Source organism: Labrus bergylta, chromosome 8 (genome assembly GCF_963930695.1).
Source record: "Labrus bergylta chromosome 8, fLabBer1.1, whole genome shotgun sequence".
Lineage (NCBI taxonomy): Eukaryota > Metazoa > Chordata > Actinopteri > Labriformes > Labridae > Labrus > Labrus bergylta.
The window spans coordinates 8,034,247-8,294,962 of NC_089202.1; the positions used below are offsets into that span (position 1 = coordinate 8,034,247).

Sequence of the window (260,716 nt, forward strand, 5' to 3'; positions counted from 1 at the left end):
ACAAATTGTTTCCATATTTTCACAATAGTGGCATTGCTTGTGTCTGTCTGCCTCCTTAGCTGATAAGTCTCAACAACTCAAACAGTATTGGTGCTCATAGAATTATTACAATTAAAATGACAGACAGTTTTACTATGGTGAGCTGATGATAATGTCCAATGTGAGCTTTTCACAGAGATTTCTGTATCATGGTGAGAGTCACACACAGTAGATTATTATTGGACTGACTGACTTTAAGACTGGCCACCTTGCTGTTGTTTAAGAATGTTTTTTTAGACCATGTCTTCTTTGACACCTACCTCTACAACATATTATGGGATGCTGCAGATGAGATGATACTATGCAGTCTCAAAATCTTTTTATAACTTCAATAATTATTAAAGAACAGTAAAGTCTAGTCTGTAGGTGTGATACGCTGTGACAGCCGATGTGTTTAAATGTTTGTAAATGTGACAAGTGAAGAACCCTGTACAACTTGATAGTTGTGGAAGCATTGTGACCTTGAGATGGATTGTTACATATTATCAAATTATCATTATATTTTATTTGGATGAGCAATATTTTATTTCTCTGAGTATGCCATGCAAACTTCAATTTCTTTTAGCATCTTCACAGGCTGAACGACGTCTTCTAGTCATGATTTAGTGCTGCAACTAATGTATGGTTGTTGAAATGAGAAACTGACTAACTAACTGTGTTTGGCTTTTCTTTTTTTAAAACTGTTTTTAAGATGTCTGTCTCTCTAACAGTCTCTTTTTTATATTAAATAGTTTTTGAATCTCATTCAGATTCATTCGTTTCATGTAAAAAGGTGTTCTTTTGCTACAATGCGATTTGATGTCCCATTTGCTCCCATTATGAACCATTATATTATGGAGCTTCCATGGAGAGTGGGTTTTTTTTGGCGCAGGAGTTTATGTTCACTTTGAGCTTATAGAATTGTGTCCTTTGGCGAAAAAGTAAATATTACATCAACAGCCACACACACACACACACACACACACACACACACACACATCTGTTGCCATATTCATAAAAGCATAAATGGTACACCTGCTTTACTCTGCTTCCACTCTTAAGTTTACTCTCATGAACCACCCAGAGTTGTTTTGCCCTATTCTGCCCTCAGCTGGTGGAGGTCTGAAATTACATTAGAGTGCTCAATCCTCATTTTAATATTCTCCTCTCCTCTCCTCTCTTAACTCCTCAATCCAAAGCTACAATGAAACACAAAGAGGATAACATTTTAAAACATCTGAAACTAGCTTACAGTAATAGACATACATCAAATTCAAGACTTTGATATAAATGACTTTATTCAAACTTTGCTATACAGAGATCTGTGGGGATTTGAAGAAACTCTCCATCCTCTGTTACTGTCTCTGCCAAAACTAGTTTGTGCTTATAGATATGTGCAATCAGATCACCAAGCTCAGAAGGCTGATAATTAGTGAAACTGCTCAACTGGTTTCTGTTAGACAGTTCAGACTTGACTAACATGCTTCCTGTGGATGTGTGTTTGTGGGTGTGTGTGTGGGTGTGTGTATTTTAGTATTTACTGTCTTAATGCTGGGCTTAGGGAACCTCGTTATTTCAGCATCAGGTTTGGCATCAGGATATATATTTTGATTCACAGAAAAGAAAAGTGTGTTTGTCAGTGTGAGCTTGGTGTGTACTAATTGAGTGGGTTGTGTGTGTGTTATCTGGGTGTGTGTTATCTGGGTGTGTGCTACAAATCTCAAGCTGACGTTTGCTTTCAATCATTCTGGGAATGTAAAAAAAAAACTTTCACGGCCACATAGGGATGCAGTTGTCGTGAAAGAAAACACGCAGTATCACAGTAGATTGTTATTTTGGTTTGAAGAGTCAATAAAAATAAATATATGACCAGAATAATTTTATTGATTTTAATGCATTTCCACTTGGGTTGCAGTGTTTTAAGGAAAAAACAAAAAATGGTCATCACTTACGTGATGTGGCATTTATAGACATCCAATGTAATCACACCTGTCTGACAGACACATTTTAACCTCAGCTTTTGAATTTTGTCTTTTTGGTCAACAGGTGGCCCGATGATTTGAGTAAATTATTTAACCTGTGTTACATTTTGTTTCATACGGAGCCCCTGAAGTCCAAAAACAACAACATTGCACGCACATTATGATATCTTGTGAGCACATCATGATATCACAAGCACAAGATTTTTTTTAATTACTTTTTGGGACTTCAGGGGCTCCGGACCTTCAAACCTAAAATAGCTGACTTTTTTTGTCCACTTGAGGGTGGAAAAATGTAGTTCCGAGAACAACATTGAAATACTGAACTTGTTAGATCTTATAGTTGCTGCACACTTAGCAGCGTTTGCTTTTTTTCGGAGTCTGATGTTTTTCCTTAATCCTTTTCCTCTTATTTCTGTTATGGTCTCGGCCACGTCCTGAGGTATAGATCTGGCTTTTTATCAGCTAACTGCTCTGCTATGTTAACCAATTATACAGAATTGGTGTCTGGTAACAAACCTAATATCATTGCTTAACTTCAGATCAAATAAGCAAAGCTGAAATAAAATGTATAGAAAAGACTTTTAGAGGAGACTGAGAGTTTTATGGATCAGTGCAGCAGTACTTTTTGATGGAGCTGTAGTTTTTCTATGCAGACAAAGTGAGATATATAGCACAAGAAATGTCTGCGAAGCTCTCTCCAAACAGTAAAAATGTTGGTTACATTATAGTTCAAAAGAAACCGACATGTTTGCTGTAGCAATACTGTACAACACGTGATAATGCCTGCAGCAAGAAAATCCTGCAGCACAGGTTGAGCTGAACATACATTGATGTTCATTAGTTTGTAGGTTGATGACATTAAAGGTGTTCCCCTTAGACTGCACAGACACACACTGTGTTTGGGTTTACTTGTCTGCCTGGCTGTGGGTGATTGACAGAAGATAAATATAGAGCAAGTATCTGTGAAACCAAAGGAATGTCCTGCACACACAAAGGAGACGACATTTATGAGATGCTTTCTGTGCCGTGCAGTGATGACAGGAGATGATGTGGGCCGGACCAATCTGATCAAATGCTTCTTAAAAAACAAACAATAGAAACCACTGACACATGTAAACACACAGAGCAGACTACCTTGTTTGACAGCAGACAGTTCAGGCCCAGCTGTTGAACGCATAATGACGCCTGTTACAAAGATGCTGCTCAGCCTCGCTCTCCTTTCTCTACTCATCTCACCAGGTAAGAAAACATTCACATAGTGTGGGGCTAAGGGGAAAAGGGACAGGGGACTCTTTTTCATTGTGGAAACACTTCTACAGTTTTTAAAGGAGAACAGACATCAAGGCTTTAGTTTGGAAGCAGTGACATAATGTGCCAGAAGGGGATTTAGTTTCAGGGTTTAAAAAAAACAATACAAAGAAATTAAAATCCCTGCTCCTTTCCTGAGAAAGTCCAATGCAATATGCTTAAAAAGAAAAGTACAATTCTACTCTTCACAGTGAAATTTTAAATATCAGATTTTTCTGGAAAATACATTTCAAACTTTAAGCAAGCAACTGCATTTGATTGTACCTAGAAGTAAATAAGGGATTTTTTTTTTCAACATAAGGCTAAACTTTGTGATGGAGTACTTGTCTTTGTTAATGACCAATTATTCAATTTAGGCACCTTTCTATTTGAACACTTAGTAGTTGTGGTGAAGGTGTTACCAACATTAAAGTTTAATTATAGTCTAAAACAACCAGGAACTGCAGTAAAAAAAGTAGAGACTTTTAAAAAATTAATTTTTATTAATTGATTTTTATTTTGTTCTCCTTAGATTTTTTTTGTTAAGACTGTGATTTCAATCACAACACCCGTGCACCTTAAATGTGTGTGTCTTCACTGAGATGCTGATTAATAGCAGAGCAGAACAATAAACTCTGAATGGGAGGAACAGTATGCAGCCTCTTTTTTAATACTCACCAGTCTTTATAATTAAAGAAACAAGCCCGGCGAGTTTAGACACGCCATCTATGGGAGTAGCTGTCTTTCTATTCAAGAGGATTTCTTATGTGGCTTTATAATGTCTCAATAAATGTTTCTGTAGTTCTATAATTTTCTTTCGCTATTACAGCAAGGATATCATATAAATCTCAGGCTGCTTGGATTTAAACATACACTAACAACTTGTTTTCTGGCATTGTTGATTCTAATAAAGGGGAAGATACTATGGATTACTCGAATCCCAAATTCTTCCTTTAAAAAAAAGAAGTAAATAACTCTCAACAAGGACAACTTCTAACTCATTGTCTCTTCATTAAGTATCTTAGAATGTAAAAGCACCACAAAACATGATGACCTGACATGAGGTGGTGAATACAAAGTGAATGGGGAGATATGCACCCCACCATTAACTATATATAGAAATCATAAATATCCATATGTCAATTTTGGGTCTTGTATCTTTCAAAAAAATGTGTATGATTCTAAAAGTTCTGTTTTCTCTTCTGCTGCAGTGCTGTCACTTGATTGCTATGTGTGCTCTTCTGCTGTCACTAATGAAGAATGCAACACGAACAATGAGGAGTGTCAGGAGCCGCAGGACACCTGTATGACTGTTGTGGACATTTTAGGTAACGTTGAAAGTATTACATGTAGGATGTTACAAAACTGCACATTTTCAGGCTTCTGATTGTAAATGCTGTCAGTCTGGCTGGAGTAAGCAGTACTCCAAAAATGTGAATGCAACTTCAATCAAAACTCACTCCAACGTCCTGTTTGTGTGTGTCGGCCAGGTTCTGCCAAAGTCATCTCGAAGCAGTGTGCGAGCCAGGCCACATGCAATGGAGCAGCTGCCTCCGCCTCTGTGGACTCGAGCGGGAACGGGAACACTGTCGACTGCTGCAACAGTTTTAACTTGTGTAACTTCAGCGGAGCCGAGTCTGTTCACATCCACACAGCAGTGCTGCTTCTTACTGCAGGTATGCTATTCCTGCTGTCATGCTGATGTCAGAGGGGTCGCAGTCTGAGAAGTGTAGGGATAAATGTATCTAATAGGTTTTGATTGTGTAATATAATGTAATATAACTATCATGTAAAGACTAAAGTTTAAAGTTTAATCCTGTTAGTATTTTGGCAACACATAGAGCTTGTTAATATTATTTTTTACATGGTTGTAAATTATTGACAGAAACCTGACGTTCTTTATGTTGCTGTATGGAAATTCTTTTAGTGTTTTGTTAAAAAAAAATTAAAAAAAGACAATGGATGGGGTGCCGGTAACCTAGTGGTTAGTTTGTTACCACTCTCTCTCTCCACAGTGCTGTCTTTAAAGTAAAGGCATAAAAAATCCCACAAATAAATGTTTTCGATGTACTATGAGATATTTCTGAATGTTTCAAAACTGTCTAAAATGACTTAAAAGGGTTTAAATGAATTTCCATACAGTATTTACAGTGGTTAGACTTATAAGAAAGGTCATTAAGTGTCCGTGCTACATTCAATTAATTCCAAACAGGCTGTCTCAATGAAGGGACAAAATCTTTAGAGTCAACTTTTCTGTTTTAAGACTTCAAATGATGAAAATTAAGACTTAAAAAACAAAGAAAAAGAGGAACATTCTAAGACATAAAAGGGGAGAGAAAAAAAAAAACATGTTTTTGTTTCTTTGTCAAGTCTTGATCAGTTTGAAGAAAATAGTGATGTTCTGTAGCTCACAGATAAAACCAGAAGTATCCTGTCTAACCTTTCATTTTGTCTTGCTGTTTAAAAAACAAACTCTAACATGAAGAGCATGGACCAAAGCAATGAGCCTACCTCCCCACATCTCTGTCAATATATACTATATATGTAAATAAAACAACCTCTCATTCTCCAAACATCAGACACAAAACAGAAAATTAAGTACTTACAAATAAATACTTATCATGAATAAGAATGTGGTCAGGCTGATTTCCATTTCGTCATTATTTTTATTGTTGTTTTTTTTTCATCTATTTGACAAGATGGCTGATTTCGCCCAGAAGACAAAATAAAAACCAGTGTTTACTAGTACGAGTTCTGTACAATTCACCAGTGATACACACCAGTATAGCTTACAATATACCAACATGAGCAGATTTACACAACAACAAGGAGATAAAATAGATTTTTTTTGTTTTGTAAGCAGTTTGTATCCCTGTACCACCCAGGTTATTGATGATGTCATCACTGGCTGAACATGAAAATCCAATCTGGGTTGAATAAGGTTCAAAAGTGTTTTTATTCTTTATTTTGGTGCTGTGCAAATATGCTCTCTCCATACCAGTATACCATGCTATACCAGTGCAGACACCAGTATATTTGATATAGGAGTAGGTCAAACTCCATGTGGGGTCAGTATTAACAAAGACACACGTGATCTGCTGTATTTTCTGTTGTTTTTCCCAGTCTCAGGCTCCACATTTCATGTGTGTTTGTTTCCCTGTTGTTAGAGGGGGAAATATCTAAAGAGTTACACAACTGGGAAACTGGGATTCAAAGCACAAAGGTTCCAGTTCTGAGGTTTGATTGTGTTCCCGGGTGTTTGAGAGTTCAAGGTGTTACATCAGTCCTATTTGAGGAGAAACTGACCGATATGGGACTGTAGGTGAAGAGTAAGGAAGAGGAAACACTCAACTTACAGAAAGAAATGGTAGATCAGTTTGAGGCAACGACGTCCTCCTCTTGCCTCATTGATGAACAGGAAGTATCAAGTCTTTCAGACTTCAAAATCCTTAAATCCACCTACTATTTCTTTTTTCTTTTCTTTTTTTTGCTCATCAGAGTCAATGCTGGGATTGATTATCAGTACAGAGGAAGAAGAATGTGACTGAAGTAAACGACATAAAAAAAACAAGGAGCCAGCCGCCATAAAGAGTTGACTAAAATGAGTGCTTGTAGGGAGTTTCCTGTCTGTTGTGATTACCCAGACACAGTTGGATTCTTCACATTAGGAGTCTTAAAAACCTGCTCAGAGAAGAGCTGAGGAAGACTTAAGGAAGGAGGAAAGGATGGAAACAAACAGAAGAAAAAGTAAGATGACAATAGAGAGAAAAAGAGAGGAAAGAGGCGCATAGTGTTTTCTTTCTCAGGCAGCAGTTTTTTTCTTACCGTCTGTTCCTCCGTCTCCTCCTCTGAAATTTCTGATAAATAAAACTTGGTGAGACAGAAGGAAGACGGGAATGGGTGGAAGAGAGAAACAGGAGGAGCAATGAAGGGCGGAGGCTGCTTCTCCAAACGTAACCGTGAATTGTCTTTACTTGGTTAAACAGTCCAAACAAAGCAGCGCTTGGCCTACTCATTCGAAATAATCCATGGCAATGCAGAGGTATTTCAACTGAGGAGGAGATTCACATCCAGGGGGTCAAAACACACTACACCCACAAAATGTACTGACATGGCTGCTGGCTGACTTCTGAGTCTATTCTCACAGGGAAGTTTCATGCAGATATGTTGCAGATCAAACACAGTCTGATCAGTTTCTGTTGACTTCGCTTGAGATCCACCCGATGTAAACAACACATCATCCACTCGCTCCAATGATAGGGTTACTGTCAGAGGGTTTTTAAACCTTTTAAACTTGGGACCCCAGGAATCAGGCTCATCTTGGGTCCATCTTTATATTCCAGTTCAAAAAGAGTGAAGCTGCCGAGTCCCTGATTCAGGAAGTTTTGTTGCTCTGTTCTTGTATTAAGCGAGTCACAGTGGTGGAGAGTTTGACACAGGATTCAACATCTCAGGATTTGTCACGGATTGCTGTAAAAATGCCAGAGCCACTGCTTCCTCCTTTGATATAAATCAGTCAGCTCCAACAAGTCTCAAATATCATGATTGGCGTCACTCATCCAGGAGTCTTTATTAATTTTCCTCCACTGCTGACAAGAACCACAAATGAAGCTTCAGAGCAGACCGCCTCCTGTTGGTCAGCCCAGCTCTCGTGGGGCTAGTGTGGGCGGGACTGAGCCATCATCTTTAGTCGTGATTGGTCGATGACATCCAGCAGGTTCTTTGCATCCACTGCAAGTGCGTGAGCCGCTGTCAACATCTGCTTTTTATAGTCCTGCTGGAGGCTAGGACAGAGCAAAGACATTCACAAAATGACACGGCCTGTTACAAATGAGATGAGCAGTTACATTTAAAGAACAACTATTAGGACTACATTGTCATTCTAACTTTGGCGCCCCCCTGTGGTTGCTTGATTCAGCCACAGTTGCACACACATGATCTCTTTCCGTCTGTCTCTATGAGTTCTTGCAATATTTTAAAGATTTTGATTAAATATGATTAATAATTCATTTCATAAATGCTGTGGCCTTAAATCGACTAACAACGTGCCCTGTGATCGACATCATACACTTTCCTTTACACAACAATAACAAACTAAATGTAACATTTCTTTTTAATATCTGAACCTACCTGGTCATCACATACTGCTGGGCTAACTTCATCTTCCCAATTAGCTCTGCCAAGTCAGAGTTCAGAAGTTTCTGCGCCATCTCTATCTGTGAATGAAAAGTATGTGTGTATAAAATCAATCAACAACAGTCAAAAAAAGATATGTTATATTCTTTAAAAACACTAAACTAAGTGTGTGAGTGAAAGCACATTAGTTAGTGAGAATGTGTTTCTTTACCTCTCTGTGTGTACTGGCTGGAAGTTGTGGTAAGGTCTCATCCACTGTGGCCAATAACGTCCTCAAGGCAAGACCGACATCCTGAAACACAACAAACAGAGCAAATGCTGAAGAAAAGAAAAGGTTCAATTCAAACAGAACAGTAACAAAGTGAATTAAGGAGACATTTCTAAATACTGTAAGTTAAATACACATGAACATTTATTAAAACACAAAATGTGATTAAGTATTTCTCACTCAGGACTGGATAACCAGTGTGGATATAATAATGTCATTTAAGAGAGTGTAAGACAAAGAAGCTCACAAGAAGACATCAAATATTTAATCTCCTCTATTAAAGGAAACAGCTATTGAGGGCACAAGGTCGTATCTGTAGTGTAACAGATGATTAAAATTAATTATGTGGAAGTAGCAGTATCATAATCCAGCCCCCTGTGGAGCTGTTCAGTGCCATTTAAACTAAAACAAGGCTTCACAGTGCTGGAGGAGAGAGAACACTCGATTGTATTGGCAGGAGAATGTAAATATTTTCAGTGCTTTCAAGCTATAAGGTCGAAGTTTGCAGCTCAAGAGAGAAACATTGACCGTGTAACAGATAAGTAACAATGTCTCCGTTACCTTGACCATGGGAACATATTCCTCTGGAGGAGCAGGCTGAATCTTGCTCGACATCTCAATCACAGCCTTGACCAATCCCGTCACGTTCTCGTATACTTTGTCATTGGAGCGGTCCAGATTGGCCGTGGGGGGTGGGCTTATCTCTTGTGGCTGCAGCTGAACCAGGGGAGACAGAAATCATTGAGTAAAAGGTTGACTGAGTGAACACAGAGCCACAAGTGTGTGTGTGGAGACTGAGCCGTGAAAATGAAACAAAAAAAGGGTGGTATGATGCTTATGAAAAATACGAGTTTATATGATGTCTACATTGATGTAACGGTAAGTTCATTCATTTTGAAGGGTTTTATTCTAGCAAGTTTTTAATCATTTTTAACAATGAATTATTTAGCGTTTCATGCACGTTCAATGCATTAAATTCAAAAGCCAATAAGATTTAAGTCAACATTAAGATTATGGCACTTATAACACAAGGCTCTCCCCGGGCACAGGGCCCATATCAGTCATCAATCTCCGCTCAGAGTGAGTAATCAGGACGCCCACACATGTCATCTATACTTCAAATATTAAAGTTTTAGTTTATATGAGAGATCGTTTAGTTGAAGCACCAGATACATAGAAAATCAAGCCTTTTCTTAACCTTTACATCTGTAAGATCAAAAAGCATTTTCCAAAATTAAACTCTGCATGTACCCTGAAGTAGTTGACTGTAAAAGCTTTGATTATAGAAACAGACATGAATCAGGTCTTTGATTAAATCAAGAGGTGTGACCCTCAGCTGCACATCTGGGGGTCAGTATTGGAAAATTATGCTTCTTAAATAGGAAAGGTCACACCTGCGGGGAGTCTTACAAAGAACACACTGTGTTAGACAGATGGAGAACTACATTATTGAGTGAGTGAGTGGATGAGTAAGTATATGACAGAATAGGTTATTTGTTTATTTAGATCAATTAAATATTTTAAATAGAAATGGAAAAAATGTCATCTTTCAACTTGTGCCACTAGATGGCAGTAATGCACTTGTAAAAGAAGGCTTCTTAATATCTAAAGATCTATAGACTACACAGCCTGATCCTAAAAAAACATGTATTTTGAATGTATCTTTTTTTTTAATCCAAGAGTGCTTTTCAAATGACTCTCTCTCACTTCCACATGTTCCTTGTCATCTCTTTGTGTCTCCTCTGCTCTGCATCTAGGTAGCTGACCTCACCTAACCCATCCCCCTCCACAGCTCTGAACCTGGTTCAGTTTATTGCTTGCCCCAACATCATCCAAATACAAAAGTAGCTGATTATTCTACGAGCTTAATGTGTCTCACATGAGCAAACCTTGGAATCTCTCTTAAAAAACACTTTTATACGGAGAAAAGAAACATCTTCACCCTGGCAATATAAAGACACACATGATGACCAGTGTATGATTAGTTTAGAATGTTTTCTGGTGTGACTAGTATAAAAGAGTTGAAGAATTTTAAGTGTGTTAGTAAAGTAAACACAACTATTTAGTTTGAGAATAGAATAGAATAGAAAGTCTTTATTGTCATTAAACAATTACACAACTTAGATCTTGAATCTTGAATTGGAAAAAGAAAGAAAGATATTACTAACCAGTAGATGTGTTATTCATATGTGCTTTTTAATAATGCCGCAGAGTTTGATTGGTTGGACAGAAAATTAAAAAAAAACATGAACGAAGGACCAAATGAATGAAGGTATGTTCCACTAGCAGACATGACGCACAGTAAACACACAAACGGTGTGCTGCTTACCCGCCAGGGCTGGGGGTCAACAGAGAGGCACAGTGCAGAGGGGGGGAGGAGGAGGAGGGAGAGGGAGCAGCCAAAGAAGAAGAAAATAAAAGTAAAAAGTTATCGCTTAAAGCAATACCAAACATGCAACCTACATAAAATGATTCCTGCTATTGTTAGAGGTTCATTCGGTGTATTCTTCAGTGTTATTTGTCTCTTAACATGTTTGTTTGCCGGTATTTCTGCTAAAGGTTAACATGTGATTGTGTGTGTGTGTGTACCTTGACTCCATCATTGTAACTATCTCCAGTATTCAAACAGGCCAGGCTGCCCACTTGGCTCTGAGCTCCTGGTCGAGGGGGTTTCTTTGGGGGAGCTGCATGATCTGCAACACACAACAGACACAAGTGAAAATGATTTCTCCTCTGCTATTTTAAAATATCTTATAATTAGTTTCATACATTTAACTTTGGACTCTCTGCCTCCTTCAGTTATGACAGTAAAAACAAATGGCAATTTCATGTTTAAAGACCAACAGACGACAACCCTTCATGTATCAGTACAAGTGGGGAAAAAAAGTCAAAGCTTACGAGGGTAAAAAATATAGATGTAAAAATGTTAATCATTGCTTAAAAAAATTGTCCATGTTACAGTTAAAGCTTGCTGCTTGTCTTATTTTTTGTGTTTGAGCTTCTTGTAAGGCGGGTACATCCAAGCTGCTCGCACACGGCATATTGAGCTTCACATGGTGTCTGAGTCAATGTGAACACAGGTTGGTTTGCTAGCTCACCGGCTAAAAGGCTGCAGAGTTCAAAATCAAATTTGACATATGGTAAATGTTTAAACTCTATAAACTAAGAGGACACACACACAGTGACACTGTTACTTCTTGTATACAGAGACTGTGTAATAGCTAACAAGAGCTTTGTAATGTTAGACAAATGAACATTATACTTTGATAGAAACAGAAAGAGAAGAGAGAATAAAAGAATAGCACTTTAGAACCATAATTACAGACCATTACAGGCCCATCTATTACCTGCTTTGCCAACGGGTTGGTATATGTGCTGGTTTCCTGTCTGCACAAACAAACAAACAACAAGAAAACATTTGGTTAGAAAGTGCTCAGTCAGGAAATTAGAACTTTACTGGCACAAAACCACTAGCTGCTTCTGAAACATTTACGGAATCCAATTGAATTTTCTTGTTGCACGACACTACGTCCCATTTTTGTTGTTGTAAAAAGCAGCAGGTTCTCAAATCTCTGTTTTCTGTGGTGTGTGGTCTATGGCTGCGTTACTTATGTTAACAAAATATTCTGTCTGTGACCTTCTTTTGTTACTGCTATGCAGGAAAAAAATTATGCTACAACACTCTCTCTCAATCTCTTTTTAAATCCATTTTGTTGTATTATTGTTCAATCTTTGTTGTTTTTCTCTGTGTGAGAAAACTGCTCAGCGTGCTTCCAAAAAAGCCTCTGTGCCATAAGAGTGTTGTGTTCTGACAACCACTGACACCCGAAAATACTCCACTACAGCATTTTACATACAAATACATACTCGAGCGAGGGAGATTTTCCCACCACAAACCACAGACATTCAAATTGGAGAAGGAGGAGGACAAGCAGAGAGATGAATTACAGAGACAGAAATATCTGGCCCGCGGCAACTTCTCACTGCTACGACTACTTACTTCTGCTGGCATCAAGAACACAACTACAAACAGAGCTCGATCAGTGTGTGGGGCTACAGCGAGTCTGACTGGGATGAAGTTACAAAAAATGATAGTGGACATCACGTCGTTAAAGGAGAGAAAAGAGATTCACAAAAAGGAAAAAAAAAACTGAACATGTTAATTAGAGGAGGTAAAAAGTGATGATGTTTCCTTTAAGTGTGATCTGTGTCAAACACTGATGGAGGCTTATCAGCACAAAAAAAGTAACAACAACCTCTTAACACTGATACTGCAACTGTCTGCCAACAGTTCAAAACCCATCGAGGAGCAGAGGATATAGATATTTAGTTTACATTGACCACAAGCTACTTCTGAAATTTCAGAAATGTAAACTAACTTATCATACTTCGAATAACTATGTCCCCTAAGTAACATATCGCTTAACTATTGTTTCACCAATTATTAAAGCTCTATATGTATACAATGTATGTTATTCAGTTCTTGAAAGCAAAAAAAGCTGACAAGGCAGGAAAATATCTTGAAAACAAAATCCTGTCAAAGTTTGCAAGACCAATGACTTTCTGACAAAACCTTTTTTTTTCTATTGGTGGTTTTAAAGCACTAAACGTTGTCTTCTTAAACTAGAGTACACCTCAGTAAACAAAAGACCCCCGGCATGCAGGCTGGGAAACACTGGGACTGAAATGTAATAAATGATGGCTTCTTGTTTTTGTTTTTTTTATGTAACAGCCTTCTATTAATAACTAGTGATGTTATGGGAATCCATTGACCCCTCATTTTTCTGCCCCCCACCCCCAACGGGTCACTTCCTGTCCCCTGATCAATCCCCTCAGGTCCAATCAAAACAAACACACAACTGCGGCCAATGGCAGCAAATCCAGCTCAGCGTATGTTAGAAGACATACTCCTCTCTTAAAACACAAACAATTCAGAATAATAACTTCCCCTTTTTGACGAGGCGGCCATGACATAACATCGGCATTTTTAACAGTGACATAAGGAAGGCTTAGTAAAAGTGTGTATGATCGTTATTATCCTGCAGCTGTGTGTACAGACAGTTAGACTAACAGAGAAAGAAAGTTACTTACTGGTGGTTGGAGTCCACCGTCGTCTCTGTCCAGACTGCCTCTAGAACTTCTAGAGTCTGGTTTCTAAGAACACAAACACAAAAATAAATAAAAAAACAACTCTGTACCTGAACATACATCAGCTCTGTATACTACTGTTAGACTGGTGCACATTATGCTGCAAACTTAGGCACATACAGCAAAAGATTTGACTGATTAGCTTAAGAGGTTAACATCTTTTACCATCAAAGAGCTGCCAGTCAGAGGATTTACAAGGATTTACCATTAGTACATACATGCCAGTTTATTCTTTAATCTAACCATTGGGAAAATTAATCGACTTCAACTTCCAAATGTTGAATTCAAGTCATTCATGTCGATGTCTGAGTGAGAAAAATGAATGACTGAGTCCCAGCAGGAGAGCTCACACACTCACGCAGAGCCTCCCAGCAGGAAACTTCAAATAAAAACAAGAACACACCAAACGAAGCTGCAGGATGCAGAAGCTCAAGACCTGTCCTCCAACATACACACTCTTCCAACTTAAGGACAACTTTTCAGACTGAAATTTTAACCCCAAAATGGAGAAAAAGTCCAGGATAAAACCACATAAAAGCACCTGCACCCATACAAACACATCTATCATCCCTGCAGCTATTCTCTTTCTCTCTCACACACACACACACACACACGCGCCTACCAGTTTCCCAAACCAGGACTTGAAGACCAGCATTGCCATTGAGTTCATCAAAGTTATCTGAGTGTATCTTATTGTGTCCAAGTTGTTTCCAGTGTTGTGTCTGTTTTTATCTCCCTTTCCAGATGTGTTGTCTTCTTGCGTTTTCCTGTCTAACAGCCTGTATTTCTGTCTGTGCCAACACTTTCATCAAGACAAGAATTCATATTCAGCTCCAGCTTCCTGCCTCCAGCTCATTTATATCTGCCTCTGACGTACAGAGTGAGGACTGAGAAGGAGGAGTAGGAGGAGGAGGAATAGAGCACGCTGCCAAGGAGCCTTCAGTGTACGAGCATGTCTGCCGTTATTTCCCAAACCATTATTCCTTTCCCTTCCCTTTTCCACCCCCTTCCAAAAAGTGACAGTTCTCAGAAAAAAAAAAACAGCAATTCTACAACACACATATCTTCTCACACACATTTTTGCCTCCCCAGCTTTACAGTAATCTTGTGTGTTGTCAGTTAGTGGTTGTGGGTCAAAGACAGACTGTTGACTGGGCTGTCAGAGTCTCTAAGCCTATCATTAGCCTGGAATTCACACAGGCCACACCTGCCTACAAACTCTCTCTCTCTCTCTCTCACACACACACACACACACACACTCATATTTAGTATGAATAGTATATAAGTATATCTTTCTCTACTGCTGTACTTGAGAGAGCAGTAAGAAGAAATAACAATGTGTTAACATAAAGTATGTGAAACAGTGTCTGTCACCATATCATCTAGAGTTAAAGTTAGTTACATCCCTTTTAAATATTTTTTCTTCTTTGTAAAAGTAAAAAGGACAATGACAAATATCCAGATATAACCACAGAAACATGTGGTTGACCTCACTTCCTATTTTCAATCTCTGCGCACAAGACTGGGACACTGCACTATTACTGTACTGAGATCAAATGTAATTAATACATAAATGAAACACAAACATAGAAAAGTTATGAATCCAAAAAAAACGAAATCACATTCTTCATCAATGTATTTCTTCAGAATATTTTGGTTCCTAAATCATTTCAGAGAAACCTTCTTTCGATTACAGTCATCGCTTAATATCAGAGCAGGGTAACAACGAGAGTCGCTTTGTAAACTTTGTTTGTGTTTGAGGGGGATGTGATGATTTCACAAATGTAGAAAAACACAAAATGCATAAAGGGAGTTTACAAAAAAAGTGCAATAGCAAAACTGAAAAGTCAAACATGGCAACTAAGCGGGAAATTTTAGCACAACAAACGACAACAACACTCTCTTCCATCTGTACCATGAATTACGACATTAAACAAGAAAGGGAGTCCTAAGTCTTGTGTGCTAAATGCACACACACACACACACACACAAGTTGTTTAATAGGTATTATGTATTTTTAAGCTGTGAGTGATTTTCCAACATGTGTGCGCTGAGTGTGTTACCAGCAGCCTTTCCTCCTGCTCCAGCCACCTCTGGTCCTCCTCCATCTGCTGTTGTTGTATCATCAGCTGTTCCTCCATTAACAGGCACTGCGGGCCTACACACTGCTGCATGTCTACTGCCCTGTCCTACACACACACACACACACACACAAACACAAATACAGGCATGCAACAAAAGACAAGCATAGCAACGGATGCATAACACAGAACAACAAAGTGACACAAGAAGAAGGGAACCATGCACACACACAGACACACACAAACACCACAGATGGACACATACACCAGACTGATGAGAAGCTGAACTGAGAGAATGGACACACATACTATAAATCAAATGCTGTAAAAGGGCTGTTGATTTGGGTAATTTATATATTTGAATATTTTTGTTGATTTGTGGACCGGGTTCGCTCCAAATACTTCACAAAGTCATTATTCTCTTAAAACTTTCAGGCAACAATGCAACTATAGAAGTATTTTACTCTCAAGAAAACAAAGAAAAACAGATTTATTTACAGAAAAATAAAAAAATATCAGTAATATTTACCCACTATGAGATGGACTTGTACATTCAAGATGTTACCACTCTAAATTGTGAGAATTTGACAAAGCAGCAGTGACTGAATGTGATTCAACAATTGTTATATGTAAATAGAAACTCTGACTGCAACATCTTGACAGCATCTATCTGTCATGACTAACCCTAGTGTGTGTATGTGTGTGTTTAAGAGTGAATATTCTGTCACTTACCTCCATGGCGGAGCCCCACAGTGCCATGTCGTGTCCATGTGGCTGGGGTAGGTGCTGTGCATGTGAGTGTGTGTGGACATGGTGGCGGGGGTGTGTGTGTGCGTGGTGTGTTTCCAGCATCGTAGCCTGTGGGGGGTACAGGGCACTGGGCACTGAGGGGAGCGTGTGAGGGCCGGGGTACCCTGCCATCTGAAAGCAGAGATGGAGGGCAGAGACAGTAAATTGGTGTTTTCAAGTTTTACAACTTACAGTACTGTTCAATGATTTAATACTTAAAGTTTGAATGCAAGTCAAACCCTTTAAAATGTGCTTTATAAATACGGCTGTCTTGCTTTACAGGAGACTAAATTGCTGCCTTATCAGGGTTATAAAACAAGCACAGCGGCAGCACAAGAGGATTTAGCATGTTGACTCTGCCTACCTGGTAGTGTCCAGGATGTTGGGAACCAGGATAAAAACCTTCACTTGAGCGAGGACTGGGATAACCTGGTCTGCTGGGCTACAGAGAGAAATAAAAGAGAGAAAAGAGAGAGATGAAGAGAAGTTCAATGATAGAGTTACAGGGAGGGAAAATAGAAAACACAGTTACAATGCTTGCTAATAATGTTTTCCCTAAACAGAACATTAGAAGACAGGACACCAAGTCATTCAGACAATCAACACACAAACTCCCAGGAGCTGTTTGTGTGGCAAGGTTAGCTTTCAATCAAAACAGGGGGCACCCCACTGGGCGGCAAGTCCAGCAAGCTGTTAGTTTGAACTGTAATACAAACACAGACATCCATTGGTTAACGCTATGAAATCAGTTATAGTCAGGGGCTTTTAGAATCTCTGGTTAGATGTAATGCAGGCGTGTAAACAAAGTGTTGTGGCTGCATGTTCACGTAACACCTCTCTTTGAAGCATGCCCTTTTTTTCTGGTTTCAAATAGGGACAAGCGGCAGCTGGAAGACTTCTGTCTAACATTTAATGTTAAAACTGTATTACACAGAGAGTTTTCCTGAGAAATAAGACTTGTTAATCCAACCTTTCTGAAGGATCATCATTTATCCTTTTCTATTCATGGCTCCAGGAGCCAAAAAGAGAAGTGCTTAGTAAACCCACAGCCTTGTTTCCTTTCTTGCTTTTTAGGATCTTTGTTGTGATGAAGCTGTTGAAAGTTGATGAACAGTTTCCCCTCTCGGAATAAAAAAGGGAACCGTTTTTTCTAAATGGATTTAACCTCTCCGACATAGAGCTAATGTCTTGCATGATGTTTTTGTAACCACTACCTTCCACAGTCTTTCATAGTAGCTTTCTCTGGACCACACCTCCGACAGCAAAACAGATGCAGAGACACACAGGGAGGGAAAGAGACAGCAAAGACAGGAAAGAAAAACGAAAGTAGGAAGGAGGAAAGAGAAGCAGACAAGACACAGAAACTGAGGACGAGACAAACAGCTTGAAAACTCAGACAGGGAAACATACAGCATGGTGTGAACATGCTGGCACAGAAAAATAACAAATCTGAAGTTTAAAATCTGCCCCAAACAGATTCTCAGCGCTGCCATAGTCAATCTATGTCGCAGGAGGTTTCCTGGGAATACCCAGTGTGAAAATAGCAAGATAAACACAGGGGAGACAGACAGACAGACTGCAGGGTGAGGTTCATGAAGTGAAATAGGAAAAGAAAAGGCTCATTACTATGTGGAGCATTTTCTTATGAAAATCTGAATTGACAATACAAATCCAGGCCCAGCCTTTCTCATTCAAAAGGGGAGCTATGCAAGATTCTTAGTCCTCACTCACCTCTTGAAGGTAAAACAAGTAAAAGTAGCAGTTTATATCTGCCGGTATGCTGATGTGTGCCATCTACTGGCAATGAAAATAGAAAACAATTATGACACGAGTGCCATCTGCATGCCACAAGCCCTATGGCTGATCTGCTGTATTAAATCTCCCTCCGTGGAAAAATCGCAAAACTGTTCATTCAACCTTCGTTAATGAGGTGTTTTGCATCTGATTATAAAGTAGTCCAAGATTTCACAAAATTTCCTCAAGCCAAAAGTGTGTAGGAAGAGGAGGCTACTTTGGTAACGACCAGTGATGTAATGGTGGCTGAAGAAGTGGGTATACTCTTAATTTTATCCCCAAAGGTTTTTTTTAGGTGACCCGTCCAGCAGAGGATAAACAGCCTCTGCTATAAACAGTGACATGTGAGACTACTCATGCACATTGACTTAGTATACTGGTCAATAAGAGACAGAGTAGGAAGGTCATCCCTTCACCATCAGGGAAAAAAAATGCTGCAAACTACTAAATATTATCAATCAATCAATGGTGTGAATCAAAAGAGATTTAGAAGTGGGAATACTCTATGGAGACTCAAAAACAAGTGGGTATACTCTGTATACATGTGTCTACCCTGTACTACACCACTGGTAACGAATCTAGGCGAAACTATTAACGACTCAGATAACGACTCTCATGTGAGTAATCGATATATACGATCCACAGAGGCTTACATTTCTAGCTCCGTCCACCACATAGTTTAGAACTTAAGAAGCCTCTCGGAGGAGAGGTGAAACGTCTTCAAGACCTTCAACCGGTCCAATTGCCTTTGGATCAAGCTTCAAATTTACCATGACCCGGATGAGTGAGAACCTACACAGACATTTTAAGATACCGTATTGAACTTTTATTTTTGTCTTGATTTGGTAGCTCCTTGGCAAAGCAGTACAAATTGTGGCTTTGCTGACCTTTTCCTTAACATACTGTATGTACTCATACTTTGTTAGGTTTGCTTTTGCCAACATATAAATGCATCAGCGTTCATTTTAATCTATTTCTTTAACAGCTAAGAACCACTTACAGAATATATATGAAGCAATGCAACGCTAACTATGCAAACGAAACAACTTCAGGGACGCACATTTTGTACACAATGAAATCAGAATTCTCATTAGTGAACCTGCTGTTGTGAGGCACACGTACCCGTTATTAGCTTGTATAGAAAAAGCTTGAAGCCATGAGGAATTTTGGGAATGTTATCCAGCACAGTGTTAAGATTTCCTTTCTAATGTACTGTAACACTGGGGGGCACAAATCATACACTCCCACACAAACATGTCTAGCATAGCTCTGCATCAGGAATGTCTCTCTAATACTTATAACAGGACGGAATTCTCTCTTCTGCAGAGTTTTTAAACTCAAGTCTGAAAAGAAGGCTGACTGAGGGTAGACAGTATTTCTGTCATGTTCATCACTCATTTCTAAATGGTGCCAAACGCAGCTCTGACTGTTACAGTATATTCTAATTGAAGAGTAAAGTTAGCTATTTTAGCATATTTTAATATTGAATGATTCAGGGAGGGTAGGGGGTAAATATGAGTCAAGAGAAGGGCTAAACATTCTTTGGAAAAGCAGGGTCACCTACCAAAACAGGCTCATGAGTTGTAGTATTGACAGCTTGGTCAAGGTGAGCGAGCCACCTCTGTATGTAAACAGGCTTATGTAGAGAAAGACTTTTCAGCTAGCTCTTTAATCATCACAACTATCCTAATCCTGGGCTTCACACTTTCCTACAAGCTCCAGTAGTATAAGTTCTGAACTTTTGGTTCCATTCAGTGTAAAAAAAGACGTTTTTAATACCCAACTTAATTTTGTTTCACATTTAAAACATGAATATCAGATTTTTGTGTTGTCAATTATCCTTGAATACATTTTCTGGCTTATCCATGAATCATTGTAAAGCATCAAGTGTGTTGGACGGGTTAAACTGTAAGCCCGTGGGTTAAGGATTTATGACAGGCATCCAGAACAGGCTGGAAATAGGGTGCAATAAGCCAGGTCACATCAACACAATGCCTGAAGTAAACACAAACCTCTGTAAATACATTCAATCCCGACACAGGACATTCAACAGCATGTTCGACATTCAATTAAGATAACACACACCAGCAGGTGAAGCAGAAACATGCCACTTTACAGTCACCGGAGCGAGCAAACACTGCACTCACAAATGCTTAATGTTTGTTGGAGGAAAAAAGTGTTAGTGCAGTTTAACAGAACAGCACCTGCCTTTAAGGGTCTTTGAGAGCAAGGGGCGGGAAGAGGTGGATGAGGGTTGGTGGAGGAAAGAGAACAGGCAGAGGGTTCGGAGAGGACATGTTTTGTGGGTGAAAGCGGGGTAGGAGAGACCAGTGACTGCTTCCCACATGTCTGCACAGCAAGACGCCAGTGCTGCAGGTCAGAGTCAGGTTGAAGGAGGGTACTAGGATCAGTTTGGCAGCCAGGATAAAAGCTGGGTGACAGCAGGGTTTTAGGGTTGGAATTTGACTTTGGCTGAAGGTTTTGGAGGGTGTGGGGACAGACATTCGACATGTTGCTAGGGAGAGAGCTATGGTTAGGACTAGAGTGGGAGAGGAGTGGGGACAAGTTCCAGGGATTTGAGTTTAAGTTGTAGGACGTTGGACTTGTCTGGTGAGGGCAGCTGCCATTGGATAGGCTGTCTGAACTGGTTTGAGGTGGAGAATAGAAGCTGTGAAGCAATGATCTGTGATGAGGTGTTGATTCAGGATTTAACTTGGTGTTGTGCTGAGATAAAGAGTAACTGTAGTTAGCGCTGTTTTGAGAAGGAAGTGGATGAGGACGGGGAATAGAGTAAAAGTGATGGGGAAACTGCAGCGAGGATGAGTAGGGTGAATAAGTAGGGAGATGAGAGGAGGTGCAGGGAGAAGGAGGATGAGGGTTTCCAAGGCAGAGGGAAAGCTGGGAGGCAAAGCGCTGGTTTGGATGGCAGTGATGGAGAGGAGAAGGAGCAGACAGACAATCCAGACTGATGGTAGGCTGCAGGGAGGGACGACGGCTGGGCTGCAAACAGAGAAACAAAGGTAGAGGAGGGACATATGGGGGAGAAAAGATAGCACAGAAGACAGAGACGTGTAGTAGAGAGGTGAGAGAGACAGGGATGAGCTGGAGCACTGATAAGCAATACTGTAACCAAAGCCATACAGTGACCGTGCCTCTGAAGCACGAACATAACAAGACGTTTAATTCATTTCTCTTGTCAACAAATGAAAACAACTGCAATATTCAATAATTCATACAACCACATTTTATATAGCTTTTTTAATGTGGGAAAGATAACAGAAAGATTTAAGGCTTAAGAAGAATCTCTTGTCTCTCAAATACTACACTGTTCAAAACATATGGCTTTAGTTGTAACCAAAAAACGCAGTTAAAAGATGCTAACAGCAGGGGCACGGGGGGCAGTGAGTGAGGGTGAGGCAGCCAGCAGCTGGGGCAACAAACTGTGAGGTGGAAAAGAACAAGAGGAGGCAGGAGTGGGGGATGGTTTAATGGAGTGGCAAAGGCGAGAAATCAAGTATTTTAAACTTATTTTAAATGAATAAATGTGTTCACATAATAAAATAGTCTCCTTCGCTCAAATCTATTCTTCTATATAATCATCCCTTAATTGCCACCAGGAGGTGATTATTATAATGACATATTACACGAAAAAAGCCCACAGACTTAAAAAATTAAATTGCATTTCGGATGGCCAGAAGGATCATTTTATTACTCATACAAAAGCTTATTCTGTAATCTTTCACTTCTGAAGATTATTTTCTTGTGTGTCAAATGAAAATGTCCTGAGCTACATCTAATAACTTAAACCCTTCACATTTGTCATTCTTAACCTTGAATTTCCAGTCAAAAACAGCACACAGACAATGAGCATGAAGGGATCTTGTGTGTTTAAAAAGCCAAGCTTGTACAAATGGAGAAAACATCATATTAACTGATATACAAGTTATTACATTTTAATGCCTCATAATGAGACTAAAATGTCATTAACTCCACATTAGGGCAAAACAGAGAGACATTAATCCTTTACTAAAGGGACCATGGGACATGCAATCATCAGTGTGTCTCTCTGCAAACAGCACAAGCACGACAGATTATCACAACACCTGCTGAACTCATACAAGCAGACACAGACAGACAGACAGACAGACAGACAGACAGAACAGACAGACAGACCAGACAAAACACGAGTTACTGTATTTGAGGTCCTTACTTTGGGCGGTGCTTCCTCAGAACCTCCAGAGTCCCAGGAAACAGTGACCTGTCTCCTCATCTCCATCCTGTTCCTCTCCTTCTGCTGGAGTTTCTCCTCCTCTAAAATAGTGCTGCAAATAAGGAAGAAAACAACACAACATAACACAAACAGTATGCTGCTATTTCTATATGCTTCTATCGAACTGTCAACTCACTCTCAAAGACGCTTTCTAATAATTCTATTTTGCACCAATCCATGCTCTTTCCTTCTATTGCTATTGTGTCTATGAGTGGTGACCATTCATATTTAAATAGATGCAAATATATGATGGTGCAACATTTCTGGCTACACTGTTTGGCCAAGTATAATCATGACTGAAATGAAACCATAGCAGGAAATCATGTCTACTCATAAGTTATGAACACGGTACACTACAGGGTTTCCCTCAATAGACTTTTATTTTTAATAAGAAACTGTCAGCTTAAGTGGTTTTCCCCCTTTTGCTGGACTTATTAAATAACTCACTGATAACTCCACACACAAACAAACAAACAAACAAACACACACTTATCATTGTGTATATCAAGAGCTTCATTACTGTGTGCTAAACAACCAAACACTCTCATGCATACAAAGCATTCCTCACAGTGTGTGTACAGAGCACCAGAGCACAAACTAAAGTCATTAGAAAAACAGATTCCATTCTGTTAGGAAATGACTTCTCGCTCAGTCTTTCCCTCAAGTTGTGGTTCATCCCAGGATGCTCGAGGAACTCCCAATAATACTCCATAAATAATAAGATAAAAACAGTTACGCTAAGTAACAATATCAATAAAGCTTGTTAAACCTGTAAACCTGTACGCTTTTCTTGTATATTGACACAATTCTTTGAGGTTAATGTTGCTTGAGAACAAATTCAATCACTTGAAGGCCAAAGAGCGTCACCCGCCCACCCAATATTGTTCCTGTGTGATGCAGCCAAAGATACAACACTGAATTTAACCGTACTGACCTGCTTCCTGGGAAAACCGCAGCTAAACTGAACCCAGAATCCCCAAGAGGAAGACAATGCTGCTGAGGAGAGGACAGCTCCACTAATGATCAATCCAACACACACAAACACTGGACACACTCTGAACCCAGTCACACACTCTTTCTGTCTCCTTTGCTAAACAAGGGTAAGAGCTATTTCTGGTAACATGATAACCCCCCATCCCACCCACCCACCCACCCACATGTTCTGTTGTCTCCTGCTGTGTTTGCGTACGTACGTGTGTGTGTGTGTGTGTGTGTGTGTGTGTGTGTGTGTTTATGTTTGTGTGTGAGAAGGATTGTGTCCTTGCAGCTGTCAAAGTCAGTCTCATGTCAGGTCTTGTCTTTCTTTTGCATCACAACACAATCAAACACATATATACAATCATACTGAAATCAACATAATCAAGAATGTATAATCACTTCTGAATATTGTTTAAAATATATTGTTATAATATATATATTTAATATTATGTATACATTTATATTATTTTCAATAAATAATATTTATTCAGCTTTATTAATAAAATATATGAAAATGAACTTAAATTGTGTATGCTATTTTACACTATTATTCTACATGTTAAAGTCTTTTCCTTCTGTGTTTGTATTTTCATGTATTTTCACAATTTATTTGATTTACTTTTCAAGTCAAATATTGGCACGTATAAGTTGTGTTATTGTTGGATGAGCCCTGTTCGATAATATTTAATCTAATCTATACATTTTGAAATTACATTCATAGATATCATTTTGAAATCTCCGTCCTTTCCCAGTTTTTTTCACTTCACTTTTATTTTGGCTTACTTTGTTTTTTCTGTCTCCATCAGCCCTGTGAGACAAATATTTTAAATGTGTTTCTCATTTCTGACACAAGTTTCTGACTGCAGGAGAGGTTTTAGTTTTTGTGCTGGACTTTATTAATCCCACGAGTTAAACAAACAAATACAGACGACACTAAATCATATAATGGTATGTGCGAAAATAACCCGAGCGTCTCAAGCTGCTTGTAAATGCTGTTTCCCTGTGTTTAACAGCATCAAGGTATTGTAACATAGTCCCTTTTTTATTCACTGTCCACATGAGCACAGTTATTAGACATCAACTCTGATTGTAACCAGTCATGAATAAATCGTCAAAGCTCGCCTTACAGTAAATTACATCATGTTTGAATACGTGTGATGACGATAACATCAGCAGCAACTAGCAGCATCTACACTGACTCGCTGTCTCCGCCCCCACCTCGACCACCAGAACACCACCTGGAATAACACAGCCTGGTATGTTTATTTACTCAGGCTGAGGCTGACTGCTCAATCTCAAGACTTTTCAGCAACACCCCTTGGTACTCTCGTGTTTGTCTCACCTGAATGCTGTCGGATACAACTGTTACTGATGAGCAGTAGGATGAGAGAACCAGTGTTCAAGTGCACTGAGAAAAGGACCGGACAAGCAAAGGAAACATGTTTCTATACGTCCACGCTAATGTACGGCTGACGTAAATGTGTAAACATGTCTTCAGAAGAGAAATCGGTTTAACAAAATCCAATCAAAATACAGAATTTACGTTGTTATGCTCAACCACCACCGTAGGAAAACGACTTGTAATTTGGGAGATCAAACTCAAGCCTGATTGTAGCTTTAGTTTTACTTTTGAAATGTGTTTTGCAGGAAAATTAAGGCTGTGGATTTCGTGCTTCATCTGTTGCACGGAAATTAATTCATAAGGCATCTCTTTGTAGCTAGCCTGAACTTGGAAAACAACTACAAAGGGGCCAAAGCTCTTTAATGCGTATGACTGTGAGTATTAATTTGGATGGATTACGATTAAAGATAAGATAAGATAAGAAGAACGTGGAAAAAAAAGTTCTCCCAGTGGAGCACACCCTTTAAATACAAAATAGCCGCTCCAGACATCCTTCATTTGAGCACTGGTATGGTAGCGTGCACTGAACATTGCATACTGTTACACATAAACAAAGGTAAAGTAAACTAATCAATCTATCATTTGGTAGAACTGTAAAATGAGATCGCCTGAGAAGACAATACTTTACCTTAGTAACAGGCCACTGGAAAAGCAACAGAGCACATATCAAATCCAGCTCTTCTAGAAAAAGACATGGCCTCTAAAAGATGACAGACGGCTGGTACCCAGCATTGATACACAACTGAAGGTCAATGTGAGTAGCTCCAAAAAACAACAGCAATGCCTTAAACGATAAAACTGACTCCTGCTGGCAGGGTGACTAAAACCTGCTCTGCTGCTGAACAAAAAATCCCCACGATGCTACAGGCTAAAGTCCTTCACATCACATAGACCTCACTATCAGGATAACACGATCTGAGGAGCAGGAGCATCCCAAGCTTAAACCAGGAGTGTAAGGAGCTGCAAGAGTTCTACAAGCATTTTTCATTTCTTCCATTCTCTCTCTCTCTCTCTACTTTCTCTCTCTCTCTCTGTTCTATGGAAATCTGGAGCTCCTGGCAGCTGCCCACTGTGTAAACACACACATGCACACATCCATACACACACACTCATGTTGGTCCACCATCTAGAAAAACTGTTGTAGAAGCTGAGAGCTGCATATTTGGCAGGAGAGACCTATAATTGATATTATGATATAAAAGCCAGCCAGAACGAATGTAAACCAAACTGTATGACCTTATATGGCATAACTTTCCTCTATTAATAGCCAGGGACCACAGTTAACATGGTCAATATTGACTTGGTTTCCAAGGCACTGGCTGAGGTTTTTCTTTTTTTCCAACGACAACCCATAACAGCCAATTAAAAATATATGTTCTTAATTCTGTCAGATTAGCGCTCAACGCAGGTCACATGCTTTTTTTCCACCCTGGCTTTGCAGCCCATAAAAGCATAAAACCACATACACACTAAACATGTGTCAAAGTGATGAGTAGAGCTGCAGGATGCAGAGGCCAGTGCATGTTGGAGCCAAAGTAGGAAAAGTGAAATCAGGACACAATATGGAGGTGAGAGAGGTCAGGAGGAGAAGATTAATACATAAAAAAAGAGAGCAGTTTGAGAAGAGAAAATAGGAGTAGAATCAGGAGTAGAGAGAGGTAAGCTGACCAGAGGAAAGTTGGAAGAGAAATGGTGGTGGAATTTAAGGTGTGAGTCATGCTGGTTTTGAGAAAACCTATAAAACCACAGGAGTTCATTACATGCTCTTATTTTCCTGTTTCTGTGTGTGAGAGGGAGAAGGACAACGGGAGAATGTGCATGTTGAGGGAAACAATGATGGCATCTCCCTGTGCTGCTGAAACCTGGTGTCTTTACATGTGTGCAGAAATGTATGTTGAAGAAACATAAACGCTACACACGATTGTTTTCTTCAGATTAATTAAACTCACTGTCATGCAGTTATCTGTATTTTTTTTTAAATAATTGGCTAAATGAGCTGGTTAACATAGATTCAAACTTTTAAAATGTATAAGATATGTTGTTATTGATAATATCAAAATGTGAAATATCTTGTTTTGTATTAGCCCGCAGTTCATCTGTAGAATGGGATGTCACTAGTTATGAACGTGTTCCATTTCAAACAGCAAAACTGCTTTATTTGTTAGAAATGGACACGCACACATTTCAAATCAAGCTGATCCAGAAATAAAAGATGATGAAACCGGAGCACCATTATAACTGATTACAGTGGTGTACTGGTGTCTCATCCGCTTTCGACTCTGTTGTGTCTTCAATAGTTGTGAAATTGGGTGTGATTTTTTTTGTCAATGGAAATATCCACCGCAGTTTTGCTGTGCTTTCACAGTAATCTTAAACTCACACTAGCAGCATCACTTCTGTTTATTTATCTTATCATCAGAGGTGATGCTGAAAGATCACTTCCAGAAAAGTTCAGGTCTGATCATGCCTGTATGATTTTGCATGAGTCATGGTGGCTGGGGAAAGCTTGTTTCCTACTTGACATCTACTTTACCCTTAAAAACAAAGTGTGATTATACTCATTCAGTCCCACAATCTTCTTCATATTTCTGATAGCTACTTCAGTTCTTTTGGGAGTTTGAAGGAGGCTCTTAGATTGAAGCTATCTCAGACCTAACAGAGCAGGATAAAAGGTCTTCAAATCATTACTGTGCATGAACATGTAATCTAGTTTAATTGATCCAGTTTGTGTCAAAGCGTGTTCAATGAAAATGATTATCTCTGTGTTCTTGTCATATTATTATGCCTGTTAGGATCCTTATAATCACACAGTGTAATCCTACAATTTCTCACATAAATCACAAAACCTGTCAGGTTTCATAAGTTGAACTCTTTCTGTGTTTTCTTAGGGAAATTACATTTTTCCCTCCCTATTTGGATTTTAATAATATACGACACTGTACTCTCAGATTCTCAGGATTTAATTCAAAAGGTGTGTTTTTGTCACGTAACTACAGAGTGAATATCTCAGTACATTTGATTAAAACTTCCCACAAACACTGAATTGTCTCGCCCAGCTAATAATTCAACATTGTATGACTCACAATTATGCTGGACCCCTTGTGCTTGAAGGGGAATATCATGACGTTGATATACTCTGGGCTTACTCAGACAGTTTTGAAATAGTGTACAGTGTCGTCTAGCTCTGCTTTATCTGATCACAACATGCCCGGGTTATTTTCTCTGTCTCCAGGCAAGACAGTGATGTATCATTTAATACAGAAGCAAGGCGTGACGGAGATAACTCATTTAATCTATCTCAGTCATCTTCGCCTCGTGGTTGCCATGCCAACCATAATGTCAGCAGCCTAAACAGGATGAATATGTGGTGTCTGAAAGGCTTTTGGACCGTTTTGTTTTGGCTCAGTACTCCTGAATGACGACTTTCAGGTCAAATCTGAAGGTGTTGAACCCTTTTGAAACTCTCTTGTAATACTTTCTATACAACTGGAAAATGTGGGAAATAATTCTATACACGCCCAATAGAGATGTGTACAATGCAGAAGACCTTTAAAGGTAAAAATGACCACGTTCCAGAGCACTCTGGAATTAAAGCCAAAAACTCTGCCATGTTCAAATACCAAAAGGCTGAACTTTATACCACACTGCTGTAGAGAAAACATGTGCAAATTGTAATAGTTTTGATATACTATCTGCTGTCATAGTCAAACATCCACTGCATGTTTGGGATGTTACATTTGCAAAGTGAAATAAACACTGTTATCTGTAGAATTGATTTTGGAGTGACACCAATACATTGTTTATGGCAGCTATCGTCTCAACACACAGGAAATGATTTCTTCACTGTCTCCTTGAAAAAGTCTTCCTGACAAGACACTAAAATCCATACTGCCATCCATAAAAAATCCATAATGCCATCTTAATAACAGTTAATGTCACTTCATCTGTGTTACATTACTGTCTCTGTGCTTATCTGCCTGTATTTGATCATCTACAGATGTTTCTTCTGCTAGTCCATCATTCTCTTAAAGCTTTCATTCTGATCTGACGTACAGCCATCAGCCAAAGAGAAAGGGGAGATTTTGACACTTGAGTGTTTAGGATTTGTTCAAGGTCTTTGTCTATCTTAATCAATCATGGTAATCCAACAAAATAAATGAAGCAGACCAACAGTGACACCTGCTGTTAGGACGGGACGGTGCAGAGAACACTAAAAAAATATTGAAGGTGGCACATTCCTATCACCAAACCTATACAGGAAGAAAAAAATGTAAATGAAGATGGATCTACATTAAAGTGATCAAATGTCAGAAGAATATCATTTTTAGAAAACAGGTAGACGGAAGGGAACGTAATAAAAAACTGTCCAGAATAACAGACAAAACCAAAAGGTCTTAGCTTTAATTCTTGAAACACACGAGTTAAACGTTTGACCCTGAAATAAAACAGATAGAATGACAATTTAACATTCTTAACATCTCAATGGTAGAGCATTGCAAGACTGATCACTGTTTCTCTTGTCCACTTGATAAAGGTATAATATACTACATTTTAAACATTAATGAAGCATATATCAAATACATCCTAACTAAATATTTTGTTGAGTTAGGACTTCCTCAAAAGAGGAGTAAAGCCAAACTCCCCCTGGGTTTGTTGTTCGCATCTCTGTTTTTCAAGCTGACAGGATAACGCTTCCTTCAGCTTGTTAACATGTCACTCAGAGGCTTAAAGAGGGGAGTATCGTCACATGAGTACAACTGCAGGATAACCAACTTTCCAAACCAAAGAAAATGCTTTCATTGGTCAAAAATACTTAAAAGAAATGAGAACTCAATCAACTTTGGGCTGAATATCAGGACAGAGATATGTCCTTCAAACATCTGCACTTGGTTGAAACACTAAAGGAGGGGATGGGGGAGAAGGGGAGCGATGCACTGAGGGAGTTTGTATTGGTATGAGAGACTGGTGCTGATGTGTGACATCTACCAGATCAAAAATCACATATTACACCTTTAAAATCTCCTCATGACACTGAGCCCCAAATGGCTCACACCTACAGAGAAACACAAAGACACACACATGCACGCAGGCACGCACGCACGCACGCACGCACGCACGCACGCACGCACGCACGCACGCACACACACAGATGCTTTCAGACCACACTCCATTAAGTACCTTAGCTGTGTTTTGAGTTCGGTGAAGCGTGGCCTCTTGCTGGGGTCATACGACCAACACTTTGTCATCAAGCTGTAGAGAGTAGGAGGGCACTGAGGGGGCATGGCCAGTCGCTCGCCGTTTTCTATCCTGCCGATGACATCGTTGTTCTTCACACCCTGGAAAGGCTTGACTCCAAACATTAAGATCTCCCACATACAGACGCCTTTGAAAAGACAGAAAGACATAAACACTCAATCACGATGCCACAGCCACCTACTGGCTCTTAAACACTGCAGAGGAAAAGTCAAGGCTTAACCAGAAGCAGACTTAAAACGGAATCCAGTTCTACAGCACAAAACATCAGAACAAGAGTGATACAGAATGAAAGTCAGGCAAAAGACGGTTTCAATGTTAACTTACCAAACATCCAGACGTCACTGGCTGTGGTGAAACGCCTGAAGTTTATGGACTCAGGAGCCATCCATTTAATAGGAAGTTTACCCTTAGATGCTGAAAAACAGGAATAAAGTCCAATGTCAGTCCAATAATTAATAATAGTACTTTCCACGTTGTGACGAACAGAAGGGAGTAATCAGGAGATGGTGAAGTTTGCATTTATGGGAACACCTTGCAGATAGAGGTACTTTATTACCTTTGTAATAAGAACTGTCTTCCATGTAGCGTGACAACCCAAAGTCCCCGAGCTTCACACAGTCCGCTGTCGACACCAACACGTTCCTCGCTGCGATGTCCCTGAAGAAGACAAAACACTAAAATGACTACTGACTGAATGACTATAAATGAATAAATTGACTCGACACACTTCAAAAGATTAATAAATTGGCAGCTCTTATGTATTCTATTATCATGTTCAAATTCTCGCATATCGGTATCTGTTTATTTTTAGTGACATTATATTGCATACCTGTGTACAAAGCGCTTGCTCTCCAGATATGCAAGAGCTGTGCTGAGCTGATATGAGTACAAGATGAGAGAGGCCAAGTCCAGACTGTACTTCCTCACCTGGAGAAATGACCGTAACTGTGGGGAAGAAAAAAATCACAGACAAAGGAATGTGAGAGAGTGACAATATCGACCGTGAAAAAAAGATGATAAATGCCAAGTGTCCATGCTGATTTTTACATGCTAACAACATCAAGGTTAACGTACTGTTTATTTTAAGCATTATACAAAACCTCATTAGAGTCCTACCTCTCCAAGTGTGCAGAGCTCCATGATGATCCAGACCGGGTTCTCAGTGATGACTCCCATCAGCTTCACAATGTGAGGGTGGTCAAACTGGCGCATGGTTACTATGGAGAAAACAAGAAGGTCAGCAAAAAATGAACGTCTTGAAAAGGTGCAGGTCACATCTGAGACACACACATCAGGAACTTACAAGCTTCTTGGAGAAACTTTTCCCTGACGCTGTCTGACGTGGAGTTCTTACAGGTCTTCACTGCCACAGACAGTGCCGGGTTCTCCTGCATGAAACACATCCAAAAAAGTAAGACGCAGTACAACAGAAGCATCCACAGAGAACATATTCACTGTCTGAAGGACTTCTATGCTTCTGATATTACGATGCAAGTTCTTTTGTTTAGTGTAGCTTTAAAATGATTTTGCAACAAGCGCTTGAGAAAGGGCAAAGAGAAAATTGCAGATTGCCTGCATTGATTACATGCACATGTACATTCATAGATTTAAACAACTAACAAATCAAATCTTTAAAAGTAAAAGGATGGTTCTACAAAATGTCCTTGTTTGAATAAAATGGTTAAAAGCATCACATTTCAGCCATCTATGAACCCCTTAAAGGAAGAGGATAACGTAAAGTAGAATACATTTTTCACATTCAGATTCAGAGGTAAAACTTGTCACATCTTAACATGTTTCAAAAGCTCAGTGAGAAAAAGACCACGAACCGGACTGATGTAGACTCCTTGATGGACGTCTCCAAACTGACCCTCGCCTATGCAGCGTCCCAACTCAATACAGTCTCGCTGAATCTCATAGTCCCGCGCTATACACACAATACACATAGACATGAACACACACATAATTGGACACACAGAGGAAAGAAAAATAGACTTTGAGGCATTACGATCATACACAAACACTTCCTTTAACATGCCTTGAATTAAACAAACTTGTCAGAGTGCTTTTAGGTTTAATTATCTCAGCAAATGTATTCAAATGTGTCAAAGTTTCTATTTTAAGGAGCTCTGGAAACATTTCAAAGCCAACCAAAGGGCGTAGAGCGAGCTCATTAACTTCACGACTAAAACATTTTTTTGCAGGGAGTAACTTGAAACTGGACAAAGCATTCAGATTAAATTATCCTGAGAGTTAATGCAACCTCAGACTCTGACAAGAAGCTTTATGGCAATCAGCATAGCTCAATGTCAACAGCATGCAGCAACAGCATCAGCAAACCACAGCTAGACATGCCATGTGACACGCACACATAACAGCCATGACAGTGTATATCTATGATCATGAATTACAACACTGAATCAAATGTTATATGGATAAAGTCAGGTAGATTTTACAGTGAGATATAATCATCAATCCATTCATTTAATGCATTTGTGAAGTAGCCTTGAGTGATGTACAAATGCACATTTGTGTTCAGTTAAATGTTCAGAAAACAGGAATTCAAAAGCTCTTTGAATTCTTGGCTGTTGAGAAGCTGATGGTTTGCTTTGTCTGACAGGCATGAAACTGTTGACCTGACTTTGTCCATGTAATCAGCATGTGACTATAGCAAACATGGCACTATAGGATAGCAGAAAACTGCAGCTCTCCAACTTGGCGAAATGTCCTTCACACATGTTTAGAACACATATACTAACTTTAGAGACAACTATACTGGGCAGGCCATAATTATTGCCTTCATGCTGTGCCTTTAAATGCTGTCTATGTAATCTGAAGTCAATCATTATGGTTAAACAATAGAGAAGGACTGCCCTGTTTGTTGATGGTTTGGGTTTAAAATAAGACAGTATATACATGTCCTGCATGTGTATCAATTTAAACCCCTTCAGTATTGCTGTGCTTCTTTCCGCAGGACAAAGTTGTAAACAGGAGCATGATGGTTAAACAGTAGAAAAAAAAGTGATTCAGCTGTTGCCCTCAGCAGTTAATGGGTTTCAACAGTTTCCATTATACTGCAGGTCTCATTGTTTATATCACTACAAAAACCGTTTCCTACCTGTAACATTCAAAAACACACACAAATATCTTAATCTAATTTATGGGCCTCATTTTTGAAACTACCATCAATTCAGCCCAAACGTGGCAGCACATCAAACATCAACAGGAGGTAGGGATCAAATCACCAGGGTACAGAAACAGAAATGAACTCAGAATTTAGTTTTAAGTTGCAGGCAAACATAAAATAAGGGTCAAGACAACCAAATCATAGTGCCATCACAATACAACCAGTCTCATGGTACGTTCCAATCATTACCTTGATCTAGTCCATAGTATTCTAGGAAAACAGGTTAGTGATAGGAGACAGAAATAACTAGCTGTAAGTACAGAGATCAACTTTTGCTGCAGTCTTTTTATTTTATTTTCCTACAATAGACTGGACACTGATGCGGGTAGGTTGAGAGTACTGTCTGAAGAAAGTTAGTTTTTGTTGAATACGAGCTAAACAAGATTTCCAAAAATGATGCAATCGAAACGGCAAATAAATCTTTGTTTATGCTTTGACATCAGAACAGGACTACAAACGTTGAAGCTGCTCAGTCCAGACGTCAAATCTTAACAGACCTTGGCCAGCAGAACAACATACATGCATTCTTAGATTACATAAATAGGTAAAGGCTTTAAAATCTGTAATTACCATGTTACGCAACATGACTAGTGAACGGCACAGATAGAGTAATGGTTTCTCTTTCTGGAGATCTACTGTATGGTGGATGTTGTCCTATCCCTGTAACAGTTTAGCATACTTGCTCTCACTGTGTGTGTGTGTGTGTGTGTGTGTGTGTGTGTGTGTGTGTGTGTGTGTGTGTGTGTGTGTGTGTGTGTGTGTGTGTGTGTTCACACCTTCAAGCTTTGCTGTACTATTCATGAATGTTAAGAAAGCAAAGCCGTGTTGAAATTTTTTTGCATGAAACAACATTTGCTTACCATAGCTAGGCAACATTTTGAGGTGATTTAAATGGGTCATTATGTCAGTTAAACTGTCTTTAACTTAGTGTCCATGCTCCAGTCCTATCATATAGTATGCTAAGGTACCCATCTTAACTGCCTTTAAATGCTGCCTGTATAGCATCACAACTTTTGTTATGAAGATGAATACTTGTACTTTTAATAACGATTAGCAATACATAAAGTTAATGTAATGAAAACATTGGGGCTAAATGATATATCAAAGCAACCTGAGGAAGCTTCAATTCCTATTCAATCTCGTGAGAACTGAAACAAACATAGATCGCAGGTCTATATATAAACAGACAGCATGATGTGGTTTAAACAGTTTCCCCTTCGAATAAGACTTGTGTGTGTAACCCTGGAAACAAAGGTCATTCAGGGGACAAAAAAACCTTCATGATTATTAGTAATCATTATTTTGTATTGCCAGCCATTTTTTTAACAATCAATCCAGGAGGAGATTGTTGTTATCTGAACAGATTTGTAATCAGGCCTGGAATATCATAAGAACCTCTGTTGTACAGTGATAACTGTTAAGTAATAATTAACACTGTTGTGATTAGAGTTTACATTTTCAAACTCAACACTGCATGCTATGTCTGACATTGTTGAAAAGTTCTGGTGTTAACCTTTACATTGGTGAATTGAGTGAAAAATTATTTTTTTTCTTACGACAATTTTTAATTATCTGATTTGGGGACTGCTCACAGAGACATATTCTTGAAATAGGACAACAACAAATGAAAACTCTGATATATTTCTTATAATAACATAAAAGTTGAAAATTATAATAATACCATGAAACAGAAGAGAAGTCTTCTTGTCTGAACCTAGCTCAACTCCAGTCACACAAATAAAGACACACACACACACACACACACACACACACACACACACACACACACACACACACACACACACACACACACACACACACACACACACACACACACACACACACACACACACACACACACACACACACACACACACACACACACACACACACACACACACACACACACACACACACACACACACACACACACACACACACACACACACACACACACACACACACACACACACACACACACACACACACACACACACACACACTAAAAATCTTTCATCCTCATCACCTTACTAAACCTTGTCTGAGCCCACATGATCAAGCGATCACACAATGTGCTATACAAGACTTTGTGTCAAGTCAGCTGCCTGTCATGTATAAGCACCTGTGTGTGTCTACTTACTTGATGGCATGGTATAGGTGTCCTCCTCATCTATGATCTCTGCGTAGTCGTCTGTTTCTTCAGAGAAAAGCAAAGAGGGGAGGGAAAAAGAACATTCAGTCTCAGTCAGGCTGGTAACAAAAGAAGAAACAGAAGTGTTGACAACACTCTCACTTCTTAAAACTTTTATAAAACCACCTGAGCTTTTAGGGAAACATTCAGTTTACGAAAAGGAAAGCTTTGAGACAACATTCACCGAAAGCCCAGACATTAAAAACACCCTGTGAATACTTAGATCCCCCACTAACAATATGACAACCAAACTTTTAAAATCAGAGTATGCTACTTTAAAATATTTCAGAACACACCTTTACACACAATAAAAATAAATAAACAACAAAAACATCGTAAAATAGAAGTACCTTTCCAAAAGCCCGTCACCATACCCAATTCCAAACACATGCTTACCAATTTAAAAGTTCATGTACAATAAAACAGCTTCACATAAGGAATGAAGGGCAGAAGAGTACAACAGAGAGAGAAATGGGGAAGAGGAAGGGGAGGGATGGAAAAGGTTTTGTTCTTTCCACAAAAAAAGTTGAAGAAAAACAGATTGAGTCATGGATCAGGCTGGAGAGGAAACAGGCTCATAAGAAGAGAGATAGTTCACACGCGTACAGTATCACTAAATGTAGAAACCCAGAGCAGGAATACCACTGAGTTACTAATTTAGGACGGTTAACAGAAAAAATGTTGTTTACCATCGCCACTAGTGTGACCTGCAGGAGCCACATGCAGCATGAACACACACACACACACACACACACACACACACACACACACACACACACACACACACACACAGAGAAGGAGAATATAGAGTTAGTATTACTGTAAAAACAAATGAGGTCACAGATATTTTTTAATGGTCGCTTCATTTGGTGTCCTTTTAATTTAATTCTACATGAGTTAGTCAGAGGTCAGTAGACAGTCAGGGCAGAGTGACTAAAGCTCTCCATGGGGACATCTGGCGAGACAAGGACTCTTCACTGCACACACAGATGAGGCTTTATAGGGGAAACAGGGTGTACACACACACACACACACACACACACACACACACACACACACACAAACACACACACATCTTTACACCCTTTATCTAACTGGTAGCGGTCACAGTCATTCATGACATTTAGAGCAGCAGACTGAGAGGAAGATTAAAAGAGGGGAAGCAGAGAAACAGGCAAGAGAAAGAGAGGCAGAGATTTATACCCGAGACACAGACAGCTCTGGTTCGTACTCCATCCATTCGTTTTTCCATCCGCCTCTCATGATTTGAAACTCTGGACAGGAGAAGAGAAATTCTTACTTACATACTTGGTTCACAATAAGATTAAGTAAAGATAGTAGTGCAACTAGAGGTATTGTGCCTAGAGGTATTGTGCCACCAACAGTAAAATATAAAAGCACAAATGAAAGTCTTCACGTAGAACAGAATGATGTGAAAAATATGGGCACATCCAGGACATTCAACTTTTATCATCAAGACCCAGATTAAAGCTTGGTTACTAAAATTAAAACTATTTCTGTCTGCAAAAATTCACATTTCAATTCAAAAAAATCAAAGCATCACCACAAAGTCGACTACAACTGAATTCTCTCACAGTAAAGTAACAGCTTTAATTGTTCTCGCTCACTTAAGAAGTGAAACAAAAAGAAAGTCTGTTGACTTACTTGGGGATGGAAGGCAGAGCTCTGTCACCCTCTGCACAGACAAAATGAACACATGAATCAGACACCCACTGGCGCCACATCACTGTAAAACATTTCTTTGCAGCCATTGTTATTTTTAGAAAAGACTAGCTTAACACTGACAGGCTGGTTATTCAAAGTGACAGGCTTAAAGCTTCAACAGCCACAATCAGACTTGACTTCTGTGTGAAGGATGGCTGACAGTAATTTCAACTCAGTCCACTATTTATAGTTTTCTTCTCTGCATCGTGTAACTGTTGCAACCTAAACAACACATCAAAGATTTGAAGATACACAACCACACCATAATAATGCTGTGAATAAGTCCAAACATTTGGAGACTTAATGGAATATTAATGCACATGAAAAAAAACATGTGGCTTACCTTTGTGGACTCTGACAATGAAGGAGTGAGTAGCTGAGGAGACGAGCCGACAGTAACCGTCAATCAAGTCAGCCATGTTTTCTGCAGTTGTCAGCAATGCCGTGGTGACTGTGAGGGGCTAGACACACAGAAACATGCATACACGCACACACACACACACACACACACACACACACACGCACACACACGCACACACATACACACAAGGATGACTGTAAGAGTAGGACAGAGAGTTGCTTCACAGTGACACAATGACAGCTTTATTAGGGATACCATCTTCTACCAGAGCACATACAGACACACACACACAGACAGATACTCCAGCACACATGCGTTTCCACTAGTAAGGCCTGCTGTGAACATACACACTCACTCTCGACAGACACACTCACGCTGACACTCGTGCAGATGGCTACACCCGCCTTCACCCTTCAGTGTTGCCTCCCTCTTTCCTAATATCACTTCCTGTTTTTCCTACATGTACAATTTGAAATGCCTGATATATTTAAAAGGTGACAAAAAAATCAAGTAAACATCTGGTTTTGGCTTACAAATACGATTGCTTTAATATGGGAGAAATATAGTGATGGACCCTGCCTCTTTAAATACATTAACTTCATGTCAATCAGTGGTTTACATTAAAACAATACAGTTGGAATATACCAAAAGTGAAAACCAAACAATAGGCTATATAAAATGACTCAACATATAGCCCTTCAAAAGAAAAGGAAAACGTAACAGTTTGTGTGTGTGTGTGTGTGTGTGTGTGTGTGTGTGTGTGTGTGTGTGTGTGTGTGTGTGTGTGTGTGTGTGTGGTCACCTCTGGAGCTCCTGCTACGTTGAGCTGCAGCATGCCTTTCCTGTCTTTCTCCTCCAGTGCAGAGTATTGAATGGACTGAACCTGGTTAAAGTTAGCTAAGTGTGTAGGCTGCAGAGACAGACACAGAGAGAAATTCAAATTCACATGTAATTTCATGCACCATGCCGGTGCCTTTATTTATTATTGTCTTTTTAAAGAACCATTAACCATTGAAGCAAGGACTTGTCTATTTATGTTTCTATTTTTTATAGAAAACAAAAACAACAACAGTAGCCACACTTTGTAAACACTGAGCATAAAATAACTAGTTTTTGAAGGCCAAACAGGACGAGGTCTGATTCATTTATATTCAAAGATCAACCTCTTGAACTAATTATTGAAACTTTGAGAGGCAGCCTGTCTCATTAAGTTGAAATTTAATTACTCAATTTTAAGCACAGCAGCTGTTTTTATTCCCTAATCAAATCAGCTGGCACATATGGCTTTGTCAAGAAGATGCTTTATAACAAAGACTACATGTCAACAGGTATTCGTGCACTCATTTCACCTTAGGCAACTAAGGAGTCAAGAGAAAAATCAGTCTAGGTGCAAACCAGTAGATGGCGGTAGAGTGAGTTGACGTTATGGCCTTCAAAATAAAAGCCTACAGTTTTCAATAAATCATTCTTATGAATATAATCAGAGAGTCATACGATAAGTGAAAGTAAGAGAAATTTGAAAGGGCTACGCTTTGCCTGATATCAAAATTCAACCTTGTGTCTGAGTGGTCAGTGTGCATACTCACCGTTGAGCCCTTATCTGTGAGGTAGCTGATTCCTTCCTCTGGTCCGATAGCTAACTCTACTGATATTACCCAACTACACTGAAGGGAGAAAGGAAGAGAAGGCAGGAAATAAGATGTCACATTTCATTACATCGTCTGCTTAATTAACCAAATATTATTAACTATATCTGTCATAAAACTATTTTCATCCGTTTTCACTTCTTGACATTCACATCCCTCTGGGACAGATGGTGTTCTGCATACTTTAGTTGACAGACAATATAATACAAATACAGATGATAACAAGCTATAGGCAGTGAAACATGCTAAGTAGCCTCAACCTCACAATCCCGGATTTTGTATGTTCTAACATGGAAAATGTCTGATTAGACTTCACCAGAGATCATTACATGCAACATATTTTCTCCTCATTAACCTACCCCCAAAGCACATTTGAAGCACTCTTTGTCAAAGCGGTAGATGGGAGAGAGTATCTCAAAGAACTTGTGGATGCTCTGCTCATCGTTGAGGTTAGCGAACGGCTTGAAGGTCTGCTGGATCTGCTTACGGAGAGTCTTCGCCTTAGAAAAAAACATTAACAACTCTGGTTGGTTCAGGGCCAGTAACCCATGAAGACAACTGATAATGCACGCTGTGAGTGACAACAGGGGGTTTCATTTAAGACCAGACAATGAGATTAGAAGAATTTCAGCCAGAAATCTTTTCTGTCATCAATTTGTCTGCCTGCCAGTCAGCTGGACACTCAGTCAAATGGCCATCCAGCTGTCTAGCTGGCACAGCAGGACAAAGATTCCCAAAAACAAGGATGCCCCACTTCTGTGATATATAGAAGGCAATTAAATGGAAGGCCCTAATAGTTAGTCAGGTAGATAAAAGTTGAAGTTCCTGCCTTGCCAGTGTTTTTGTCTCACCTTCAGGGAGTCCAGCAGGCTTTTAGGGAAGAACCTCCTCAGACCAACATCTTTCCTATAATATCAAGAACATAGTCATTCATTTTTCTATAACCAAAAAAATAAACTATTTGGTTAAAAAAAAAAAAGTTGAAGGTAAATGAAAGGCAGAATAATTTGGACACATAAAACCACTCTTACTCTAGTAGTTCATAATTAGATTTCTTGTCAAGAGCGTTTCCTGGCATCTCCCTGAAAAACCTCCTGTATTATTCAGAGGAGAGAAGAAACAGTCAAGAACCAGTTTGAACAAACCAAACAGTTTGGTCCATTCTAGTCATGGATGTGGAATAAGAATAATCTGTCGTGTGTGTGTGTGTGTGTGTGTGTGTGTGTATGTGTGTGTGTGTGTGTGTGTGTGTGTGTGTCTTACTCACCTGATTTCCAAACAGCCCAGTTTCAAAGCGACTTCTTGATCCACCTGATCAGCTATATGGTGCATGTAGTCACTTTTTACCTGGAGAAACACAGAGGAACAACATTTTTTTTTTGATTCCAACACTGCATTACAGTAGCTTAACCTTAAAGCGTGTTATATATGTATTTTATTATGTAATCCGATGAAGAACCACTGTATGTGAGTATGAGTCAGTTTTTAGAGTTAAGTGACAGAATGGAGGTACCAAAGCTTATAATGCACTTCAGAACAAGTTCCAGAAAAGATGAGATATAATGTGACACAAATAAAACACTTTTATTCAGCATTATCTCACTATTAGGTAAAAGTTATACCTGCTCTTTTTATGTGGCCATTTTGAGTTTCTCACCTGGTGATAGAGGTAGTTGAGAGAGGGTTTGTCTTCAGAGAAATGGCTGAGATAACCTTTAGGAAGGTACCGCATCCGCAACTCATACCTGAGAACGACATCATACAGTTTGGTATGAATAACAGCACAGTCTGCACCCCACACCCACACAGAGAATTCCATACCTCTACTGTAGCATGTCTGTCTGATGCATAGAGCGTGAAAGAGCATGCTAACTCAGACACACAGCTCACAAATAATCAGAGCTCAATATATTGTAAAGCCACACATTTGTTCCAGTTTGAGGTATTTTGAAGAGTTGGAGAAGAACTGCATTACTTTTCAGAAATAGAAAAAACATTGAGCTGCATTTATTATGTTACCACTTTTGACTTTCACTTAACAACATTGTTTCAAAAGGCTGAAAAATGTACAGTTCAACAATTTGATAGAACATTCACGGCATGATAATGAGTGAATAGAAGTGAGAAAACTCTCTTAGCGTTTATCTTTGCATTATTTTCTTAATTTCTCCTGTTTTAGAGGAGGGATTAACAGCATGTTGGCTTCATAATAGCACTTATGCAGCGGTAGACATTATGTCTTGCTCAAAGTCACCTCAGCAGGGTGGCTGTTTGCCAACACCCCGAGTGGAAACCAAGTCTTGAGGCTGAAAGATGCCCTTTTCCTCCTCATTATATGACTGGCTGGCGGCACAGTCAGACCAGCTTTTGTATTTTGCTGACAGTTAACTTACTGAAAGTGATAACCTTGTGATACCATAAAGCATTATGAGATTCCTGCTGTTAGAAAATTCCAGTTAACTGTTCCACAGCAGTACCCAGTCGGGCCATCATTGTTTATAGTGACATATTACTTTATGACTGACATATTGCGGTGACTGTAGTTGAGAGAAATGGGTCAGCAGAGCAGTGAGCTCTGCACTGCTGTGATGCTACAGGCATGTAGTTAGGCAACAGAGGAAACTCAAAAGACAATGAATAAAACATCCTCGTTTTATAATGAATGATGCAAAGAGAGAGAGTGTGAGAAGAGAGAAAAGGATGCGTGTTTGAGAGAAAAGAGAGAGCTGGGCCACAAAGAATACACAGATGTCAGAGATGAAGAGAAGGGAGGATGGAGAGAAAGATCAAAGTGAAAAAGAAATTGAAAGCGCACGAGACAGAGTGAGAGAAAACACGCAAGGGAGCGTGAGAGAGGAGTGAGATAGTCAGTCCATCCCCTGGGCTGCTTCTGCCATTCTAACAATAGCTTGGCAGAAGCAGAAGCTCCTGTGGGCTTGCAGCTCTGCCGCCCTGCGAGGCAGAGCGGCAACAACTGGCGGAGCTGCTCGGCTGCATGTTAGCGGTGTGAACAACTGGTTCACTTTGAATTCATTTCAATTTTAATGACTTTGGGTGTAACACATCAACAGCAGGACAGTGGGCTGAATTGTAAGAAGAGCTGTTAACAATATGGACTGCAGATGGCTTAGAGCCAGCCCAGTTTAAAATGATGGTGAACATGGACAAAGCTTCTTTCATATATGACGGATACATGAGATAAATGTTTTCATCAGACAGCGCTGTTCATCCCTCATAGCAGAGTGGGAAACTGGATCAGATAATCTGGAAGAATTAGGCTCTATGAGTTATAGTGTAATAATAGCAGTAAATAATGTTAGCAAGAACATGCAAGTTGTCTACTCGTGTGATGAAGTCACCTTGGCCAGTGCAAATCAAATTAACGCCAAACTGTCAACCTTTTATTTATTAGGGCTATAAACTCCTCTGTATTTACAACTGGGAGACATGGATGAATGAGGAAAAAGATTAAATGAGGACCGTTAAATCTCAAGAAAAGAGAGCAACTCCATAATTCATACTTGGTGGTAAAATGTTCTACTCCTCGAATGCAGTAGTTACCATAACTGTGTTTCAGGTCAGTGGTTTAACAACAGCATAACACTGTTTCATTGGGACCATATGTTACAAACTCTACAAGTTGTAGCTTATAAAGTTAGCTCAATAAAAAAGCTCTATGTTGTCAGGTTTGCAGCTTTAGTAAGTGTAGCTTATTTACACTTGAATACGACTTTCATGAAGGTTAAATATTTGTTGTAAAATATCAGCTTCTTGTCTTCCTCTGAGGAGAATAAAGTGATTTAATGTACCGTAATTGACCTGCTGCTTGATATGAGCTCAATATTAAGAGAGAAGGCGTCATCCAGCATCTACCTTAAGACAGAGGTGTCATCAAAAACAAGTCCCTCGTGCCCCATTATCCCAAATGGTTAAAAAAAATGTAAGACATGTGCTTAATGAGTCAGAGTCAAAACATTGAATAGTGTGGTAACTCTACCTCCACTCCTCCTGGGGGTGCTGTTTCTCATATTTCTCCCTGATGTGACAAACGCCCAAATCAGGGTGTAACCAATGAAGTGCATCAGAGTGCAGGTGGGTCAGCCGGAGGCCCAGAGAGGACACACAGCGCAATTTGTGGATCTCTGCTATCTTCTGGATAACACCCTATAGATCCAACAAGGGAAAACAGTAAGGATCAGAGAAATTGGGGCATGAAAGGCCAGAAGTTGAGAAACGCTTGTGTGTCTTACCCTGACATCTGTAGCATCTCCGTGCCTGATATTACTAGCCCAGGTGCATGGTTCGCTGTTTGTCTCAAAATAATGGAAGATCTTCAGGACCCTGTCCATGGAGCCTGGTGGCCGCTCGAGACCTCCTGCAGAGCCGCTGGTACCAACACCAGTACCACCAGGCATCCCAGACCGGGATTTCACCCCACAACCACCCGTTGCCGAGTGATTGTGGTTCGGCTCCAAGTAGGAAGACGACGCCATGCCTGACTCGGAAGCTGCGGCTGGGGCTAACTTGCTGTCATATTCTGAAAAGAGAAAGCGGAAAAAGGCGAGAACAGATGTGAAAATGTGGATTTACTGTTGATATCAGCTGGACGTTTGATAAGACTTTGTGAAAGAGGCATTACACAGTGCATGGGAATGAAAATCATGTAGTTTAATACAGTCGATAAGGGTGTGTAGAATTACAAAAATGTATCCATCAATTGATGATTCTTGTAACGGATGTACTTATTCGCCTGTAACATTAGCCATTACTCTCTGCCATTGTCCAAAGCTCTCAGGTTAGTGGTCCTCCATTTAATTGCAGTTTCTTGAATACTGAAGAGACCAATTGCTCTAAATCCTCTAACAGCCGTTGTTGGTATTAAACCTGAGAAAAATACAATTCTTTGGGCTCAATCTGATTGCATTGCTAATGTCACTCTTTTAACCTAAGGATGCATCCTGCCCCAACCCCGTCCTTTAAACACTGGGTCAGAGATACACTACAAAATGTGAAACTAGAAAAGGTTCTTCTCTACCCTTTCCCCGTTCATCGACGACAACGTACCAGCTCCACTAGCGGCTCTACCACCTCTTTAGGACCTGCTCTGTTTCACACTGTTTTACTTAGAGCTAAGCCCCAATGATCAAAGTTCCTGGCTGGTCTGATGGTCTCTAAATTGTCTTCAAAAGCACAAACAGATAGTTTCTGTTAAGGGAAGCTCAATACATAAATAAATATCTATAAATACAAACCAATAATAATCCATCCAGATCATCAAAGGGGATTTTTTTTCTTAAACAGAACCACAGTGTTGTAAAAACGATGTATTGGTCAATAACATCCATAGTATTCTTGCACAATAAGAGAAGTGTGCTTTACATATATGTCTATAGAAATATGGATTAATATTCAGCAGGTAAACAAAAGCGGTCTCTGTACCATAAAATGTTTCAGATAAATATCTTTAAAAGTCAATAGAATATTGTATGAGAAAAGAAAACTGTTGTATCATCTTCATGTAGTGAGCTCAGCCAAATTCATCTCCTGGTGCTGCATCAGAGATGCACCATAAAGAATGTCCTTCCAAAACATGGCCGACATTGATTCCAAGGTCTGCTGCAGGCACATCAGTAAAATGGACATACTCATGTTAAATGAGTTGCTGTAGTTGAAATGTAGCCTACGTAACAAATACATTCTTACTGATAAACTCTCAAAGAAGAGCTCTCAGATAATCCTTTAAAGAATTACTAGATGTGCATTTAGAAAAAGATTTAAAGAAGAACCCACAGTTACATTACAACTTTAAAAAGGCAGAACTTGCTTCACATACTCAGTTTTACAGTATTGGGCTACAGTAGGAATAGTTCCACTAAACTGCTTCACAGAGAACTCTTCTGAAACCTGCCAGAGCATAGCACAAACAAGCACAAACCATGCTGTTCCACACATCTTTGACTTAAACTACCTCAACAGTTTACTGACTTTCATGTTGTTTCTCTACCCCACATTCCTGCTCATCTTCACACATCTCATCCCTGTGCTAGACACACACTCTGCTGCTTCCTGTGTCCCCCTGTCACTTCCTGGCTGACCCTGCAGTCTTTGTTGAGTCATCATCATCGCTGCAGTGAGTTGTTTCAGCTGACTGTGAATTCTGGCCGTGACAATAAGGATGCAAGTTAAATGATTCACTGAATAATTTCATGGCTCATTTCCAGAATTAGCGTTCTGATGTGCAACTAAATACTTGTGTGAACTTGAAGTGTCAAACACTGTGATCTGCTCCATCATCTCACAGATTGTTCAGCGTTCAATGATCTCATTATTCCTATTGAATGACTTGTTTAATCCACTTAATATGGAGATAATGAATCCAACTAATAAGCCAAGCCTTTTTAGGCACTGCAACTGTCAATTCTTCATAGACTATTACAAGCAAAAAATAAAATACTGTTCATATCCCAACTCTACATTGAACCTTTTCTTGTGTTGTGTTAAGGTCTTAGTCAGATAACGTCATACTGATGAAGAAGAGAGGAAGAGTCAGAGAGAGACAGAAATATGCCAACTGATGCAGGACAAGTTGGCCCAGCCTTTTATGCTTTACACATAGTTAACTCATCAATGACAGTGAGAAAAAGACATGCCCATGTATGTGTGTGTGTGTGTGTATGTGTGTATTGCACTATGAATGCAGCAGAAGTGTAAGGAACAACATGATGTATCTGAAAGCTTGACTCAACACTCTCCCTCAAGAAATTGCTGCATCAAAATTGTGTGTATGTGTGAGAGTGTGTGTTTGTAAAATGGAGTGAGAGTGTGCACACACACGCCTCTACACATTATTACGTACCGGTCATTGGTCATGAAACGACATTGCACTATAGATTTCCCTCCAGCAAGTATTGTAGATGATGTTATGACATAAAAGCTTCCCATGCCTCCTTCTCTTCATATTATCACACTTTTGTTGGTTTCATTAAACTTTTCACCTTTTTCTTAAACGTCTGATATTCAATCGTCTGTACAGTCATTCTCTTCAATCTCCAAAAGAGATACATGCTCTGTAGATACTTAAACTGTTAGGTGTTTGGTAAATCAGACCTGAGGTATGGTTGGGATTAAAGACTTCAGTAGAACCACTGGATAAGTTTGCTTTATCATGAAGAGCCTCAAAAGATCTTTAACTTATCTTTAAGCGCTAGACAGAAATATGTACCTCCCTAAACAAAACATTTAATGGTACAAGTATCTATCTTCATTAAATACACAAATGTTTAACACCACATCTTATACCCCAATTTTAGTTTGCCAGTGCAATATGATTCACTAATAGAGGGTATTTGTTGCTTCAGCATTTCTATTAAAAAATAATTAAATTGAATGAGATGACACTTATCTCAGTCTGAAGCCAACAAACAGGTTTTATTACATCTAAAAAAGAATACTAGTTTAGGGCATCTCTACAGCCCAACTCACTCCTCCACTACAACACTGTATTGTCTCGTACTTCAGCTTTTTCACAAATCTGCAGCTTCGGACAGTGTGCAGTATTATCGGGATTATTGTGATTTCTGTGTATAAAAAGTGTGCACGCACAATAGGTGTGATGGAACAGAGCTCAGTGTGTACAATTCCTCAAGGCTTTACAACAGATTAGTGAAGATCAGATTATAATTGTCCCTCTTATGGTATTACAATCATCATCCAATTAAAATGATAAAACTCTTTGATACTACTCAGATGGCTTGTTTCAATGCCTAAAGAGTGTACTACTGCTAAACGTCCATTAGTAATCACACTATATCATTTCATTACAGAAATATGACCTGAGCTGTAAGTGGAAACTCCTCCACCTCTTTCATTGGTAAAACTTTTGATAGAAATTATGTTTTTTTTAATTATCTGAATTAGGCCTACTTACAGCCTTCAAGTTTTCTGAACCGGCAGCAAATACATGACTCTATTGCTGCTGGACAACATCTTACATCTACACAAGGCATTTGGTTTTGAACAATTTATTTGAAGGCTAGCAGTACATATAAATAGGAACCCTTTTATTATGTCATTTTTTTCTCTCGTACTAATAATTAACGTGGAAAAACATGACCTCCATTTCTGTGGAATACCATCCATCAAGGAGGCCCCTTTGAAGCGAAACACAAATGTTTGTGGTTGATGCATTGTGACCTTAACCTGAGACAGTTTGCCTACATTGGAGCATGAATTAGATGTTACCAACAGGTCTAGATAATGTTCACATATGCAATTCATACAGAACATAATGTATTAGCCTTACAGTTCCAACATGAAAAAATATTTACAAGCCTATGACAGTGAAAGTTAAGCAGTTCTTACATTTTTCTCACATCCATAAAACAATTTGTTAAATAATTAACAAAGAGTTAATACCAACCCCGCCATACAGTTTGCCATCAGTATGTAGTTGTTTGAGTCGTTAATGATAGCCAACATCTTGCACAACCGCATTTTGTGTCCTTGCATTAGATAGGCAGAATGTCTGGTAAATGTAGGTATTCAATGTCTAGAACATGACCACAAATTAAAAACTGTTTGCATCAACAGACTTGTAAGCCTTGAGTTCTTCTTTAGTATAAATGCAGGGAAACCTCACACAATTGCTAATGGTTAGCTTGTCACTGTAAGACAACTTGTCTTCCCCTGCCAAATAATTAAAATAATTGGAGAGGGTGTCCAGATGGTCCATGGTTTTCAAATGTGAATCGACCACAAGCTACCCCTTGCTAACTTTCTGCCACCAGTTGGGCTCTGCCCAGAAAATATATCATCAACGTGTACAAACCCCAAAATCAAACCATGAACACATGTTGTGATACAATGGCACAGCAGCTACTTTCCCTTGTTATACCAGTGTCTCTCTTTAGTTCACATCCAGCCTCCGTGCCTCGTCTCAGAGGGGCACACTAAAAAATGTATTGGGGGCATTATTTTGACTGCAGCTTGTTTTTTTAAAATAGAAGCAGTTGCACCAGAGGAGCCAGAGAGTCACAGTCAGCCATCTGCTGCTGCTTTCTCCCTCAGTTAATAATCAGATTTCATATTGATAAGCACTGAAATGTTGGAACCCACCACTGCAAACACTGACACAAAACATAGTAATGACACAAAATCACACGCATGTAACCTTAACCAACATATCTACAGCTTCAATAATCCTATTAAATACACTGTGTGGAGGCAGCTTTATGCTGAAAATGCAGTTATATCATACACAGAAATGCAGAGTGAGTACCGGTGTTTCAGTAGCAAATAAGCAAAAGAAATGACATCTTACATAGCACCCAAATACTGAATTTACCAGCGTAAGTAAGAGTGTAGTAAGATAGTACAGGTGGATAAAATGATTTTCTTTAAAGCTTGTGAAGGACTAGTCAGTTGTTTTGAAAAAGTGCAGCAAAAAAAATAGTTTTGTTTGTTGTTTTTTTGGTTCATCAGGAAAATCTTATATACTTGAATATATATTAAAAAAAACATGACCTAAATATATACCTGTAATTGTATATGTTTGCTGATAAACAGCACATAAAGCATTATATTAAATAATGCTATCCTTGAGTTGTCAGTCTTCATAACTTGCAAAATCTGAATTTGTGCAACACAGATATAGAATCCTGTAGCATAAATTTCTGTTTAAAACTCAGCTCAACAGCACAAGAAAAATGGCACCATTTTTCACTGCACCAGTTTCTCTCAGCAGCATATCTGCACTAAATCTCCACATGATGCATGTCTTCACACACTTGAATAGAGTAAAGTAGAGGAATCAAATCAACTAGGCCATGCAGGCAGCCAGGAGGGGAGCATGCGCCTACCAGCACACCAGCCCCTCTCTCAGTGGGGGTCCAGTGAATGACACTCAGCCTGTGAAACCACAGTGGGCATGAGGGGAGCTCTGGCCCGTCGCACCAGCAGAGGGATGGTTCATCTGCTCGTCTCACTTGTATCTGGGTTACTGGGGTTAGAAAAATCCTTGGGGAACCTCTACCTCTATGCCTTTTTCTTTTACCATCATTTTCTCTTTTTTTCAGTTCAGTCTGCAAATGCATCCATCTTAATGCCATTTTCCCCCCAAGCCTTTATCTATTCCTTCCACTTTCACTCCTCACATGCCAAATCTCCTGTTATTTTCCTTCTTCCATAATTTCTCTCCCTTCATCTGGAACTCTTTTCTTCTCTTCTTCTCTCCTCTTAATCTCCTCCCGCCACTCAGCTAACATGTGCACAGGCCTTTTAGTTCCTGCCTTCACATCTCCATTTGATCCCCTCGTCCTACTGAACCATCTCCCTTCCTTCCTCCTTCTCATTTTTCTCTCGTCCTCAAACAATTTCCTCTGCCCCCCTTCCCCCAACTACTACTAAACTCTCTCTTCCTTCTTGCCAATGATGCACATTATCTGTACCAGGGGAGAGCAGAAAAGCTACAAGTCTGAATATTTGTTTGGTACACAATGCATACAGTATATATACAAACAAAGTGTCACTTCCCTAGCACTGTTTTTTGCATACTAAATAAATTGATGAAATGGCCAGCACTATGTTTGTGTACACGTGTGTGTGTGTGTGTGTGTGTGTGTGTGTGTGTGTGTGTGTGTGTGTGTGTGTGTGTGTGTGTGTGTGTGATTGTTTAAGCTCTTCCAGTGACATCAGAGTAACCTACTACCACCATTCTCCCACATCATTTTATACACATAACTAATTACAGCTCAGTGCAACAATAAGGCTGGTAAACAGACTGAATTCATTCCTGTTGTCTTTTCAAACAAAGCCTAAATCAAACTTTTGCACTGGCCTGTTCAATAATACAAAATCATATTTAACTTTATGGACCGGCAGAAAAGAAAATAACTTAGGTGATAGTGCTTCAATCCCGACTTCTCCCGGAGCCCAGTGTGTTGAATTAAATAATACAGTTTAACACTGTCATGCAGAGGATAAAGCTATAGAAAAGAAAACCAAATAATGTTAAACATCTGCATCAGCATGAAAAGTACTTACCACAATAAAATGCTTTACAGCAAGTACAGAAATGGTAAAAAAGCATGAGAACCAATAAGGATGAAGGTCATCGGAGGCACAATATTTGGGTCTAATCTCAATCAGTTATGATTATCAGTATTGAGTTAGATTCAGTGTTGACATCAGATACCAAATACTCAGCTGTACGATGTATTTCTTGGTAAGCTAGGCTCCATTCTTTTTGTGTGTTGTGTTTCTACAGACATACTGCTTATTACATACTTGGTAGGGGATGCTGTGCGTAGATGCAGGCCCCTTTGCTCCAGCAGAGAGGGATGCAGCCGCTGCTCTCCATGTTTTTTGTAGACGGAGCTGTACAAGGTCTGGCCACCGGGCACAGACTAAACTGCAGGGCCACCAAAACAGCATCTAAAACTAGCACTGGAATACCTTGGCTCTCCTTACAAACTAGGAAAATTCCAGGTATATGAATCCAATTAGCCAAAGAAAAAGAAAATTATTGGATCAAAAGTTTTCCGAATTTTTTTTTGAAATTATGCCTTGCTGTAATTGGTTCAAGCAGTGAGAATATCCATTTAGCCAATGTTACCCTCCTCATAAGACGCACACAGGAAACATAATGAGAGAAAAATCAATCCAGGCCAGAGTCCCAGGGATGTAAGTAACTCTGATAAAGGAAAGAACCCAAAAGGAAGCAAAAGGGGAATGTCAAATATCCTTTGTTCTGTAAAATCTGATGACACAGCAAGTGTCCCAACAGGAGGTAGAAAATATACCACGCTGTTACTTTATCCTCGAGCAGCCACTGAGCTCATCTATCATCAGGGTCCAAGTCCAGCTCACAGAGATGCTCTGAAAGATTTCACCTTTAAATAACAGAGATAAAAGGTCTGACTCAGCTTCTCAAATCCACAGTGGGAAGTTAATATGGAAGTCAATCCTTCTTCAGCAACAAAATTAAAAAAAAACGACATAAAAATTGAAGTACAGTAGTCGGTAACGTTTTCCAAGCTACTGATCACAAGACTGCATCACATTACTTCAGCACTGGCTGAAGGTCCAAGTCTTAGAAATCAATCCGTTAAGTACATGACATGACCTTTAGCCCAGAAATACTTATACTTAGGTGCAATGTGATATGGAACGTAATGATCCTCGTCAGGAAGCTCATTCTTGACTTTTTGCTCCAGGGAGATGGAGCCTGTTATGAGCAAAGGCGAATCAGAAAGATGCTCTGCAGACCCGTGGCTTCTCCAAAAAGACATTCAAGTCCAGCTTCTGCATTTGGTCGATGATATCTCTATGCATTAGGCCATCCTACAGTCCAATAGATGCCCACAAAATATTGAATTTCGGTCTTTAATGCCGAGCAGCCAATCCATGATGTGAAATTCAAAGCAGGCAGCTTCCCTGCAGCCATCAATCTTAAGGCTGTCAAACATCCAGGTTACGAAATAACTCTGACATCCCTTCCTGGCAAAGTAAGACTCCAAATAATTACATCAAAGCCCCGTTTTCCAAGAAAGGTAGTAGTTTTGTTCTGTACATCCACTATGTTGTCCAAATGAGATGGCAAAGTGGATCAAAGGAAGAACAAAAGGAGATCTCGCATCAGTGACGAAAATGTAGGGCAAAGAGAGACGTCGAGAAATGGAGCATAGTTAGGGAGAGGTAGATCAAAGTGACCGAAGTAGGAGGGGGAAAAAGGACAGGAGGATAGAGATAAAACAAGAAACATGAGGGAAGATGAGATGAATTAAAAAAAGGAATGATTCAAATAAAAAAAAATGAATGAAAAAGAGTAGAAGGAAGAAGAACAGCAGGAAAAAGAGAAAGCCCAAAGAGCAGCTGAGCCACACATCCTCCAAATGTTTCCCACACTGCTCTGAGCCCACAACAGACCAGGTCAAGGCAGGTGTCTGTTGACAGAGAGCGAGATAAAGAGACAGAGCCCTGGAATTAAAGGTGAAGCGCAAAAAAGACCAAAAAAAAAAGAAGAAGCCAGGAACAAGAAAAGGCTGTGATGCAAAAACAGATTAAGTTAATCTGTTTTAAAGTTATCCAGCTGTGTATCGTTCAGTCTGCTTTTCTTCTAGAGCGGCAGAAAACGCAGCTAGATCACAACATCTTTCTCACAGTCTCTGCCGCAGTCAAACACACACACACACACACACACACACACACACTGTACATCCAGTAGCGCAGTCCTTCAGTTGAATGAGGGCACTCTTTGTAGAGAGAGCATGTGTGGAAGCCAGGGAGATGCTGTTTACGTACACAGTGCGTGTGCATGTGGCTAAGCAGGTGGGAAACTAAATGCACGTGAGTTTGTGTGTGGGAAAGTGTGTGGGTGTTAATAACACAGAGAGAGTGAGTGGGTATGTAGAAAACTCTTAAAGTGAGTTTGTTAATGTATTAACCAAGTGTTTCATCTATTTATTTCTTTTTTGCTCTATCTTTGACAAAGCTTTGAAAAAAAAAAGCTTCAGCACTGACTCGAACCAGGAGAGGTGGGAGGGAATGAATGTTTACATGTATGTGTGTGTGTGGGGGGGGGGGGGGGATTTGTGTGTTTTGTAAATACAACTATTCTACATCTTGTTTTCATCCTGCTGTCCTTGTCAGACTTGATGCAGTGCAAATAAGGCGAGCTGATTGGACCGTACTTGTAAATATGCTAATAGGAATTCACTCTCATCAGAGCACAGACTTTCATAAACAAGGACTTTCATAACAAGCAAACCCTGCACAACCACAGAGCACACACAGACATAAAGTAATACCAGGATTAGAGTTTAGCCCCTGAAAACATACATTCCACTCTTTGACCCCTTTCAACACTGCTTTTATTTCTTTTCACTATCCGCCCCCTCTGTCTGTCTGTGTGTACTGCCCTCAGCAGGTCTCTGCTGCCCTCTGTCCTCACTGTGCTGTCTACCTCTCTTCCTCTCCAAACATATTTTATCTGCTCCTACAGCATGCCAGCTTCTCACTGGCAATAAAGCACTCTGACATTCAATCTGTTCAGTGAGCTAAAGGACAGCATGATCTTGAGAACTTTCTAAACAAGCTTCTAGCATCCAGAACACATCATCAACAATCATATTGTGATTATTTGTTGACACACACTATGCCTGTAGGTATGTATTCAATTTTAAACAAAAACATAGCAAAGAATCTGCCAAACTGAAGACAGCATGTGTTGTATGCAACTGCCCTTTGAAACAACAAACATTTATTGCATACCCTCAAACAGAAAGACATTTACTTCCGAATCTGAACAGTTTCATATCATGGACGTACACTAGTATGTGCACCATGCTGCTGATTCCATCATAGTTAGAAATCATCATCTCGTTTTATTATCAGCTTCAGCAACATGTCTTTCACTGCAGACATGTTCTTTACCACAAATATAAAACCCACTCCTGAAAAAACATAGGATCAACAGTTACCCTGAAAAAACATAGGATCAACAGTTACCTAGCAACATCCATGGTGAGAAACTGGAGCCAAGGGCTATAAAAAAAGGTCTTATCTATACCCACGAAATTATTCAGCTCTACCTCCATCTATCCTATAAAGCAGCAACACAAGCTGTCTTCAAGTCTGACTAAGACCAAAGAACAGCATGTCTTGTGAAAAATTAAATAGAAGAGTGAATCTCTTTATTATCACGAGAAGTACAACTGAAAGTGATTAACCTTTTTATTTTGTAGATTAAATTATTTATATCTTAAAATAAAAAAAAGAAATCATACCAGGAAACAGATTCAAAGAATAAAAACACATCTGTATTCAATAATGGTGTGCTGGAAACATTAACATTACAAGTTTTAAAACAATAACACCTAATACAGCAGCTCACCATCTCAAAGAATAAAATGTGCACTAGTTGTTATTTTGAGGTGGATTTCAAAACATTTCTAGAGGTTTCTATAACAGCATTAAAGTTTGATTAATTGACAGAAATGTACTCACCAGTGTAGTATGATATCCTAGAAATATCTGCGAGAGAGAAAAAAAGAGATTTTACTCAAATTTGTTGAAACAGAACAATATGACAGTCATTATTGCAGTGTTATGCTAATAATCAAGCGGGTAGGGACCCAAAAGTGGGTCAAGGAGATGTTTTCAGTTGGTTGTGAACGTGTGCTGTTAGGTGTTGTTATGTGGCTGGAAAAAAGCACTTCATGAACAGGTTTGTTTGTTTGTTTCTTCTTAGTCCTGCCATGTTTTGAACCGTCCGAGGTCCAAACTGCACAATTAAATGAATAAATCTGATTGGTTGAAAAATGTGATATTTCATGGAAGAATTGGTGGTGGGTCCTGAGGCTAGACCAGTTGAGAACCATTGCACTTAATGATGTCATCAGTGAGAGGCACTCTACTGAGGGATGCCTGGAAGGGACACTTTAGCAGCTGTTATCTTCTCTGTGGTGACTACTGCAAGAATGTAGATTTTCTTCCTGACCCAGGCTAACCCCAACAAATTAAGCTCAGTTTTGCACGTCACTTTTCCATGCAACAGTTCCACTCATTTTAAGCATCAAACACTTGATTAGACACAGATTTTTCTTGCATGCATGCACAGATAAGGAGAGCTGAACTACTGCTTTAAATATTTACTGTTCTCTACTTCAAGCGTAACTCATCGCTCATCGCTCCAGAACATGGGAGAGATAGTTGAAGGAAAAAAAAGTAAGGACAGGAATAAATTAAGAGGCACTTAGGCAGAGGTAGAAAAGAAGACAGGTTGAGTATAATAAGAAGCTAGCTGAACCTAACGAAAAGGGAAATCAAATCATCGGATCTTTGAGAAATGCAACCATTGCCAGATACAGCTCATAATTAACCAAACATAAAATATTATCCTCAATCCATTTTCTGCTCAAAGAATTACAAATCATTTTGGCTCTGCAACTAACAAACATATCAAACAGTCTACCCAATTGACAACAGCGCTTCGTTTATATGACAGACAGGAGTCGATTTCTAATCACACTAAGCACATCCACTGGTTCACATGACGGCACTGACAGTTCACCGACTGTGCAGCAGCTCCAATGAATCAGGAGGATTTACTTTGAGCTACATACCAGACAGCCAGAGTGAGGCGACAATCATGACTCGGCAGGATAATGGATCTGCTGTGTCATGCTTTAATAACATCACCCACTGGCCTTATTCAACCCTAAATCACAGCAACTCCCAAATCCCATCTAAACTCACTCTTTACTTAAAAAGACAAAAATGAAGCTACTGTTACAACAGTTACCAAGTGCTAATGAGGAAACCAACGTATTTAAGATTAAAGCCGGGACCCAATTCAAAACAACCTTGCAATATACAGTATGCTGTATATGAAATATTACATGTTACATGTTACAGGTAGTTTGCAAGAAATGCATTTTGTTTCATTTTGTACAGGTACAAATATTATGGTGACACATGGGACAAGACCTGGAACAAAATTATTTTTATTCATAATCTGCTTTGTTCTGGATTCCTACAGTGTGCATTCATTTTACATATAAATAAATAAATGCAGTATGTAGGTTGTTGTTGTTTTTGGTAACTGCAGAGAGAAAATAGAGGAGATACTCACAGCATGCAGTAAAAAAAAAAAAAAAAATCAATCAAACTTTGGTTTGTGTTGAGCCACCTTTTTGAACATGAACCCTAGCTAAAGTATTAAATGGTGGTGATATTCCAAAGTAGCAGTTTGGTGAGTGTACAATGAATTGACAGGTATTGCATGATTTTCTGTTATAGCAAAACAGTTTAGTATTTTTTATGTGTAGTACAACCTGGACATTCAGTAGACTTTAGTGATACAAACACTATGATGTTGAATATATTTTGCATCTTGGATATGATAAATGTGTAGTGTAAAATCGGGACAGTTATTAAGTTTCCACTTTCCTTTAATGCATTCAGGCTTAATGTTGTCCATTATTTGCATATTCTGAAATCAAGTAAATTCAGTAGGATATTGATAGAGCTCTGGACTGGGCAATACAACCGGTCTCACAATATGAATTCTATATATTGTGATATTGTATTAAAGGCCATAGATCACATTTCTGTTGTACATCTGGACAGACCAATTTAAACTCAACTCTCATATAGACACACAGTAGATAATATCCGTTTCTGCTCCTTTAAGTCAGAAATCCTATACAAATGTTGATGTTAAAAAAACATTCACAGTTTGGTTTACATTCAATATAGAGTTTTTGTTTCTGTCGGGAATTTAATGTCAGTCGTCTGGGCAAAGATCCTGTCTTATTTGACTCTTTCATCAGCCCCTGAGCAACACAGCTGGCAGGTTGTTGTGTAGTATAACTACTGCACATCAACATGAATATGTTTTTTTAAGAGAGCAGTACGTCAAATAAACCTCCAGGCAGAGTATTTCCTCCATGCCTCCAGGACTGACCTAGCTTTAAAGCCAACTTTAATCTTTCACATCCACAAAGAACGATCCAAAACTACAAGCCGTTATTAAAACAGTGCTGAAACATCTGTCTCTGAACTGCTTATACCATTTTTCACTCATAAACGGTCCTCTGAGCTTCTCCCTCCTACTCGATCACATTTCCCTCCCTCGCGCTCACAGCCTCTTTCTTTCTCTCTCCCACTCAGAGTAGAAAACGACTGCCTCTGGCTGCAAAGCACAAAGGCTACGCTACAGTTGACACCACACCACGCTTAGGGCATTGCGCAACTCTATTCTCATCAAGAAAACAACAACAACCTTTCGCAGCTCATCTGCACTGGTCTGCATGTCAGAAGAGAACAACAAAGTAGAGCGTCACTGCACAGAGAACTACCTGAAGTCTAAAGACTTAAGTCACCACAGTGGCACTAGCAGCTTTTAAAGAGGTGGCTGTTATTGTAAGTAGGTGCTACAAAAACATGACTGTTGTACTGGGAAAACTGCAGAGATAGTTAAAGTAATAAAAGCCAGGGAATGGTTTGCAGTAGCTCTCTTTTGCACATTTTACCTCATTAGGCCAGTCACAGAGCAGAGGCCGCCCTGCAGGGTCACTCGCTTGTGTACACACACTTAATTAAAGTTACACGCTCAATTTGCTGAGCAGAGTAACAATTATGTTTTAACATAGTACACTGTAATCCTTCTTGTTCTATAAATTCAGTAAGTAATATAGCAATATTTACATTTTCAATTTCATATTTTTTGTGTAAATTAGACACACTTGCCATATTGTCCTCGTTGTAAACAATAAAAAAGAAAGTCAAGATTGCAACAGAGAGCTGAGCCAAGCAAAACGTACAAAGAAATGTGATAATTCATGAACTTCAAAGCAGCTATCAGATCTTAACCCTGTTCTTTTGTTTGACAATGCTCAAGATGAGGAATACTTGTTTACGCAGGGGGAACAAATCAATAATGTGACATAATGACACAGAGATTCACCTGTGAGTGGCATTACATGGATAATCAATGTACAGGATAGGACAACCGCAAGCACTCTCAAATCTCCCTTTATGACCTTCTATTCTCTCTTCTCTCTGATGGTTTCACATATGTAGAGTCTCACTTCTTAAATTTATAATATCTTTACACAAACAAGCTTTTTTTGCAAGCCGTTTTTAACAGCTTTATGTCTGTGAGCGCCTAAGTTGGCGCTCGGACTTACAAGTTCATTGATCCATACCACAGCATCTGAGATGTCAAACAGAAGCTCCCGATCACTCTCAGGAACAACGAATAACACATTTTGTTACAGCACCCACTGCCTTTTGGCATTCTGCAGTAAATGTTTGTATCTAATGATGTCATGTACGTTCCTTAAGAGACAGATATTATCTTGTCAGATACTGATCTGTCGTATGGAGAGGAACAAAATTCAGAAAACTAAATTAAAATTGTACAGCCAGAGCAGCCCAGAGATGGATTAATGTTCCTTCTTTTACATGTATTGTACTGATATTGATGAATTAATTATGTTCTTCCTGGATTTATCCATACTGTAGAGATACATTTGAACGCTATTACTCCTCCAGCTGCAGTACAGATGTATTTACAACATGAAGAAGTACATGAAGAAGAAGTTAAACAAAGTGTTAAAACAGACAACCTTGATATTCATTACTTTCGGCCTATATTGAAAAGAGTAAAGCTGGATTCTGTTAGTTTTGGAATGGTCCAATGTGACCTCCCATTACCATGCTCCAGCTATACAACAATTTTAAATATAGATTTTAGAAGAAAGTGTTTCTAATAAGTCCGGTATGTTTTTTTTTGTTTTATTCAAAAGACTTAGGAAAAGGGTGAGGCTTCAAATATCTCACACAATGTATGTCATCTATACCTTTCTAATCTATAGAGCAACCTTACGAGGAAACTTTGTACCGAGATGTAAGCTACGACACAGTGACAGCATCTATCTGAGAGTGCTGACCACATGATGCAAGTTAAACAAAACAGCGAGCAGGGGATGCAAATGGGGGAAGACTGTTGATGACACAAAAAGAGCATGTGTTTCCAGTCCTACTTTCACAGAGAACCTGCTACTGCACTGCCCCGTACAAGTGACAACTAGTCAGTCAAACTCTCTTTTCCTATAATTTATAATGTGATATGTAACTGTTTCAGGAAACTCGTGAGGCATCAGCTAAATTTGCAAAATTGAAACAATCATCAACAACAACATCATTTATCATTTGGGTATGACCTGAACAACAATGCATACTATTTCTATCCTCTAGGTTTCTTAGATTAAGCTATTGATAGTAGAAAACATGGCCTGAGGCACAGGATGGGTGTTGGAATTCAATACAGCACTACAAAGTAACCACAAGACAACACAACTTCACTAACACCGTAAGACTTTCACACCTTTATAGATAGGCACGTTTGCTTTATATGCTACTGTAGACACACAGCAGCACTTAAAAAGGTATGTTAACAAGTACAAGGTTTCATAAAATTCTTCTTAGGTGTTAGTTGCAATCATTTCATGTTTGTTTTTCAACGTGCTCACTATCACCTACGTTTAGCCCTGCACACAACAAACGGGACATTTGATAGCTGTGATTGACTTGTGGCTGTTTAGCTGAAATCTGATTTGTAACCCTTTGTAGGACAGCTCTGACCGGACAACGCTGTCTTCAAAGAGATCAGGAGTTTAGATTCTTGCTTGCATGGATTTTCTCTGTCTGTCTGATGAACAATAAAAAAATCTGATGCCACAGTAAAAATACAAAACATAGAGTCTTTTTAGTTGTGGGAAGGCACTTTTAGACACAGGATTGCTTTAAAAAATAACTGGTCATCATTGCAGAAAACCATAACAGAAGGCTTTAGGGCTGATTATTTCAAAGGTACTCTTCCCTAAACTCATCTGATACCTATAAACAAGGCGTTTAATAAATAAGAAATGTCGATCTTTCGTCCTTTAGAACCTTCGCTCATTAGGTATGATAGCCCCATGTGGGAACTGTAGCGGTGGTTTCAGAATCAGAACATGTTAGCAGTAGCAGAGGTTGTGAAATTCCCACTTTAGGTTTGTAGGAATTTAAAACTGTACACCATTCATACACAAAAACACACCACGGCAGTTAACAAGTCAAAAAAGAGAGCACTCCATATGGACAGGACAGCACATCTCTACTGTGTTTATTTAAGGCAACCGGTGTGAGCTAAATCCAATAACATTCAGGGCAAAGGATACAATCAATCACTGCATATGTGCCACGTCGGTCTTTAGACAAATCAGTTGTGAACAGAGGCCAACCAGGTTTATCAAAGACATACAACTCAGGCTGACACTGTATCAGAGCCTTCAGCTTCTTTGTTTGTGCTCCACACTCTACCTGTCTGTGAGGTTTTCACATGCAACTGCTTGTACAGCGGCAAGCAGCGCAAATTCCTTTCCAGCTCTCAGCCTGCCAGACCCTCTCTACCTGCCTACCAGAGCAGAGCAAACACACACCGGTCCAATCACAGCCGAGCCCAACACTCTCCACGAGCCATCAGTATGAATGCACACATTGATCATACCTCCATTGGTGCACCCCAGGATATCCCAGAACTGCATGTTGGCAGTCGGCTCACAGAGGACTGAACCTCTGCTAAATCACATACGCCTGTATGCGTTCCTGTTCTGTCTCTCCACTTCCTTGTTGTACTGTATGCTGTCACTTATAGGAGGAGAAACACCCGCCCACTGATTGTATCAGACTGACACACCTGAGGGCTGAGTTTCATTTCCAAAACCCTCCCTCCTTCTCCTCAGCTCTCATTCCTTATTGTCTCCCTTCGCTTCCCATCTTATCTCCTCACTCTGTCTCTCTTCTTTATCTTTTTTACGACTGAAAACAGACAGGTGTAAAGATCGATCCAACATGGTCAATGTTGCTTTCCCCGTCCCTGCCTCTTCAGATTATTGTAGAAGAAACGGGAGAGGAGGCAAGAAGAACTGACAGGCTGAGGAGAAACAAAGCCACTAAAGAGTGTAAGCTTTCCTAATGATCTCTTATATGATTAAGAACATAGAAAAATCAGATTAGGGATATTTCTTCATCTACAGACAATCGGCATGTTATTTAAATTACAGCTGTTGGAACATGTGCACGTGTCAGGATATATTGCAGATCATTTGTACCAAATCTGAAAAAAGCCATAAATCACAGCACTGAGTGGACACACAATCTGGCAAAGATTAACCAGACATTTAACAGTATATCTACACTGAAAGGTTTCAGGTTGTGGTCATTCATTAGAAGGGAACTGGCATACAAGAAGTGAAATCAGAAAATACTGTGTATCCCTTTCCCAGGATCAACTTGCACATGCTCAACCAAAAAAAAAAAATCAGTGTGTGGTTTTTTGCTTGAAAATGAGCTGATTCTAACCCGTCATGATTTTATTTAAAAGCTCTAGTGAGGAACTTTTGGGTTGTGTCCATTTCGGCGCCCCCTGGGGACAACGCAGTACCTTTTTTTTATCTCTTTGCCCTGTATATGTCTTTGATGCATCTTTAAACAAAAACACTCATTCTGCTTTGTTTTAAAATATGTGAAAAATGTCCCAGAAAATGTCTATTTCTGCAGCATGGCGTTAGTCACTTTGTCTGGCACGTACTCGGCAGCAGCAGTTTCAGGCATTCATTATAACAATCTAGGTTATAACTCAATCTTTATCTAAATGTTGTTTCGTTTTGTAGATCATAAAGAGGTTTCATTATCAATTTCAGTCTGTTTTATAACTGCCTTAAAACTCCAAACATGAACTTTACGTATAAAAAAATACAATTATGTACTAAGCCGTCGTTCCATTTAATGACAATGTTTTTTATCGTGAAAAATGGTGTAAACATATGTGACAGGATTTGGGGTCCTGATCCCTCAGTTTGGCTTCAGGGGGGGCATGTGTATGGGGATGTAATAAGGGGTGACAGTCATATAAAGGCAGGAAACTAGATGGGAAGAAGGCAGGAAGGCTGAGATCTGTGTGAGGCATGACAGGGCAGCTTTGACTCCCAAAGCCCACAAGGAAAACTGTCAAATCACATCCACAGGGCTGCTGCTCACCAGGCTGCACAATACAGCTAAATCAGCTCTGTAAATTTAAAATATAAATCTAATATCACCATGCAGACTTAAGGAATGATCTGTAGTCCTAAATGCAGGTTTGGTTTAAATATTAATACATTTGTCTCGGCCTAGCACAGCAATATGTGTTCACTATTGTGGTTGACAACCCAAAAACACTTAAGATGCACAGGTTAAGAAAGAGCTGCCCTCCTTTTGTCTAAAACCGGCTGCTTGCAACAATAAGCCTCAGTCAAAGCAACTCATTAATCATGAAAACACGTGTGTTTTATGTGATACTGTCCTGTATGACAGAAATCCTTCTTGATCTCGGACCTTTGCACCTATAAGCAGAGAAAACACAGAGGGGTGGTTTCGGCCACTGCACCACTATCTGTCTGTGAGGAATACAAATGACTTAACAGAGTGAAAATGAGCAGTGTTTCTTAACATTCACTAAATGGTGTTTCACATTTAATCCCAATAGAAGCTCCTGAAACAACAAAAACGCGTAATGCCTTAGCGTTAACCCCATTGTCTGTTTGTGTTACCCCCTTTAATGCTAAGCTAACTCGGCTAACGGTGGGCTATTCCCATTTAATCCGCCCACCGGAGGGGATCAATACTCACCCGCTTTTCACCTCCGGAGCCCGACCGCAGATACTCTCCGTGACCAGCCGTCTTTTCTCCACCCCGTAAATATGAATTTATATACACAACCGCTGGGGAAACAGCAACCGGCTTGAGGGGGCTTTCTGTCTCCGTTATGAGCCCTCTCCCGGTCTGTTTTTGTCCACAACAGCGCCGTGCCCGGTAGTCGGTGTCCACTGACGCTAGCTGCTAGCACAACCGCTGCCTGAGCGTTTCCAACATGGCTGCAGCTGGCTCACTGACAGGAGGAGAGAGAGAGAGGGGGGTCCTACGTGTCCGATGCTTCACCAATGGTCCCCTTCATGGTCCTTATGTAATAATACTTCTTCAGAATTTATGAGGTGTGGATTTATATGGAGGTTCAAGCTTGCCAATATCAGTGTCACTACATTTAACATCTTGCACTGAAACAGTATTGATCTTTTTTTTGTTGTTGTTTTTTTGTGAGGGGGGGAGGCTCCTTTATAATAATATTTTCTGCAGATATTGGGCTGTGAATGCCTCATGCTTAAGCTTATGCTCTATTGCCAATGAGGCATCAGAAAAAGTTTAATACTTTAAGTTTAGCCTAAAGAATGGAAGAGGCTATGTTGAAAATATTGAAGAGAAGCTGGACCTTTACTGAATGCTTCATCTTTAAAAGACAAAAAGTAGGTCTAATATATGAGTGATGTTTAACTTACTGACATTTTGTTGCAAATGCTGCATCGGAAAAGTACAATACGCAATATATGAGAGATGTTGAACTGATGTTCCTTGTGTGTACACTATTGACTGTTGTATTTTAAAGAATGGAGTTTCTGTGTGAATGAATGCTGTGAATTCTGCAATTATTGCATTATTTTGCAGCGTACTTGGCCCAAGTTGTTAAGTCTTAACTGTGTTAAATCTGTGTCTAAACACCTGCTAATCAAACATTCAATAGATGAAGTTTAAACAGAGGTGTAGGTTGGGGAGGGATGGTAAAGAAGTGTTGCTGCACACTACTTATTATAACAATGTTTTAAAATTGTGCCTCACTTCTAGTAAATTGAATGAAATTGTGACATCTACTTGCTGCAGGAGAAAAAACTAGTAGATATGGATTAACATCGATAAATTAAATCAATTCATAACTGTGCAATAAAGTTTTTAAAAATGAATTTAAGTAGTTCATTCTGTCAGCCCTGCTTCATTTTGTCAGCCCTGCTTCATTCTGTCAGCCCTGCTTCACTTTGTCAGCCCTGCTTCATTCTGTCAGCCCTGCTTCATTCTGTCAGCCCTGCTTCATTATGTCAGCCCTGCTTCATTCTGTCAGCCCTGCTTCATTATGTCAGCCCTGCTTCATTCTGTCAGCCCTGCTTCATTCTGTCAGCCCTGCTTCATTCTGTCAGCCCTGCTTCATTATGTCAGCCCTGCTTCATTCTGTCAGCCCTGCTTCATTATGTCAGCCCTGCTTCATTCTGTCAGCCCTGCTTCATTATGTCAGCCCTGCTTCATTCTGTCAGCCCTGCTTCATTCTGTCAGCCCTGCTTCATTATGTCAGCCCTGCTTCATTCTGTCAGCCCTGCTTCATTATGTCAGCCCTGCTTCATTTTGTCAGCCCTGCTTCATTCTGTCAGCCCTGCTTCATTTTGTCAGCCCTGCTTCATTCTGTCAGCCCTGCTTCATTTTGTCAGCCCTGCTTCATTTTGTCAGCCCTGCTTCATTCTGTCAGCCCTGCTTCATTTTGTCAGCCCTGCTTCATTCTGTCAGCCCTGCTTCATTTTGTCAGCCCTGCTTTGCTCTCGTCATTGCTGCACTGGCAGGGCTGTCATCATAACCACCTTATAGGACAAACAACTATGTCTACCAAAGTGGATGTAAGTGTGCCAGATTCATTGTTTGAATGCTGCAGTGGAATGCACTAAAGCGCAGTGAGATAACAGAAAACAGCACATGTATTAACCCACAGTCGTGCTATGAACTGATGTCTCCTGTTCCAATGAAATCTTCAGAGATTTCTGATATACATTATTCATAATAGCATTGCAATGTAAGCCAAACAAAAGAAGCTTTGAAAAAATGCATTTTGCGCACACACACACACAAATACACCACAACACACACACACACACACACACACACACACACACATGCACAAACAAAATTGTTATGACTTTGATGCTGACTGCCATTATGCTGATTTGTGTCTCAAAAGTCTTGCTGTGGCATCTCAAAACAATCCATCTACTGACACGCCTGCACACACAGCCCCACCTACACATTTACAGCACATTCATTTTTGCAGCTGATATGCATGCACACACAAATGCACACACCACAACACAATTCAAATGTATTTTTATCCACACAGAACAATGATGCACATTGTCACTCTTGAGTGGGTGACACTTGGATGGATTAAAAGCCATGACATCATAGACATATTGTTTTAAGATGGTCCAATAGTACACCCTCCATTGACACATTTGGCAGTCACACAACATGGCAGGAAAAAACATTACATTAGTTGTTTAAAAATAATCTGCCAAAATGAATCAGCCTTATGAAATTACCACAACTATGAAGAAAGTAAAAGGTAAATCATCCTTGAGCCAGAATCAAATGATGGACCACCTTGTGTTCTATCCTGTGTGCAGTAACACTTCGCTGCATAGAGACATTATATTATTTTGCAGGGAGAAATAAGAATTCAAATATCTCAACATGTTACACTTACTTTGGAAAGGTCTTTAAGCAAATTGATAAATTAGTTTTCCAATTTCAAGGTTTTAAAATTTCCTGAAGCTACGTATTTACCAAAGACATACATTTTCTTATTTCATTCTTCCTTTACGTTATTCTGACATTTGTATCAAATAATTAGAAACGTTTAACAGTTAGAAAAAGGTTGAATAAATTAAACAAGCTAAAAAAAATGGAAGGAATCTCTAGTGTATGAGTGTGCAGGTCAGGAACAATGTGCAGGGACGGGAAAATCTGGGATTAAAAGCAAACTATTATACAGTGCACTTTAATCCAGCTGTCTGGGGGGAGGCCAAGGGTAAATATGAACCATAAGATATATTAAAAAGCTCCATAATGCTGTGCGAGATGATTGGTTTTTCTTTATTTTTTTGAGTGATTGTGTCCATGTGATTTGAATTTAGTGTTCAAAACAATCTGTAGTGTTTTGAATATGGGATTTAAATGTTCCTAAACCACATAGCCTGACTCATTGGTGGTCGAGCGCGCCAAGAGAAACCAGAGGATGTTATAGAGCTCCATCTAGTGAACAGATTTGAGAAGTACACAATGACAGATGGAACGCAATTGTTAAGAAAGTTTGTACAAGGCTGTTATTGATACAGTTTATTCATAGAAATGACAATATCTATGAATATTGACTGAACACATATTTAAGACCAATAACAATGTTGCTGAAAACAAAACCATATCTAATGTGAAAAGTTCCTACATTCACTTATGTTAGGTTTTCTGCTGGTGTTTTTCACATCAAATTCTCAAATGAAAAAATGAACAGTGATCACAAATATTATCAATATTTCCCCCACAGATGAATAAAACCTTCTTTATCTGGTTCAAAATGTACATTTACATTTCATTTGAAGTTATGGCTATTCAGTCACAGACTCAGATATTTTTAGAGTGAATTTGATAATTTTATTGTCAACACATACTATTAGTAAATTACAGTTTAGCAATATGGGAAACTACCTCCTATTTAGAATACCAAAAAAAACAATTTGTTTTATAATATTTTGTCTTTTCTCAAGTACTCCTCTAATGTCACTGATTATTTGATGCTTTACACTGTTGAATCTGTATACTGTTCTTTTGTCACTAAAAAAGCCTAAAGTTGTCATCTTAAAGCTGAGAGAACTACAAGAGGTCTGCTAAGCTCACTTTCTTACTCACAGAATTGGAGCTGCAAAATGCATTATGCAAGATATGTTTAGATATGTTTCCAAATGACCAAAGCCTGACAGATTTTGATGTGTGTAGAATCGGTGCACTGTCCTTCAATGTATAATCTTTATCATGATAGAGTTGAAGGCCGTCTGTCTCTTACAGGAATCTATCATACCCAGATAACCAAGCAGAATAAGGTTCTTTGTTGGTAATTCTGGTTTTGTTTTTAACTCGAGCAGTAATGAATGTCAAGGAGCTCAATTATTCTGTTTATCTGTAGTCAGAAAATAACAAACGAGATGGATAATTATTTTTATTCAAGTGTTTATTCACTGAAAGCACAAAGACACTTACATAAAGTTATCTGTTTTACTGATTGAACTTAATGTAACAATAAAAGTAACATTGCACAGTACATTTAAAAAGAGTCTAAAATATATATGTCAAACACATTCCTGCTGTTTATTATCACACAGCCATCATAGTTACATATTATAAATTGTACACATTTTTTAAGTAATGAACATCCAGTTTTTACACTATGGGAGATATACTCATGATACATTAATTCACATGTGGAAGCTTAAGGACTTGATTTTCAACGTCTGAAGCCTGCAGCAGAACCTCTGGTACAGGGATCAGAGTTAGAGGGCAGAAATGGAAAATAAAAGACAAGAAAAAGACAAAGACATGAACAGGGAAAAAAAGGAGACATACGTAGAAAAGAAGAAACAGAGGTAGAGACATACAGCAACAGTTCAAGGTAGAATAAAGAGCAGATCGATAGAAAGGAAGAGACACAGGATTGTTAAACTGATGAAGGGAAATACATAATTTAAAAGGGTAAAAAAAAAAAAATGGCTACCTGGCTTCTCAACTAGTGATAGTGCATCTGAAAGGGCCCGACAGACATAAGAAGGATGTCAATATGATGGTAGTTAAGGTATGAGCGGAGCTATATGGGTGGAGCTAATGAGGTATGATTGGGTTTAAGTGCATGGGATTTAGGAGCACAGAGTTATCTCTAACATGCCAGCTCTGTGGACTTTGAGTTCATGTGGTCCATATTATTGTTGGAAATGTTATCCATAGAGGCATCAGTTTGTGAGCGCCCGCGCTTCTCTTCAGTGCCATGTGAGTGGGTTCTGCCACGCAGCTCATTGGTGTGTGCGCGGCTACGAGAGCCATCGAAGGACGAGATGCTGGAGCTGGAGGTCGTTCGTGACCGAAGTCTGGTCATGCTGGCACTGGACACTAGAGAGAGGAGAGAGAGAGAGATTTGCTTGACTTTCTTTTACATTTTGCAAGTGAGAAATCAACTTCTGCACTGAATGCCCATCCGAAATCTAAGGCAAATACTTCCACTAGTCATATGTGAGATGCGACAATATTAAGGGCTAATGTATAACTGTGACTTACAATATCCCATGCCTTGGATGAAATATTTGAAGGCTTCAATCACTTTTGCTGGCTGTGAGAGAGACATGACAATACATTAATATATTTTATCAACCAATCAGGAAAGCAGATTCTGCATATGATAGCCAGTGGAGTGGCCAACAAAAAATGTCCTAGCCTACCTGAACCACCTGAGGAAGTCCTCCACAGTCTGACATCTACAAGAAAAAAGTGCAAATGTCAGATAATGTCTGCAGTTTGAGGGTAAAACGTTTGATTTTCAGATGAATTTATAGCAAGGAAAAGTTATTTTTCCCCCTGTAAGATGCTGTCATACATTCTAAGATTACTTTGCATCACATGAAGAGAACTATATGGAACTGTTTTTTATTATTATTTGATTGTTACCTTGAGCAGTGTGGTCTTGGTGGGGTTAAGTTTGGAGTTGCAGTCGACCACGGCCTCCACAGCTGGAGAATCATCGCCTACAACCAGCAGAGTGGAGCACCTGTAGATCAACATACAAGAAGGTGAAAGAGTTAGGAGTTTACAGAGCCTGCTGCAAAGAACCAATCAAGCTTAACAGATACAATCTTCCTGAGCACCGTAGATTCAGCTCAACTGGGCCATTACTGACCACGATGGATAAACTTTCTTTTATTCAAAAAGGGGTTATTCTATTATCTATTCCCTGTTAAAAGATCAATAGTTGTACTAACTTGAGGGTCCTGACGTTGATGTTTCCTCCAGGAACAGGCCTCTCCACATCCAAAGCGCTGCGACTGTTGTAGGAGCGGTAGAACTGGCTCACATTGTACTGATTCATGGTTGTTGTGATGTTGTGGCGGTATGTAGCTATGAGGTCATGGTTGGTCTGGATCTCCTCCTGAAAGTAAGAAAGAGATATTTTTAGTTTAAGATGTATATTTCTTCTGATGTTTTGATTGTCGCTGAAGCTTAATCATTAATTACTTACTTTTCCAAACAAATGTGCGATGACTTGGTCCTGGAGAGTATGGGTCCATTCAGTGATCTTTAACACAAAATAAAAAAAACATACACTCAGTTACAGTCAGCTTCTAACCTAAATATATTCAACTTATATTCAATTAACAAGGCATATAGAAGCAAAGGAAGTATCAGAATAAACCAAATGTAAATTTAAATCTGTAATTGAAAAGTATTTGAAACAGATGTTGATCCAGGCCACAGGCTGGGTAATCAACAAACACACATAACACACAATGCTCACCCTGTATGCAACACTGTCCATTAGTCCTTCAGCACTGGGGTTGATGTTGATCAAAACCAATCCGTCCACCAGCTCAGGATGATTCAACTACACACAACCACAAACAGAGATACAAGAGCCGTTAGCGATAACTTCAACAACCTCCTTTATTAACATGTTTTTCTGCAGTTCTCTTATTTATTGTGGGAACTAACAGGTCACATACCTGACTTTTACAGCTATAGATACTGATCAGTTTCAATCTTAGATTCTATATTTCTATTCCCTATTTAGTGTTTTTCAAAGATAACATGACTGCTAGAAAATGTAAAACTTTGTAGATTTGCATAGAAAAAGTCATCTTAATAACTTTGCCTGAAATCTGATTAACCTACGCATTTAAATAGTAATAAACTGAAGATCTGTGCTGGGGTTCAGAAAACTTACAGCGAATTTCGCCAGGATGTAGGCTCCTGCTCCGACTCCCAGTCCAACCACAGTGCGCAGCCTGCAAAGCAGTCAACAGGTCAAAACTGAGACAAACCCCTGCACACTGTGTGAATAAAACATCCTCACATTTAATGAAAGGGCAGCTGAAAAGTATTTGTTCAGGTCTGTCTCACCCAAAATGTTTGAGGACAGCGGGCAGAGCCTCAGACAGCTGGTCCATGGTTGGATAGATGTACCTGAGGGGTCAACATGAACTATTAGCTGGTTTGTTACAAATATGGATTATTGAATGATGGTAAATGATGATAGAGAGAGAATAACTGAGAATACTAAAGACGTGCACTTACGTAGGTGGCAGAGTCTTTGCTGTCTCGTGCTGTCCAGGTGCTTCGACGTGACAAACAGGGAAATGCCTCGTGATTTCAAACATGTCCTCGTGGCTGAACAGCTTCTCAAAACAGGACTTGTCTAAAAGAAAAACAGAAAAAATGTATGTCAGTCCTGCTGAAGTGTAGTATTACATTTATTATTAGAGGAATATGAAACATTATACAGAATAGCAACTGAAAGAAACAAAAAGCTAATTGGATGTGGATCAGGCAGATTATGATTTTTGTCACACAGAAGTTTAACACAATTTAAGTGTACAAGAAAAAAAGAAAAATGTTTCCTCTTACTTTGATACTAATATATAATATCTATGTGCAGGATAACAACATTACAAATGTGTTGCAAAGAGTTGATACTTACGGTTCAGTCCAACATCATGAAAGGTCAGGATGACGGGGCGGTTTGCCCTTGGAGTCCCCGTCATGATGCAGTGCACGTTCCCATACAGAGTCTCCACATGCTCCTCCTGAAAAAAACAAAACACAAATTCAGTCACTGATTTGGAATAACGCGAGCTTGTGTGTGTTTGGCTTAAAATATAAATTTATATATTTTTTAATTTTTTTAAATCAAAACATTAAATGCAGATGTATTTTTCTAATGTAAACTGAAACGAAATACTCTGAATGTTCACTCATTTAAACCCAATTGTCTATATGTGCAGTTTTGCAGACTTCAAAAGTCGTTGAACTATGCAGAAGGATTACACCTGTGAACAGTGAATCTATTTTTAAGATTAGCATAAACTCTGTGTGACTGTATACTCACAGTGATTGTGGGCTCAAAGACTGAGTCCTCGTCCTCCAGAACCATGGCGGCTGATGCAGATAAGACCACGACAGAAAAGTTGGGCAGAAGAATCAGGGAGAGATTTCCCGTCTGTTGTGTAGATCCTCAATTGTTAACTTCCACAGATCGATGAATTTCCTCTCCGTTTGGGCTGTAAGAACCGACCCAAGAGCAGCAGTGCTTAATGTGTGTGACGGTCTATTTGTTTGAGCTGATTTATATATCCTCCAGCGTTGATCTCTTCCTAAGCCTTAACTCCAACCTGGCTCACACGTGGCCAACTGGCCCCTTCCTGTTTTAATCTGACCTCAGGCTGCTGCATTCCAAAAGAGACAGACCTTGATTTCCACAGGGAATTAAGCAGTGCATCTAGACCACATAAGCACAACTTCTCTGTAAAGTTTTCATACTTCTTAAGATACTTTGAGCAAAAATTTCAGTTGTTATAGAACAAGATTCTATCATTTCATTGAGCAGTACTTGAGACATGATTCTGAATTTGAACTATGACTTTTAATACGCTTCAAAATTGTTCTGAAATCAAGCCTTGAAGTATGTATGCAGTACAACTTGAATGAATTTAACCCAAGATCAACGATTGCCATGTTACAAGCGATATTAGAGGGAACTGAATGTAAAATCACAGATAAAGCTTGTTATTTTCTGCTGTGAGGCGTCAGGGGAATCTCAGCACCTTCAGCCAAGTCCTGAGCAGGTCACCTGTCTAATCCCAACAGGCCATCTGTTTCTTACAGCAAAACATTCAGCCACCTCACAGTTTACTAATCTTGACCCGTCTGCTGACTTAATATGTCAACTAAGTTACCATACCTACCCTGAACTCGCTGTTTGATGTCAGACATTTCAAAGGTGCAGCTTTTATTCCACTTAAGGCAAGGCAAATTTATTTCTATTTCACAGTTCAGCAACAAGGCAATTCAAAGGGCTTCACACGAGCTACAGTAACTATAGTCTATAGTATTGCCCAGTTGAATAGATTCTGTTGAACAATCTGGAACGTCTTCTCAAGTATTTAGGCTCACAGTTTGTTCTGTCTGTGTCGGGGACAGCCCTAAGGTGGCCTGGGAACCCCAGCCAGCAGTGCTCTGCCCACAGTCGTTACAAGTTAACACTATGCCAATTTGTTTTATCAAGAATTATGTTCTGTCTGTCAATAACAGTGAATGATTTACTTCACGTAGTAACTTAAGCTTGAAAAAAACCTTGATCATCTCCTCCTTTAATGGGCATATTATTAAATATTATTAATTAATTAATTACCAGAAAATACGTATGCATGATAATGGGGGGGGGGGGGGTAATGGGAGACAGCAAGAGACAAACAAATGAAGGAGAAAGGAAGTGGGTGATCAGCTGGGGGGAGTGTTAGATGAGGCTGAATGCTTTGGTGAACATCACTCTTGAGTCTCAAAATGAACTTTTTTTTTTTTTCCATTACAAAGATTTCATGCATCACATTGGACCAAAATGTTGTATGATCAAATAAATATGTCAGCATAAAGCGAGGCAGAGTGCAGGAGCCTTTCTCAGTCTTTAAACTTTACCCTCCTCCGACGCACCTTTTACACATTCAGGTGTGCAGGGATTTCTTTCAACTGTATATTTCTAAAAGATCGTACCGAAAGAAAAAACGACACGTTGACTTTAAGTCAGTTTGATAATTTTCTCATCAAACTTTAAGAAACTGATTTGATCAAATCAGTGTGGGATAATTCTTCCAAAGTCACACAATAAAGAATAACTGAGTACATTGTCTGATTCAAGCAGTTGACTGAGGCAATAGACTGGATGCAGTAGAGTTGTGGAATCGGAATTCAGATACTCTTAATAACATATTGTGAAAGTACTTCACTTCAAAGTCCTGCAATGAAACCTTACTTACTGTAAGTAAAAGTGTATGTTATTATGAACTTTCTCTTTTATCAGGCTGCCATAATAAGTCTCTAAAGACTCTTCAGCTGGTCCCCAATGCTGTAGCTCGTGTACTGACTAGATTTAGGAAAATAGATCCCATTACTCCTGTACTGGCTTCTCTGCACTGGCTTCCTATGAAATCCTTCTTCTTACTAACAACTTATCTCTTAATGGCCGGGTATACCATCTTATCTAAAAGAGCTAATAGTGCCGTATTACTCCTCTGCTTGCCTGCATTCTGGGAGCCATATATCTTCTTGGACGCTCCTGGGCTCCCTTGTCTCTTACGGTTCTTCTGGATCATTGGGGGTACAGCCTGCTGCTATGGTGCCCCCCCCCCCCTTTTTACAGCCTTACATCTTTCAATAATAATATTAAAGTGAATCTTAGAGCTGCTTGACTTCAGCCTCTATAATTGACATAATCAGTCCTTCCCATTTCATCATCATTACAGTTGCTAATATTCGTATTAGTCTATTATCATACTTATCTGTTACTGTTAATTTAATACTACACATACGTTTACCAATATTACTGACATTGTAGCTATAAATCCATCTTATTCATTTTTGCTGTTGTTGCTCTGTTTGTCTCCATCCTGCTCCTTTTCCCTGCATCTACCTCTCCCTTTCCTGGCCCAACATAATTTCAGCAGACGGGTGTTCATCATGAGTCTGGTTCTGTTAAAGGTTTCTGCCTCTTAAAAGGAAGTTTAATCCTTGCTACTGTAACTTTTCTAAATGTTGCTTATTGCTCATGATGGGCTAATGTTGTGTCTATGTAAATAATAAAAAAAACAATGAGTAAGGTATTTGACCTGCTCTTATATAGTGAGATAACATTGGTTATGAATTGGGCGCGATCCAAATAAAGATTGTAGATTGATAATTTAGTGTTAGTAGGCTATCAGAAGTACCTATTGTCCAATAAAATGGTTCCTGTCAATGTTATACAATTATGTATAATGATTTTAGAAGTATTATTCTGCATTATTTGTAAGTTGTACTTTACTGTCACAATTGTTTAAGCTAATCTACAGTAGAAAGACAGCTCGGTTTATTTTGATAGTTTTCTAACTTTTAAGCTAATGTAGAGTAAAAACTTGTTTAGCTATGTGGTCCTTCAGTTTATCAGAAACTATAAACTCAAAATCAACAAATTCGAAAAAAAATACATTTGTGTACAAAAAAAGACTAAATTTAAATCTGAAAAGTAAGTAAAGCTGTCATACAAGTGTTAACAGAAACACTGAGAGTAAAATAAAGGTGCCTCAAATTGTATATGGTCACATAAGATACATTCATCCTTTAAAGGGGGTTTACAAATGTATGCTAAAGTGAGCAGACAGATGTACATACTACATTGAATGGGTCATATAATCCTACTTGAATGAAATAGGGTTTCCTTCCTGAATGCTGGAGGTCAAAGCTTTATGGATTAGTCACAGAAAGTCATGCTGGGGAAACTAATGACTGCTTTACTCTCAGTTATACAGCAATACACAGCCTCCTCAACATCAGAGATGTCTGCTACACTTAACATCCAGCAGAGTACAATTTAATCGACAACAGTTATTTTCACAGCTGCACAGGTCATTCCCACAGACTGACTGATTAAAACACACAACAAGGTTACACGGCAGCAGGTAAACTACATTTTTACACTGTAACACCTGGTGGACCGGAAACTCAGGAGACTTCCCCGTGAGCATCTTTTTTAAGACATAATGCCACCTCTTCTTCACACACACACACACACACACACACTCACATGACGAGTGTTTGCAACAGGTTTAATCCAGTTAGTGCTGGCTGAAGAGCAGAGAGCAGCAGATGGGTCTTACTCAGCCCACGTCAGTGTGAAGCCATTTGAACATCAAGCTAACCCTGACTAAGCTTTGCCCTGCTAGCCTATTTTCTCCATTCAACTCTGACCCTAATTTTTTTGAAACATCTGACATGTGACTGATAGGTCGTACATTGCAGATATTATTGAAATTCCCCGATACAAAAGGCAATTATTTCTCTTTTTCTCGCATGTATATTGTTCTACAGTGTGTTTACACTTCAGTGATAAGTTGCCAAGTCATTTAAGATTGCACCTGCTGTGTTACCTGAAAACACCGAGCCAGTTGATCGTACAGATAAATGAGGTCATGAAACAGATGAAGCTATACGACATCCCAAGTAATAATGTCTTTACCCATTTGGAACAGAAAAAAGTGTGAATAAAAAGTTTTCTTCTTCAAGAATCTTGGGCAACTAGATCTTGGGCTAGATGACCATTTGATACAAATAAATTCTAAACAAACACCAACATTGGACTACGTGACTCTGTTCCAATATGTTAGTAAGTTATGACTCTTTAAAGGTGAGTTAGCAGTATGAAAGAAGAATGAAGAGGCTAAAGGAAATTCAGACATCATTATTTTCATTACATGTATAAATGTTTTCCTAAATGTCAAAATGTCTTAAACAAATCTAATTTCTCAGCTGAATGTACAAGTTTTCCAGTCTTTAATTATTGTGAGTCTGCAGTTTATATAGACGATAAGTTCAAGAATACATTTCTGTTTTATAAAATATAAAAAGTATATTTTTGAATTTGCATTGGGAACGATAGTCAGATAGTCAACCAATCGTGTGACAGCGCATTCTTCAACTTTGTGTCATTTCCTCCTAAAGTCCACTAGAGGGCGATTGCTGTCTACTTTCTGGAGGCAGGGTGTCAACTGGCTTGAATGAAGAAGGTAAGCTGCGCAGCTCTTTTTGTTCCACTTGCACTGACTCAGGTTATAGGGCCCAGGCAACTCAACTGATATATCAGATCCTTTTTTAAAAATCCTTTTTCCAATAACAAATAAGCATCACTTGTGTTTTACTGTAAACAGTGTTTTAATGCAAATCATTGTAAATCATCATCATCAAATCAAATTCATTAAATGAATCGCCAATCTTTTTGAAGAAAAATAGAACACCTTGATGTCATGGAGTATGTTTTGCCTGAATTTCAAAATTGGTTCCCAAGAAGCTTTGTTTGACAGAATGTCGAATCCCTCTTCATGTTTATTCAGTACACAGATAAAGGGCATCTTTGAATATAAGAGTGTCGCTTATGGTGCTGTCCATCTTTGTAAGAATAAATATGTTTAGATATGTTGAGTGTTTTAATTGCTAGAGGTTTCTGATTGTTTTAATGACATGTGTGTGACTCTTGTTGGAAATCTGAAGATCCAGTTGATTCAAAATGGACGTCTTATAAATATTGCCAGAGTGTAGAACTGAGAAAAATGACTTTAAAGTCTTTTTGTTGTCCAGCCAAATGAGTTGCAGGCAGAATATTGGAAATGAGGCAATTCTTTGTCTTTTTAATCAGGTTATTAATGTACATAAAAATCTTGAGCTTAAACATGACCTTTGACCCTTTTTTGGAAGTTAAGGTACTCTGCCGTTGCATTGCCTGTACAATAATAAGGGGTCATGCCAAGGCAAAGGGCAGTAACTTCCATTTGTTAGCTCCCTTGGTTGCTGATCACTATAATAAATCAGTATATGGTAATAATGATAACATATACATGAAATCTAGTGATCATGGCACAATTAAGTGCTTGATGACAGATATTAAAGCATAACACCTTAACTCCACTGCAGTGAAACAGTAACTTCACTTTGATCCGCAGCAAAACAAAGGCAGAATACCTTAACTCAGTTTGAGTATTCCTGAATGCTGCAGTACAAAGGCAAAGACCCTGATGAGTGAAGTTACTGAACTCTGCCTTGGTTTCTTGAGGGCTTTTGGAAGTTAAGGCAAATACAACCTACTATTTTCTCAAAAGAACACCACAGTTGACTCAAGATATTTGTCCACATGATAAAGCACATCTGTAATGTTCCAAAAATGACAAAAACTAATTTTTGAAAAAATTGAAGTTACTGCCTTTTGCCTTTGTAGGGCAGAATAGTTAGGCATCTTTGTTGCACACATCAGAATCATATGACTTAAAGGCTCAATGATGAATTTGGTTTGGACAGATTGGATCCGATTTCTCTGTTCTGCCCCAACAAGATGTTTTAAATTTGCGGTTGCTATTTTATTTCTGCCAAGTGCAAAAATATACAAACTATGTCTGTAAATCTGGACAATGAGCATAGCTTATGTTTACATATACCTCTAGGTTTAATATACGCAATGAGATAAACCGAGGAGTTCATTTGGAGCTTTTATTTGTCTTGAAGTCCTGTGGGTGTGTTTTTTTCCAAAGCAGAAGGGGTAGACATTAAGATGGAAAGGGAGTTTTTTAAAGCCAGAAATCTCAGCAAATGGTGAAGTGATTATTTAGTTACAAGTATTGATATGTAACCTCAAATATAACCTGCTGAACATGTGTTAATGGACATTCTGATTAAGAAACAATCTTATATTGCTTTTGTTCCAGCGATTTGCATGAGGACATGAATCGCACACTGTCTTACTTTTTCTACTCTTTATTCTCTACTTTCTTCACTTCAGAACTTATGCTTGTACAATGTAACTAACATAGTAAAGTTGTATTGTCATGCTGACAGCTAGTTGTCATGGAAACTCTTAAGTCTGTAGCTGAAAGTCCTGCCGTTCAACTCTCAGCTTTCAAAACAATCTAATTATACACACAGCAGCTGCTGCTGCCTGCCACATGCTCTGCGGTGTGTGTCTGTATGAGTGTGTTTGTTGTTATTTGTACCTGTGTGTGCGTGTGTGTGTGTGTGTGTGTGTGTATGTGTGTATGTGTGTTTTGTGTACGTACGTGCAGGATTTTCCTACAAATGTTTTGTGCATGTAGTTTGTGCATGTGAGTGAGTTCTGCTGTAAAGGTTTTTGAAGGTGCTTACGTGCAAAAACACACTCAGGGCTTTTCCATCATTTCTTGTATAGTATGTAAAGCTTTAAAGGTTAAAGGTCATCTACAGAATCAATTAACATCACTTCAAATTGAGAATTTGTCTCACTTTCTTTCTGTAGAATTTAGACTAAAAGTAGAGTAAATTAATACCTTTTTCGACTATAGGTATGAAACCACTTTGCAACAATTGAATACCTCTTCCTCAACACTTGTTCTGCTTTTGAACAAAGTGACACGTTTCCTCTGGTACTCTTGCTGAACTTCTAAATATTAGCATGGCTTAAAGGAGGAAGCCTCTAAAATATTATCTGATCCGACACAGAGCATACTGCGACTTCTCCACCATGCACTCCTGACCAAATGAGCGGCTCGGTTTCCCCTGCGAAGTGATGCACCTGCTGCTCCATAAAGTTCTCTAATACTAGATATATAACTGAAATCTGACATTGTGTGAGATGTCATTTAACTGTGTGTGAAACAGGACGTGGCAGTTCAGTTTAAGAGAAAGGACTGTTCGGAGAAACTGAGCTTCCTTTTTCATATCCAGTTTCCTGTTATTGCTTTGGGAATTACATAGCATTTCACACTAGTGAATGACGAGTGTGAGTAGTGGGGCAGAATTACAAACAAGTCCAGGGGAACAGACACACTTTGTAATTTTATATATCAACATTGTGAATCGGTGTAAATGTTAAGCTTGCCTTTCATCAGCATTGAGGAAATGACTATGCAGACATGTTGAAAAAGCATCAGTTTTATTTACCTGTTATATGGATAATGCTGCTGGCTGACAAACTGGTGAGTTATACATTCTGCTTATAGGTTATACTGTAGGTTAGATAATTTTCTTCTTACTGGATCCTATGTTTGTATTCATCTGAGACAAATACAGCAGACTGAGGCAGATTAGGGCAACTCTATAAAGACTTTAGGTGTTGTAAATAGCATTAATCATTGCGTAAGGCTGTGAAAAGCTTAATCTAGTTAAATAACATGTTAATGGACCTTTACTCACACTTGTAACATCTCTTCAGCAGCAGTCTCCTTTTGATTTGTGTTATGACATCAGTGAAGTTAATTGCAGTGCGATCATTTTAACGGGATATGATGCTCAATTTAAATTCACAATCTTCGCAATGGAACAGCTACATTTTCTATTTTTACTCAATTCAAATTCAAATAATTAGCGTTTTAGCATTCTACATTTTATTGACAGCTTCAAACACAACACGTAGTCACTGAAATAAAAGAGACGCACATTCAGAAACACGTACGTTAGCAAAACTTTGATAATTGCGCCATTTTTACTTGATTAAAAAACAAAGACTTGAACACCTTCTTGACATTTCCTTGTGTACCTGTTGTTTAAGTCTCTGCAGGTCAGCCAGCTTCTCTCATCAGGCCTTAACCGGTCTCAAAACTAAGTGTCCTTTAGGCTCCTCAAAAATCACGGGACTGCCAGCTGAGGGCTGACCTACAAGATGTCAGCTCACATTTCCAGAAACCATTGCATCAACCATGTTTAGGCCAGTGCTGTTTGAAGCTTCAAAACAGATGGTCAGGCAGAAGCAGACAGTTCCTCAAGACGTTCAGACTGAGGAGGCCTTTGAGAGTCGGAGTGTGAGCGTTTTGGAAGCAGTTATAACAAGTAAGTATAGATTATAATGTTCAAGATGTAAGCTGCTATTTAACTTAAAGCGTTGATAAACATTATAGTAAAGGCCAAATCACTTTTTTCTTCAATTCTGTTGCAACACATACCTTGCTGCACAAAAACATACATTTCGATTTCACATCCTCTCATAAGGAAGTACTGTTTGAAATTTTCAACTCAAATTTGGAGTTATATTGATGCAGCTTGTTCTACATAACATATCAAAATCCATTTCCCCCCCCTCAAGAAAGATCTTCTTCCTTTGTAGTCCGTTATTATATTCAGTAAGCCATAGTAGAAAGGACTTTGATCAATATATTTAATTGACATGAATTGGTACTTTTCTAGTTATTTTTTGTAAATGTTCTTGTGGATGTGCTCTGTATTTGTAAATGTACTTTTCGATACTACAGTATGTGGATGATAGGAATTATGTCATGTTGTTTTGATGCACACTGTAGTCCTCGTTTGAGGCTACGACCCAGAATAACTCTATTGTGATGATTGGCCATGTGACCATATGTATTTAACACACCTGTGTATGCACATGTGATTAAGCTGGGAGAACCTGAGGATCTACAGGTGAAAGGCGTTGTTCACTCACAACAAAATGACAGTAAAGTCATTTTCAGTGTGTCACGGATCCTTTTGGGTACGTTCAAACGCTGCTTGCATAATGCACCCAGGTTGTTTACACTTCTTGCATAAAATCTCATAATAACATTTGAATTATTTGGAGAAATATTTAGAATTTGAATTAAGAAACAGAAGTAAAATAGAAGAATAAACAGAATTAAATAGATTTTAGTGTAAAAAATTAAGTACAATTTTCCCTCTTAAGTGAACAGACTTCATGGAATTATTTGACATATTTCTGTGTCATATTGTCCATAAAAAGGATTTTTGTGAGTATTCTACCTTTTCTTTCTTCATAGCATTCATTTTTAAAGACTTAACATGCAATGTTTCAAATAAACGAAAACAAAAAAACACAAAAATTATTGTATACAAAAATGGAACAGACGTCAATCGTGTAATGATTGGAAACCCAGTCAACTCCCGTAAAACATGAACATCAGTTTGATAGTAACTATTTATTTTAGAGTCGTTTAATAAAGCACATAGTCAGTAAGCTTCAGTAACCCTGTGTCTATAACACTGGTCATGTTTATAGTCTAAACTGTAGAGGCAGATGATAAACTGAGACTAGAAAAATGTCTTTGCGGTCTCACTCACAGATCACAACTTCCCTCTGAACCTTTTCTTACATGCCGTGTCCTTACCTCACTCCCATGTTCCCATTTCTTTCTATCTGCTGTGATCACACATGAGCTGTAAAACAAGTACTGTACAGTATGTGCACAAGCCACATTTACTTCTGTTCTATGTTTAGATATTGTTGAGTCAAAATCTTTTGAAAAAAAAAGACTAATCCTTGTCTAGTTTCATCTTCTTCTTCCTCTTTCAAAGGTCTTTGCTGTCACTTTGTGTTCTGATCTCACTGACCAACACTTACAGTATGGCAAGTCAGTGATTACTGTTAGAACAAACTAAAATGAGATTGCACTGAGCCCTGATATAGTATATAAATATTCTAACACTCAGTCACATTAGACACAATACATTGACTGGAGCTTTAAGCAGGAGGCAAGAGTACAAACAGTCAAATCCTAATGTGACAAACTGGAAAGCGTTCAAGTTGTGCTTTGGCTAATTTTAGCTGGTAGGACGTGTTTTCTTTCTCTTTCAAAGCTCTCTGCGTGGGTGAACAGTCATGTTAACCTTCACTCAGAGTGATTGATAGTGAGGTGAGACCTCGGCTTGTTCCACTTTTTAAAAAAAGTCTGTGTCTACAGCATGACTACCTTGTGACTCTGTGGACTCACATATCTTTACCATAACTTCGTAAACAAATTGGATAGAACAGTTACTTAAAATGAAATGTGGAAGAAAAATACCCCAATTATCTAAATCTGTGTGGATGTTCTGGATTTAATAGATCAATGGATGTGTGTTAAGTAGCGTGCCCATCAACTTTCACCGTCTTAGTTAGATTTTTTTGGGGGGAAAAACACATCGACTGGTGCACTGTAGCAACATTGAAGCAGCTTCACAAGTTAGTTTGGCTGCAGGAAAACCACCACCACAACAACAATATCATTGCTTCTTTTCTCACTAAGAATAGAGTTAATTCCATGAACAAGACCAAGAAGGTTTGACTTGTCCAATCTGTCTGTTGGCTAAAAGGAGCGTCTATTTTTAGATGGTTCAGGGAGGGAAAAGGGGGCAGAGACGAAGGAAAGGAAAACAAGAGGAGATCCAGACAGAAGTGTCAGAGCAAAAAAAAAAAAAGAAAAAGCTTATTAGACCTTCAATCTAACATGTTCTCTTATTAGATTGAGGAGAAACATGAACGGGAAACACAGACTTCGATTTATTTTGTAATAGCTCTGTTTACTTTTTTGTGTATGTGTGTGCTGAAGGACTTCCTGGACTGAACCATTGAAGAAGGAAGAGTAAAAAGAGAGTAGAGGAAAACATGAGGGGGGGCACCTCTTCCATGCCCTGCAAGAGGGGAGTGAAAAAGGAATCAAGTGGATAAAGAGGAGGAAGAAGAAAAGGACGAGGAGGAGGGAGTGAGGCTCTTCTCCTCTCTCTCTCTCTCTCTAAGAGCATTAACTGTAGAGTGTTCTGCTGGTGACAGGGCTGTCAGGGTCAGATGGCTGCTCAGCCTGATTAGACCAGCTCCCAGCAGATCCTCAGCGCGGCACACTGCACCGCCACAGCCAGGCAGAGACACAATCTGGCACTCGCAGCATACCGGAGGAGGGACAGGTGGAGGTGCATAGTTCAGTGTAGCAGTGGGGCAGAGCTACATGTTGCTGCAGGGAGACTTTTTTTCTGTGTGTCATTATGAGGAAATATAGATTCTAGTGGCAGAAAAAAAGAGTGAATGCAGGTGGACTCTGCTGATATTTAGTTTGTGGTTGGAGTTGACACTTAAAAGCAGGTAAGATTTGCTTGATTGTTGTTATGACCAAATAAAAAAGGTGTCACACTTTAACTTTATGTAATAAGTTTTGCAATTTTTCACACTTGTTGACAGCAACAAACGTATGTCATGTTCCTGTAAAATGATAATCGGGCTGGTCGACCCTCATCTGAAGCTCAAGCTGAGAATGTTAAGAGACACATTAGACTAGCATGGATACACAAAATTGTGAAGTTTCATACAATCAGCTGTAGTACAGCTATAAATACAGCTGCAGGGAGGTCAGGGGTTTACTAACAGTCAGCTGGTAGTAAGTCAGCACTCACACGGTTGCTCGGCTGCTGCTGCTGCTGCTGGTTCTGCAGGACTTTGGTGTTACTACCGGTCAGGGGCTTGGAGATTGCCTTGTTGGGCAGCCAAGCTGTCAACGGCGGTAAAAGAGGGAAGGCTGAGTATTAGTGCAGGCTTTCAGTCTAGATTTAGGCATTTAACGCTTTACCTTATTCAGAGTAGGGGCTGCTGCGGTAAAAGTCCTCTCTGGTTGTAAACTAGACGGCAGAAGAGGTGGATGTGATTTAACAGGATTTAAAAACTAATACTAACCTGCCTCGTTGTTGTCTTTACTACTAACCCACAGGCTTACCGTGTCTCACTCAGCCTCACGTTGCAGGTTCTGTAGAAAGGTTTTGGCAGCCTAACACGCCTCTAAAATAATACTGAGATCCATTTTTAACTTCTTTGGGTCTTGACCCAGCTTGTGACAGGGAAACAGCCAGGCAGCCTGAAGACCAACTGGGAGACGCACCTGTTTTTACAAACCAAACTGCACTCTAAGGTAACAGGGAAGATTGGCTTTACAGTTTCAATTTGGAATTACTGTTGCTGTCTAGTCCCTTCCCTCATGGTCCTTTATGTTTCTTAGGTTGTTTCACTTCCCTGTAGATGTTAGCTGAAGGCCTAAAGTGACAACAGTACTTGTGAAGAGTTAGTATTTAAATGTGTTTTGTGTTTAGAAGTTTCGTTTTTACACCTAATCTGTGTTTTAGTGCCAGTGATGTGAGTTTCGTCTTCTGTGACATCCTGTTTCTTTTTTTGTGAAACAATTTATACTTGTTCTTTTAGTTTTTATTTAGTTGTGCTTGTGTTAAATGAGGATGTAAGCAGATAAATGGAACTCATGTTCAACTTACTAAAGGAAAGATAAATGTTCCTTTCACTTTCTGTATTGACTGGACGGGAAATGATTGACCTTTAGCCTGATTAGCGGTAACACGGGATCAATTCCCAATTATAGTCAACTACCTGGAATAGACTACACTCTTCTGGAAGAGTTAGTAAGTCGGCATGTGATTATGAAGAGTGTGTGTGTGTGTGGTTGTGTGTGTGTGTGTGTGTGTGTGTGAGGCGTGTTTGGTCAGAGCTGAGGTGAAGAGGTGACAACGGATTAGAGTACCTCAGGACATTCTCTGGTTGTTTGTCTGAGTGTTTGGACATGTGAGTGAGAGGACCCCCACCCATCTGTACAGAAAACATAGATCTGAGTTATTTTCCAAACAAGCTGAAAACAGAATCTTATCACTAATTTCCCTTTTATCTATAAAATAGCAAATAAAGTTGGATTTGGGCCCACTTTAGTTAAGAATAAGGCAAGGAAACTGAGCTGTAAACAAACACATTTTTAAACCTTAACTTGTGCTAAGTATGCCTTGTTTTTTATTTTACTGTACCTCTGTTAATTTAAATGTGATTCAAATATCTATAAGACATGTACTGCAGTATCTGATTTAAAACATCTTTGTGGAAAATATGGCCAAGTCAACAGCTTATACGTTTAAGTTGAAGACAAATGGCTTCATAAAGGACCTTTAAAACAATGTCAGTCCTTCTCAATAAAGCTGGAGGTCCCAAGAAGACATGTTATACCTGAACCTGCCATTTATGTTGTTTTGTTTTTATTCTCCAGATTGAGATCATTTGTCCTAAATCATTAGGAGCTAACTTCAAATTCATTGCTCCTATACACTTACAGTTATCCTGGCGTTCATTTAATAGACTTCCAGTTTACAGACTCTGTCTAAGTTTATCTTCAGACATTATATATTCTGGTTGATATTGTGCAGGCTGATCTAATATATTTTCCATTTTTCGCAAAAAAACATCTATTAGATTTTCTATCTAATGATGCATTTGTCATATGTTTACCAGCGTTCATGTTCAATCAGTGCAAGCAGGAACACTCAGTACATTGTTCAGTTGAGTAAGGTGATACACATATGTACGTACATATGTGTATGCACACAACTGACTTCTTTGTCAGGGCTAACTTACATACTGTATATCAAAGGTCTTGAATATTTGCATTAGCTGGTGGTCTCTGTATTTTACAGAATTTAGCTTGTTGGTTTAATGTATAATTTTAAAGTTCTTACAAGGACCAAAAATCAAGATAAAAAATCCACAAATCCCTCTAAAACCAAATACACATGATGATGTTTGTGTTTCTATGGATATCAGTCATCCAACCATCTGTCTTCCTGTTGGTTGTATTTTGCTAGGGAGCATTTTTGCCCTTCTTCTCAGCTGTTTTTTAAGCAAATTTCTCATTTTATTTTTTTATGTTTTTTACTTTAGAATCGCTGGTTGATGGAGTTTGTGCGGCGGAGTGGTGACTACTGCCACGCCCAACACATTTAGACCCTCCGTGGGATGAGGCTGCACCATGAAGACCTGCAGCCCTGAGACCTGAAGGAGCGTTGGCCTTTGCCCTCTGAACAAGCCAGCTCATGGGGTAACAAGTGGAGCCTTAACACTGAAAGCTTACTGGAGCGAGAAAGAGAGAGAGAGAGAGAGAGAGAGAGAGAGAGCCTTTGAGAGACAAAGAGGGAAAAGAACTGGACAATCAGAGGAACAGAAACAAGGAGACGAACAGAGAAAAAGCTGACACTTTAAAGCCATCTGGACTAAAGGACACAGACACCTGATGGGATAAGACTCAAGACTAAAGGAATTGGGAAAATACCTTAAACTGTTTTAATCAGCCTCCAAATAAGTCGCTCCACAAGAGACAAACAGTCCCCAGTCACTGAGAGACCTGGTTTAAGTCAAAGACACAACAGCTACAGCTGGAAATAAAGGTAAATATAGTGATGCACCAACACTTTTTAACTCCAGCAGTCCACATGCAGCTGGTTCGATTATCTTATTGAGCTTGTATTAATTCTGTCAATATAAGCTGGAATCCTTTTGTGGCTTTCCTTTCCAGCCTTAGATGTATTTACAAGAATACTTTCATTTACCAGCCATGTGCATAAATACACTACCTTCCTCATTTTCAGTGCTTCTTTATTCTAAATGAAGTTGATGCGACATTAACAATATAGGGGAATTTCCTTATGTGACATAGGAAACTGATATAGAAATTAAACACAGCACCCTGCTCAAAGTATTTGTAATATAGTCTAACTTTTACACTTATGTGTTATGAATGTGCAGTATTGACTTTGACGAGATCCTTCAGTGAGACAGTTATAACGCTCAAAGTCATCACTTGCCAACCTGTTGGCTCAGACTCACATGTTGCTATCCTTATCAGAAGAAGACTCGGATGGCACCAAACTGTTCTTATCAGTGCTCCAGCTAAAGTCTGTGCATGGCCAGGGGAATGTGAGGCATCCCTGAATTAAGATAATTGAAATTAAAATTCCATCCTAAAATATGCTCCTGACCGTGTTATCTCGGATGAGATGTGAGCAGGAGAATTCCAGTCAACATGAGACACAAAATAATTGCCCTATTTGTAGTCAAAACAAAGTTTTTTAAGTTTGGTTTTCAGTCAAGTTCAGTATACAAACATGTGATAGAAATTTGGATAGAAATTGCAGAAAAACCCTGCAGTTAATTTCATTAGAGTCCAAGTGACTGCTATAACACCAGATTTATTTTCTTTCAAACCCACACAGGTGTTTTCTGTTATTCTGGGTTGTGAGAATATAAATTTGAATTAAGAAAATACAAAATTCAATGCACCAATAGATAGGGGTATGAGTTGTCCCCCAATAACAGGTGAACGATATGTCAGTTGAAGAAACCCATCTTCAGACCCTGACCTCCATATTGCAAACTTTCTCTTCACCACAGTACTAACTGCAGCATGTTCACTGCATGCAGAATGCATACAAACTTAACAATAACATTGCACCATTACCTTTGGTTCTCACAATCTGTAGAGCATCTGTCTATGCTCTCTCTGAAGCTCACTTGTTGTACATTTTTTGGAATATACAACCTTGCAAACTCGCATACTATACAGTATGAAAATATGGATATAAGAATACCCCCAGAGTTTTGAGATGAGATGGAGTTAAGGAAATTAATACACCTACGGTCATGTATTGTTTTTCATGAAGTATCACACATCTCTCAGGACACTGTCATTTCATCTCTCTTTTACATTTCTGTAGAAATTTGACCTCATGATTCATTTTGAGAAGTTATAACAGGTCTGGTTACACTTTAAAAAAAAAAAAAAGGAACCAGAGGGGAGTAAAGCTTGTGGTGTGAGCTTCCTTCAGAGCAGACATAACATGTCAGACTAGGAGAGGCACAGGTGTTACCAATAACACTAACGAGGGCTCTTTTCCATTCATGGACACCCTGGAAGGCCACGAGGTTGAGCCGGGACCTTGAAACGAAAGCAGCTAAATGGTATTGAGCCATCATTTATTACACCTGTGCTTTTTCTACCGTTGCCATGGTGATAAAAGTGAGAATATATCAGCAATAGGTGAGACAATATCTGCAGAATGGACTTTTGTTCATGAGAAAAAGGTAGCATGAAATGTGGTTAAAATCTGACATGCACTGTTGTTGTTTTTGTGTTTGTTATATTGGCTACATGTTTTAAATGATGTTGTGCTTTGACTGACATGTCATTTGTTGCACTTGAATCCAAAGGTCATCCTGGGCTTTCAAACCGTCACAGTGGCCACCATGAATCGTCCAGCTCCAGTGGAACTGTGCCACAAGAACATGAGATTCCTGATCACACACAACCCCACAGACAGCACGCTCAGTTCCTTCCTAGAGGTAAGACATTTATGTGTTGACAGATGCACATACATGTACGTTATGTACTAACATTATGTATCCATTCCTCTGCTGATGGCATGTAGGCTGAAACTACTGGTAGACATTTGCCTTAACTAATAAAAATATTTGTGGGTTGGCTTCAGTGTTAAAATCTTCATTTATTATTGTTCACTTTCAGGACCTGAAGCATTACGGTGCCACCACAGTAGTTCGAGTCTGTGACATCACCTATGATAAAACGCCGCTGGAGAAGGATGGCATTACCGTGGTGGTGAGCACACAAACTAAATAAAAGTAAACACACCCGTGCATAAGATTAACATTCAATTGCAAAGTGCCAGAAGAAACTGAACATTTCCTGCTTTCCTATTAGGATTGGCCATTTGATGATGGGGCCCCGCCCCCCAGTAAGCTGGTGGATGATTGGTTGGGTCTGCTGAAGAAGAAGTTTCAGGAGGATCCAGGGAGCTGCGTTGCTGTTCACTGTGTGGCTGGACTGGGGAGGTGAGAGACGCCTACAAAACACTTGTAGAGATGCATGGAAGACACCTGAAAACTCAAAATGAAATGATTTAAATGATTTTTTTATAGTATAAATCTAGGTTAAACTTGTTGAGTTACAATCACATCATAGGTTTAGTGTGATATGACTGTACAGTATCAATATTCTCAGTCTATAGATACCGTACTTGACAATATAATAGTTTGATACGAGCAGATGCTTTTTGGTCTATTTCTGGTGGTATTAACATTCATCATGAGACAAAAACGTGACATCCTACTGCATGTTATTAAAAGATGCCAGTGAAGTGTTGTAGTTGTTTAGAGAAGTGACTCTGTGTATGTGTTTGTGTGTTTATGTATGCTTTCAGGGCTCCTGTGTTAGTTGCTCTGGCTCTGATAGAAAGTGGGATGAAGTATGAAGATGCTATTCAACTCATCAGACAGTAAGTGTCATCATAATGAGGAAATAACATATGGTGTACAACAACGGGCATTGTGATCGACTTAAGTGTTGTCATTATACAAAACTATTATGTTTATACAAATTAAAGGCATCACTAACCGTAGCAAACAGTGCACCAACGAGCAATGTGTTAATATGCTAAGTCCTTTATATGGTTTGTATCACAAACATAATTCATGTACATGCACTTGTATTTAATGGAGAGAAATTATGTATTTCTTGGTTTTCTGTTCTCTTTGGTGCCATCAAGTGGTCATATCAGAGAATGACATTGGCAGTTGGTCTAACATTGATACATTGCTGTGACATTTGTTGAGGCCATTGAAAAGCACATGCAGGGTGATAAAAGAATAAAATGTTTGATATGAGCTATTCAAAAATAAATTATGGATAACCTAATGTACAATAATACAATTTATCCTGCCGCTGAATTTAAATTAAGGGAAAACCAGATGATGTGTTTCTTCAGGATTTGTGAAAGTGTATTAATGTGGTCTTTCCCTGTACACTATTTGTGTTTTTCAGGAAGCGTCGGGGAGCCATCAACAGTAAACAACTCACGTACCTGGAGAAGTATCGATCAAAGCAGAGGCTCCGCTTCAAAGACTCTAACACACACAAGAACAAATGTTGCACCATGTGAACACACACAGAATCCTGTACCCCTCAGCAAATTCTCTCAGGAATCCAACCACAATAGCCTTCTTTCAGAGTTAAAATATCTTGGCTTCCTTAGCCAAAGTATACCCTGGGAAGCTTTGAATATCTTTCTGGCAATCTCAGTCGGACTCATCTTTGTTCCCCTATTAGAAAAAAAACTCTTGTCCTTTAAGGCTCAATTTATTGTGTTTGCTTGATAATATTGTTAACTACGAAGACAGATGGTAAGAGAGAAAATCACATAAAGGATATGTTAGTTTTTGAGTTATATCTGCTTTATCTTGTCAAAATCTTCAAAAACATCCAAAATGTGCATTTTGGAAAATGCTAGACAGCTCTGGCATTCAACTGATTTATTATGATACCTCATATACATTTGGCTTTAAATATAAATTATTGATTTTTTCTTTTTATCAGTAAGAGCTGATTTTCAACATGTTAAAACTTCCTGATACACAAAAGCATGAAGTCTGATGTCCATACACCAGGTTATCTCTCACTTTTAACACTATTCCTGTTGATTTTCAGTGAACAGGAGGAATAAGGGCTCATTCTTTTCACAGCCATTTATGCCATCCATCTTTAATTAGTGTAAAAAGCAACTGCTAAAATGATTCATCTTTCATAAACATGAAGCCTTCATTAGGTTATGTAACGGTCACTGTTTTAATATTGTGCTGAAATTATGTGTTTACATATCAGTGTGTGCATTATATCATTGCCCTGTTTACTGACACCCAGTGAAGGAAGATGCAGCTGATTTTAAGCCATGTTTAAAATGCATATATGTATGATATAAAAATGTAATGTTAATATTGAGTGACAGAGAAATGTAATTAGTTGTAAATATTAATGAATGAATATCTCTATCATTTTCCCTTTTGTGTGGATTAACAACTCCAAGACAGACTGAAAAAAAAAGAGTTTCTGTCAGGAAGGAGTTTTCATATTTATCAGCACGATGCGACGGAGTCTCTAAATTTTAGTGCAAAGAAGATAGAGGTTGGTCGTATTTTTTGCACAAATGCTGCTGTGCAGAATTGTGCACATCTTTTAGCCATGTTAGTAGCCAATGTATATTCTTAGTGGTTTGGAGTTTACTTTCTCATTGTGTTGGTTCCTGGATGAAGCATGTCACCAAATGCTTTTAAAACCTTTCTCTTTTCTTCTGATGATAGAGCATGCACTTTCAAATGTTGCTTATATCATTCTTCTTGTCATGTATGTCAAAAAACACATCTTCCACCTGAACTAAGGTCTTCAAAAACAATCAATGAAAATGAGAGCTGAGGGTGTAAAGCTAAAGTAAAGAAGCAGAAGCAATCTAGAAGAAAATGATGATCTGTCCCTCATTGAAAATGTGACTTCTTTTTAACACATTGGCTATGAGCGATAACCAATTTACTTGCAGTATGTGTTAATTTGAACGTGTGTATTTTTAGCTACTGTTAATCACTGGGACTGGCCTGAGCTGACACTTTTTAATGAAAAAGCACACATTGTAAATGTCTATGTCTGTAAATTCTTGCATTGTTTAATTAAAGGTTTTGTCATTGTCCCTTTTATTTTAATGGATATTCATTGATTCATCTGTCAGTTTAAAGGTGTCTTAATGGATCTCTGATCAAGTTCTTTTCACCTGGAAATCATAAAATATATCACAATTTAATGCTACATACATACCAGGCCTCAACAATAAAAAAATACTTTATAGTCTACCACCAATAACCTAAACAGTTTTGTTCCTTGCAGCTAGTGGCAGAAACATCATTCATGTGGAGTTAGCATTACACAATTAAAAAAAGCATAAATGAACAAATATCCTTTTCAATGCATTTTAGTTTTCTTGCCTTCAACATAAGTCTTTAACCAGTCATAAACACAGTTTGTTGTTTTAGACTAAAACATACTGTAGTCGGCTAAAACAATACTAGAGATGGCTTTCGAAACAATAGACAGTGAATACACATTTTAAGAAAGATATCCATGAGCAGAATCTGTTGCTTTTAGGAAAATAATGTCAATGCTTCAGCTATCTTGACAGCCGCGGTGCAGTCCTCCTACCACAGGGGGCGCTGCCCTGTCGGCTTCAGTTTTACTGAGTCCTGTTCTCTTCCGCTAGCTGAAAGGACTTTTGAGGCAGATTCGACATAAATTTATATTTTCGTTAAGATAAATATGTTTCTAAATCCAAATTTAGAGTTTCATTTCATTTGTCAGTTGCGCCAAATACACGTATAGATTACTGTCGTTTTGTTGTATTGACGCTGCAGCGATGGACGGACAGAAAGCAGGTGAGTTAGCTTCAACTCGAATATGTTTGTGAGGTCTTCATGTTAATTTGAGCCGAAACAAAATAAACATGGGTGTTACTAACTTCACGCATGCATGCTGTGTAATGAGTGCATTATTGTTCAACTGAGTACATTTCATAACGAAAAGAAAAGCAGAAAAAGGAACAAACTCAGGAAAAATGGATGAACATTTCTGAAGAAGACTTTTTGAGGGCTTATTTTACACCTTTTCCGTTAGCCCGTAATATTTCTGCGTCACCTAATATTTATATATATAAGTATAAGTATAGGTATATATGTTTACCTCTCAGTGTGTTTCGCATTCCCTCACATTGTTAGTATTTCTATCTTTATGTTTGCTCGATGTCTGCTTGATTCTGAACAAGTTGGATTTCAAAAGCTATTTATTGTGACGTCATTGTTATTTTATTAAAAATGAACATAATAAAAACATGTTTCACCTGTGAAATGCTTGTTTTTATATTAACCTTTACAGTTCACATTTAACTGAACTGATAAGTCTATAAAGAAGACAGATACCATTTAAGTTAAGAGAAAGACACAATGACTGTTATGAATAAAGTAAATCAATGCTGCTGCATGATCACAGCAAACATTTAAAAATATGATGTTATATTATTATAATATTATGTTTTAATTTGAGGTTCGTTGTGAAGAAAAATAAATGGTTACTTAAACTTATTGTTACTATATATATATATATATATATATATATATATATCAGTCGATTGTTTCGACACACCTGATTGTGTTCTTATCCTAAAAACATTTTGATCTGAAAGGTTTTTGCTTAAACGTTTGACGTGTTTCTTATAGAAATAGTGAAGTTGAAGCCTGTATGTATGCATTTCTTTCAAAAACTAAACTAAAATGAAATGAAATGTTTATTTTTTATTTTTTTAATATCTACTATTATTCTAAAATGTGGAAAATTGTAGAAATAAAGAAAAACCCTTCGACTAGTTGGTGTGTCCTACATACAGCTTACAGCAGCCGTATTATAGGAATATATAGTATACTGAATTACTGATAATACTGTTACTGTTGTGTGTCAGAACTTTTGACTGGTAGTGTGTATTTTTTTGTTGACAAAAGACGCTTATTTACAATGTACAGTGACGTTTCCCAGTTTGTATTAATACTAGAACTATTGTCTCTTCTTTATTTAATAGTTACGATTACATTGATCATTCTCTGACTGTAGACGCAAATATCATGTTCTTAGTTCAGTAGTACCTACTTTATTGCTTTCTGGATTTTTAATACATCCATCTATATCACTGCAATTGTAATACTGCTTTCTTCTGGAGACTCTTCTGAGTCTTAGAACCATTTAAGTTTACATTTACTAAAGCGCTCTGCTCGAGGCAGCTGGGCACAAATAAAAAGCTCAGATTAAAAAAAATATTCTGAGGGAATGAAAATTATTTGGAATTAATACATATTTATTGTGAGAGAATCCAAAACTCATGGTCCTGTATCATTCAAATGCAGATTAACTTTTTTTCTGAACATTTTCGACAGTTTGATTTAGATTGAACTATAGTGAAACTAGTTTAAGTAGTCCACACATGCAGTTGTCTTTGTGGCACTTTAGATTTAAGCTTCCCTGACATTTTATAGATGTGTGGACTGGAGGGTGGAGTCTGGAATACATAGTATAGTTATCAATAACAACTTAATGACCGCTTCAATTCAAAGCAGAAGATTATGTTAATCACTAAATGAAACTAAATGACATTTCTCTTTTTTCTTTACCCCTCTGGCCCCTTACCCCCTCTCTCTGCCTCTCCAGCTGGTTCTGTGTTTATGTGTCAGCTGTGCAACATCTTCTCCCCTTGTCGCTCTCAGCTGCTGGCCCATTGCTCTCTCCTGCATCCTCAGCAGGAGCCTCCTGATGACATCATCATTGCATTGCAACCCCTTGTAGGAGAGCCTGCAGAGACACATACAGGTCAGACAAGGGCGTCCTTGCTAGAATTACAATCACAGAATCCTGTTGGGGAAAAAACGATAATAAAAACAGAATATATATGAATTATTTTTATTACATATTTTCTCTGTTCTTCTCTTTCGGCCCACAGATAGTCCTGTGAAACGAAAACGAGGACGACCCAAAGGCTCTAAGAATGTTCGCTCAGTTTCAAAAGAGGACAAGGCAGACTCTCATTCTTCAAAGAAGAATGTTCAGAGAGAAGAAGAGGAAACAAAGAAGGAGGGAGACGGAGAACGTAGCCCAAAAGAAGGTAGTTCTGTTTCTCTGTTTTTTATGTGTATCTTATTATTCTTCATTTTTCACAGAGAGGACCCGATTAGTTCTCTCTGCATGAGAAAAGGTAACTTGGAGTTTAATAACAATAAAAATACAGCCTTTCTGATTGAGTGACAGTCGGCACAAAGTCCAAACACACACGAGATATCAACGACAGTTAAATATACTATATTAGACAAGGGACAAAATATGGATACAGCAATATATCGTCTTCCTGACACGTGTGATTCAATTATCACCCTGCTGGTGCCTAATAATGATTTTATAATTGAAAAACACAGTGCTCTGAACAGATTTCCCTGGTATTTTGCTCAACATGTCACCACTTCACAACTACTCACAGTGGTGCGTATGATATGAATAAGAGAAATGTGTCAGGTGTTAATTGGCCATGGAAAGAAGGTGAAACTGACACCTAACTCCAGTGAATCAATACATTCATCCTGCTCGTCCTTATATCAAGGTGGTTCATTTTTGTGATTGTCCTGCAATATATCAAGTATTGCAGAATCTCTGTATTGTAATATTATCATTACCATGGGCCATGTGTGTAGATCGTATCATGAGTTTCTCTGTCATTTCCACACCTGTTGTTCAGAGTACTGCAGACATACGGTGCTGTTAGCTTTTAACAGTCAATGATTTTTTACATCATCTGCACCCTGCAGTCCGACACTTTTTTTTTAATGTTCTGTTAGGTGAAAGCCATGATGGGATATTGGGTCTGAAATGTGGAAACTGTCATCGCTCGTTCAGCAACAGACGGCAGATCCTCAAGCACATCTGCCTGAGAGAGGAGGAAGAGGAGGAGGACCGAGCGGACAATGGTGAGGGGCTGAAGAAAAGCAGGAAATATGAACTTTAAAATGATCCTAAACATAATTGTAGTGTGTTTATTCTTGAAAGCCTCTTTTTTTAGGTACTCATGTTGAGAATGTATGGAATAACAAATCTATAATCACTACTCTTGGCAATCAAGGTGCTTCTCTTAAAAAGATACTTTCATTTTCAGGGAGCCATGGTGGTCAAGCAAGTGTGGAGGGTTCACAGAGTTTGGATACAGGGGGAGAAAATCCAAACAAGAAGCAACAAAACTTATTAAGACCAGGCACCAAGAGAAAAAGGGGTAAGTGTAAGATCACATTTCATTTTACGAAGAGAGCGAACCTTATTGCATCTTTACTAAATACAGCGACTCATTCTTTGATTGCAGACACGCAAAACTCTCGACCGCCGGGAGCCAGCCAGAGTCGAAATTCCAAAGAGGGAGGCCCAGCAAAAGGAATGAAGAAGTCAGTCATCAGTGTTGTTCTGACAGAAGATGACACACTTCCAGGTTAGCGCTGTATTATTTATTTCTCACTCGTTCTCCCTTAAAACAACAGTACATTGACCTTTTGTAAAGAATAGATTTACTAATAAAGCGTGTTTCTTTTGATTTGTTAGGTGTTACTAAAATGGTTCCAGTAGAGGAAAGCTCAGCAGGAACAGAGTCTGCAGCCAACCAAGCTCGTCCTGAGGTCAGCAAGGTAGTACAGAGAAATAAAACAACGACATTTCTTCACTCCTCTCATGAAAACAAGCTTTGTCCGCTGTTGAGATTTGGTTTGAAAAGCTTTTTAAAGATCTACGAGATTTATGTCTCTGCCCCAACATAGTAATGTAATATTATATTATAATAATGTAGAATTAAATTTGTTATGCTGCTCACAGCTGTGACAAGAATATTTTTAATTTTTTTAACACCCAGTGTTGGAGTTCATCAGGATACTACACAAACCTTTAAGCGAGCAGTACATAGAGACTCTCTTTTAAAACTACATTCACAGGGATGCTGCTTTACTGCTAATCAAAACATTTACATTAAAAGTAAATCATTTAAACAAACTGTAATTGTTATGTATTATTATGCCATATTTTGTGAATGTATTTTTGAATTTTAAAGGGGTTCATTTAATGGTCTTTTTTTTCCCGCTCTGTCAGACGTCTGCATTTTTCCAGATTCATTCTAAAGACGTGACACATGAAGCTGCTGGCTGCGAAGGCAACCCGAAAACTGATCAGGACGCCAGGTAGGAGAAAAAGCCCACCTCCGTTTAATTATTTGAAATGATCACACAAAGGAATGTTATAAATAAAAGTTCATTGTCAACAAGTCTACACTTCTACTTATATTCAATGAGCGCTGTCTTATCTATGTACATTTATGATGTTCATGTTCTGCTGCTGGTAGTCTAATCCCTTTGTTCTCTTTCCCAGTTCTAACACAAACCCTACTACAACAACAACATCAACAACAACAACAACAACAACAACATCAACATCAACAACACGCAGATGCTTCCAAGAATATTCTATAAAGCAAAATGCTCCCAAGTACTGTAGGAGTTTTTTATATTGAATGTTTCATCATAATGTTATTTATAGAAGCTGTCGCTCCAATCCAATTCTGTAATTCAAAAATAATCTCATCGTAAAATCTGACAGAAAAGATGTGTTTTATTTGTTTTGTACTGCTTTGTGACTTTTTGAAAAGTAATTCATTTTTTTTTCTTATTGGAAATTCTGTTATGAGTGCAGCCTGCAGGAGTCAGAGCAGATCGTCTTTATTATTTGCTCGACAAGCAACGACACAGAATCAACTGGTCCACTGGTGTATGAAATGGTTTCTTTCTCTGTCTCCCAGTTTACACCAGAGCAAGCTGAAGATCTACTCATGTGAGTTCTGTAATAAGATCTTCAAATTCAGACACACACTGATTTCCCACCTCAGGACGCATACCCAGGAGAAACCGTTTCAGTGTCCACACTGTGACTACGCATCAGCCATCAAAGGTCGGTCCAGACTCGGGGATCTGTTGTCTAAACTGCTTTTTGTGAACTTTCAATAATACCTACAAATGCTAAATATAATAATGTACTGATTATAACAAACATCAGGCTTGAACAGTGTCCAGAAGGAAATTTGGAGATATCAAGCAAGCATTATTGAAGTAGTGGAAGTTAATGGCAAAAGTAACTTCTACTTATCTAATGCATAGATAAAAACCTATGTCATATTTGTTTTTTAGCTGCTTACCTTCCTACCATTTTTTTGTCATTTTGCCTTATTGGCAGGACAGCTGAGGGGTGGGGGGTAGATATGGATTAAGTGGTCGTGGCTGAGAGTCGATTAGTCGAGGACTACAGCCTGTATATGGGCCTCCTGCTCCACCGACTGAGCTAGCACCCTTACTTTCAATGTTTTTTTCCCTTCAGGCAACCTGAACGTTCACCTGAGGAAGCACACAGGAGAGAAGTTCAGCTGCCCACACTGTCCGTTTACCTGCCTCAGCCAGGGACACCTTAAGGTGTTGTTATTCATTCATTGTGTTGTTCAGAGCAAAGTGTACTGAAATGACAGTCTGTCAATATATTTTTATGTTTCGTTTGTAGCTGTGTTTTTGTTTGTTTGTACTCATCAAATAAAAATAAGAAGCAGTTTCTGTGTTATAGTTATAGTTTTCTTCCAGATATAGAGGATCAGATTATGCATTCTTTTAGTTGTTGCAACATGAGTTCTGTATTTCTGAAATCCCAGGTCCACGTAGAGCGAGTCCATCTGAAGGTGAAGCAGCACTGCAGCTTCTGTCAGAGTAAATACTCCGATGTGAAGAACCTGCTGAAGCACATGGAGGAACGACACAACCTGAAAGACCCTGCTGTCCAAAAGAGCTACCAGACGTTCAGGTTTGATCTCCATGTGTACATCTTTTTATCTGATCAATCCTAACAACCTCCTAAAACAAGTGCCCTGCTAATCTTCCCCAGATTAAAGACTCGTCAGGTCCTCAGGCAGCTCCTCTACTACTGTCCCACATGTAACCGTCGCTTTAAGAACAAGCTCGAGCAGGAACGCCACCTGTTGGTTCACGGACCTCTGCGGCCTTTCGCCTGCCTACTCTGTGACCACGCTGCAACCAAAATGTCCGCCCTCGCTGCTCATGTCAGGAAGCACCTCTTCCTGTATGTCTGCTGTGTGTGTGACAGGACGTTTGTGAGCTCTTTGACACTGAAGAGTCACCTGGCAGAGACGCACCCTGAGCTGGACCAGGAGGCGACCTTCGGCGACTGCATCAACAACAGCTACTGTCTGACGCAGCCTGGAGGAGACATGTGGGGGAATGAGGAGAGGGAGGATACAGAGGACGGGAAGGAGAACAAACGCAGGACAGAGCACGATGGAGAAGAAAGAGGGGCGAGAGAGGAGGGTAGAGGACAAGGTGTAGGAGAGGAGGTGTGGAAAGCAGAGGAAGGGGAGAGGTTGGGTGTAGCGGCGGGTGAAAATAAGGAACAGAAGGAGGAGGAAGAACAAGCTAAACCTCAGGATCAAAGTGTGGAAGAAGAGAAGGTGATAGAGGAGACGAAAGGGAGAAGCGGCGGATTAGAAAACGAAAGTGCACAACAAGAACTGCAAGTTGTTTCTATGGAAACCAGAACATCCACAGAGGGACGGGATGAAGCAACAGGGAGGGGGGAGTCACGGGACGACATGGTGGACTCACACACTCCTGCAGCTGAACACAACGCGCATTCGGTCTTACCAGCAGAGAGCACCCAGAAGCCTCTCTTAGAGGGCAGGACTCATGAAAACACACGCAGCGCTGAGGAGATCACAAACACTTCTTCTTCAGCAGGAAATACATTCTTGTGTGATTTGAGGGGAGAAGCACAAACATCAAATTCAGAAAGGGTAAATTGAAGACATCAACACACAGGAGAAAGACAACAGTCTCAGCTTAGAGTGCAAGTGAACTGTCGTTATAAGCAACCATACGTTCTTTAATGGAAGCCATAACATTATTGCATGTTACTCCTGACTTTTTATATTAAGGGTGCTGTACAATGTTTTGTGTGTCTGAACACGTAACTCTTTCTACTTTTAATCCTCATTTCATCTCCTCTTGAGATCAGATTTTGGACTCCTCCCTTCTGCTCATTGTGGTTCTGACTTCTTCTATGGTTCCTGTGTGTAGGTGTCTGAAGCTCCCCATGAGAGCGCGTTCCAGCAGGTGCTGTCGTCCATCCAGAAGACTCGGCTTAACATCCAGTCTTTCCAACGTCTCAGGAAGATTTACGGAGAACTAGAATGTCAATACTGCGGTGAGATCACGCCACGTCCTTCAGAAAATGCTGTCGTTTTGTCCTTTTTATTTTATTTACTCCTCTTTTTTAATTACTTAATAATTATCCCCTGTCTTGATTGAGCACATCTACAAGTTCTAATTCAACTTTTACGTCTGCCTCATAGGTAAACTGTTCATGTACAACGTCCACCATAACGTTCATATACGCACACACACCAAGGAGCACTTGCATTACTGTTCAAAGTGCAGCTATTCCACCATCACCAAAAGCGCTTTGATGCGGCACCAGATCCAGAAGCACAGCGGCATGCAGCTGGCTTGTTCCAGTCCAGACTGCACGTACACCACACCTGACAAATACAAACTACAGGCCCATGTGAAGACGCACAAAGGAAAGGTAACAAACCACATGGAAAGTTTTATGCCTTTTATTAGAGAGGACAGTGGAAAGATGAGAGAGAGAGAGAGAGAGAGAGAGAGAGAGAGAGAGAGAGAAGCCACAGGTTGGAATTAAACCTGCTATGCCCCCTCGGAGGACTACAGCCTCCATGCATGGGGCGCAACCTTACTGCTAGACCACTGCTGCCCCAGAGGTGGCCTTAAAAGTTCATACACGTATCTGACCTTCAGTCCAGCACTTCTACAGAAGATAGAGTGATTAATCCACTAGATCACCTCTGAGGACTAATAATCCTTTCGCTGTGACCTGAGAGGGGGCTTTAGATAAAATGTTTTATCCAGTGTGCCTCTGTCACTTTACGTGTGTCTGTTGAACATTTTAACCCTATAAAAGAAAGCTATACAGTATTCAGGGTCGCTTTAATCTGTTGAAGCATTGACACTTGACTTCCCTTGGTGACGTTTGTCAAACATCTTCATGTCTGTTTCTTGTGGGGTTTTTTTCCACAGAAGAAGAGTGTCAGTTGTCCTGTCTGTCAGCAGAGCTATCCAGAGCACAGACTCAAACACCACATCAAAACATCCCACCCTGGTAAGGAACACACTAATATTTTTACAGTGTCCCATATTCAGTTTATTTATTATTTTTTTTTTTTTAAGATTTCCAAATTGGATTTCACGTGTCTGAATGAGTGTGTTTGTGTTGGACAGACTCACTACCTGCACAGGGTATAGGCCTGATGGTGCAACGAGCAGAGAAGTGTCCTTACTGTGACTCCTACTTTGTAAAGAACAGCAGTGACTTTCAGCGGCACATCTGGGAACATCAAGGTGTGTTCTTCCTTTAATACAGACAAACACACACACACACACACACACACACACACACACACACACACACACACACACACACACACACACACACACACACACACACACACATACACACACAGCTCAAGTTTGGAAAGCCCACACACAATGTTTCACTGCCTGATTAATGTGCAATATGAGCTTCCATCTGTCCCTCTTTCTGGTTGCCCTCCAGAAGGACGGACTAGACAGAAAACACTGCAGATGTTGTTGAAGGAAATCGGCCCCATTGTCAAGTTTCTAGTAAAATGATGAGAGTGATGCTAATGGATTTCTCAAAGTTGAGAAAATATAAAATGTTGTGACAAAGATTGGTAGAAGTAATATACAATTAGAACATGTACTGTTTCTTTTACATTTTATTTTGAAGGACTTTTGTCTTTCAATGTTTTTGTTCCATGCAAAATGTGTGACTTTTGTTATTTGCTTCTGTAGCACTCCAATCAATGCTGTTCTTAAAAGACATCATGGTTCAGCTGATAATATTTGATACAGAAAATAAATCTTTAATAGTTGTAATGTTCATGGTTTCGCCCTGAAAGATGAAATATGTCCTCACTCTCCTCTTCCCCTCTGTCCTTGTCTGAAGGTCTCTGTGAAACAGCGTTTACCAAAAGAAACCCTGAAATGAACATGCTCTTTGTGTTCACAGCTTTGTTTTCTTGCTTTACTTTTAAAACCGTCGTTGTCCCTTTGAATTTTCAATACTGTTCGCTGCTGGCTGCTCACATACAGCTGAAGGCCAGTGTAAGCGCCTTAACACAATGAAGTGAGGTTGTCACTCAAATGTGATATTTTTGCACATGTTAACACTCTCTTTAATCATTGTGAGTATGCTTCTGCTCTTTTCCCTGTCTTTATTCGCCTGTGTCCTTCTGTACAGGTGTGAAGCCCTACCTTTGCTCTATGTGTGACTATGCGAGCCGCAGCAGCAGTAACTTGAGGGCTCACATGAACCGGCACAACACTGACAGAAGTCACCTGTGTGATCTGTGTGGCAAAAAGTTCAAATCTAAACTCACCCTGAGGAGCCACAGGCTGAGCCACAATGATGAAGGTTTGTACACGCTAGTCTGTCGTTGATGATGTCACTGATTAAGTTCTGGCTATTTACTCGTTTCTATGGTTTCACTGATATTAGGTTTTGTGTCACAGAAGAGCTGCCAGACTATCACATGTCTGATGAAATTAAAAGGGATTATAAATAAAATCGACTCTGCTGTGTGTTTTCAGGCAAACAGTTTCAATGTTCCCAGTGCGACCACACCTCGGCCTCAAAACGTTACCTGCTCAGACACATGGAGCAACACGCCGAGTATAAGGTCAGAATACACACACACACACACACACACACACACACACACACACACACACACACACACACACACACACCTTACACCCACTTTATGTAGAAATACCCTTAAACTATACTTCTGTTTGAATGTTAAAATACTAGTAGGAATACATTGTATTACAGCCTTTTTCATTTTCTTTGTTTAGAGATTTTAATCTGGAATGATTTTAAACTATCTTTCTTAATTTCATTTTTCCACTGTTGGGCTCAAAATGTGATTTTTTCAGTTAATCATGCATAATTTATCTGACATATCGTGGACATTATTCAGGACAACTAAACTCCTGTTTGCTTAAGTACAGCACTTTTACAACCTGCATTCATGTGTTTAATTAAATTAAATGAATCCATCCAGTAACAAACTTCACATTCAAAGAACTAATTTAGTACTTCAAATTAAATATTGACTCACAGTAATTTTTATTTGTGTTGATTTCATGTTATGTTGTATACATGAATGCAGCCATTTCGCTGTGCCCACTGCCACTACTCCTGTAACATCGCTCGTCCTCTGAAGCGACACTACAAGCTGAAACACCCGGACCAGAAATATGAAAATGCTGGACCTGGACTGCTGGACTCTGACACTTTGAAACAGCAAGGTCTGATCTCTGCTCTCTTTCTGCCAAGTTCTTGTTTCTTAGAAGAACTGTAGCAGGATAGCGAAGGCGGTAGTAGGAGTTAATGATTTACTGTGTGTATTAATAAATGCATGTTTACCTATCTAAGTGTAACAACTCTAACTATTCTGTTTCTTTCATGCAAAATCAGACTTATACAGATCATGAAGTGTGGTCAGAATAACCTCACAAAGCTTTTATGTGTGTGTCTGTGTTTAGGTGGAATGAAGTGTCCTGAGTGTGAATACGTTTATGGCACAAAGTGGGAGCTGAACCGCCACATGAGGAGCAAACACAGTCTGAAAGTGGTGGAAGGCACCTGGGAGGTAAACAGTAGAAACATATACAGAGAAAAAAGAGGGGGGGAAATGGCTTTGTTGTTTTTTTTTCAAACACTGACATGGCTGTAGGTCAGAAATACCTCAACCAACAATTATTGACTGGATTTCTGTAAAACATTTGTACAGACATTTATGATAGTGATGATACCTTAAAAGACTTTCACTCAGGACAACAAATGGATAAAAGTCTTCAATTAATACATCAAATATTTCAACATCAAGTCAATTGAGTGGCAACAAATTTTGTGGAGAGATTCATGATCGCCAGATGATTTTAATCCCTTTTGTGACACCATGTCTCACCATGAGCACCATTATTATTACGTGAAGAATGTTTTTTTAGTACTTCAGCTAATAACTATCTATCTGGACAACTAGAAATACTTCATAAATCATTAGCATGATTACAGTCACATAAAGTACTTCTAAGAATGTTCACAATTTCTCTGAACAATTAGAGTAGAGTATTCAAATGAATTGCAGTTCAATCCTTTTTTAAATTTAGAAATATTAATATTGCTCTTAAATGAATCAAAGAAAAAAATCTGCTAGCTCAACTGTGTAAGGATACTGTACAAGTTCTAATTATTATATTTGTCATGGCCAATATTTTCAAAATCATAAACCATATGAATGAATATCCAGTGAAAAAAATAAGCTTGATGTGTTTATCACTTAAATTAAAAAAATCCTCTTGAGTCTGGAGAGTAAAGTAGGCGAAAAAACAAAAAGATATCCAAGGCACTCTTATCCGTTACAAAAGTTAATTAATTCATGGCTACAGGTAAAGTTAAAAATGTGAGGCAGACTGAAGCGTTGCACTTCATCAGAGCTTTCATCAGGGTTCACAGTTCATGGAAGTACATCATTATATAGCGACATACATCCGACCAAAGAAATGTTTTAAACGGTAGTGTACTACAAAAAATATAGAACATGTGCAATTAACTCCTGTAAATGAGAAGAAAGAGGAGAAAACATGCTTTATGTATAGGTATGTATGAAACCAAAATGTAAAAAATAAGAACCCAATGAAAGAAAGGAGAAGATACAAAAAAGGGAAGAAACATGTATTTTCTTTCTTCTTTTTTAAAATATCTATCAGGTTGGAGAGGCAGTAGAGGCTCAGTATGTGACTGTGGAGAATGAAGACCAGCTGACAGAAATACCTGTAGACGCCCTGCAGGAAAACGGTAACAAAACCAGTTATTAACATACAGTGAACACCAGACTCATTCAAACCAACAGACATGTGTTTTTCTTTTTGTGTTTTTCTTTTAGAAATTGAACTGCTGCTCGTCACTTTTTTTTAATTGTGTTTTCTGTGTTTAGTCGATATCCAGCATATCACTGAGTTCAGTTCAGAGACTCACGACGCCGTCACCTCCATGGTTGCCATGGCTCCTGGCACTGTTACGGTGGTACAACAGGTAACAACTTCAAACCACTTCCCCGTAAAGTCTACAGTGATTGAACCAATGTAGTGATGTTGAGTTGTGGCTGTAGTTGCAGGTGGCTGATGAGCAGGAAGTTGGCGACTGCAGCAACCAGCTGATGGTGGTGAACGCAGATGAGGGTTTAACTGGTGACCAGGTGATGGTGGTGAACACAGACGGGGGTCTGACTGGTGACCAGGTGATGGTGGTGAACACAGACGGGGGTCTGACTGGTGACCAGGTGATGGTGGTGAACACAGACGGGGGTCTGACTGGTGACCAGGTGATGGTGGTGAACACAGACGGGGGTCTGACTGGTGACCAGGTGATGGTGGTGAACACAGACGGGGGTCTGACTGGTGACCAGGTGATGGTGGTGAATGCTGATGGGGATGTAACTGGCGACCAGGTGATGGTGGTGGAGGATGCACATGGCCTTGAGGCTCTGACAGTCCTAACTCAGGGAGAAAACACCCACCACTATATCGTCTACGTCCAGGAGCACACTGTGGAAATCAACTAATAATGCTACCATGAGAATATAAGACAGCTGAGCTTTGGGTATCAGTAAACAAGTTTACAAAAAGAAAGCAAAATAAATATAATGGTGTGATGATAAAATCAGGATTTTTTGAAAATGAATTGATCATTATTAAAAATGAACTCAGATTTTTGTCAGCTACTCTGTAATTATGAATCGCTATAAGGGCAACATTTCATTGTGTGATTATGTAAATAATTTTGTTCTTACAAAGTGTATTTAAATAAATTCCTGTCCTGCTTCAGTGGCTTCATTTTTTTTTAATTAAATTATTTCAGAGGGGACATTTTTATAAGTTAGGTACAAATAATAACAACATTTTAAAGTGTGTCAGGACAAACACAAGGTAAAGTGTTAAGTGTACTTTCAAAGTGTTTTCTCTTTGTTTTTAGCTGGGAAGTAAAATCACATAACTTTGTACCACAAAAGAAGATGACATAAGACTAAACACAGCAATTTGTGGATGTTTGCATCACCATTCACTCAGAGGCAAACTGGTTTTTGCATAGACCATAAGCATACACCAGAGCCTTATAATATGGAATCTTTTTAGAGCACACTGGGTAGCTCACACAGACTGTACGGTGGGTAAACTGGTTATCATCAATCATCCTGTAAGTCCAGTACTTCATTTTCTATCCACTAGGGGGCGGTGGAGTCTGTTGTCAACCCCAAATGTGTGTTACAAATAGCAGAGGAAGAAGAGTGGTGGGAAATTTGACAGTGCGCGAAACATTGTTGTGCTCGACTGAAGGAGAATTCATCGAAAGAGTCAATAAATGGAAATATACTAGTGTTTACACGACATGGACCGGTACGTGTTGGTTATATCATTCTGCCAAACGGATGAAGACCTTGCAGAAGACTTTAAATGTAAGTATTAGTTCCAACTCACTCTGCTAACTTACACAATGCTAAGACAAGTTTTTATAAGACAGGGTGTAAGTGTCCCTGTTGAGACATTATACCTGTGTTACTATGTTAAAATGACTTCTGTCTAGTTTGTTTCCTGATATGAATAAGTCTCACGCATTGCAGCTCATATTGTCCGTGCAAATGATTGTTGTACCTTTTTATTGGGAATAAAATAAAGTGTTAGCCTGATCACCATGAAGCCTGACAGCTCAGTTATTCACAGGTCTGCAGCCAGTGAGACACATTTATGACAGAGTTCTGGACATCTCATGTCAGGGATCAAAGAGAGGGACCTCTGTGTTTCCAGGTACAGTAACTTTGAAACTATCTCCATACTTATCTGATTTTCATGTTTCATTATTTATTTCTCTGCCTAACTCTTCTCCCTCTCTGCATGTTTTACCAGCTTGTTCTCTCAGTGGCAGCCCTTCAACTCAGAGGTGGCACTTTGCTGTTCAGGCTATCCAAGAAGTAACACAGGTGAGATGTTTGAAACATGTAGGAAAGTTTTGCTTTCGATAAAGGTACTGAACAAAGAGCTAGAGGAACTAGGAAACTTGCACTATAAATGGCTACATTCCCAATTTCTGATGAAGTGAGAGTCGCTGACCAAACTTTACAAAATAGATGACAAAAATCTGTATTCCTCCAATCTGTGTTTTTAATCCCAGCTAGGTGTACACTTTCTCAATAACATATTTAAGTTAATTAAATGATGACCAGCAGTATTTATGTTCAAGAAGTTGTATTGTTGTTGGGTTTTTTGATGATGTCGTTTAAGGAGAAAATACATACAGACTTGAATTCATGAATATTGAAGAAGGAGATTTCTATCACCTGTTTTGTAGTTTTGCAGCTCAGACTGGGAGGAGCTGAGGACAGGCCATCACAAAACGGACAGCGAGGAGGAGACGCCCTCTGCTATAGAGTCATGTCTCAGTTTTCTCAGTAATCAGGATTCGCAGGAGCAGCCCATACTGACAGAGTGAGCAACAGATGATGTTTTCTGTTCTTTTTATGAGCAGCATGATCTCTTTTCTGTTCACTGTTGCAGTTAGTAAGAAGTTGATATGAAATGTTAAAGTGTCATTAGTGATGGTACTGAGTGAAGTGAATGAAGGTAACACAAGATTATAAAGGATCATCTCACTTTTGATCAACTGGAAAACAGTTACATCAGTAATAAGATTTCAAGACAGATTGGTAATGTTTAGGTTAAAAGACATGGGTATCAAGAGACAATAATAAGTGTAGAACATTATATGTCTCTAAGAATCAAAGTGTTGCATTTCATCCAGTAGACCTTTGAGTCTCGTCTGTTCTGATCGTTTTCTCTTCTCTGAACAGGCTGTTAGACGAGGCTGCAGATGGACTGCATCTCCTGACAGACAAGCTGCCGCCTCCAGGTACTGTTGACCATCTCTTTCTTTACATACAAATGGACATCATCTTATCATTTTAAAGCTGCCATAATGAAGCTGCGAACTCTATGCTCACTGAGACTGTCAATGTTTTGAAAAGAAATGTAGGAACAATTTAAAACAGGAAATGAATTAAAGGCACATTTATTCCATCTTTGGTTGTTTTATCCAAAATCCTTCGATGCAGTTCCTCTCAGGTGATTGTGGGTGTTTAGAAAGTCACTTCAGGAAAGCTCAAGCTCAGCAGTTTCTGTTTTTTTTTTTTGCTTTAATGAGGAAAATAACAAGGTAATAGTTGACTGAATGACTGAATTGGTGAGGCAGCGTAGTAAGTACGTTTACTGCATGAAACAGTGTCTCAAGTCAGATTTTTGTCTTTGCCCAAAAGCTTCCAGTAATGAGGTATTAAAATCTGTTTGCATAAGCCAAACTCCTCAGCTGTGTGACAAAGAGCCGTTCCAAATTCAAGCAATTACAGTCTGAAAACCTGCCTGCTGCTGCAGTCTTTCAGAAAAAGGTGGCCGAGTGTACTTCAAACATGTGCACTCACCACTGGGGAAGATGGGATACTTCTGCTCGGACCGCTTCTCAGAAAGCCTCCTGAGGCAATATTTCACTTAAAGAGCATTTCTTAGCTCACCACCTCCACAGGAGTTCAGGAACGGTCATCCTCCATCTGTAGCTGCCCTGAGGACCGAGAGTCAGTTCTGGATTCCTACTTCACTTGCAGAGATCTGGATATTTAGCACCGCACATGTATAAATCTTACTCCTTATTAAAAAAAAAAGACGGCATCAGTGAGGCTACCAGCTTAGTGTATTGACCCGCACATGAGGAGGAGGGACATGCACTTCTAAGAAGAGGAAGAAAGAAACAGTTGAATGAATTCCTCTTTGATTTATCCCACTTTTTGTCCCCCTTCAGGTAAAGCCTTGCTGGATGTGTTGGTGCTGGGCTCTGCAGAGCAATCCCCGCCTATTAAAGACCTGCTGCCTCTGCTGGGAGCGCTCAAACACATGTCCTGCTGGCACGCTGCTAACATCACTGTGGTCACTGAGCACACCACTGGGTGAGGAGATGAATCAAACACATGCATTAAATTCTCATTAAGCAAATGATGAATACACTTTAAAAGCAATCTAGTATGATATCTACGATTTACTAATCTAACTTCATAATAATGCTTTCACCAAAGAACCTTCCTAAAAGAGATACAGACACAGGGTTGGAAGTTTATGTATGACAACATGCTGTGATAAGTTTAGCATTAACAACTGATGTGAACAATCAAAGGTTGCTCAAAATGCAGGGAATACAACAGTGTAGTGTAAATTAACATGCATTGTTGTTTGTTAAATGCTCCCAGCTCACCACTAGGGGGTCTTAGAAGAGTAAATATGAGCAGGTGGCGGCTATTAGTGATGTATCTCAATAGAAGCTCTCTTTTTAGTTAAGGTAAATATATCTGGATCAAATTCTAAGCTCTGAATTACTGCTGTTGTCTGTGTTGGTGATTTAATAAGAAGCAGGATTTTTATTCAGTATTATCAAGAGTGTGGAATAAAAATGAATCTTTATTAGTTAACTTAGTGATTTTTTTTCTTTCTTCTCCAGGTGGCAGAATACGGCGTCTTACCTAAGCGCTGGTCTGATGGCGCCCTCTGACCTGGACGTCTGTATAAGTCATCAAGAACTATGGAGAGGTAGCCTGGTTATCAGAGAGAAGAAGGTAATAGCCTCAGGAAAAAAGTGAAGCAAGAGTGCGGAAGAAACAATTCCAAGAACAGTACTTAGTGCATAATTTATTTCCCTTTTGTCTTCTGCAGTCTGTGTTGGAGAAAAAAATTAAATCACTTGAACTGGCACAATGCAGAGCAGGGTTAGTTTTTGTTGTTGTTGAGAACATGGTTCTAAACAGGAGAGAGAGAGAGTTGGTGATGAAGGACGCTGGGGGGACAAAGACACTAGCCTATTAATGAGTGGAAGAAAAAGCATTTAGGAGAAGGTTGGGGTCCTTTTTGTACAAAATGTATTTGTTTAGGGATGGCGGCTGTATTGCTTTCAGTGATTAATCTTTAAGTTTATTTTTTATATCTATGAATTCAAGTACACTTTTGAAGAGGAAGATCATCTGACAGCTGCAATGATGGAATGAGGTGTACTGTAAGTGAAGTCAAAGCTGAGGAGAAAATGTCTTTATGTTTCTGTTTGTGTGTTTGTACTGTAGAGTGCATGAGTAAAAGCTGCGTCCTTTTGAACTTGCCTGTGTGCTTGCCCAGAGCTTTTTATTATGAGCAGTGTAGGCTGAGGACACAGTTAGCCTGGCTCAGTAAAGGACAGCAGAGAAAACAGTGTTCCCTACACAACCTTCAGAACCGAGGCTAATCAGCTAACCATGGGTCGGGCTAATCTTTCCCATTTGTTCCACATACTATCTGAAACATAAGGCCATAGGGTAGTTTATACTTGGTCTGGATTAAGCAAAGGACAAATATTAGAGAGCGCCTCTGGGCAGTTTCTGTCTATATTAAAAGGACAGCTGATGTCACTGAGATGCAGACGTAAAGGCTGATCTGAACTCTTTTATGAATTTCAAGTGTACTGTCCACATAGTTTTTCTGCTTGTTTGGCCTGCTTTAAAGTAGATCCTTACTTACAATAAGTGACAAACGTCATGATCTCTGATCAATCATTTAAACCAAAGGGTGACCTAGCGTACTTTACTTTAAAAGATACTCATCTGCTTGTTGATGGCTCTTCCACGTTACTATACCTCGACTGTTCTTCCCTGAAAAGTCATTTTCTTGGGATGAGAAGTTTAATCTAACGTTCTAATGTTCTAGCCTTGCGTTTCACCTTATTTCTTGCTTTCCTGCAGCTTCACACACTGCCTCTTAGTATCATTGCAAATAGGCTGAGGTGAGCCGACAGCATTTTTAGTTGCCACTCTGGAGATTACTCCACACCCACTTGTACTTCTTCCTCATTAAGCAGGAACTCTGGCAGGAGCAGCAGTTTTCTGTCTCTGGACAGAATTGGCCAATTTTGTGCTATTCTTCTTCTTCGGCAATCTGTTTCGCTGCAGTTTCCCTTTTTGTCTCGCACTTTTGGGATTTTTAAATTGGCTGAGAGTTTCAGTTGCCTTCTACACGATGAGCTGCATCTAAAAATAAGTCACATCTTCACGATGAAAAGAATACCAGATTAAGATGTTTACACTGTCATAAATATCAACCTTTTTTAAGAGCACTTCTTTAAAAAAAAAAAAAAAAAAAAAAAAAAGCCTGAGAGATTAGTAGCATGTACTCCCTCTGTTGAAGTGAAAACCTTGAGACTCACAGAAACAGGAGAAAAGAAAGAGACGCCTTTTAGCATTGAAATGTTAAAGGAACATTCGCATCCAATCGATTATGTCTGGAAGGTTGTTTGAGGCACATCTCTTCCAAACGAGGTCATCGTTTCAGGGCTGAACATTTGTGATGTAAATGTAAGCACGAAAGTGATTTAAACTTACATTTGAGTGCAACCGTGTTATAAATTTACAATACATGAAACTTAATATAAGACACATTTTGAATCTTGGCACCTATTCAAACTAATTTAAGGGGTTTTATCCACATTTTCTAAAGTTCCTGTGTGGAATTTGCTTTGTGCCACATTTGGCGCCCCCTGCTGATAAATGTGTAACTCTTATCTCTTAGTTGATCTTGTCCTGTACATATATAGATGTTGTTGTCTGATGAAAAACTGTATCACTAACTTACTCACTCACGTATCTTTGCCGTGAAAAAATTGTAAACAAAGGCTATTTCTGCAGCATGATGAAATGCACTTCATCTCACGCCTACCTTGCGGCAGATAATAATAATAATATATGATCAGTATTGTTGCTGATGGTCTTGTTTGCTTTTGAAGGTCATACAGAAGTATCAGTATAAACTTCAGTCTGTTTCAAGACTAGTTAAAAACTCTTCACAGGTGCTTTAAAGATCGTTTACAATATTGTCCTCAGAAATCGATTATCAGTCACACTATTTTCTGAGCTGTTGGAGAATTATCACAGTCTGCTGGTGATCCATCCATGAGCTTGACTGAAGTTTTCTCTGCTCATCTCTCTCTGTCTGCTGAGCCGTGAGTCTGCTGCAGCATGTCTGCTTCTCCTTCAATAAATTGACCTTTTCTTAGTTGTTTCCTTCAGCGGTGAGCAGGCTGCAGCAGCCATTCAGTAAAAGCTTCACAGTCGGAGTGCGCTGGAAGAAGGAGAAGAAGGACTCCTAAAGGAATAAATGCCAGTCTGAGAACAACCAACATCTCTATACAACCATGCACTACAAAACATGTCAGTTTTATAACTTTATGTGCATGTGAACGTGCCTGTGCAGTCGGGAACCATTGACGATACAGCCATGTGACTGAAAATAAACACCTGGTTGATAATAATAGCACTTGAAGTCTGCATAATTCACTGTAACTGCAAAGTTGTGTGAGGCCTGTGCGGACCAGGGAGGGATTGTGTGTAATTTAATCAAAAGTGTATGCTCTTCTACTGTTTGTGACTTTTTTTCCCCCCTCTTTGTGTTTCTTGCATCAGTATGTGTCAGAGCTCCGTTTCGATGGTTTTTCTCTGCGCTCTCCAGTGAGTAAGATGTCCGACTGCAGTCTCTTAGAGTCTCTGTGCACCATGAAAGACCGCAAACTACATCCTGAGGTGGGTCCTGAGCTCTTCACAATGTCTTTAATTTACAACTCATCATTAAATTAAACTCAACTTATACTGTACTTTATGCATACACACACACACACACACACACACAGTTGATCCAAAGTGCTGACCAGCGCAGATATAAAATAAGAAAGTAAAAGACAAGAACGACAGCAATCAAAATAAAAGAACAGGTCACAATTATGTCCAGTGTAACACAAAACCTACAGAGCTATGGATCCCTGAGCTTGACGGGTTAATGAAAATTGAAGGCAATTGAGTAGAAATGTGTTTTAAGGCAAGCCTTAAAAAGACCACTAGTGGGTGAGAGATGGATGCTGGGAGGTAGAGAGTTCCACAATTTTGGTCCAGTAATAGAAAAGGCGTGATCCCTATAACACCTTGTCCTGGGTCTATGCAGGGACACAAGGTCAGATTACCTTAGATCTCTTACCAGCTGATACGGGGACATGAGTTCTTAAAGTTAATCAGGGGCGAGTCCATTTAACACCTCGAACACAGTCGACAGGATTTTAAAATCAATTCACAACTTGTCGGTTAGCCAGTGCAAGGAGGCAAGAATAGGAGTGACGTGATCTCTTCTTTTTGACCGTGTAAAAACTCTGGCTGCTGCGTTTATTACGAGCTGGAGGCGGGATAGACATGACTGACTGATACCAAAATAAAGTGAATTAAAGTAATCATTAAATGAAACTCAAACCTCAGCCTTACTTAGACAAATAGATGACGCTGAAATCCATCCCACCTTCATGATTTATAGTCCACATGGAGGGTGATTCTTGGAGAGTGAGAGATGGATAATACCATGTGGAAGGTTAATCCACTAGTAGCCTTTTGAGCAATGTTTGTTAAAGTGGCCCCTGATTAGTTTGTATTGTGCTTCCTGTCTTTGTTTCACTGTTTTTACACTGAGTATCAGCTGGTGGTGTATACAGGCAACATACGAGGGCAGAGAAGACCACTAACTGCTAGCAAGTAAACCCTGATTCAGATGAAACCTAATTTTACAGCATTTTAAATGTTTCACAATTATTTAATGGAAAAAATGCACGAGGTTTGTTTGATGACAAGGTTACACACAGTTCTGTGTTTCATTGGGATAATGTTGAACACATAAAAACAGCAAAACAATCATTTTATTTTCTTATGATCAAAGAAAAGATGTTGGTTTAAAATAGTTTGTGTTTTTAATTCAACTTACATCCATCCACAAAGTTAAATCCAATCTAGCAATTAATCACAGGAGAAGCTAAAGACTAAGCTAGCCCCCGTTATGAAAGAAGAAGTCCCACTATTAGTCCCTCCCACAAATCTCTTGATTGGTCGAATGTTTGTGGCGGCACGACAACAATCTTTTTTTTTCTGATCATAACTGAGGTGCAAGCAGGGATTCAGATGTCTGGAACCCGGCTAAGTCATGGCTGCATCTCCTCTAACTTTTCCTAACACCTCAGGCGGCTACATTTCTGGGTTTTTTTCTCAGACAATAGCGTTGTAGTCCAAGTCCAACTACTCCCTCATTAGTTCTTGATTCTTCCTCTCTGGCAAAGATTCGTTTTCAAACATGCCAGCAGTTTCTCCACAGTAGCAACTCTTACTGCTGCCAGAGCGCTGCAGGCCCTGCACCCGTTATTGAACATTATTGAAATGTTGTCAATAATGAAATCTTGTTTTTGAGAAATGCAATGTTTTTCAGATGGTTCTTACCTCCAGCTTTAAAGGTGACGCTGATGAAATTGTGTGTTTTTCCATGTTGTTAAACTCTAGTGAAGATCTTGATTGACAGGTTAATGATTCCATAATGACTACATTTTCAGTTCAGAGAGAACTGTTCCTTTTAACCCCAGTGCCTCCTTCATCTTGCCTCTAAGCTGTAAGAGTCGAATAAGCTGCACACGCTTCCATCTCCCAATTATTTCTGGTGGCTGGAAGGAGATGGAGCCATAAGGGTCACATCTACGTTATCTTTTTAATCACTTTGGAACCTCTGACAGAAGATCTATCAGTTGGATAAATCAAAGTTTTTATCTGCCAGATGACTGCACACTACTTGGACATTGATGACTTGTTCTAACAGAAAACCGTATTTAAATCGAGATGTATCATCTTATCATGAGAGACCAAAAGTTTGACTTAAGGAAATCTGTTGGCTGCAGTCGTGTGTTAACCTTATTTGGCATGTTTATTTTAATCTTTTCAATGTTTGGGTTCCCTCAGTTTTCAAAAAGAGTGACTTGATGTTAGAACACTGATGGCTGAAAATATGGACCACACTAAGGGCACAGTTGGTAGAGTCAGCTGTCTCTCAACTGGAAGGTTGTGGGTTTGTTCCCCAGCTCCCGCAGCAACATGTCTGATGTGTCCTTGGGCAAGACACTTAACCAAGAATTGCTCCCGCTGCTTCGTCTGTTGTGTGTGAATGGAATGAGTTACTTCTGATGGTTCCTTTACACAGCAGCCTGTGAATGTGTAGGTGTGACCTGCAGTGTAAAAGTGCTTTTAGTAGTCAGAAGACCAGAAGAGTGCTAAACAAGCTCATGTCCATTTACCATTTACAGTCGCACAAGGCAATCGGTACCATGCCCAAGCACGTTTGCACACCACAGTGATGCGTTTTTGGCTGACTCTTTGTTTTTGTGAATTGCTTTAAAAAGTCTCAACAAAGTTGTGGATTAAGTTTTTGTGACTAAACAATTACATAACTGAAAGTTTAAACTTTAAACGAATATTATAATGTCCAATTAGTTGTAAAATGCTGAAGTTGGTTTCCCTCCCTTATTAAAAAGCCATCTTCTAATATAAATCACATCTATAGAGATTCATACCCTGAGAGAATAAGTCATTAAACCCTCAGAAACGATGAAACTGTAACGTTAAAATATACATGATACAGCAGTAAGTAATAAGGCCGTGTTACTCTGTGTGAGATGTTCTCTTTTTTTTTAACAGTTCATGTCGTGTAGTTCTGTAATGAGCTTTCTCATGAAGATTAATATCAATAACAATAAAACCACACACACTCTAGAAGATACGGCTTGATGTGAGTCTGAAGTTCACATGCTGGCTTCATAAAGCATTAGAAGTATTAATATTAAAGACAATCTGTACAATGGATGTATTTGGAGGTATAAGAAAAACAAAAAAGAATGATACGCTCCTCAGGCTACAGCAGCGATAAGGAGTGACTTTGGTTTGATGATGTTTTAACTGTTTGTGTTTATTATTACCATTGTCTGCTTTGTGAGTTTGCATCTGGCAGCTGATGGTATGTGTTGTGTTGTTGTGTGTGCATATTATTCAGTCAGCACAGCAGAGCTGTATAGTAAAGCTGCATGTATGTGTGAATGTATGTGTGTTCGTGCATGCTTGTCCTTAAACGTCTTTGGACTCCGTGTGTGTATGTGTGTTAGTGTATTGTTTGTGTGGGTGTGTGATCTCATCACATCCCTGTACAGAGAAGCAGATGGCAGTGATTGTCTTGGCAAACAAACACACAAAAAACTCTGAGGACAACAAAACTAACACATCTCCACACTGCCAGGATAAGTGACTGGAGAATGACTTGCGCACACACACACACACACACACACACACACACACACACACACACACACACACACACACACACACACACACACACACACACACACACACACACACACACACACACACACACACACACACACACACACACACACACACACACACACACACACACACACAAACATCCACAATATAAACTTTGCACTGACAAAAACTCTCGGCCTCCTGATTCTCAAACGTAAATGTCATTAAAAAAAACACAAACACACGCTGCCTCACTGGGCAAGGGGCCCCGCTGCATGAGCATCAAACCTCATGCTTTGTACAGTATGATCCATATGCAATAAACTGCTCATAAGATAAAACCGTAGTACACGTTAATATCACATATTTTGTCATCTTTGTACATGTCATCTTTAGATATTAAGATTGTATACCAATAAAAATAAATATTATTTTTTTCAAACCTGATAAAGACACTTAAAATTAACAAAATAGAGAATTTTTCGTCTTTGGCTAACTAAAGACAACAAGTGTATTAAATTCCTGTCAAATAATTGTCCTTGATGGGGCGCTGTTGGCGCAGTGGTTAGTGTGCGCAACGTATGGAGGCTGTAGTCCTCCAAGTGGGCGGCCCAGGTTCGAATCCAGCCTGTGGCTCCTTTCCCGCATTTCATTCCCCACTCTCCCTCCCTGATTTCCAACTCTGTCCACTGTCCTATCTCTCCATTAAAAGCACAAAAAGCCCCAAAAATGAATCTGTAAAATCCTTAAAAATTGTCCTTGATGACCATCGTGTAAGTCCAGATTGCCTCAAACTTTCCTTTTCACTGATTTTTCAGGACAGTCCTACAATATTGTAATAGAACCAGAGATAATATTACTTTGTATTCTTTATTTAAAGTGAAGCTAAGAGGCTGTTTGTTTCACAGGATCAAGTGAGATATGGTTAAAATTGACGGCAAAGGAAAAGATGCTTGTATTTTAATTATAACAAGATATAACAACACTAAATAAGAATTAGCCTTGAAAAAAAAAAAAAAAATGTAATCATCACATTGAGTTTAATTCTCAAGAATAGTGTTAAACATTCTGAAAACAAATTATATTTTTAAGAAGCATGTATCTTTATTGCATCACACAGTTAAGGCCTGGTGTAGTGACTTGATTATGCAAATCAAAAAGCCTTTAATCCACTGAGGGGCTGATAGCCTACCATACATTTCTTAACTGACACGTTGTCTTCGGTGTGTCGTGGCAATGATTCAGTACACCAAATCCGTGCAATCATACTCAAACAGGTTTAATTTGACATTGTCCTCTGGTCATATACACTTATCTGACATACTTACTGTAAAAAAAAAAAAAAAAAACAGGCTAAATGTTCAGTCCCCGCTACACTCAACAATGGCAATCAAAAAACAGTGCTTCTCACAGTAGGCTGCTCACGTGCCATTGATCACACCTTCCTCTACTTGTACCTTCACAATACATCATAGTGAGTATTCCACCTACAACAGAGACCATGCGTTTATAGTCTCTTGGAGCATCTTTTTTTTTTTTTTTTTTAATTACCTCGATCCTGTTTGTCAACGGAGAAAAACGACCTCACACTGCACTTTCCCTTTGGGAATTTAAAATCCAAAACATGCATTCAAACATTTCCCCTTCTCCTTAGTCTCTAAACCTGCTGTGTAAAATCATTCATCAGCCTTTCACTGCTGGAGGTGTTCATTGTGTCTTGATTTTTTTTTTAAGTGAAATTGCTACAACTTCTGTACTTGTTGATGCCTAATCTCTTGAGGCTACACAAAACACACAAGAAAGCACAGAATGCTGCAGGGTGTAACAAAAACAAAACTGATGGAAAAAAGAGCTAGTGTTCTTCAGTACCTGCACAGCAGCTTTTTGTATGTGCATGATTCTTTCACAGTGTAGCATAGCAATAAAATGCTAATAAGCAGCACTTACTTCTGAATTGCAGAGCCATTCAGAGGGAGAGTACATAGGACAAAATAACAACTACCTACATACAATTCATGAATAAGGAATACGAGTAATGATGCCACTTCTAAAATGAGTATATCCTATATAAAAAAATAAAATAAAAAAAAGACCCATTTAACCAGAAGCTTTTGATATTTTAAACCATTATATTTGGTGCCAAGTAATGAGGACCTTTAAACATTGGAGGTCTTAATGATCTGTGTAAATCGTCTTCTCAGTCGACTGCATTAGTCTCTCTTTTGGACCGGAGGATAACTTCCCAAAGTTGTCTGCGAGACCGAAAAACATTCAACCCAAATCATTAAAATCTTCAATTACTCGTCATCTATAGGAGTCCATCAGAAGTAGGTCAGTCTTTGCTCCAGATCAATAAATGATGAGTTTGAGATTTCAGGAACTCCTTGGTATTCTTGTAATTTTCTGTAAATGCAAATGCCCCTTATTTTTACTGTGTGGTCAATGCTTTATATATTATTGAATCCTTCAAAACATAATGAGCTCATTAGGTAAGTAGAACAGCCTCAGACTATTGAGGGGTAGGCTTTTTTTTTTAAAGAGGTTAACCAACTGCAAGAAGCTGATGTGTTGCTGCTGAGATGGTGTGTGTTTAGGTGGTTGGTTTTGTGGTCTGCAATGCTGAAACCTTTTTTAGATTACTGATTAAGTCCTTTAGACTGTCAAAATGTTTCCGTTTGTACCTTCAAACGTGTGAGAATGTGCTGCTTTACTTCTTTTTTCTATGTGTAAGAAGATTCAAATTAGATTAGACGTTGGGATGTTTCTTTCTTTCTGGACTCTGTTTTGTTTGATAACTTTAATTTTCACCATCTTCTCTGTTACTTCACTTCCTTACTAAATTCCCTTATTGTCACTCATTCATTTTCCTCTGTGTGTGTCTTTTGCAGGTCTTCCATTACTACGCATCAGACTTCGAGTTGGTCCAGTTGGTCGACCTGTCAGACCTGCCAGCGTTTCTGATCTCCACTACTCAATTTGAACTGTATCTTCATTTCAGAAGCCTGACAAAGACATTAAGCAACACAACATACAATGCTTTTATTCTCAATTGTAGATTTATGAACCATATTTAAAAGGTTATAAAATACAGTTTGTATTGTTCTACTGCGCCCGTCAAAGGGCTCTCTGTCTCAAATGTTAGCTGGTTGCACCTTCTCCTCAACACTGTAGTTTTTCCTTCACAACCAACAAACAGGAGCCTGTCTGGAAAGTCAATGAAATCTAAACTTCTGTTAGAACAGCTGAGGTCGCTGCGTGGAAAGGTATTGACCCCTCATCTGTACTCTTACATATTCAAATATTTCAGAAAAAAATCTACCTTAAAACTATGTACATACATCAAATGTACCGTATGTCATCTTGGCTTTTTGCTTTAGAAGAAAATCTGTTAACTTAACTCTCCACAAAGGAAATACAAAATACATATCTATGTGACTCATGAGACTGCGGGTGTGTTTGTCTGTATCTGCTATGTTTGCATCTCCAGGTTGGAGCTTTGTTCAGCCTCTCTTGTATAATCACGCCAGTCGCCCAGCCTGCAGCCAGCCAGCTCAGCTCCCAGCGCTGGAGAGAGTCTATAGCCAGGAGACCAAAGTCCTTCCCCGGTAAGACTGATTTGTTTCTTTTCTTAAAGTCTTTTGAATTGCCTCGTTAATGGATGATGGTGCGGTATCAGCAGAGAGGAGCTACATCACCTTCTCTGCTCTGCTAACACGGAACATAAAGCCTCGTGTTGGGAAAGCAAACCTGCAAGTGTGAATGGTTGAAGTAATCGTAAACTGTGAGGTTATTTAAAGAGTTTCTCGTCCATTGTGCTTTAACTCTGAATGGCAAATCTTTTCTTGTGTCTGCAGTCCCTGATGTAGAGGTGAAAGGTGAGAGCGCTCACTACTTCCTGTTGGTCCAGGGCTCTGATGACATTGCGAGTGGAGCCTGCAGGGTCACCATGTTGCACTCAGACATCCACATCAATGGAGCGGCTGCCATGGCAACCGTCTCCGGGTTGCTGAGAGAGAAGTCATTGTCACCATCAGGTATATAATGTTCATATCGGAACAATGTGAGCATGTTTTTTCTGTCCGTGTGACACCACTGAGGGCTTCACTTTGACTATTTGCTTAAATCTTGAATCACAGAACATCAGAACTTTGAGTCAGTGAGAGAGAATGAGAAACAGAAAAACCTGAAAATAACTGGAGCACACAGTTTGTCTTGATGGTGTTCTGAAGGGTTTTTAATTATGAATCTGTTTAGTTCTTTTTAGTTTGGGGTTGTTTCTCTGTTTCTCTTATTCTGAGGGATTCATCAGGAAGAAATGTCTTCAACATTTGGTTTAAACTGTCAATTGCACCAAAAAGCTGATTAGATTGACCCCTTCTAAGTCCCACTGTGGTGAAACCTCATATTTGTTTATCTATTTATTTGTATCCACGGAGAGAACCAGACCTTCAGCAATCATTACTGGACATCACATGGGTTCTGGGGATATTGAAATACAGGAGAAACCCGGGGAAAATGGGAGTGTTGAAAGGTATGCACTGTATTTCCAAAACTTAGAAGCACAGTTCTCTGAATGTTTTGGGGGATGTAAAGAGGGGCTACAATTTTCATCCTTTGACGACGGTTAGCCATTAGCATCCTGTGTTTTCTATACATCTATGCACAGAAAGGAGCTATAAATAAGTGGATTATATTTCAAATTCTGATTTATAGCATGTCATTTCCCCACTGTTCACAAAAAGGTAGGGAGATTAATCACATAAATAAGGGATATTGATAACCTTACATACAGTGAATCTTAAGAGACGTGTAGCACATCTGCTGATTTAACTGAGTTGTGTCTCAAAATAGGAGCTCCAGGAATTTTTGATGCTAATTGTTTTGAAAAATACAAAAATTGTCTGGTGAGTTGTGTTAGCTGCTCCCTCGGCTCTTGTACTAATGCAAGCTACTCTAACACCAGCTGACATCTTACCTCTGACCCTTTCACCTCACACACCTCTCTGTCTTTTGCTCTGTACCCCGAAGCGTGTCATAGTCTGTGCTGTGATGAACAATAAATGAGTGCTCATTTAATCACTTTTTATTTTTAGGTTTGAGAACAAGTAGTTCCTCGGTTTGATTGAAGTAAAAGCCCCTCTAGCTTCACTCACACATGTTGAAGGCTTGTTATTTTTCATCAGATTCAGCTTATGCTACAGAAAGAAGGCTACGTTTCTTTGTTTTACCACGTCTTCAACACTTCTCCTGTTCCGTCTCCTCTCTCACAGCTCTAGAGAGTTCTGACTGTTCTGTTCAAGTTTCCCTTGTCTTTGTCACTAAAATAGGAAAATCAATGACAGAAGAAAAGAGACAGAGGGTATTGAAGGGCCAGACCTTCAGAGAGAGACTAAAGGAGGGAAACTGATGAGGAAGAAATGTCTTAATGTATCAGTTGTTGTGGGGTTACCTCTTAATGGTTGATAAGAAAAACAAACACATGTTGTGTTATTTGTTTACTAAAACATCCTTCCTGGCAAAAAGTCCTTCATTGTTCTTTGGCTTTATATGAAATTCCAGACATCGGCTGTGATGTTTCCTCCTGAGACTTCCTGCTCTTGTTAACATTTCATTCAACCTTCAGGAGACGGTTTTGAAACACCTTTAAATGCAAAGCGAGCGTCTGAAAGGAGCCCTAACAGCTGAAATGGCACAGTATGAGCACAGCCCGGTTTTCACAGCATGAACACAGCACAGCTTTCAATACAAATAAAAGTCTTAAAATGCTCGCCTGAGGGTTTCTCACACAAACGAGAGCATCAAATACTCAAAACACCTTAGTGTGCAGTGGCAGCATAAGGCCTCTGGGTGAGCTTCAAGTCTCTATTGCCAGCAGATGAGTAGTCAATTTGATTTGCCATGGATGTTTTTACTTCAAAGAGTGGGGCTTAAAGCAATCTTAAGTTTTATCTGTCTGTTATTGTTTATTCATTTCATTATTATGTTCTGCCCTATAGGTTGATTTTTTTTATATCTCTTTAGCTGTTTGCCTTGAAGGGGTAAAAGTATATTATTTTTTTAATGCTGCACTTTACAAATCTGACACATTAACAAATGTTGCAACCTCCGTTGAAAAAGAAGACGACTCTGGTAAAGGGAAAATCAAAGCCATGGATAGAATGGTTTTGGCACAGATTAAGAATAAGTCAGTATCGAGCAGCAGGGGCAGGGAAAACCAGAATATTAGTCACCATTATGGTTCAAGCTACACAAATACTGGATCCTTTGACCCTCATAATACAGAAAAGTAGTGTCTCTAATTAGATCCTCCCTCTCTGTTAGATCATCATGACCCCTCGTCTCTCGTTTTTTTAATTCGCTATTCTTCTCTCTTTGCCAAGGAGGTTCTCAAAGCAACGTCCTCTGCCCCCTGCCTTGTCTCCAAGGAGACAGCCTGCTGAAGAGAGAGAAGAAGGTGACCCAGGTCCAGGCACTCGTACTCAAAGAATATCTCAGTGAGTATTTCACCTTAAGATCTCCTGAAATAGAAAATGTCTCTCAAAAGATGTGTCATCTTCTTTGAACGAAAAGAAGATGACACCAGCAGAAGATAGTACACATTGTAAAACTGATGTTTTATTTTAGGGATCACCTTGTGCTTTTATAATATGCCTGTAACCTCGTGTATGAAAATAACCAAGACAGCCCTTAAATAAGTCAAAATGTGATGTCCCCTAGCAGGATGGGTGAGAGACCTCTACCAGAACATGCAAAGGAGATAATGCATAGCATACACATCTAAAATAACGTTTTTAAAACTTGTCCCATAACTGAACCGTCCTCTGACCATGAATTTTACGGCACATTTGAAAAATAAATCACTTTAGGTCAAATACATATGTGTGACCAAGATGTCATGTTACTGTAAATACACATTGAAAAAAACCCAGATGCAACTGCACACTGTAAAATAAATGTTCCAGTATCCTTCCATCCATTATCTATACTGCTTGTTGGGGACAGGAGTGGATCCCAGCTCTCATTGGGTGAGAGGAGGGCTACACTCTGGACTTGTGGCCAGGATTTCACAAGGCTAATTTTCCATATGATCGAGATTATTAGAAAATGTCACTTACACCTATCTTGATCCTGAAGACTGCTCCTGGCTCACATCCACTTTTAATTAGTTTTACCATCTCATCACCTTCATGCTACCCAGACTGAATCCGATCTCGTATGGATCTGAGTATTCATGGTTTGGCAGATAAAGAAAAAGTCAAATTTACATTACAATGAATAGAAGAAGTTATTATATCAAATGTTTTATAGCTCATCCCCCTTATGAATAGTTAAAAAAATAAAACTACAAGAGATCTCCATGTCTTTTGTAACAGTTATTTGGACTCAAAGGATTATTTGATTGTTGTTCAGTTAATCTACATAAACAGTGAAGGTTATTTTAATAATTATCTAGTTTTTATTTATTTATTACTCAAGCAAAATGCCATATAGTTTCTGGTTCATATTTAAAGATGAACTGCTTTCCTCTGTTTAGGTAATGACCACATTTTATAACGTTTGATTTAGTGCTGACTTAAAAAGCGTTTTACACTTCTTTCTCACAATTTAAGCCAGAACAATCCGGGATTTCACCAAAATAAAGGCTGTCCACGTCGTGTACCTGTGCTGGTGCATGAATTGTACTGTGCTGAAGCACACCTCTTCAAAGCGTGCCAGGGCCGAGAAAGTGTAGCGTGCTTGAGCACTGATCGGATCACTCGCACTCGGGGTGAAGCGTGCTTGGACATGTTACGGATTGCCTAGTGTGCGTGCGCCCTAAATGCGTAATTATACTTAAGAAAAGGCCAAATGGACTTAAGATGAACATTCCCTCTTAGGGGCCACTCAGAGCTTCCTGATTTGTCATTACCGTGAAAGCTCAGTTCTGTCCAGCCCTCAGCAAAAGACTGTTGAAATATCATTATTTCACAGACACACATAATGTCCCCTTGGCAAGCAGAAGTTGAAACTAGCCAGATTAAAGAGAGTGGAGTGAAACTCTTCCGACTAGAGGAAAAGCAATAAGGCTGACTTTGAACGGCGAGAGCTAAACAGGGCTTGTGGAAAACCACAGACCTCAAGAAATGAAATCAAAGCTTTTTCTGACTCTGCATTAAATTGGGAGAAGTAGAACTACTGTTGGAAGTTCTAAAAACAGTTAATCGGTGTGTAGTAGAAGTATGTAAGAAGTATATAACTTCTTCTTGTCTCAGTTTTAAGATCACTTTGAAATCTCGCTAATGGAGCTTGACACACTTATTGGATGCCTCTTCACGTCTGTCTCTATCTGCAGTTTAGGCTGCGAATGAAGAGCAGAATTGGACTTGGAGGGTCAATATGAAGCTAACACTTATGTCTGTACTTTTTTAAGTTTATTGCCACAGAGTTTTAAGTTCTACCTGTAAGAAGCTATTCATCTGTAATCACTGGAATTAAACATTTCCAGCTGGCAGCTCTAGTATTTAAATTCATGTTACCTTCATCTTTAAAAACTGAATCCAGGTAAATTATATAGTTAACCACCTATTGAGCTATGGTCAGCTGATGTTCGACTTGTAGCCTGAAAGTTGAAGACTGACAGAGACAGATTTTTAACGCGAGTGACTCTCTGACGCCACCTAACTCTCCAAATGAAACGTCCATTAATAAGAAAATAAAACAAACACACATTTCATCGATTAGGACAAGAATTTATATTTTTTGTTGCACTATGAAACAATTAATTGTCTTGTTTTCATTTCCAACAATGCTTCATGGCATCTCTTCAAATATTCTGTAGAGAGAAAATTGCTGTTTCACTAAAGCAGCGATGACCCTGATTAATATTTGAATGTAAAAATACAAATGCTCTTTTTCTATTTGAGTGAGCCCCCTGGGGGGAACTAAGTGTCCCTTACCTGGTGGAAGACAAAACTAAAACTAATCAAAGAATCACACTCCTGCTCAAGAGAAAATTTGACCACCAATCCCAATCATTAAAGTGTTGGAAGAGAACTTTAAAAACAGCGAATAGGCACCATTTTAGAAGTGTCCAACCCAAAATAGAAATTTATAACTTCTATCCCTCATCCAAATAAAAGTGCACTCCTTCTTTCAGTGTGCTGGACAGGTCCACGAAAATAGTTGGGGCAAGTAGTTTAGGGCATCATAGTTACAGCTTACAGTATCAAACTTCCTCTCTCTGCCAGCCTGTTCTCTGGCTTGATAGTTTATGGCATATACTGCTCATATGGAATAAATGTCACACAATACCAGAAGCTTAAACAGTTTCACCAAGTGCAGCGTGAAGTTAAAATGCTGCCACAGTTAAAAAAAAAAAAACATCCTTTGTTTGTTTGATTGTGTGCAGGACGGAAAGAAGAAGCATCAGCCTCAACCTTAATACCCGTCAACGACTTAAAAGTCATTCTGAGTTTGGCCAGAGAACAATACCTGAAGATGATCGATGCCAAGCTGCCTTCTGCTGCCACCTGTCTGACTGACAAGCAAGAGAGCACCCCGGACAAGAACTCAGGTATGAGCTAAGAAAGAGACGAGGAAAACTTTATTTTCACATTTCATTCAACGCTTGAGTTCATACATTACCGGTTGAGATTTGTCAATTAGGAATAGAAGTTTGATTTTTTTAGTCTGATTTCTTCACAGTTTAAGGATTTCTTAAATTGCCTTTCCTCGCTCACAAACTCTGATGTAACACCTGTTGTGTTCCTCCATCAGATGGGGAAACTTCTACTTCTTCTTCTTCATACTCTGTTGTATAGCTGTGCATTCTGCATACGGTTTATTATTTCAGTCTGCAGGAAGTCAGAGCTGACCAGCTACACTGTGTGTGTGTGTGTGTGTGTGTGTGTGTGTGTGTGTGTGTGTGTGTGTGTGTGTGTGTGTGTGTGTGTGTGTGTGTGTGTGTGTGTGTGTGTGTGTGTGTGTGTGTGTGTGTGTGTGTGTGTGTGTGTGTGTGTGTGTGTGTGTTTCTGCAACACTAAAAAGCAATGTGAAATCACAGACTGGGACACCAGTACTACACTGTCGCAGAATCAATATGAAAGTACAAAGGCGTAATGACAGCTGAGCTTCAGTGGTGCTGTTTGCACTCTGGACAAAGCTGTTGATTGAACTTTAAGAATCTCTCAAAACAATCATCATCAAGAAAGCGTATGAACCAAAATGCATGATCTTACCTGTGTACTAACAGTAGAGCATCAGTATGCTCACAAACACTCATAGGATGACATGTTTGGGGAAACAATCCCAAGCTAATAATATGTAAATATATTGAAAGCAGTAAAAGCAGTCATAGCCTGCAGCTATGGCTTATTGTGCTCAGTGAGAGTGCCATTTCTTTTTTTCTTATTGAATTTGTAAAGCTGATAGAGCTTCACATCAGGCAGTTTTCATGTCATTATGCTGTGACATTTTCTGCCTATTATTGTTTGCTGTTTTTGCACATCAGTGTATGATATAATATTTCTTTTGATATTGTATTAGAATAGATTGGTACGGACCAACAGCTGTATCACTAAAAGTACAAGTAGCTTAATCTCTGAAACAGCCTTCACTTTGTGTGTCTCCTCTTGATTTCATGTTCCGGATCATTTACGTACATTAAGCTCTGCAGGACCTCGCATAAAGGATGCACATGAATAATTTAAGAGCTGAGCGGGATGAGTGCAAATATGCAGAGACAAACAGTCTAAGGTGAAAATCACTTCTTTCTTTTTCATGGTCATTGCCCACCCTCTGCTCTGAAGATGTCATTTGACAGAAATTAACAGCATCTGCAATCCATTAGCAATGTCTTGTGAGTTTGTGTGTCTGCTCGGCCTAAAGGTGTGAATGACTTTGTGTGGGCTGATTCACTGTCTTTACGTAACACATTCATAACCTGAGGACATTTCTAAACATGACGCTCTCTCCTCACATCAGCAAATCTGTGTGATCACATTTCTGTTCTCATCTAAATGACATACAATCTTTCCCCTCAACACAAGAAAAGTGCAGAGTAAAGATATTTCAGAGTTTGAGGTTTCGTCTGTTCAGGTCTTTGTGTGCCAAGAAGGTCTGTGTGTTGACCTGGCTCTATGACCAATCCATCATACAGTGCAGAGTGCCACGCTGTCTACTGTATGCCTTTGTAATGGTTTCTTCTTTTTCTTATTGAATGCAAACTAGAGCTGCTATGATCATCTGCTCAATCCACTGTCCTCTACAATACAGTTTAGCCCCCCTAAAAGTCCCCAAAAAAGCAAATTTCTAAGCACTGCTTGCTGTAATGTGCATAGCTGCTCTATAGTGTGAAAATTGTGACTCCAGTTTAAGTGGAAATCACCTCAGAGTTTTGAAGAAGTACACACTTTTTCAACCACTGCTCTTGTCATATTTAAATAACTGTAAGTATGACTAAAAATGAGACCCATATTTAGAGATGCTGATGCTTGAATCAGTCGGAGCAATAATTCTGACCAGTCACTAAACCTTGTTTTGTCATTGAAGGATTGCAGAGCGTTTCCAACCTGCAGGCTGACTGGCCTGAGAGGAGCGTCCTCCACAACATAGAGAACCTGCAGAGGAGACGACAGAAGAGGAGGTAAAAAATGTTTTTTTAAAACCCTACAGTACGACAACTCTTTGATTCTAATCCAGTCTATTTGATCGACACATTGTGGTGTTTCTGTGCGTCTTAGATTGGGTCTGTTGGGTCCAGGCTCTAGCGACAGTCTGTTGGGCCCCAAAGACGGACAAAAGGTCTCCTCGACTTTACTGGACGCCAGAGAACTTCTGAAACACTTCACATGTGATGGTCTGCCCACTGGGGAGCTGCAACCTCTGGCCGTTAATAGAGGGTAGGTCACGTCATCTTCAACAGATAACAGAATCAGTGTCAGACACAAACACAGTTAAACAACACAAATGACTGAGATTTAAAAAACTGACACACACTGCACTGACAGTTAAAGATTATCTTTGTTGCTTTTGGATGTTTCTGAAGAATAAACCGAGAATAAGGACTTTAATTCAAATTTGATTATGATCATTATCCTGTGCTACAATTAGCTGACAGCCTTTCAAGAAAAATTACCGAGTTCATTTGAAAAAAATCATTCAGGGGCAGAGAAGTCCTTAATTAGTGCTATTAATTCTGTCAGGCCGGACTGTGAGTTGTTTTAATGAGTGTAATTTGGATTTGTGTTTTAATTAAGAGAGAGGTGCATTGATTTTCTTTGACTTGCTATTTATGTCTCCCCCTCCCTCTTTCTCTCTGTGTCCTCTACTGCTTCTCTGATTCTTCTCTTATCTGTTCAGGAATAACGTGTTCCAGTTGTCCCCAGACCTTTCTCCGGGACGAGTCAGCCAGATGCCCTTTAACACAGTCTCAGCCTCACATTACCACGGCATAGAGTAAGTTTGTATACACCAGACAGACACTATTCAGCAACAGCTACTGGAACTCTTCTGTGAAGGGAGATATGAAATGTATAACTACCATAACAAGATCAGACAACAACTGGCTTCATCAGTCAACATAAGGTCTTCATTTGTTATTATTACTGTTTCCAATTTCTTCATTTCTTGTCTAGATTCTGCCTTGACAACCAGCGGTCTTTGGACAGAGACCAGGCCTTTATGAAACTCCAGTCTCGTCTGATTCGGTACGAGACCCAAACCACCTGCTCCAAAGAGCCCTGTGCCCTCCCCTTTGCCCTCAGCCCCGCTCCCTCTCCTGCTGTGATGTCAGAACCAGGAAGCGTGCCTGACGGAGAGACTCTGCAGAATGCTGATGTCGCTCGACTGAAGCGCAGGTCGTGGGACACGGATGCTATCGGAGGTTATCCTCGTAAGAGGTAAGATAGTTGTTGTGTTGAGCTCCGGGTTAGCAATAAGAAGGTGTATTTATGGATGGAGACGTTGATGGATTGACGGTCCATGTTTGTGCCTATCTATGTTTGTCTGAATGATCTAGGCTGGTGAAGTCAGAGAGCAGCGACTCCCTCTGCTCTCAGAGCAGCGGCAGCAGCGGGACACACCCTGCTGTTAGGTCTCTACGGCAACAACCAAGCAGGTCCCAGTCCACCTCCTCAACCATGAGCCCCTCTTCTTCCTCAGCCACAAGACGGACACCCTCAGGTAAAACAAGAACCGTCGACCTAAGATGGAAATGATTTAGTGATTGTGGTTTGCATTAGGTACATCTTCAACACAATACTGATGAAATGATTATCTCAGAAAAGGAACTCTTGATCTGTTGCCTCTATGTGACTAGGTGTTAAAACTTAGAACCTGACAAATATGCACGAGAGCAAGGGTTTGCTTGTCCCCGTTGTCCTTGTCGTCAAATCTTTCTGCTTAAACATGATTTTGTGTATGTAGCTGGAGGAGCTAAGAACACAACTGATCTGAAAGATTTGCCCTAGATGTATCAATGAACTGGCCTCCAAACTTATTTATTTCATCATCTACATCATGTAATCATTTTTGGTTTATATAAGATGTTCAGAGACACATCAAGTTATCCAATCATGACCCACAAATCCTCTCATATTAGAGAGGACTCACAAATAAAGTATTTCAGTCTATACCGTTATAGAAATATAATTGTTTTTTTCTTTTAATGTATTTATTATCTATTTTTTTCAACTTCTAGACAACTGCTTAAATACTTCCAACTACCATCAAATGTATTCAGGCTGTCACGAGTCTTTACAGGAGAGATGTTTGATTATTGTTTTTCATTGGTTATGAGCTGATCCTTTTCCTCTTTTTTTTTTTACCCCATGAAAGTTTTCTTATAAAAAGAAAAAATGCTTCAGATTTGTTCTGCCATCACTGTAAAGCTTTATTCTACTTTTTACTGACATTGCTCTGCAGGTTTAGTGACTCTTTCTTCTGCTGACAAACCAAATGGTCAACAACAGAAGACACATCCTGGACAAACAGAGGACAAGATGTCCAAAGAGTCACGCTCCCAGAAACACAACAGGGTGAGTTTGTGTGTGAGTGTGTGAGTGTGTGAGTGTGTGAGTGTGTGAGTGTGTGAGTGTGTGAGTGTGTGAGTGTGTGAGTGTGTGAGTGTGTGAGTGTGTGAGTGTGAGTGTGAGTGTGAGTGTGAGTGTGAGTGTGCGTGTGCGTGTGCGTGTGCGTGTGCGTGTGCGTGTGCGTGTGTGTGTGTGTGTGACATTTAAAGAGAGTACTATTTATTTTTTTATCCCAAAATACAATTGTCTTTCTCTCTTTTTTTTTAACTGTCATGCATTAACACTTTTTATAAATAAAAATAAAACATATATAGAGGTAATAATATATTTATTTTATTTTATGTAAGAGGGTTTACATTTCAGTGGGTTTACTTGAGGCATAAAATTGAATTTTGTTCCACAAACAATTTGATGGCTGATTTTCAAATGTGTTTCCAAAAGGAACTAAAATAAAAAATAAAACATTATTATTAACACAATATTACCTGCACCTACTTTAAGAAGCCTAAGTCATAAATTTTTTTTAAAAATCATTAAAAGAACCTTCATGAAGCAGCAAGTTTCCACCCATACTCCCGTTTTTCCCGGGGGATTCCAAGGCGTTCCCAGGACAGATGGGATATAATATCTCTCCAGTGAGCTCTGGGTCTATCCCGGCGTCTCCTCCCAGATGGGTGTGCCCAGATAACCTCCAAAGGAGGCATCCTAATCAGATGCCCAAACCACCTCAACTGGCTAACTAAAAAAGGAGTGGCAGCTCTACTCCGAGCTCCCTCCTGATGTCTGAGCTCCTCAGCCTATCTCTAAGGCTGAGTCCAGAACTCCCCTGGGGGGGAACTCATATTGACTGCTTGTATCTTCGATTTAATTGTTTCAGTCACTCACCTAAGCTCGGGGCCATGGGTGAGGGTTGGAATGTAGATGGATTTACCAGCTCTTGCCTGTCCAACTTTGATCAAGTTTCAGCCATAGTGACACACTTTTTTGGAAATGTTTAATATCTTAAAGAAGGTGCAGTACGTCCCTGTTAGCAAAATATTTTAAGTTATAAAGATAGACTTTATGTCCCAAATGGGTTTTTTTATATTCACAGATTCAGATTAAGCCGGATTTTTTTTTTTCAAACCAACTAATTTCCCCACAGAGACAAAGTGGCAGACAGACGCGTATTAATCTATGGGTGACAGTTTAGCAGCTGCTCCAGCAAATGTAAAGGTTTCATATTCAGCGTTTGATATTCAGTGAATGTGTGGGCTGCCTTGTATTATTGTGGCAGAACCACTTACACAGCTATATAACCAGATCACCTGCTGGCTGCCTCCACAGGTACACGTACACACATTCTTATCTGTGACGTGTATGTAAAGATTTTTGTTAGAACATAAAAACACACGTGGACACACACGTGGATACACACACACACACTCCTACACACAGCTTCCTATGTTCCACATGCAGACGACATCCTGCATCCCGACCTTGACTTGTTCTGATTTGTCATTTCTATGCAAACAGGCTTATCGTCTCACTCAGCAGAGAACAGTTGGTCCTGTTTAGAAATAATGATAGCCGTTTATACAGGACAGAGATTAAACACTGCCTTTCTGCTTCTCATGAGAATGAATGGCATAGATGATTCCTCACAATAATGTATGATGTCCCCCCAGAACAGTCCCTGTGACAAGATTAAAGGCAGATCTGTTCATGTCGGCAACGGGTTTTCCCACTCAACGCATGCCGTGAAATATGTGTGTTGTGCAAGCTCACACTGTGAACATCACCCAAAGTCAAGACATTTCTACATCCCTTTGTTTTAAAAAAACGGAGCTGTGCTAAAATTAGTCTCTGTGAACCAAGTGTCAGGCGGTGTGGGAATAAACACAACTAGATTCCATGTTCTCCACATTTGTACTGCCATGATATTGTGTTTGTGTGTCTGTATTTGGTGTCCTCAGATGCTGCTGGAGGTTGTAGCTAAAACCCTCAAACACCACGGGATCACTGGCGAGCACAAGTGCTTTGAGGCCTGCAGCAAAAGACTGTTTGATATCTCCAAATTCTATCTCAAGGTGAGTTTTTTTTTTTTTTTTCACAGCCCACACACAGCGAGTGCTGTCCTCTCTTTGACAGCTTCTTCATTTGTGTTCTTCTTTGCATCCAGGACTCCTTCTTCTGCAATTCTGACCATATGCTGTGTGTAGTTTATAGATCCTGGAAACAAATTAGCATGATCACAGGAACAGTTTGAAGACATCATTTTTTATTTTTTGTTGTTTTTGGCAATGCAAGCGTCTTCGTCTGTTTGTGCCGTCTTGTAAATTGCGATCAGGTGTTTTGTCTGATTGGATATAAAGAATGAGGAAAACAGCCTCTCCTTGCCAGCAGCTAGGGAACACTAACTCCCAACATTCTTCAGGGAAAGTAGAAATACAACAAAAAGAACAGTTTCCTTTAAAGGAAGCAGAAGTACATGTCTGCACAATATAGTAGACGTTTCACAATCTGTTGTACTCAATATGCAGAATGGTTACTTATAAAGTGTTATTCTGCACAATTTGTTTAAATGACATCATTTATTTATATCTATCGAGCATTAGTACGTGTTTTTATGTTACAAGGTCAGAGATAAGCTTATTTTCTGAAAGAGAACTGGAGGAGCTTTGAGAAATTATTTTGAGTATTTGATTTAAATTATATATTGAATCAACCTACATATCAGATGTTCCCATCGTGGGGGTCGTGAGACAGCGAGAGGGGGGTTGCAAGATTCCTTGAAAAATTGCATATCTTATCCATTATTGTGAACACAAAAAAGTAGTTCAAGAGATTACTGATGCACTTCTTCTAGCGTTTCTTACAATACATTACTAAAATAATATTACGTGTTTGTGCTGTTCTAATGCTACAATTTGGATTGGCCTAGAAGCGTGCATTAAGGTTAATGTTTTAAACCACTTCCAGGGACAATGGAGGTCACCGGTTGCTAGCAGCGTTATTTTGGGGGTCGCAGGCTGAAGAGTTTGGGAACCCCTGCTACATATTTAATTGTCTTTTGCTTATTCTTTGATTGGGATATTTTGGAAGCTCTGCAGGCTCCTCAGGTGTATACAGGACCTTAATGCACCAAAAGCGAAACAGTTTTAAGTGACTTCATTAACCTGCATGTGTGTTTTTCCTGTGGCGCATAAATGGCCTGTTAATTTCAAGTGTTTTCTTTTGATTGTTGAAAAGTAGCCATACTGTTTGAAAAGTCAATCCACTTTTTTTTTGGAGGGGGGGTGCCGGTTTAGCCTTGTGGTTATCCAGGCGCCCAATGTGCAGAGGCTACAGTCCGACCCGTGACATTTTCTGCATGTCGTCCCCCTCTCTCTTCTTCCAACATTTCAAGCCTCTTTACCGTCTTTTCCGAAGAAAAGCAAACATGCCTCCATAAATATATTGTATTAGTAGCTTTAACAGAGAGCACAATGTCACACATTTCCCTCTACAGTGTTGTGGAGCAGAGGCATTTAATAACGGTTCACAGTTGTATCAAATGTAAGCTTTAGTAAAGCTGAGAAAATGAGCTGATACGTTTTGTTACTGTTTTTCTTGTCACCATTTATTTACTGACTGACTGCAGCATTATGGTCTGTACACTTCCTCTAACCAGTTTAAAATGTCTTCTGCTGTGATCTCAAAAAGTTCACTTGAATGTGTTTTTCTGTGTCTGTAAGAGTGATCCTCCTCATCCTCTACTTCTTGTTTCCAGGATTTAAAGACGTCTCGGGGTCTGAATGACGAGATGAAGAAGGCTGCCAGCATCAACGTTAAACAGGTAAACCCCTCCGAACACCAAAGTGTCTCCACTTGGTTTGAGTTCTTCTCGACCTGAACCCCTTCAAAGTGATTTTTCTGTTGTTGCAGGTCATCAACTGGGTGTTGGAGAAGAGCTCGAAGAAGTAGACACAGTTTTAGGAAAGGGTGGAACATTTGTATTTTTTAATGTCTTATTGGTTTGAGAAGGATCCACAAAATGATCATGTATGATATTTCTACACAATGTGCAGTCAATTTGTAACGCAAAGTCTATTTCAATGAACTTAATCTTTTAATTTATTTTATTGTTTCTTTTCTTAGGGCAGTTATATAGCAAGGAGTCATTTTCTTCTGACGTGTGTTCATTTTATCCGTTTGTTCTAATCTATTCTGATATTCTCCCGCTGCTCCAGAGCTGTGAAACAGAAAGTCAAAGTTGAAGCGTTAGCTGTCAGCTCCTACTGCAGCACGGAGAGGTTACAGTCGTCTTTTCTTTGTAGCTGTCTTTAAATATAATTTTAAACCCTTTCCCTTTTATTGGTTTTGTTTCTTAATACAGTATAATAATACTTTTAAGGCTCTATGGTTCAACATTTTTAAGTTCTTTGTTTCACATTTTATTTTTTGTAGCACAATAAAGTGTTTTTGAACCTCGTGTGTGTGTGTGTGTGTGTGTGTGTGTGTGTGTGTGTGTGTGTGTGTGTGTGTGTGTGTGTGTGTGTGTGTGTGTGTGTGTGTGTGTGTGTGTGTGTGTGTGTGTGTGTGTGTGTGTGTGTGTGTGTGTGTGTGTGTGTGTGTGTGTGTGTGTGTGTGTGTGTGTGTGTGTGTGTGTGTGACTCAATGTGAGCAGTGTGTATGCTCTGATAAATATATGTAAATTATCATATCAGAAAGCTACCAGCTCAGTCTGTTATTCAGACAGTGAAAACAAAGCTGTGAGCAGTGCAGCACATTATGCGATGTTGATTATCACTGACAGTCAGATTTGTTGTTTTTGTTGTTAGAACAAACTGATCAGGTGCTGATAAAATAAAACACAGAGTTGCCAAAATGTTACAATGAAATTGAAAGAATGCCTCTGGCTTGTGCCTAAAGCCAAAGATAATCACCGCAGTGCTGATATTACAACACCTCGACCTCAAGTGTGATATTACTTTTATACCATAGTTCAACACCAGCAAATAATTTAGATGAAAACAGTGAACATTATCCAACTGATTATAATTTTTGATCCATCAATTTAACTAGTTCCACATCTGGCAACCGACCTTTTGCCACGCAACCAAAAAATGTATCTAACATTTATCTACTTTTGTTTGTTTCCATTGTTACCACAGACCAGCTACTTAGTTTTATATGCATTTATCAGTACACTAAAAAAAGTTCCCAGGCTGCCTTAAAATTTTGAGTTAACTGAACTTAAAAAGATAAGTTGAGATACATTTGTGATTATTCCAAAGAAATACAATTTTCTAGTCAAATAAACTTGACATCAAATCAGTTGTACTGAAATCTGTAAGTTAACAACACTTTTGATCACAATTCAGTTCCTGTGAAATTATCTAGTTGAGGCAAAATGGTCTTTCAATTTCTTTTGACTTGAAATCAAAAGTTAAAAATACTTTATCAAAAGTTGAATCAACCTCAAATATTGAGTTAAATCAATTTATTAATTTAAATTGAATATATATATTTCTATTTTAGTAAACTTAAATCTGTTCAGTTTATACATTGTAAGTGATTCTCTTTGCTTTTGTGGAAACCTTTCAAATAACAATTAAAAAAAGGTATCATCTCTACAGGTTATTTGTTTTATTAGAGAAACCCACCAACTTAAGTTCTTCAACCTTTAATAGCAGATCAGATCAAATAGCATGCACATCTAAACATTTATAAATGTTTTTACCTAAAATACTGTGCTGGCTTTTTTTGGTAAAACCATTTCCACCCAAGAATGTGCAAAAAAAACAGTTGTCGTTCTTTTGCTGCATTTACCTCACAGCTTTACGAAGAATTAAAGTTTAAAAAAAAACTGAAAAAAAAATAATTTTAATTAAGAAAGTATACATTATTAAATGAAGTCTTTTTCTCAGTCCGTGGACTCTTGGGTCAGTGGTCACCACCGATATTCATTAGGTTCTTCTGTATGACTTTAAATGTGTACTGCACTTCCTTCTGGTAGTCAATGTTAATTGCATACAGCAGACCCATGAGCATAGCTGCATATGCAAATAGTCCTTCATGCCATGCTGAATGATCTGATCCTCCAGGACGACTTCATCTTCTATTACCAGGAGGATGCCGACGTTTGTATTCTTTGTTATGCCGTCCTCAGTGTCTGTAGGTTTACAAAAGACAGGAAAAATAGATATAGTTGTAAATTAAATGTAATACTCTGAGAAACAACATTTTTAGCCGGCAGAGCCAAGTTGAGTGATCATACAAGTGATGTATGATAATGATGAAACACTAGGGCACTCTAGAGGGTGTGCTGGGTCTGAAATTAATTATCAAAAAATAACAATATAAACATGATTGTGGTCAAAAGCAGTGCTAATTTAACCAGGAAGTATACATGGATTTATTATTCAGTGATGTTTTTAGAGTAGACCTACACATGTAAAAATACTGCAATGCCTAACTCAAGATTGTGTTTGATGTAGGTGCAAAACTTACATCACCATCTCTTCATGAAGAAGGTTGACTGAAGCACATCCCACTAATTAGACCTACAAAATAAATTCTCATGTCAGTATAATATCAATGGTCAAACAACAGCCCTACATTGTAGGGCTTACAATTCAGCACTACCTTTAACAACAGTTCATACTACCAGTTCTGCTCATTTGCATTCAGCAAAGACAAAGATTTATGTCGGAGTTCCACAAAAATTAGTTGACATTACAAAAGTGGAAAGTAAAATAAAACGATATAATTCAACAATGGAATATAGACAGACACTTTTTTTTAAGTGTTGTGGGGTTAAACCATAGACTGTAGCTCGTGACGAGCTTCTTCTACAGTATATCAAAGTAAAACAACACCACTGTCGGAACATAAACCCTTGTGCCTCCAATCTATTTATATTTTTTTCCGCTGTGAAGATAAACAACTTCCGACTTGCTGGAAACTACCAAACATTCAATTATTTTCAGGATTGTAACCCTTTAAATGCAAGGTTATTAGATTGCGATTAGAGTCTTGGATATGTCAAAGACTAGCAACAAAAATAACTTGATTGCATTAGTCTTTTTTATATACCCTCTGGACACCTTCGTGGCCAAAATGTACACACAAAATCATCAATATTTGCTTTTGTTTTCGGTTCTTTTTCTGCACTTTTTTCTGCTTTTGACGGTAGGTAAGAGAGTAAGAGAGTAATCCCCCGGTCTCAAGGAGCTCTATGAGAGAACGGGGGCTTCGGGTCTCGTGGAGTGATGCACATTGTAAAAAGTCCCAATGATGTTTTACTCTATATCAGCAATCATGGATTTCCTCTTGTCCAATCAGAATACTCGGTCAGAACTAAACGTTGTATAGCTTTGTTTTAAATACAGAGTTCCTGTTAAAATGTCGGTAAAAGTCTGTTTCCTTCTGATGAATCTCACAGTGCTGTGAAACCCAGTCTAGAAGTGTTGGTAGAGTCGGCATTCCCTAATTTAACTCAATATAAAAATGTAGACAAGTGACACTTTGTCACATATCTCAGTGTTTGTTTACATCGGTTTGAAGGAGCACCACTGAATGTCAAAGTTAGTGCAGATAAAAAGAGTTATTATCAGCATGTGCTGGTTGTATCACAGTGGTCTGACAGCACAGATAAAGCAGTTAACATTTTACATCACACATCCTAAGCTCACAAAATATCTTCGGAAAATGACCAGAAAAGGAAAACCCTCTGTGTCTGTACAGGAGAGAAGACGCCAAATGTAGTCACTATCACTCGTCCTTGAAAATGAGTGACTAGTCTACTTATAACTGTTGTTACCAACATTTTGTTACACAACTGGAGCTCAAGGATTTCTGCAGAACAACACATCCACAACCAAATATTACAGCATCAAAACCCTCATGTTGTTGAACACTTGATTTCTTGGTTCATATGCCAGGACCCAAAATAATTCACATACATGTTCTGTGGGTTCATTAAATGAACACAGCAAACGAGGAGATGAGTTGGCCATCTGTTGTTTCTGCTGCTGGTTGAAACCTGGTAAATAATTGTTAGTAATGGCCAGGGGAGGCTCTTGTTCCGGGCACTCAGGGTCTGTCTGTTAAACTGAAAGAAGGGATGAAAAATAGAATTGCAGAAGAAAAACGAGAAAATAGGCTTTGGCAGGAAAATACAGGATAGGGAGATAAAAAAAAAAGAGGGAATTAAAGGTCAGAGTGGAAAAAAAGGCTGTCTTCCATTTTCTCTCTAAACTTTTCATTAGACAAACTCAGGGTGTGAAGTATTTTCAGCCAAGTTATACCACTCTGATGCTTGTTTGCCAGAGAAGCAATTATGTCTGTGTGAGTGTGAGGAGAAAAACATCTGTCTTCATGACGACAGGTGTAAAAATATGTGTAATAAAATGACGGGGTGTAAGTGCACTGAAGTGCTACAGTAGAGCAGTTTCTTGTTAATGCAGTTCTTTTTGCATGCATCTTCTTAACCTTGAAATCATCAGGCAGCGCTTTACCTCCCCTTTCTTTTTCTTTTTCTTTTTTAATGTGTGGATTAATTTCTGAAAACCTAAATCATAAGCTTTACCACAGATCTGTATAACGGGTCCCAGGAAAGTGGAGCTAATCTCAGCTGACACTCGGTAAGAAGCAGAGCATGACCTGGACAAGTTGCAGTCAGTAACAGGGCCAAATAACAGCACATGATTTATGATCATAGCACAGACAATTCTACCTTTTAAAACAAGCATGAGCACAGTAAGGTCTGGATAGTTTTACAAATAACTTTTTATGACCTCAGTTGTATTTTTAATGTACTGATGGAGAAATGTTTGAATAAAATTAAAGTTATTTGACCAGAAAGATTTTATTTATCCAACAAAATTCACCTAATGCATATTCCCCCTTCAGTTGTAGCAGACTACACAAAAAGCTGACTTTGTGCAGTTGCAATGTTGTTTTGGGGATTTTTTTGCACAAAATAAAAAATTGCATCTAGGTACCTTTCAATAAGATTTATTTTTGGGCTTCATTTGAGCCTTTATTGTAGAATCAGGTTGGTGGACAGAGTTGGAAATCAGGGAGAGAGAATGACATGCGTGAAGGAAGCCACAGATTGAAACCCGGGCCGTCTGCTTAAAGACTACAGCCTCTGAAAAATTGGGCACACATACTAACTGTTAGCCTACCTGCACCCCTCGTCTGGGTATTTTTCTCTCAATATGCTGACAGTGAATGAACTGCACTTTTGCATCTATCTTAAATTCTGTTTAACAGTATTACAAACAAACAAATAACAAAGTATGACCCGCTGTTTAGAAGCGATTTCCACATTGTTAGTCAAGTAGTTCTTCGGGAGAAGAAAACATTTCATTAAAGGTGCACTATGTAGTTTTGGTAGAGAAATGTAAAAGTTGGAGAAGTGTACAGATTCTGTGGTGTGTTCATAACTCTACACACAAACTGTGCTCAGAGGAAAATTTGGTCCCTGTAACACTGTTTGAAGATAAAATGCTACGTGAGAAGTTATGGTGGGGGGTCCACAACAGTGAAACCGTAACTCTCCTGGTAGCTTTTTAGCTCCAAACAGAGTTCCAGGGACTTGTTGTTTCCTTTGAATAAAGTTTGTGTATTTAGTTCAGAAAATATAGAATAGAATTGTTTCACTTCTCCAACTTTAAAATTTCACCACCAAATCTACATAGTGCACCTTTAAATAACTTTAAGTTTTGTCTACGAGCAGTCCGATTTCAAATTATTTAGCCAGTACTTCTCAAATCTTTTAAACCCTTCAGCACACAGACTCCGTGTCCTCAATACTAGTTATTTCCGTGCAAATCATGATTTAGTTTTTAGAGTTGATAGAGTCAAATTTAAGAAGCATCAAGTGCAAATACATTCTGTAAAGTAATCTGTCTGAGTGTTGAAATCAGATGGACAGACACAGACAGTTCCTGCATCAGAGGGATTTGGTTCAGTGTTTATGTGTCTATGTTTGATTGCTGACCTCGCATATGAGAAACTCTTCTACAGTAGCAATGATTGATACTCTATACCTTCACTGGGATAGTAATGAGCTGGAAGCTCAAAGACTCCAATGTCCCTGGAGAAGCAGGCTGACACAGACTGCTGCATTTGTTCATTTTATAGAATGGTAATTAGTGCTGCACAGACTCAGACTATAGGAACCCGACAGCCACAGTGTGCGAGACTGTGTATTTGATTTTGAGTTTGTGTGCAAATAAGTGGTTCACTCAGTTTTTGGTGTATCAGTGTGTGACAGTGCTCATTTAGGTGACAAAAATGATAAAGCAAAAATACACATCAACAAACACTTTACAGAAGTTAATGAAAACAAGGAGCCATTAAGTTGGAAATGCAATCCTGATTGTCATCCAACTTTCACAGAGAGACACCATCTGTGCAAAATTTGACTTATCAGCGATGATCCTGGACGAGCCCGACTGTGACCAGACAACATGTCACCGCTGTCTGATGCACAGCTGAAAGATATTTCAACTTGTCTCTCTTTACTTTTTTTTTTATAAGCTTTTATTTATTAAAAAAAGATAGTTGGATATTATTTGATATGCAGCTATTTTTGTAACAAAACAGTTTCCCAGAAATAGATAAATAATGCCAACAAAGATCTATACACAAATCCACAAATGAGTACACAGATACACAAGTGCATACTGAAATGCATACTTATACAAATGCATACACAGATCTGCATTTACCTAAAGCAATTTGTTAATGAATGCATAATTATTATTGACTAAAAAGTCCTCCAAGAATCGCCACCTTAACGTGGTGGAGGAGTTTGCGTGTCCCGGTGAACCCGGGAGCTGTGTTGTCGGGGGCACTAGCCCCTGGTAGGGTCTCCCAAGGCAAAGTGGTCCCAGGTGTGGGGCCAGACAACAAATACCCCTATGAAGCAGCACACATTGGTGTAAATCAAGCTCATGCTTGTTTTAAATGGTAGAATTGTCTGTGCTATGATCATAAATCATGTGCTGTTATTTGGCCCTGTTACTGACTGCAACTTGTCCAGGTATATTTTACAATTTTTGTGTAAACTTAAAAAGTAACTCATCTTCATAACTCAACTAAATGCAGTTAAAATGTGCCTTTTTCACCCTTTTTGAATATAGTGTAGAAGTATACAGTATCATCAAGATAGACTAAACCCTTGACTGTTAAATACTCATTTAGGTTGCTCACAGTTCCTAGCAATATATGTCTCTCTACCATGAAACGATTGGAAGGCACCAAACAGCAGGTTTATCAATTTTTCTCTGACAACAGAAGCCTTTAATGAGCGACACTGATGAAAAGTTTCGAGGGACCAACACATCAAAGCTGTGAGCTGCAAAACCAAAACAAAGAGCTAAATAATATTCTCACTATCAGTGGGAAACTGAGGTCTGAAATAATTCTCAGGCCATTTGTCACTTCAAATATTTATATTTACACAGTCAATTGATCCATTGTATATGTAAAGACCTTTATTAATGCAGCTTTAATGTCATAATTTAAAGATCTTGTTGTACATAATAAACAAACTGCTTCAAACTGGGTCCACCAATTTACCCTTACCTCTTTTAAGTCCCCTATAGCTCCTTTGCAGCTTATTCCTGCAGTGGCTCCCCTCACTGTCACATGATTTGCTTTGTAATCTTGTCGTCTCATCTATGCTGCATGTCTACCTGTTCGCTCTCTCTGTTTGTGTCCCTCTGAGGTTTCATCAGAGGTTTCTTGTCTCTTGTGTTGTCTTCCACACTCCCACTTGTCTTTAGAATACAAATTTAACTATGATACAGAATATGAAAGAGCAGAATACATTTCCTCTAAGTCCTTCTTAGTGAGAATGGTCTGAATATGATATGAACCATCTGCAGGGGCCTCGTCCCTGCTAGTCAAAGGAATCTCTCCTCTTCTAGGAACACAGCTTTAGTTGAAATCCTTTTTTTTTTTCATTGAATAATATTTTATTGACATGTCATTCCTGCAGTGTTTAAACTAAACAGAAAGCCTCCGCTGCAAACTCCCATTGGTTCTATTTCCATGACAGCATGCATGCATTCATATGTGCACACGCGTATTTATTACACATTCATCATTCTTTGTGTTTCTGTACACAGGTTCACGGAACAAGAAACACAAAGAACCCTCTTTCAATATATGCCTATGTGTGTGAGAGAGACGGGGGTGCGTTCAGGGGTACTGTAGGGACTTGGCAGTGGCATCCTGCAGCATTCCTTTCTGTCTCTCACACACACCCCTTCCTCACCCCTCATCTCTTTTATCATCAGGTTCCCAGAGACTGCTACTTTGTTTTTCTGTGTTTGAGAGAAAAGAGAAGTAGAAAGAACAAGGGGGGGGGAGACACAGTGTCTCTCCAGTGACAGGGTAGGTTGTGTGCAGTCAGTGGGAGTACATAGTTTCATGATTTGAGGTTTCGCATGTGTGTAGGTTACTTGTGGGCGGTTGTTTTTGAGAGTATCAGGGCTTGAAGTACAGCCATTGTTAAGTGGGAGGGTCACTGACTGCAGCGACATCACCTTGCAAACATGCCAGGATCTATCCTCTAATGCTGTGTGATGTTATGTCCTCCTGTGTGTGTTTGTATATAGTTTGTGTATGTTGCTGAGAAGATTACTCATCCTCTTCTTGTTTTTTAAAACATATTAAAAGTGACAGAGTGAGGAGATGACCCACTTTCTTTCTCTTGGAGTATCAACATACTGTGCTCGTGTCCCACAGATTAATTGTAAGTACCTTATTTAAAACATTCAAGAGACAAATTGTGTTTGACTTCCCAGCTCAGATATAATTGGAAACACAATTAGCATAGTCTTTTTGGTTTATTTGCCATTTTAAAGACATTAAATGAAAATGTTCTTCATTTATTAAAGTTATTCATAGGCCTTTTTGCCTTTCATTAGATAGGACAACTGAGTAGAGACAGAAAATGTTGCCGCTGCAACGAGGACTATAGCCTTTGTACGTACTGCTAGGCTATCTGGCGCCCCAGATGTTCTTTATTTTTTAGATAGTGACCTAGATTTGTGTATTAGTCACTTCTTGGGCAATTGATCTGAAGAATACCAAGGACTAACACGTGTCATATACGGAAAAAGCAAAATGTTTCAAAGAACAATAATTTCCTTGTATATATAGTCTGAGTACGGTATACTGTATATGAGAGATGGTGATGGGTACTGTCAGTCAATTAGTGTGCACTCTCCGCTCGCTCTGCCCCTGCTGCTCCTGTTCAGTATGATGGACACACACTGGGCTGTCAAAGCACTCTTATTAAGTCCCTTCAGTAAATGCACTGACTGATACAGACACGTGTGTGTGGTAAGAGGAAAAAGACACAGCAGGACAGTTAGAGGATATACAGTCACATGTGTTCTGAATGACTGCTAGACCATTGAAGGTAACGAACTGCAAAATCATTTGTGCTGTCATTTTTATAAAATGAAAATGTTTGACTAAAATAAATATACAGTTGAAAAGGTGTGCGTATCGTGATTGAACAGCATTTATTTAATCAGGTTTTTACAATACAACAGTTTGAAACATTCATATTACTACCCTTTTTTTAAAGATATTTTTTAACATACCGTCAATTTAGAGTCAACCTAACATACGACTTTGGAAGAGAAAACCCACTCGAACATGCAGAGAACATGGAAACTCTTTAAAGATCAGTACAAATGCTTGAGCAGGAGAACACTAAAGAGCAAGTTTTATGATGTTTTTTTGCAAAAGCTTTGTGGATGTCTTCACTCCTTCACATCATTTATGTTGCAGCAGGAGCAAAGACTGCTCCAGGAGAATATGCAATTCTTCGTCTCACCAGTGTAGGTGGAAAGAAGGTCTGTGTTGTCTGGTTGGATCCTGGTGGTGTCCTGTTGAGTCCTTGTTGCGCCCAGCGCTGCTGCAGCAACTGCATTCAGGTCGATACTAAACAAACATTCAAAAATAGTTAGTTCATTAGTACTGCAATGTTAACACGTCCCAAAGAAATTGCTTTTTATCTTTGATCAGTTCCTCTGAATTGTTGGAGTGAAAATAGTCTTACCTTGTTTCATTGTCCTCTTCAGAGGACAGGCCCAATGTGTTCCTTGGGTTTGAAGGATGAACCATGATGACATTTGATGACAGAGTTTCACCTGAACTGTTGAATCAAGATGAGACATTAGTTGCACATAAAATTGTCAGCTGCATGCAGTCTTGTCAATTCTGTACTTAGAACAAAAAACCCTTAAAAATGAAGTTGTCTTTGGCTAAATTCAGCCAATAATAAGAGCAATAGAGAATAAGAGTTAACACAAACCTGTCATCACCCAGGGTTCTTTCTTTGGCCTGGCTGGTGTTTGGTTTAAATGTTGCAGAAAATGAAGGTTCATCACTGCCCAAAGAAAAACTCTGTTATATTACTGGCCAAAAAAAAAACCTGATTCCACAGTGTTTCAATAGCTGTTGATTCCCACATTGAAAAGTGGCATTACAAGGATTTTAAATTTCCCATTTATAGAATTACCAACACTCACCAGGATCTGAGGTGGGAGCTCCTGTCAAGGTAGCTCATGGTAATGAAAGGATGGTTTAGAATATCAGTGGGAATAATCCTCTCATTACTGTCCCACGTGATCATCGCCTTTAGCAGGTCAATGCACTCCCTCCTCTCGACGGTTTCTCTCTTTTTGCAGTTCTCCAGACATATCTAGTTAGGAAAACAGTCAGAAAACACAACAGTGTTTTTTCACTGAAATCAATATAGTCGTTTTTTAATGGCAGCTTGAACACCTACTTTTGTCATTTCATCCACAGAACGGAAGGTGTAGAATCTGTTGTCAGTGGAATAAACTGTTGGTCCCCAATACTCCTCGAGTGTCTGAAATTAAGTTGTAAATATTTCAGATACACATGGGCCTACATCTCAATATGCTTAAGTGTAATGTAGTAATGAATAAATATCTTAATTAGAGAAACAGCATTTGGAAAAGTCAAAGCTTATACCTTCAGTATCCACTGATCTGAATCTGTTCTTATGAAGTATACTCTGGATTTCCGCCCTGCATTGAGTAGATGGACAGGTGGTGGACCCAGTAGGTCTTTGATGAATCGCAGCTAGAGACAAAACCCATTATGAAATATATTTGTTAGAAATGCTGCCTGAGTGATTTTTTTTACGAGGCTCAGGGTCAGTCCTTCTGGGTATTTGAGAGGTCATGATCAGAAGTAACACAAATTCAACCAATCCCAGTGCAATCTGTGAAATCATTTGCAATATTTGGCCAGACACTCCAACTCTTCCAAAACTTTAAAAGTAAGACTTTGGTGTGATCTTCTCTCTTTCCGATGACTTCTAACCAAGCCTTGAACCACTGTTTTGTTTTAGACCGATCACTATTTGATCAGCTGCTCCCAATCAGTCGGATGAATTTCGGACATGTTTGATATTTTGGTAGTACAACTGCACACAATTGCACAGTTTGTGTTTATTGGTGATGCAGATGTGTGCTTGTGTACCGAGAGAGAGATATTTTTTTTTACCAGTGTGTACAACCCAGTTGAGACATGCATATGAGACAACTGAAATCAAGCTCTGTCTGCGGGAGTTTTCTATTGAATACAATGCTCCGTCACGATCTTATTCGTACGGTGTAAGCTCTCAGGTCAAAAACTGTATGGGGTCGTTCAGTGTGAGGACACAAGTCGTGAGCTCTGGCCTTGTGTCGTAAACAATTCTGTCGTTCTGTGTGAGCTGACATTTCACCACGACATTACAAGTGTACAGTGAACGCTGAGCTTTAGGTGATAACTAAAATTTAAAAATAAATTAAAGAATGTTCGTAAAATGATGAAATGTTTGTACAAGATGCTAAGATTATTTTATTACCTGTTCATTCTTAATAGAGTAAACTTACGTTGGACATTTAGGGAGAGTTTATAGATGTAACAGTATTAAAGAAAACAAGAATACAGTCCTGTTAAAACTACTTACAGTGTCATATTCAATTCTTCCAGGGAAGAGCATAAAGTCTAACATCATGACAGCCATTACACAGCCCAACGACCAGATGTCCATGGCCTCAGAATATGGGAGACCCAAAATAATTTCTGGAGCCCTAAAAAGCATTATAGAAATTAGAGACAGTGTCAAATCTTAATAATTTAAGTAATACTCAAAAAAAAAAATTACAAACTGTTTTCACAGTAGTATGAATTCAGGAGTTCTTATATTAAAAATGATCTGTTCTCTCACCTATAGCAGGGGACTTGATGAGCCCAGCCCAGCTTGGCTTGTGATTTAAAAATTGCCAAGCCAAAGTCTATGAGCTTCACCTTGAATGGTTGTGTCTCATGATCCACCATCATGATGTTGTCCAATTTCACATCAGTATGGATCACACCAATTTCCTTCAGACCACTGAGTGCTACGGCCATCTGCAAGAAATAATTAAGGTTTTTTTCCATGACATTAGTCTATAAAAAAAGATGTTGTTGTGTCGAGGTGTATTTTCTATGTAATGCCAAACCTGTGTGATGATGCTTCTGATGTCTTTCATAGTCATAGGGCCATCTATCTCCAGCAGGTAGTCCTGGAGGCTGATGTCCAAAACCTCAAACACAAGACTTCTCCTATATTTCTCGATGACCTCTCCGTAGAATTTGACAATGTTGAACTTGTCCATTTTTTTTCGCATGAGGAAACGCAGCATAGACGCCTGAGGAGGAGAAGAAGGAGTTCTTATGCAATTAAAAGCCCTTAACTAAAAAACTACAGCAATCATTATTAATGGTACAAGTAGATTAATCCCCAAAAAGGGATACTTTGCTCGGGTCCAGCTGCAAAGGGTGATGGGGTGTGTGCACAGTCTGCTCTGCCAACTTAGGTCCAGAAATTTTTACATGTAGTCCTGTCATTTTTATCATGGCAAACAAACCCAAACCCTAGTCGCTAATTTAAATAAAAAGACATGTGTTTCACTTATGAAATCACAATCAACAGCCTCATACCTCCTTGCTGGGATCATGGTGTTGTTGAATGATCTTGATAGCCACTGTCTGGTTCGTGTCAAGGTCCAAACATTTGACAACTTTTCCAAAGCCACCTTGACCCAGAATCTTCAGGACCTTGTACTTTTTGGGAATTGGTAGATTTGGTTCATGGCAGATCTCAGGAGAGGATGACGAAGATGAAATGTACATATCCATAGCCATATCCATGTATTTTCTCACAGACGTTTGTTTAAAGCTGAATAATACTGATTGATTTAAAGCTTGATTTTGACTGCTCAGACCTTTGTCCAGCACTTATCAGTCCTGTTGAACCAAGAATAATGACCAGAAATATCAGGCAAAACTCTCTGTGTGACTGCAGTTCTAGAACATCTGGTTGGTTCTGGAACGTCTAGACACTGTAATGGAGAATTCCATGGTTATGTTAAACACTGTGAAGTGACTGCAACATTATTTTATGATAAAAGCCATTATGTATAGCTTTTCATTTAACTTTTCACCAAAAAAATGGTTTGACAGATGTTGTGTGCTCTATACAGTACGTGCAACATACAGAAACAATTATATGGTGTTTGGAAACTAGCTAGATTTGGCTAAGATACGACTTTACATTTTTTTGTACATACTTAATTAATCCCTTAAGGACATCCTTAACCTCTCCAGCAACAAGACCAACTTCCATATTTTAGTCTGCACTAGGACTTGAACCAGCGACCCTCCAAGTCCCTACAGACTGAGCTACTGCATGCCAAAAACGATTCATCATGATTAAGAATTCATTATTAATTATTCATTATGTATTTATCTAACTTTACTATGCATCAATAATAAATTATGTATTCATACATTTTGTAAAGCATTTATTTTTTAATTATGTGTGAATACTTACATTCTAGCTAATATGTATATGCTAACATTGTCATCTGTGGCTAATCTGACATACCCACTGGTGTTTTAACCTCTAATATGGTCCAAACACCCTCCAGATTTGTACTATCCATTGTCTTCTTAGTTGGCAAAAAAGTGAAAGATTTGTCATATTCCCTACATTTATCAGATTTTCAGCTAGAACAAGGCATTTGGGCATGTTAAAGGCACCTGAGCTTCGAATGTATAGCTTGACATAAGAGGAACTGACCTCCTTCTACTTTCCCCTCACCCATTACCTTCAACATTATGAAAAGTACAGGCCACACACGTTTGCAACAACAAGCATACACAAAAACACATTTAATTGCAAAACAGAACCTGTGTGGAAGGCAGCGCCACAGCTGAGGAATGCAACAAAAGATTGAGCCAAGACAAAAGCTATTCATTCAGTCAGAGCCCCTTTGTGAACAAACACACAAACAAACAAAACACTTAGTGGAATGTGTTTGCATGTTAGTGAGACAAGTTTTCAATGTGTTCACATGAACACAGCTCTAAACACTTATGAGCACACACACAGTTTATGGTTAATTGCTAACCTATCTGGCTCTTGATCAGCCCCTAAAATGAAACGCTGACAGTTTGGTCTGTTTAACCCTCTATTTCTCTCTGGTTATTGCAGACTGTTACTTTGTAGTTGGTTGTGTGTGTATGTGTGTTCAAATCTTAAATCGAACAATGTTTGACTGTGTGTGTGTGTGTGTGTGTGTGTGTGTATACGTCTACATGTCTACAGAGCAACACAAGTGCAGCTACTCTGATAGTCTTAGAGGGAAAATTGACCTAGAAGGAGTCCTTTGTGTTTTTCTTTAACATGATGCAACAATTGCTACCTGCAGACGTGAAGTGTCCCAGTGAGAGTCTGACTTTATCCAATGACTTCCTGAACAGAAGGTACGCAGTCATAAACACAAAGAGGTGGGAAAATCTGTATGTAGACAATGTCAAGGAGTACAAAATGTCCACAATTATAAATTTGTCCAAACTCCTTAACATCAGTAACATGAATGTGTCCATCTATATGTTCGTGTGTGCATGCCAGCTCATTTATTCAGCAGCCAAGTAAACAATGTCAAAGAGTTACGATTGTGTTAAGCACTTCCTACAATGTCATTAATCTCAAGCTATTCAGAAAAAGACACATGAATCCTTTGTGCTGAGCTGGTCAGTAAAATCACACTGAATAAAGCTGAACTAATACACATAAATTAGTCCCTGAAATAAATTACAACCTGCAGGCAATGTGTACTCTTAGCATGGCTGAGTTCATTTCAGTTCTGTAGGCGGAAGAAGGTAGTCCAGTATCCTACGAATAAAGTCACATCAAAAAATGAATAGGAGCCAGCCTCATTAGCACACAACATGAAGAAGTAATTCACTTTTTAATTTGAATGAAGTGAAAATTAAACTCTCCCAAGGCTATTTTCCAAGCTGTCTCTGCTGATTTGCATTTTTCCCTGGATGAGAAATGAATAAATGACAATTGAACACAAAAACACCCGCATCACGTCACTTTTGTTAAATACATGATTTATGTGCACCGTTGCATTAAAAACTAAACTTTCTCATTCTGAGTGACAGTACAGTAGCTGCCAAAGGCATCAGAGTATTCTACATATCAAAGCAGCCTTTGCTCAAAGAGCATCTCTCTGATTGAGGTTATCATTAAGTGCTGGATTCTTGGCTGAACAAAAAGTGTTACATTACCTTCTATTACTTCTAGTATCAACGAAACCGGCGATAGTTCTTCTACAGTGTGTTAGAAATATAATGTGTAAATCATTCTTCACAGTGTGTGACTGCAGATGATGATTAGAAATGTGTCAATGTATCATTTAATGATGAGATGAATCACAAAATCACTGCTGGTGGAGTATTTCTGTGCTCAAAACCGAAAAGGATTACAGCCATCATAGAAAGCACATTGTTGGTCCACACTCCATCAGTCATCGCTGTGATTTGTTTATTTCAAAGTTCAAATGTTTTCTTCTAAGTCATCTGAAGGCACGAGGAATGGACCTGGCAGCCAGCCATGTCAGAGACGTCTCAGTACAACATAAAGTCCTGCTCTGGCTACGGCAGGTCTACAGAAACACTGAAGGCTCCTTTGATGGAAACTTCATGCTGATTAAAGATAAATAGTACATGGTGATTGTTTGATTTGAGTTTCATTTTACAAAATTAGAAAAAATTGAAAATTAGAAATACACATGGCAGTTGTTTGATTGTTGCGGTGACACATGACCAGGCAAACATGATCTTTTTAAAACAAAAAAGTGAAACAAATGGTTACAATAATGTTAAGTATCCTTGCAATCATTAATCATTCAAACTCTCACCCTGATTTAAATGAGGAATGAACATGGTAACGTCATCTTGTGACCCTTAGATGAGGGCAAAAGCAAACTGGGAAATGATGTGTATCCACTGTATTGCTAATTAGAGAAGCAGCCAAAAAAATGATACATACAAAGCTATAGCCAGTAGCTAGTAGGCATAATTACTGGGGAAAAGGAAACAGCTTATCAGGATCCAAAGGTCTCTAAATCCACCTGTTTGCACCATAAACACTCAGAGAATTAGCATGTGAAGTCTTATTTCATTATTCTGTGCAATAACCAAAGTGTAGAAATACCAAGTCAGTTGTATAGTGATCATGTGCAGATTAATTTGTTGTCAATACAAAATGAGTTAATTAGAAGGGCTTGTAAGTGGATTTCTTTATCATTGGAACAGGGCTAGCTGTATCCATTTTTTTTCCATTTGTCATTTAGCTAAGCCAACCAGCTCCTTGCTGCTGTTTTATATGTTCATTTGAATCTCTGCTAGAAATGTGAAAAGGTGTATTATCTTGAAGATCAGAGATCTTACTATTCCTTCAACTACACTAATCACTTTTATCCTTATCATAAACGTTTATACACATTAATTACTTGTAATATCTCTGTGGAAATTGTATCACACAAACCTGGATCCAAAGTGTTTTGCACAAAATAGATTAAGCAAGTTGTCATAGAAGTTTTTATCAGCCATTTTCTTTCTCTTCATTTTTGTAATTTTAAACCTTGTGTGCATTTTTATTCTTGTTAATTGAGTTCTATTTTTGGGCATTAACACTTAAGCTCAATGTCAAATCAGTCAAACACGGAAATAGTTTTACCACCAGAAGGTCACCATATGCGACCTGTTAATAGAATACTATGACATTATGAAATGTTTGTCACATTGTGGGAAACTCTCCAGGTGACTCTACCCTGACGTTTTGATGATAAACGCTGACACAGCAAACAAAAGATTTCAGGAGACGTTAACAAAGACAAACGCACAAAGTTTTTCCACAGTGTGTCAAATATTTGGTGAAGAAAAATGACTGAGTGAAATTCAGAGTGTCCTTTCAGAACTAATGGTGAATAAATTATTTAATTGGTAAATGGGAGGCAGATTGCCGTAACATTTTGATTGAATTAAAAGTGAATTCATCTCAACTGTGCTGCACAAGTCCAGTCCTTCCAATCCTGGACGTGACAGTAATGCCCAATCTGCTCCTTTCTGCCTGAATACATCAGTCTTCTTCTACTTCTGGTTCAGTCTATGTTTTCCTTCTGTGGTTCTCCAGTCAACACTTCAGTGTATTCAGCCCTAAAAGGGAGTTTATCCCGAAGAAATCTGCCCTTGTCATACCAAGCAAAACAAATCTTGATTGCTCTCTCCAGTGTTTCTTTAACTTGGAGTTGAAGACCCAAAAAAGGTCAATTTCCAGGTAGAGGCTACATTCACTCAGCTTGGGTCCCCAACTGGAGGAGTTTGATGAGGAGTACTGCATGCAGGCTGCAGAGAGGTGGCTAATCAAGGTTGATTTCTTATTTCAAAGGAGATGAAATGTCCCTTTTCAAAGTCAGGCCACCAGACCCAGACGAGAGATCTTAGCAGAGAGGAAAGAGTGGAGGATGAAGACGATCGGCTTCGGACATGAGTGGAGGTCCAGTTGCTGAAGGGGGAAGAAAGAAAACAACAACAGGATTATGAGTATTACAAGAACGTGGCAGAGAACAAAAACTGATTAAAGATGAAGAAAAGAAGATAGGAAAGCATTTTGCATGACAGAAAGATAAAAAAACTGTTTTTAAATCATAAAATACAATTCAGAACTAACAACACAGTCAACACAGTTCCCCATGAGGAATAAGGATTAGACACTGCTAGCTGGAGCCAAGTGCTGTGCAAACACAAACAGCAGATCCCTGTGAAGAAAGCTCTGTTCATAGTCTGTAACAACAGACGGCAATTTCACCAGTACTATGACGCATATCCTGTTCCTGAGGCCTTCTGGGAGATTTGACCTACAAATCCACACTTAAACTACTGTTTAGTGATTATATTTAACACAGAGGATGTTTTAAAGGCTACCTCATTTTCTGCAAACTGAGAGCAATGAAATATGAGTAGACCTGTGCTTCATTACGGGTTCAATGAAATCTTGTGTGTCCAAAATGTTTAGGAGTTGAGATAAATCAATCAAGTGAGTCTTTTAGCCCTGCTAGTGGTTCCCTTTAAGATTGCCATCTGACTGAATGGTTGGTCCTAATATTTGAAAGTTGTATCCTTGGTTAACAAATAACAAAACACAATAACTTTAGGGCTATCTTAACTTTTTATATTCAGTGTTACATTTAAATATCTATTTGTTGAATGTGCATCAAATGTTGTCCAGACTTTCATGACAGTCCTACTGAGTGCAGTGATCACAGAACTTTTCCTTCTAACTTATCCAGCAAGTTGAGAAATGTGTTTCAAGATGCTGTGTGAAATAAAACAACAAGGGGCGGAGTCTGACATCCCATTTCAATTTCAATTTGCCAGTGCCTACGTTTAGGACCACATTAATACAACAATAGGACATTCGTGTCAGTGTCGTGCAATTAGCAAATACTTGCATGCTAACATGCTAATATTTGATTGAAAAGCTTTACCACTGTGCAGGCTAAACACTAATATGTTAGCATTGTCAACATGATCATGTTAGCATGATGACTCACAGAGCACAAAGCACTTACATGGCTGTGTACAGCCTCAAAGTGCTGCTGGCATAAATGGACTCTTTGTCTTGTTTTTTTTCCCAATGTTGATCAACCAGAGAAGAAGTTTGTGTATTTCCCCCAGCTACAATCAATGGGTCGGTTCAGTCCGAGCTTTGTAATATAGTTACTCCACAGGGATGATAAAATGTCAATTATTTTGTCAAATAAGACAAAGACCTTTTCTGCCAACAAATAACAGTATAGTCAAAACTTTGTAAAAAAAAAAACATAAAAAAGCCCAGCTGATTCCACTTTCCAATTTTGAGCTAATGAACCAGCAGCCATATCTGCAAGTGCCTTGGGATTTTTATAAAGCCTCGACTAGTACTGAGCAGGGATTCAGAAAATGCACAAAATCTGTTCGGCTAACATAGCCAACAGAGGGTTTTGAATCACAGCTCCAAAGTCTTTGCTTATTTGCCTTCAATATAATCTGAGCATGCAGTCAAACATGAGGGTTTCTAACAGTCGTTATATAAAGAGCTGTATGAGGAGACATGATCTAGTTTGAAAACATCTCAATTTCCAATTTCTAAATCCCATAGGCCTAGTGTGTAAATATGTTAGTTTAGCCTCACAGTTTATGTTCAGTAAATCACAGTGCCATGTCTTTATGAAAGATGAAATATCAACAATAAAAGATGACTGCCTGTGATCCTGTTCTCCCTGTGTATTCCTGGTTCTCTTGTGTCTCCTCCCTCTTTGTCCATCTGTGTGTGTGTGTGTGTGTGTGTGTGTGTGTCTCTGGAGGGCGTGGCTTCTTCAGTCTATCGCCTGGTGGCATCACACACCTGCAAACCATCATCTCATCTGCCTCAGTTTAAAACCCTAGCATCAACTCTACTCACCTCTAGATTATTCAGTCTACTTTAGTGGTGGTTATGATATGCCGCTCTTAACGCTTGTTAGATTATATTCATAGTGTTTTTCAAGATTTTCTGTCCTTTTATCTCGATTTTTGCCAGTGTCATCTCATCAAGTCTGCTCCACCGACAAACTATTCAACTCATTCTCTGTCTGCCTTCGGAATCAGATGAGCACCAAAAGCCTCCTCCACTTTGCCTCTACCAGCCAGTCAGCCCTCCACCACCAATATCAAGCCTTGCAATAAAACCTCATTGACCTTTCAATTTTGCTGCCGTGTCTGCTTTTGGGTCTACATTATACAAACCTTAACACCAACATTAACATCCAAACAGATTTATCATATATGATCCTGGAGACTGCATATTCAATAAACAAATAAAGCAGATGAACGTATTGGGTTGTAAGAGTTGTAGAGACTGCTGAGGTTGGCCTCTGAAACATGAGCCATCTGGACATTCATAAAGTGAGTTGTGTAAAATGATGAAAACCTTTACAGAAAGTGACAGGTTTCTCTCTCTTTAAAAAAAAAGAAAAAACTCTCAATGCTACATAGTAAGACCGAAATATGTTTGTTGTTCACTGTGCTTTTAAGAGGTATTTTGTGATGGAGTGCTGTAATTTACTTTTGGCCATAGCACTTTCACTTTCTCTGTTTCCAATACTTGTACTATGATTTGTTTTTTGTTTCATTTCCCAGGGGGCTTCAGAAATCCCATTGGGAGTAGGGAATGAACTTGTTCAATTTACTGTGAGTAGAAAATGACCACAGCAAAGTATAAGCCTGATGCTGATATTGATTTCTCTCCAATGAAGATGACTTTCAAAGCAAAAAGTAAAAAGCACATTTAACATTTCTCTGAATATCTAAACTTGGCTTCATATGCAACTGCATATAATAGTAGGTTGACAGCAAATTATTTATTTATAAGAGCTGAAACTTCTGTTTATCTGAGGTTTGCATGTGGTAAAAAGAATATTTCAATAATATATGTCAGTTGTATATCTTGTTGTAGATTTAAAATTCAGTGCAAGTGGACATTCTCTTTTCTCTAGAGTTCAGTTTAGTCAGTCAGTAAATTGGAATGTATTGCTCTTCGCTAACACAAAATGGGATGAGTTAGTGTACCAGGTCAGATACTTATGACACCAACAAATCTAAGACTTCATGCAAGAAAGTATTTTGTTTTGAAAAAAAGCTGTTTGTATTAACGTAAGTGGAAAGTTAAACTGAATTTGAAGTGACGACGAGGGTTATCATGTATGGGTTGAGGTCAAATATTCAGAAAAATTATGTGCATGTTTACGATTTGTTAAACAATTTCCCCCCAAAACATTAACAGTCCACTGCAATAGTTCTACAAATATGGATTTCTTATGTCCCCTTGCTTAACACTGGTGAGACTACAGAGTAGATGTAGGAGTAAAGAATTCATCACGCACAGTTGTTTCTTTAAGTGAATTTTTCAATAGACACAGAGGACAATCAAGCTTATATCAGATTATAATTCCTTTCATTTTGTTCAACAAAAAAAAGCCCTTTTTAAAAAAAACACTTACAATCTCGCCCTCCTTCCCTCCAAAGTCGAGGAAGAGCATGCGTACTCCATCATCTGATGACATCTTCAGTTTTTCATAAGGGTATGAGAGGAGCACCCGGTGACTGTTAGGAGTGTGAGCGCCTCTCTCCTCCACGTTCTTCCCATCTCCCAGTGTGGGGTCAGCCTGTACAGAGAAGCCCTGCTCGTAGTGAATCACCAGCCGGCACTCCTGACCCTGGTATAAACAACCTGCAGGATAAATAGAATGTTTTAGTGTCACATTGTTAGATTAAAAAAATGACAATTAATGAGTCATCTTGTCTTAGTCTTTTTTTTGTGTTTAAAATGTGCGGATGAGAAAGTGCAAGGCTGGATTTGAATCATTGCCTTAAGTTATAGAGTAATCATGATGGGAGGAATGATAGAGTCAGTAGCTTTTTCCCCAACAATATAAAGTATTGCCGCTCAATCATAACTCATGGGGCCTTCATACATGTGTGCTGGTGACTGCGTCTGCAGAAACCCTGTCCTCTGCCTCGGTGTTGATCTTTTGTTTTGGTTGACATGGGATGTTTGTGGGCAAGCAGCTGTTGTGTTTCCCTGAGCCAATGACAGCACAAAAGTGAGTTGAGCAGAATTCAGCAATTGGATGTGATTCAAACTGGCAAAAATGACAGATGTGGATATAGCAGCAAAGAAGAGAAAATATACTAATAGTGTGGTGAAACGTCGAGGGATACAGCTCTTTCCAAAACGAGGGTGAACCTTGTTGGCTTTTATTCACGGGCGCGGAGTTGGCCTGCTTTCTGTTAGACAGGCAGGTGCCAAAAACCGGCGATTAGCTTTTGCTAGCTTGGGTAGCGTAGAGTGTAGGTACAAGCAGTAAATGTATACACTACGTCCTGCAGTGAGCGTGGGCTTCTGGGGGAGATGAGCCTAGGAGGAGGGGCCCAGTTTGATTGGTGTATTTTCAAGTTGCAAGAAACAATGCTACTGACTCTACTTTTAAAGTTACACAATCACAAATATGTATGTGAGTATGCTGTAACCTCAGGGGCCTAAAAATTAAGCCAATGCAGAGTTGCCAAAAATGCAGTTTCGTAAGCAAAGTGCTAACATGCCAAACTTAACAACATTATTAAAAATGATAATTTCAACTTTGTATGTCCCCAAAGGGTGATTGGTTTTACAGCAAGTACAGAAAAAGACAAAAGATTAAATACATGTAGAAAGCTAATGGGGTAAAAAAAAAGGTAAAATGGTAACAGGCACTGAATATAGCAGCCTTGGAGAATCAACAATAATCCTTGAATGATGCTCTTTCAAAATCTAAAATGATTACAACTGAACTAAAAAACGTTTTAAGTACTTGAACTAATTTCCACATTCATGAACAGTATACAGGGTTGATTCTTAATATAAATTACCCATTAAAATGGTGCTGTGTTATGTTAAAGTTATGCATAATTATAAGTGTGGCATAGCTGAGTGACAGATGGGTGCTGCTTGCTGCAAAAAATTGACATATGCTGCATGCTGTGCAGTTTATTGAACTATCAGACTGCTGCCTCTATTTAGTGAGTGGAAATGTATTAATATATTATTGATATGTTATTACTGATCTGCAGGTATCAGTGTCAGCACCCATAGTTTGTCCTAAATGGATTCATTTGTGGCGGCCTGCTCATGAGAGTATGTATTGTGTGATTTGACCCACAGAGAAGAGGTCAGGACGCAATGATGACTTTTTTAAGTTACTCGCATTTGAATTTAAACCAACACTAACTCCCCCAGAAGGGATATGTGTCATATGTACACTCTGCTCTGTGTATCAAACTGGTTATTTAGCAAGCTAATGATATAGCATTGAGCATAGACTGAACAGCTTGAAAAATTTGATAGCATAGAGTTTAGCTTCCTCTTATTCATATATGATCACAAAGGCTCCCAAAATACAAGACTGCCACTTCCATATTTCAAACTCAAGATACCAAACTAATGTTAACAAATCATTGAGTTGCAACAAGGTGGCTACGTCCACTTCTTGTGTCTATGGAAGCAGTAGACTTTGAAATGCATGTTGTGGAATTCAAAAATGTATTTTATTTCTGACTTTGAATAACTTTCTCTTGTCTTTACTTTTAGGGAGGATTTATAAATTCTATTGTGCAATAACTTAAGTGTATGCTTGTAGTGGCAGGGCCAGTCACTATGATTAATGGGTTATGCTGCAGGGTTGGATATTTGTACAAGATCTTTCATTTGCATTATTTCAGACAGAAAAAGATAAATTGCAATGAATGACATTCTCTCTTCTTAACATATTTAAGAGACAGGTAGTCATGAAAAGAATGTTAAAAATCACAAAACAGTCCACCTCAATTCTGTCCTCACTAACAGCAAGTTATTCACTTGTTTTAGTCATTTTTATTTACAATGTCATCACTTGCATTTATTTTGACAATCATGTAATATGAAACACATTCCATAAAGGTAATTAACATTTGGTTTATTAAAAAAACATTTCTCATTTAGCCACCAATATAATGAATATACTTTAATTTATTATTGTTTTTGTTTAATTCCATTTTATTATCATTTGATGAACAGATAATATTTATTTTTTTATGACTAACAAAAACTCATGCTCTCTAAGTGTTGTTTTTTTAAATGCAGGTTTTAATGTTTGGTTTTGTTTGACTGTTTTTATCGTTTTGAAGGGGATTTGTTCTGCTGTTAAATTTAATATGATTTTCTGAGAATCAGAGCATTTTTAAGTGAGGGTAGACTTAATGACAGCGACACGTCATATTAACTATGACAGGGTCAAGCTGATAATCCGTAGTATAAGTTGATGGTCTCCTGTTTAATACATATTGTACAGTTTGGTTGTGTTTTTCAATTTTGATGCAGGTTTCCTGTTAAAACATTTGTAATGGAGCCTGGCTGTGTCACCACAGTCCAGTGACATGCTTCTCTGCTCACGTGGAGACAAGCCCGCTGAAAGCTGAGAGTAATTTATCTGCTCTACACCATCTTCTCCTTCCTGCTCTCTCTCCGCTCTTCCTCTCAGCATGTGTTCTGGCTGAAAGCTGAGTGCACCGTCTTTATCTACTCTCCCGATTTGCGCATCACTTTCCTCTGCTTTAATGACAAACCTGCCTCGTTCCCACACAGTGTGAACTCGTTGTATTTAGCCCTATTTCTCAGTTTCTTGACAGCAGAGTTCCCTCACCCGCTCCCCTCTGCAGACATGAAGGATGTGTTTTGAAAACTTCATTTACAGCAGAAGCCCCTCTCTCTTGATGACAGTTGATCTGCAGATCGGCATGTTTGTGTGACACAATGAGTGAGAGGAGAGTTGTTCTCTTTCCATTGTTTGCCGACAGCCTTTGGGGGATGTTTGTGTCTGTGTGTAAGGATGTTCACAGAAGTGAGTGTGAGTTTATGTGTGTGTGTGTGTGTGTGTGTGTGTGTGTGTGTGTGTGTGTGTGTGTGCGTGTGCACTCACATGACAATGAGAGGGTGAGAAATTGTGTGTAAATGTGAAAGACATGGAGCTGCATATATGAATGTATGTCTTCTCATTCCTATGTTTGTGTGTTTGCATATATTTGTGTATGTTGCCGCTCCCTGAAGCATGATTCAAGCTCTTTGTCAGATTATTAACAGGCTGATTCTCAACCTGTTCAAGCATGTTTTATTCAAACAGCACTAATCATCTACACTCACCTTAATCCCTTCCTCATTCTGCTCTCTCGCATACACAAAGTAGACAACGGTTGAACAAAATCAAATAAATCTTGTGAGTACCATTTTCCCATCTCAGGATGGACTGCAATGTGCAACAATGAAAGAAAGCAAGTGCATGCAAATTGACCTGAGCAACTCAAATTTGTACAAATTCCAGTAAAACACTTGTGAACCTGAAACAACATCATTCAATATAAGAAACATTACATCAAAGGCTGATCATATTAAATTGACTACCATCATAGTGGCCAGCCCAACATGCAGATGTGCAGAAAAAATAAAACTGCAGATTAATTCATTGGTCAAGTTTTAAAAGGGGATGGATGGAGCACAGCTTTAGTTAAAGAAGAGCACCCCTTCACAAACAGCTGGAGTTTAGGGTGGAAGTGAGAGACTGTAGCCTTTTTCAGAATGCTTTTTCTACAAAAGTGCTGTAACTAAGCTTGGCCACCATCTCGTCTTATTGATTCCACGACGCCGTGATATTCCCAGTCTGTGAATTCACTTTGCGTTTTTGAGCATTGAGGAAGCACGGCACAGCGGGAGCTCCACATAAACACACAGTCAGACATGCACGCACACCACTGCACCAGCTCCTCCACTGGCTCCACTGAAACCACCTCGGCTCTGTAACACCTCTGTCACTACCACAACGAGGGTACATATACAGGTGGGATCACTTCACCCCTCAGCAGCATTCAGATGAAGGCAGAACGACACAGGGGCATAAATATGGCAGCTTGAAACAGCAGTCTGAATATGGCTAATGTCTGCAGCCAGACTGTAAACTTCACGTATATGCAGATGGTTGTTTTTAGAGGTTCAAAGAATGCTACATTGATATAAGTTGACAGGTGGGATTGGGGTTTCTTTGCTTTGGATATTTTCTGCTGTTTTTATCGCGACATGGACTTTTGTCTTGAATACAACCAAAGCAGCCGAAAGGCTAGCTAACAGTACTTGGACTACAAACACACACCAGATAACATCCAACAGTAAACATTGTGCTCCTCCACCAGATATTTTATAGTAGTCACAGAGTAACAGTTGTCTTGAAGGGCTGTGCTCAAAGTCAGAGACAAGCCCAGTTCAGAAAGTAACAGAAAGAGTTGTTACTACCACACAAGCTACAATCCAGTTGCTGCTTTGGTTTTCTGAGACCTCCCACAAACTGCAGAGCCATTTAAACCAAATCTCACGCTTTATCTGTTTCATAATAAAGGTCAATATCTTAAAGTGTCCCTGACTGATGTGTCTCTTTCAAATGCAGATAAATGGCTTTGACAGAAAGGTTAATCTCTCTCGAATTGAACTGTATTAAGAATTTTATGGATGGACAAATGTGTTTGCAATCCTTGTTTAGTATTCTTGAAGGTTGTGGCCATTTTTCTCTTCTTTTAAAATTGGTAACAATTTTTCCGTCAAACCCTTTATTCTGCATGAAAATGCTCCTTGACAGTGTTTCCTCAGCGGCAGGGTCTGCTTTAGATTACGGATGAAGTCCGGGGAATAGTCTGAGTTTTAGACTTGTTTTCATGACAGAAGCAGAGCAGTAGATAACAGTAATGTCTCCTCTCCGTATCTGCTGTGAAAACACAACAACAAGAGGTGATTTGATTCAAACTTCAGGGACCAACGTTGATAAGTTCCACACTGTGAATCAAGAAGAAAAAATGAAGCCCACACACTCAGTCTAATGTACGGTGTAATATATCAGGGACCCTAAAGACGTCCCTTTCATGATGAGGAATGAGTCTCATAAAGTTTAATATGTTTCTAATGATGTATAAACAATCAGACAGGACAAACGTCTCCCTAATAACAGCTGTGAATGGCGCAGAAAGTGGAGGGTCTTTGTTCTGACTGGGACTGAAAATTAGACCTGAAACTCTACTCTACTACCTGAGAGCCTTGATCTGCCAAGCAAGCAGGGTTCCCACCAGAACAAACACACATACACACACAGACACTCACAGGCAGACTGACACAGAGAAAGGGGCTTTTCAGGCTGAAACAAAAGCCCTTCTTTCCACCTGACGGTGAGTGGAAAAGACATGAGGAGGGGTGGAGAGTGATAACTGAATGAACGAGGGGATGGAGAAGGACTGTGAGAGAGGAGGGGCTGACTGACTGTTACCATCAGGTGGAGATGCTAAACGTTTATTTAATCAAAGAAACAATCAAGACATCTATTCTGTTTGTTTTATATTTACAATGACACAAACAGCAGAACAATATTACACATTTCAAAGCTGTATCCAACGCGATAAAGTAAAAATGTCACAGCAGGTTACTGGTTTCATTTTCCAAAGCCACAGGGGTACAGTTGTTGTTGTTTTTTACTTCAGTCATTAGGAGAGACCCAGTCGACCTCCAAGACAATTTAGCACAGTTTTAAAGCCATCACCTCTGAAGACTGAATTAACAGATGGCTGTGGGTGTGCACAATAAAGGAACTCGTGGGACTTACATAGATAAATCTGCAGCTGGTCATTAAATTCTGTTTTAAACTGCAGGTCAAAGTTTATCCTTGACATTTACTTCAGAAAATATGGAAAAAAAATTACAACACCAGGTTTATATAAAAGCTAGTTTGAACAGCTAGTCAACCAAAGTAGAAGGAAACTCTTGTGCTTCAGCCCTTCCACAGATGGAGGTCAGTGCTCTCAAAGAAGGACCTAAGATGTCAAAATAATTCAATGGACTCCTTCACACAGGAAGAATCCAAAGACAGTACTGGAGCACACGAATCACTGACAGAAAATGTTTTGAGGTGCAAATGACTAACCTTTTGATTCACTCAGTCAGAAAAGCTTGTTAACCTGTTAACAGTGTATCATCAGATCACAGTAAAAACAAGACTGATTTGAGGTTTTTACACCATCTTTTAGAAACGTTATAAAAGACACTTAAATTGTGACCTAGTGGAAGGCAGATTTTGTTCGCTTCCGGATTTTTTCACCCTGTTTTTAGTCTTTAAGTACCTTTTAGTAGGGTCACTTAAAGTAATAGATAGCAGGCCGTAGTGTCTAATGTACTGTGAGGGTTGTATCCATTGTCTCATTTGGCTCTCTGCAAGAAAAACAGTTAACTTGGGTCCAATAAATATCTATTGTTTTCCTTAAAATGCTCCAAATTTTTGAAAAAAGGAAAATCAGCTCTAAATCCACTCCAGAAAGAAGACTAAAGAGAGCTTGTGTGAAATTGTTTTAATCCACTAATTGTAAAATTTGAGATCTATTTATTATCAGAGACATGAGACTTGCTTATTAATAAAGTTATTTGGATGACAATTAAGAGAGACCAGCTAAAGAAGTCAGAGACAGCTGATATGTCAGTTTGAAAAACCTGACACTGTGACTATCCCAAACGGTGTAATATTCCACTAAGTGCTCAAAAAACAAGATAATCCTCAGACAAAAAGTTTAAGTCACCTTGGACATGATAATAACAAAAAATGACAGCAGGCCAAGTGCCTGTGAAATTTGATTTCAGAGCCCGTACAAATGACTCTCCCCTTTAAAATCCTTCGAAGAATGGCCTGCTGCCCAGAGAGTGATTGAGAGCTGCTCTCTCCTCACGATAATCTTTATCACGAGCCTTGACAGTGAATAAAACATCGCAATGATTTATCAGAATGCTTCACAGATGAAAAGCTGACAAGGTCACAGAGCGACTCCTCAAGTGGCGACTGCTGATAATTGTCTGAATGCACTTTGTATGCAGTATCACCCTCTTTCTCTGGGAAGTGTAAATTACTTTTCTATGTCCATAACAAAAACCTGAGGGCTTGGTGCTAACAGTCATCTGTTTGAAGAAAGTTATGTGATCCATCTTGGACAGGTATTCAGTGGTGAGTGATAAAAATTGAAAACCATTCTAAGTTGTTCTAATTGTTCTGCTTTATGTCACTGACCTGTATTCAAAATCAGTAGCCTATGAAAGTACAAACATGCAGCCATGTGGTATTGATCTATTGATGATGATGTCAGCTTATCCATCACTTTGGTCCAAACTGCAATATATTAACAACTATTGGATGGATTGTGAGGACATTTTTTTGTGCGTACATTCAGGGCTGAATGATTAATTGTTTTATTATGTGTGTGTGATGTGCAATAGTCAAATCCCGGGATGTGCGATGTCAGTGACTTGACATCATGCTGCCACTTTCATCTTGTTTGATGCAAACCAACGATGTCACTTTTTCCCCATGACTAATGTACAATAAAAGTCTCTGGTATCACCTGACCACTGTGCATGTCTGTGTGTCATTTGCATTTAGAAATCAACAGGCTACAGGGGACTCTGCAGCCGTTACAGACACACCGGCATGATGCTTAAGGCAGACACTAAATAACAGATTTGCAAAGATTTCCAAAAGTTTATTCAGCTATAAGCAGAACCTCATCCTAGTGCTCTTTAACGCTATGGCCATAAATATATATATAGGCATTTTACCGGTATTTGGTGCTATTTTGGTTATATTACGCAAAGGTTTAAATGTCTTATTTTGTGTAACCTCTGACCCTTGTTTTACAGTCAAATTACACTAAAATCAGGTCTAGATTCAGTTAGCCTCCGTCATACTTTTTCTTTATTGCTGAAATGCAAGTTGGAACATTTTTTAAACACTGAACTCAGATCATGAACATGTTTAACATCATGCTGTGCTTCAGTACTCTTTCTCAGAGCTGCTGTTATTATTATATTAACAATTTTGACTCTGAAAATAGAAAAGGTTGCCCAAGGGTCTGTGGAGTTCAGTGGATCAACCTTTTTCTGCCTATTTGGATTTGTTTTACAGCCTGCAGCTTTACAATGTCGGTCCTCATTTGAGCTGTTTTCTTAAGCAACTGGCTGTTTTGGTAAAACACAAAAACAAACAAAAAAAGTTCTGAAAACAGACTTCAAAACAACAAAAAAGTCAAAACAGAAAGCAAAAGTCAAAGCAACTATGTACAACATGTGACTGTTGTAGATCTGTAGCTGCTAAAGTCTGCCTTAACATTTTAATCTGTGAGTAAAGCAACTTCAAATGAATGGTTTTCATATCTGTTGGATGTAAAAAAAAAAAAAAGAAACCCTTTGCTTACAAGTGTGCCGTATAACGTCATCATTGTCCTAGATGTGTTGCACTGCATACGTGTTGAAATACATCCATGTTAATTAGACTCCTGCTCAGGCTGAGGGTGAACTGGTTTACAACTCCAGTAAGAATGATACGACGGTAAGTAGTCACAAAACTTCCAGATAGTGAGGAAGATGTTAACAAACACAGTCTGCACACTCCCTCACTTTCCTGTAATCTAATCATCCAAATTGTGTATGTGGGTGTACCATGGGACTGCAGGGCCTTTCACTTTGCATTGTTTTTTTTTAGCTGCAACATTTCAGCTCCATCTCGTCGATACTGAGCAGCTTGTTTTAGTCTAGACAGCGTTTTGTCATGGGATTACAAAGGATGTCCTTCTAACATTTGAATTTTCTTTCTAACCACCGTGACATCTAAAATCTGATACTCATCAAACACCTCTGAGTGTTAAATTTAACTCAACTGCGCTACAGAAGTGGATGCATCCTCGCTATGCTAATCACAGTGCAACATTCACAGCCAGATCAGTGGGTGCAGACACCATTTCTGAGAGTTTATGACAAGAGTATGGAGGCGGTAAACGATGCAGAAACATCACTGACAACCAGGATGGACGGGTGGGGTCGTGTATCATTTGCCTCTAGATTCACGCTGTTTTATGTACGAGTGGAGTTTGAAGTGAAACTTCATTTGGCACGGTGTTATCTTGGATAGAGGGAGGAGGGGGACCCAGGGGAGAGGAGCCGTTCCCAGGACATTTTGTGCTGGGAGAAAGGGGGAGGAAAAGAGGGAGAGAGATGGAGGGGATATCTGTTGGAATTCCCTGGACGACCACAACCCAATGCCAAACAGTACACACACACACACACACACACACACACACACACACACACACACACACACACACACACACACACACACACACACACACACACACACACACACACACACACACACACACACACACACACACACACACACACACACACACACACACACACACACACACACACACACACACACACACACACACACACACACACACACACACACACACAAGAATAGCATTCCTTTCTATAAATAGCTGGTACTTTGTCCACATCTTCCATATGGCTGTCAAATTATTACAAACCCTCCTCTATCTCAGTGTATGAGGAGATTCAGGAGTCTATATGTGTGTGTGTTAACATGTTGCTTTATGCTCTGGGTTCAGACTTTATTTTAAGGCTAGCAACACCTTAGGCAGTGGTTTCCCTTGCAGCCTCCTAAATCTCTCTGGATGTGTTTTGCTGCAGCTTGCCTGAACACGTCTGAGGAAGCATCAAAGATTCCAGCACAGTGACCTGTGAAGCACACTCCATTCACCAAAAGCTACATCTTTTGTGTGCTTTATAGCATCTATGTTTGCTTACATGTCTTTATCAATTTTAAGGAACCTTAAGTTCCCAAATCTGAATGTTAACGCACTGTGTGTCAGTACTCACTTGTAGTGACCTCTTTGATCATCTCGGCTGAGGCGTGACATCCGTTGACTATCTGTCTGGTCCACAGGGACAGGTCCTTGGTGGTCTCGGCCCTGAACAGGTGAGTCTCAATGCCGAGTCGTGTGCCGGTCCGTGTGGCAAAGAACAACTCCGTGCCAGAGTGAGGCGACCCCCGATCAGGGCCAGAATGAACCAGACTGTATTAACACATAGACTAATGTCAGAAAGTATAGGGCAAGACAGTTTTCTATTTTAATAAAAAAAAGTATCTGATTATGACGAAGTACATTTCTGTTATGAAGATATTTGTGCTCATCACGTGATGCTTCCCTGAAACCTGTACTTTTTCTGGATGGCTAATGAACGATGGTTTGGGATAAAAGCATTAAATGGCAAGCTTGTCTACCTGATAGTGATGCCACATCGTATGTGACAGTGGAGGCCAGAACAACTCCATCTTTACTGTTGTAACATCCTACAAGTAAAAACTAGCGTCTGTACACTTTAGTTTTAGACATATCTTTCAGTTTGAACACACATTTTTCCAGACTCAATTTCTCAAAAAAAGATTGGAGAAAAAAATAAAATTGATTTCAGAATACATTATAATTATTGGTTTTACACAGGGTTGAGTTTATAATATTCAATGTAGTTTACCATGTTAAAATTCATTCATTTTCAGTCCTTGTGGTTATATGTGTGTATGTGTGTAACACCAACCTGCCAAGGGACTACAGGTGGAAATGTGCCTATGGCTACAATCTGGAATATTTACATGTTTATGTTCATTAATGTGCACTGTCCCTATTTTCAAAAAAATAAAAACAACAGTTGATTTAAAGGCAACTGGTGTATTGCAGGTTTAGCCTGTTGTTTGTCGTGGTATTCAAGGACAATCACTAATATCAAATTTAGTGTTAGTTTTTCAAATCCCAAATCCTTCTACTGGTACAACACAATGTTCTCCATAAATGTGTGATGGTGTAAACATACTGTGTGTATCTCTGATGTGTGTTTACATACGGGGCTCAACCTACCGTGTTGCTAAAAGTGGATAAGTGTGTGCAGGGCTCTGCCAGGCCTCTTTGCCTCGTGGTAGACTGTCATACAGTAACAGGTCTTTCTCCGTCACCACGACCAACGCAGGCTTCCAGCTCTGCTTTTCACTCTCCGTCTGCAACACAAACAGGGAAACAATGAGTCTTTAAGGTTTCTGCTCATTTTTTTATACACCCTCATCCTGTGCAGGGCCACGACTAAGTCCGATATTTACTATAAAAAAAGTAAATTTTTTAGGTTATTTGTGTTATTTTAACACATTATCAGAGAGCAAGCAAGTAATTACTCTAAATTGTTTTTGGAGTCTGACCAGAGGCAGAAATATACATATATAATTATATATATATATATATTAACATTTATATATTCACAACAATATAAACAGGTTTGTTTTTAGAGCTGTGAAATATTTCATTCCCTTCTAAAATTCAAAAATGAATTAACCAACAACTGATTAAGATTGTAATTTGTTTAAACAGAACAAGTAAACAATAAATCAAGCTTACAAGGTTGCTCATTTTGAATTGGAATCAAGCACTACCTTGATTAATTTGCTGCTGCAGAATTAATCATAGCCTCACTCTTTTATATCTGTCAAAAGACTGAAACTGGGCTCAGGCTTTTAGATGAAAGCATGGATTTTATCAGTAACATTAATGACTGTGTGCCAGCGAGCTGCTTTATAGGCCTAATGTTTTTTCAGAGAGTGGTGTGTGTGTGTGTGTGTGTGTGTGTGTGTGTGTGTGTGTGTGTGTGTGTGTGTGTGTGTGTGTGTGTTTAATGTGTGACAGACTCACTCATCAGCAGGTAGAACACTCTTCACCTCTCAATTTAATCCAAGACTGCTACAGAACAGTTTGATTTCTCTCTTTAATAACTGTTTACCCTAACATCCATGATGATTTGTTGCTATGCGAGCAAACCCCTCGCTTTCTGTTCAAAACGCACATTGTTAATCTTTTAACTTATAACACACACACACAGCCTAGTATTTTATTTCACAATGCTCCATAACTATTCTCATTATAAGAGCTTATCTGCAGCCCAGCAATGGAATCCTAAGCTGTTCTTTGAAGTTCTGCCTCAGCCAATCACATCGTGGGATTTAAAGGGTCGAGGGTCAGCTTTTTTAACATAATGAGAATATGTTGCTAAGTAACAGTATTGTATTGCATTTGAAGGATCAAATACTGGCAAATTCATGCAGACTAAATTAGACAGGTACAAGTGTGTGTGTGTGTGTGTGTGTGTGTGTGTGTGTGTGTGTGTGTGTGTGTGTGTGTGTGTGTGTGTTGCACAGGTTTGTGTGCTTGTCTCTGTGTGAAAGAGAAAAATGGGGCTGTACCTGCCTTTGTGCTTGTGTGAATTTCAAACGTGTGTGCTAGACATGCATTATACAAGAATATGCATGCCAACAAAGCTACCTGTATATACACAGATGCAAACACATTTGTTATTCTATACGGTTACTGATCGTTTTAACCTTAACAATCAAAACCACACGCCAAGCAGCAAGCTCTGTACTGTCCAGAAACTAAACCAAAGGCCCTTTCTGGAACTTTTAAGACCTCAAAATCCACTTCATAGCATTAACACGCATCAATTGGTCAAATCAGAAAATACAGTGACCTAGTGGTAACTTTGTGTGCCCTGTGTACAGAGGCTACAGACCTCCAAGTGGGCGGCCTGTGCTTGAATCTGACCTGTGACCATTCTCTCTCTCTCTCTCTCTCTCTCTCTCTCTCTCTCATGCAGTCACCTAACATATTTCAAGAGGACATGGACAATAAGTTCACAAAATAACAAAGACAATTATAGATTATAATATTGGATAGAATGATAAATGTAAGACAGGGCATATGTATTGATCCATATAAAATACATGTAAATGTTTCAAATAAAAAACATGTCTATAATATAGCCAATTTCTCATATGACGTGGACACAAAATTAAATCCAAAAATCCAAAAACCAAGTCTTAACCTTTCAATGGCTCTTTAATGATAAAATGTCCTAATTTTCCAAAATCATCCAGCCTTTAAATAAAAAAACTCCTAATAAAACTCCTCATAAAGATAGAACAAGAGTACTCACATGCACATAAAGACCTGCACACCAACAGCGAAGGTACCCCATTAAAAATGTGAGAAATTTAGAGGAAAGGGTGTCTCACACACACACATAAAATGGTACAGTTGGGAATTATAAAGCATTTTACACTACCTATCCCTTCAACATGCACCCTCATAAGCACACAGACACATTCACAGACACACAAAAACACACTCCTACCTTCCCTGCCAGCCACCCCAGGTGTCGTATCTCTTTGCTGCCAGCCACCTCCATCCTGGCGGTGTTCTGGATGACCTCTGCCAGTGCCCGCTGTGTGGGGACGGCACATTTTTAGGAGAGATGATCATTCAGGAAGCATTAGATTCAAAGCAGCTCAGAGGGGGCTGAATCATGGCCACAGTATGTGACCATTAAAATATCTCATTTTATGGACACACTAATGAATAATACCTGTAAAACCAAAGTAAATCAAAGACAGACCTGTGCCAGTGAGGATGTGACGGCGTGCATGGCAGAGAACCAGGACAGGGCAGATGGTTGGTCCGGGCAGCGCAGCACAACGGTGTGCCTGGCGTCGGGGGAGTGCAACTCCAGTTGTCTGGAGGAGGAGATAAGAAAAGTTAGAACGGCTTTAACCTCTCATGTTATCATCAGAGGTTCTTAAACTTTTACGGTTCACAACCCACGATGAATACATTTCTTTTTGAATATTGAAAATATATTGCTGATGTTCTCAGACCAGACTCAGTTTGACTCCATTTTTTTCTTCTTCCAGAAACCAAATTCAGTCCTTTTAGGTTTCAGCCACAGCAGATGCTCAGTTTCCATATCTACTTAAAAATGGGCATCCAGTTGGGATAATGACATGAAGTGCATTGAAATTTGAATCCATTCAGGTCAATTGTGCATGCATCCTCTGTGGGCCATATGACACAATGCTCTCTCCCACTGAATTTCCATAACTAATCTCTTACATCATATGGGAGTATTTATGTCCTCCAGAGAAATGCATCAGTAGGATGCTCCTCTGTCTCACGGAACGGCTCTTTGATTATGTGCTCAGTGAACATGAATTTTAAAAAGGTACATGCTGCCTTTACAGTGCATAAAGCTGTGTGACATATTTAAGCGTTGGTACAGTTAGTGTTCCTCTCTCTAGAGGAAAACCAGTGAATAAAATACTAAAGAGGGTAAATGTTGGTTTATCTTTTTGAGAAAGAAAACAATGATTCAATAGCGAGGGTGCAAAGTAAGAGTGAAATTGCTTTTAGAAACAAAAACTATGTCTGACTCAGAAGGTTAACAGGTAAACAAATCGTCAGTGTGGAAAAATGCTGAGATTTTGTTTCCAATTTTGAAAAAACATCCATGGTTTCGGCAGTTAGAAATAAAAATACATTTAATAAGCATAATATTATGGTGCTAAAGTTGAAAGAAGCCTATTGCACACATTTTCTTAGATTTTTACAGGTCATTATGTACATGGTTTAATACTATGTTTCTATTATAAAATATCCAGCCAACCCTTATGGTATATTTAACCTTAGTAGAGTAAATTGGGAACAACCACATCCACTCTTCTTCTTCGTGTGCCTGACACGCTCTTGTGCAATTTAGCTCTTTGAAAATTTAAAACCAAACAAGCTCGATCATACGCTGATGTTGACCCTGTAAAGGGACTCCTGGCTTACAACCAAACATGTATTGGTCATGTCCCTCTTTGGACACATTTTGGACATTGTTCTTTCAAACAATATCAGAAATCCTGAACCAGCAACTTTGGCCAAATCCTTTCAGTGCTATCTTTGGCATATCTCAAGATTCTGATTTGCCAAAACTAAAATTCAATGTGTCGGCTTTAAAGCCTCACTAAGCCACTTTCAGAGCAGATTTTAAAACCAAAACAATGACCTCTTCAGACACACCTCTTTCATCCCTCAGCTCCCCCCTCACCTCCTGTGTACACACTTCCCTCTCCTCTCGACAAGTTCTCATTTTAAGAGCTTGTGTTAGTCTTGTAATAAAGGATAGTCCAACTAGTGTTGTTTCAAAAGATCTTATAGGAAGACATTCGAAATTTCAAACTACATGTCTACAGAAAACAGTTGAATTGTAAATGAAAATGGTCACAGTAAAAAAAGTAAAGTATAGATGCACCTATGGCAATTTTCAAGGAGTAGAGTTAAGTTTCAAATTCTAACATGAATGGAAATACATTCTTGATCCTCAGATTTTACCACCAACTCTGAAACAATACAGCGCCTCCAGGAGCTCTCGCTGATTTAAAATAGAAACTACTCTAAAAGCAGGGTGGTTTCATTTCTACAAACACGCTTTCTTTGCAGCTCTTTTTATTCATACAGTGCACCCTGGGGATCTAGAAAAACCCCGGTGAATGTGATGAATCTGCTTTTCCATTAAACCCTCAGAGGAAGGGGCACCGTCTTGATCCGCTCCAGGTGTTTCTCTGGTCTGGGTTAAAAATACAACTGCTGCCTTTAAAAGGGAAGTTGATTAAGGACAGGCCAGGGGGAGAGCAGAGGGGGAGGAAGGGGTTGGCATGGGGGAATACAGGGCCAGATTTGTGTCTGGTAGAAAAATTGTGTGTAATAGAAGCAATTGCCTCTCATGAGCAGACACAGAGGAAACGTTCTATGGCATTTCCGGCAATAAAGTGAAGTGACTTTGCATGATACAAAGCATTTACATGTGGGGTCACATGGACCAGATGATCTATAAATCTATATACATATATATATATATATATATGAATATATGAACAGATGAACTCTGTACAGATGCAACAATTCAGTTGAAAGCTGTTTTTTGATAAACAAAACAAGACGAAGGACTATTGGAATTAATATTAGAAGTAGATAAAATGTAAGAAAACAAGAACACATTTCAGTCATTTCATTGTTTGTTTTGGCCTTTTGACTGCCAGATGAAAGTGAAATAATCGTTGCTGCACACACAGGATTCAACCAGGGCTGTTTTTTTTTTTTTTGTGATATGTCCAAAAAAAGTTTCAAGTCTTGGCAACGGATATCTTGTCCTTGCACTATTCACTACTGCACTGTTTCATATTTAGTCGAGTAAATATTAGTCTTTTCTTATCATGTTTATTGTTAATATTTAATGTTGTACCTGTACATAAGAGAGCACAGTTCACTGAAGTTAAATTCCTTGTGTGTGTAAGCATACCTGGCCAATAACTCTGATTCTGATTCTAAAGAGAAATTCTTCAGAAGGAAATTGCAAGTTAGACCTTGGGCTTTGGAATACTATTTTCAAATGACACTGACATGACAAATATACTTTTTTTTTATGTTGTAGAGTCCTCTCAAAATGTAGGCCAAAAAATAAGATTTTACCCTGTAAATGTTATTATTATGTCATTCAAAAACAATTTTTAAATAAAATTATGTCTTCACCCAGACAGGTCACAAGAAGAGTTTAAAGGCTTCTCATTATTTTAAAATTGTTACTTCCATGAATTAAATCAGTCTCAAGTGCGACTCCTCTAAAAGTACAGCAGACTTCCTTTGAGGTTCAAATATAGCACAGCACCATTATTCAGAACTGCCTGATCCCCCTCAACAGTGTTTATGTTATTTTGAAACAACTTCAAAGTTCTTACTGAATGTTATTCATGTTTGCAGTAACATAGATATAAATTCAAAGTAATACATTGAATAAATGGAGTAGTTCACCTTTACAGATTTGTTACACCCCCCAGCATGACGCTGCAGCTTTTTAAGGTTTCAGATGTGATGCTGGAGACAACATTAACGTTGGGAAGATATTTCTTTGTGTAAGTGTAATACATGAAAAAAAAACTAGGGAACATCATTTCTGAAGAAATAGCAGAGTGTGAGTCTCCATGATGAAAAAAAGCTGGCACTTGAAAAGCTGAAATGAATGTATGAGATATGTGGAATCTATTGAAGTTTGTATAAAGCTGAAGCTAAACTGCTAATGCTGTGTTTGAGAGATGATGGAAATTAGAGATGTGTACTTGTATCATACACACAAATTAACATAATGATGAGTTATACCAGTATGTGTGTTATTCTGTCATATACTGCAGGCATACCACTGACCTGGGTGAGACCTGGGGAAGAGAAAAATAGAAAAATTGGACCACAGATTTTTCTCTCTTTTCATGCTTTCAGGAAATTGTCAAGGTTAAACTCTTGGAAACCAATCATACTGAGAGAAACCTCCTGCCTCAGCAAGAAGCGAGCATCTCCTGTGACACGACCAAACTTGTTCTATTTGGAAATTCAAGAGGCACACATTCACTCTTTTCCTAATGTGTACATATCCTGTTCTTTTTCAATTCATTTACAATTTCTCCTCCATCCACCTCATTACCTCTTGCTCCTTCTCACAACATATAAAAACTACACCTTAAATAATAGGAGAGTGATCCTATAACTCTACATTTAATTTGTCACCAAAATGTAGAGGGTGTCGAAAATGTCTTCATGGCATTTTAGTTAAATTAAGGATAATCCAAGTCCTCCTCTTCTCCATCACTTCTCGTCATCTCTGTGCGTGTATGCCTTCCCTCATTTCCCCTGTCTGCTGTCTGTCCTCGCCGGCTTTAACACAGTTTAAACAACATCTGCTGAGATGAAGACAGAAACCCTCAGAGGGAAGCAACATTTAGCGAGTCTCATAGAAAAAGATTAACCAGATATTCATGTCTCTTAACATAAAGACTCTTAAACCATTTCAGTTCTCAACCCAAAATAATAGGAACAAGGGGAGTAGGTTTAGAGTTACCCTTCACTCTCTGATATATTCAATTTTACACTATAAATGTGAATTTTATGGTTGAAGTATAACAGAGCACATTTCAGCGTGGGTGTCCTCTCATTTAAACATTTACTAAACATTTACTAAGAGTCAAAGGGGAATTTGTCCTGGCCAAAGAGGATAAGGAAGTGAGTTTCATACGGTAAAAAAACATGCTGGTCAAGGTGAATTTGGCTTTATCTGTGCTTGTGAATTTGCCCTCCAGCTCTATCAAACCACAAAACACTGTGTTATCTGTGTGAAGCAAAAACCCAGCTTGACACCAGATGAATTATTGACTTCCATTCTGTACATAACCGGCCGGACAATAAAGTCAAAGTTACAGCCAACAAAGTGAATGTTCAACTTGTTGGGCCTTTAAAAAAGTTTAATAGCTCAACCAAGTTTTGTGAAAGTCAAAATCAAAATGTCCGTTTGTTGCGGTGTAAGTTTCAAAATGGTTGTTTAAAGCAAACACTGAAGAAACTACACAGACATTTTGGTTGATGCAAATGCTGTTTGACAAGAAAAAGTTTTGGGTCGCTCCTCCCATGAAATCTCGGAACCATTTTATCTATTTCTTTATTTTATATTTTGTTCAGCCCAGCTGTCCCCTTGGCATCTAATCCTCATGGCAAGTCGGCTAATCACCGACTAAACTTCAGATCCATCCACACGACAGACGTCATGTTTCCACTTTCTTTTGTAATTTGGGCAAGAACGAAAAAAAGAGTTTATTCCAAAAAAATGTCAAACTTATATGGGTCAAAGTAGTTTTGTGATTTTTTTTCACAAATTTCTTGCACCGATTTCTTAGGCCTTTATCTGGCAGAAAAAAGTTGTTTTGTAAGTTTCCTCATTCATATTTTACAGTTTACCATTTCCTGGAAAACATAAATTAATCATTGATACCGCACTCAGTGGCGTATACTTCATCCAATGAACCCATGACACAGAACGACTGTTACATGCTTGCTAGCAGCTCATAGCTGTCACTGACTACTTGTGACATCCAGCGTTACGAGTTCAAACCCGATGGACTCAGATATTTCTATTTTACCTGAAGCTGGGCAAACAGATGCTTCTTAAATCCACATTGTCAGCATTGCCTGAGATCGTTAACTGTTTTGTCTGTTGTTTGTGTACATCCCCCCTGTCCGTGTGTCTTTTTGTTCATCTCTCTGTCTTTCTGTCTCACCCTCTATCCCACTTTCTTGGCCCTTCCAATCATGGTATGTCCACTAAGAAGTACGTTTTCCTTAAAGTGCTTGCTCATTGTGGATAGTCTACTTCACACACATCACAAAGAGGACTCTTTAGGCTTGCTCTTTATGTTAAGTGTCCAGAGACAGCTTTTGTTATGATTTGGCATTTTGTTTTTATCTTCAGTACAGCACATTTAGTTTAAAATTGTTCTACATAAATACAATTGGATTTATTAAAAATCAATTCAAGGATCTAAAACCTTGAGGGTCACTATGCTGCTCGTAATGTCACAGGCGGTACAGAGTACAGCTTTAGTTGGAAATAAAAAGTTGTACATGACAGCCAACCAACTGAGAACCACTGGATCCGACCATTGGCGTTACTCTTATTGTTCTTTAGTGTCTTTACTGATTGTTTGTGAGCGTTAGCATTTACATTTGACGGTTCCAGCAGCGAGCCGTCTAACAACGTCCATACAGACAGAGAAACTTTGAAGTCACTGCTCACTGTTAACACTTGACTTTGATGTCACCCTCATGGTATGAAGCTTTGAAGTTTAGTGAGGTTCAACTATCTCACACTTCAATTATTATACATATGCAGTCGGGGACACTGTTGGACGATAAAGAAGAGACTGAAAGCTTAAAATAGACCAAGAGAGAGAGAGAGAGAGAGAGACAATCATGTGAAGAGGATGGAGATAGAAGGAAGGAATTGATTCAGACATAGTGACGCAGATAACAGAGAAAGCTGGAAAAACACACACAGAGAATATCAAAGAAAAAAAGGGAGAGGACAGTGGAAAAAAAATACAAAAAGGGCAGAAAAGCACAAACAATAACAAAAGATTGAAAAACAGCAGAAAAGATAGGGACGGCAGGAAAAAAAAGTCAAGGGAAGGGAATTGACTTGGAAAGAGGGAAACAGAGGGAAATAAATCTAGGATAGAAGGCAAATATTCACAGACGATGACACCACAAAAGTTGAAACAGTAAATCTCTTTTTGCCCCCATGCTGTTTGATTCTGCCTTTGTTACATTACCGACCAATTAACATGACAGCATTTCCTAACAGAAAACCCCCTGCTGACTGAGAATTATCAGGGCAATACTTCAAACGTCTATCTTTTAGAAATACTGAAAACTCCCTTAAAAGTCTGAAAGAAACCGTATTGTGTAATCCCATCAGGATAGCAGGAGACATTTTTTGTCTCTCTCTGTCACAATGTTGAGGATCTAGGAGGAATTTGTTAACCTTTAGTCAACCATCTTTTTTGTTTTGAATTTGAACTCTGGAGTATCTTCCTGTGACAACATTGACACGAAGTCTGTGAGCAGTTCAGCCTCACATGACACGCATATCTCTCTGAAAAACACATCTAATGCTCCCTTTTCCTCACTTGAGCCGACCTAAACTCTGACTGAACTTTAGATTCATGTTTTTATGCAGAAGTGAATATGAACTTTTTATGATTTTCCAACTGTCTTGCTATAATCCCTTTTGGTTAGGATAGAATTTAGCCTCACAACCTGTGTAAACCGCTCAGTCCGATCGGAAACTAAACCGTCTGGTCTAACGAGGACTTCCTGTTAGCAACATCAGCTGTTTCCACCTTCACCATCTCTTTATGAGGTGCAACTTTGAAAACACTGTAACTACCTAACATAACTAACATCAGCTTAACTTATGCTATTATTTTAAAGATAATTAGAAGTTTCAAGACCCTTAACAATTTTTTTACATTTTGCACGAGTTGAAACGATTACTTAAATTTAATAGTGAATTACTCTTGGGGTGCTGGTGGCTCGAATCCAGCCTGTGGCTTCTTTCCCGCACGTCATTGCCCACTCTCTCTCCCTGATTTCCAGCTCTATTTATTGTCCTATCTCTCCATTAAAGCCCAAAAAGCCCCAAAATAAATCTTTAAAAAAAAAAAGTGTATTACTCTGACGCTTGAAAGTCCACCACATCGTTTGAATTGGCACACAGTGAATCTCAGGATATGTATGGCCATGAAGGATACACCTGATGCCTGGAAAAAGAAGGACATATTTGTCCACCTCATTTGAAGGAGCCTTGAATTGGGACAGCCTTGGACCCACTGCTGTTTTTCAATCGCACTTCAAATACATCCTTCAAAGGATTCAGTCCCTGAACTGAGACAGCTTTAGTGTCTTAGATGGGTCACTACTTTCAGGTGCAATCTAGGGAAAACAACTTTAAGTGTAATCATATCAAATATGTGTGTGGCGAGATCTAGTGCTAATAGATCTCAAGATATAAAAAACGAGACGATGTTTCTCTGTCTCGTGATATCAGTACATACACGCAGAGCCATCATGGAGCATGTCCCCGCCTCTTTTAAATCACTTGTGTGGCAGCCAGTGGAGAAATGGATCACAGCTGATCCTGTTTGTTTTCTTTTCACCTTGCTAGCTTGGCCTGACTCTTAGCTTCTCCTTTTTCTTATGTGTTATTTTCAGAGCACTTCCTTTATCATTTGCTGTTGGGATGTGTCTTTTATGTTTGTCCTGAAGAGGTCACACAATGAGTGTCTGTGTCTTTCTTTCTTTGGTCCAGCTGTGGCAAAAGTAAAAACATCAGCTAGCCAAAACCCACAGCAAAAATATTACAAGTGTAAGGTTCATTATCCCTGACCCTGATATGAATCTTCTATACACAAAATAAATATACAAGCGAGAACAAATAAAAACAAAATATATATCCCAAGAAAAAAGCAACTTGACTTGACGGGATAAGGCTCCAAAATTCAATATTTTCTCTAACTTCCTATAAATCCCCTAAAATCACCAAACAAACAACCTGTTTGTCGTTTCCTGGTACTTTCAAACTTCAGATAAAGGCCCATTTACTCCTTCTTATGATTCAATCGAAGTCTGAAAAAACGATTAAACATGAAACGGCTACATTATGGGAATTAATTGAATAACTGTGGATGTAAAGCGATAAGTACGAGTGAAGCAGAGGGATAATATCTTAGAGGGAATGAAAAGACAGACGCATCTCAGAACACTCCACTGCTCAAATATTACACACGTATTTAATGTTGTGTGTGTGTGTGTGTGTGTGTGTGTGTGTGTGTGTGTGTGTGTGTGTGTGTGTGTGTGTGTGTGTGTGTGTGTGTGTGTGTGTGTGTGTGTGTGTGTGTGTGTGTGTGTGTTTGTCTCACCTACCTATTCTCAGGGTCTGCTGTGGTCATGGCTCGGGTGACATAACACATCTTGAGTGGTATACACCTCCTGTCGCCCTGCAGAGACAGGGAGGGCTGGGTGGGAGAGCTCGGGAGGTCAGATGATGAGGAGGAAGAGGAAGAGGAAGAGGTGATGGGGGGACTGCCGAGGCGGGGAGACTCTGGAGGAGGTGTTTCCCAGCCGATCTCGGACACAGGGGAGCCCTTTTTGACGTAAGGGGTGGCCTCACGCATGTACTTCACTGAAAAGAGACGGAAGAAGAGGTTTTCAGGTTTGATTTAACAGGGACATTGAAGAAGCACATCTTGAGATTTAAATACGGGTGGAAACTCTTTTATGTAGCTCTAGATTTCTGCAACAGTGTTTTGTCTCATAGTTAGATGAGCAGCAGTTTACTGAAATCTCCATTTCATAGTGTTATTAAAAACTGCAATTTACTTTCCTCTCTTTCCACTTCACAGTATGTGGTAAACCTTGTTTCTATTAAATGATTAATGAAACATTTCCTTTTAAATCAGGGAAAATGTATAGTTATTAAAATGTGAATTTAAAAAGAAATCCCATTCATTTAATCTTCAACAAGGCCGACTGTCCTGAACAAAGGAGTCTGCTGGCCTAAGCAGTGCTTATTTAATGCATGTGAAAATCTGAGTAGAACCTACACTATGATCATCGTTTCATATGAAACTCATGTAAGGAGCATTTCAAAGATAATACAACTATTTCTGTTTCAAATGTTCACTCTTCTGAAGGTAGTTTGTCTAAACAATGATTCACAGGAAAGATGTGAGGATGCCGCGGAAGCTTAGATCAACAGCAGTGGTGGATTTCTGGGTTGTGTTTTGTGGTCAAATGATGCTGTGACACCGCATCATTTTCTCAAATTGTACAAAAGGGCAGAGGGGAGGCGGCAAAACGAATATGTAATAATAACCAAAGAAGAAAACAACAAAGGAAGAAGGGGCTGCAGACTACAAAATAAGACATAACAGACAATTGCCAGGTCATTTTTGTGTAATTATTAAAACACAGTGAAATATGCACTAATTACATATAGATACTGTTTTTTTTAATTGTGGTACACCGAGGCATTTGCTAGTTTAACAGACTGTGATTATGCAGCAGACAGGAGAGAGAAAGTACAATTGTCAGCAAGATCTCTCAGTTGTTTGAATGATGCTTGAACTTTGATGGATGCTGTTAAAAGTTGCTGGTTTGACATTGTTGTCTTTTGAAAGAATAGTTATGACCCCATCCAATAAATGTATGGCCATTGGTTAGACTTGAATAATGCAAATAGATGATTTATTGATATATAAACCTTTTTACGATATAGTATCAAAATAATTTAGTTGAGGTTTAATGCACAGAAATCAGCTAAGTTGATTAAGTTATTAACTTTTGTCTGCCTTACATAATGAGCTGGAACATTTGGATCTCTCTGCTTTCAATGTCAACAAAAATGTGCCTAACAGCTCGTTTGGAATTGGCAAAACAGACTCTGGTGTGTCTTCAGCTCTCAGTCAATCTCTTCAAAATGAAAGCGTTCACTCTGTAAACTGCATTAAATGATTCACAGCTTGTCTCTGCAGCCACAGGCACAAAGTATCCAGAGATTTCCAATCCGGAAAACACTGAACCTACCCCCACATCATCCGATATTTCCTCATGTAGGACAGTCCCATCTGATGCTGCAGAATACCTCAGACACTCCCATTTCCAAACAGTAAAATGAAAAGCTTTACTTGTAAATGTCAAACTCAGAATCACTGGAGGTTTGATTGCTATTTTAAATTCCCTGTGTTTTTAGGTTTGAGAAGGGAAGAAGCAGAGAGACGACAAGGACAATGTTTTTCTGTTTTAAACAGAAATACAGAGGCAGAGATAAAGAGCGTGCTCAGTGTGCTCTCTTGGTCCTGATTGTTCTGGATCCTCTGTATGCACTGGCTGTTTAATTAGCACAGCCCACAATATGAGTGGTGTATAATTGGCATATGGCTGGTGGCATTTGTAATCCAGCATGTGTAGTATTCTTAGGAGAAGCTCTGTAGACCCCTGTGAGACGGAGTAACAAGCCTAACCGCCAACCTGTGGACAGGAGATGACAGGCTGACACATAACAATGAGGAGTCGACAGTGGGGATGTGACAGTGTCCTCAAAGGACCTGCAGTTACAATGCCATTCAGCCACACACAGTCAGGTCGTGTTCACAGACTGAAACACTGCTGATCCGTTTGTTAAAATGCATCATAACAAGGTTCAACACAAGCTCAGCAAATGGGGTGAGAAGATTGAATCCGCTGCAGTTGGATGATGACAACCTTGTCTGTCTTTGTTTGTCAGGAGACGTGAATTTATGAAAATGCTAAAAGGCACAAAGTCAGATTTACTGTAGGATTAAGTTTTAAGCCCATCTCATACATGCGCTGCACTCTTGAAATTGTCTGGACACTATCCAGATGGGCTGCTGGTGTGAATTGAAACACCAGAATTTTTCACACCAACTTTATACGGACGTGCTCCTGACGACTTCCAAGTAAAATGTCTGCAAAAGCTAATGTGTAGCAGTGATAGTCACGGTGAGTAAGGGGAAAGCTAATGACATCATTTGTGTTGATGGGATTTTTTTCTGTTTCATGCTGGTTATTATTGGTTGTCATAATATTGTTTTCCACTGTTGTGCACATTTAGCAGAAATGCATTACATATGTAGAGATATTAACCAAGAAACAAGCTGTCATCATAATGGAATAAACCTCCTCCTTCTTTTGCTTAACCTCGCTGGTCCCTTATACCTAAACCCTACAGAGTATTTGGGAATTGTCAGAGCACATCAAGAACTGATCATTTCCTGCTGTGAGGTGCATTTGTAAAGGCAACATTTTGGAAAATATCAGAGCCTGAATGTCCTGACATTTTTTTTGAAAATGTCATGATGCATGTCTGACACTGGTTTCAGAGACGAAAAAGCAATACAAATGAAAAAATAACACAAAGTAATCTTGTCTTTTTTTTGGTTACACACAAGTCTGACATAGACAGAGCTGTTTCCCTGTACTCCCCCTCCTTTCCCATCTTCTATCAGTCTATCCTTCTGATGGAGTTTGCATTAAAGTCTGGATCCAGATAAGTAACACACATCAAGCAGCAGATTCTCAACTGCACATTTCTGTCATGAAACAAACACAAATATTGACTTCATGGATGAGTTCAAATAAGATAGACTTCCACACAGTCTCTGCATCACAAAGTAACTGTTTGGGAATATAATTAAAGGCATGATTCAACAACTTCATCAGTACCAATCATCCGTCTGGTGATGCGGGTGTAACTATCAACTTTTGAAATTTGATGCTGAATTATAAATGAAAACCACTTCCACTCCCCATGATATCTGGGGCATCAACTATAAATCTTGATTTGGACTCTACAAGATTTTAATGAAAGACGTATCAACATAATAAACAGAATGCAGAAGCAATAAACACAAAATAATCACCATTTCTACAATTGATTGGTTGTCTTTCATATATGGAGGATAGATAGCTGTGATTTTCGAATCTAGAATATAAGTATTTCTGCTGAACTATTTATCATTGTATACTGCTTATGGGAAAAAATGATGATTACTGTACAGCCCAAATGCAGACAGAGCCGAGGCCGAGATTAACATAAACTCAATGAATTTTTAAGCATAGTGTGATTTTGTGGCTGAACAGCTCAGTTTCCAAGTCTGTCCTTACAACTCTTTGGTTTCAAATCAACAGTCTACTGTCTGTAGTGACTACACTAGAGGCAAATCCAACACATCTTTTACACAAGCATGATATTTAGCGGGTGATTTACTTTCAGTTAACATTCACTGAGACAGTCTGGAGAGGGGAAATGTAAACTCATTGACCAGCGTCACTGGGACCAGAAATAGAGCAGTGAGTGTTTCCAGCAGAAGGGAAAATAAAACGGGTGGAGTCCATGTGATCATCACAGTGGAAGTGTGTAAATGTGTGTAAATTCCCATGGGTCATGTTGTTTTTTTCTGTAACACGGCCAACTGTGCGCAATAACCTCAATAACATGAGGAGAACTTGGAGAGGGTTGGACTTGCACTACTTGAACATTCATTGGAAAGCAGCTGGTTTGCTGTTATATAACTCAACTAAAAAGATCCAAATGAGCTGCAGCCCTCCCCCATCTGTCCAAATGTATTTTCCATTTTTCTGCTTAAGTGTGAGACTGCACATAGAGACCAAACTAAATGTTTCTGTGCGACTCAAGTTCTAAACCTAACGTGGAAACAGTAACATTAGCAATGATGCAGATGTCTGAATGGCATCATATCACCAAGGACCAGCTGTTCAGCTCACCAGTGAAAAAGACCATTCGCTTCCATTGATGATATTTTAAACTGTCCCAACACCATTCACTCAAACATTTACCCAAAATTGATGCAATTTATTTCTAAAGATGTGTTAGCTTGTTCGGGTTGACACTGAAGCCAACAGTTTACATATTTCAGTTGTTTCTACCACTGTCATTCACAGTGACTACACACACACACTCACACACACTTGTTCGGTCACATTCCTCAGCGTGTGTGCTCGAGCAACCTCGACCCCTTTCACGCACATTCATACTCTCCACTCTATAACATCAGCTGTAATTACTTTCTCTGTGTCACACTGTCTTTTTCACTTAATGGTCCTTAGCAGCATTTAATGATATCTGAAGCCATTGGCTTTCTACCATATGTTTAAAAGGTTTTTTTATTTGGTGGGAAAATAAACCAGAGGCAAAAAGAAACCTCTTGAGTCTCTCGGAGAGGAAGTGGAGGCTGAAAAAAAAAGAGAACAGACCGGGGCAAAGAGTTAGAAAAGAGGAAAAAGGCTCCTCTGATTGCAGAATGAAGTCTTTGACTTCTTTTAAGCAAAGTGCAGGTAGCTGGATACTTCAGCAGCACAAAAGACCCTTACAAATCCACTCTTCAGGCATCTTTTTGTGAGGTTTGAAGCAGTATCTCAACAGTTCAAATATCTCCTTCACTGAAAAATAAGCCGTTACTCGGGCGGAGATCCTTTTTATAGAAGGAATTAAATTTTATAGGTTGAAGTACTCATTGACATTGACCTTTGAAATTCATGTCAAAGAGTTACCAGCTCGTTGCAACTTCATAACTTGCAAAAAAGAAGGTAGTATTCCAGAAACTGATCTGATAAAAGTCTTTGCTTAAACACCGCTGATGTTGGTGGATTCAAGTAACTAAAGTGAACTAACTTGGGTTTTTTTTACGTGTAGAATTCCGAAAACAAAAAGGCTACCTCGTGTTGTAGTTATGCTGTTTAACATCTTGACAAAAACACAAAAGCAAATGTGAAAAAAATTCAAACAGCTTGCTAACAGGCCAACTCCTTGGAGAGATAACCTATAGCGCTACTTGCAAGGTCGAGAAGCATCAAGGAGGGGCTACAGGTTTCGTTAAAAACGTCCTTGCTATCACGCTCCGTTGATATCAGTTCACTGAGTAGCATGTGCCAATTCTTTTAGCAAAAGGATGTTAGCATGCAGTTACTTAATCGGTCAAAGAGATTAGTCTTTCAACTTGACCCCTTTGTGTTTAATGTGTCTTAATTTGAAATAGAAAATTGCAACATTAACCACCATACTCACTCTAAACCACATCCATATAAAGTATGCATGATGGAAGTTCATCTGCAGCAACAGTAATCTGTAAAGCAGCATAACAGTTAAACACACTTAGCCTATTGTTATCGGGGTCATTTTTGGTCAACTTCAAATTCCTAATTGGAGAATTAAAATGGTTTATTTAGTCACAGTCCGACAGCTAGTTTTATGATGTCACAGGGGGTCTGTGGGAATCTTGGGAAAAACAAAAGAATAAATGCAAAAACAGAATGGTTACACCTGGAGAAGTTGTGTCAGTAAACAAAGCAAACTGAAAAAAATACAGATGAGCTTTGCCTCTTTGTTTCTGCTTGTTTAGGCTGAATAATCATTCACAGAGGAGGGGAATGAATGACTCTGTCTATTATCCTTGCCACAACAATCACCTCAGTCGTTGTTATTATCATCATCATCATCATCATCCGCTCTGACTCAGAGTCCACAAACAGTAGTGGAGGAGATGATGGTTTCTCTAATGACATAAACAGACAGCTGGTAGACACATTGACAATCTCTTTCTCTCTCCATCGCTCACACACTGTCTAGACTACAGTGCTGATGACTAAACTTGATTACAAACATGCCCACACTGTAAATATTGAAATAGGCCATCCTCATAGACCCCCCCGACACACACACTCACACTGTACATCACAGTGCTGACAGCAGCACATTCACAAAGTCATGCACAAACCCATCCAGATGTCAGGTGATGACAGGTTCAGCTTGTTAAGGGATCAACAGGAGCGCTTACAGGACACTGACTCACATCCTGTCTGCTGAAGTGTGACAGATGTTCTCTATTGTTCTCAGACTTTTTTAGTTCTCAATCTCTTTGTTTCTTTTTATTTATAGGAGTTTTGGACTTGAACTTGTACAAATTAGTAAATTCCTCTTCCGCAGTGTGACTGGGCTGAATTGAACCTGGTGTGTTTCTGCTGAGACTGTAACAACTGCCAGATTTAACCCAGACTGTTTTCTCCCACCAGAGCAGGGATTGTCTAATAATAGCTAAGCTAATGTACCTTCAAATTTCTCTGGGCCTATACAAAATATGCTTCTGCTTGTTGTAAGAGCAAAACTCAGCATTTAATGACTTTGGAGGAGGATGTCTTTTTAGCTTACCTTTCAAGGACTACCCACACAATGTCAACAGTGAAAGGAAGTGATTAAACTACATTTGGTTAAGCTACACATTAACTTATCACCTGACTGAAAAGGGTAAATTGTCAAAGACTCCCAGTACAACTCATACGACATTGTAAAGTGCCCACTATAAGCAAACAAACACATAAGCAAAAGCAACAAAACAACTTATTTAGCTTCAGGGAAAGATCATGGGTTTGGGTTTAATAAGTACACTGGCTACTAAATTTAAGATATCCACTCTAATTGCTCTAAATGTGTAATAGTGTGTGTGTGTTTACCATCCATGGAGACCTCTTCCTTATGTGGACTTTCTTGCTCTTTATACTCAGTCACCTGACTTCATGGTTTGCCCTCAACTCCTACACTGACTAGAATTCCCAGGATAACAACAGATGTTAATTTGGTGTGTTCAAATAGGTCCTTATCTGGTAAAAAATACTAACCTTTTTTTTTCTCTCAAGATTATCTTTGGGGGGCTTTTATGCATTTATGGTAGAGGTCAGTGGATAGAGTCAGAAAAAGGGATGAGAGAGTGAGACTGCAGAGGGTCGGAGTTGAACCCTGGCCGCCTTGTTCGAGAACTTCAGCCTCTGTTTAGAAAGGTGCAACCAGGCATCCCCCAGACTTTTTGACTCTTTAGCCTTATTAACCAGGCACATGTTTCGACAAAACACAGTTTATAACAGAAAGTCAGCAGCAAGCAGCAATTTCAAACAACAAGCAAAATATTTTGTAACTAGCTTGGTAGTGACAGTCAAAAGAAAATTGATACACTAAAAAGTTTAAACATAAGTCAACTATTTACCATTTCCAGCTAGGAATTACAATCTAAACACCCAACTATATGAGAGCAGAAATTAGTAAAGTATCAATGCCATCAACTTAAGGGTTTTCTTTTGACATTGTTTTGGAGTTTACTTTATATAAACTAATAAGAACTCCAAAGGCTCAGATTCTCACATCCCATTATCAAATGTTGAAGAGTTACTTTGTATTCTCTACACAACTCATTACTAAAACAGGATGCTCTGCTCTGAGGTCAGTGAAAATCTATTTAGCAACCTTGGGGTTGCTCTGTTCTACCTACTCTACATTTCATAAACACATGGGAACAATTAACATCCCGCTCATATCTAGTTAATAAATAATCCGACCTCCCCTTATGAGAGGTGAGTGTTTTTTATTTAATATCTGGCTGTGAAACTATGTCATAAAGTTAGGAATGAAAGTTTAATTTCTTAAAACAAATTAACTGAACCACACACTTCTCCAAGCCAAGCTGCTTTGTATGCTGAGAGAAAAAAATAAACACAACACACCCATGGACGGACTAATTTTTCCATCTTCATTGCATTCACAAAAACAAACAATGGGAGGAAAACTAAACAGTGTAATGGACTGAACTAGGACAGCTGTGAACATAAGGAGCAGTTACCCTTGTGTGTCAATATGAGCAGAGAAGGCAGGTAAAGGTACACATGCTGTCTGTTTGAAATTTAATCGTACAGTTACAGCACACACTTTTGGCAAGTTGCTCTCTTAGAGGAATCTGTGGTGTTGGTGTTCAGCTGTGCACACAAAAAAATTGTTATGTGTGGAATGAAAGAAATGAAAGCTTGAGAGAAAAGTTCAAGTCTTGCATACTTTCTCTCCTCCACACACCTGGCCAGTGGGCGTTTTTTAACTGAACACATTTTGAGTTGTCAGAGTAGGAAAACATAACATTACCGAGGATTCTGTTTAGTTTCAACCTTGCAGTGAGACAGCACGCGCAGCAACAAAACTCTGAAACCATCAAATTAAACGCAGCAATTATAACTTTACTATATATACCTGTGTTGTTGGCTAACAGCCATAGTTCATATGATCTATAATCCACAGTTCTTGTCTTTCTTGCTGCTCTTAGTGGTTTACACAATAACTGTGTTGCGAAATGTTTCTGCTGAACCCAAAATAAAGACAAAAAGTCTTTTTTTTCACCACAAAATTGGTACCAATTAATCTGAGGGTACCTGATAATCTAGTTTCAGCTTCATTTGACTGCATCTAGATGGTGTAAAGACATGGCCATTCTACCAATAGGCCTCCATTGAAAGGTTAAACCTTAAGCATGCTGAGTGAGAAAGCATTGCTTGCCTACATTTAATAATGTATTGTGATAATTTCAGACTTTCTGTTTCATTCATAGCAAATGCTCATCTAACAATAAGGATTCAAAATGAGATAAGTTGCTCAGCCCTTCTTGCAAGCGTGTGTTTTTTTTTTAACAGTGTACTTAAACAGAGGATTTGTGCATTGACAATGTGCAATTCTTCAGTTCCTCTCCACAATGACACTTCCTATTGTTGCAAGTGAGCTCTGTGGCACATCTGAAGGACTTTGATTGATCCCTATAGGCATTCAGTTTGGGCTTGTCAGACTGCATGCTGAGCCATAGAACAGCGCCAGCAGAGATTCATCATCTTGCACAGAGGACACCTAAATAAAGTGGATGCCCTCTGACCTGGCTGGACTTGAACTGTGATCCTTCCTGTTAGGAGAAGTTTATGAAAATGTCAATCAGCTGCAGCTTGCCGAGGAGAGTGATCGCTGACTAGTTTAGCTGAATTTGTTCTCCATCTTGCTAATGAGTTTCCATGAAAGCTTGTCTGTTATGCAGCAAAATACGCACATTGAAAACATGCAAGCTCCCCCACATACACACTCACACAGACTTCACAAAACGCAGTGTGCTGAACATGTACGCGCACCATGACGCATACGGCCCTCCCAGGAGACGTGTACCATCTCTCCTATTAGTTGAATCAGATGTTTCCTCTTGATCTTTCTCCTCATGTTTCACAGTTTCACACATCATAGAAGATGGCTTACACTCAAGAATAAAAGTAGATGCATCACTTTTGTTTTATGGATTTAAAAGTCAGTGTTCATGTCTTTTCATTTCAAATTAAAGTTGAAATGCCTGGTTACGTATTTAAGCATTTTTCAAACCCCCACAGATCCACAAAACTCGATGGCAGCCACACTTTGGTGCTATTTTACCATGTTCCCCTGCTGATCACTGTTAAATAGCAGTAGTGGTGAGCTGGTGTCTCTCTGTTAGTCTTAAGTTAACCCTCACTGTCATCGCAATATCAGCCTATCAGCCGCTCTCATTAGGTCTCCTCCTGTTCACTTTCTATCTCTCTACCTCTCAGCAATTTCCCCCATTAAAGACTAATTTCTAGTCCCCCCCCCTCTCATCTCTCACTCTTTTCCTCTTCCCTCTCTATCCCCTCGCTCCTTCTTTCTTATCTCAGACTGTCTTCAGCTGGGACTTTCTTTTTCCTCATCAGTGTAGCCTCTGAATCCCCCTGGGAAGGATCATCGTCACCATGTATGAATGTGTGTGAGAGTAAGAGTGTGTGGAAAAAAAGAGACAGAGGGAGAGACACTTTGTTCTTACTATCCTGGGTCCATGAGTCCTCACAGGAACAAGAATACAAAAAAAAAAATTCAGAAGTGGGCATTAGTGTGCAACATTTTCAGATGTGCAGGGGTGTTTGCACATGTGTGTGTGCATATGTGTGTTTGTTAAGGGAGTAAAATGACCACAGAGGAATCCACCCGCAATCAGCCTAATTTTTTACCTTCACTGTTGGCTAAAATCTTTTCACAGTCTATGGCTAAAATCTACAAAATACCAACTCGGCTGCACTTTCTGTGTGAATATATTGAAATTAAGTGTGTGTGCCTCACTTTTATGTGTGCGTGTGTGTGTGCCTGTGTGCGTGTGGCTTCAGGAAAAGTGGCCATGCAGAGAAGAACATAAGGGAAGGAGATGTGAGATTAGTTTCATCCAAAATTATTCTCCCATGGACCCGCTGGTTGCATAACAAGTTTATGAACTATTCTTTTGAGCTGGCAGTCAATCACCTACCCTCCCACCCCAAGAAATATATATTTCCATACTCTACAGTGGCAAATTTGAAACACAACTAAGGTGTCTTCCCTTCTGCTGCTGTAAATCAGGCAAATTTGCATATTAAACTTTCAGTTCTCTTCAGAGACAATCTATGATGGCAACAAATTCTGACTTTGTAATAAAATATGTGATGAACTGAGGTATGAATAATATATGGGCTGCTGCATTCAAAAATACAATCACACAGCTCGAACCAGCATCTCTTTCAAGTAATGGAAAATAAATCAAAAACTACATCAGAGGTTTACCAACATTCAGAGCCCTGCTGTTCCTCATTTATTTAATCAGGGAGTGACTTACACCTGAAATGCTAAGTGAATGCAATCAACCTGCAGAGTAGTGTCCTGAGGACCACTGACCCACTGACAGCCCAGCACCAGATACAGACAGCTATGTGGATTAATGACAAACTGCTTATGGCTTACCAATAAGGTCCAGTTCAGTTTCCTTTTGATTTAGAGAGTGAGGTTAAATACTATTTCCGTGTATGCTAAATAAGAGGGGAACTCAGCAACTTGTGTCTTCGACATATGTCAAACCAATATGTGGCCTTGGCTACATAAAGATCTTACACTTCACTCTTCTCTATGCTGGGAAATCCACTACAACCCCCGCCCTTCTTCTTCGTTGGGTACCCCATTGCTTCTTTTATTCACTCATACCAAAAGAATGCCCTCCTTACCTTCCAGTGTCACCTCTTTCCCGGCCCGTTTCAGCGCCTGCACCGCCTCGTCGTGGGTCGCATCCCGCAGGTTCATGCCGTTCACGGACAGGACCGCGTCCCCCACGTACAGGGACTGGGTTTGATCCGCTGCGAGCCCCTTGAAAATCTTACTGATGAGTATAGGCATTTTGTTCTCCTTTCCTCCTTTGATGCTGATCCCGAGACCCCCGATCTCCTGCTTTGTCACCTTGACGCACCGCTTTCTGTTGGCGATCGCCTCGGGCACTCGCTCCGGGAGGTCCGTGAACGCGTTGCGCACAGTTTGGGGACCGTTGTTGGAGTTGGTATTGTTGTTGTCAAGGTAAGATCCGTTGGTAACGCCGTTGGAGTTGACATTGTCGCTCACGCTGTCTGTAACGCTGCTTTCCTCGCAGCTCAACGTGAGCGCTTCCTCGTTTAAGTTGACCAAAACTTTGTGCCACCGCTCCCGCACCAAAACCTCCACAAACCCACTTTTTTGCACTCCGGAGGCACCTGAAACTCCCGTCCCTAGTACCACCGCCATCTTTGGAGCATGTCTTTAAAATGCCATGTGATTTAGTTCCCAGCACGCTCCCAGCACATGAACTTCCACAGTGCCTGCCTCTCATTCAAGGCTGGACTTTTGCCCCTCTCAAGTTTTCTGCGGGACTTGTCGAGACGTCCTCACCATCCGACCAGCCACCCTGAGCCTTCTCGGCGCACACTGTAATCCGCTCCGCCTGCCACAGATCCTGTCTGCTGGGTGGAGTTTGCTCCCCCCCCCCCCGCCGTCAGCCGATCCCATCTCCTGATCAGATCCTGTGTGCACAAAAAAGTGTTCACCATCTGCCGGGAAGTCTGAGAGGTGACAGCTAGAGCAAAGTTGATCAGCACATTCTGGCAAATATGTCCCGTTATCAATCAGACTACACTTTGCACTATAATACCAAAAATTATATTGTGTGATATCAAAACGTATTGACGTAGGCTACTTGCTTTAAAATCAACTTAAATAGCCTATTTTCTGAATAAAAGAGGCTATTTCGCGTACAGTAATTAGGCCAAGTGGTGATGAAAAAAATAGGCCTAAAGGAAAAGTACATTTAGAAGCTTTTAAAATAAATAAATAGAACATAAGTTTCCATCTCATAGACCTGTAACCCTCTGTCACAGAAAGCGCTCCCGTTGCAGACCTGAGGTCGGTTGCGCGCGTACAGGAATGCGCATGTGCCCGTGTTCATGTTACAAAGAGAAGGAGAGAGAGGTGGGTGATTTTGTTTGGGGCTCTGACCTGGAGAGTCCCCCTCAGAGGCCTAACTCTACACCTCCTCCATCATCATTCTTATTATTAATGTTCTAGAGGACATCCCAATGCTCTGTCGAGCCTACGGGCGCCTCATGGTTCAAATATTTGAACTTTCAGACTGTGAGGGGTGAATCCGGTGTCACCACGAGAAAGACTGGAGCCTCTGGGTGCTCATGTGGCCTGTCTGAAGCGAGGCATCATTCCTGTAGTAACCAATGACTGATGGAAACTGTGCCTCACGCTGATATATTGGCAAAGCTACGACACCTACTGGTTACAATTCAAATTGACGTTGGCCTAACAGCAAGAGTTCTTTGCTTTGCTTAAAAACAGGGAAACCCTCACAGTTAAAAAGGCAAAGTTACAAAAGAAACAGTATACATCAAGTGCAATTAAAACAGTAAACAAAATGACATTCAAATATCCTCATGCAGGGAGATTTATAATTTAGATGCAACTATTGGAGTTGATTTCTGATACATGTCTTTGAATCCGTTTTCTATGGGCATTCATTGTCTCATTCTCAGTAGACGTAACAAATTACAGATTCTTGTTCAATAAAGATTTCTTCTGTTTTATTCTACAAACACAACTTCTTGTGATTGTAAATTTGAAAAGTTCCCTGACACAAACTGACTTTCATTCCCCCAAAATATTGTTATTCCTTCCAAGGAACATGAATGGTTCCTACACAGTATGTTGGATAAAGAGTCTCAAGTTAAGTCATTTCATAGAACAGCTAGTTATAAGTTAAACTCCCCCACAGGTCTGAGCCTTACCCCTCCCACTGTTTAGTTTTGATATATGGGGCATGACATGATGTGTAAAAGTATTTACATTCGTTTTAATGTAAATTTCATGAAACTGGTCAAATATGGATGGCATTGGCCTTGCAAGGTTCAGGAATTTATTCTCGCTATTGTTATTATTCATCTATTTTATCTCCTGTTGATTTTTGCTGACATGTGCCAATCACCCTGTATCTCCATCTGTCTTTGTCTTTTTCTGCCTCTCCATATATCCCACTTTCTCAGCTGGTCGCAGCAGATGGCTGTCCACCATGAGTCTGGTTCTTCTTGAAGTTTCTGCCTGTTTAAAAAAAAGGTTTTATTTTGCCAATATTGCCAATTGCTAGCCAATTATTAATTTATGTTGGGTCTTTCTAATTAATATACAGTAACATAGAATGCAGTCTAGACCTAGATGACTATTGTTGTGGTTTGGTGCTTTTTTTATGGTTGATAGATTGATTTCAAACAGTCATGTTGAAGATATATATTTCTAAATTGTTAAGTTTAATTAACTACAGTCACAATACTTAGCTAAAAGCTTGAAAAGATCTCTTTAATGTATAGCCAAATGCTGAATCAGTTTTTTTTAACACATTATCATACTATTTATTTCAAAGGGAGTTTCTCAGAATTTGTGTTTGCCATTCTCCCCTTCATGTTCAAAACTGATTTCACTGTGTGAATATATGTCTTTGCCTCTATAAATGTAAAGCAACGTTTTTTTTTGATATCATGATTTGATAATGTATAATTCCTTCTGTGTGTCATAATTAATCATTGTTTAATCACAGAGATATATATAGTTCATGCATGCTGTGTTTGCCCGCCCTCTAAACTACATCTGATCATTACAACTGAACTGTACCAAACAGGGGATTAGCGTATTTATTTTCTCGCCTGAAATGGACTAAGACTATTTTGGCTTAATGAGGTGTAGGAGCAGCAACAGATTTTTTCTTTTATGTGGAAATGAGCTATCAGATGAAATGTACATTCTTTGTTGTGGTAATGGCCTTCAAGACAAACAAACAAACACATATTGCAATATTTTTTTACAGGTGAGGTTATTTAGCAGTTTGTATTTCATCTTTTTGAACCTCCAGTCAGCCATGGCATGTTGACTTCATACTTAAACAGTAAGCAGCAGCAGAGAGATGCTTTACACATAACCATGTACATGTGGTTTATATTATTGGTCTTTGAACTTGCTTTCTGAACTGTTAAGAAAGAGAGCCATGCCATGTATATTCCTCTCATGTTTTAAGAGGAACTGAAGCTTAAAATAAGGAAATGGTTCAAGTGTTTTGCCAAAAAAAAGCCAGAAATTATGGCATCATGCCCTTACCTACATTTATGCCTTTGTGCATATGTTCAATACATTAGTGGGACCTCATAAAAAACCTTGCCCCAAAGCATTATATCGGCCAAACCTCCACAGCACAGGTACCTTTAATATTAAATACATTTAAAGGTGTGCTTTGACAACAGTCATACACACAGGTTAAAAAAGGCACAAGCAGATGAACCTGATTTTTTTTTACATTGGTTCAGACACAATAAAATGTATATAAACAACACTTTGAGTCTGAATAACTGATTTATTCAGACGTAAGTAAGTTTCAATTGCACACTAAAAGAATGCACTTTAAGTGCATGTAAAGGCTTGTTGTTAGACAGGAAGCCAGAAACTGACACAGATGCAGTTGGAAGGCTTGAAGGAGATATACTTCAGGTGAGAAGGCCTAATGCTGACTGGCTGGCTGGTTTGAGCTGAGTGACTGACTCAGAAAAACTTTGACACTGATGTTATCTCTTACTTACGTGATCTTCAGAGATGCATTGTTCATTGTTTGGAAAGTGTTTTAGATAACACTAGAAAAACAGGAAATAAGGAAATAAACTACCACTGAGTAGACAGAATAATCTGTCGGTAAGTGGAGCAGAAACCAGGGTTCTTATTATGAAGCAGATGAGTTAATGAGTAGCATGTATGTAGCCAGATGCTTGATTGCACAAGCCTTGCCGTTCAGAGTTTGGGGCACACACACACACACACACACACACACACACACACACACACACACACACACACACACACACACACACACACACACACACACACACACACAAGGACAGCAAATACACAATGATTACAGCCAGGGTTTTTGAAAGTGCATACCTGTAAGTGCACTATAAAGTTTGTGTTGTCTCTGCAACAACATGAGCAGATAAAGGAAGTAAGAGCTTGATTAACTCAAAAACAAACTGATTTCCTTTTGTTGCGTTTAGTTACAGATTCTTGATATGGTTTGAGTGAATCTGCAAACGCACACTGACACACAAAAATGACACAAGTTGTACTGAAAAAATATTTTCTAATCGAGTATCATAAATCATGCTCAAAAATATTTGTGTGTCATTTTTTGTATGACAAAGTAATTTGAGGTCAAAGCAGAATCAGATGTGAAGTGTGAGTCATGGGAGGTGGAGCAACATTTTCAGTGAAAACGAAACTTAACATTGGAACAGTCAAAAACAGTTCAACACAGTTCAGTTTGAACAGAAAGACACAGATAGGCTGACAACTGGGCAGAGCGCTCCATCAACAAGGTAAAGTTCAACACCCCTGTTAATCTTTTTACACTAGACAATCTTCTGAAATAGGTGAATTGCATTTCTCTTAATCAGGTTGACACTTTTTTGTAATGTGAAAGGATTTTCTCCAAACTTCAGTTTGCAGCCTCTTACTGACCCACTGATCACTTCCTTTTTATATATATATATACTTAACACAAGTGTGTTACCCAAATAATAATACCCAAAAATCTGCAGTATTGATTGTATTGTTATTTATAGGTCATAGTTGTAGCTTTAGTTGCCAAACAATCACTACCATTGAAGATGATTTGCTTTCCTCTAGATATGGCCACAGACAGCAGTTTCTTGTCTGAAGATCAGTTCATGTGCTCCATCTGTCTGGAAGTTTTCACCGAGCCTGTTTCTATCCCATGTGGACACAACTTCTGTAAGGCCTGTATCAGCCAGCACTGGGAAGGCAAGGAGCTGTGTAAGTGTCCCCTGTGCAATGAGAAATTCAGCAAAGGGCTCAAACTTTGTGTCAACACGGCATTCAGAGATGTAGTGGAGAACTTCAAGAAGAGACTAAATGAGATATCTAACAATGATACTCCAGCCAAAGCAGGGCAGGTTGAATGTGACTGCTGCCTTGGCACAAAGTTTAAAGCCTCTAAAACTTGTTTGGTGTGTTTGACTTCATTTTGTGAGACACACCTCGAACCTCATCGGAAAGTGGCTGCCCTACAGGGACACAAACTGACTAACGCTATCCACAACCTGGAGGACAAAATCTGTAAGAAACACAACAGGATTCTGGAGCTCTTCTGCAGGAACGACCTGACTCGTATTTGTGTTCATTGTACAGAGCATAGCGCTCATGACACTGTCCCTTTAGAGGAAGCATATGTGGACAAGTCGGCTCAGATGGTGATTCAAAAAGTGGAAGTACAGGAAGTTAAACGGAGGCGGGGAAAGAAGGGTCAGAAGTCTAAAATGCAGACCACGAGAAAAGCCAAAGATGAGGCAATAGAAGAACAAAGCCAATGTTGCTTTTTTCAATGCCTACCTGGCAATATGGGTTGTTCTGAAGGGAGATTCTGCTATCACGTTCAGCTCCCAAGAGGCACCGACTGGTTTTTAGGAGTAGTTAGAGAGTCATTATTAAGGAAAAAGAGCATCCAAATTAACCCTAGGACTGGAAGCTGGATCATAAAGTATATTCATAAATGTGGCTGTGGCATTGCTCTACATAAAAAACCTGTTGTGTTTGGCTTCACGAAAAAACCTGAGAGAATCATGGTGTGTGTAGACTATGACAACGGATTAGTGTCCTTCAGTGATGCAGAAACTGGCACCCCCATTTACTCTTTCACTGGCTGCAAATTCCAAGAGAGAATTTTTCTGTTCTGTGGTCAAGACAATTCTGGCTGGATACAATGGCTACAAATGAAGGTTCAGACCATGAATCCTCGGGATGTCTTATTATGCTTTCTTTTTATTATATTTTTTCTGATTTTATTTTCACAAAATTAAACGTCACATCATGTTTTACCAGAGCGTATTTCAAACCATTCTCATCAAATCTGAATACAGTCAGAACTAATCATGAAAGACTCATCTTTTTAAGGGCAATGTAAGTAAGTTCTGTGTAAAGGAAGTTTGATCGTTTTATCAGTGTATCAGTTTTACGTTTAAAAAAAAGGGTGAATGTATGTTTAAAATCTTTTGAAACATTGAAATAAAATAACATGTTATTGCTACAGTTGTGTCTTTATTTGGGGATGATGAATGGTTCAAATTAATTGATTGGTGGTCAATGTAATATTATTTTGTCATGACCTGCTTCTGCATAAAGTACAACAACTATTATTATTTCCACATTAAAATCATTAAAACGCAATTCAACCAGCAAGCAGTAAGAAACACAGATTTTTCACTAAACTTACTTGAAGAATATTAAAAAGCAACTTTTCTCACACCTTACTGTATATATGTAAATATGTGGCAATGTTGCATTTTTTAAATTCATGATATTATCAGAGTACATTGCTAAGGAAACTCCCATGTTCCAAATACTGATGTAGGCTAATGCCAATTAGGTAAACGGCCTACTTTAACTATGAGTGTTAAATAATAACTCACAATGTTACAGACACATCTCAAATCTGTCAAACTAAAGAATGACCTTGCTGAGAAAAACACTATGGATAAAATACATCGTCCTTCCTTTCTTTCAACAAAGGGTGTTTGTGATTTAAGCGGTAATAATGGTATAATCAAGTTTATTTATCTGATTTAGTTCAACAGCATGTCTGTACTTTTAAATTTAACTGTTTTTTTATTCAGATGTCTTGGTCTGGGGACAGCCACACTCTTTATTGTATGATTAAAATGAACATAGTGGCTAGAAACCTTCTCTAAAAGAAGCACAGAGGAGCGTGTAAGACTGCAGCTCTGCCTCCTGGTCTAAACTCTGAGATGTCATGGTTTAATAAACTCAGCCTTAATTCAAGATAATAAGGGCTGCACCATCCAAGGTGGGATAGATACTGTCTCTACTAATCAGACCTGGAGCTGATCCCAGCTGTCTTTCGGCAAGAGGCGGGGTACACCCTGGACTGTTTGCCAGTCTATCACAGGGCTGACATATAGAGACCTACAACCAGCTACTCTCACATTCACACCCACGGGCAACTTAGAGTCACCTAACAAGCATGTTTTTGGACTGTGGGAGGAAGCCAGATCAACCTGATCACCCACGCATGCAAGAGGAGAACATGCAAACTCCACACAGAGGTTCCTGTCCGACGGGGATTCGAACCAGGAACCTCCGTGCAGCCCTGTTCTGAGGGGAATTTTAAACAAAAAGGCAAGCCATGTTGGGGGACATAAACCAATGTCATTTCTGGTAACAAATACACACATAAGTGATCTGTAAAGCATTAGCTAGTAATTAACCATGAAAAACATATTTGTTCAAACCATGTGTAAGAGTATATCTTTTTATATAGTGGTACTTTCTGATTTTTGTCTTCACATCTCAGCTAGAACATTCAGCAAGTAAGTTCAAATTTAGAAGCAAAAAAATAAAGGGTGTAAAAAGTTTATTGATCTCTACAACCTTCTTCAATCAAGCAGCTTAATTTAGTCAAAATGCATTGCAAGGATCTAGACACATGCCTTCAGGATAATAGCAGGAAGTGACAACTTACTGTTGATAGTGTAGTCTCTTAATATGTTAACATTGCAAAGTCAGTCTTAAAATAACTGTACAGGAATGAACACTATGGATGACAAAACAACTTTATCTAATGACATCTCTGAGATATGAGAATAACTACCAATCAGCAGGTAGATCAAAAAGGATGAAGTGTGAAAAGTGCTTTAAGTTGCTGTTCTGCTCCGTGCAGGACTCATCTACATGTCTATCATCATTATTACTATTATCACTTTTGTTGCAAAGCCATGCAATGTTCAAACCTCAGGACATTGTTTTAAATTCAAGTCAGGATCGGGTTTTTAAAGCAAGCAAACATGATGATGAGTTTAGGCAGAATAATCTTCCTTGAATGTAAAGATGCACCCTTGAAAACATTAAGTATTTCACTGAATATAATCATTGCTGTTTTAGTGGATATTTGCTTTACAGTGGACCAGGGAAAACGTTCACTTTAAGTGCACAGAGCAAAATCAAATGAAGTTTTGTCTTGAAGGTGAGTCCAGCTTAATGAGTACGGCAGAGATTCTGCAGACTTCAGTCCCTTTTGCTGTCCAGTTGAAACTTCATGATGCCGGGTAGAAAGCAGCAGCAGCAACAGCAGCTCTGGGAGTTTGCATCAGAGAAGACTTAAAAGGCAGAACAGCTAATCCTGGATCAGTCTGAAGCTGCTGTGTTACACACAGAATGTGTGAGAGTCCTGACCGAGTCTTCATTTCACATCTTAAATATTCTAAAACGTATTTAATGTTTTTTAAAAGATCAAATTCTGTGTTTTGTGTGCAATCGTTAAAAAACAAAAAAGGTTAAAAATTGTTTTCTCCTCATTGAGTCTTGACTTTCTTGCTGTGAGTCCCAGACTCTCGCCTCCTGGTCTTGGCGGCGTAGCACCTGTTAGAAACAAGAGATGAAATCAATTACTTCACATCATATTCCATACAAGAGTCATTCAGGTCAAAGGTGATCCCAAAATGTAGTTGGATGTTTTGAAACTACATAAGCAAAAGAAAGGTTAAAAGTCTGCCCTCCAGTATCTAACGTTATGTGTATGTCTTGCAGTGTTTCATGTCAGATCTTGTCTTTCAAGAGCCTTTGTCATTTTATAAAGTACAAATGTGAATGCTTAGTAGTATTGTGTCTTTGAGGAGGGCTCTACCTCCGCTGGTACAGGTAGAGGAAGAAGAGAAGCTCATCTCTGAAGCAGGAGAGTTGATGAGAGGAGGAGAAGAATGCAGAAGAGGAGAGAAAGGAGGCAAAGGAGCACAGATCTGAGATCAGCGTGTTCACTCCCTGGTGGAGAGGAGGAAGAGAAGATGACCTTAGCAAATAGCAAAAAATTTCCAGAGCATTTACCACACAAAAAAGTGATACATACAATTTTAAAGCACCAATATGTAAGATATCTACTGAATTAAATCTTAAAGAACCCTTCTATATCATCAGACATAAAGGAACATGCTATGTTGAAGTACTGGCTTCTCTGGCAACAATGCAGCAGCCAATATGTCCTCCTCTTAAGTTTCGATTCTATTTCAGAATGGGTTATTTTTGTTTTGACCAGAGAAAGTAGGCTGTTTTAAGGCACCCCTGCATGGCTGTTTTGGAATGCGCCTTGGTATGCCAGGCAAAAGGCAAACGAGTAAAGTGGGCAAGAGAGCTGGTTCAGATGTATCTGATTCTAACCGACTTGAATGCGGCTGTAATTTTTTCGAGTAAGCTCCACGATTAGAAACGTGGTAAAACTAGGATAAATGTTGGAGATGCTTTCGAAAAAAGGAGAGAGGTTAGAACTCAGAGAGGTTTTAAGAATGATGCAAAGCTGGTTAAATACTGAAGCTTCTGTTACCATGACATGGAAGCCGTGGAGGGAATCGACTGTAGGGAGGAGGGAGCGGTGGGAAGGCGGCTCTCTCCAATGTTTTGAATTTGGACTGCAGTACCATTTTTAAACACTAGTTGTCAGATTTCCATGTTGCTCCTTTAATTGTTTTTATTGATAAAATTCCAGCAGAAAAGACCTGCACACACTTGTTCTTACCAAAAGACCTTTGTATAAACTGTATCATAGTTAATATGTGCAGAGTCTTGTGTCCCCCTTGAGAGCTTTGACGCCCCTCCTAAGGGGGCCCAGACCCCAGTTTGGGAACCAATGTTTTAGAGAGCTAACTGATTTTTAAACCAATATCACTGCAAAACAGAAACATAAATTCAAACAGAAAGACTTTAAATACAATATTTATATGAGCCAGAAAAAGAATGACACTCACTCTGTACATCAACACTGTCCCCTGCAGATGGCTCACAGACTTCAGCTGATGTAGAGGGATGGGAGAAAAAACATGAAGTGGAAGACAAAAGAAAAAGGTGGCAGCAGACAGTTCATACAGCAATTTACAATCCAGTTTCACTCTATACTAAAAACTGATAACAATACACTTAAGGCTGGGTTATGTGGTCTAATTGATAAATGCAAGACATACCTTGTGGTTGATGAAGAGCTGTGGGGCCATAGACAGGAAGCCAAAGGCATACACTCCTGACAGGACCAGAGTTCATGTGTAAATAAAAATAAAGGCATGAGCTTCATTAAATGAGCAAAACTTACTCAATGACTTATACTGACATACTTCAAATGAACTAACAAATCAGACACTAGATGAACTTCTTATGATGTAAATGAAAGTATGTCAACTCACCAGTCACCAGACTGTTGATTAACCAGGAATAATAACTGTCAACACAACACAATTCAATGTCAGTCTAAAAAAACAGAAGTGAATATATAGCTTATGTCCTAGCTTTTTATTACTGTTACTTCTGTATTCCAACCAACACTTATATTTGATACAATTACATAGGAGCGGATACTAACATTAAAAACATCTTAATTTTATTTTAGAAACATTCAGGTCTGATTTGAATCTGAGTACTTAAAGGTCACATATTATGCAAAATACACTTCACCATGTTGTTCTAACACTAAAACGTGTCTCTGGTCTGTCTACAAACCCCCCAAATATGAGAAAAGTCCATCCTTTCCGTCTTTTGCCTGCTCCACTTTTCAGAAAATGTGTGCTCATAACGGGCCGTTTGGAGATTTTCCCTTTGTGACATCACAAAGGGCAGTAACCCCTCCCCCAGGTGGGTGACACTCCCACAACTAGGTGTTTGTTCTGTCCTCTGAGTCTGCCCTTTCCACTATGAACAATGATGCAAGTGCCCAAGCTAACCAAGCCCTTCTGGAGAGGGGCATGGTTGAACACAGCTCATTTGCATTTAAAGGCAATAGAGTGCGAAGAAACACTAACAATGAAACCCTGTGGCAAAACAGAAATATGAAATTCAACAGTCAGCTCACCTCTTTTGACGTAAATAGGCCAGAGAGAAAATAGCTCCACTTATACACAGAGGATAGACCAAGTAGGATAAGTATCTAGATGCCTAGAGAGAAAATGCACAGAAATAAAACAATTAAACAACTCCAGAGGTGGAATATAGAATCTGAAAAAAGGCAAAGATAATCAAACCTGTGTATCATACTCCACTGTCTTTCTCTCATCTTCATCCAGTTTACTTACCTGCACAGACAAACAGAAGTAAGCTTAGGTGATACAGAAGTTTACTGGTTGTCTGTATTATATCTGTCTTTATTCATATGAATGCTAAACGTTGCCAAACTTACAGTGACTTTGGAGCGTTTCCATTGAAACTGGAAGTTAAAAACTTTGAACAGCTTCCAGACCTGACAGAATGACACGTTAATCAGTTAAAAATGTCTGTTTGGGGCTTAATTTGTTTCTTTCTGTAAACAAAAAAGAGCAAATATACTAAATACTTCCACACACGCTCCCAGTCCAACAGGAAGCAGCACGAGTAGACTGGTCTCCTCCAACAGATGGAGGAAAATCAGCAGCGTGCTCAGACTACGCCACAGAACTACAAAGAGAGGGACAGAAAAACACTCGGGCCATTACTTGGACAATATCATCTGCCTCATTGTTGTAGACCATTAGCAGTTAAAACTGTGATATAATGTTGATCTTCAGCTCACTAAAAAGACTGCCTGATCAACAAAGCACAACTGCAACCATTTAGAAACAATCATTTTCAATACAAATGAATCTGTCCTGTATTTTTTTTATATTAATCAATTGTTTTATTGGCTGTGTGTTATCTCAAGACACTTTATAAAGAGCAGGTAAACAACCTTACTCATTGCTATATTAAGAAGACACAACGTTAATCCATCATGAGCACTAAGCAACATCTAGCAGAGCTACAGTGGCAAGGAAAAACCTTCCCTTTAAGAGGCAGAAACCTTGGGCAAAACCAGACTCATGATGAACAGCCATCCACTGAAACTGCGCCGATGGTTTTCTCACCTGACTTCCTGGACATCCCTGCCATGCTCTTCTTTTTCCTCCATGAGCTGATGTCATTTTTAAGAGCCAAAAATTCACAGATAAACTGTAAGAAAACAAAAAACAACAACAACACAATACTGTCAATTTATACAAGTCTTTCTTTGAGATCTTTCTGATTTGCCACATATAGGGACTGGGATTTAAACAGTAATGCATGATTCATGAAGTGGATTCTGACGTGTATGGTGTTGCATTTCTGTTGTATAAACTTACTTGTAGAGCTGTGATGAGTGCTGTCAGCACTAACAGATAGAGGTTTGAATCCACCAATGTTTCTTTAATCTCATCTATGTTCTCCTCTGTGAAGCCTAGATAAGCACAAAGAGACAAACGGAAAACTAAGTTTGTTCTTTTAGTTTCTATTCAGGCATAAAAAAAATCGATAGAAAAAATAAACATAATTATCTTTTGCCCTTAACTAGAAACCCTGGACTTATTTAATCCTCTTTAAAAAGAGAAACCTTCAAACTATTTTTTTAATCTTTTGAGCTCACCAAACTGTCTCAGGGAGTAAACCACGTCCTGTAGATGAACCCAGAACCTGAAGCCCCTCAAAGAGATTCCCTCGTAGGACACAGTCAGAGGGAGCTGAACCGTGCTGCTGCTGATCTCCTTTGAATGTGTTTATGGAAAAAAGTACATTCACAGCTATTTCACTCCAAAACATACATATTTATTATTTTAAGGTTTCAGATTGAGAGTCTGTATGTTTAAAAAAAAAAAAGTCCCACCATGAGGTCTCTGACTCTGAAGCTGAGCTCGTTAATCAGCAGCAGAGGAAGGTAGATCATCTGTCGGCCATCTTGTGAGCTACAAGACAGGGACAAACTTTTATTTAACAACACAAATCAGCTTGTGGCATATTCACTTTTTTTTATCAGGAGGAGGAGAGACATAAATATATCTTCATGATCTAAATGTGCTAAAGCACTAAAAAACTAACCCATTTTAGAAGACTAACTCAAGGACTATGAGGATTGGCTGGAACATTAGAACTACTGATATTTAAATGACAGTATGGTGACAAGTATGACACTTGCTTATGATTATTTTCATGTTCTCGTCATAGATTTCCTTTTTTAAGAACATCAGCCACACATTTCTTGGTCCTTTTAAAACAAATTGTGTTCATAAATAGCACATAGAAATAAACATAAATGAGATTTTCTCCTGAACAGCCACCGAAGCACTAAAACATCCTGATGAGAAGCAGCGATGCAGCAGCAACCCTGACCTCCAAAGCTTCCTGTGACTTACACTCTCATGTAGCGCCGCACATCACTAGGAAGCCCCGCCTTGCTGAAGGTGAAGTCCTCTGACATCATCGTGATTGACAAGTGAGGTCTCCAGTGGGATACGGGATTCTCAGATCTGGGACTTGGCTTCTGATGGAGATACAGAAATAACTCATCTGCTGCAGGGCCTCATGTTTAAATCTGCAGTAAAGGTGACAGTGTGGCTGAAATATGATCAGACCATGACAGATACTGAATCACATTTTACCTTCTGTCCATCTCTCTGCCCTGCTGTGAGAGGGGGGGTGATGTAGGTGGTGAGCAGAGCGGCATAGTGGACTTCTCTGTTGTCCTCCAGAGGTGAAACACCGGCTTTGTGAATGTACACAACTGCATACAGAGTGCCATTAGCTCGGGTTTCCTGTGGCAGAGAGATATTTACCTGCCTGCATATATAGAGAGAGGGAAGGAGAAAAGAGAGAGAGATAGAGAGAGAGAGAAAGAGAGAATGATATTTGGAAAATCAGGAAGTAAAAAATATCACATGTCTATGTCTACAATGAAATATATCTATAGTTGTAATGATAATGTTCTATTCCTTTTAAATAAACCTTTAAAAACATCCTCTGAATATTAGCTGTAGGGGCTTTTACTATTTACTTTTAATTGAATTTGCATGGTTAACAGATGTGTCTTTGTATCAAACCCACCTTTCAAAAGTAGAGTGCGGGTTGAATGAGTCTATTTTTACAGCGAGGTTGAGTTGGCTGTTGTCTGGCACGAGGCAGGTGAAGACACTCAGCTGGGGGAGAAAAAAAAAACAAGAGGAGAAGAGAAGAGACTGTAAAGTCCATTTTTAGAGTCCAGTGCTAAAATAAGATGCTTCTGCTGACAACTTTAGAAAAAAAAGAAAACCTAACAGCGTTCCAAATGAGTGGATATTACCCAAAGCATTATCAATTGAACTGAATTTAATAATATACAGTCATTTATTCGACGTGTTAGGAGATTACTGTGTCACAGTATAATCGCTTTCAAATCAAAATAATCCATCTTTGTGAAGATTTCCTTTATCATGCAAACACACAAAACACATAAACACACAAAACTGTTTTTTCCTGGAAAAAAAAGCAAGGAGCAAATCAACTACTAACGTGTTTTTCCATGGCTTTATACTTATACTTCATACATGTTACAGTCAGTATAGTTATTTTAAACTAAACAAACAGGCCAAGTGTGTCTTAGCTGCAGGGTCATGGAGGTTATTTGCCCTTTATTTAGCTATTAGCAGTAAGGAGAAGAAACACAGGCCCGTGCTTACCTGTAGCCTTGGTCTTGCTGCCAGGTACGAGGCGATACAGGGCTCTCCGTTGCTTCTATCGCAGGGTTTTGTGTTAAGAAATCCGTAAAGCAACCACACGGTGTGGAGTATATAAACCACAAAGACCCCGAGCAGCAGCTTAGCGATGGAGCTCCTTTTAGTGCCGCTCTCCGCAGGCTTTGAGCAGCAAGATGGAAACATTGTGGATACAGACTATCTAAGATGATACATACGAAAAACACATCATAAAAAAAAAAGATCGGATTATAATCTGACAGCCTACAGACAACACAACAAAATCAAAAAGCCAGAAAATCCTCACGCTTCCTCCCTACCACAGCATCCTTCCGGTCGCCCAGTCTGCAGCCAGAGGAGGAAGGATGCTGATGCTGACAGAAACTCCGCGGCTGCGCCTGCACCGTTTCTAAAATCCTGTGGCCAAGTCGTGATCCCTCCAATAAATGAGAATCATTAAATAGTTCGTTCCAACTGTTTTAAAAAGTCAGTTTATATATTTGGCACGTAAAAAAAAAATTCTGAGTGGAACAACTTCGGCCCAAGATAGGTCACTATGGCAACGATTGTGCAAAGCGTGCAGATGGAGGTTATGTCCTGGACTTTTTTTTTTCTGAGAAATTAAAGATAAGGAAGAGACCGATATAAGACTAAATTAATACATTTATTATGATCATTAACCTTTTCAGTATGTGTTCATAGATGTCGGATTAACATTTCTCTATATTTGGGGGTCGGACTACTCTAAATCTAGGCCACACCTGTAACAAAATACTATTCAATTTTGCAGTACGAGTAATGTACTTTACAAGAGACGATCTTTGGTAGCCGGTCGTTGTCACCGCGGTGCATTGTGGGCTGACACTGCGCTCATGCCTCTGTCCTCCAGTGTGCTTACTGTGTGCTAGTTCTTTCCAAAATGCTAACCTGAGTAGCTGTGTTCAGGGACTGAAACACGACTTAATGTGTTGATTTAGAGAAGACTGTAGCTAACGACAGGTAATTTACACGTGTCACTTATTTTTCCCCTCGCTGACACGCTGATTTTGTAAATTGATAACAACTAAAAAAGCACAAGTTGTCCCTGATAGTAGCGGCTAACAGAAGTAGCATAACAAGTCCCTGTTGAAAAAACAAAACTGTGACAACAAGCCGAGACAAGACAACCTACGACTGGCCTTATTGTAGCCAATGTTAATAAATATTTGCTCACACTTATTATAAACTCGTTTTTATTCTTGTTTTACCTGCATTTCTGGATTGTCTAACTTTTAAACAACTCGAGGGCACAGTGAGGAGATGCGGTAAGGGTTAAACACACAGTAAGTCATATGGAGGAAACAGTTCGTCGGCCTGGTCTCTGTCAGCTCACCGTGGTTCCTCTGCACGTCATATGAACATCAGCCCTTCAGTCCAGCATGTCAGTGTGTGTGAAGGCTGCATATTGTCCCGGTGTGGAGAGGAAGCTACTCAAGATGCTGCTTTCGAGCGGTATGAACTGCAGAAGGATGTATGGACCATTTGATAGGAACTTTTATCCAAAGCGCCTTTTCAACACTGCCAGTCCTTTTTTGTCAAGAATAACTGGAACAAATAAACTTTGTCGTGCTCGTTCAGAATTCTCCCACCTGAATTACAATGTGCCACCTGGAAGTAGGAAACTGGGGATTAACAGCCAGAGCTACAGTGGTTCAAATACACTGTACAGTCAAAAACTGCCTTTCTCAAGATGTAAACCCAAAAGAAGTCAGTATGCTGTGGACAGAAAGGAAAGCCTGCTGCAAGGAGGTACAACATGGCCTGGTAAGAATTAGAAAGAGTCTTAATAGGTTGATAAATGGTGATTTAAAACTGGTTGTTTAGATGTAATTATTGCAGTGTTCAGTTACAGTCTCTTATTTGTTAATAACTTGACAGAAATGTTGTCATGATTACAGTACTTAATGTTGATAAATCTCTGCACTATGTTTTGTTGGATAACTTGGCAGGCCTGTTTTATTGATATTATCTTATTAACAATAAATTGGTATTAGCTTGTCTGTCTATACTCTGTAAATAAGAAGCAAGGATTTGCTTTACAGAGAAGCGTGTGCGTAAAGGTCATCTAAAACACTATTATTACTGGACTGTCAATGTTGCCTTAGTGAATGTCTTTGTCAAAGCTTTAATAACAAGCATGTCTGAGGTCACATGTTTTTGGGACAGGGAATAACAGTTATATTGCTTCCAGATTTGTTTTAAATTCTCCAATATTTGTATGTGTCCAAAAAACATGGTTGACTATCTTTTAATCACTTACTGCTGTAGTCAAACTTAAAACAGAACCTTTTTGATTCGCTTAAAACTCTGTACCGGTAAGCTAACACGTGGTATTTTTGATCTTTTATTTGAACAGTGTCGTCTGTCCGTCACAGAGTGACAGACACCCCAGTGTCCAGTGTGTCTCCAGCGTTTGTAGTGGTAAGAGATGCAGCAATTCATTATTTAACGGGGACTAATACTGAGTCACATGGGGTTTAAAGTGAAATTATTTTGGTGAAACTGCTGCTTCCCAACACAGCTGTTTTTATCAATCAATCCATCTTTATTTGCGTAGCGCCAATTTATACCAAATGTTATCTCAAGTCTTTATAAAAGTATCAGTTTAAGAGTCCGATTAACCCAGATTTTCCACGATCTGTTTTTTATGCTTTAAAATAGACTACAAGTTTTGATAGTTCAAATTACCATGACTGCGTGAATGTAAAGATTTTCTTGTTTATTAATTTTACAGATGAAGTTTGACCAAGAGGGAAATGTGACCTCCTTTGGTAAGTGTTAGAGATAAATCCTATTTATCTGTAGAGAATGTTGAGACTGCTGACTGATATCTCTTTTATCTTACATATGACTACTCCTTAGGTTACCACTTCCTGTATGAAATCAGAATCTAATTGATAAACTTAGACATACATTGTTGGAATCATAGCACGTGTGAATATTCCCTACTTACATACGTTTTTCCCGTTACAGAGAAAAAGAAAACCGAGCTTTGCCAGGAGCTAAGTCTTCAGGCCAGAGACCTTCGCTTTCAGCACAGCACCAGCCTCACTGCGAGAAACAACTGCATCATCATAAGAATGGAGGTATGCTCTCTTTCTTTTCTGCCCTCGACAGAACAACATCATCTTTAATCTCGCTGTTGATTCGGAAACATTTATGACAACAAATTAAAACTATGACTGTTTTTCCTCCTGACCAAATTACAAATTCTTTGGTGCTTTAATCCAGAGATATTTAGAACAAATGAGAACTCAAAGTATGTAACTGACGTTGTCCTCAAGATACATAAAAGTTACAGACATTCCTCTCCCTTTGTCCATCACCTCTAAAGGGCACTAGGACATTCTTTAGCCCAAACCACAGCCCGTTCTTCTCTGAAGGGCACCCTCTGTAAGGTGTAGTAGAAGGCACAAGAGTCCTCATGGCTTTGCCTTTTACAGAGAATTTCTCCTGGTTGAGGTGAACTCCGTTCGGTCTCCATCACTGTCACGGTGAGGTAGCCACAGTCTTGGTCACACCTAATAATGAGTGGAAAATCAAGAAATGATATATAACAGATATATAACAGATATAACACTACAGAGAAAAAAAGCAAATGATCTAAACTTTGTAGTTTAATTTGATGGAGATAACCATGGTAACAGGAATTAAAGCGTATATTTGCCATGTCAGACATAACTTGACGTAATTCTATTGAATGTAGAATTATGACAGAAGAAGTAATTGACTGGTAACCCTTCTTCCTCAAATATAATGGTAACTGTAAATTCAAAAACATAATGACTTATTTTTTAAAGATTTATTTTTGGGCTTTTTTGTGCCTTTAATGGAGAGATAGGACAGTGGATAGAGTCGGAAATCATTGAGAGAGAGCGGGGAACGACATGCGGGAAAGGAGCCACAGGTGGGATGTGAACCTGGGCCGCCCGCTTGAGACGACAGCCTCCATACATGAGGCACGCGCACTAACCACTGCGCCACCAGCGCCCCACAATGACTTATCAAACTGAATATACTAATATGATCAAGATAACTTGGGGCCATGTACTTTTTAAAAGTGAAACCAAAACAGTAATTTTTGTAAGGCAAGTTCATTTCTATAGCACATTTCAGCAACAAGGCAATTCAAAGTGCTTCACACAAGACATTAAGCATCATGACAGAGGAAAGAAAAGAAACATTAAAATAGAACATTACAAAATCACTGAAATTATTAAATCTGAAAATATGTTCAAATAAAAATAATGCAAATGAAATTAACTAAAATAAATAAAGTAAAAATATAAAAAAGAGTTAAATGTTACAGTGCAGGGTTAAAGTTTAAAATCTTACTAAAGTTGTTTAATGAAAGGCAGCTGTAAACAGATGTGTCTTCAACCTGGATTTAAAAGAGCTGAGAGTATCAGCAGACCTGCAGTTTTCTGGGCGTTTGTTCCAGATATAGGGAGCGTAGAAGCTGAACGCTGCTTCTCTGTGTTTGGTTCTGACTCTGGGGACAGAGAGCAGACCTGTCCCAGACGACCTCAGCGGTCTGGATGGTTCGTAATTAATCAGGAGGTCACTAATGTATTTTGGCCCTAAACCATTCAGCACTTTATAAACCAGCAGCAGGATTTTAAAATCTATTATCTGACAGACTGGGAGCCAGTGTAAAGACCTCAGAACTGGACTGATGTGGTCCATTTGCTTGGTTTTGGTGAGGACTCTAGCAGCAGCGTTCTGGATCAGCTGCAGTTGTCTGACTGATTTTCTAGGCAGACCTGTAAAGACACTGTTGCAGTAATCAAGACGACTGAAGATAAAAGCATGGACAAGTTTTTCCAGGTCCTGCTGGGACATAAGTCTGATTCTTGATATGTTCTTCAGCTGATAGTAGGCTGATTTTGTAATTGTCTTAATGTGGCTTTTAAAATTGAGGTCTGAGTCAATCACTATGCCCAGATTTCTTGCCTGGTCTGTGGTTTTCAGTCTTACTGACTGAAGCTGCGTGCTAACTCTTAGTCGCTCCTCCTTTGCTCCAAAAACAACAACCTCAGTTTTGTCTTTGAAGAAAATGTTTGCACATCCACTCATGGATTTGCTCCATGCATTTACCCAGTGCTTTTATGGGACCATAGTTGCCTGGCGACATTGTAATATATATTTATGTGTCGTCTGCATAGTTATGAAAACTTATTTTATTGTTTTTTATAATCTGAGCTAGTGGGAGCATGTAGACGTTAAACAGAAGAGGCCCCAGTTGTGGGAACTCCACAAGTAATTTTTGTTTGCTCAGATTTGAAGTTACCTATAGACATGAAGAAGTCCCTGTCCTTTAAGTAGGATTCAAACCAGGTTAGTGCTGTGCCAGAAACTCCCACTAAGTTTTCCAGTAATATATTGTGGTCAACTGTGTCAAACGCAGCACTGAGATCAAGTAAAACTAAGACTGAGGTTCTGCCACTGTCTGTGTTTAAACGGATGTCATCAAACACCTTAACCAGGGCTGTCTCAGTGCTGTGATTTTGTCTAAAACCTGACTGGAAGACATCGAAACAGTTGCTCAATGTCAAGAAGTTGTACAATCCCCAAGATTAAGAAGGTGGTATTCCAGCATTAATATGTGTATTGCGTAGGTTAAATTTCATTTTGAATGAGTTCGATTATTTATGAATTGATTCCTATTTTCATCAACACAACCAGCTCTCACCTGTCCTTCTTTGCTCCTGTCCTGAACGCGAGACACTCCACACAGTCTACGTGCTGCAAACATCTGCTTGGACACATTGAGCAGGTCTCGCAGGTCGGGCCTGCGTATTGTGGAGAACATCTACATACTCCGCACTCGCACAACCCTTTGTCGTTACACACTCTGTTGTCTGTAGTCACACAGCGAGAAGCGTTCATGGTGCAGCCGCAGTCCTCACCCGTCCAACCATCATTACAAATGCAGCTCCCGCAGATGCACCTCCCATGATTGCCACATAGTCTATCAGATTACAAATTATATGTCTTATAGTATTCCCACAGTAAAGTAGTGTTGACAAATGACACATTTAATGATCATACCTGCCGTTGTGCTTGGGACAGTCAAAGTTGCTGCACTCACAGAACTGTCCGCTGTATCTTTGAGCTGGGTTCACTGGCTTGTCGCACTCACAGAAGCTGTCCACACATTTTCCCCTACCGCTGCACACTGTGGCATTGGGGCCTGGATGGCATGAGTCGTCGTCTGGTAAAGATGAATTCGTCTGGCACTGTAGTCCAGTGTAAGGCTCGTTGCACTCACACTGGCCACACACCAGAGACCCACGTCCTCCGCAGCTGGGACTGTTTTCCTCACGGTTGCTTGTGCACTCACACTGACCTGGGGGAAATATCTAATAGTCTTATTTTTTCCAAAAGACATTTGTTATACCATTTTTAATATTTAATATATTTTTTTATTATATATATATATATATATATATATTATATATTTTATTTTAACCCTTCTAGGACTTATTTCAACCTTTGTCTGTGTCTGATTTGTTTGTGATACTCAGCTGCTTGTACTTATCACAGCATGCTTCTGAAGTTGTACTCACACTCCAAAGTAATCTCTAACTTCACCCCCAGGGTAAAGCCTCTGAGTGTGATTTGGACAGACCAGGGTCCAGTCAGGTTCTGACTCTGGTTTGAGTCTTCTATCTCATTTGGACACTGGTCTGCCTCGACATTCACCTAGAGAAAAAAAAAAAAGTTAATTGTTTTTCAAGGAGCAAAGATTCTACGAGAAAGTTCTTCTAAATCTTTTGTACAGTGTCATTTTACCGACCTCCATAACGACTGGGTTTTTGCTCACGACACTCCTGAATGTGATGGTGACTCCTTTTGGCACAGAGCTGGTGCCCAAGTTTACCTCTGAGATTGGCTGGTCTGTTAGCATGGTGATGGTGAGAAAAAAGATCTGGCTCACACCCGGCCTCAATCTGAGGGAGAGCTCCTGGGGCTGCACGTACCAAGCGACTGCATTTGCTGGCTCTGTTCTGCAGTAGTTCAGCAGGAAGATACAATGTTGTAGAAGTCATTACAGTCTTAAAACAAAATGTCTACATATTCTCATGTGGCTGAAAGGCAGTAGATACTTATACCTGGATAATAACCTGATCTCATTCCTGACCACGTCCACCCTGCCCTGAGGGTTATAGATGTTATTCTTCTGACAGCCTGCTCTTTGTAGGCCGTCTGAAGTGTGACAGCGGATGTTTGATTGAGGTGCAATGCACCATGCACACTCAGGGCCGGACTGGAGGCACTGTTCACAGCTGGAGGCAGATTTCAGACACATTTTTTCTTTTGCCCAGCCGGGACAAAACAGAACCAGCAGCAGGCTGAGACCGAGCAGCTTCACATCCATCCTGCGGGCACAGTAAAGCATTGCAGTGATGTTCTCAGAAGGTTTATTGAAGACATCAGTTATACGAGTTGATAAAGTAGAGAATGTAAGAGGATGTCCTTTCTGTAAGTTGTCTTTTTGAGGGGCAATAATTTTACACTAAAATTAGGAATAAAATGTCTTAAAATATTCTAATCATTTAATCTTACTGCTAGACGTTGAAGCTGCATGCCTGAAGTCACTCCTCTTTGAATCTCAACGTCGTATTAAAATAATTTTCATTTGAGCTCTTGCATCGCTATTGTAATGTCAAAATGTAGTCCTCTTATGTAACTCCTTAAGTATTACTATATCTCTACATGCCTCTTTCTTGGTATTAGAGGAAGCAGTAGAAGCTTTATGTATTACTAAAATAAAAATAAAACAAATACATAATCTTAATCAGCTGTGTCATTAAGTGGCAGCTGTTACAGATGCAGCAAGTAGCCCAGTATACCTGTGACTGTCTCTTTGTCTATAACATGCTTCTGGTTTCTCAATTTTCCTGTTAAAAAACAACAACACAGATACAGAGCACTAGTGTTACATTACCTGGAATATATAAGTCCTTCTGTACTGTAGCTGTGTCTTGGGATTATCTTCCTCTGCAGACAGGGTCACTCTGACGCGCTTCAGCTATTTATCTGCTGTCTGCTAGTGAAACTTGTTCATTCAGCAGGATGCATAATCCGATCCCTGAGCCTGATTGGTGCTAATGTTTTTTTGGTTTCTGATGATCAATCAGCGAGCAGCGTTTCAGGACTTTACAACAAGAGCTCCACTGGTCAAAGGTCTCACTGCAAATATTTACAGACCAGAGTCAAACTTTGGGACTGCTGTTTTCCAGATGTAGTTCTCCACACTGGTTTCAATCCTAAAGTCTCATGACGAATAGCCCCACATTCAGATCATGATTTTAATCATGATCTGAATACATGTGAGTGTTTTCTAAAGCGGCTCATCGCTCCTCGTCTTTCTGCTTCTCCACAGTTGTTAAAAGCCATCCTGACGCCGCAGTCCCTGCTGGTGTTGGACTTTCGTGGTCTTGGATTGGAGCGTTGGCTGGTCCTGGACTTAGCCCCTCAGCTAGCATCCCAGACACACACTCTGCCCTTTGAGTTCAGAGCACTGGAGGCCATACTTCAGCACAAGGTGACTGTCAGTAAGCATGTTTTAAACTAGACAGTAAACACACTCTTTGAGATACATTTTTTGTTTTTATGTTTTAGGGATGCGAGCCAGGTCTCCCTCCTGGCATTTAAGATAAGTCAGTAGTTTTGTTGTTTATTTTTTGTTGAAGTTTAGTTTGTTAGTTAGGGTATGTTTGAAATCAACGTCACATAAGGAGTGAACACATCAGAATGCAAACCCTTACATTGTATGAGAGACCGACATTAAAAATGCTCAGCACAAAATGCAGTGAAAGTTTGAACTGAAAGCAAAAGATTCTTATACAAATGAAACTCAGGAAATAAAGAAAACCCTAAAACACACTAAAAATATTCTCCAATACAACAAAACAACTCAAATTCCCACAATCCTTCAGTCAAGAGGGGAAAAAGCAGTCCTTGTTAAAATTCCTCTCCAGTTTTTTTTATTGAGTTCAAACACACAAAAATGTTCAAACTGTATTCTCAGTTCAGTTTATTAAATACGTTCAGTTCTCGAAAAGTAGCAAACAAAGATAACCAGAAGGCACAAAACAATAAAGTTTAGTTTTACTAACTGTCAGTCAAAACAGTTCGGGTCAGGTCTTGGCTGCTGGTTTTTGAGTTGTAACCAAAGGCTGTGACTGGTGGAGTGAATGAAGAACAAACCGGAGTTGATGATGATCAGAGGACAGAGATCATATGAAGGGATTAAAAGGCACAATGAGCGAGCTGCTCCGATCTTACACACAGTGACCTTCCTCTCCTGCTGCTCTATCCTCTGCTCGGACTTAGTGAGAGATTTAAATAGAATAGTGGCGTGAATGCTGAACGGATTGCTGAGTAGACGGACGGGAATGGTAGTGAATGTGGGAGTTTTGGAGGATGTAGACAACAGATTATTCAGGTTGTCACAACACGTGAGGAACAGATAGGGTGCAGCATGATTGTGCATTATATTTCTGTGTCTGTCTTTATGAACAGGTGAACACCCTACAAGCCCGGCTGAATGATGTGGAACCAGTAATGTTGGACACCCTGGAGTCACTGGTGGATCCTAAAATTCTCTCTGCTGATAGAAGTAAACTCCATATACTGCTGCAGACCAGCAAGAGGTAACACAAGCAATCATACACATGGCTGCAAACACTTTCATCGACGATGGTCGATAGCATCAAGATTGCTTCTCTGTATTATGAATGCAACACAGGGTTAGCATCTCTGCATTACTAGTACCTCACCTTTTATACTCAATGATGACATCACATATTTAGAGTTTTTTTGTGCTCTGTTTCCCTCTTGTCTCTCTTTGACAGCTTATCCGAGTTGGAGACAGACATAAAGGTTTTTAAGGATTCCTTGCTGAAGATTCTGGATGAAGATGAGATCATTGAAGAATTCTGTCTCACCAAGTGGACAGACCCAAGAGTTTTGTATGTCACACATGTCCTCAATCATTTCACCTTTGAAATAAGAAAGTAAAATAGAACAGCTCCGTCATATAAATGATCATACTGACGTCTGAACCTTTTAGCTTACATGTGTCGTTTATTCAGGTATGTCTGTCTGTCCTCCTTTTTCTAGTGAGGAGAGCAGTTTGGGAATTGACCATGCAGAGGAAATGGAACTGTTACTGGAGAATTATTATATGCAGGTAATTCTAAACAACAATAAGATCACTATAATATTTCATCTTTTATTGATCTTTTGTTTTTAAGTGAGAATTTCTGCTCAACAATGAATTATTGCAACATTATAATAATATTTAGAATAACAGCATAACTGTGGATTACTTTGTACAGGCTGAGGAGCTGGGAAACAAGGCCAGAGAGCTGAAAGGGTTGATAGATGACTCTGAGAGTGTCATCTTTATCAATCTGGACAGGTACACACACTGGGCATACAGAAGGAGTATATATATTCTCTAACAGCGGAGTGCTGAACACACAGTGATTATTAGACCTCTAGGTGGAGCTGCCGTTTTAAAATTGAACATCCTTTTGAGTAGATAAACCCCTTTGAGTTCTATAATATTTTGGTTCAATTTCTACCACTTAATCAATATTGTTTGACATGGATTTGACTTACAGCGTAAAAAAATAAAATAAAAGTGGTTTAAAATGTATTTGAATGCACATATAGGAACAGGACAATTGTTTTGACACAGACCTGATAGATTCTGATACTTTCCTTTAAACCGTCCAATAAGCAGTAGAACTTTAAGTCCTTGTCTGTTTCTTTCCAGCCATCGTAATGTGATGATGCGCCTGAACCTGCAGCTGACCATGGGTTCCTTCTCTCTTACATTATTTGGTCTTATAGGAGTAGCCTTTGGTATGAATTTGACGTCGTGCTTTGAGGAGGTGAGACTGCTCCTTAAAAATGATTTCACATCTGGTATTTGTTGTTAACAACTGCTCATATATAGGGATTGCGTTTTTGAATTAGATAGGGGCGGCTGTGGCTCAGTTGGTAGAGTGGTCGCCTCTCAACCAGAAGGGCAAGGGTTTGATCCCCAGCTGAGTCCGATGTGTCCTTGGGCAAGATACTTAACCCCGCATTGCTCCTGCTGCTTCGGTGTATGAATGGATTAGTTTTGTACTTACACTCTGATATCGCTTTGGATGCGTCTGCTAAGTGAATTGTAACATTGTAATTTCCGATTGTTGTAAGCCTTTATGATTTTTTATTGTAAGACTGATGATGATGATGATGAACTTTTGATTCAAATTTGATTTCGAATTTTTGACATTTTACAGAAAAAATAAAGATAAAATGACTTATATTTAAAAAGCTTAAATCACTGAATAGTTTCTATGTATCCTCTATGTACATCACATTTTTTCACAACAACATATATGTATTTATGTGTTGTCATGTTGGTTTTATCACCAGGACCCTCGTGTTTTCTGGCTGGTAACTGGCTTCATGTTCTTGGGCAGCGGGCTGATATGGAGACGACTACTGTCATTCCTGGGACGACACTTAGAGCCTTCAGTACCTCCACTTGTAATAAACACACACACTCACACACACACAGTAGTAGTAGAGCCCTTTACAGATTGATATGTACATCATAAGCACCTCTTTTGGTCAATGCATGTTTTCCCTCTGCACGTTCATATACTAAGGTTTTTTCTCATCCTGTATTTTTTTCACATAATTTAACCTAACATTGATATATTAAACAGTGGCTAAAGATGACATCTTATGTTGTTTCTGGTGTGTGTGTGATACAGATCCCTCCAGTATGGAAGCGAAATCTGAAGGCATCAGACAACAGGACAGGAGTCAAATGTTGAGGATGATGATGATGATGACGATCTACCTCCCCTCTGTAAAATGCAACAAAACTCCTGCAGACTCTTCAAGACGATTATCTCACCACCACGGAGCTCCTGACTTCTCTTCAAGGACTGAAAATCTGAATTTTTCCAAACACACTTCTTGTGTTTTCTCCAATGCCTACAGCAGAGTTTAAGACTACATTTAAAAGTCTGGAGACTCAAATGTGATACAGGTACACTGTACCACTATCAGTATATTTCTCGCACTGATTTTAGGTTGTTAGATGCTTGATGAGATGTCTTGTCATATGACATGTGGGCACAGTACGCTCCGTCATCTCAGTTTGAGTGGGTGGAGTTGTGGGCGAGTTGCAGCATTGGTAACTTGACATATATAACTACTTTACATGTAGTAGTATGTTGACTCATTTCATAGGGAAAAGAAAAGTGTTGAAGCAATTAAAGGTTATTAATTTAATTAAAATTAAATAAATGTTAACCAAATAAATGTATGAAGTCTATCGTTAGGGATAATTAAATGTTATTTACTGTATGTTCAATGTGTTCTCAAAAAACTGCTCTTTTTTTAAACTGAGTGGACAAAGAGGATTTTTTTCTGTTTCTGAAATATTTATTGTGATGGCAAACAAGACTGTGACAGATAATAATCCGGAATCTAATATGTTTGTCACATAGGATAGATGGTACACATTTTAGGCGGTTGGATTGCAAAAAAAAGCCATGTTTGATTTGTTTAATATAATCCCTCCGCTGCCATATTATTCACATCGACAACAAGAAATCAAAATCATGTGCATTTAGAATGGTGAGACAAAGCCCGTAGAAATGACTATACCTCAACGATCTATAAAAAAAGAGCTCAAACTGAATGTGTTTTAGGAACCAGGTCATTAAGAATATAGGTATTTATTGTATGTATGTTTTGTAGATTACAGAAATTGTATTAAAGAACCTAATTTTAAGATGATTGACATTCAGCAATAAAATTGTTCCACCATTTGATAAAATAGCTTTTAACTAACTGATTTGGCATAGTAACTTATGTGTTTATTTTCTTAATTCATGTGATATAGTTAGTGGAAAGTGCCATAAAAACAGGCATTATTTTCATAGTTATGAAATGAAGTACAAAATGAAAGTGAACTTTCTATGTTTGTAAATGGAAACAAAAAGGTTTAAAGATATTCTATTTTAGTCTAGTCTTCTGTTGGTTCTGAGTGAGAGGGTATGGACGTGATTATGGTGGTCGTATGCTGTTGTAACCACTTTCTTTGCTGGAGGGAGCAATATCTACAGCTTTAAATTCAGTTTTTCTATTGATACACTATACCTTAATACACGAAGAACAGTAGTCACTCCTTTAACTCGTGCATTAAAATAGTTCAGTTAAAACGGTATGTGATGGAGAAAGTAACACAACATTTTATCAAGCTGTTTAGGTAGGATTGTGAACTGTCCGAATAAGTTATTATTCTTAAGTGCAATAAATTATTTACAATTTTTTTTTTCTACATTTCTAAAGAAGAGTCGGTCAATTTCTCTACCCGCACTAACGACAGGTCACACACTCTTATGGTCACACCGCATGTCAGTGTTGTCCATTAAAAAATTGCCCACAGCTCATCTGTTCTTCAATGAACGTCACGCCGTGCTGACGTCATTGCGGAGCCACGCTGCACTGCCAATCCAAACAACTTTTTCCGGGGGAGGAACTCCACATCCCAACCATATACTGATCACAACGCGTTCAGCAGCCGTCCCACCAAGACACTGAGATTTGTCGAAGCAGCCGAAAACACGGTCAAAACGTGACCAGGAGTCAGCGGAGCGACACAACTTTACTCTAGACTGAACACAACAAGGTTTTGTCTTCACTTTTTACAGCTTTTCCCTTCAACTGTGTTCATTTGGAAGCTGAGATGAGGAATCTGTGGTTGTTGTTCTTCGTCGGACTGTCGACTGGGTTCATCAGTGAAAAAGTAAGTAGTCTCGACTTATAATTCACGTTTTACTTCAAATATCGAACAAATAGCTTTTTTAAACCTGTATTTTATTCAATTTGTTCCAGTTAACTTGTTGTAATTATGTAATCGTGTAAAATGGCTCAAACTAGCTGTTGAAATATGTTTGGAAAATGCAGCCCTTAATTACTTTCAATTAGTTTCTACTTCTCTCTGTCGTCGTTACCAACGCGTGTTTCAAATGTCTCACATGTTCTAGCATGTTCACAATGTTTTATATTTTAATATATTCCCCAAGTGGTCCACCTGTTGGCTATGTTCAAGGTCTGTGTCAAAAGAAAGAGTTAGTGAATGTTATCCCATGCAACAATACCATTTAACATTACAGAAAATGTAGCTCATGTCATGTTGTGGACTAATTCAGGGATTACTGTTATTCACCCGTAGGCTGTATTCAAGCCAAGTCCAGTCGTCTAGTTGGTATCAAGTTCACACAGGGCCAAAGTCTGTTGAGCCTCCAAAGCTCACAGCATTGACGTTTAAACCAAACGTCCGGGTCTGGCCTGAATATCTCACCCACACGGCATAGGTCAACTTTACAATGTCATATTTGCTAAATGAAATCATGTCTTCAGTAACTAATACTCCTGAACTGGGGTAAAAATCCTGAGAATAAGAAACAATTTCTACCTGACCTGACGGGCTACTAACATTTCTCCGTGCATTTTCCTCCTCTCCATATGTGTGCCTGTTTTGAAAGGCTGGAAAACACCTGGAGTTGACAGGCTAAAGCAGAGCTCTGTGCATTTGTCACATGTGCCAAAATATACTGCCTGCATGTTTTATTGACTGTAAAAGTCCCTGATGAGAGCCAGAGATCTTCATCACCTCACAAGAAGAAGAAGTATTTTTGATTTATGGACTTTCCTTTGTCAAAGAGAGAGATGAAACCTGAGATTGTTCTGCTGGATCAGAACTTGCTAATAGGTTAACGACTGGCCTAACACTGAAAGAGAGTGACAGAATACACTTAAGTGTATTTCTTTCTCACCAACGCCCAAATGAGTTTAAAGCTTAGAACTATAAATTGATTGCTTTCCAAAAAAATGTACTTTTTAATCTAAAAAGACATGTTATACTCTGCTCTACACATGCTTTGATTCTCCTTGACCTCATACCACTAATACATAGACTACTGTACTTAATTGCTGGCCATTGATGTTACCATGTATATTCAAATTGTCTTTTTCTCTCGGTATGGGCTGTAGAATTACTGGTTAGTCAATCAATGATGTAGCTTGAATCCGAGTGATGAATTTTGAAACAGGCTTCTCGCCCCCGTGACAGATTGGGAGCCGGTAGTTGTGTCATTTTCTGGATGGATGACTCACAGTGAGTCCCACTGGGCTAGTTCAGACAAGCATGGAACTGTGTGGGATACATGCAGTTTTACATCTAACCAAAGCAGGCAGATGAAGAGTGTCACGCCTGATCACATCATTATTAATTATGATGTCTCATAGTGTCGCTGAAATGTATCATTTAGAATACACATGTTAAATGAGGACAAATCAAAATAAAAACTGATTTCATGAGAACACAAAGTATATGTAAATTACCAGCTGTGGTGAAAATAGAGGTATTAGTCACATCATATTAGTCACATCACTGTTCTGTATAAAAAAGGTAAGTCTGTGTACACATGTCTGTATGACACCATCTGATTGGCTGACAGATCCTTCCTGTCTTTAACTCCCAGCCTGTTCTTGAGGGATATTCATCAAGCAGCTATCGAACATGTACACATGTTCTTTCTGGGAGGAAATACCAAAGGAGGTTTTCACTAAATATTGTTGGTGGACTCCTGTGCTTCTTTTTGTTCCACCACAGAACTTAGTACCATTTAATGCCTCCTCCTAACTGATGATAATCATATCTTTTGCCAAGAGTGTTGACAAAGAGGTGGGATTCACATCTCAATAAGAGCACCATTCTATTCTCTCTGTGTTGGATTCAAATCGATGCCATGTCGCTCTGGTCCCACAGTTAGATCAATGCTTCCAAATAACCAGATTTGAATAGTCAAATAACTGGTCTTAGTGAAACTGTTGAAGGCTGAAACTGCTGTGACACTTAAAAAAAAAAAAAAAAAAAAAAAAAAAAGTCACTCATCATAGCCTTGGTGAAACATTAAGCCCCTCAAACACAGCACCGTGCTGCTGCTGCTATCTACACTGTGATGACAAGTCTGCTGTGTACTTACGGATGTTACACAACCCCACTCTTGGCTCATATCCTCTTTGTTATCAGTGGCTTTCATCTCAATGGGGAATAATTTACTTTAACTTTTCATCCATCTGAGGTGGGAAGTATGGATTTGTGCTTAAAAAATATTTTTTAATGCACTCCCAAACACACTCATGAACCTTCACGAATGCTTCTCTGCAGTGTTTTAGCACTACGACCTGGCTATTTCCATAAGACTGTCCTCACTTGAACAAACATTGGTATACCAGATATATGGCCTGTCTGTGTATGTGTGTGAGCTATGTACATGTTTTCCAGATGTGTGTAACCTTTGAGTTACTTCGTCATGTCTTTCAGTAAACCAAAGCTTCTTCCTGGCAAGCGTAGTGCACAGAGACGTGGGTAGCAGATGACATCTTTTTTTAACTTCTTGATCATTTTGTATGATACACTATTGTCTGTGTGTGTTTGATAACACTTAACAAGTTGTCAATCAACAGAAATCTTTTCACAGATAATATTTATCTTAAGTTAATCGCTTAAACCATAGGGCAATCAAAAGTGCCACATTTATTTATTGCCGCAGTGAAACAGTCTTCCAGGGACCAATTTTTTCCTTTGAATAAAGTTTGTGTATTTAGTTCAGAAAATATAGCAAATAATTTTATCACTTCTCCAACTTTCAAATTTCACTACCAATGTATTGCACCTTTAAAGTATTGTGATGTGATTTTCAGAAATGTAGTGGGGAAAAAACTGATGACATTAAAACATAACCTTTTGCTGAACATTGTGAAGGTATATTTGATCATCTTATCCTTGATATAAATCTCTTGTGAGTTCGGACTTGTTTCTCCTAGAGCACACTCTAGCTTAAATCATTTTACTTAACTTACACATATAAAACCATCGGCAACCTCCAGCGTTGAAAAATGAAGCAAATGAGGCAGGCTGTAGAAGCCCCAATGGGTGTGTGTGATTCAAAAAATGCCCATTTTTAAAGCAAAAGTAATAATGAATACATCCTGGTTCAAAAACTAATTTGCTCTGAATAGCGCATGTCTTTGTCGGCACACACTGTACAGGGTGTGAATTTTTTTATTTTTTTACAACTCATCCGTTTTGATTTTATGGAGGTGTGGAAGACCTGACCTGAAGCGGGCACAGTGTAGCTGCCTGTCATGTTTTCGTAATGGGGGAGGATTCATTAACTGTTTGTCAGTGAAAGCCTTGTACCTGGTAGGCAGATTTCATGAAAAACACAGTAAACTGTCCATTAGAAAGGAGAACTTGTGGTTTTTTACTGTTTTAATTTCTTCCACTTTAAAAACCTGGTAGTAGTTTAGGTTAAACTTTGTGTTCATCACTCTAGTTGTCACTGGATGTAACTCCAGTTCCATGTTAAGTGTGTATCTATTGAAGGGGAGGAGGAGGGCTGTAGGAGGGCTGTAGGAGGGCACTGGCAGATGAAAGCCTGGTGTGGCAACTTAAACCTATAGACATATGATATATGTGTGACTTGTATCTCAGTCAATTTTCATCCATTTAAGATGTAAAGCCATCATTTGTTCCATTGAATTTTGAATCTATCAGTTCAGCAACCCCATGAGGGCATGGTAGGACTATGGACCTGTACCTTCGGTGTTTTCAGATCAAACAGTTATGGGGATTTTTTGCAGAGAAACTATATCCATTTAAAAATTGTGCACTGCCATGTTGATGGCTGATACAAAGCTTATATGTTGTAAGCGTTGTATTTCCTCCATCACATTAACACTCAGTAATGCCTGGACCTTGTTGTTTCATTTGTCCGTGTTTTTGTTTTTCATGCACGTAATGATTTAAGAACTATTACTCACTGTTATTTGCTAACGTTTACATTGGGCTTTAGAAATTGCGGTTTGTGGTACTGGATTGGCTCTTCTGTTTAACCAATCAATGTTCACTGACTAATGGACCAATCACTGTGGACTTACATCACTCATAGATCCCTTTTGTGCTGAGAAAGTACATACTCTGAAGCAGGAGCTAAAGAGGTTCCTCGTTTTAGGAACTACAATAGTTCGTAGTTCCTGCAGTGCGGAATTAATTCATAGCTTTCATGTGACGTCACACTCTTATGGAACCGCCCACTTGGAGGGCAAGAAAGGCTCTCTAGCACTGTATGCTGCTGAGAAGTTCCTGGTTTCAGTTGCCCCCATCGTGTTTTTATCTGTTTTATTTTTCAAATGAAATACAGTTGCTGTTTAATGTGATACACTAACTGACGAGGAGACGAGCCCGAGTTTTGCTTCTACAGAATTTAATCCGAGAAAAAAAACAGAAAGGAGGACGTTTGTGGATTAATGCAGTTAAACCATCATCGGCCCACGTGACGGGAAACATCGGACTTCTCCTCATCCTGACATTAAATATAGTGTTGACTAAATCTAAATATTCCTGCTGTTAACTCAAATTACTGCCCCAGAACACTAAAATTGACAGCTGATACTATCGCTAGCTAACGCTAACTAGCTAATGTTAGCTAATTAGCACTCACCGATGCTTGAATGATGAGGAATTTCTTGCCCTTCACTTCTCAAACAGCAGCATTATTGACCCAGACCGATCAATAATACATAACGCTGCCTGTATGTTTGTAGACTTTTAATCCTACAGTGGTGTAAGGAGAGGGATTCTCCTCTAAATATCAGCAATATCACTGAAGTAACTGATGATTTTCAGACAAACACGAATGAAAGTATCGTAACAAATGCCTCTGACTCACTCAGCTGACAGTCACCAGTTAACATGGTAATTCTTGTAACCGTAACACCGGCACGGACTTCGCCATTGCTAGCGATATAAATAGTGTGCTGTTAAAGTATCGCAAGTGGCCCAAACTCAAAGTTTATCTTAGTTTTGCTATGGTTGTCAGGTGATGTAAACGTGTTGTTTATAGTAGATGTTAAATTAAAAGCCTGTGCTGCAGTTCTACAGGGTTTTCATCTGTTACTTTCCTGAGTGGTTTTTTGCCCTCCAGCCCTGTGCGCTGGTGACGTCACTGAAAGCTATGAATAGAAAAAGGGAGAGGGTTCCAACAGTTTCCTAGAACTATGAAAAAGTTATGTACATGAGCTGCTCTAACTCCAAGCTAACAAAGTGACCTGTCAAAAATGGCGATGTGAAACCAGGAGCTACAGCAGCAAAGTTGAGACAGCTCTAAACCTTAAATTCATTGTTTGTCCACTTGAATTACAAATTAAGTCATTAGAAATGCAGACGAGGACCATCCCATTTGTATGCAGTCCCCTTTCTGTGTCTTTGAGTGTTCGTTTTGAAAAGCAGCATCTGCTTTTGTAATTTTGAGCCCTTTCTGCTATTTTAGTCAGCGCTAGCATTCGGAGACCCTTTTGACTTTTGAAAACATGGATGTTAATGATTTTCTGTTTGGCATGCCTCACCACGTTATGTGAAAACAACATCTGGTTTATCTCACAACGGTTTTCTCTTGTTACGTCTCAGCCGGAATAAAAATATAAGTGAAGAGAAAGTTGCAAAGAAAATTGACTGCTGGTCTATGCAGAAATAACAACTGATATCACTTGAAGTGTTTTGGTCTGCAGTTATAATATAAAAAACAAAAAGATTTATATCACTTCTGATGACCGGTGTTAAAGTATGCAAAGCAACCTCCTCCTGCACAACCTCCCATGTCACCACCACATGTTTTATGAGAAACATATAGTATTGTCCATGTCTCTCTCCTTCCATTCTCCCGACTCCCTCCTTTCTCCCTCTCTCAGCACCTGTGTTAGTGGAAGCATAGTATGCATACCAGACATACTTCGTGTGTGTGTGTGTGTGTGTGTGTGTGTGTGTGTGTGTGTGTGTGTGTGTGTGTGTGTGTGTGTGTGTGTGTGTGTGTGTGTGTGTGTGTGTGTGTGTGTGTGTGTGTGTGTGTGTGTGTGTGTGTGTGTGTGTGTGTGTGTGTGTGTGTGTGTGTGTGTGTGTGTGTGTGTGTGTGTGTGTGTGTGTGTGTGTGTGTGTGTGTGTGTGTGTGTGTGTGTGTGTGTGTGTGTGTGTGTGTGTGTGTGTGTGTGTGTGTGTGTGTGTGTGTGTGTGTGTGTGTGTGTGTGTGTGTGTGTGTGTGTGACTAACATCTGTTGAGCCGTCCCTCTCTTTTTGAGTTTTACACTCATAAGGTTGCGTTCTGCGACATGTATGTTTATCCAGGTCTGCGTTGTTATATTACAGTCTGCTCTGCTTGTTTTATTCTGCTTAGACACAGAGGCAGTCGCATCTCAATAAGCTGGTGAATAACGTCATCTATTTAAGTACCTCATCTCTTTGGCTTAAGCATAGTTTCCAAGCTTTAGATGATGAGATTAGCAGGGTTTTGGTTTACTTCAAAGCCCTCTTCCTAGTGTTTGGGTTAGTGGAAGGTTTTCCTCAGCTTCAGTCTTCCATATGAAACAGTCCCCCCCCCCCCCCGTGTGTCGTCTTGTCTTTGAAGCTGTTTTATCCCTCCCCCCTCTTTATAACCACACTTAGGTCACTGCTGTCTCTCTCTGTGAAGTGTCACAAATTACTGCCACAACACGTGAAATGAACAAGAAACCAGCCCCCCATCTACTGTACATGTAATCAACACCACAGTTACACTCACAGACATCAGCAAACACATACAACATGCTTTGCCAGCATACTGTAGGTCATTGGTTGTGTGAGCTGTAGACTTACTCCCAAACTTCAGAAACATTCACATGTTTTGAGTTAGAGGAAGGAATTCTTCAACTGTGAAGAAGGAGACGTAATCGTCTCTGTTTCTCCTTCCTTCTCATGATCTGTCTTTAGCAAACATTCACTCAGCTTTACGGTATTAACAATATGTTTTTAATGTCTCTCTTCCAGCTCTTTGTCTCCTCCCAGTCGCCCATTTCCACAGCAGATGATTTGTACATAGAGGGACAAATGTCAGGTGAAGTGCCCGTAGATGATGAAGATGGGGAAGATGTTGGCTCAGGCTCCGGATCCGGAGACGATGGTAAGGAGGCCCCTAACTTTGTTTTTGAATGTTTGGTGGTTACATTTTATTAGCTTAGCAGTTTTAAAATGCAATACCAGTTCACTAACACTTTGACATTTTGTCAGTTAGTGATGATGTCTTTGTACTTGCTGCATCTGCAAGAATAAGTTAGGACCCCTCATTTTTTTCATGTCTTAATATTTCATTTCACACACTCACGGTAGGTGTTTATCCTGAAGTGATATAGAATCAACCCAGTCACAGTTTATTAGAAGTGCACAGATGTCCGATGCCTTTTCTGTCAATGACTCATCTGTACAACCACAGTGAATGATGTGTGGAAACATCTGTGTTTACGCTTTAAACCAAAATGTGGTTAGGTGTACTGTATTCCCATCAGTGATAAAACATAGTTTGTGTTCCTCCTGTATGTGGACACTGTTCATCAACATCCTGAAAGCATATTTTATTTTTGCATCACTGTCGTAGCAAGTATCCCCAAAACATCAGCATCAACTTTTTATAAGATAACCTGTCAGTCTGTCAGTTCATTTGAATAAAATAGATAACACAAATGAAGAATGATATATTATTCAATTGTCAGCCAAGACTTTGAGCCATTTATAATCTCAAATATAGATTAGTTCTAGGTTTGCAATGAGATGTTTTTCAAATCAGTGTTTATTATTTTCCTCTACCTCAGTTTTTGGTGACCTCATGGAACAAGAGAAGCTACTCAAGAAGTTCCTCAACCTCTCCAGGACCACAGTCTCAAAAGAAATGGTTCCAGTTCAACCACAGCCAACAGCAGGCTCTCCTCTCAACCCACTAACCACAGCAGCAGTCAGCCAGGATCGCCCTACCACAGTGGAGGTGACCAAAACAACACCAGACAAGATCCTTGGTGGGGACAGCGATGAGAAGGTACAGTATTGCTTTCTCTTCCACACATTGTTATCTTTAAAGTTATATATGTTGACTTTTATCCCTAAATGTGATATGATTTAAAAGAATTAAGAGAATAAAAAAATGTAACTACTCTTTATGGTCCTACAGGTGGCTCGTGTTGGCCCAACAGCTGATTGGTTCACACAGAACACCAGTCCCAGCTCCACCAGCAGGCCTCCCAGTGACACTACATCAGCCAAATTCAGCATCGACATCAGTGTGAGCAATGGTACTGCTGAGGACAACAGTCTGGATAGTTTGGACATCTCAACAACCAAAGGCCGCAGTAATGAGGTCCAGATCAGAGAGAATGACAATGAAATTGTGGTGAAAGAGGGCAGAGGCAGCAGGATATATGAGATGGACTCTCCAGAGGAGGTGACCTCTGAGAACTTGTGGGAGAGGACTGAAGTTCTGGCAGGTAAGGACAATTTTCTTAGTTTTGATTGTCCACATAGGTTGAATTTAATAGTCACTGAAATGTTGAAAATGAATCGTAACTGAGTCCAAATGGGTTTTCTATGATGAGCCAGACAGTAGAATGTATAAATTAATGCTATTGGTCTTGGAATGGTCTGATTATTGTTCTTGACTTTTCTTAACATACAGTTTAGAGCTATAAATAGTCAAACATGTAAGGTTCAATGCACACTCATAAAAATCTGTTTGACTTTATATTTAATCCTTCTTCAGCTGTGATTGCATGTGGAGTGGTTGGATTCCTCTGCGCTGTTTTCCTCCTCCTCCTCCTTGGCTACCGCATGAAGAAGAAGGACGAAGGTAGCTATGAACTGGGAGACACCAAACTTTCCTCAACGACCTATCACAAAGCACCTACAAAGGAGTTCTATGCCTGAAAAAACCAATAAGGGACCACATGGAATCTGTCTCCTCCCAATCTGGACTAAGATTGGATCTAAAAACAAGTGAAGATGATTCCTCTTCATGAAGTTTGAAGTCAAGCACGACTGTTCTTCTGCGATACCCCTTCCTTTTTTATTTTTTTTCCAACCTTTCTCCTGCTCCTCCCTTTCTTTTATTCAATGACCACTGTTTGTGAAGCAGAGGTCATAAGTGGTAAATAAGTCTATTGAAAACATTCTCGCCTTTCCGCTGTGAGGAAGGAGTTCAACTTTAAATAAATATTTACATTCAATGAAATAAATCTTTTCGCAATTGATAACAAATGTTCTAGTCTTTAAAACAATTCATCTTAGAATATTGCTAACATTGTGCCTTTCCTTTACTTCTCAAAGCTGAACCACACTGTGCTGGACTTTGTTCTGTTTAGCAGACAAATTGATTGTCCCATTTAGCAGAGCTGTAGCCTGAACATTTGCAGTTCAGCTCAACAGTGTAGTTGAAGTTCACACAAATATATTAATAGCCTTAATGCATTTGAATAGAAATGGTACCAAATATGGGATTAGTGTTACAAAGAGCCTTCAAATCTTTTTTTTTCAAATGGTTGGAGGTCAAATTGTCTCTCTTTAATAACTTGTTACATTTCATTTTATGAATGCTTTTTTTTCTAAATTGAAGTTTATTTTATTTTTTGTTTTACCATCAACGAATATGTGTTTTTTTTCATATGTTGACCAGTATTGATATGAGAGACCTTATTACTCTGCAGGTACATCTTTTCATTGTTTTCTCAAAGATATTTGACCAAATATAAATGTGCTTTATTTGTCTTTTTGAAAGTTATTTTTAGTAGCTTTTTCAATATGTTGTGACTTTAAAGAGATTATGTTTCCGTAAGCCATTAAAAAGAGATTCTAGGCTTTTAGTTTTATTCATACAGCGTTAGATAAAAGTCCCTAGCTTGTGTCTGTCTAGCATGCATCATATTTTATGGGACAGGGATGCTAAGGTAGAGCCAAAGCTAATAACTATAATTCAGAAAACCATAGAAGAAACCAACATTTTCTGATGACTGCCAAAGCACATTCCTGTCTCACTGTCAACTGTATATAGCTTGAGCGGCTGGTTTGCATTTAAAGGGACAGTGGCAGTATGTAGTGTTTCTTCCAGTATGTAGAATCAGGGCTTGTTTACACAGCAGGGCTGGAGAGTTACAAATGCAGTCAATTATATATAACTGTCTTAACTCTCAAGTTTAATAAGCAATGTTACCGTCTGGATAATCCCAATCAGTAATTTATTTACTACTCACTCTTTTTTTTTTTTTAATTTGTTGCAATGCTACTCTGAGTGCAAGCATGTCAGGTTCTAAATGTGTTTTCTCAGTATTTACTTTAACTGGCCAATCATGGGAGAAGGGCCTTTTGTAGAGTTTGAGTGAGGACAAAGAAGGCAGTTAACAGGAAAAGAAGATGTAGATGAATCCTTTAAGTCTGAACTACCTACTGCACATTATGTGTCAGAACAAAGAACAAATCGTTAAACATCGGCCACAAATTGGATTGGGAGAATGTTGCCTTGAGGCTGCGCTTTTAGTGGCCTTTCAATTTCATGAAGCGGTCACTTTTGTTTGATTTTTTTTTTTCACAAATCAGCTTTGTGGTCAAGATGGCAGGTATCAGTGTCATGAATAGAGGTGGAGGGGCTGAGTGGTTGAACTGTGAGTAAATCTGACCACATTCTCATTACAACATCATTTGTCTAAGATGTGTTTTTCCCTGTTGCTCAGACTATGCTGATAAATGCATTTTGTAACAGAATTATTATTTTAGATCATCATTGTCCCAATCTGTTGCAAAATGTGCAGCATTTTTTTTTTCTGTCTATAACAGTTTAATCCTCTTCATGAGGAAAGTTGGTGTGTGATGCTACATTTATATATTCTCTCTGATTTGAGGCTCCTCAATAGACTTCGCAAGGAGTTTTTGCGATGATCGAAAATCCTTTCTATAATAAAATTTTAAGTGTATGCAAACTACCTATTCTCTATAACTGAAATAAACAGGAAGATCGTAGCACTAATCCACTGTGACTTACTGTTGATAACGTGACATTTTGGGGGCTCTTGAATGCCTCCAAAAAACTATGTATTCATCAATTTACAGTGCTCTTGCAGCATTGGTGTCATGCTTAAATAGTTCAGGGCATGACTCCATTGTAAAACTCTAACATTTTTTTTTACCACACCAACAGAAATATCATGAGATATATGACAAATGATTTCAAAAGAGGGTTAAGACAACTGGTTAGCAATTGCTGCCAATCCAGGGGATGACACAACATGAGATAACCTTTTCTCTTCTAGTTTACACTATATGCTGATGATACTATAATTTATATGCATTAATTTATACTCGCTCAGAAGAAAATCCAGGTTATCAAATCGGTTATACATAGAGATTGTACAGTATTGACACATGGTTGAAGCATATTTGTTACAGCTTGTTATGTTTTTAGTATTTATGGTTTCAGATTATTTGACGGGCATGGTTCAATTCATTTTTAATTTTATTGTCAGTTGTCTTCATTCTTTTTTTTTTTTACTTTTTCATATAAATACATTTAAATAGTAAGAATGTTTCTTGTTAATATAACTCAGCTTTAATTTTCATTTATTAAGAAGTTGACTATGAATTGACTGAAGCCTTGTTTTAACAAATACACACCTACGCAATGGTGGGGACCAACCAAAAAGCAACTTAAGGGAGAAACGGTGACATAGGCACCAAAGGTGGCCAAAACATAACTGTGTCGCTTAAATGGTGTGTCTTATGAAGTGCACTACTGAATAAAAGGTGGCTTTGATGCATTTCTAAAACATGTTTTCTGTTTTTATTTTGAAGGGGTGATTTTAGGCATGCGGTCTCAGAAACATGCATTCTTTTTTGGCTTCACACACCAAACTGTACAACAGATAACCTTCAACCTTATTGCCACTATTATGCACTTTTGTCGACATTTATAACATGATCTCCTCCCTTTCTATCTTAATTTCTCTCACACGTACACAAAATATGTGTACTTATGGAAAGTGCTATTCATTGGCAATCATTTTTCTATACATTCATTTTGAACTGCTTTTAGGTCATAGACATAAACCAACAAATCCCAGTCTCCTTAGTCCTTTAATGATTCTAAAGTTATTCATAGTGTCAGTAGTAGATAGTTTGTAATAACCAGTTGGTTTTGTATGTGTTAAATGTCTCTGCATTTAAAGGTACTGAGTTGCAGCGTTTTGCCCCTCCTTTTGTTTGCACAGTAGCACAGAAAAACATTTCCTCCCAGTCTCAAGAGACATCCTCTTTCAAAAGTACAGCAGGTGCCAGGAAAAAAAAGATTTCCAACTTCTGTGTTAAACTGAGCCAGCAATATGTGGAAGTAGCCAAATGGTCAGATGATGTTACTGAGAAGAAACACCAAATGGAAGAGGCAACAGCAAAACCAACTCAAGTGAAAGACGAGGAGACACTCAATGTCCTATAACACTGTAAAAAAAAAAAAAAGTCCATGGTTGAACATACACAGATTTTAAACTGTGCTCCAAGTTTTAATTTATGTTATAAACCCAGGACAAAACTTAAACCTCTCACAGAGGTCCATTAAGTATCAATTGTGAACCTAGATCCTAATAATTAGATAGTGATTTGAATTGAAATGTGAACGTGCTGGATTTGAGGTTAATGATTCTCGCGTAACTGCCTAGACGGAAATGTTTGTTGGTTTTGCTCACATCCTGCAGAATTGTATTAAAATAGCTATCACATGAGTGACCGTGATGTATTATTATAACAGTACAGATAGTAAGTGTTTCTTGTTTGTTTTGAGCAAATTAATCTTCAGTAGCCGTATACCATCCAATTTATTTATTTACAAAATAAAATGTATTTATTTTGTTCCTGAAGAAAGTTTTTTGTACCATATTTTGCTGTAAGTAATCTGTGCAGATGGAGGCTTTTATTGTGAAAAGTTGGACCGGACGGTTACTGTCGTCAGGCACGCTGAAATCACGAGCGCGGAAACGGTGAGAGGTGTTTACATCCCGTACATCAGGAGGTCTAAACTCAAAACTGTATGAAATCCTGCCACGCTTACGACAACAAACGATATTTGGTCTGAAGGGTTTGTGTTTAAATGTTCAATTAAGTTTTAAAAATAGTTCATGTTCACTGTTAACGAACTGCCACGACGTGTCTCTCCATCCGCTGTTCTTCTATAACTTCATTAAAATGTGATTCTGTACTGTTTGATTCAAGATGAACTCAGCAGGGTTTATGAACACGTAACGTTGCTACTCTGATTTTGGTGGTTTATTTAAATGATATCTTAATCACCGGAAACTGTTTTACCCTGCACAGAACTTAAGTTACGTCGTCACAAACTTTTCCTTTGAGTCAGTGTCAGAAACCTGCCAGCATTAATGTTATTACCAAGTCAGAACCATGTTCAGTGCTTTAGGGTTTACATGTATAACTTAAACGTATTTAACCACAGCCTACTGATTATAATTTACATTGGAAAGGTCATATTTGTAATCATTTGTTATTCCTCTGTCTGCAGATGGCTAGGGAAGATGGACCAACCTTCATCCTCTCCCTCTTCTTTTTTCTCTCAGTGTTATCATCTGTATGTGACTGTCATCCACACTCACTAGATAGGGCTGTGTCCAATCATACTAAAAGGAAAGGTAATCCAAACCCTCATATGAATGGAGCAATAAAAGCATTAGCATGGAGATCAGTTTCCTCTAGTTTATTTTTTACTTCAGTCATACTGTTAAGAAGGGTTCATATTTGAGGTACGATCACCATGGGGGGCATCGGGTCAGGATGCAGGAATCCAACAAGACTTGATTTTTATGTAACAGGTTTATTTCTTTTCAAGTTAGGTGAATCATAAAGGGTAACATAAGACACACATGGGATTGAACATCCATGCTGAAAGACAAAATAAAATACTATTAGTACAGTAAACAAGTAAATTACATTACTTTCTGAAAGGAAATACAGATAAATAAAGTGCTTAGGACAAATTAAAATGGACTAAATAGTAACTAAAATAGGAGTGAAAGCCACCTTACCATTGCTGAACTGCTGCCCCATGTGAGGATGAAAACATGAGTGCAAGGGAGTGCCGTCTTAAATCAGGAGTAGGCAGGTGAATTAAATCTAATTAATTAATGACAGAGTGCAAACAACAACCAATCAAGGGGGAGAGGAGCAAGTGAGAAACCAGGAAGTTTTCTAAAGGAGGTGCAGTAGGAAAAGGGAGGAAGTGAAAGGAAACAAATAGTTATCTTTACTACACATACATCTATCTCTAAAGCCATGCACATCACACCCATGCAGCTGTCAATAACTCGGGTTGACAGACCTCTAGACAGTTTAAAAGATAATTGTGTAAAGTGTCCGCTATAAGCAGGTTCCGCAAAGCAGTAGAGTGGTGGAAAGGTCATTCAGATAGTATTTTAAAAACGACACAGCTTTATTCACTAGAATACAACATAAAACAAAAATGTCATATGGTACTCCTTCCTTGTGATTTTCAGTCTTTGTGATTGTGATTTATAAGAAAAGATCCATGTAGCACATTTGTGCAAATTATTACTTACAGTAATGAAGATACATTATGACTTACACTCTCCAAGGTGTACAACTGTATGTTTATACTCCTTTCTTATGCATAATGGTTTAAAGATCTTTGTTTGAGGTCTTTGTTGAATCCTTGAATTATGCTGTGAGCAGTATATTTACTTATATACTGAAATGACAAAATATTATATTTTTGGTGGGATAGTTCGTTGAAATATTACAATATTAATGTCAAAAAATACAGTTTGGAAGTGAAATCTGGCTTTATATGTTTCTGTGTAACGCAGTCCCAGACATAGCCACAGAGGTAGCAGGCTATGTTGATGTGGCCAAAAAGATTATTGACCTGGCCGTGTTCGGTGCTGCCCAGAACCGCTCCTACACACGGCTTGCAGATTTTACCGACACCATAGGGAACCGTGTCAGTGGCTCGCAGAACCTGGACCTGGCCATCAAATACATGTACACTGCTATGACACAGGATGGGTTGGATGTACATCTAGGTGAGTATGCCTTGTTACTGGGGTGTTATCGCAAGATGTTATAAGAGGGCACTGAGTGTAAAATTCAGAAATAAGTTGCACATAGTGAGCTTTCATGACTGGTTTATCCTTTGATTAATGTAACAGTAGTTCTTTTCATCATTCTCTTCTCCAGAGCCAGTCAAAATCCCACACTGGGTGAGAGGGAAGGAGAGTGCAGAAATGATTGCGCCTCGGGCCAAAAGTCTCGCTTTACTTGGTCTGGGTAGCAGTGTAGGGACACCACCTGAAGGTAAAGACGAAATCTGATATCATTTTACAGCCTTTCATCCACCTCCCGTTCACTACCCGTCTCACTCGTATGTCTGCAGGTATCGAAGCAGAGGTGTTGGTGGTTAAGTCTTTTGAGGAACTGAAGCAAAGAGCCAAGGAGGCCATAGGGAGGATTGTGGTCTTCAACCAGCCATTTGTCAGCTATGGAGAGACGGTGGCTTACCGTGCTTTCGGAGCCACTGAGGCAGCCAAAGTGGGAGCTGTGGCAACGCTCATTAGATCTATTACTCCATTCTCTATTAACAGGTATTGATCTATGAAGAAGAATGAATACAGCTACATCTTACTACAGCTGAAGGGCCCATAAACCTGACATTTGACCCTAAACTTCTAAATCAAAAGGCTCAATAGATTTTTATAGAAGCTTAATGCTTTCACCTCTCCCGCTCTAGTCCCCACACAGGTTGGCAAGATTACCAAGATGGAGTGAAGCGCATCCCTACTGCCTGTATTACCGTGGAGGACGCAGAGCTGATGTGGCGCATGGCACAGAGGGGGCAGAGGATTGTGGTCAGACTCACAATGGGAGCCAAGACTCTGCCGGACGCTGACTCCTTCAACACAGTGGCTGAGATTAAAGGCTGGCAGCACCCTGATCAGGTCAAACTCACTCTATGTTAACACACACACACATGACTTTCTATCTTGTTTTATTGTTTTTTTTTCTTATCACACACTTTTTATTACAGTGTTTTAGTGTCAGATAAAATCTCTTTCTGTTGGCCTTCCAAATTAATTGCATGGGAAACAGATGTCCTGTTTTGATTTTCTGGTCTTAATAAAGGCTCCATTATTTGGTCCTTTTCCCTCTCTTAATAAGTCTTCTCTGTGTCGATTCTTCAATTTAGTTGGACAAAGAAAGATGGCTAAGCCTCCCTTTGCTGACTAAAGATTTTCCCACAGCTGTTGAGTCTGCCTTTAGTTTGCTTGTGTGTGTGGGAGAGTATGAGATTGTGTGTATGTGGGTGTAATCTTTCCAGAGAACCACTGAGGCTCAGATGGATGGAAAGGCTGAGATAATCAGTGCAGGAATACATATTATCAACTACAAAATTAAAGCCTCCCAGCATTTCCACATTGCATTAACAACATTTTTAATTAACCGGGCATACTGAAACAGTGTTTCAGTGTCATGAGAAAATATTTCTTGTTGTGTTTTATTGTGTTGAAACCATACACTGAAATGAGCAAATAAATCAAATATGAAATGAAATTAACCGGGCATTGTGTTTAAGACTCTCATTGTGAGAAAGGTCTTGTGCATCCTCAAGAGGAGAGTTTGTCCCGTGTTTTCATGGAAGAACATATATGTGGAAGATACCCAAACCAGGTATTAACCATCAGACTCCTTTATAATAGAATAAAAGGTAAAACTATGGTCCAAGTCGGGAGCCTATCACTGCAACGAATGCACACATGTCTGACTCAGATTGCAGAATGTAATGTTGTCCAATGTTACTTACAGGTCCTCAGCAAGTATGTGGGTAAGGATTCAGACACGTCTAGCAGGTGTAACCTGATCAACAGAAACGTGCTCAGCACAAACCTTCACATGCTTGGAGGTAAACAAAGAGGAGTATGATGCCAATGGCAGAAGTGACTGATGTGTCCGTCACAAATAGGACTATATTGAAATTGATGTGGGCTCAGAATTCAAGGAGAAGAATGCGCACAAATGGGTATAAAGTTAGAGTAGCAAAGAAACTGAAGGAACAGTTTTGAGGTCTTGTTGTCTGCTAACAGATGTGGGCAGGATCTTTGTTTTTGTATTCACAGGGACAGCCCCAGCTGAGTTCAACTAGCATGTCATAAAGAGCTGAACAGGGTATGTAAAAGTGACTGCATAGATTCGTGCAGATGAGTGGGAGAACCCATGTGAAACAGAACTGCTGTTGTCAAACTCCTTGAAGCCCGTGTGAAAGTCCCACATTGTAATTAATGAGTCATGGTGTGTAGTCTGCATCTAGGCGGAGGTTATCTGGAGCATGGGTGTTTTATTGTTGTTAAAGAAGTGTGTATATTGCATTGGGGATAGAGGCTGCTGTACACACTTTAATCTCGAGATGTGTTTTGTTTGGCACTTGAAGGTAGATGGGTGTGCTGTTGGTATTTCTCAGTGTGATTATGAGCTGCATGTGGGTAAAATTTTATTCCCTCACAAGCCTGTTGAGCCTGCAAATACAATGCCTGCCCATTTAACTAGAGCAACACATTACATGCTGACATTGTGGTCCAGAAGGTGAAACACAGGCATTCTGACTTTGGTTGCTAACAGAGAACTGCAAAGTGTGTTATTGTGTCTATTATATTTCAGCACTTCCCAGTTTGACTGAAGTTAACTTCAACTTCTTCATAAACAGCAGATTAATTTGTGAGAAAAAACTGGAGCCATATGAAAAATAAGTCAGGAGACTTGGACAACTGATGACATAATCTGTTACTATTCTGATCTGGGAACCAACCACGTCTTAGTCCCTCATTATAGAAAAGGGAAATGAAACACATGGCATGGATGACATCATAATTGGCTCTGTGACTTTGTGGGATGACTAGCAATAGCTGCAGTTATGGTGTGTGTGTGTGTGTGTGTGTGTGTGTGTGTGTGTGTGTGTGTGTGTGTGTGTGTGTGTGTGTGTGTGTGTGTGTGTGTGTGTGTGTGTGTGTGTGTGTGTGTGTGTGTGTGTGTGTGTGTGTGTGTGTGTGTATATAAGTGAGTCATTTCCACAGTTTAGCTTTGCTGAGGCAGCTAGAGTCAACTGAGAGTGATGATATTTTATACCCACTCAACCTCTACATTCTACAATTCACTTAGCAGTCGCTTTTATCCAAAGCGACGTACATCAGAGAGTAAGTACAACACAAGCAAGGATCTAGAAAAAAGGGAACAATGTCAGTAAGAGCAAACGATCAGCATTGAGTCCGATTGGACACACAGGTGCTGACAGGCATTGCACAGAGGCAAAGCACAACATTGACATATTCTTTTTCATGAAAACTTTAACTTTTAACATCTAAATCGTCTTGAGGTCAGGTGTGAGCCTTCTTACTATAATTACACATGAAACAAAATCATGTTACTAAACAGTAACCGGGATGAGTCCTGACTGTAGACGTCACTGTGCCGTATCTAAACATCTTCCCACTTTGTGAAGTCTCATGATTCAGACTATGTTAATGACATTTTAACTACCAGCGCCCTCTTCCAACACGCTGTAACAAGCAGCCATAAGCAGACTGCTAGCAATACTAGTCAGCTGCTTGTAGCCTTTAGTGGTAAAAGGGAGAAATTGATGCCAGCAGAGGCAGCAGGAACAGTTGTCCTGGTATTTCAACATGGCTGCTGGGCTGAATTTTATTACAACAGTGTGTTGATGAGAAAATTCCATCTGAACTGTTGAATACCTGATACATGCTGTGACCAGGTGTAAACCCTTACTTGGGAAACTCAGGGTTAGAGGAAAGAGATGAAGTGGAAGACAGTTCTGACATGCAGAACCAGCTCAGTCATTTATAGTACCTGCAGACAGAAACATGTCAGTATGTTGCTGTTCCTTTGTTCAAGTGTGTATCATCCGTTATCATATTACTAACTGATGCTGCTTAAACCATTCTCACTCTGACAATGCTTACATTAGGATTTTTAGCATGATGAAACTTAGTTTAGTACCAGTATATCATTACGCTAACATGCCATCAGCAGAAAACCCGGTGGTGCTAGAGGAAAAGTCCAAGGATCATCTTCAGGGCACCATGGATTCATTGCCAAAATTACAAGCCAAATCACTCAAAGATATTTTAGTCTGGAACAAAGTGAATCAGCCAACGTATGACATTGCTAAGCTTAGAGTCATGACACTGGCTCGGCCAAAAAAAAAATTAGAACTTCTGTTAGATAAGATTTTGAATTGAATGTGTGGTCTCATGGTCATTGTTCAGTCTGTGCTCATTCAGGTCAGAAAATGATAAATAGCTAGGACTATCGGGAGTATCCCACTGACGGGAATCCCACCCCCTATACTTACTGGAAGTGTGGAAATCACTCTGAACTCTGTGTTTTTCTTCTTTGCTTTCCTGCTTTATTGGGTCAGTCTGTGTGCCCCTGCATACCAACTGAGTTCAATTTAAGTTGTACCGTGTAGCTAGATGTTTGTTTGTACTTTAATAAAATGTCTGTCTCTTATGTTTATGCCTCCTTTACTGTCCTATCTGGTAGGTTGTCATTTTGAGTGGACATTTGGACAGTTGGGATGTGGGCCAAGGAGCCATGGATGATGGAGGTGGAGCCATGATTTCTTGGGAGGCCCTGTCACTCATCAAGGACTTGGGTATAACTGAAAGAGATGTATAAACACAACATATACAGTATAGTGATGCACTTGTGAAATTCCAGAGTAAGAGGATGTAAATACTGTGGAAATGCAAAGAGATTTTATAAACAGCAGCATGTTGCACAGCTCCTACACAAACACAATCTAGCCAATGATTGACTTTTGTTTTAGCTTTATATAACATGTTTGTTCTTCTGAGACCAGAACCTTAACAGGTGACTGGTCATAAAAACTTTGTGACACATGGCCTGAAAAAAGCTCACATTTGACTCCCTGGTTGTTGAACTTGAACTGAAAGTGAGTGAACACCATGACAAGAGAGCAGATTGTCCAGCTCCAAACTAGGAAGCAAATAAAACAATTCCACAGACTGTAAACAGTCATTTCCTACAACTGTCTGTAAAGGAAAAACAATGTGCATAATAAGGAAACTGGGATTAAGGATTTGCGTCATTTTGTTTTTCAATAAAAGTAAACTTTTTCCCCTTTGTTTTTCTTTATATATTTTTAAATTCTGTTGCTTTGTGTGTTTAGTTGAGCTTTTTGTTGGTTTACAGGTTTGCGTCCACGGAGGACTCTGCGTACGGTGCTGTGGACGGCTGAAGAGCAGGGTGGAGTCGGAGCACAGCAGTACTACAATCTACACAAGGTACTGTTTACTGTTACTGCACTATGTAATAGAAAACGTGCAGTAAAAGGGGTCAAGCAAATTGTGTCTGCTTTATTCACAGCTTGGTCTGAAACTATGATCAGGCCAACTGAGAACCTTGGCAGACTTCCTGCTGCTTTGATAAGAAGCAGGAACAAACAGACTACATTGTAATAGTGAAAGCATAGATTGTAGAAATCTACTTCCAGACATTGAGAGAGGTCCTGGCTAGCCATCCGATTTCTCTTTGTGCAAAGCAGTCAGACAAACAGTCCTGCAGAGATTCCAGCTTTAGAGCTTTGGCTGCCCACCAGGGGATGATCTGTAATATCATTGAGCATTGAGGGGCGGCTGTGGCTCAGGATCCCCATTAGCCACTACTTACGTAGCGACTACTCTTCCTCGGGTCCACTCATACAAACATGAATTTAAAATCCACACAAATTAAATTATAAAAAGTCCAAGACAGAACAGAAAAAGACAAAAATATAAATAAATGACAGCACAATAACAGGCAAAGTACAAATCAAGAACACCAAGATGAACCTATTGCAAGTCAAAAAGATTATCTCTCAAATGTTCACGTTATATCAATAAATACAGTGTTAATGTTAAAATCGTGTCAGGAAAACGGGAAAGTGGGACACAGGTGCGGACCCAGGGGTGTCTTAAAGTTATCCAAGAAGGATAACCACAAAAATCGCAAGCGATAGATTGGAGGGGGGGGGTAGGGAACAATGAAAACAGTATAGAGCCAAAACACTCCTCTAACTAATGCACTGAAAATTATCAACTAAACCACTGCTGCCAGGCAGCTGACTCGAAACTATATTTTCCGGGAGACCCAGAAACAATTCATGGAAGTAAAGGCTGCCAGGGAGGCCTTAAAACTCTACACAAAAGGCTGGGGTATATCAACTACCCAGCACCCCAAGTTATTTTGGCAATAGACACAAATACACAGAAAGTTATTGGTTTGTGTTTATGAACACACAGACAACAAGCGACAACACAGGGAGACCCTCTCACTACCTCTGAAGGTGAGATAATGAGTCAGCACAGAGCACTGAATTCCAGGAGTATATATAAGCTCCCCACACCTGGTTTTAATCAAGACCAATCAGCCACAAACACACCTGACTCTGCACTTAGGTGATTCATTCACCAACCCCAGTGAGAAGCCAGAGAGTTTGTCCTTAAAAATTGTATAATTATTTTCCTACTTAAAACAAGAAAAACATACACACATTTACATACATACTGTATATGCATACACATACACACATATACACAATAAACATAGAAATTCTACACTAATTATCAAACATTGGTATTACAATTGATAAGTTCATGAGAGTCTCAGTGACACTAGATATTTCTTTAATTTCTTTTTTAAAAACGGTTTTACTGGTCAGACTGGTAATATCTGATGGAAGATCATGCCACATCTTCAACAGTTTGTTGTCTTACGTTAGTGTTAGAGGGTGGATGTGTAAAACAACCTCTTGTAGCATGTTTAGTATTGAAATCATGACCATTACCATTAAAAAAAACAATTGATTAAACAATATATTTGGAATTTCACACATTGAAATATTTCTAAAAAAGCAAAGCAGAGAAATCATTGTCCTTTCTTTCACCAATGGCCAACCTAAAGTTAAATGCAATTTTGTGATATTAGCTCTTCTGTCACAGTTCAGCTCAAGTGAGTTAGGACTAAGGTTTGTATAACACGAGAGATACAATGCTGTGGTAAAAACTTTGTGCTTCTCCTTATAACTGCCAGACCTCTCCCCAATAACTCTGACAGTTTTCTCAATTGGCTTAGACTTCTTCAGTCTGCTGTCTAATAGCACACCAAGGAGTTTAACTTCTTCTACTTGTTCCACAGGAACTCCTTTTACAGATACATGTAACTGTGGATTATCTTTTAGTCTAACATTTGTTGCAAATAAAAATGCTCTTTGTTTTTGATAAATTAAGAATTAACTTGTTACCCCATGCCCAGTTTACAACAGCCTGTAGCTCCTGCTGGTAAGTAAAGTGTTGTATCATCTGCATACATCACTGCTCAGGATTGATTTAGAACAAGAGGAAGGTCATTAGTGAAAATTAGGAAGAGTAAAGGTCTAGAGTCAGCTGTCTCTCAACTGGAAGGTTTGGGGTTCGATCCCCAGCTCCCAAAGCAATGTCTGATGGGCAAGACACTTAACCCCAAGTTGCATGTGTATGAATGATTTAGTTTAATACTGATGGACACTTTACATAGCAGCCTCTGCCATCAATCTATGAATGGGTAGGTGTGACCTGCGGTGTCAAAGGGATAGTCAAAAGACAAGAACATTTACCAAGTCCATGTAATAAAGTACAGAAATAGAGACACACACTGACTGAATTCAACCCAAAAAAGTACATTTTTTACACATGAACCCTCTAACAGAGTGTGAAGTTCTAACATGTGCTACTGCATATTATTAAAACTAAAATAGCCACAGTTATATGAGGCAGATAATGCATTAAATGGCCTGCTCTTTCCATTGAATGAAGCTCTCTTAGTTTTAGGTTCTTTGTTTTGTGTCCATGTCCTCGCTTGATATATTTTTGTCTTTTCCTCTTCTCTCTGCTCTTTCTTACTCCCATCTTTGTCCTCTTTCCACACAGGTGAATCTGTCCAACATTGACATGGTCATGGAGTCTGACTCGGGAACCTTCACCCCAGTGGCTCTGCAGTTTGCTGGCAGTGATGCAGCAAAGAAGGTAGGATTAAGATAGAAACTACCGTGTTCTTCAAATAAAAGTTTGAGTTCTGTGTTTTTTTCTTCCATCTTCTCCCCTTTTCTTGTTAAACCTATCTTCAGACATTGCTTCTTAGATTAGTTATTTTTACGAGGTCCAAACATTCAGAAAGTCAGTGTCCTCTATGTGGACATTACATCCAGTTACATGGTCATACAACATTGACGATGACTACATCATGTTTAATTACGTTCTAATAGACACTTTGCTGGTGTTTGTTTAAACAGGTGATGGAAGAAGTGGTCAAACTGTTGGCTCCCATTAACACCACCAAACTGGAGGCACACGGAGAAGGGACAGACATCTCACCTTGGATGCAGGCTGGTGTGCCAGGTGAGATTCAATGTTTTAGCACATGTTGGTGATAGGGCAGGACTTTTCAAAGTGTGTTTGGGCTGGTTGGTTGGTGGGGGGCAGAGACATTGCAGTGGTGGGGGAGGGCACATGACTAGATCAAACAGGGTCTATTTAACCAAGATGCCAAGTAAAACTTGGCCCGTTTAGTCACCATTTTACAATTATGTCATATAATTAGAACTATGATGATATGATAAAAGGCAAATTAAAAACATGTTATGAACATGACTCTTTTTGGATCATAAACCAAAAACAGTGGAAAAGGGAAGTAACACATCCTAATTTCTGTGGTAGATGACCTTTCTTTTCTCTGGAAAATACTGTGTTTCATTTCCTCAGGAGGAATTTTGTATTGTTTAGCGGGAAGTGGCGAAAGATTTGCTCTGAGGGGATTTTTTTTTTTTGAATTGGAGTTTAAACTCAAAAAGTGAAAAAAGGCAAGTGTCAGTGTGGTCAGTTCTCAAGTTGAATCTCAGTCTTGATGTGACCAAGTGATTCAATTTGTGAAGTTGTTGATAACTGAAACAACAGGGTAATTGTATTGGTATTTTATTAGTTTCTTTTGAAAATAAATCATTGCTTAATGTTGGATATATTGAAACTCAGTCAACATAAATCAGCCTTACTAACAGTTTATTTGTTCAGTTTTCACACAGACCTCTTTACATTTTAACTACTGTTAAATAACATCTTTGCCTCTGTTTTCGTTTCGAAGAAGTGAATACAGTAATTTTTTATACTTTAGATAACTGAAAGAAAAAAATAATTACTATTATTTTTAACAGCCCTAGTATTACTACTTTATTACTACTATTTTGCTTTTACTATTTTTACTACATTGCTACCACTGCTACTGTGGCGGTGTATGAATGGATTAGTGTTGTACTTACTCTATGATGTACGTCACTTTGGATAAAAGCGTCTGCTAAGTGAATTGTAACATTGTAACATACTTGTGCTATTTAAACTATCAGAACACAACAAGAACCTACTGTACAGATGTGGTGTCCAGATGTGATGTCCTTAAAAGTAGGATCAGAGGAGAGTCCCCTATAGCAGATTTAAAAATGATTTCATCATTATTCAAATAATTGTAGATGTTGCTACCAACACACTACTAAACACAAAGGTAAGTTGCAAGTAAAACAAAAAAGTAATGTGACTTATTGTCATCTTGATAAAAAAAAATAGGATAAATGTTGTTCATGAAGAACCCTGGTAGAAATATAGGCTCTGTAGTATTCTCTTTTTGGGGTGTTTAAAAAATGTATATGCTTTTGAAGCTGTTTAATGAAATCACATTAACAAGCCTACACTTTACACTTAAAGATATAATGTTCTATTAAAAAGACAGAAGAAATGTCTGCATTAAGCTAATTATGTAAGGAAACCCAATAACATTGTCCAGCTTTGGAAAGGCTTCTGACCAGTCACCAGTTTCTAAGCAGGTCTGAACTCACATAGAGCTGCCAAAATCTTTGTGAATATTTCCCTATTTTTTTTAACCTTAAATTAAAATGAACCTGATTTCATTTTCTTGTGGTTTTGGTCCTGACTGATTCACTATAGCCAAGTAGAAGTGAAAGTGCTTTTTTCTCAGAAACACTTCTAGGTCTAACTTGTAGAAGAGGAACTGAAAACTAAATGAGCTGCCTCTGCAGTTCTGGTTGCTACAGGAGTATTATAAGTTCTGGTAGCTACAAGAATTATTGATAAATGGTAAATGGACTCAAGCTTTTCTTATCTTCTGCTTACTCAAAGCACTTTTACACCGCATGCTACAACTACCCATTCACACAATGATGGTAGAGGCTGCTATGCAAAGTGTCCATTGGTATTAACGAATAGCATTTATACACGTTCATGAGAGGGTGTGGAGATGGAATATCCCATTGCAATCCCCACTTCCATGTCAGATGTGTCCTTTGGCATGACACTTAAGCCCAAGTTGCTGCCGCTGCTTTCTCGGCGCGGGCACACATGTTCACCAGTGGGTGGCAGCACCTGGAAGAGGGGATTGCAATGGGATGTTCCATCTCCACATCCTGTTCATGGAGGCATTTAAGGTCATCTTTATTCGATCGAGTCAGGATGCGGGGGGAGTCTGGCAACTGGTAGGCCATTTTCCACTGGGATCTACATGGACGAGACCATTTGTCTGCTCCAACCTGGACCATGTACATCCAGACTCCTGAAGAGGCTGAATTAACTGCTTACCTGGGCAAGAATGAAATTCACGGCATGCAAGTCAATGAGTTTTTTCTTGGAAAAAAGAGAATTGCGCGTCAGTACCGTTGATGGGATAAAACCCCTTGAATTGCAGACCAGCCCATCTGAAGTCTGGGAAGGCAATATACAGCTATTCTCTCAGAGAAAGAACTGGGGAAAACCATACTGCAGCAGCTTTCAGAAGGCTTGTCAATGATTGTGTCATGTCAGCTAACTTCAGTCTGCACCTAAGCTACATAGGTTACCACAGGTCCAAAAAGCAACAGGAAGGAAATGGAGCTCTGAGCTGGAGGTACAGAAAGCAGTGAATAGACTCTCAACACCAGGAGGTTGTGGGCAAGGTCCAGACAGGGTGGGAAGGCTTGGGATGGGGTGAGCCATCCATTGTACCGTCCAGAGCAAACAAGAGGGAGAGGAAGGACCTTGTTGTGTCTGAGGTTGTCAGAATGGAGCAGCAAGAGTACAAGGGTACAGGGCATTGCACTAGAGCAGTATGGGTACTGGACAACATAGAGGGGAGTGTCAGGAGTTGAGCCTTTAACTGGGCAGACATTGAGTCACAGGCTTGACTCAGCTTTATCATCACACCAACCTATGACACCCTACCCTACCTTGCAACCTTTTCCAGTGATTTGTGATAGTGACATCTACAGGACCACCAAGGCCTTCCTCATGCACTGTTTGTTGAGATGCAAAACAACACTGACCCAGGGTGGGTTCAGATGTTGGCATGACTAACCGCTCATGAAGTTGACAGAGGTGATGGAGAGAAGAAGGCAAGAGCCAGTAAGAACTCAGCAGTGACCAAGCACTTCAGTAGCACTTTGGCAGCACTTTCTCAGGCAGAGTGGAACCAGAGGCCAACACTAACAGAAGTAGATCTGTTCAGAGATTTCTTGAACAACTGTGTCTCAATTGTGTTGTCATTGTCAGGGAAACTTCTTTTAATCTCTCTTTTTCTCCATTTCTCTTCTCCCAGGTGCTAGCCTTCATGTTGAAGACAGTCGATACTTTTGGTTCCACCACAGTGAAGGTGATACTATGACAGTCCAGGATCCTCAAGACATGAACCTCTGCTCAGCATTGTGGGCTGTGGTTGCCTATGTGGTGGCAGACCTACAGGACATGCTTCCCAGGTAGCCAATTGGTACATTGCAATCTGAGGCTCAAATCAAATTAAATTTGGGTTTAAATAGATACAAATTGAATGTCAACTCTCCGAGGATAAACTAATGAATCCAGATGATAAAGGGAGAAACTGCATCTTTTTTTTAATCATGTGTAAATGCTTGTTTTATGAACGAGACAAGACCAAGAAAATAAAGAGAAATGTGAACGTTCTCAGGTGCTTTACTGTGTTGATGCTTCAATCAATGTAGTCAATCAATTTAGTTTCTGGAAGTGTAGAAATTAAATGTAACGCCTTTAAGTGTTTAAAATCAACTACACAATTGATGAGAGAGGGAGAGTGCTTCTTGTAGTCCAGTGAGGAAAAAAAACTAAGATGAAAATAAGTGTATAGAGAAATTGTAGAGCTGTCCAAGTTCCCAATGTTACTGCAAGTATTCATAAAGCCTTTATTTTAACATCATTTGTATCACTTGTATCATCTGTTATATCTGTTGTATCATCGGATTTTTTTAAGTATAATTTATTCTGCCTGTATTATTAGTAACTGTGGACATTTGTTTCATAAAGCAACATTGTAACAATCACTATTTTTGGACTAAGGGGAGGAGTTTGATCAATGTTGTGGGGCTTCTCCTGAAGTCAACCGTCATCTCCAAGTGTCTTAAATGGGTTTATCTCCAATTGGTTCTGAACGCACCAGAGGGCCAGCTGTTCCACCTCCTGTCTGTGAGCAGACTCATCACCATCCTGGATTAGACCTATGACAGTGGCAAACTTCAGGAGTTTCACAGAAGGGTCGGCTGAGGTGCAGTCAGTCATGTAGGGGCAGAAGAGCAGCGGGGAGAGAAGACACCCCTAGGGGGGCGCAATTGCTTATTGTCCAGGCGCTGGATGAGATGCTCCCCGGTCTCACCTCCTGTCAGTCAGGAGTTGTCAGTCATAAAACTGAATGTTATTTTATTTTCAAATTAATTGTATTTATTAAGTTTCATATTAAACTCCTTTAAAAGAATCCTTTACAAAGACCAACGAGTACATACAGTCTTCAGCTGAGATCAAACCATCCAGGTACATATATTTTACATCTGTCTAGTTAAGTGGAAGCATGTTATACACAGAAACACTTTGTGGAATAACGTGTAGAAGCAGAATACAAACTACAAACTTTACAGACAAATCTTCATTAAACCAAGCCAACCACAAACACACCCTCTTTTAAAGAACAAACAAAAGAGGAGCATAAGATAACTTCAGCAAATAAAGGCTTGGTGTTTTGATCAAGGACACATTGATTTAGATTCAGATAACTTTATTAATCCCAGAAGGGCAATTCAGTTTCATTGAAGGCATTAAGGTTCTAGACAGATGTGACTTTTTCTTTTAACTATCTTTGGAGTTTTTTCCTCGGAGTTAAAATGATGTTAAGATGATTCTACTGCTAACTTTCCTAATGAAAAAAAAAACATTTTTATGAATCTGAAGTCTGAGAGAATTGCAAAGACTGTTCAGGTTTTTTAAATATATTTTGATAGTACGCAGAAGTCATCGTGTAAGTTGTGCACACAAGATACTTATGTTGTGGCACAAGCTTATTTTTTTATATTTTTTACTGTTTGGGATTTCAGAGGCTCCGCCCATTGTCAAATCTGAGTTGAGATTAAATCTTTCAGGTTAAGATAAAACAAGATAGGACAGAGCTTTATTAATAAGGTAATAAGTAATTCTTGTACCAGGTTGCTCCAACATCGCAGTCCAAAAAAGAGAAGCACAAGAGCCTCAAATCTGAGAGAAATACTGTATATGAAACAGTATATTACATAGTGGATAAGGGTTCAAATCAAGTAAACTGTGCCAAACAAAGGATACAATATTATAAGTTACATAACAAAGTAAGTATAACAGTAATGGTATTATTAACAGTATGTTCGGACACAGACCCATGCTCCAGGTAGAGACCACACTGATAATAAGTCAGAAAGATTAAGAAATGTATGTTTAACTAAGAGAGGATAAACAGTTTGTTTCAGTGGATTTATAGTCAACATTAGGAATAAACTGACTTTTTATTACATTATTAAGGTCTTTTACATGCTCTTTTGTAAAAAAATAAAATTAAAAAAATTAGATAACATTGGTTATGAATCGGCACTTTACAAATAAAGACTGCTTGAGTCAGGTACAGTGACAGGAAATGTAAATACTTTATTGAAAAACCCAACAGAACATAAAACTTGTTTGATCATTTTCAGCAGAAGGGAACAAATTATCCCCAGAATGAGAGTTAAAATTTAATCCTTCAGGTGTTTTGAACATTTGGATTACTGAAACAAGATCAAGAAAAATTTAATGGAATATTGGACTTCCTCAGGTAAAGTAAATATTTTACTGCATTGCTACAACGATAAAAATAAAGGATGAAATGAGGATTTGTTTTTGGGTCTTTTAAAGTACAGATTACATTTGGATTTGGATTTTTTTAAATTCCGAACATGTAAAGAAAAAAAAAACAGACTGAATATAAAAAATAACTACGAACAGTGGAAAGTATAAAGCACAAACAACTGTTGGACAGTAAGCTATTTAAGTGACATGTCGGAAGAGGAGTGGGAAGAAGTAAAAATGTATAAAATCCCACCCCCTCTCCATCTATTCAGATAGCTTCTATGTGTAATATAATTGTAGGTTACGATTATGATTCATTATATAGATTATAATTAATGATACATTTCAATAATTATTTTGTAAAATCACATCACTTTTCCAGTGTAACAAAAAGGAACAGCCCTTTATCTCCTCCCTGGTATTGTTCGCTCTTTTCACTCTGGCTTACCTCATGCTTCTCCATTCTTATTTCTTCATTTTGAAAATGAGTCACTTTTTCTTCCTCTTTTAATGTCTAAGAAAACCAAACCGCCAGCTAAATCCTATTTATGACAGCAGAAAAGCAAATGGAGTGACATTCTTATGATTAATGATCTATTCATAGTATTACACAACATTTACCGAACTTTCTGTGAATGCGGTCACAAAACAGAATGAGGCAGGAACTATTAATATGATATGTCAGTATTACAATGACATGTTTATTACAATTACAATTTTAATATTTTATTTACACAGAAGCCTTCTAGGGACAAGTGTTGCAAATCAGCATTCGCTATTTACAGACTGCTGTTTTTAGTTTGTCAATGTATCTGTCCCTATGAAATAAAACTAAAACAGGTCCAGACAGCATCTACAAAAACACACACACAAACACACACACACACACACACACACACACACACACACAAACACTGACCTGACTTACTTGCCATACTTCCTTAAAATTGTAGTAAGTTTTAGCTAATGTGTTGATGTCAAGTCACTGTGAAGTGGACAGTGCAGCACCTCACAGTTTTACATTTTGCTCACTCCCTTTCTTAAGTAATCACTAAAACAGCTATGAGAAACTCAAAATGCATAGGCTGATGTGGTATAATTACACCACACAATAAGAATCTATGAATAATTTAACTCTGTGACAGAGAGCTTGGAGATTTGTGCTCTGGTATCATTTAGTGTGCTTGATAGCAGGCAGGGTTTTAATAACTGAGCAAAAATGGACCTGAATGACTTGATCCTTGCTTTGCATGTTAGTGAAAACACACACACACACACACACACACGCACATTTACAGCTGGGTAGCCAGGAACACATAAATTAGCTCTCCTGAGGTATGATGTCAGAGTTAGTAATCAAACAAGCGCTGATAAAGTCATTTTGGAAACACAGATGTGTGTTGTTGAGTGTGTCTGTGCGGATTTGACCTTGTGCCTATTTTGCACTTCCTCTTCCTCTTCATGGACCACTCATAGTGATTCACACATAGACAGTTTATTTAGTGAAGAATCACAGTCTGTCTGGGGATGTTTAACACTCACTGACTCATTGAACTTCTGAGATGACCAGTGTCTTCACCAACATCGGACTTACATCTGACTGACAGGACTGTTGGAAATTACTTCTAAATCCTGCTAAATTGAGGCCGCATTTCTTTTTTAATTCCTGTGAGTGGTGAAAGATTAACTTACCTTTTTAGTATCCTTTAAGAGCTTATACCGCCTTTTAACATGGTCGCATGGTACAGGCATTTAGATGTTAAATGTAAAAGCAAACTGACAAGAGTGGTCAATACCGGTAGTAAAATCATAGGGAAACCACAGATGCCACTTTGTGACAGGCATGTACTGAACACTAAAAAGAAAGCCCAAGACATAAGTGACCCTTCTCATCACTCCCAGTTCGAAGTGCTTCCATCAGGTCGGTGATTCAGACTGCCAAGAGCCACAAAAAAATGTTTATAAAAAAATAATTTGTACCAAATGCAATAAAAGTATTAAATTCCTAAAGGAAAAACGACCCCCTCAACTCTAACAGCACATTGTTTTATGAAAATACTGTTTTTAAACCGACAACTTTATGAAATGTCTTAAAACTCTGGCTTATTATTATACTAAATTATTATTTTAAATAAAAATTATTATTGTTTTATGAACCATGCTGACTGTGATGTTGTCGAGGACTACAGGCGCTCTCCTGGTTTCCTGCTGTGTTTGAATGTTGTCTTGTTTGTCATCATGTTTTTTGTCTTTGTCTTGTGAAGCCAAAGACAATTTTCCACTTTGTGGACAAATAAAGACCTATTCTATTCTATTCTAAGCAAAATATTTACAATTGAAATGCTGGAAATTAGGATTATAACAAGCAATCAATCAATACATTTTTATTTGTATAAAATAATTTATAAAGCACATATCAGTGCTGACTCTAAATCCTGACTGAAACTCCTCAAATATACTGTTGTCAGGGATAAATTCACATAACTGATTAGCTACCACTTTCTCCAGGATCTTTGAGATAAAGGGAAGGTTAGATATGATGATCAAAATGCTGACTTCCTTATTGATTAACCGATCATCTCAGTTCAAAAGTGGGCTAAGAATGAAATCCAGTCTGCAAGAACTTAAAGCCTTTTTGAGTAAATCAAAACAATTTGTAAGTCATTTATTTATGGTAATCTTTTGTTTTCCATGCAATTTTCTTTTTTAAAAGTTGGATGCATACATACATGCGAACATGCTGTTTTACGAGATCATTAAGAGATCATAAAGCATAGACCACCACCTTGTGGATAAATTCCACCATGGCACCTTTTAATTTCCTTCTTGTATTTCCATTGTTGTACTGGAAATCAGAAAGGTGGAGATGTATAAAACTGAGGTTAATAACAGACAAACAAGAAGCTGGAGATAATTCTTTTAGGATGTTTGAGGTAATAAAAAACATAGACTATCAAAAATGAATTGTTCAGACCAACTAGTCAGTGTGGTCATGCTTTGTGGTTCTGGTAAAAAGCCTGGCAAGCGGAGTTCTGTACCAACTGGAGTCGATCTATAGATTATTGGTTCAGGCAAGTAAAAAGGCTGTTTCAATAGTCAAGAGGCGATGAGATAAAAGCATGTAAAATCGTCTCTGTGCCTTTAACAGTTAAAATTGGTGAAATGTTTTAGATATTTCTGAGCTGATAAAAAATGTGTACATTAGCCAGCATCCTAAAATACACACACACACACACACACACACACACACACACACACACACACACACACACACACACACACACACATACACACAAAGAAAAGTAATGAGTACACTGTTCTTCTCCATACTCCTCCACTCCCACCCATAGACCCAGTAAATAAACCAACAAGAACAAATATACAGAAACAAATAATAATCAACTAAAACTAATTGAATAGAAGAAAAAGCTAGAAAACTTAAATTTTCAGTTTGTGAAGTATTCTTGCACATACACAAAACCTGCATATTTTATATAAAATGAACGAACTTGGGGCGTTCCCTCTTCCATGACTATTATTGAAAACCACTAGGGGAACTTTCAAAGTAGGAAAATAATGTAACTAAAGGTCTTGAAACATGTGTCCTGAGTTGTATTTTTATAAAGTAAGTTTCTCTAAAGGTAACAATACTGAAAGTTGGTCTAGAAACATCTTAGAAGTTGGGGGGGGATTCATTTTTCCAAAATAAAAGAATGTATTAAAAAAATATGTTATGGTGTTAAGTTCCCCGAGATGGCTAGGGTATGAGGGGAGTAACAATCATAATAAAACCCAGGGAAAAGAATAAGGAACTAAGTATAAGCAAATTTAACAATCATTTATTTATAAAATCATAAAACTAAACAATATCACAAAGTATTTCCCCCTAGAAAAACACTCTCCTTCCACAAACAGAGTATGAATATGTCAAGGTTTCTCAGAGTAGTACACAGCCAGATGGTCCACTGAACACTGGCTGACAGTTCCCTCCTGCTCTTTATACTCACTGATTGCAGACTGGGTACAGGTGTTGATCAGTGGCTGCAGTGAGGCAACACCTGGAGGGAACACATGAGAAGAGAGAAGAAAACACACACACACAACGGCACGTAACATATAGAAATGAATAACCTGCATTGTTTTTTGTCTATAAAAAGGTTGGGCATAGCATTTAAAAGGCATAGACAGTAGACGTGCATTGTAACCATGCGGTTGACCTTTTTTCCGCCGCCATGTTGCTGTATTTAAAACTCTGAAAACCTATCTTTGGCTGTTTATCCTCATTCACCTCATTGAATAGTGTATGTAACTCTGATTATGTCCAATAGGTGGCGCTGCTGTACATAAAAATCATTATCTGAAAACTGTGGAAAATACCGGGAGTGACTCGACGCCGCACAGCTCCTCAGAAAGAGCAAACGTCTGGGTAAAAAAAAATATATATCTTTTCACATATCATTTGTAGACCCTGTAACAGTCATATTTTAGTTGAAGGAAATAAATTTGACAATAAAATATATATCTACGATTCCTCAGAAAACATGGTTGACCGCTCGGTTGAGTGGCCAGTCTACGCAAACGGCCTGGCTCAAGTTGCTAATTTCTTATTTTAATCACCTTTTCTAACCATTGCTACTCATTCAATTTGTTAAATAAATTATAGGTTATTTTAACAAGTTCTACTCTCTGTGATGTTTATGTATGAAAAAACTAAACATTTTGTTGCAGAAATGAAAGAAATCCAGTCATGCCCAAAGAAACCCTAAACAGGCAAGTCAACCAGCTGGTTGACCTGCATATCTGCTTCCTGATTGGGTAATCTGATAATTATAACCTGAAATGTTGCTTAACAAAAAGGCAGGAACACAATTTAACCAACATTTTTTTTTTCTCAAAAAATTTTCTCAAAAAATTTCGGCCTCAAAAAAGTTCAAAATTTTCATGAAAAAAATTTGTCTCCAAAAAAAGTTGAACATTTTCATGAAAAAATTTCGGCTTCAATTTTTTTCATGAAAACAATTTGGCTTCAAAAATGAAGATTTTCATGAAAAATTTTCAGCTTCAATTTTTTTCATGAAAAATTTTCAGCTTCAATTTTTTTCATGAAAAAATTTGGCTTTAAAAATGTTGAAAATTTTCATGAAAAAATTTTGGCTTCAATTTTTTTCATTAAAAAGATTTCTGCTTCAAAAAAGTTGAACATTTTCATGAAAAGTTTTAATATTTTCCTCTGTCATGATGCTTTTGAGGTTGTGTGACAAACATTGAATTGCCTTGTTGTTGAAATGTGCTATATAAATAAACCTGCCTTGCCGTGCCTGCCTTGACTTTAAACTTATCTAAATTTTCATGGAAAGATGTTGATTTGAAAATTTCCCTTAAGGTCCAAGGGAAAAAATGTTGAGAGGACCAGTCGACATGTCGAAAAAAAACCCGATAACCACGGACAGGACTCAAATTTTTATAAAAAAACAATGACTGCGGACCTTAAGGGAAATTTTCATGAAAAAAAGGTTGACTCAGATCACCCAGAATGATGAGCAGGAAGTCTGGATATTTCTTACTGGATGTTAATTTGGTCAGCCAGGTGGTGTACCGCCTCTGCTACAAAGGCCTGGGATGGGATATAAACACTGACCAGAACAAACAAGGAGAACTCCCACAGTAAGTAAAACAGTTTACAGCTCAGAAAGAGTCTCCAGATTATGGCATTTAAAAAAATCATTTAAAACAAATAGTTTCAACTCAGTTTATAGACTTGGTTAGGAGCTTAGAAGAAGCTATACAAATCAAAGCCATTGTTGATATCTTTAAAAACCCAGTGCTTTATTAGTGGGTTAATATAGTTGCAAAGAAATTTAAATTCCACATTTCACGGACCTCCATGCTCTTTTTTATGCAATGGTCATAATTAAAGGTCAACATTACTTCCCCATCAAATATTTCTTCTTTTTACCAGATTCAGAAGGTTACAATCACATATTATTTCATCTTGTCTGGTTTGCAAACTTCTCCAATTCAATAAGTGTAATATTCACCTTTCACCTGCCCTGCCTCACTATTCCTCACACAAACATTTATTATATTATATCTGTGGTTTCCAAATCCTCCTAAAACCTTAATAAATCTTATTCCTCTAACATACTCTATACTTTTACCTCTTCTGGCTCAAAAATATTTGGTTGAACAACTCACAACTCCAGGTAAGATTTTAGCAAATTAAACACTAATGTGGGGCTCATTTTATTTATCCAACTTAGGACCAGACAATGTTGTCCTCAGTTACGATTGAGGCTCCACAGAGGTTTGAACATACAGAATGTTATAGCTTACTTCATATCCATCAAGATATATTTACATCAGTTTTGATATCAGAGAGTTGTGTGCATGATGTATTTAATCAAGAAAAAGTCTACACTGTAAACATGCCTCATTCATATTAAAAAATGAAGTATCACACTTAATTACTTCTCTTTTAGCTGCACTACCAGAACACTACCAGCAGGGGGTGCTGCTGTACTGTAGCTTGCTAAATTACTTTTATTGCTATTTTTAAATATAATTACTGCCATATCTCAGTTTGATGTGTCTTTTAATATTTGGCACAGTATCATACTTGGCAGCATTTCTTTAAAGCTTTATTTGTTGTGTGTTTTACTGTTTGATTGTTCATGTCTTTCGTCATGTATGTTTTATGCACTTGGTGCAAGGCATATTTCTGAAGGGATAACAAAGCTTTCTTTTATTCATTAAGTTCCTAGATTAAACAACACATCTCTGTTTTGTCTGTGAATACAATCCATCTCAACACAACAGCAGGAGTAAAACATGCAGCCCACAGGCAGAAGTTTTCATTAATTTCTGGTCAGAGTAGTCTCAAATGACCCATTTTAGCCTGAGTTCCCCTGATTTATCTTAGTATTTTCATTTTTTTTTGGTGTTAATTGCATTTCTACTGTAACTGCATAGCTGTTGGAGGATAATTTATCTGTCTGGCCTAATATAGAAAATATTGTTGATCTGCAATATGGAGTTTAATTAGTTTTCTGATCGCAGTTTCCGTAGTGTTCCCCTTCCCTCTCTCTTTTTTTCCCATTGTTTTTATGGTTGAGGCTGTGGAGAGCATCACCACCTTTCCTCCACTTCCTATACCATTCATTTATCTATCCTTCCATTCACACACTAACATACAGGAAATTATGAACTTTGTAAGTTTATAGTTTGACAAAAAAAATGTTAAGACTGAACTATGTTTGACTCTCGAGTGCTGACACTGAACTCAAATGATACGCTGATATTGATACGCAGGAGATGAGAAAAAAATTCATAGTTTCACGACTGTTTTTATTAAATTTGTCATTTGTAAAGTTGTTTCATGTACATTTCGTTTTCAATGTTACCAGAAAGCTCTTAGCAGAGCTAATTCCAGCTAGGTTAGCATAGCCAGTCAGAGTAATCGATAGCAGGAAGTGTGATCCCACTTGTACGCATCATATTAACCTCTGCTTTGAGGAGATGGGCTGCTTTTTATGGCTTATATGACAACGTCAACACAGATTAACCTTTTTTCCGGCATATTTATGACTGGTGTAGATGTTGGACTGTACATTGATTACACATTACATAGTTTCACGGTACGTTAGATTGACAGCTATCACAAAATGTACATGAAACTATTTTATGTTGGTTGTTGGTTGGCAGGCCACTGGAACTTCCATGTGCCATGCCATAACAGTGGTATGCCGCTTCTCTCGAAGTGGCATATCCATGTGCCGTGACATGTGCCAGGTGCCGATTTTCGATCTTGGCGCTACTGCTGGAAGCAGAGGGAAGTGAGAAGGCAGTTTAGAACGCTCAGAGAACGTCACTCCCGGGGAAAATCTGACCCGACACTCTCAGAATGAAAAGACAGGCAACCGAGACAGACAGAGAAAGTGTCATTTTTCACATCAGTTCACCATTTGCTTATAAATGGGAATGATAAATGTGATAAATACGTTTGAAAAGTTACATACAGCACCTTTAAATAAATCAGCTTGTTGCATACAATATCACAGTGACACTGCTAACGTTACTGTAGTCTAATTCCAACTGGGACCAACAACACAGTGAAGTGTACCAAGTGTTTACCAAGTGGCATATATTATGAGATCATCTCCTCATCAGTGGCAGAAGCCAAAACACGAGCGCTAAGGAGGAATATTAGACACCTTGAGAGCAGGTGGTATTCGGTTTCACTCAGAATTCAAAACATGTTTTTTTATTTATTTCTATTAGAATCAACTCTACACATGAGTGTTTTTACTTGATTATGATAAAAAAAAAAATCAAATGATTAAAGGCTCAAACTAGGTTAAAAGAACATAATTAAGGGTTTCAATCTGATGAACAACAAAGCCACAAACACTTTGCGAAAAGGCGTTTTGTCATCTCCTATGCCTGCATTCTTTGTAACAAAGCACAAAGAAGTCCTTTCAGTTTGTTCCAGGAGAAATGTTGATATACTGTAGATGTGGCAAGAGTAGAAACTGTTCGTACATTTCACACTGTGGGTGTAAAAAACTTTGTTCGTTATGTTTTCTGCTTTTTGTGGCCTGAAAATAGAAAAAATAGCTTACATACTACAAAAATTCTCTTATTTACCGTCATGCTGGGTGATATTAAAAATATGGTTTCAGGCTTTTATAATATTCTTGTATCTTTTTCAATATGGCTTATATTACATTTTGAAAGTGGAAATGATATAATACCAGATAAATTACATTATATTCACAGGAACACAATATTCTTTAGAGTTAATTAGCGTTTTCACACAGAGCGCTAATGTGTGTGACAACTGTGCTGAATAGAAGGTTACAGTGTTATCAAATATGATAAATAAAGAAATGCTTCCGTGCCCCCTCAGGATGACAGACTGAATAGCTCTGAGGTATGATTACAGTGTTTTCAGGTGGATAGTCTCCTGTCCTCTTCTTCCCTCCCCACAGGCCACAAGCTCAGGACGAGTCACAGCAGGCAGGAGTGTAAGCCGCCCGCAAAAAGCTGCTCCCACAGCGGATGTCAGATCTGTGAGTTTTGCTATAGCTAATCTGGCAAGTCACCTTTATGTTATGAATGATGTAAAGATTTCCCCAGTAATTACTTGCTATTTTCCAAATAAGTTATTGATCCAACATCATATAGTGTAGATCTACAGATGGGAAACAATCTGCTAGCAGCTCTATGTTATCAGGCACAATGTTTACCATGCTTTCCATCTCAATTGAGCATTTTAAGGATTAAGTGTTTGGCCATTAGTATTATATACCAGTAAGGTATAACACCAAATGATTAGTCAGATGTGTGTGCGCCATGAAAAGCTTAAAGTAGTATATTCTCTTAAAGACAATATTTAAACTTAAACATTAAAATATCTATCTTATTCGTAATTTATGAAGCTCTAGAGGTGTTAGGCTTTTAAAAAAAAAATTAAATCTGCTGGCACTGCCCTGTCCAGGTTTTTTCTCTGGGTGGGTGTTTCTTTCTGTCAGCCTTTGAGCACTGGGGTAGCCAAGAACAGCATGCAGGGTGTAAGAAAAAAGAGGACCAACAAACTGCATGCAACAAAGAACAAGCTTTGTTTTTTATTTTACCTTGTGTTAAATCAAGGAGTAAAGTCTAATTGAGAAAATTATTTATTTTCTTAGAGTGTCCAGACAAAGTCAGAGAGCGTAGATAAAAATGTCTCATACTTTTTTTCTGAAGAATGTAAATTCATAGTTTTAATGGAAGCAGACCAGGATTATCCTTTTATATTACAAATGTATGAGGGGGAAAAGGTACTGTATACTATTCCTGACTTAAATATAGGAATGTTTAATGGCCACAGTCTTTGTTTGCTCAGCAAACGCACATGAGTCAAACATTTAAAGTAACTTAAGTGCCAAATCTACCCTGAGGGGAATCATAAATGTCCTTACCAAATGAAATGGCTGGAATAGTTCTGTAGACATTTGACTAAAAATGGTCTCAAAAAATTCAGGAGATCAACAAAGTCATGAGGAATTATCCTCTGGGGACCATGAATGTTTGCACTAAATTGAAATTCATAAAATTCCGCCTGCTGCTTGCATGTCTAAAAATGGCCATTGAGAAAACCAAATTTGGCATGTTAAAGAAACTCTGTCATAAATTCTTCAGCAGCTCCCTTTGACCTTGAATGACTTTTTATATCAAATCAGTATTTACGAGAATAAATCACATCAGTCCTTGTGTCCCAGCATGAGAAGTTTCATAATATATCATGAAGGTGTCAGGTTAACAGCCTGAGAACAGCAGGCCTTCTTGTAGATGAAAAGCTCGATAATAACTGTGACGAGTTTGACTAATCAGTAGTCTGCGGTGTCACTTTAGTCTGCTGCTGCCCTCCTATTAACCCTGCTGCTTGTTATTAACACAGAGGTCTGAGCAGTGTGTGTGTGTGTCCAGCAGTAAAAAAATAAAAAAAAATCGCAGCCAAAGGTGTGTGTCAGTGTGTCTGTGATTACTTGCATACATGTCCTTGTATGTGTCTTGAGCTAACAAGACAAACAAACTATGTTTCTCCTGCTGGTTTAAATGTAGCTCATTGTGTGTGTGAGTGAATGACACACTATTCCCGGTTGTCTATTACTGTGTCAGAAACAAAAAGCCAAGAAAAACAATGAGGACAGCTCCAAGGACTCCAAATTTGTGTATTTAATTGCCACGAGGCAATCTCTCTTTTGGTTGCTGATTGATCCTTTCACCAACCTTTAACATGGCCTCCACTATAAACACAAATGAAGAGGTTCCTGTTTCCTGGGAGAAATCCTCTGCAGCCCAGGAAATTATGCTTCTTATGTTTGTCCAAGCAACAACAAAGGGTTTATTTTTATAATAATTAAAGGAAGTTGCATATAAGTTCAATCACTTTTTTTATTACAATATGTCGGTCCAGTGCAAACGCAAGGTGAATTACTGTTTATCACAGACGATATAACTAGTTTCAAAGAAACAGCTAGGATTATCTTCTTAAAGGGTTCCTGTCGAAGGTGCTTTAATAACCGGAAAAATATGTCATGGGGGAACATCTTTGAAAAACTTGTTAAAAGTACTGTACATTCTGTTTTTTAAAAATAATTGATTGAAGTAACACTTCCCTAAACCTTCTCAGTGAGAGATGAGGTACAACTTGCTGTCAGACTTTTACTTTTTATCCAACCTGGCTCGTCACAAAGTTTTCTGCTGCTGTAACAACAAGGCTTTACACATTTGAGATCTGTCACGTCACCAAATGCACACATAAGGAGTCCACCTGATCTCAAACATTGACATTTTTCAAATTCCTGAGGTGTATTATACCAACAGTAGTTAAAGGCTTAAAACTGTGATCCCCCTCCATGTCACAGACTTCTGCTTCTGCATCTAAGTCACGATTCAGGGCGAGTGGGTCAACAGAATTTTTCTGGGAGATCGGATTTATTTATTTCAAACAGGTATTTATGTGTGACAGTCATATCAAAATCTCACAGAGTGTAATCTGACTATATGAGTTCCTGCAGTCAACAGATATTTTTTCAGTGCAATTATTTCAAGACATTATGAACCTTCGGACAAAATGGATACATTTCCAGAATTTCATGACCATGTCCTGTAAAGTTGTGGTGGACCAAACGACTAACAGACCAACATTGCTCTTTAAGCAGCCAGCACGGCAGGCAGCAGGTGGCGGGCAGCGGTCAGCGGCAGCCAAAGGGAGTGTGTGTGTGTGTGTGCGTGTGGCAGCCAAAACATAAGACCAGCCTGTCTGCAGCAGCCATCTCGCCGCTATAGTTATATTTTTTCGTCATTATCAGCTTTCTCCATAGAGCCTGTTAGCATAGCTTCCAAGCAATATGGCGGACGTTAAGTTTCGATTCTGGGCGTGAGTTCCCACCCACTGATCTGTGATAGGTCTGTAGCTTCAGTGGTCGAAAGTATGAGGAACTAGCGTTGTAGTTTCACCCCCGCTAACCGCAACAGCTTCCAGTGACGCAAAAATCTTCATTTTGCGTCACTGGAAGCTCCACCATTCAAAAATACTACCAGGTTTCTAATGATACAAAGCTTAATGCTAATGGGTGAAGTATCCCTTTAAGGTGAGTAAAGTATTTTTTTAAGCAATAACTTAAGCAGTTTTTAACCCTCTGAGGTCGACGCTGTCTTATACGACAAAACAGGGCTGTGTTTACGTCATCATTTCTAAACAGTAGAACGTTTCAATGCAGCAACTTTCCTGTTAAATCCACTGGCTTTGTCAGCTCGGCGGGTTTCCGTTGATGAACTCTGTTTGTCTATCTAGGACATCCAGCAGCTCTTCTATCTCACTAAGAAGATCAGTGACTATCCAGATCCAATTTCCCCCCAAAAATGAATGTAATCTGTAATGATTTATACATTTCACTAAAACAGTGTAACATGTAACCCACTTGGCTAACACAGTCGGCTGCCATTTTTGTTTCGGTCTGTCGACAAATCAGAGGCTGTATCCAAATATATTTTGTATTTATAGTGAAATAACTAATTAGGACTCCACCTGACATCCTCGGGGGATGGACATTCTGATTTTAAAGGTTGTCCTGAAAAACAAATAGATGTAGCCTATATTACATGGTTGTGCATTACTCTGGTGAGATTATACGCGCCTTTTTAAAGAAGGAGACCAGGTGTTAAAACATGAGGGGAGAATGCCTCCGACCTCAAGGGGATAATGAAACAGCAGTATCAGTAAAAGTTTTTAAATGTACAATAGCTGCACATCCAATGACTACAACTAATGAAACAGGAGAACATTTTCAGAACAATGATAACATATTAACGGATGTTTGAAATATCCAATATGTCCTTTATTATTATCGAGGTAGGTATGATAACTGAACAGTAGATTGAAGGACTTCACCCTGCCCTAATTGTGTATACTTTGTGTGTGTCTACACGTGTATGGTCTATATATGGTGTGGTCTGCTGCTAACAGACGACAGATGAGAGGACAACAGAAAGACAGGAAGGGAGGAAGAGGAGGAGGACTGAATCTGTATCCACTTGATTATAGTGTTAGAGTGTGTGTGTGTGTGTGTGTGTGTGTGTGTGTGTGTGTGTGTGTGTGTGTGTGTGTGTGTGTGTGTGTGTGTGTGTGTGTGTGTGTGTGTGTGTGTGTGTGTGTGTGTGTGTGTGTGTGTGTGTGTGTGTGTGTTAGGCGCACTCATTGTCTGTGTCTGCTTGTGTGTCGAAGTGCCCCAGGAGCACACCTGGAGTCCAGCTAGTCCTCGTTTCAAATCAGCTTGCCACTAGCACATTTCACCAGTCTGTGTTTCCCATCACTCCCAGTGTTCTTCCCTCAGGGCGAGTCACAAAGTCTCTGGATTTATATACAGACTTGACTGACGTGATACAATGGATAAATGAGTGAGTGGGATTTAGGTTTATAAAGTTGATCATTCTTTTTTCCTTTGAGCAGACTGAGTCTAGCTGTTTCCTGCTTGTTTTCCATCCTAAAGCTTCATGTAGTTGCCTTTCCAGCATGTCTAATGAAGAAAAGTGATTGATCTGAGACTGAATGCACCAGAATATCTTCCTCTGGTTATTTAAAAGAAAAATGCAAATTGCATACTCAAAAATTAATTTCATTATGCTCAAGAGCAAATAAGTAACTATAAATGCAAGTTTAACCAAACATTCACAGTTCCAGCCTCTAGGAATACAGTTATGTATCACAAATTGACAAAATGGTTCATTTTAAAGTGTTTGATTGTGAACAACGTGGTTATTTTTCTTATGAATAACTGATAATACGTGGCTAGTTGAGTTATTTTTGAGTTATTGAGTTATTTTTTTCTTGTGAAATGAAAATCTCTGTCATTGTGCCTTTAACATCGGAGCTCTCAGCTCAGCAGGGCAGGCACCTGCTCCGAGCGCAGTGAGCCATTTCCAAGCGGACTTTTCTCTATGAGTTTCAGCCA

The 260,716-nt window shown here is 39.0% G+C and overlaps 16 protein-coding genes across 40 annotated transcripts in view; 9 read left to right on the forward strand and 7 right to left on the reverse strand.

Annotated features, from left to right (window-relative positions):
• The first annotated feature begins 1,863 nt into the window (after positions 1–1,863).
• LOC109984407 (ly6/PLAUR domain-containing protein 2-like) lies at positions 1,864–5,768 on the forward strand. The gene is made up of 3 exons (XM_065957525.1): positions 1,864–3,239; positions 4,499–4,615; positions 4,778–5,768. Exons 1-3 carry the CDS (start codon positions 3,179–3,181, stop codon positions 4,987–4,989), a joined length of 390 nt encoding a protein of 129 aa, XP_065813597.1. The 5' UTR covers positions 1,864–3,178; the 3' UTR covers positions 4,990–5,768.
• Positions 5,769–5,933: 165 nt separating this feature from the next.
• LOC109984412 (focal adhesion kinase 1) lies at positions 5,934–63,003 on the reverse strand. Of its 13 annotated transcripts, none has more exons than XM_065957522.1 (35): positions 62,737–63,003; positions 54,523–54,549; positions 43,770–44,056; positions 43,517–43,683; positions 41,177–41,264; positions 40,787–40,866; positions 40,551–40,613; positions 40,371–40,425; positions 39,879–40,019; positions 39,460–39,537; positions 38,676–38,783; positions 37,856–37,973; positions 37,453–37,483; positions 36,991–37,061; positions 36,477–36,494; positions 35,737–35,793; positions 33,786–33,806; positions 32,239–32,336; positions 31,713–31,797; positions 31,526–31,626; positions 31,239–31,354; positions 30,966–31,066; positions 30,734–30,823; positions 30,332–30,536; positions 22,714–22,825; positions 17,074–17,151; positions 16,653–16,841; positions 15,903–16,028; positions 13,783–13,845; positions 12,039–12,078; positions 11,281–11,384; positions 9,253–9,408; positions 8,635–8,715; positions 8,418–8,503; positions 5,934–8,071 (listed from the first exon to the last, which is right to left on the reverse strand). In XM_065957522.1, exons 3-35 carry the CDS (start codon positions 44,010–44,012, stop codon positions 7,945–7,947), a joined length of 3,297 nt encoding a protein of 1,098 aa, XP_065813594.1. In that variant the 5' UTR covers positions 44,013–44,056; positions 54,523–54,549; positions 62,737–63,003; the 3' UTR covers positions 5,934–7,944. The 13 variants fall into 13 exon arrangements, with proteins under 13 accessions (XP_065813594.1, XP_065813586.1, XP_065813585.1 ...); XM_065957514.1 differs by lacking the exon at positions 62,737–63,003 and adding an exon at positions 60,575–60,688; XM_065957513.1 differs by lacking the exons at positions 54,523–54,549; positions 62,737–63,003 and adding an exon at positions 50,803–52,707 and having other exon boundaries at positions 35,737–35,787.
• On the reverse strand, positions 17,163–22,326 carry LOC136179763 (integrator complex subunit 3 homolog). The gene is made up of 2 exons (XM_065957484.1): positions 22,318–22,326; positions 17,163–21,716 (listed from the first exon to the last, which is right to left on the reverse strand). The coding sequence occupies exons 1-2, from the start codon at positions 22,324–22,326 to the stop codon at positions 20,622–20,624; spliced, it is 1,104 nt and encodes a 367-aa protein (XP_065813556.1). The 3' UTR covers positions 17,163–20,621.
• Positions 63,004–66,950: 3,947 nt separating the features above from the next.
• LOC110000239 (protein NDRG1) lies at positions 66,951–71,103 on the reverse strand. Its single transcript, XM_065958238.1, has 12 exons — positions 70,889–71,103; positions 70,481–70,586; positions 70,078–70,198; positions 69,904–69,966; positions 69,728–69,788; positions 69,302–69,388; positions 69,026–69,082; positions 68,769–68,935; positions 68,458–68,557; positions 68,232–68,267; positions 68,071–68,122; positions 66,951–67,905 (listed from the first exon to the last, which is right to left on the reverse strand). Exons 1-12 carry the CDS (start codon positions 70,931–70,933, stop codon positions 67,676–67,678), a joined length of 1,125 nt encoding a protein of 374 aa, XP_065814310.1. The 5' UTR covers positions 70,934–71,103; the 3' UTR covers positions 66,951–67,675.
• Positions 71,104–78,379: 7,276 nt separating this feature from the next.
• LOC110000241 (protein tyrosine phosphatase type IVA 3) lies at positions 78,380–90,642 on the forward strand. Of its 5 annotated transcripts, XM_065958069.1 has the most exons (10): positions 78,380–78,521; positions 79,094–79,371; positions 81,861–82,387; positions 83,124–83,204; positions 85,001–85,503; positions 87,323–87,454; positions 87,636–87,728; positions 87,831–87,961; positions 88,330–88,404; positions 88,950–90,642. In XM_065958069.1, the coding sequence occupies exons 6-10, from the start codon at positions 87,359–87,361 to the stop codon at positions 89,065–89,067; spliced, it is 513 nt and encodes a 170-aa protein (XP_065814141.1). In that variant the 5' UTR covers positions 78,380–78,521; positions 79,094–79,371; positions 81,861–82,387; positions 83,124–83,204; positions 85,001–85,503; positions 87,323–87,358; the 3' UTR covers positions 89,068–90,642. The 5 variants fall into 5 exon arrangements, with proteins under 5 accessions (XP_065814141.1, XP_065814140.1, XP_020511130.1 ...); XM_065958068.1 differs by lacking the exon at positions 83,124–83,204; XM_020655474.3 differs by lacking the exons at positions 81,861–82,387; positions 83,124–83,204.
• Positions 90,643–91,181: 539 nt separating this feature from the next.
• Positions 91,182–104,602, forward strand: LOC110000234 (zinc finger protein ZFAT). 2 transcript variants are annotated; one of them, XM_020655457.3, is made up of 24 exons: positions 91,182–91,378; positions 93,195–93,353; positions 93,484–93,645; positions 94,370–94,498; positions 94,684–94,797; positions 94,885–95,007; positions 95,118–95,200; positions 95,655–95,743; positions 95,931–96,047; positions 96,358–96,506; positions 96,930–97,021; positions 97,252–97,400; positions 97,482–98,403; positions 98,687–98,813; positions 98,962–99,194; positions 99,707–99,788; positions 99,908–100,027; positions 100,950–101,123; positions 101,300–101,388; positions 101,884–102,022; positions 102,260–102,366; positions 103,487–103,574; positions 103,714–103,811; positions 103,888–104,602. In XM_020655457.3, the coding sequence occupies exons 1-24, from the start codon at positions 91,360–91,362 to the stop codon at positions 104,338–104,340; spliced, it is 4,017 nt and encodes a 1,338-aa protein (XP_020511113.2). In that variant the 5' UTR covers positions 91,182–91,359; the 3' UTR covers positions 104,341–104,602. The 2 variants fall into 2 exon arrangements, with proteins under 2 accessions (XP_020511113.2, XP_020511114.2); XM_020655458.3 differs by having other exon boundaries at positions 95,118–95,191.
• Positions 104,603–105,061: 459 nt separating this feature from the next.
• On the forward strand, positions 105,062–133,913 carry mtbp (MDM2 binding protein). Of its 2 annotated transcripts, none has more exons than XM_020655470.3 (23): positions 105,062–105,231; positions 105,497–105,580; positions 105,680–105,753; positions 106,122–106,258; positions 106,621–106,679; positions 107,619–107,763; positions 108,309–108,423; positions 111,286–111,402; positions 117,873–117,967; positions 118,181–118,247; positions 118,472–118,589; positions 118,839–119,018; positions 121,365–121,478; positions 124,373–124,537; positions 126,514–126,607; positions 126,705–126,863; positions 127,324–127,419; positions 127,599–127,862; positions 127,982–128,145; positions 128,887–128,999; positions 130,949–131,062; positions 132,745–132,810; positions 132,900–133,913. In XM_020655470.3, the coding sequence occupies exons 1-23, from the start codon at positions 105,165–105,167 to the stop codon at positions 132,936–132,938; spliced, it is 2,646 nt and encodes an 881-aa protein (XP_020511126.2). In that variant the 5' UTR covers positions 105,062–105,164; the 3' UTR covers positions 132,939–133,913. The 2 variants fall into 2 exon arrangements, with proteins under 2 accessions (XP_020511126.2, XP_029137372.2); XM_029281539.2 differs by having other exon boundaries at positions 121,368–121,478.
• Positions 133,914–142,487: 8,574 nt separating this feature from the next.
• LOC114921471 (homeodomain-interacting protein kinase 2-like) lies at positions 142,488–148,149 on the reverse strand. The gene is made up of 8 exons (XM_065957789.1): positions 145,243–148,149; positions 144,982–145,105; positions 143,994–144,104; positions 143,785–143,868; positions 143,525–143,697; positions 143,308–143,382; positions 143,053–143,148; positions 142,488–142,934 (listed from the first exon to the last, which is right to left on the reverse strand). The coding sequence occupies exons 1-8, from the start codon at positions 145,452–145,454 to the stop codon at positions 142,754–142,756; spliced, it is 1,056 nt and encodes a 351-aa protein (XP_065813861.1). The 5' UTR covers positions 145,455–148,149; the 3' UTR covers positions 142,488–142,753.
• A 723-nt stretch (positions 148,150–148,872) lies between these two features.
• On the reverse strand, positions 148,873–189,318 carry sntb1 (syntrophin, basic 1). The gene is made up of 8 exons (XM_020655468.3): positions 188,574–189,318; positions 177,081–177,339; positions 168,358–168,475; positions 168,097–168,186; positions 165,783–165,919; positions 164,746–164,942; positions 154,433–154,662; positions 148,873–150,918 (listed from the first exon to the last, which is right to left on the reverse strand). The coding sequence occupies exons 1-8, from the start codon at positions 189,118–189,120 to the stop codon at positions 150,826–150,828; spliced, it is 1,671 nt and encodes a 556-aa protein (XP_020511124.1). The 5' UTR covers positions 189,121–189,318; the 3' UTR covers positions 148,873–150,825.
• A 3,851-nt stretch (positions 189,319–193,169) lies between these two features.
• On the forward strand, positions 193,170–195,010 carry LOC110000244 (E3 ubiquitin-protein ligase TRIM47). Its single transcript, XM_020655484.3, has 2 exons — positions 193,170–193,283; positions 193,594–195,010. The coding sequence occupies exon 2, from the start codon at positions 193,596–193,598 to the stop codon at positions 194,781–194,783; it is 1,188 nt and encodes a 395-aa protein (XP_020511140.2). The 5' UTR covers positions 193,170–193,283; positions 193,594–193,595; the 3' UTR covers positions 194,784–195,010.
• Positions 195,011–196,337: 1,327 nt separating this feature from the next.
• LOC110000243 (lipid scramblase CLPTM1L) lies at positions 196,338–204,014 on the reverse strand. Of its 2 annotated transcripts, XM_020655481.3 has the most exons (18): positions 203,783–204,013; positions 203,448–203,664; positions 202,837–202,928; positions 202,395–202,572; positions 202,149–202,276; positions 201,623–201,701; positions 201,386–201,503; positions 201,105–201,199; positions 200,850–200,934; positions 200,303–200,403; positions 200,150–200,209; positions 199,995–200,045; positions 199,826–199,908; positions 199,164–199,198; positions 198,948–199,003; positions 198,735–198,779; positions 197,624–197,757; positions 196,338–197,358 (listed from the first exon to the last, which is right to left on the reverse strand). In XM_020655481.3, exons 2-18 carry the CDS (start codon positions 203,646–203,648, stop codon positions 197,292–197,294), a joined length of 1,608 nt encoding a protein of 535 aa, XP_020511137.1. In that variant the 5' UTR covers positions 203,649–203,664; positions 203,783–204,013; the 3' UTR covers positions 196,338–197,291. The 2 variants fall into 2 exon arrangements, with proteins under 2 accessions (XP_020511137.1, XP_065813886.1); XM_065957814.1 differs by having other exon boundaries at positions 202,149–202,273; positions 203,448–204,014.
• Positions 204,015–204,315: 301 nt separating this feature from the next.
• Positions 204,316–216,377, forward strand: mrs2 (magnesium transporter MRS2). Of its 2 annotated transcripts, XM_020655462.3 has the most exons (12): positions 204,316–205,265; positions 205,858–205,922; positions 206,236–206,272; positions 206,475–206,587; positions 211,891–212,052; positions 213,033–213,163; positions 213,365–213,481; positions 213,633–213,702; positions 213,851–213,933; positions 214,294–214,411; positions 214,944–215,057; positions 215,288–216,377. In XM_020655462.3, exons 1-12 carry the CDS (start codon positions 204,881–204,883, stop codon positions 215,348–215,350), a joined length of 1,458 nt encoding a protein of 485 aa, XP_020511118.1. In that variant the 5' UTR covers positions 204,316–204,880; the 3' UTR covers positions 215,351–216,377. The 2 variants fall into 2 exon arrangements, with proteins under 2 accessions (XP_020511118.1, XP_065813887.1); XM_065957815.1 differs by lacking the exon at positions 205,858–205,922 and having other exon boundaries at positions 205,134–205,265.
• LOC114921470 (integrin beta-1) lies at positions 206,598–211,855 on the reverse strand. 2 transcript variants are annotated; one of them, XM_065957817.1, is made up of 7 exons: positions 211,453–211,855; positions 210,629–210,883; positions 210,301–210,511; positions 210,071–210,206; positions 209,553–209,850; positions 209,194–209,472; positions 206,598–207,022 (listed from the first exon to the last, which is right to left on the reverse strand). In XM_065957817.1, exons 2-7 carry the CDS (start codon positions 210,880–210,882, stop codon positions 206,830–206,832), a joined length of 1,371 nt encoding a protein of 456 aa, XP_065813889.1. In that variant the 5' UTR covers position 210,883; positions 211,453–211,855; the 3' UTR covers positions 206,598–206,829. The 2 variants fall into 2 exon arrangements, with proteins under 2 accessions (XP_065813889.1, XP_065813888.1); XM_065957816.1 differs by having other exon boundaries at positions 210,617–210,883; positions 211,453–211,852.
• Positions 216,378–217,079: 702 nt separating the features above from the next.
• LOC110000245 (syndecan-2) lies at positions 217,080–229,262 on the forward strand. Its single transcript, XM_020655485.3, has 5 exons — positions 217,080–217,335; positions 224,458–224,590; positions 225,276–225,496; positions 225,629–225,941; positions 226,214–229,262. The coding sequence occupies exons 1-5, from the start codon at positions 217,276–217,278 to the stop codon at positions 226,375–226,377; spliced, it is 891 nt and encodes a 296-aa protein (XP_020511141.2). The 5' UTR covers positions 217,080–217,275; the 3' UTR covers positions 226,378–229,262.
• A 1,077-nt stretch (positions 229,263–230,339) lies between these two features.
• Positions 230,340–244,797, forward strand: LOC110000242 (carboxypeptidase Q). 4 transcript variants are annotated; one of them, XM_020655479.3, is made up of 11 exons: positions 230,340–230,465; positions 231,002–231,128; positions 232,320–232,535; positions 232,690–232,806; positions 232,886–233,093; positions 233,240–233,447; positions 237,061–237,172; positions 237,733–237,824; positions 240,486–240,581; positions 240,848–240,953; positions 244,186–244,797. In XM_020655479.3, the coding sequence occupies exons 2-11, from the start codon at positions 231,002–231,004 to the stop codon at positions 244,344–244,346; spliced, it is 1,443 nt and encodes a 480-aa protein (XP_020511135.1). In that variant the 5' UTR covers positions 230,340–230,465; the 3' UTR covers positions 244,347–244,797. The 4 variants fall into 4 exon arrangements, with proteins under 4 accessions (XP_020511135.1, XP_020511134.1, XP_029137371.1 ...); XM_020655478.3 differs by having other exon boundaries at positions 230,442–230,563; XM_029281538.2 differs by having other exon boundaries at positions 230,449–230,513.
• A 15,874-nt stretch (positions 244,798–260,671) lies between these two features.
• The window catches only part of col14a1a (collagen, type XIV, alpha 1a), a 118,296-nt gene continuing 118,251 nt past the window's right edge, over positions 260,672–260,716 (forward strand). Inside the window, exon 1 of the mRNA XM_065957744.1 lies at positions 260,672–260,716. This exon is cut by the window's right edge and continues 455 nt beyond it. The gene's annotated coding sequence lies outside the window, so the exon portion shown is untranslated.

Coding starts and splice junctions, on each gene's coding strand:
- LOC109984407 (XM_065957525.1), top strand. CDS start 3,179: ATGACGCCTGTTACAAAGATGCTGCTCAGCCTCGCTCTCCTTTCTCTA. Junction 3,240..4,498: donor TTCTCTACTCATCTCACCAG/GTAAGAAAACAT, acceptor CTTCTGCTGCAG/TGCTGTCACTTGATTGCTAT. Junction 4,616..4,777: donor GACTGTTGTGGACATTTTAG/GTAACGTTGAAA, acceptor TGTGTCGGCCAG/GTTCTGCCAAAGTCATCTCG.
- LOC109984412 (XM_065957512.1), bottom strand. CDS start 50,875: ATGGAGAGCAGCGGCTGCATCCCTCTCTGCTGGAGCAAAGGGGCCTGC. Junction 44,057..50,802: donor CGCACAGCATCCCCTACCAA/GTATGTAATAAG, acceptor TTCTCTTTTCAG/AATATGACAGCAAGTTAGCC. Junction 37,484..37,855: donor CATTGTCAGAGTCCACAAAG/GTAAGCCACATG, acceptor TTGTCTGTGCAG/AGGGTGACAGAGCTCTGCCT.
- LOC110000239 (XM_065958238.1), bottom strand. CDS start 70,933: ATGGTTCTGGAGGACGAGGACTCAGTCTTTGAGCCCACAATCACT. Junction 68,558..68,768: donor ATCAACGTCAGGACCCTCAA/GTTAGTACAACT, acceptor GTTGATCTACAG/GTGCTCCACTCTGCTGGTTG. Junction 68,268..68,457: donor CCAAGACCACACTGCTCAAG/GTAACAATCAAA, acceptor TTTTTCTTGTAG/ATGTCAGACTGTGGAGGACT.
- LOC110000241 (XM_020655471.3), top strand. Junction 87,729..87,830: donor AGGATGGCATTACCGTGGTG/GTGAGCACACAA, acceptor CTTTCCTATTAG/GATTGGCCATTTGATGATGG. Junction 87,962..88,329: donor TGTGTGGCTGGACTGGGGAG/GTGAGAGACGCC, acceptor GTATGCTTTCAG/GGCTCCTGTGTTAGTTGCTC.
- LOC110000234 (XM_020655457.3), top strand. Junction 98,814..98,961: donor ACTAGAATGTCAATACTGCG/GTGAGATCACGC, acceptor TCTGCCTCATAG/GTAAACTGTTCATGTACAAC. Junction 100,028..100,949: donor GCACATCTGGGAACATCAAG/GTGTGTTCTTCC, acceptor CCTTCTGTACAG/GTGTGAAGCCCTACCTTTGC.
- mtbp (XM_020655470.3), top strand. CDS start 105,165: ATGGACCGGTACGTGTTGGTTATATCATTCTGCCAAACGGATGAAGAC. Junction 111,403..117,872: donor ACCGCAAACTACATCCTGAG/GTGGGTCCTGAG, acceptor TGTCTTTTGCAG/GTCTTCCATTACTACGCATC. Junction 127,863..127,981: donor GGAGGTTATCCTCGTAAGAG/GTAAGATAGTTG, acceptor TGAATGATCTAG/GCTGGTGAAGTCAGAGAGCA.
- LOC114921471 (XM_065957789.1), bottom strand. CDS start 145,454: ATGGAAAAAAACCTTAATTATTTCTTGCAGATGGCCGTAGCACTCAGT. Junction 145,106..145,242: donor CATCAAGTCCCCTGCTATAG/GTGAGAGAACAG, acceptor AATGCTTTTTAG/GGCTCCAGAAATTATTTTGG. Junction 144,105..144,981: donor GAAGAATTGAATATGACACT/GTAAGTAGTTTT, acceptor TTTTGTCTCTAG/CTGCGATTCATCAAAGACCT.
- sntb1 (XM_020655468.3), bottom strand. CDS start 189,120: ATGGCGGTGGTACTAGGGACGGGAGTTTCAGGTGCCTCCGGAGTGCAA. Junction 177,340..188,573: donor GAAAGAGGTGACACTGGAAG/GTAAGGAGGGCA, acceptor GTCTCTTTTCAG/TGAAGTACATGCGTGAGGCC. Junction 164,943..165,782: donor TATCCACTTTTAGCAACACG/GTAGGTTGAGCC, acceptor GTGTTAATACAG/TCTGGTTCATTCTGGCCCTG.
- LOC110000244 (XM_020655484.3), top strand. CDS start 193,596: ATGGCCACAGACAGCAGTTTCTTGTCTGAAGATCAGTTCATGTGCTCC.
- LOC110000243 (XM_020655481.3), bottom strand. CDS start 203,648: ATGTTTCCATCTTGCTGCTCAAAGCCTGCGGAGAGCGGCACTAAAAGG. Junction 200,404..200,849: donor AGGGATGTCCAGGAAGTCAG/GTGAGAAAACCA, acceptor CTCTCTTTGTAG/TTCTGTGGCGTAGTCTGAGC. Junction 199,909..199,994: donor CAGTGGAGTATGATACACAG/GTTTGATTATCT, acceptor TTTTCTCTCTAG/GCATCTAGATACTTATCCTA.
- mrs2 (XM_020655462.3), top strand. CDS start 204,881: ATGTCAGTGTGTGTGAAGGCTGCATATTGTCCCGGTGTGGAGAGGAAG. Junction 205,923..206,235: donor TGTCTCCAGCGTTTGTAGTG/GTAAGAGATGCA, acceptor TTAATTTTACAG/ATGAAGTTTGACCAAGAGGG. Junction 213,164..213,364: donor CTGCTGCAGACCAGCAAGAG/GTAACACAAGCA, acceptor TCTCTTTGACAG/CTTATCCGAGTTGGAGACAG.
- LOC114921470 (XM_065957816.1), bottom strand. CDS start 210,882: ATGGATGTGAAGCTGCTCGGTCTCAGCCTGCTGCTGGTTCTGTTTTGT. Junction 210,512..210,616: donor GAGATCAGGTTATTATCCAG/GTATAAGTATCT, acceptor GAACTACTGCAG/AACAGAGCCAGCAAATGCAG. Junction 207,023..209,193: donor ACAGGAGCAAAGAAGGACAG/GTGAGAGCTGGT, acceptor ACTCATTATTAG/GTGTGACCAAGACTGTGGCT.
- LOC110000245 (XM_020655485.3), top strand. CDS start 217,276: ATGAGGAATCTGTGGTTGTTGTTCTTCGTCGGACTGTCGACTGGGTTC. Junction 217,336..224,457: donor CTGGGTTCATCAGTGAAAAA/GTAAGTAGTCTC, acceptor TCTCTCTTCCAG/CTCTTTGTCTCCTCCCAGTC. Junction 224,591..225,275: donor CTCCGGATCCGGAGACGATG/GTAAGGAGGCCC, acceptor CCTCTACCTCAG/TTTTTGGTGACCTCATGGAA.
- LOC110000242 (XM_020655477.3), top strand. CDS start 230,516: ATGAAATCCTGCCACGCTTACGACAACAAACGATATTTG. Junction 233,094..233,239: donor ACTCCATTCTCTATTAACAG/GTATTGATCTAT, acceptor CTCCCGCTCTAG/TCCCCACACAGGTTGGCAAG. Junction 240,954..244,185: donor GATGCAGGCTGGTGTGCCAG/GTGAGATTCAAT, acceptor CTCTTCTCCCAG/GTGCTAGCCTTCATGTTGAA.